General features: G+C 44.3%; 6 protein-coding genes across 14 annotated transcripts; 2 read left to right on the top strand and 4 right to left on the bottom strand.

Annotated features, from left to right (window-relative positions):
• Positions 1-235: 235 nt before the first annotated feature.
• LOC106612758 (short transient receptor potential channel 4) lies at positions 236-27,355 on the bottom strand. The gene is made up of 16 exons (XM_045687014.2): positions 26,894-27,355; positions 23,964-24,151; positions 23,329-23,547; positions 16,824-16,964; positions 16,427-16,603; positions 15,838-16,038; positions 10,505-10,690; positions 10,204-10,354; positions 5,691-5,830; positions 4,215-4,358; positions 3,722-3,894; positions 3,060-3,255; positions 2,359-2,553; positions 1,516-1,557; positions 1,021-1,110; positions 236-829 (listed from the first exon to the last, which is right to left on the bottom strand). The coding sequence occupies exons 2-16, from the start codon at positions 24,120-24,122 to the stop codon at positions 236-238; spliced, it is 2,808 nt and encodes a 935-aa protein (XP_045542970.2). The 5' UTR covers positions 24,123-24,151; positions 26,894-27,355.
• Positions 27,356-59,893: 32,538 nt separating this feature from the next.
• On the top strand, positions 59,894-173,951 carry LOC106612873 (FRAS1-related extracellular matrix protein 2). The gene is made up of 26 exons (XM_014214479.3): positions 59,894-64,147; positions 64,369-64,618; positions 64,723-65,422; positions 67,188-67,277; positions 116,613-116,759; positions 123,998-124,228; positions 126,819-126,944; positions 127,181-127,432; positions 140,986-141,135; positions 147,840-148,049; positions 148,576-148,773; positions 149,207-149,371; positions 149,629-149,811; positions 150,029-150,159; positions 150,423-150,578; positions 150,948-151,151; positions 151,305-151,536; positions 151,718-152,049; positions 158,986-159,178; positions 159,466-159,570; positions 159,823-159,950; positions 160,245-160,379; positions 160,788-160,914; positions 166,718-166,905; positions 169,186-169,332; positions 169,799-173,951. The coding sequence occupies exons 1-26, from the start codon at positions 59,946-59,948 to the stop codon at positions 170,474-170,476; spliced, it is 9,660 nt and encodes a 3,219-aa protein (XP_014069954.2). The 5' UTR covers positions 59,894-59,945; the 3' UTR covers positions 170,477-173,951.
• A 390-nt stretch (positions 173,952-174,341) lies between these two features.
• Positions 174,342-196,607, top strand: LOC106612870 (complement C4). Its single transcript, XM_082956299.1, has 40 exons — positions 174,342-174,625; positions 174,810-175,005; positions 175,099-175,282; positions 175,355-175,425; positions 175,521-175,606; positions 175,686-175,768; positions 175,838-175,925; positions 176,086-176,191; positions 176,334-176,460; positions 176,715-176,830; positions 177,052-177,228; positions 177,386-177,583; positions 177,831-178,025; positions 180,020-180,166; positions 183,862-183,994; positions 184,151-184,228; positions 184,461-184,667; positions 185,115-185,235; positions 185,454-185,524; positions 185,724-185,863; positions 186,028-186,231; positions 186,701-186,752; positions 186,867-186,948; positions 187,172-187,377; positions 187,477-187,706; positions 188,333-188,440; positions 188,677-188,845; positions 189,225-189,439; positions 190,482-190,637; positions 190,737-190,796; positions 190,905-190,998; positions 191,106-191,286; positions 191,587-191,674; positions 194,085-194,159; positions 194,305-194,407; positions 194,599-194,688; positions 194,796-194,888; positions 194,977-195,060; positions 195,251-195,392; positions 196,068-196,607. Exons 1-40 carry the CDS (start codon positions 174,564-174,566, stop codon positions 196,207-196,209), a joined length of 5,160 nt encoding a protein of 1,719 aa, XP_082812425.1. The 5' UTR covers positions 174,342-174,563; the 3' UTR covers positions 196,210-196,607.
• On the bottom strand, positions 196,463-238,261 carry LOC106612871 (tripartite motif-containing protein 2). Of its 3 annotated transcripts, none has more exons than XM_082956300.1 (16): positions 238,091-238,261; positions 226,535-226,883; positions 219,623-219,801; positions 217,021-217,261; positions 216,354-216,505; positions 213,869-214,049; positions 213,228-213,398; positions 211,610-211,906; positions 211,145-211,409; positions 209,601-209,704; positions 204,682-204,849; positions 200,774-200,942; positions 200,452-200,511; positions 200,192-200,262; positions 198,970-199,110; positions 196,463-198,811 (listed from the first exon to the last, which is right to left on the bottom strand). In XM_082956300.1, the coding sequence occupies exons 3-16, from the start codon at positions 219,766-219,768 to the stop codon at positions 198,659-198,661; spliced, it is 2,319 nt and encodes a 772-aa protein (XP_082812426.1). In that variant the 5' UTR covers positions 219,769-219,801; positions 226,535-226,883; positions 238,091-238,261; the 3' UTR covers positions 196,463-198,658. The 3 variants fall into 3 exon arrangements, with proteins under 3 accessions (XP_082812426.1, XP_082812427.1, XP_045580486.2); XM_082956301.1 differs by lacking the exon at positions 238,091-238,261 and adding an exon at positions 228,844-228,861; XM_045724530.2 differs by lacking the exon at positions 226,535-226,883.
• Positions 238,262-242,068: 3,807 nt separating this feature from the next.
• LOC106612757 (uncharacterized) lies at positions 242,069-255,167 on the bottom strand. Its single transcript, XM_014214233.3, has 13 exons — positions 254,845-255,167; positions 253,966-254,526; positions 252,088-252,149; positions 247,354-247,456; positions 246,996-247,081; positions 246,751-246,851; positions 246,368-246,438; positions 246,115-246,222; positions 245,954-246,024; positions 245,694-245,811; positions 245,131-245,295; positions 244,713-244,864; positions 242,069-244,580 (listed from the first exon to the last, which is right to left on the bottom strand). The coding sequence occupies exons 2-13, from the start codon at positions 254,347-254,349 to the stop codon at positions 243,167-243,169; spliced, it is 2,835 nt and encodes a 944-aa protein (XP_014069708.3). The 5' UTR covers positions 254,350-254,526; positions 254,845-255,167; the 3' UTR covers positions 242,069-243,166.
• Positions 255,168-259,655: 4,488 nt separating this feature from the next.
• Positions 259,656-269,233, bottom strand: LOC106612869 (arfaptin-2). Of its 7 annotated transcripts, none has more exons than XM_014214464.3 (11): positions 269,011-269,233; positions 268,424-268,525; positions 268,157-268,189; positions 267,382-267,490; positions 266,837-266,932; positions 265,494-265,595; positions 264,822-264,937; positions 264,332-264,553; positions 263,920-264,077; positions 262,122-262,296; positions 259,656-261,130 (listed from the first exon to the last, which is right to left on the bottom strand). In XM_014214464.3, the coding sequence occupies exons 2-11, from the start codon at positions 268,514-268,516 to the stop codon at positions 260,975-260,977; spliced, it is 1,260 nt and encodes a 419-aa protein (XP_014069939.1). In that variant the 5' UTR covers positions 268,517-268,525; positions 269,011-269,233; the 3' UTR covers positions 259,656-260,974. The 7 variants fall into 7 exon arrangements, with proteins under 7 accessions (XP_014069939.1, XP_014069940.1, XP_014069943.1 ...); XM_014214467.3 differs by having other exon boundaries at positions 260,991-261,884; XM_014214465.3 differs by lacking the exon at positions 268,157-268,189.
• Positions 269,234-288,358: the final 19,125 nt, after the last annotated feature.

Genomic DNA, 288,358 nt, shown 5'->3' on the forward strand with positions numbered 1-288,358 from the left:
ATTTGGTACACAAACCAAGAAACAGACTTCTAGTCTCCAGGTCTCCGGCTTATACGTTCTAGACCAGAATATATTAAGTCTGAGAGCTGAATTGGTTCTGGAGTCGCAAGACAAGTTACTACACAGGCCTCCATGAAGACGTATCATAATGATACATTCAAGTCGCTTGTGGTCTTTTGAACAGTATTCACTCTATAGTCCTTCTACGTAGCAGTCTCATCCTCAACAGTCTGTTTTAACATGGACCCTTGTCTCTTCTCTCTCCCCTCTCTTCGTTTTCTTCCTTCTCTGTACACGTCCTCTCCCTTGCTCCACCCTGCTCCTCCTTCTCTCCATCACAGTCCAGCTCCTCCAGGTCAGCCTCCCCCATCTCCTCAGACACAGAGTAGAGCCCAAAGTCACAGATGTCTTTCCTGGCCGGTCCGTCTTTGATGGAGGGAGTGGAGGAGGGAGAGGAGATGGAAGTGGAGGAGGTGGGGATGGAGGAGGTGTCAGTGGAGGTCCAAGAGGGTACCACAGAGCCGTTGACCAGTCGGTCCAAGCCCTGAGAGGTGGAAGGGGATGTGGACGAGGAGGTGGAGGAGGGGGCTGACCTCTGCTGGAGCATGGATGTGGTGACGTGAAACATGTTGGTCTTAAGCGTGGCCGGGGGGAACTTGGGGGAGTACTTGAAGGAGTGGTCAGGGTAGACCAGACTGGAGGCCCCTGCCCCTTCACTGGGTTTACTTCCTGCTATAGCCACGCCCCCACCCCCACCCCCAGGCCCCACCTTCCCCTTCATCATCCCCAGGACCTCATACCTAAAGCTGGAGATGTCCTGCTTCAGCTCCTGGGGAAAGAAACATACACACATAAACCTTTTTATCTATTTATGACATTTACAGTGGACATTGCACGTCATCTATAATTCATTGCCGGAGATAGAAACAATGCTTATTTTTCGTTTGTAGTCCCTGTCTGGTGCTGAATTCAGATTATTTTTTAAAGAAATGTGGAATGTCAGAGGAAACCAAACCTTACCTTAAAGTTCTCCTCAGTCAATCCTTCCTCTGTCTTGGCATCTCTGATCATGGCTGCTACATATCTCTTCACCAGGTTCCTCAAAACCTCCTGAAAACAACACAGTCCACAGGTTGATAGAATCATATCAAATGCATCCACTCCTGGGTTACTAACAACTTCTGTAGATAATACGGAAAACATAATCCTGAGAGTGGACAGGTACAGGGATGCGTCCCAAATGGCATCCTATTCGCTATATGCTGTAGTGCACTACTTTTGACCGGGGCCATAGAGCTCTACTTTTTGATCAGGCCATAGAGCTCTACTTTTTGACCGGGCCAGAGAGCTCTACTTTTTCACCGGGACTCTGGTCAAAAGTAGTGCATTATATAGAGAATAGGGTGCCATTTGGGAAAAATCTAGTTCAAAATATGTGCATCTACAGAATAAAAAACATTGAAAACTGACACATAATGAATGAGAAATAATCAATTTAAATATAAACATAAATACCTGATACTGGTGGTTTATTCTTACGTTTATAGCAGCCCGTCTCTACAAAAGAGGAACATTAACTTACTCCAAAAGCACACCAGGCAGCATGACTAATCAGTTCATGTGATTTCCTTCTTGGTGGAGAGTTGGCCAGCTAGCTCTGTCATCACCTGCCCATTCTCTGTTAAAGGGAGAGTTTGGGAGTTGGGCAATGAAACCCTTTATCTTCTTCTCCAGAGTCAGATGAACTCGGGGATACCATTTTAATGTCTCTGGATCCAGTATGAAGGAAGGTAGAGGTTGTTTTGTGAGCCAATGCTAACTAACTGTATGTGAAGACTTCCAGTCTTTGCACTATTCTTTTTCGCCAAACTAGCGCATATACTAGTTAGCATTGGCTTGCGAAAGTACTAGTAACTCCCTTCATACTGGATGCAGAGACATAAAAATGGTTATTTGCCCAAATCCCGAACTATCCCTTTAACTTCTAACTGCTGATGCTATCAGAACAGTTATGTCTCATGACGCACGTCTAACCATTCTGGGAAGAACAGGTCATTTCATTCATGATAATTTGTTGAGAACAACCTTCTGGGGCTAGAGGAGAAGAGAAGAAGTAGAATATTCAACTGTGAACTGTTCAGTAGAGTTGCAGAATTCCGGTAACTTTCCCCAAATTCCCAGGTCTTCCAGAAATCCCAGCTGGATGATTCCCGGAATCAGAGGGGAATAAACATGAAATCCAGGAAATCCAACCAGGATTTCTGGAAAACCTGGGAATTTGGGGGAAATTACTGACATTTTACAACCCTACTGTTCAGTAAAATGATTGTTGATGTAGACTAGAGACTTCATCCTCACCCCTATGGTTCCAAATGTTTCTGTTTTCTTGGCCCTGGTGATCTTGAAGATGTGTTTCCTGATCCAGCAGATGAAGTACCAGATTGACTTGGGGCTAGGGATGATGTTGAATGGAGAAGGCAGAGTCCCTCCCTCTTCAAAGTAACTCATCCACAACTTGGTTCTTGCAAACTTCCACTCAATGTCTGCATGATCCTGAACAGAAACAACACATGATAAGCATCTGAACAAGTGATATGAACAAAACTGTGTGATATAAAATGACCGCAGACAGGTTGTTGGGCTCACAAACAAGTGAATGAATTAATAATTTAGCTTTCCAGTGATAGCGTTAGACTCACAGCGATGTGTTGGTATGAGTTGTTCATCATGGCTAGGGTTAGCGTTTGGGTTAAGGTTAGGGTTTCACTCACAGCGATGTGTTGGTATGAGTTGTTCATCATGGCTAGGGTTAGCGTTAGGGTTAAGGTTAGGGTTTCACTCACAGCGATGTGTTGGTATGAGTTGTTCATCATGGCTAGGGTTAGCGTTAGGGTTAAGGTTAGGGTTTCACTCACAGCGATGTGTTGGTATGAGTTGTTCATCATGGCTAGGGTTAGCGTTAGGGTTAAGGTTAGGGTTTCACTCACAGCGATGTGTTGGTATGAGTTGTTCATCATGGCTAGGGTTAGCGTTAGGGTTAAGGTTAGGGTTTCACTCACAGCGATGTGTTGGTATGAGTTGTTCATCATGGCGATCAGCATGTTGAGTAGAACCACCAGAGAGATGACATTATAGGTTCCGAACATGGTGGCCCCTACAAACTCTGTGAACTGGTGGTCTGCCTCCACGTTGGTCACATACAGACTGATCAACCCAAAGACAGACCAGAACAATGACTGGAGTGTCTCAAACAACCTAGAGGAGAGAGCGAGAGATGAGAGGGAGAGAGAGAGAGAATGGGATGAAAGAGAGAGCAAGAGAAAGGGATGAAAGCGAGAGAGAGACAGATGAAAGAGAGAGTGAGAGAGAGTGAGAGAGAGTGCGAGAGAGAGAGAGAGAAAGGGATGAGAGAGGGGGGGTTATATTTCTAAATATATAAGGTAAGCAGGATCTAAAAGAATAGTCAATATATCATAAAAGGCTGCCATTTCAGTTTTGCCCTAATCCAGCCAATTGGCAAAACATACATATCCATCTAAATTAAAAAAAATGTATGGTTGCAAAATTTCAGTAACTTTCCCCAAATTCCAGAAATTCCTGGTTTTCCTGCTAATTGCCTCCTGATTGCGGACATTTTGGGAAAGTTACCAGAATTTTTTAACCCTACCAAAACTTAAACATGTTACAAATGAACACATTATAATGCATGGTCTTTACTAACGTTGAGAAAGCGTTGTTCTGTGTTTCACAGCGGATGCCCTTGCAACCCTTCAATCCCTCGTCTGTCTCATAGTAGAAGTAGAGCTGGTTGAGCCCGTTAGCGAAGGCCAAGAGAACCAGGCAGTAGATAAACAGGAACTTAAGGATGTCCAGCAGCATCCTGCCCAGAGAGATCTGGAATAATGAGGATTATCGTCATACTCATCATCATAATCATCATCATAAACGAGAACCTTTCATACAATAAATTGCAGCTCGGTGCTTTACAGATCAGGGGCCATACTGTATGTATCAATCTTCTCAGAGTATGAATACTGATCTAGGATCAGGTCCCCCCTGACCATGTAATATTATTAATTGTGAATTAAAAGGAACAACTGATCCTAAATCAGCAGTCCTACTCTAAGATGCTTAATACATACTGCTCCTGGACATAATGACAGAAACATAGTATTAAATGACAAATCATGTAAATGTAGTATGATAATCCTGACCTGTAGAGGTCCCAGGTGGGAGTTAGCCGTAAACAGAGAGATGAGGCGGAGGGAGCTGAAGATGTTAGCGATGGCAAACACAGCCTCTGCTACCAAGGTAGGATGCCACATCTGCCATTCGTTCCTGGCCCTGAAGCCACTGTACTGTGGGAGAGAGGGAGTGACAGAGAGGGGAGAGGTCAGAGTCTACTGTGGGAGAGAGGGAGAGACAGAGGGGACAGGTCAGAGTCTACTGTGGGAGAGAGGGAGAGACAGAGAGAAGAGAGGTCAGAGTCTACTGTGGGAGAGAGGGAGAGACAGAGAGGGGAGAGGTCAGAGTCTACTGTGGGAGAGAGGGTGAGACAGAGAGGGGAGAGGTCAGAGTCTACTGTGGGAGAGAGGGAGAGACAGAGAGGGGAGAGGTCAGAGTCTACTGTGAGAGAGAGGGAGAGACAGAGAGGGGAGAGATCAGAGTCTACTGTGGGAGAGAGGGAGTGACAGAGAGGGGAGAGGTCAGAGTCTACTGTGGGAGACAGGGAGAGACAGAGAGGGGAGAGGTCAGAGTCTACTGTGGGAGAGAGGGAGAGACAGAGAGGGGAGAGGTCAGACTCTACTGTGGGAGAGAGGGAGAGAGAGAGGGGACAGGTCAGAGTCTACTGTGGGAGAGAGGGAGAGACAGAGAGGGGAGAGGTCAGAGTCTACTGTGGGAGAGAGGGAGAGACAGAGAGGGGAGAGGTCAGAGTCTACTGTGGGAGACAGGGAGAGACAGAGAGGGGAGAGGTCAGAGTCTACTGTGGGAGAGAGGGAGAGACAGAGAGGGGAGAGGTCAGAGTCTACTGTGAGAGAGAGGGAGAGAGAGAGGGGAGAGGTCAAAGTCTACTGTGGGAGAGAGGGAGTGACAGAGAGGGGAGAGGTCAGAGTCTACTGTGGGAGACAGGGAGAGACAGAGAGGGGAGAGGTCAGAATCTACTGTGGGAGAGAGGGAGAGACAGAGAGGGGAGAGGTCAGAGTCTACTGTGGGAGAGAGGGAGAGACAGAGAGGGGAGAGGTCAGAGTCTACTGTGGGAGAGTGGGAGTGACAGAGAGGAGAGGTCAGAGTCTACTGTGAGAGAGAGGGAGAGACAGAGAGGGGAGAGGTCAAACTCTACTGTGGGAGAGAGGGAGAGACAGAGAGGAGAGAGGTCAGAGTCTACTGTGAGAGAGAGGGAGAGACAGAGAGGGGAGAGGTCAAAGTCTACTGTGGGAGAGAGGGAGTGACAGAGAGGGGAGAGGTCAGAGTCTACTGTGGGAGAGAGGGAGAAACAGAGAGGGGAGAGGTCAGAGTCTACTGTGGGAGAGAGGGAGTGACAGAGTGAGGAGAGGTCAGAATCTACTGTGGGAGAGAGGGAGAGACAGAGAGGGGACAGGTCAGAGTCTACTGTGGGAGAGAGGGAGAGACAGAGAGGGGAGAGGTCAGCGTCTACTGTGGGAGAGTACACAACAACCATCATACAGTACCTTGACATAGGCAACGATCTTCAGAGAAATGGTAGCCAGGTACAGAGAGTTCATAACAAAGTCCATGAGATTCCACCAGTCATGGATATAGTCCTGGAATCCTCCATCCCACATCTGTTTAATCTCTGTCCAGATGAAGCCTATAGGACAGAGACAGACCAGCAGGGTTAATTATGTCCCAAATGGCATCCTATCCATTGCAAAGTGCATTACTTTTGACCAGAGCCCTATGTAACACACCCTATTCCCTAAATAGTGCACTACTTTTGACGAGGGCCAATTGAGGCCTGGTCTAAAGTAGTGATCTAAATAGGGAATATGGTGCCATTTGGGATGCCGAGTTAGGGTTAAGGTTGTCATGTCTGTCTGACGCCGGGCAGAACTAATCTATCATGTCTCTCTCACTTCTCTGACCTATGGCCACATTCCTCAGGTGAAGAGGGAGTGTTAAAATCAAATCTATCACGTCCTGACCAGTAAAAGGGGTTATTTGTCATTATAGTTGGTCAGGGCGTGGCAGGGGGGGTGTTTGTTTTGTGTGTTTGGGTATTTTGGGTTTAGGTTCTAGTTTTCCTATTTCTATGTTTATATCTAGCTTTTCTATTTCTATGTGAGTTTTGGCAATGAACTCCAATTAGAGGTAGCTGGTTGTTGTTGTCTCAAATTGGAGGCCATATTTAGTTGTGTTTGTTTTCACTTGTGTTTGTGGGTGGTTGTTTCTAGTATAGTCTGTGCACCTTACTGGACTGTTTTTGTCGTTTGTTTATTTTGATTAAGTGTTTTCTTTAATAAAATAAGAAGATGAGCACTTGACCCGCTGCGTTTTGGTACCCTTCAACGACGCATGTGACAGAACCACCCACCAAAGAAGGACCAAGCAGCGGAGGAAGGAGCAGCAGGAGAGCTATTTGGAGACATGGACATGGGAGGAGATCCTCGATGGTCAGGGTCCATGGAGCCAGGCTGGGGAGTACCAGCGCCCGAAGGAGGAGCTGGAGGAAGCTAAGAGGGAACGACGGAGGTATGAGGCATTATATCCTCCATTTCAGGAGGTGAGGAGGCAGCCCCAAAAATGTTTTGGGGGAGGCATACAGGGAGTTGGGCTAAGTCAGGGGGAGCCCTGACCTAACTTCCCGGGCGTACAGGAGGGAGCCGTGGAGCAAAAAGGAGCCAGTCAAGGAATCAAGCGAGGAGCTTGACGCGAGATTCCGGAGAGAGGTACTGGCGGAAAGGGCACAAAGGAGCACCTGTGCTTACTATGGGGAGCGACGGATCAAGCAAGCACCATGTTATGCGGAGATACGCACGGTATCGCCAGTACGCAGCTACAGCCCGGTGTGCTTGGTGAAAGCTCCTCACAGGTGTCATGCTAGAGCCAGCATCGAGCCAGGACCGGTGATGCAAGTTGCAAGCATCAGACCGCCGGTGAGGGTTCATGGCCCAGTGTATCCTGCTCCTCGTACTCTTCCTCCAGTGTGTCAGCCCAGTCCAGTACATCCTGTTCCTGCTCTCCGCACTAACCTTGAGGTGCATGTTACTAGTCTGGCGCCTCCAAAGCCAGCCCCACGCATCAGGCTTTCAGTGCGTCTGCCCAGTCCGGTACGTCCTGTTCCTGCTCCTCGCACTAGCCCTGTGGTGCGTGTTACTGTTCTGGCGCCTCCAAAGCCAGCCCCACGCATCAGGCCTCCAGTGCGCCTGCCCAGCCCAGTACGTCCTGTTCCTGCTCCTCACACTAGCCCTGTGGTGCGGGTTACTAGTCTGGCGCCTCCTAAGCCAGCCCCACGCATCAGGCCTCCAGTGCGCAGTCCCCATCCAGAGCTTCCGGTGACAGTTCCCCGTCCAGAGCTTCCGGCGACAGTTCCCCGTCCAGAGCTTCCGGCGACAGTTCCCCGTCCAGAGCTTCCGGCGACAGTTCCCCGTCCAGAGCTTCCGGCGACAGTTCCCCGTCCAGAGCTTCCGGCGACAGTTCCCCGTCCAGAGCTTCCGGCGACTGTTCCCCGTCCAGAGCTTCCGGCGACAGTTCCCCGTCCAGAGCTTCCTGCGACAGTTCCCCGTCCAGAGCTTCCGGCGACAGTTCCCCGTCCAGTGCTTCCGGCGACGTCCTACAGTCCGGAACCGACAGAGACGGCCTACAGTCCGGAACCGACAGAGACGGCCTACAGTCCGGAACCGACAGAGACGGCCTACAGTCAGGAACCTGCAGAGACGGTCTACATCCCTGAGTCTCCAGCGACGATCCTCAGCCCGGAGTCTCCAGCGACGCTCCTCAGCCCGGAGTCTCCAGCGACGCTCCTCAGCCCTGAGTCTCCAGCGACGCTCCTCAGCCGTGAGTCTCCAGCGACGCTCCTCAGCCGTGAGTCTCCAGCGACGCCCCTCAGCCCGGAGTCTCCAGCGACGCCGCGCAGCCCAGAGTTTTCAGAATGGGGACTAAGCCCAGAGCCAGAGCCACCTCCGTAGTTGGAGGATTGGGGGGGGGGGGTGTAGCACGGGAGCCGTCGTTGACGGTGGCCACCCTCCCTTCCCTCCCTTTAAGTTTGGGGTTGTTTTGTGGGTTATTTGGGATGCCGTCCTAGAGTTAGGGTTAAGGTTGTCATGTCTGTCTGACGCCGGGCAGAACTAATCTATCATGTCTCTCTCACTTCTCTGACCTATGGCCACATTCCTCAGGTGAAGAGGGAGTGTTAAAATCAAATCTATCACGTCCTGACCAGTAAAAGGGGTTATTTGTCATTATAGTTGGTCAGGGCGTGGCAGGGGGGGTGTTTGTTTTGTGTGTTTGGGTATTTTGGGTTTAGGTTCTAGTTTTACTATTTCTATGTTTATATCTAGCTTTTCTATTTCTATGTGAGTTTTGGCAATGACCTCCAATTAGAGGCAGCTGGTTGTTGTTGTCTCAAATTGGAGGCCATATTTAGTTGTGTTTGTTTTCACTTGTGTTTGTGGGTGGTTGTTTCTAGTATAGTCTGTGCACCTTACTGGACTGTTTTGTCATTTGTTTATTTTGATTAAGTGTTTTCTTTAATAAAATAAGAAGATGAGCACTTTACCCGCTGCGTTTTGGTCCCCCTTCAATGACGCATGTGACAAAATCAGATCAAATTGTATTTGTCACATGCGCCGAATAGAACAGGTGTAGACTTAACCGTGAAATGCTTACTTACAAGCCCTTCCCAACAATGCAGAGTTAAAGAATTATAATAAAAAGTAAAGAGAAAAGAATGGAGCTACTGTATATACAGAGTACCAGTACCAGATCAATGTGCAGGGGGAAGAGATATGTCAGGTAGATATGTACATGAAGGCTGGCTAAAGTGACTCTGCATGCATGTGTGTGTGTACATGTAGGATCTTAATTTGATCACTTTTATGTTGGTGAGAATTTTCCTGCATAGCAGAAAATGCAAACTTGTAGTGTATTTGAGTTTTAAAAAGGCTTCTGAAGTTTATAATTTCAGACTTGATTTACACTACCGAAAAATGTATCAACCCCTACCAAAATGTCCATTAATTATAATCCACATTATCATTTACATTTCCTGTTGCTGCAGGATTATTTTCCTGCTGTAGTAAACTGGCTCAAATTAAGATCCTGTGTGTGTGTGTGTGTGTGTGTGTGTGTGTGTGTGTGTGTGTGTGTGTGTGTGTGTGTGTGTGTGTGTGTGTGTGTGTGTGTGTGTGTGTGTGTGTGTGTGTGCATGTGTGTGTATCTGAATGTGTATGGGTTTTGTGTGAGAGTGTTGTTCTAGTTTGTGAGTGAGCGTGCATAGAGTCAGTGCAAGATAGGGTCAGTGTAAGTAGTCCGGGTAACCATTAATTAACTAATTAGCAGTCTTATGGCTTGGGGTAGAAGCTGTCTCGGAGCCTGTTAGTCCAAGAGCCGGCGTTCCGGTACCATTTGCCGGATGGTAGCAGAGTGAACTATGGCTTGGGTGGCTGCAGTCTTTGGCAATTATTCGGGCCTTCCTCTGACACCGCCTGATAGAGGTCCTGGATTGCAGGGAGCTTGGCCTCAGTGATGTACTGGGCTGACCACACAACCCTCTGTAGCACTTTGCGATTGAGGGTGGCGCATTTGCCATATCAAGCGGTGATACAGGACAGGTAGACAGGTATGAACAGGTAGACAGGTAGCAAGCCCATGCATCCTGCCATGCGGTTGCACTGAACAGAACACCGTAATGGGAGTTACATAGGAAACACATGGGCTGGGTTGTCTTACAATACAGTGTGCGTACAATGCATGAAAACGAGCTGTAAAAGGTAGATCGAGTATTTGTCTGAAACACAAGCTTGGTTTCTACCATTTCCTGTCAGAATTGTCATTAACTAACATCATTAACACCAATAGCAGTCTACGTGGAATGTCTCGAAAGACGCTCTATATCAGCTGACCTTCTGTGGAGTTGACATCGTGTTATGTATCACTTTGGAGGGAGCAGCATGTGTCCGGGTCTTTCCTTTCTTGAGCAACCATGTTGTGCACCTCTGCGCACGCACACACACACACTCTTACCCAGTACCCAGGGCAGTATCATCCATTCCACCACAGTAGGAGTCGGCCCCTGTCTGTTAGGGTCTGTAGAAACGATGTGCTGGGAGGCCAGCAGCAGCAGGAACAGGAAGGTGAGATATGACGTTGTGTGGCAGATAAACTTGATGAAGGGCTTCCTAAGGATGTAGAAGAAGATTACTTTATTTCCATTAGGTCTAACATAAATTCAACTTCAGCTTCCTGACAGTTTTTTCCCATCAGACCAGGGATTCAAACTGGCAACCCTTCAGTTGCTGGCCTGCCTCTCTAATGTCTAGGCTACTTGCCTGATGAAGTGTCCATAGCGGCTCTTAGGAGAGACCAGGTAGCAGAGGGAGAAGAGGGGGAAGAGGAGGCCGATGAAGACACAGGTTAGGAACTTCCCTGCCCAGTGACGACGCCTCCATCCAGGGAACTCATCGTACCAACGGGACGCAAGCAGCTGCTGACAGTTGGGCTGGGCTACAAACTGGAGGAGGGAGATGGAGGGAGGGAGGAGAAAGAGGCATGAGTGAGGGGGTATGAAGGGGGAGGGAGGGATGGATAGAAAGAGAGAGTGAGTCAGCCTTTATGATACATTACTGATTAGTTGTTATTGGAGACCTGTGTGTCTAATGCAACTTCACAATGTTAAATATTCTTTCTCACTTGCTTTCCACTCCACCTTGACAAACAACTGACACGAAAACAGGCACATCTTAAGCAAGCCTTGGCAGTTGGGTACAGCATATAGAATACTGACAGCAGTAAACATACTCAGCTAATGGAGGAGGTCAATTGACGTCCCAGATTACATTACGTGTGCATCCCAAATTACACCCTATGTGCTATTTGGGAAGCGGTCAATGACTGTTTAGTCTGGTTTAGTCCAGCAGCACCTCCAGCTGTTAATGACCTTAATGTGCCTGATCATTCTGATGAGTGTTACCAGCTGATCTTGGCCTGGTCCCAAGTGTCCCTCCCTGGCATCTCTGTTCCTCTCTAATATCCTCTTCACACACTGTACTGCGCTGTGTCGGATACATTCTCTTCATATTGTCCTTGTCAGCACAGTTCCAGGAACTGTGGTGGGTGTGTAACCAGACCATTACAGTTCGGCTCAATTAGGCTCAGTAGAGTGAAAAGGGTATTTCTCTCAGATCTGCCTCTGCTTACAAGGTTTGATAAGGAACACTCTATCCATCTCAAGCATTATCTAAAACACTCTCTGTCTCAGTCGCTCTCTGACTGATGACCTCACTAATGACCTCATCCCCCACAATGCCCTGCTCTAAGTGATGGGGATCCATTTGGTTGTAATTGTTCGTAATTCCATTAGACTGAGATTAACCTTACGTCACACAGAGCAGCGCAAATGTTCAGCAGATGGTTCTATCAAATCTCACAGAGACAAAAACATAATGATGTTTAATGACGAACAGATTTGACAGACAGGCACTCTTTCAAACAGGAACATGGAGTTCTTTATAAATGTCTTTCTATGGAGTCTTATCTCTGTTCTATCCCTAACCTTAAAGCGATATAGCATGTTGTGTATTTTCAGCAGTGTCATACTGTAAATGTCCATCTCATGGAAAGGGTTTAAAGTATTAAGCAATGAATTTGTGTTTTTTCTGCAGTTCTCAGACCTCTTCACTCTCTACGTGAAAACAGATGCAGTATCCCATTCTACTCAGGAGGGGGCAACATTTCACAACTTCCATTTCATAACTGTACTGTACATGCTCATCTACAGTAAGTCTAGCAGCAACCAACCATAAACCAAACATTCACAATATAGTGCTGTACACCTAACATGAGACAATATTCCCACAAACTACTGACGGCATACCAGCCATGATAAGACCACAAATAGGGAATAGGGTGCCATATGCAATGTAGCCAAGGTTGTTGTTTTCCTGTGTAACATGTTGCTTTCTGTGTAATTTAGATGTATTGTGAGTCAGTATTCCAAGGAAACATTCAGTCAGAGCATTATCGTATTTGTAGCATCATTATTGCTGTATCATTATGTTTCATTATTTTCCCATCAAGGGACTGGACAGCAGACTGAGACATACACTATACAGTGCATTCGGAAAGTGTTCAGACCCCTTGACTTTTTCCACATTTTGTTACGTTACAGCCTTATTCGAAAATGTATTAAATCGCTTTTTTCCCCGCATCAATCTACACACAATACCCCGTAATGACAAAGCAAAAACAGATTTTTTGAAATGTTTGCCAAATTTATAAAAAATAAAACACTGAAATATCACAGCGATTACTGTCTCGAGTCTTCTTGGGTATGACGCTACAAACTTGGCACACCTGTTTGGGGAGTTTCTCCCATTCCTCTCTTCAGATCCTCTCAAGCTCTGTCAGGTTGGATGGGGAGTGTTGCTGCACAGCTATTTCCAGAGATTCGGTTCAAGTCTGGGCTCTGGCTGGGCCACTCAAGGACATTCAGAGACTTGTCCCGAAGCCACTCCTGCGTTGTCTTGGCTGTGTGCTTAGTGTCTTTGTCCTATTGGAAAGTGAACCTTTACCCCGGTCTGTCACGCCCTGACCTTAGAGAGACATTTTAATTCCTCTAGTTTGGTTAGGTCAGGGTGTGATGTGGGGTGGGCAATCTAGTTTTTGTATTTCTTTGTGTTTGGCCGAGTATGGTTCCTAATCAGAGGCAGCTGTCAATCGTTGTCTCTGATTGGGAATCATACTTAGGCAGCCCTTTTTCCCTCCTTCAGATGTGGGATCTTGTTTCTGTACAGCTCTGTGTAAGCCTGCAGAACGTACCGTTCGTTTTCCTTTTTCGTTATTTTGTTTAGTGTTCTGAGTTAAATAAAAGTAAACATGAGCACTTACCATGCTGCACCTTGGTCTCCACCTTATGACGATCGTTACACAGTCTGAACTCTTGAGTAGGTTTACATCAAGGATCTCTTTGTACTTTGTTCCATTCATCTTTGCCTCGATCCTGACTAGTCTCCCAGTTGCTGCCACTGAAAAACATCCCCACAGCATGATGCTGCGACCACCATACTTCACCGTCAAGATGATGCCAGACATTTTCCTCCAGACGTGACGCTTGGCATTCAGGCCAAAGAGTTCAGTCTTGGTTTCCTCAGACCGGAGAATCTTGATTCTCGTGGTCTTAGAGTCTTTAGGTGCCTTTTTCAAACTACATGCGTGCTGTCAGGTGCCTTTTACTGAGGAGTGGCTTCCGTCTGGCCACTCTACCATAAAGGCCTGATTGGTGGAGTGATGCAGAGATGGTTGTCCTTCTGGAAGGTTCTCCCATCTCCACAGAGGAACTCTGGAGCTCTGTCAGAGTGACCATCGGGTTCTTGGTCACCTCCCTGACCAAGGCCCTTCTCCCCCGAATGCTGTTTGGCCGGGCGGCCAGCTCTAGGAAGAGTCTTGGTGGTTCCAAACTTCTTCCATTTAAGAATGAGGGAGGCAACTGTGTTCTTGGGGACCTTCAATGCTGCAGAATTTTGTTGGTAACCTTCCCCAGATCTATGCCTCTATACAATCCTGCCTCAGAGCTCTACGGATAATTCCTTCGACCTCATGGCTTGGTTTTTGCTCTGACATGGGACCTTATATAACTGTGGGACCTTATATAGAAAGGTGTGTGCCTTTCCAAATCATATCCAATCAATTGAATTTACAACATGTGGACTCCAATGAAGTTGTAGAAACATCTCGAGGATCATCAATGGAAACAGGATGCACCCGAGCTCAATTTCGAGTCTCATAGCAAAGGGTCTGTATACTTATATAAATAAGGTATTTATGTTTCCATTGAATGCAAACTCCATAGACAAACATTGGCAGTAGAATGGCCTTACTGAAGAGCTCAGTGACTTTCAAAGTGGCACCTTCATAGGATGCCACCTTTCCAACAAGTCAGTTCATCAAATTATTGCCTTGCTAGAGCTGCCCCGGTCAACTGTAAGTGCTGTTATTGTGAAGTGGAAACTTATTGTTGTCACGTCCTGACCAGTATAGAGTATATTTGGTTATTGTAGTTTGGTCAGGACGTGGCAGAGGGGAGTTGATGTATGTTTATGGGGTTTGTCACTGGTCTATGACTGTGTTTATATGTCTAGTTAATTGGGGTTGGACTCTCAATTGAAGGCAGGTGTGTTGAGTTGCCTTTGATTGGGAGTCCTATATAGTGGGGTGTGTTTGTCTTTGTGTTTCGTGGGTAGTTGTTTTTTGCACTGCTAGTTATAGCCTGCGAAACTGTCTCCTGTCGTGTTGTCTGCATTTATTGTTTTTTCGTGATCAACGTGTTTAAACATGATGTTGAGCACACAACCTGCTGCGTATTGGTCCACGTTCTCCGACAGTGATTTCGCGATATCGTCTGAAGACGAGGATCGTGACAATTGTGAAGCAACAATGGCTCATCCATGAAATGATAGGCCACACAAGCTCACAGAACGGGACCGCAGAGTGCTGAAGAACGTAGCTTTTTAAAAATCGTATGTCCTCGGTTGCAACACACACTACCGAGTTCCAAACTGCATCTGGAAACAACATCAGCACAATAACTGTTCGCCAGGAGCTTCATGAAATGGGTTTCCATGGCAGAGCAGTCGCACACAAGCCTAGGATCACCATGCCAATCCCAAGCGTCAGCTGGAGTGGTGTAAAGCTCGCCGCCATTGGACTCTGGAGCAGTGGAAATGTGTTCTCTGGTGTGATGAATCACGCTTCTCTATCTGGGAGTCCGATGGACCAATTTGGGTTTGGCGAATGCCAGGAGAATGCTACCTGCCCAAATGCAGAGTACCAACTGTAAAGTTTGGTGGAGGAGGAATAATGGTCTGGGGCAAATTTTTATGGTTCGGCTAGGCCCCTTAGTTCCAGTGAAGGGAAATCTTAACGCTACAGCATACATTCTAGACAATTCTGTGCTTCCAACTTACTGCCAATAGTTTGGGGAAGGACCTTTACTGTTTCAGCATGACAATGCCCCTGTGCACAAAGCGAGGTCCATACAGAAATGGTTTGTTGAGATTGGTGTGGAAGAACTTGACTGGTCTGCACAGAGCCCTGACCTCAACCCCATCAAACACCTTTGGGATGAATTGGAATGCAGACTGCGAGCCATGTCTAATTGCCCAACATCAGCGCCCAACCTCACTAATGCTCTTGTGGCTGAATGGACGCATGTCCCTGCAGCAATGTTCAAACATTAGTGGAAAGCTTTCCCAAAAGAGTAGAGGCTGTTATAGCAGCAAACAGGGGACCAACTCTATATGAATGCCCATGATTTTGGAATGAGATGTTCGACGAGCAGGTGTCCACATACTTTTGGTCATGTTGTGTAGCTCCAGTAATGTGTTATTTTACTAAGGAAGGATGCCATTTTCAGACACAGCCTGGTGATTACCACAGAATTACAACTCCCATAGGAAGTCTCCACCCAAATCCGGCCATCTATTACTTCTCAATCCTATTTTAAAGATAACAGCAGACGTTAGCTTCATGCTTTATCCACTGAAATACAACATGTAAAACCCTCAGCTGTACATTGGGAGGGAGAGTCACCTGGCCAAGCTTCAACAAGCAGAAAAATGACAATAAACACAATTTCCTGAGGAAACATTGGTTATGTCTTACCTCTTTCTGTGTGTATTTGATAGCCAGTTTAAGTCTGGCCAGGTCATTGGTGTTCTCATCCAGTAGAGGGTTGATGTCATCTCTGTAGTTCAGGATCAGCTCAAGTTCTCTGGAACTCCTGGTTTGGTCCAACAGGTCCTTGGCAAACTGTTTACACTGCTGAGATAACTCCTCATACTCCGACATAAACTCATTCTCCACCTGAAACAGTCGGGAACTGTTAGTTAACAGTCAATAAACTAGTTAAAAAATCTTTAAAGTCTTTATACTGCTAGGAGAACTCCTTATACTCCGACATAAACTGTTTCCCCACCTGGAACAGGAATAAACTGTTAGTTAAAAGTCGAGCACAAATAAACACTGTCATGGAACGCCGTCCATCTCCTAAAAGGCAGAAGATCGGCGTCTGTGGCTCTCTCTTGTGGAAGCCTTATGTTTCAAATAAGAATGAAGTATGTACATTAATAGTCCATAAACTGCTTATAAAGTACACTGTTGAGACAAGTCCTCACTCTTTGACTCAAACTCATCCTCCAGCTCAATTTAATTAAATTCAATAAACTTAGCAAATATCTGTTAAAAACCCCACCTTGCTGAGTTCTTGTAGTTCCCAGGAGAGCTGGAAGGCTGTGAGGAAAGGGTCTTCACTGGAGAGGGCCAGTAGTGATGGGCTGGCCAGGGCCTTGTAGATGTTGAGACGTGAGCGGGAGTGACGCAGACTATCCACATCAGAGCTGGACACGCACTCCATGCAGTTACAGCGCACCTGGAACACACATATGTACTGGAGAGTTAGTGGAGGGAGGGCAGTATTGTAGCTATCATTCTGTACTCTACTATTGAATCATACTGTATAGTGTAGCGTAGCCTGCTGTGACTATTGTACTGTACTACATTACATACTATATCATACTGTAGCATGTAGTATTTGATCATTTACCATAGTACTAAACCATTGTATAGCATATATCCTGCTTCAGACCCACCTCATGTGGCTGGGGCACAGACACCCCCTTCTGCACCAGCAGTTTGATGATCTCATAGTTGTTGGTGTGAGCTGCTAGGATGATGGGTGTGATGTCAGGAGTGAAGTCAGAGAACTGCTTGTCCAATAGGATGGGAGGAACCTGGAGAGAGGGCGGGGAAGAGATAAATATGGGTCATAGTCAGATAGGGATGATGATGGGCAAGAGACAAAATATGTGTTCAATCCAGATATCGATTGAAGAAGGAAAACTGAATTACACAAAACTGAATTCATAACAACATCGTAGTATAATCAATATCAATACTGCCATAATGTCTCCTTTATGAACCAATAAAATAGAGGTACATGGTTTAGGATTTACTTGAGGAGAAGCTGTGTGTGTGTGTGTGTGTGTGTGTGTGTGTGTGTGTGTGTGTGTGTGTGTGTGTGTGTGTGTGTGTGTGTGTGTGTGTGTGTGTTGATTACAGAGGACCAGCTATGCAAGGATCTGTTTCAGGATCACTATTGTTTTCTCTATATATACTACCTCTTGGTGATGTTATTCGGAAACATAACGTTAACATTAACTGCTATGCAGAAGATACACAGCTGTACATTTCGATGAACCCTGGTGAAGCCCCAAAATTGCCTACCCTGGAAGACTTTGTTTCAGACATAATGAATTTTTTAAACTTTTAAACACGGACAAAACAGAGATGCTAGTTAAATGTTCCAAGAAACAAAGAGATCTGCTGTTTGATCTGACAATTAATATTGATGGTTGTACAGTCATCTCAAATAAAACTGTGAAGGATCTTGGTGTCACATCCTGACCAGTATAAGGGGTTATTTGTTATTGTAGTTTGGTCAGGACGTGGCAGGGGTGTGTTTGTTTTGTGTTGTCGGGGTTTTTGGGTAGTGTTCTATGTTTTGTATTTCTATGTTCTATTTTCTAGTTTTTCTATTTCTATGTCTAGTTTATTGTTTTGACCTTCAATTGGAGGCAGCTGTTCCTCGTTGCCTCTAATTGAAGGTCCTATTTAGTAGTGGTGTTTTTCATGGGGTTTTTGTGGGTAGTTGTTTCTTGTTTAGCTGTGTGCCTGACAGGACTGTTTTCATCGTTCTTTTTGTTCAGTGTTCATTTATTTAATAAAGAAGAAAATGAGCATACACATTCCCGCTGCATTTTGGTCCAATCCTTACGACGGCCGTGACACTTGGTGTTACTCTGTACCCTGATCTCTCTTTTGACGAACATATCAAAAATATTTCAAGAGCAGCTTTTTTCATCTTCGTATTACAGCAAAAATATGAAACTTTTAATCCAAAAATTATGCCGAAAAGCTAATCCGTGCTTTTGTCACTTCAATATTAGACTACTGCAATACTCTACTCTCCGGCTACCCGGATAAAGCACTAAACAAACGTCAGCTATTGCTAAATACAGCTGCTAAAATCTTGACTAGAAACAAATCATTTGATCATATTACTCCAGCACAAGCCTCTGGCTTCCTGTTAAGGCTAGGGCTAATTTCAAGGTTTTACTGATAACCTACAAAGCATTACATGGACTTGCTCCTAACTATCTCTCCAATTTGGTTCTGCCGTACATACCTACACGTAAGCTTACAAGACGCATGTCTCCTTATTGTTTCTAGAATTTCTAAGCAACAGCTAGAGGCAGGGCTTTCTCCTATAGAGCTACATTTTATGGAATGGTCTGCTGATCCATGTGAGAGATGCAGACTAGGTCTCAACCTTTAAGTCTTTAATTAATGAAGACTCATCTCTTCAGTAGGTCCTATGATTGAGTAAAAGTCTGGCCCAGGGGTTCGAACGTGAATGGCAAGGCACTGGAGTGACAAACCACCCTTGCTGTCTCTGCCTGGCTGGCTCCCCTCTCTCCAATGGGATTCTCTGCCTCTGACCCTATGAGTCATTCTCTTGCTAGTGCTCTCCCATGCTGTCCCTAGGAGGGGTGCATCACATTGAATATCGCTATACTCGACTTGAGTGGGTTGAGTCACTGACGTGATCTTCCTATCCGATTTTGCGCCCTCTCGGGTTCTTGCAGTGAGGGAAATCTTCGTGGGCTATACTCCACCTTGTCTCAGGGGTAATAAGTTGGTGGTCTATTTATATCCCTCTGGTAGTGTGGGGACTGTGCTTTGGCAAAGTGGGTAGGGTTATATCCTGCCTGGTTAGCCCTGTCCTGGGGTATCGTCGGACATGGCCTCAGTGCTGCTGGTCATCTATGAACATTTGAACATCTTGAAGAATGATCTGGCCTTAATTACCATACTTAATTACCATGTAATCTTATCATCTCCACCGGACACAGCCAGAATAGGACTGGCCACCCCTCAGAGACTCGTTCCTCTCTAGGTTTATTCCTAGGTTCCTGCCTTTCTAGGGAGTTTTTCCTAGCCACCATGCTTCTACATATCTGCATTGTTTTTTTCTATGAGGTGTTTGGCTGAGTTTCTGTAAAAGCACTTCATGACATCTGCTTTATAAATCAATTTGATTGACTGATTGACAGGGTTTAATCATTTAATGTGAGTCCCAAATGGCACCATCATAGGGCTCTGGTCAAAAGTAGTGCACTATATAGGGAATAGGGTACCATTTGGGACACATACACAGTCTGATTGGTCTCCCTCTGGGAGGAGATGATAAGGAAGGAGGCACTTGAGTGGCCACTTCACTTACAGTATGAGGAAATACTAGGTAACAGGATTACATTACTGTTCCCTTTACTGCAACAACTCAGATCTAAGTGATGTTCCCGTAAACCACAGGCCTTCTTGTCATTGATTTCTGATGTTCCTGATGGTGTGCGTGCATTCGTGTGTGGTCCAGATAATGTTTCTGCATAACAAAGTTATGTTGAAACAATTACTAGCATCGCTGCCAGTTAGGTCATGTTGTTGAGATGGAGTCTGACCTTACTATCATTATCTCTAAACTCCCTCAGAAGAGATGGAGAAAGATAGGTGAAGAAAGAGATGGAGAAAAATAGGTGGAGATACAGTAGAGATGGAGAAAGAGAGGTGGAGATACAGTAGAGATGGAGAAAGAGGGATGGAGAAAGAGATGTAGAGATAGAGAAGAGAGGTGGAGAAAGAGAGATGGAGAAAGAGGGGTGGAGATACAGTAGAGATGAGAAAGAGATGTGGAGATACAGTAGAGATGGAGAAAGAGAGTTGGAGATACAGTAGAGATGGAGAGAGGTGGAGATACAGTAGAGATGGAGAAAGAGAGGTGGAGATACAGTAGAGATGGAGAAAGAGAGGTGGAGATACAGTAGAGATGGAGAAAGAGAGGTGGAGAAAGAGAGGTGGCGATACAGTATAGCTGGAGAAAGAGAGGTGGAGAAAGAGAGATGGAGAAAGAGAGGTGGAGATACAGTAGAGATGGAGAAAGAGAGATGGAGATACAGTAGAGATGGAGAAAGAGAGATGGAGAAAGAGAGGTGCAGATACAGTAGACCTGGAGAAAGAGAGGTGGATATACAGTAGATATGGAGAAAGAGAGGTGGCGATACAGTAGAGATGGAGAAAGAGAGTTGGAGATACAGTAGAGATGGAGAAAGAGAGGTGGAGATACAGTAGAGATGGAGAAAGAGGTGGAGAAAGAGAGATGGAGATACAGTAGAGATGGAGAAAGAGAGGTTGTCACGATCGTCGTAGGAACATTCAGAGATAGAGAAGAGAGGTGGAGAAAGAGAGATGGAGAAAGAGGGGTGGAGATACAGTAGAGATGAGAAAGAGATGTGGAGATACAGTAGAGATGGAGAAAGAGAGTTGGAGATACAGTAGAGATGGAGAGAGGTGGAGATACAGTAGAGATGGAGAAAGAGAGGTGGAGATACAGTAGAGATGGAGAAAGAGAGGTGGAGATACAGTAGAGATGGAGAAAGAGAGTTGGAGAAAGAGAGGTGGCGATACAGTATAGCTGGAGAAAGAGAGGTGGAGAAAGAGAGATGGAGAAAGAGAGGTGGAGATACAGTAGAGATGGAGAAAGAGAGATGGAGATACAGTAGAGATGGAGAAAGAGAGATGGAGAAAGAGAGGTGCAGATACAGTAGACCTGGAGAAAGAGAGGTGGATATACAGTAGAGATGGAGAAAGAGAGTTGGAGATACAGTAGAGATGGAGAAAGAGAGGTGGAGATACAGTAGAGATGGAGAAAGAGGTGGAGAAAGAGAGATGGAGATACAGTAGAGATGGAGAAAGAGAGGTTGTCACGATCGTCGTAGGAACATTCAGACCAAAGCGCAGCGTGATATCGGTTCGACATATTTTTATTATAAGTCAACCGCACAAAAAGAAAAAAAACCAATAAAGAATAGACGAACATGTGATGCTACGGAGTGCTCACAGGCAACTACACATAAACAAGATCTCACAAACACAGGTGGGAAAAATAACTACTTAAATATGATCCCCAATTAGAGACAACCAGCTGCCTCTAATTGGGAACCATACAAAACACCAACATAGAAAAAGAAACTAGAACACAACATAGACATAGATATACTAGATCACCCCCTAGTCACGCCCTGACCTACTACACCATAGAGAAACAATGGCTCTATATGGTCAGGGCGTGACAGAGGTGGAGAAAGAGATAGAGAAAGAGAGTTGGAGATACAGTAGAGAGATGCCACAATCTCCTCTGATAGAAAAATCAGGAAGTAAATAGACTCTTCTATTACTCTCTCTCTCTCTCTCTCTCTCTCTCTCTCTCTCTCTCTCTCTCTCTCTCTCTCTCTCTCTCTCTCTCTCTTCTCTCTCTCTCTCTCTCTCTCTCTCTCTCTCTCTCTCTCTCTCTCTCTCTCTCTCTCTCTCTCTCTCTCTCTCTCTCTCCTCTCTCTCTCTCATCTGATGGAGGGACTGAATCCTAATTCAGATGTAATACAGTATGGTGTATGTAGACATTGTCTCAATAGCTAACCAAATGGGTGGCTCTATGCGTTCTTGTCCATCTAGTTAAAAGGGCCTCAGTTGAATCCAAAGTGTTTCAGAGCAACTCTGGTGCTGTGGGAGTTTTCTTTGAAAATGTGTTTGAGAAGTGTTCAGCCCCCATAGACTTTCTCTGTAATGGTAGGTGTGTGTGTGTGTGTGTATGTGTGTGTGTGTGTGTGTGTGTGTGTGTGTGTGTGTGTGTGTGTGTGTGTCAGACCTACTGTATTCTGTTCTATTTCTGTCCTTTGTTTAAAACTATCTAAAACATAAATGTAACCTTGATAATGCACGCTGTAATTTGATTAAGTGTTTGCATTTCAGGACTGTGTATGTCTTCCAGTTACATTTCATGTTGTATTTTTGGCCCTCTACAAATGAGAGTAATAGCCACACTAAAATATATTTTTTCAAGACAAATGGTTGAGTTCAAATAGCCTAATATCATAATTCAGTATATTGTATCATTTGTTGGGAAGAGTTTTGCCTGGTCGTTTCTGTGATGGCCACAGCCCCACTCTCACTTGTGTGCTCTTTAGTTAGGCCTAATTATGACATGCCAATATTGTTACTGTTTTAAACATGTGTACAGACGCTAAATACTTGTTCGCCCAAGTGCCCAATTATCTGTGTAATTCGAGTGACGCTATTTTCCTTCAGTTTGTGCATTTATTTCTAATGCTTTGAGCATGTCCTTGTGTGTTGCCGCTTCTTGGAGCTCCCTCGCTCCCAACCCACATATGTGTACTCTCCCCTTCAGAGCATACAGAACACTGGCTAAGCCAGTGTGGTGGAATATTCTAATGAAGTGAAAGAGACTTTGTCATTTCTTCAAACTTTATTTAATATCAACTAATTATTGCAATAATGAGACCACTAGATAATGCTGTTTGTTATATAGCTGATACTAAGAATGCTTAGTCATGGCTGGTTCCACCCCTCCCATAAGCCACCTTGGTTCATCTCCTGGTTATCTGCACGGGATACCAGGCTGATTATGAGACAATGAGGGATTGTTCTAAACTCTTCCAGGGAACTAGAGTAGGGAACTAGAGTGGAAACCATAAAAACACAGCATTAGTAGGACAGAAATGTCTTACTATTAGTTAAATATGAATTGTTAACCATTAATATCAAATAAATCAGGTAAATATGTAATTCACACCAGATAGAAATACCTTGAGCTCCCTCACAGGTGGCTTTGCCAGTGTTCTATAAGTTCTGATGGGGAGAGTGTCCATATCTGTGTAGGCTGTAGGGCCATTTTGTTGTCATAGTAATCACAGCATGTTTCCTAACACCAGTAGGAAAGTTCAGTTTGATTTCCTTTTAGTACTGAACCAACAAGCTTTACAGTTACTGTCCCCAAGGCTCTTAACCACTAGGCTACCTGCCAACCCAGGAAATACATTTTTGGTAATGGTTTGTTTGTTTTTGTAAGTCATTTTGACTATCTTCCCGACATGTCTGTTTATTATAGTCACCCCTCCACCAAGTGACTATAGCCAACACCCAACAACAGGGTGCCATTTGGGAAGCACGCTGTAACTATCCTACCTGTTTCTCCCCGCTGGGCTTCTTGTGGTTGAGCAGCAGTTCCACGGCCCCCACCACCTCTTTACGGATGGCGTGTAGGAGAGCGTCACCGACGTACACGTTATAGGTGAGCAGCAGCTCTATAATCTCCAGGTTCTCATTCTCTATAGCGATCAGCAGAGCTGTGCGGCCCAACGGGTCTATACAGTTAATGTTGATCCGGAAGTAGATCTCTGCCTCCTACAAGCGGGAGGGGGAATGACAATGCATGATTACTTAGTTTTACGGTATCAAGATAGCAAATTGTACCTCCCTCCCTCCCTCTTCCTGTCTCTCTCTCCACTCCTTCCTCCTTTCCCCTCCCTCCCTCCCTCACCTCTTCCCTTTCTCCATCTCCCATCCCTCTACTCCTTCCATCCCTACCTCTAGAGCTTGTTTGATGGAAGTATAGTATGCTTTCTCCTGCCTCTTTAATCTCCCCCTACCTTCCTCCCTCTCTCCACCTCTTTCTCCCTCCCTCGCCACTTGCTCCTTCCCCCCTCCCTCTCCTTCCTTCTTCCCTACTTCCAGAGACCGTTTGACTGAAGCATAGTCTCCTTTCTCCACCATCCCCTCCCTTACTCCCTCCCCTTTTCCTCTCCGCCCTACATCCCTACCTCTAGAGCCTGTTTGACTGAGGCATAGTCTCCTTTCTCCACTGCTCCCAGGTAGTTCCTTTCCAGGCCAGACAGTTCAGACTCGGCCCTGACAATCCTCAGAGGAATCCGGTCCCTGTAGGAGGAGTTGTCTGTCCTGCGGTAGTACAGTTGAGACATCGCTGCTACTGCTAGGCAATCTCACTCACCTAGGCAGGTTAGATTAGATAACATTGATTACCTCTTATCTACATTTTGGGGAGGCAGTGGACAGAGATAGGGACACAGATCAGTAATGGCTGGGTGAATGGTTTGGTTGCTAGTAGGAAAACTACTTAATGCAGACTGGACTCACTGGACAGACGTTTGGTATTTTATTTACATCTTTGCACCTCCAATAAGTATAATATGTTTTTTTGTGTGTCATTTGTATTTATGTTGTCATTTTTTCGTTGGTGGGGGGGTTCAATATACAAATTCATATAACTTAACTTGCATATTCAGTTCATATTGTATTTAATTGTGGGCTGCCACTCCAAAATAAAAATGTAACATTTAAAAAAGTACATAAATACAAAGTATTGATCATTATGATCATATTAAAAAGTTTTAAAAGTAATAATTAATTTAGCATGTAGAGGAATAGAAACAAAAGGAAGTGAGCCTCCACCCGCAACCACCCATTCCATTCCCCCAACCCCACCCAACCAACATGTCTCCATGTCTTTTACATAAATCATCAGTGTCATTATTCTCCTAACCATCCTGGCTATTTCACATCCGGCAGTGATTGGGAGTACCATAGCGCAGCAGACAATTGGCCCAGAGTCTTGGCCCAGAGGTTTGGCCGGCGTTGTAAATAAGAATTTGTTCTTAACTGACTTGCCTAGTTAAATAAAGGTAAAATACTTTATTTTAATTTTTATAACCACCAATGTAAATTCTCACTGTAATTCTCCTTTGTTGTTAGCAGGCACAAAGCAACCTGGTCTCAGAGAAAGACGTATAATATTAAACTCAGAAAAAAAAGAAACGTCCTCTCACTGTCAACTGTGTTAATTTTCAGCAAACTTAACATGTGTAAATATTTGTATGAACATAAGATTCAACAACTGAGATATAAACTGAACAAGTTCCACAGACATGTGACTAACAGAAATGTAATAATGTGTCCCTGAACTAAGGGTGGGTCAAAATCAAAAGTTACAGTCAGTATCTGGTGTGGCCACCAGCTGCATTAAGTACTGCAGTGCATCTCCTCCTCATGGACTGCACCAGATTTGCCAGATCTTGCTGTGAGATGTTACCCCACTCTTCCACCAAGGCACCTGCAAGTTCCCGGACATTTCTGGGGGGAATGGCCCTAGCCCTCACCCTCCGATCCAATAAGTCCCAAACATGCTCAAGGGGATAGAGATCCGGGCTCTTCGCTGGCCATGGCAGAACACTGACACTCCTGTCTTGCAGGAAATCACGCACAGAACAAGCAGTATGGCTGGTGGCATTGTCATGCTGGAGGGTCATGTCAGGATACCACATGAGGGAGGAGGATGTCTTTCCTGTAACATACAGCGTTGAGATTGCCTGCAATGACAACAAGCTCAGTCCGATGATGCTGTGACACATTGCCCAGACCATGACGGACGCTCCACCTCCAAATTGATCCCGCTCCAGAGTACAGGCCTCGGTATAAGGCTCATTCCTTTGACGATAAACGCGAATCCGACCATCACCCCTGGTGAGACAAAACCGCGACTCGTCAGTGAAGAGCACTTTTTGTCAGTCCTGTCTGGTCCAGCGACGGTGGGTTTGTGCCCATAGGCGACGTTGTTGTGATGTCTGGTGAGGACCTGCCTTACAATAGGCCTACAAGCCCTCAGTCCAGCCTCTCTCAGCCTATTGCGGACAGTCTGAGCACTGATGGAGGGATTGTGCGTTCCTGGTGTAACTCGGGCGGTTGTTGTTGCCATCCTGTACCTGTCCCGCAGGTGTGATGTTCAGATGTACCGATTCTGTGCAGGTGTTATTACATGTGGTCTGCCACTGGGAGGACGATCAGCTGTCCGTTCTGTCTCCCTGTAGCGCTGTCTTAGACATTTCACAGTACGGACATTGCAATTTATTGCCCTGGCCACATCTGCAGTCCTCATGCCTCCATGCAGCATGCCTAAGGCACGTTCATGCAGATGAGCAGGGACCCTGGGCATCTTTCTTTTGGTGTTTTTCAGAGTCAGTAGAAAGGCCTCTTTAGTGTCCTACGTTTTCATAACTGTGACCTTAAATGCCTACCGTCTGTAAGCTGTTAGTGTCTTAACAGCCGTTCCACAGGTGCATGTTCATTAATTGTTTATGGTTCATTGAACAAGCATGGGAAACAGTGTTTAAACCCTTTACAATGAAGATCTGTGAAGTTATTTTGATTTTTACAAATTATCGTTGAAAGACAGGGTCCTGAAAAAGGGACGTTTCTTTTTTTGCTGAGTTTATATGTCCTCCAAATATCATAACTTAAGTCATCCAATGTGTACATACTATACGTCCTGTAATTCATAGGATATTGTATGACTGCTATTCCATTCATTATGTAATGTGTAATACTAAATAGAGTGGGTCAGATCTACATAATAAATCTTACTAATTGCCATGAGGCCAGGTTGACTTATTCCGACGTTCAAGGCAGTAAAGCAAAGATCCAGCGGAATCTAAATCGACAAAAATCCGGAGTCTAACAACAAAGTCAGCAAAGCAATTATATACATTTTCTGGATAACATAATTATGTATTAGTTTATTATCAAATTAATATGACATCAACTGCTGGTAATAACTGAATTTGGCTAAAGCCATTAATTTCCTCAAACGTTCAATGTGGTTGTTCGCAGGGCATCCCATCGATGCCAATATACTATACAAATGCATTTTACACGCAAGCAAAAACACAGCTGAACTTACCCTCTCAGTCCTGTACGTTTTGACTATGACATTTGCTTGTCAAAAAATGAAACACCTCTTTTCCATTACTTGAAACACATAGGCCTACAACAGCAGGTCTTCTGTGGGTTGCAGAACAGAAATAGGACGAAGAAAAACTATTCCACCTTGTTCCTTTGTGTATTCCAGTTGACAGAAGTAGCCTATACTGAATAAGGAGCCTAAAGTAACGTTATAATTAGAGGAAGCTAATAGTGTCTTCCTCTCTGGTCGCGATCAAAGATATTTGCAAAATAAATTATATTCCAGAATTGTCAACATAATTCCATCAGAATTATCCGGACTCGTAAACAACCAATTCAGTAGAAGGTGTGATCTTGGATGTTTTAAAGTGCAAGAAATCCACCCTCGTTGAAAACATTCCCAATCAAGCCCATTTGAGGAGACACACACATCCTCTTCGCTGCCTCCAGCTTCGCGCGCTCTTCGGTTGATAGACTACGGGAGCATCTCGTGACTCAGTAGGAGTGAGTATGTTTGCAAAAGAAAAGCATACAGGGGTAACACAGACGCGCAATCCACTATCATCCTTTGAGATGCGTGTCCATGTGAATTGATTGATTGGTAAAAAATATATATATAATTACAAGTAAAAGCTTGTTCCAGCCAGAGACAACATTAAGTATGGCAACATTGCAGGGAATATCCAAAACACTGCAAATTTAACTCAGTGATCCTTTTCTAATTTAAGCAACACCTTTACCATTAAATGTAGTGGAGAAAAACATGAGGTTGAACAATTTCATGAGGTGTAACAGGTGGCATTGAATTTGTCATGGGATGTTGATGCAGCTGAGGAAGTGAACAACCTTATTATGCTCCTCTAGACACTTCAATAACTTCATTAAGCTCCGTCTGAATAAAGTAGAACTAAGAGAATTGTGATGGCTTTCAGTTTGGAGCCTATGGATAGGGTTAGGAAGATTGAACAGAGGGGATGGAGAAGGCTGGACTATAGAATGTTCCTTAGGGAACTTAATATTGTAAATAATATTGTAAATGCCAATGTCAGCCAGGTGATGTTCATCCTGAAGCAAACAGAGAGACAGACAATAACCTCAGTGCAGGAGGACAGGGGCTGAACATAGTAGTACATTTACCATGGCTCTGACAGTTTAACACGTTTGTGCTGAACAGTTGTCTTTATCACATTAGAGTAGAACTGAAGAGGCGTAGTTGACTCTAATTGAATTAATATTAATAATCTGATTGAGTTACATTCAATTAGTTTAGTTAGGAGGACTGAGAAACAGAAGAAATTGCGTTAGGACTAATGAACTTCCTGATGTTGGAACTTTTAGTTGGGGACATTTATGTTCTGTGCAGTGTCCTAAAATCTTCAGAATTATTTGTCAATTTTTATAATGCTTACAGCATTTACAATCAGCATGTACTGTAGATGTGCTCACAGTCTTAGTGAAAACCTAAGAGCAACTAATCAAGTCCCTACAAGATAAAACTGGAGAAGCTTTTCTATAGAAACAACCTACATAAGATGAAACACTGTACAACCAATCCTTACAATAATTAAGAGGCTACTTTGTTTTACAAGCTCATGTAAACATATGGCAACATCAGGTTTTGTTCTCCTCACTATCAGCATGGACAGTGAGACAGAGCAGAGGCACGAGTTGTCAATATTTCCTATCAGCCCGGCAGCAGGGCCATGATTCTGCAAACTGCACATCTTCAAAAATTAAGGACAGTCAGGAGGACAGGACAGAGCACACCCAGAGTTGGTGAACATGTCCCAACGTCAAGACGATGCTTCACTTCTTTAAACAAGCCGACAGTTAAGAGAGGATAGGAGAGGACAGGATAGGGAAGTTGATGTGGCACATGCTCCATCTCTTAGACTGATTATTTTATAAATTCCTCTCCCACAGCCATGTCAGAGGCAGTAGGAGACAGAGTGAGGAGTCCCTCTCCCACAGCCATGTCAGAGGCAGTAGGAAACAGAGTGAGGAGTCCCTCTCCCACAGCCATGTCAGAGGCAGTAGGAGACAGAGTGAGGAGTCCCTCTCCCACAGCCATGTCAGAGGCAGTAGGAAACAGAGTGAGGAGGTCCTCTCCCACAGCCATGTCAGAGGCAGTAGGAGACAGTGAGGAGTCCCTCTCCCACAGCCAAGTCAGAGGCAGTAGGAAACAGAGTGAGGAGGTCCTCTCCCACAGCCATGTCAGAGGCAGTAGGAAACAGAGTGAGGAGGTCCTCTCCCACAGCCATGTCAGAGGCAGTAGGAGACAGAGTGAGGAGGTCCTCTCCCACAGCCATGTCAGAGGCAGTAGGAAACAGAGTGAGGAGGTCCTCTCCCACAGCCATGTCAGAGGCAGTAGGAGACAGTGAGGAGTCCCTCTCCCACAGCCATGTCAGAGGCAGTAGGAAACAGTGAGGAGTCCCTCTCCCACAGCCATGTCAGAGGCAGTAGGAAACAGAGTGAGGAGGTCCTCTCCCACAGCCATGTCAGAGGCAGTAGGAGACAGAGTGAGGAGGTCCTCTCCCACAGCCATGTCAGAGGCAGTAGGAAACAGAGTGAGGAGGTCCTCTCTCCCACAGCCAAGTCAGAGGCAGTAGGAGACAGAGTGAGGAGGTCCTCTCCCACAGCCATGTCAGAGGCAGTAGGAGACAGAGTGAGGAGCTCCTCTCCCACAGCCATGTCAGAGGCAGTAGGAAACAGTGAGGAGTCCCTCTCCCACAGCCATGTCAGAGGCAGTAGGAGACAGTGAGGAGTCCCTCTCCCACAGCCATGTCAGAGGCAGTAGGAGACAGAGTGAGGAGGTCCTCTCCCACAGCCATGTCAGAGGCAGTAGGAAACAGTGAGGAGTCCCTCTCCCACAGCCATGTCAGAGGCAGTAGGAGACAGTGAGGAGTCCCTCTCCCACAGCCATGTCAGAGGCAGTAAGAAACAGAGTGAGGAGGTCCTCTCCCACAGCCATGTCAGAGGCAGTAGGAAATAGAGTGAGGAGTCCCTCTCCCACAGCCATGTCAGAGGCAGTAAGAAACAGAGTGAGGAGGTCCTCTCCCACAGCCATGTCAGAGGCAGTAGGAGACAGTGAGGAGTCCCTCTCCCACAGCCATGTCAGAGGCAGTAGGAAACAGAGTGAGGAGGTCCTCTCCCACAGCCATGTCAGAGGCAGTAGGAAACAGAGTGAGGAGGTCCTCTCCCACAGCCATGCCAGAGGCAGTAGGAAACAGAGTGAGGAGGTCCTCTCCCACAGCCATGCCAGAGGCAGTAGGAAACAGAGTGAGGAGGTCCTCTCCCACAGCCATGTCAGAGGCAGTAGGAGACAGAGTGAGGAGGTCCTCTCCCACAGCCATGTCAGAGGCAGTAGGAGACAGTGAGGAGTCCCTCTCCCACAGCCATGTCAGAGGCAGTATGAAACAGAGTGAGCAGGTCCTCTCCCACAGCCATGTCAGAGGCAGTAGGAGACAGTGAGGAGTCCCTCTCCCGCAGCCATGTCAGAGGCAGTAGGAGACAGAGTGAGGAGGTCCTCTCCCACAGCCATGTCAGAGGCAGTAGGAAACAGTGAGGAGTCCCTCTCCCACAGCCATGTCAGAGGCAGTAGGAAACAGAGTGAGGAGGTCCTCTCTCACAGCCATGTCAGAGGCAGTAGGAGACAGAGTGAGGAGGTCCTCTCCCACAGCCATGTCAGAGGCAGTAGCAAACAGAGTGAGGAGTCCCTCTCCCACAGCCATGTCAGAGGCAGTAGGAAACAGAGTGAGGAGGTCCTCTCTCACAGCCATGTCAGAGGCAGTAGGAGACAGAGTGAGGAGGTCCTCTCCCACAGCCATGTCAGAGGCAGTAGGAGACAGAGTGAGGAGGTCCTCTCCCACAGCCATGTCAGAGGCAGTAGGAAACAGTGAGGAGGTCCTCTCCCACAGCCATGTCAGAGGCAGTAGGAAACAGAGTGAGGAGGTCCTCTCCCACAGCCATGTCAGAGGCAGTAGGAGACAGAGTGAGGAGGTCCTCTCCCACAGCCATGTCAGAGGCAGTAGGAGACAGAGTGAGGAGGTCCTCTCCCACAGCCATGTCAGAGGCAGTAGGAGACAGAGTGAGGAGTCCCTCTCCCACAGCCATGTCAGAGGCAGTAGGAGACAGAGTGAGGAGGTCCTCTCCCACAGCCATGTCAGAGGCAGTAGGAGACAGAGTGAGGAGGCCCTCTCCCACAGCCATGTCAGAGGCAGTAGGAAACAGAGTGAGGAGGTCCTCTCCCACAGCCCTTCAGAGGAAGAGTTAAAGGATCCTTTTCCTTTGTTAGTAACGGTCAGGAACACCGACTGGGTATGACGGGTTGGTTTACGTTAAGGTTGTATTATGTTCTGAAGCTTGATATGGATACTAATGCGTGACAGACATTTTTTGTGTGATGTCTCTTACCCATCTCTCTCTCTCTCTCTCTCTCTCCAATCTTCGTCAACCATATGACAGTCATCTCCCATTACCAGCCTGTTGACGTCCTGTCATGTGTTCCTACAGTAGAAATATCTTAGTGGCCAGTGCTTTGAGGTACTGTATACTTCCAGTACCATAATCATACAATTTAACTGGTATACTCATGGAAACATTCACTATGTCTGATCATCTTGTATTCTTATTCTATGATTATAATACATGGTGATGTGCTGGTATATTTAGCCTGGGCACCAGCCTGTTTGTCCTATCATGCCACTCCTTGCCACACCTTGTCATGGCAAGAAGTTCACATAAATCAAACTTTATTTTTCACATGTGCCGAATACAACAAGTGTAGACCTTATCGTGAAATGTTTACTTACAAGCCCTTAACCAACAATGCAGTTACAGTTAAAATGATGAGTCAGAGTCCTCTTTATACAACTGTCGTTCTTACACATAATTTGATCAAATGATCATTTGATCATTCAGAACTGATTCATTTCCATCACTGTCCCAGAACAACATTCTTAGGCTGTGTCCCATATGGCATCCTATTCCCTACATAATGGGGAATAGTATTGTCAAAAGTATTGCACTACATAGGGAATAGGGTCCCATTTGGGACGTGACTAGAATTGACCTTATGTTTGAAAGAACAGCAATCTTTAAAACAGCCTCCTGACGTCTGTTCCCCCTTTGCATCTAAAACCATGGAACTGACCTAAAAAAATTACAAGATCTTGTGACGCACCACAGATAATGTCTAATAGGTTCTCCAATGAAATTGAGATAGATTGATTTAGCGGATCCTCTGTGTTCGAGGCATTCACTGAAGTAACTGGCCTCGATGTGCCCATTAAAGTCACAAAGCAGTTTTGTATATTTTATTATTTTATTTATAGGGAATAATAGAGGCCTAAAATACATCTACTCAGCCCAGTTTTGAACCACTCTTTCTTCCATAGCATTGGAGGCTGTGTACATATGTAAGCAGGATGACAGTTGTTTGGGCCTTGTGTTACTAAGCTCTGAGTTGTGTCTGTGTAGGCAGGGTATACCAAACCAAAACACACAGCCACTCCCGAGGAACTCCTACCCCATGACCAGATGATAAGGCTTAGATAGCTTCAAGGTTTCCATCTCTGCATCCCAAATGGCACCCAGGCCATTTCTACACACTTTTATTCTGTATTAGTAGTCAGCATTCACTCAGTGCTATATTGACTTCTATCTTCTACTGCTACAACCACATAGTATCATAATATCATGGCAGCTTTTAGCGGTTTGAGGACCACTCTGTACCCAGATAGGCTTTACCGGCTATGTAATATTTATTAAGCAACAAGGCCCGAGGGGCAGTGATATATGGCCAATATACCACAGCTAAGGGTTGTTCTTCAGCACAACTCGAAGCATTGTTATTATGCCATTGTTGACAACATAACTGACTGACTGGGCTCTCTGCTGGAGAAACCATTATTGTTGTTTATAAATATAGCTGGTTATATTGTCCTGTGGCATCACCTGCAGTTGTTGCCATGCCGATGCCATGTTCAGGAAGCATCTTATTGATGCGGTTCAGTGCGTCTCATCTGCATATTCATTAATACGAGGGGATTCATTGTTTCCTCTGTCAGTACAGATGGCAGACAGAACCATAGGATAGACCTCAGCAGAATGACACCTTATTCCCTTGCCTGCTAATCATCCGGTGATAGCTAGCGCCATTCACCATCTGACACCCCAAAAAATTGGAAAAGGTCCTCTCGGCAAGCCAGAACTTACAAAAAAAAATCTAAAAAATAACATTTTATATATTACATGTGCCAAATACACATTACCCTGAAATGCTTACTTACAAGCCCTTAACTAACATCCAAAATGTGCTAAATAATCGAAAGGAAAAATAGTAACACAATAAAATAACAATAAATGAGGGTATATACAAGGGGTACCATTACCAAGTCAATGTGCAGGGGTACAAGGTAGTTGAGGTAATTGAGTTAATAAGTACATGTAGGTAGGGTTAAAGTGATTATGCAGAGATAATAAACAGAGAGTAGCAGCAGCGTATGTGAAGATTGTGAAAGAATGTGTGTGCGTGTGTGTGTGGTTAGAGTCCAGTGAGTGTACATTGAGCCTGCGCAAGACAGTCAGTACAAAAAATTATAATAAATAATAATAAATAATGAGGTCAATGCAAATAGTCTGGGTAGTCATTTGATTAACAGGTCAGCAGACTTGGTGCTTGCCGTGCAGTAGCAGAGAGAACAGTCTATGACTTCGGTGGCTGGAGTCTTTGACAATTTTAGGGCCTTCCTCTGACACAGCCTGGTTTAGAGGTCCTGGATGGCAGGAAGCTCGGCCCCAGTGATGTACTGGGCCGTTCGCACTACCCTCTGTAGCGCCCTGCAGTCGAATGCCGAGTAGTTGCCATACCAGGCGGTGATGCAACCAGTCAGGATGCTCCTGATGGTGCATCTGTAGAACTTTTTGAAGATCTGAGGTCCCATGCCAAATCTTTTCAGCCTCCTGAAGGGGAAAAGGCGTTGTCTTGCCCTCATCAGGACTGTGTTGGAGTGTTTGGATCATGATAGCGATGTGGACCACAAGGAACTTGAAGCTCTCGACCCGCTCCACGACAGCCCTGTCAATGTGAATGGGGGCATGCTCGGCCCTCCTTTTCCTCAAGTCCACAATTAGTTACTTTGTCTTGTTCACATTGAGGGAGAGGTTGTTGTCCTGGCACCACACTGCCAGGTCTCTGACATCCTCCCTATAGGCTGTCTCATCATTGTCGGGGATCAGACCCACCACCATCGTGTCGTCGACAAACTTAATGATGGTGTTGGTGTTGTGCGTGGCAGGGCAGTCATGGGTGAACAGGGAGTACAGGAGGGGACTGAGCACGCACCCCTGAGGGGCCACAGTGTTAAGGGTCAGCGTGGTGGATGTGTTGTTGTCTACCCTCCACACTTGGGGGTGGCCCGTCAGAAAGTACAGGATCCAGTTGCAGAAGAAGGTGTTCAGTCTCAGGGTCCTTAGCTTAGTGATGAGCTTGGAGGACACTATGGTTATGAATGCTGAGCTGTAGTCAATGAACAGCATTCTCACGTGTTCCTTATTTCCGGGTGGGAAAGGGCAATGTGGAGTGCAATAGAGATTGCATCATCTGCGGTTCTGTTGGCGTGGCATGTGAATTAGAGTGGGTCCAGGGTGTCTGGGATGATGTTGTTGATGTGAGCCATGACCAGCCTTTCAAATCATTTCATGGTTACAGATGTGAGTGCTATGAGGCGATAGTCATTTAGGTAAGTTACCTTGGCGTTCTTGGACACAGGGACTATGGTGGTCTGCTTGAAGCAAGTAGGTATTACAGACTGGGTCAGGGAGAGGTTGAAAATGTCAGTGAAGAAACTTGCCAGCTGGTCAGATCATGCTCTGAGTATACATACTGGTAATCGGTCTGGCCCTGCAGCCTTGGGAACGTTAACCTGTTTAAAGGTCTTACATCGGCTATGGAAAGCGTAATCCCACAGTCATCCGGAACAGCTGGTGCTCTCATGCATGGTTCAGTGTTGCTTGCCTCGAAGCAAGCATAGAAGACATTTAGCTCGTCTGGTAGGCTTGCGTCACTGGGCAGCTCGCGGCTGGGTTTCCCTTTGTAATCCATGATAGTTTGCAAGCCCTGCCACATCCGACAATGTGGTTGTCTGGTTTTGTTGGTTCTCATTCAGCGGGGAATTTGATAAAAAATATCCACAGGAAAGTATTGTGAACCAACCTTTCAAAACGCTGGTAATGCCATTGAGAATTATATCACCTCAAGCACTCTGAGACACTATAATTCATATATACCTGGAAACATTTCACAACGCTTTTGTACTAGTCGTCAACAATTTTGATTTTGGAACGTTTTCTTTGATGTGAATTATATCATTATTATCTCCATGCATATCACTTTGTTAGTTACAGTGTAATAGAGATAATGATTTCAGGGTGTTTCATCAGTAGGATCCGCTAAAGCCACCCAGATGGAGCTCACATTAGTGGTGAGAATAATAATATCATTATTGAGCGATAGCTGTACATTCTCTACAGTAGACGGGTACATATCTCTCTCTCTCTCTCTCTCTCTCTCCCTCCATGTCTCTCCTGCACTCTCGCGCTCTCTCTCACTGCCCTGTCATGTTTCTCTCTTCAGGCAAGAATCAAACACCTCCATCCTCAACTCAGACATAGTGGGAGGACCTCCTGCCCAGCAGCCGTCCTGTCTCCTTGGCCTGACACACACCAGAATAGAGAACCACATTTTCTTCATTTTGATACCAATGTTTAAAGTATGTTGTTCCTGTCTTGAAAGCACCCCTTTCACTTTCTGCAGGTTGGCAGCCGCATTACAGATCAGTCCTCACATTCTGTAGTGATCTGAAGAGAGTAAGAGGCATCTGGCAGCTTAAAGATGAAAGATACTGGCAAGATACTCCGACTGTTTTTGAGTTGATGGATCCTCACAGGGGAGGGAGACGTTTGGCAGCAGATTCCTGATGACGGCTCAAATCAAATCAAATAAAACGTTATTTATCTTGCACATTTCCTACATAAATGCAGTGTAGAGTGCTTCACATACATAAATAAATAATAACAAGTAATAAAGATAAAAATATTACATATTTCTAAACAAGTGGATATGATACAGTAGAATAGAACAGTAAAACAACAGTGGACCTGAGAGACTAATGCAGCCTGTTATGCATGTTACCAATGTTCCCTATAAGACAACAACATAGCATGGCAGAAAAACATGACAACATAGCATGGTAGCAACACAACATGACAACAACATGGCAGCAACACAGCATGGCAGCAGCACAACATGGCAGCAGCACATAACATGGTACAAACATTATTGGGCACAGACAACAGCACAAAGGCAAGAAGGTAGAGGCAACAATACATCACGCAATGCAGCCACAACTGTCAGTAAGAGTGTCCATGATCGAGTCTTTGAATGAAGAAAAAACTGTCCAGTTTGAGTGTTTGTTGCAGCTCGTTCCAGTTGCTACCTGCAGCGAACTGAAAAGACAAGCAACCCAGGGATGTGTGTGCTTTGGGGACCTTTAACAGAATATGACTGGCAGAACAGGTGCTGTATGTGGAGGATGAGGGCTGCAGTAGGTATCTCAGATAGGGAGGAGTGAGGCCTAAGAGGGTTTTATAAGTAAGCATTTGGGAGATGACCAGTTTACAGAGGAGTATAGAGTGCAGTGATGTGTCCTATAAGGAGCATTGGTGGCAAATCTGATGGCCGAATGGTAAAGAACATCTAGCTGCTCGAGAGCACTCTTACCTGCCAATCTATAAATTGCGTCTCTGTAATCTAGCATGGGTAGGATGGTCATCTGAATCAGGGTTAGTTTGGCAGCTGAGGTGAAAGAGGAGCGATTACGATAGAGGAAACCAAGTCAAATTTTGTATATATATTTTTTTACTTTACCCGTTTTCTCGCCCCAATTTCGTGGTATCCAATTGGTAGTTACAGTCTTGTACGGACTGGGAGAGGTGAAGCTCAAGAGCCATGCGTCCTCTGAAACACGACCCAACCAAGCCGCACTGCTTCTTGCGAATAATAATGCATTTTATTTGTAAAGTGGTTTCTTGCATCAAACACCACAACAAAAATGTTCAGTCACCTCCTTGTCTGAGGGACAAGTAGATAAACACATTAATGTCAAGCCCTGAATGTTTTTTCCAAAAGTCTCATGAAAGCCACACATTGGCTACTACTGTAGGCTAAATGATAGAATTGCTATTTCCATGTTAAAATGTTATGGGATGCATTTTCTACATTGTTTTTTTATGGAAGGCCACTCTGGTAGGCCTACATTATGATAAAATAGCCACAGTAGCCTACTTGGCCACTGCTAAATAGTAAATGAAAGTAGGTACAGCCTCAGTGTTCACAGTAAACGAGTGCAACGCGTGCCGGAAGTTGCACAGAATTTTCACAACATTCAAGTTTGCACTCAACAGACCAGAAATTTGCTCAGTTTCCAAAAAGAGGGAACATTGCTTGTTACTGACTGTTGTGTTCACTGCTTCTGGGTGTACTGTAACGACAGCTTGTTTCATTGAACTGAAGTGAAAACTTCATTTCTCCAGTGTTAAGTTTTATCTCCATCTCTACATTCAAAGACTCAATCATGGACACTTACTGACACTTGTGGCTCCTTCGCATGATGTATTGTTGTCTCTACCTTTTTGCCCTTCGTGCTGTTGTCTGTGCCTAATATTGATTGTACCATGTTTGTGCTGCTACCATGTTGTGCTGCTGCCATGTTGTGTTTCTACTGTGTTGTTTTCATGTTGTGTTGCTACCATGCTGTGTTGTCATGTGTTGCTTTCATGTTGTGTTGTTGTCTTAGGTCTATCTTTATGTAGTGTTGTGGTGTCTCTCTTGTCGTGATGTGTGTTTTGTCCAACATATTTATTTTAAATCCCAGCCCCCGTCCCCGCAGGAGGCCTTTTGCCTCTTGGTTGGCAGTCATTTTAAAAAGGAATTTGTTCTTAATTGACTTGCCTTGTTAAGTAAAGGTTAAATAAAAAGAAACAAAAGAAAAGTATGTGATGCTTGTTCCATTTGACATACTTTTCTCCTTTTTGGTGATTTACATTTTCATATTGTGTTTGGATCTGACAGGTGAAAGAGTACGGTATGTTTGAGAGAGAGAGAAAGAGACAAAATGACAAACAGAGACAGATTTTATTTGCTGATTAAGTGAGTTTGAAACCTGTACAGTACAGGGAATACCTACTGTTTTCTACAGTTTACATGAGACTTTATAGCTTCTTCTGAAGTTGTGTCTGCAGCAAACAGTACTGTATATGCAGAAACTTTTTCCAAGGGAAACACAACTCACAGACTCTAACAGTCTGGTATGGCAACTGCTCGGCATCCAACCGTATGGCGCTACAGAGGGTAGTGCGTTTGGCCCAGTACATCACTGAGGCCAAGCTTCCTGCCATCATGAACCTACAGTCGTGGCCAAAAGTTTTGAGAATGACACAAATATCAATTTTCACAAAGTCTGCTGCCTCAGTTTGTATGATGGCAATTTGCATATACTCCAGAATGTTATGAAGAGTGATCAGATGAATTTCAGCCCTGCCACAAAAGGACCAGCTGACATCATGTCAGTGATTCAGTGATTCTCTCGTTAACACAGAGTGTTGACGAGGACAAAGCTGGAGATCACTCTGTCATGCTGATTGAGTTCGAAAAACAGACTGGAAGCTTCAAAAGGAGGGTGGTGCTTGGACTCATTGTTCTTCCTCTGTCAAACATGGTTACCTGCAAGGAAACACGTGCCGTCATCATTGCTTTGCACAAAAAGGGCTTCACAGGCAAGGATATTGCTGCCAGTAAGATTGCACCTAAATCAACCATTTATCAGATCATCAAGAATTTCCAGGAGAGCGGTTCAATTGTTGTGAAGAAGGTTTCAGGGCGCCCAAGAAAGTCCAGCAAGCGCCAAGACCGTCTCCTAAAGTTGATTCAGCTGCGGGATCGGGGCACCACCAGTACAGAGCTTGCTCAGGAATGGCAGCAGGCAGGTGTGAGTGCATCTGCACGCACAGTGAGGCGAAGACTTTTGGAGGATGGCCTGGTGTCAAGAAAGGCAGCAAAGAAGCCACTTCTCTCCAGGAAAAACATCAGGGACAGACTGATATTCTGCAAAAGGTACAGGGATTGGACTACTGAGGACTGGTGTAAAGTCATATTCTCTGGTGAATCCCCTTTCCGATTGTTTGGGGCATCCGGAAAAAAGCTTGTCCGGAGAAGACAAGGTGAGCGCTACCATCAGTCCTGTTTCATGCCAACAGTAAAGCATCCTGAGACCATTCATGTGTGGGGTTGCTTCTCAGCCAAGGGAGTGGGCTCACTCAAAATTTTGCCTAAGAACACAGCCATGAATAAAGAATGGTACCAACACATCCTCCGAGAGCAACTTCTCCCAACCATCCAGGAACAGTTTGGTGATGAACAATGCCTTTTCCAGCATGATGGAGCACCTTGCCATAAGGCAAAAGTAATAGCTAAGTGGCTCGGGGAACAAAACATCGATATTTTGGGTCCATGGCCAGGAAACTCCCCAGACCTTAATCCCATTGAGAATTTGTGGTCAAACCTCAAGAGGTGGGTGGACAAACAAAAACCCACAAATTCTGACAAACTCCAAGCAGTGATTATGCAAGAATGGACTGCCATCAGTCAGGATGTGGCCCAGAAGTTAATTGACAGCATGCCAGGGCAGATCGCAGAGGTCTTGAAAAAAAAGCCTTTGACACTTGTGAAATGCTTGTAATTATACTTCAGTATTCCATAGTAACATCTGACAAAAATATCTAAAGACACTGAAGCAGCAAACTTTGTGGAAATTAATATTTGTGTCATTCTCAAAACCTTTGGCCAAGACTGTTTATACCAGGCGGTGTCAGAGGAAGGCCCAATCAATTGTCAAAGACTCCAGTCACCCAAGTCATAGACTGTTCTCTCTGCTACCGCATGGTAAGCGGTACCGGAGCGCCAAGTCTAGATCCAAAAGACTCCTTCACAGATTCTACCCCTTAACAGCTTGGCCCTCCTTTTCCTGTAGTTCACAATCATCTCCTTTGTCTTGCTCACGTTGAGGGAAAGGTTGTTGGCACCCCACTGCCAGGTCTCTGACCTCCTCCCTATAGGCCGTCTCATTGTTGTCAGTGATCAGGCCTACCACCGTTGTGTCATCAGCAAACTTAATGATGGTGTTGGAGTCGTGCTTGGCCACGCAGTCGTGGGTGAACAGGGAGTACAGTAGGGGACTAAGCACGCACTCCTGAGGGACTCCCCTGTTGAGGATCAGCGTGTACAGATGTGTTGTTGCCTACCCTTACCACCTGGGGTTGGCCAGTCAGGAAGTCCAGGATCGAGTCGCAGAGGGAGGTGTTTAGTTCCAGGGTCCTTAGCTTAGTGATGAGTTTTGTGGGCACTATTTTGTTGAATGCTGAGCTGTAGTCAATTAACAGCATTCTCACATAGGTGTTTTTCCAGCCTTTCAACACTACGGGGCAGTATTCATTTAGGCAGGTTACCTTCGCTTCCTTGGGCACAGGGACTATGGTGGTCTTCTAGAAACATGTAGGTATTACAGACTCGATCAGGGAAAGTTTGAAAATGTCAGTGAAGACACTTGCCAGTTGGTCTGCGCATGCTCTGAGTACACGTCCTAGTAATCCGTCTGACCCCGCGACCTTGCTCACATCGGCTACGGAGAGCGTGATCACACAGTCGTTCGAAACAGCTAGTACTCTCATGCATGCTTCAGTGTTGCTTGCCTCGGAGCAAGCATAAAAGGCATTTAGCCCATCTGGTAGGCTCGCGGCTGTGCTTCCCTTTGTAGTTCGTAATAGTTTGCAAGCCCTGCCACATCCAACAAGCAACAGAGCCGGTGTAGTGGGATTCAATCTTAGTCCTGTATTGACATTTTGCCTGTTTGATGGTTCATCTGAGGCCATAACAGGATTTGTTATAGGCGTCTGGATTAGTGTCTCGCTCCTTGAAAGCGGCAGCTCTAGCCTTTAGCTCGATGTGGATGTTGCCTGTAATCCATGGCTTCTGGTTGGGATATGTACGTACGGTCACTGTGGGGATGACGTCGTCGATGAAGCCGGTGACTGAGGTGGTATAGTCCTCAATGCCATTGGATGAATCACAGAACATATTCCAGTCTGTGCTAGCAAAACAGTCCTGTAGTGTTGCATCCGCGTCATCTGACGTCTTCCGTATTGAGTGAGTCACTGGTACTTCCTGCTTTAGTTTTTGCTTGTAAGCAGGAATCAGGAGGATAGAATTATGGTCAGATTTTCCAAATGGAGGGTGAGGGAGAGCTTTGTACACGTCTCTTTGTGTGGAGTTAAGGTGGTCTAGAGTTTTTTTCCCTTGTTGCACATGCTGGTAGAAATTACGTAAAACTGATTTAAGTTTGCCTGAGTTAAAGTCCCCAGACACTTGGACCACCGCTTCTGGGTGAGCATTTTCTTGTTTGCTTATGGCCTTATACTGTCACACCCTGATCTGTTTCACCTGTCTTTGTGATTGTCTCCACCCCCCTCCAGGTGTCGCCCATCTTCCACATTATCCCCTGTGTATTTATACCTGTGTTCTCTGTTTGTCTGTTGCCAGTTCGTCTTGTTTGTCAACCAGCATTTTTGTGTCTCAGCTCCTACTTTTCCCAGTCTCTTTTTCTCACCCTCCTGGTTTTGACCCTCACCTGTCCTGACTCTGAGCCCGCCTGCCTGACCACTGCATTTTCCTGACCCTCAGCCTGCCTGCCAACCTGTACCGTTGCCCCACCTCTGGATTATTGACCTCTGCCTACCCTGACCCTGACCCTGCCTGCCGTCAAGTACCATTGCACCACCTCTGGTTTACTGACCCCTGCCTGCCTTGACCTGTCTATTGCCTGCCCCTGTTGGATTATTAAACCATTGTTAATTCGACATCGTCTGCATCTGGGTCTTACCTTCATACCTGATATATACAGCTGGTTGAGTGCGGTCTTTGTGCCAGCGTTGGTTTGTGGTGGTAAATAGACGGCTACGAAAAATATAGATGAAAACTCTCTTGGTAGATAGTGTTGTCTACACCTTATCATGAGGTACTCTACCTCAGGCGAGCAATACCTCGAGACTTCTTTAATATTAGATATCGCACACCAGCTGTTATTAACAAATAGACACACACCCCCACCCCTCGTCTTACAAGACGTAGCTGTTCTGTCCTGCCGATGCACAGAAAACCCAGCCAACTGTATATTATCTGTGTCGTCATTCATTCATAACTCTGTGAAACATAAGATATTACAGTTTCTAATGCCCCGTTGGTAGGATTGTCTCGAACAAAGCTCATCCAATTTATTCTCCAGTAATTGCACGTTGGCTAATAGAATGGATGGTAGAGGCAGGTTGCCCACTCGCCGACTAATTTTCGCAAGGCATCCTGATCTCCGCCCCCTGTATTTCCTTATTTTCTTCATGTGAATGACAGGGATTTGGGCCTTGGCTGGGAGCAACATTATATCCTTTGCTTCAGACTCAATAAAGAAAGAATCTTTGTCCAGTTCGAGGTGAGTAATCCCTGTTCTGATATTGAGAAGCTCTTTTTGGTCATAAGAGATGATAGCATCAATATTATGTACAAAATAACTTACAAACAATGCGGAAAAACACACAAAATAGCACAATTGGTTAACAGCCCGTAAAACGGCAGCCATCCCCTCTGACGCCATTCTTCTACCCACTTTACCCCTACCTACATGTACAAATTACCTCGAATAACCTGTACATTGACTCGGTATCGTTACCCCCTGTATATAGCCTCTATATTGTTAGTTAATTTTTTTACTTTAGTTTAACTCTATTTTCTTAAAACTGCATTATTGGTTAAGGGCTTGTAAGTAAGCATTTCACGGTAAGGTCTACACCTGTTGTATTCAGCGCATGCTGAAAATAAAATTTGATTTGAACTGTGTCCCAGTCACTTGGTGGATTTCAAGTTTTATTGTCACGTGTGCTAGTACAGTGAAATCCAACTGGGCACAGACGTCAATTCAACATCTATTCCACATTTGTTCAATGTCATTTTATTGAAATGACGTTGATTCAACCAGTGTATGTCCAGTGGAATGCCTTTCTTGCGAGCTCTTTTCTCAATAATGCAGTAATCAATATACTGCATAGTTGTATAAAATAAATTTAAGGAGACACATTACCACTTCCTGCTGTTTAAGATTTACAGTATTAGAACTGAATGTATTTATTATTTCACTTTATACGGTCTATAATATATTCTCTCTATAATGGTTGATTCAAAGACCACATAGACCCAATAAATGACATACAGTATATCATTCAATGGGGAAAAAAACTAATGAAATATAATATTGTAATGGTCAATGTATACACACCAGATTCCCCATTGAAACCATCTATTCTCAGACATCACAGAGGCTGCTTCCTCAGACCTAGTTGTGCACATAGAAATCCTATAATTCATGTTTCTATATGGAATTCTATACTCTAGGGTCCAGCCTTCCTTTCCATGGGGTCCTGTCCTGTGCTGTTTTACTCATCAGATTATTAGATATATTAAATGTACTGTGCAGCATGGAGAGGTTCTGTACAGCATTGAGAGACTCGACCCCCAGCTCTAAAAATGAACACTCAAAGTGCCCTGACGCAATACTCCAACTCAGAGCAGCAATTCAAACTTCACAAGGAATCATTTTTAGCCAAGTTATGAAACTGAATATAGTTGGTCAGACATACTGCATTGCTGTGAAATTAACTCCTTGTGTGCACAGATAAGAAGCACAGAGGAGTCCAAGGCAGAATGAACCAAGTTCCTCTTGGCAGAAAGCTGATACAAGCAGAATGGTGGACTGTTGACATACTAAACTACGGAATAGAGCTGAACTAGAGAGAATGAGGTAAAGAGAGACAGTGAGATGATCTCACTCGGTTTACTCTATTTATCTCTCTCTCTTTACCTCATTCTCTCTCGTTCTGACTACCTGTCTGTCTTCCACTCTCCTGTTAGACTGCAGACATTGATTAGTGGTTTGACTCGGACCAGACAAAAGACATTGATTAGTGAAAACCACAGAGCTCAGGGAGAGACTGGATCAGCTAGTCTGTAACATTCAGACTGTTAATCCTCTACTCTCAGAGTTGCTTTTAGGTTCCTCTGTAAAACCAACTAGTGATGACAAGGGAATGTGTCCCAAATGTCACCCTATTCCTTTTTCAGTACACTACTTTTGACCAGGACCCATAGGCTCTCAGGTCAAAAGTAGTGCACAATATAGAGAATAGGGTGCCATTTGGGACACATCCAAATACTGATAACGCTTAAAGGTGTGTCTTACGGTTTCTCAGAGATTTGAACAGCTTGGTGCTCTATAGCTTTCCATTCTGACTCAGTTTCCCATTAGTCACCCTCTGCTAATAACAGATATCTCATATTGGATTTTACCGGAAATACATTTGAGTAAAATAGGCAATGAGGCTCATCACTTCTTATATTGAAATGCCAAGCAGATTGAAGCGAAAAACCTGCCACAAAACTGATATAAAATGTTATATTGCCACCTTCTGGCATCAAGCATGAAGTACAAGTGTGTTAGCAGTTTGTATAGAAATGTCATGCCTCTCAGAGGAGAGGGAGGTGGGATTCTGTCTCTGTGGCTCTTCTACCAAAACCAGTAAGATAAGAAATACCTCGTCCCTTGTCACAGCCCAAGAGTCAGAAAGTGTGAGCTGTCGGTGTCCATTAGGTGCGAAAGAATGTGTGTTATGTGGGTTTGTTTGTGAGTGAGTCTGTGTTAGCATACATGTGTGTGGCGTTTGTGCGTAGTGCATACACACCCAACAGTCCCAATTACATTGACTTGGCAGGGGGCAAAACACTGAAATTAAAAAACCAGGATAGATTATTATCAGGATCACTAAAAGCATGTCATTACTCCAATGAACTGATGAAAGGAGAAGCAAGTTGGTTCTGTTCCAAATGATACCCTATTCCCTATGTAGTGCACTGCTTTTGACCAGGGCTAATAGTGCACTGTTTTTGACCAGGGCCTATATATAATAGAGGCCATTTGAGACACAACCACTGACTGCCAGCCCCAGTGGGACCTGAGTGGGTCCTTAGTAGGTTGCTGCTGTCCACAGGTTGGGCTTGAATACATTCTCCCCTCTCAGCTGTAATTGTGTCCCAAGTAGCAACCGGTTCCCTATACAGTGCACTACTGTTTACCAGGGCAATAGTGCATTACACAGGGCTCTGGTCAAAATTATTGCAGGAAATCGGGAATAGGGTCCCATTTGGGAAGCAGGCAGTGTCATCAATTGGGGTTAATTCTGGCATAATTTGCCAGTGTATTTTATCCTGATAGTCTGATAAAAAAAAGAGTACAATAATTGATAATAACCTCCTAAAAATGTGTGTCTGTTTGTCTTTCCCTCTGGTTTTACAGTAAAACTCACTGTCAGTTCAAATGATTCCCTGGTTTCAATCCATAGAGAAAAACAATGCACCATGAGAGCAGCATTGTCATAGAATAAAGAGAGAGAGAGAGAGAGAGAGAGAGAGAGAGAGAGAGAGAGAGAGAGAGAGCAAGAGAGCAAGAAAGAAAGAGACAGACAGAAAGACTGAAAGACAGACAGACAGACTGACAAACAGACATACAGATAGATAGAGACAGCAATGAAGTGTCAACCTCATGCCATTATGCAATAGAATCATTGTTTATGGATATGAATGTCAAAGCCAGCAGCTCTCTCTGTACAGACCCAGAAACCACCACAGCTTGGATGCAGATATTCTATTGACAATTTTCTGACATAATCTCCAGAAGGCTATTGTTCTTGTTATAGTGTGTGACCCAGAAGTGTCAGGTTGTGAACAAAACACAGAACCATGTAATGCTGCTCAGACTGCTGCTGTCCTCCCACCAGGCATTATGAAACTATACTTTCACAACTAGAGGTGTAATTCTTAATGATAAAGAGAGTGTTTTCTGTTAATTGTATGACGTACAGGATTTTAATTTGTCCAGTTTCTCACAGCAGGAAAATAATCCTGCCGCAACAGGAAATGTGAATTATTGTGTGGAAGTATAATGTAAGGGTTGATACATTTTTTGTTACGGCAAATCTAGCTGAGAATTCTCAACCCCACAACGGAGTTGAATGGCGATGAGTTGTGGCTGAGTGTACCTCTGACTACATAGAGTTGGTATCAGTTGATACTTTAAAACGGCTTCATTGTCTTTGGGTGCTGCAATCCAGAGTTATTTGAGCTGTTGTTTGTTAATGGAGAAGGAGGAACACAGTCATTGCACAGCTTATTTCTTTATTTGGGCTAACTTCATACTCCATTCGAACAGTGGATTACGCAATGCAATTTGACAGTGGACACATTGAACAAAGTTTTCATCAAAACTACGGATTGCAGCAAGGAAAGGAAAGAAAGCCTTTAAACAAGACAAACATAGGTACAAGGTACGCATTAAAGAACGGATATGAAAGATAAGTATTGTCTGATACCGACTACATGTAGTCGGAGTTACACTACACCAAAACTCCATTGAGATGTGATGTACAGTTGTGGTCGGAAGTTTACATACACCTTAGCCAAATACATTTAAACTCCGTTTTTCACAATTCCTGACATTTAATCCTAGTATAAATTCCCTGTCTTAGGTCAGTTAGGATCACCACTTTATTTTAAGAATGTGAAATGTCAGAATAATATTAGAGAGAATGATTTATTTCGGCTTTTATTTCTTTCATCACATTCCCAGTGGGTCAGAAGTTTACATACACTCAATTAGTATTGGTAGCCTTGCCTTTAAATTGTTTAACTTGGGTCAAACGTTTCAGGTAGTCTTCCACAAGCTTCCCACAATAAGTTGGGTGAATTTTGGCCCATTCCTCCTGACAGAGCTGGTATAACTGAGTCAGGTTTGTAGGCCTCCTTGCTCACACACGCTTTTTCAGTTCTGCCCACTAATTTTCTGTAGGATTGAGGTCAGGGCTTTGTGATGGCCACTCCAATACCTTGACTTTGATGTCCTTAAGCCATTTTGCCACAACTTTGGAAGTATGCTTGGGGTCATTGTCCATTTGGAAGACCCATTTGCGACCAAGCTTTAACTTCCTGACTGATGTCTTAAGCTATTGCTTCAATAAATCCACATATTTTCCTCATGATGCCATCTATTTTGTGAAGCGCACCAGTCCCTCTTGCAACAAAGCACCCCACAACATGATGCTGCCACCCCCGTGCTTCACGGTTGGGATGGTGTTCTTCAGCTTGCAAGCGTACCCCTTTTTCCTCCAAACATTACGATGGTCATTATGGCCAAACAGTTTTGTTTCAACAGACCAGAGGACAAATCTCCAAAAAGTATGATCTTTGTCCTCATGTGCAGTTGCAAAACATCGGTTTTGGAGCAGTGGCTTCTTCCTTGCTGAGCGGCCTTTCAGGTTATGTCGATATAGGACTCGTTTTACTGTGGATATAGATACTTTTGTACCTGTTTCCTCCAGCATCTTCACAAGGTCCTTTGCTGTTGTTCAGGGATTGATTTGCACTTTTCGCACCAAAGTACGTTCATCTCTAGGAGACAGAATGTGTCTCCTTCCTGAGCGGTATGATGGCTGCGTGGTCCCATGGTGTTTATACTTGCGTACTATTGTTTGTACAGCTGAACGTGGTACCTTCAGGCATTTGAAATTTCTCCCAAGGATGAACCAGACTTGTGGAGGTCTACAATTTTTTTCTGAGGTCTTGGCTGATTTCTTTTGATTTTCCCACGATGTCAAGCAAAGAGGCACTGAGTTTAAAGTTAGGCCTTGAAATACATCCACAGGTACACCTCCAATTGAATCAAATGATATCAATTAGACAATCAGAAGCTTCTAAAGCCATGACATCATTTTCTGGAATTTTCCAAGCTGTTTAAAGGCACAGTCGACTTAGTGTATTTAAACTTCTGATCCACTGGAATTGTGATACAGTGAATTAGGTATAAGTGAAATAATCTGTAAACAGTTGTTGGATAAATTACTTATGTCATGCACAAAGTCGATGTCCTAAACGACTTGCCCTAACTATTGTTTGTTAACAAGACATTTGTGGTGTTGTTGAAAAACGAGTTTTAATGACTCCAACCTAATTGTATTTAAACTTCCGACTTCAACAATATATTGTGGAGTTGAGAATTCTCAGCTAGGGCAAATCAAGTAAGACATTTTAAAGCGAAAATTGCAAACTTTAGTAGCCTTTTTAAACCTTGAATACACCACAAGATCGCATTTCCTGCTGTGCAAATTTCCTGCAACAACATGTGATTAAATGAAGATCCTGTAGTATGTTAAAGAGGTGGTCTGGGCTTGGTACATCCATGAGGTGGGCCTGTGGGTTAAGTGCTTTGGGTTTAAAACTCATCAGCAGAGCTACAGCCTGTGGGGGATCTAGGCAGAACTTGCACAAACCGGATTAAACACTGTGACCTCTGAACTCTAGGTGACTACAGCCCAGCAGGAAACCCTCAGGAACTTTTGAATAACTTCTATAAAAGCTCACAGCTCTGGGCAAGAGTTAGACTGTTTTCTATTGTGGTTGAATAGTCACTGCAGTGATATTATTGATTCAGTCAGTCATTTAGATCCTACAGGGTCATTATTACCCTAACCCAGGCTGCATCCCAAATGGCACCCTATTCCCTATATAGTGCACTTCTTTTGACCAGAGCCCTATGGGCCCAGAGCCCTGGTCAAAAGTAGTGCACGACATTTGGGATGCACACCCAGCCTCTCAGCAACTAGTTAAACACCGGAATGTGAGGAGGGTAGTTGTGAAAGAACTCTATTCCCTGTCCTTGATGTTTTTAGTATGTGTTTTGGCTCAGAGGGATTTAATTGATGGTTAGGGGTGAATAAGGATGGGCAGCCAGTCAGCGGAAATAATTAGGATGTAGCTAACATGTTATTTTCAGGGGGAAAGCAGGTGTATTTGTTTGAGTCCAAAATGGCACCCTATGCTCTTTATAGTGCTCTACTTTTCATCAGGGCCTATAGTGGCTCTGGTCAAAAGAAGTGCACTATATTGTGAATATGTTGCCATAAGGGATGCATCCTGTGTCTCTCACCTTTTCACAACATCAGCAGTAATGGGTTCAGATCTATGTGAGTCATCAACAGGGCCTAGTCAAAAGTAGCACACTACATGCATAAGGCATAGGGTGCCATTTGGGAAACAAACACCTACGGAGCAGTCTGATTTGGAAGAGGAACTCTCCTACCATTTACCTATTCCCTGTTATTAAAGGTATCAGAAGAAATAGTGTTCCATGTACTTGCCCTGGAAATGTCTAACGTCTGTGCTCATGTTGAAACGCCTCGGTTCCTAATAATAACCATTATACTCTCCTCTGTCTGTTTGATCTCACTGCCTTTACTTAAAGTCCCATGTCTTAAAACTGCTGTGTGAGATCCTTATTTTACATACCATTAGTGGGGTAAAGAGATAGGATAAAGCGTAAAGAGACAGTAAAATGGATAATTCCATCACAACAGAATAGAACACAACAGCTGTGTTGTTCCTTGCATGCCTCACATCTTTTACTTTACCAATTGTCCACTACATGTCTCACATCTTTTCTTTTGTGAATTGTCCACTAAATGCCTCACACCCAAAGATTGTATATACTGTATACCATAAAAGGGTGAACACTTTATGTATGGTTTTTGGTGTGTGACCTTTTGCCAGAGACACCTTGGGAATCTGCCATTTATATCAACACCCCCAGCATTTTCGCTAGATGGGAAGAACTTGTTACAGGGTTTTATTTTAGTGCAACTAATTTTCCGAACAATTGGTAAAGAAGGGTTTTAATCAACACAGTATTACAGCCACTAGCAGGGAATATATAAGAGTAGGTTACTACATGGTGTGTTATGACAGATCTACAACTATATACATCTGTCTCCCTCGACTCCATTTTCTTTTTTTCTGCTACAAATGAGTCTACAGACTATCTATCTTGTGTTTCATGTATTGCATTGTGTTGGATAGTGTGTCAGTATGAACTCAGAAATATTAGTCCTGATATACTACTAGGTATCTGAATAAACTAACGTATTTCCCTGGACAATGAAATGTCTGTAGGACCAAGCCTCAATATTATAGTACTGCACTGTTCAGGTCAATAGAACCACTTTTCCTTATCTACCCCTGTGTGCATCCCAAATGGCACACCCCTCTAACTCCTCAAGGGCCGTTGTATTCTGCCCCCTGTTTGTTATGGTATAGCTGTAGGTTACGTGTGTGTGCATGCCTGTGTATGCGTGTGAGTGTGCATGCTTGTGTGTCAACCCCACCAGCATTAGCGATCAAAGCCTGGTCCCTGGCTGTGAAGTAATGAACTGAAATAGCCGTAATGAGCAGAGTGGGGCCCAGCCAGCCCTGTCTCTCTAACAACCCAGCAGCTAAAATAGACCTGATAAGCCCCATCTATTGTTCCACTGGAATCAACATGAATGACTTTTACACTGAGGCCAATGGGGGGCTGACGCCTGGGGGGCAATTAACAGGAATAGATTTCAGCAGAAAGATCTAGACCCCGTCCCAAATGGCACCCTGGTGTACTATATAGGTATTAGGGTGCCATTTGGGACACAACCCTATGAGAGGGGAGACTGCTGTTATGTTACTACAGCTTTCAACAAATCATGGATGGATGGATGGACAACACACAGACACATGCTTTCAACAATAGCACACACAACTCAGATTAAACATTCAACAATACCAAGGATGGAGAACACACACGTGCTTTAAACAGTACCATAGGCAACACACATCTTTGTTTGTCTGTTATTATTGTGGATACACTATAACCAGTGCTTGAAGTGAAATGAAAAGGATGATACTTTAATTTGACTGTAACAGAGTTTGTGTTTTAGAGGTATTCTATAAGAGGTGCCAGCCGGTGCTTCTCTACCAGTCTGCAGTGACCCACTACACCTCAACTTTGACTAGATAATGACTTTAGTTACTATCAAGTCCAACATGTTCATGTCCAAGACCCGTAATCATAAAGAGTGCTGATCTAAGATCAGATTCCCCCTGTCCATTCATAATAATCTCAAAGGCAAAACTGATCCAAGATCAGCACTCATACTCTGAGACGCTTTATAAATAGGGGCCCATGTATGTAGGTGGGTTGTGTGGTGCATTATGCCAACCCTCTCCTGGTTACACCTCTTCCTTATGGGGCCTTCCACTAACCATCCCCGTTGCATTCAGAGACAGAGCTGTATATTTACAGATAGCCTACAGATAGAGCATGTATAAACATAGTATACAGCATCTAATGGTTCAAAACATTCATGCTCATACCAGTGGAGTGATTACAGGGTGATGTAGCGTAGTCTTGTATGACCCACTTTGAACACAAACGTGTCTATTTTAAGGATATTTCCGAAAGATAAAAGACACAATATTTTCTTATTGTAAATGTAGCCCATATGTGTGTTGTACATCCAGGATATTGGTGAACAAATAAGTAACCTGCTCTAAGTAACTAAGTAACTTTTTTAAATGTCATAAATGATGTATTTTTGGTCAGTAAAATAGAACAATATTCCTCTACAACCTCTGTCTGCACCGGGCACAAGTCCATATTTCTCCGTCTTTAGAACCTGTGAGTGCCCCAACATAGTACAATACAATACAGTTATTTACTCTTCTTCCCTCCCTCTCTTTCTCTCTCTGTCTATCTTTTTCCTCCAGGCCCTGTATGGCTGGGGGCTTCGCTCTGCAGTCATCCTCTTTTGATGTGTTTCTAATTGGGCCCTGATGGAAAGGCCTGAAGCACACATGATGTGTTTCTTCCTAACATCCTGGTGTGTTCTGGTATACAGAATTCAACACGTGTTAGCTGGGAGAGGGTTTATCTGCTTTTTGTAAAGCAGTCAAATAGATTTATAGATGTTGTAGGTTCTCCATGCCTGCATGCCATCGCACCCTACAGGTATAGGGGATAGGGTGCCATCTGTCATGCACATGTCTCTTTTGTAAAGCAGTAAAATATGTTGATAGACATAGCAGGTTCTCCATAATCCAGGATCACATTGTCTGAACGCCATGTCCATCTCTCCTGCCAGCCAGACAGAGAGGCTGAACCCAGGAGCCAGTGGATGGAATGATGGCAGTTCTCCAAATGGGAGGAGCCACTGTGGATCCCAGTGACAGCCCAGTGACAGCTCCTTCAGTGGTGGCATACTGTATGTCAAAATCTCTCAGCTCATCTAAAGCTCCAGCGACATTCCAACCGGAAGGAAGCATAAGGTACACTACCGTTCAGAAGTTTAGGGTCACTTCAAAATGTCCTCGTTTTTTAAAGAAAAGCACATTTTTTGTCCATTAAAATAACATCAAATTGATCAGAAATACAGTGTAGACATTGTTAATGTTGTAAATGACTATTGTAGCTGGAAACAGCTGATTTTTAATGGTATATCTACAGCAACCCCCACTCCTGTGTTCCAATGGCACGTTGTGTTAGCTAATCCAAGTTTATCATTTTAAAAGGCTAATTGATCATTAGAAAACCCTTTTGCAATTATGTTAGCGCAGCTGAAACGGTTGTGCTGATGAAAGAAGCAATAAAACTGGCCTTCTTTAGACTAGTTGAGTATCTGGAGCATCAGCATTTGTGGGTTCGATTACAGGCTCAAAATAGCAAGAAACAAATAACTTTCTTCTGAAATTTGTCAGTCTATTCTTGTTCTGAGAAATGAAGGCTATTCCATGCGAGAAATTGCCAAGAAACGGATCTCGTACAACGCTGTGTACTACACCCTCCACAGAACAGAGCAAACTGTCTCTAATCAGAATAGAAAGAGGAGTGGGAGGCCCCGGTGCACAACTGAGCAAGAGGACAAGTACATTAGAGTGTCTAGTTTGAGAAACAGATGCCTCACAAGTCTATTTCATGTACTATTTAATGAAGCTGCCAGTTGAGGACTTGTGAGGCGTCTGTTTCTCAAACTAGACACTCTAATGTACTTGTCCTCTTGCTCAGTTGTGCACCTGGGCCTCCCACTCCTCTTTCTATTCTGATTAGAGACAGTTTGCGCTGTTCTGTGAAAGTTTGCGCTCTTCAGTTTCTTGGCAAGTATTATATACTGTATTCTATTCTACTGTATTTTGGTCAATGCCACTCCAACATTGCTCATCCTAATATTTATATATTTCTTTATTCCATTATTTTACTTTTAGATTTGTGTGTATTGTTGTGAATTGTTAGATGCTACTGCACTGTTGGAGCTAGGAACACAAGTATTTCACTACACCCGCAATAACATCTGCTAAAATTGTGTATGTGACCAATAACATTTGATTTGATTTGATTTATATAGTGCACTACCTATGGGTCCTGGTCAAAAGTAGGGTACTATATAGGAGATAGGGTACTATTTGGGATGCACAAATACATAAACAGGGCAAGGCCCTTTCTACATGTACGGTAGAGCACAGTGGATGAGGTGATGAATTACAACCTAAGGGTCTGTATAGCTACTACTCATACAGTAAGTATACCATCAAACTGACTGGAACACTATATCAATGTTCAGCTTTATTACTTTTAGCATCAGTTAGGGTGTTGCAAAGGACATCTATATTCTTCAGTCTCCTTTTCTTTGTTAAACAGAGTAATTCTATGTAAAAGCCTCCCTGTCTATGGACATGTCACAGCTTCTGCTCTGTTGGCTACACTACTCCGTCCTCAGTGTACACTTTAGTTTGAAAATGTTGTCATTTTAAGACATTAATAGGACACCTGCTCATAGAGGAATGTACATGTTTTGTTTGAATCGCTGAATAGAAAAAGGTCATACCCATGTACTATACTGCATACTAAAACTAAACTGTAGAGTAAACATGACCATGAAAAACTGTGGGCCTATCTATAATATCTATATCTATAACCACGAGGTTCATTTCTGCGTGCACTGGGCTAATGAGCTAGCGGTATCAGTATCATATCATACTTTCCATTGTCTTTGACTGACTGATCAATATTCAGCTGCCAGCCGAAGAGACAGCGAGAGAGCGGTGTTAGGACTGGGGGAGAATGGGGAGAGATGAGCAGAGAGTCAAATTAGCAGAGGGAAGAAAGAAAGGTGAGGGGTGTGGAACAGTGGAGGCTTCTGAGGGGAGGATGGCTCATAATAATGGCTGCAATGGCGCAAATGGAATGACATCAAACACATGGAAACCTTGTATTTGATACCATTCCACCTATTCCGCTCCAGTCATTACCATGAGCCTGTTCTCCTTAATTAAGGTGCCACCAACCTCCTGTTGTGTGGAGAGAGGTAGAGGCACCCTGACTGTGCCTGACAGCTGTTGGAGCAGGAATGCTCTGTTTAGGAAACATCTGACAGCTAGAAGACCTGGGTGATGAGCGTGACGGATGGAGGGAAGAGGGACACAGATTGAGGAAGTCACTGCATGGCTCTTAGCACCGCTAAACTCTGCAGGATAGAGTAAATCAACCACAACTAAGACATAGGGCTCTGGTTAAAAGTAGTGCCCTATGTACAGTAGGGATAGAGACATTAATCAACTATGTGCGAGCAGACTAGAATACTCAATACTTCCCTTTATGATGATGTTGACACCAGCCTGTTGTCCATGCACTCTCACATTCGTTATAAGCAGCTAGCTGCCTACTCCACTCAGATGTGCTGTTGGCTCAATACAAAGCTATGCAATGCTATGCATGACATGTCAGTCAACGACACACATATCCCACATAATATATTTCGGATATTTGTCCTGGGCTAAACCCATTGGGTCATAATGTTAGCCTAGTATGTGGAATATGTAGAATGAGGAATATGTAGTGGTGTCACGCTCCTCTTCGTCTGAAGATATGGAGAAATCGCTGTCGGAAAAAGTGGACCAATACGCAGCGGGTTGCGTGCTCATCATATTTCATTTAAATGTGAACACCACGAAAAAACAAGCAACAATGACCGACAGGAACAGTTTTGCAGGGTATATACAACGCAATGCAAAAACAACAACCCACAAACCCCAGGTGAAAAACACACTCCTAATATATGACTCCCAATCAGGAACAACGATAACCAGCTGTTCCTGATCGGGAGCCACACAGACCAACAAAGAAACAGGCATACTAGAAAAACCATACAGCACAAACCCTTCTGCCACGTCCTGACCAAAATACTAATACAATACTCCCTCTGCTGGTAATGGACATGACAAGTGCCAAGAAAAAGTATGTGTGTCACATACGTTGTATTGAGTGGACCAAAATGCAGAGGGTATGTGAATGCTCATCTTCTTATTTATTAAGAGGATACAAAACACTGAAACAAAACAACGATGAAAAACAGTCCTGTAAGGTACAATGACTATACATGGAAACATCCACCCACAAAACACAAGCTGAAAACCCCTACTTAAATATGGCCTCCAATTAGAGGCAATGAAGAACAGCTGCCTCCAATTGAATGCCATACCAAAACCCTGAACATAGAAATAGAACTAGAAATACAAACATAGAAATACATGACTTAGAACAGTACCTAAAAATCCCAACAACACAAAACAAACACACCCCTGCCACGTCCTGACCATACTACCATAACAAAATGACCCCTTTACTGGTCAGGACGTGACAATGTGCATAAATTGGTCATAACATTTTATCTGATCTTCATCTAAGTCACAACAATAGACAAATACAGTGTGCTTAAACTAATAACACACAAATTATTATATATTATATTGAAAACATAATTTAAACCTTCAGAGTGTAGGTTGGAAAAAGTCTGTGAACCCCTAGGCTAATGACTTCTCCAAAAGCTAATTGGAGTCAGGAACAAACTAACCTGGAGTCCAATCAATGAGACAAGATTGGAGATGTTGGTTAGAGCTGCCGAGCCCTATAAAAAGCACTCACAACATTTGAGTTTGCTATTCACAAGAAGTATTGCCTGATGTGAACCATGTCTCGAACAAACGAGCTCTCAGAAGAACTAAGATTAAGAATTGTTGACTTGCATGAAGCTGGAAAGGGTTACAAAAGTATCTCTAAAAGCCTTGATGTTCATCAGTCCACAGTAAGACAAATTGTCTATGAATTCAGAAAGTTCAGCACTGTTGCTACTCTCCCTAGGAGTGGTCGTCCTGCAAAGATGACTGCAAGAGCACAGCGCAGAATGCTCAATGAGGATAAGAAGAATCCTAGAGTGTCAGCTAAAGACTTACAGAAATCTCTGGAACATGTTAACATGTCTGTTGACTAGTCTACGATACGTAAAACCCTAAACAAAAATGGTGTTCATGGGAGGACACCCCGGAAGTGTCACGACTTCTACCGAAGTCGGCTCCTCTCCTTGTTCGAGCGACGTTCGGCGATCGACGTCACCGGCTTTCTAGCCATCGCCGCTCCATTTCTCATATGTCCATTTGTTTTGTCTTGTTCCATACACACCTGGTTTTCATTCCATAATCACACTGCATGTATTTAGTCCTCTGTTCCCCTCCATGTCTTTGTGTGTAATTGTTTCGTGTTACGTGGTTATTGTTACGCGACCGACTGGGTTTTCATGTTTCTGTGTTTTTTTGCACAAGGTTTGTTTATTTTGTATTACAGTGTCTTGTATTGAATATTTATCGCGCCTTAAACTTTTGCCTTGTGGGCTGGAGGTTTTCAAGAAGCTGCGTTCTTCTGTTATTTTCTCTACTGCCATAATAAAGTGTGCGCTTGTTCAATACTCCCTGCTCTCCTGCACTTGACTTCTCCACCAGCAGCGCACAGCCTTGACAGGAAGAAGTCACTGCTGTCCAAAAAAAAACATTGCTGGCACGTCTGAAGTTTGCAAATGTCCACCTGGATTTTCTACAGCGCTACTGGCAAAATATTCTGTGGACAGATGAAACTACAGTTGAGTTGTTTGCAAGGAAAAAATGCACAGCACACCAACATCAAAAACTTATCCCAACTGTAAATTATGGTGGAGGGAGAATCATGGTTTGGGGCTGCTTTCCTGCCTCAGGACCTGGACAGCTTGCTATCATCAACGAAAAACGAATTCTGAAGTTTATCAAGACATTTTGCAGGCAAATGTAAGGCTGTCTGTCAATTGAAGCTCAACAGAGGTTGAGTGATGCAACAGGACAACGACCCAAACACAGAAGTAAATCAACAACAGAACTACAGAAAATGTTTGGTTGAGGTTATTGCTGCCAAAGGAGGGCCAACCAGTTATTAAATCCAAGGGTTCACATACTTTTCCAACCCTGCACTGTGAATGTATACACAGTGTATTCAATAAAGACATGAAAATGTATAGTTGTTTGTGTGTAATTAGTTTAAACAGACTGTTTGTCTATTGTATGACCAATTTATGCAGAAATCCAGGTAATTCCAAAGGGTTCACATACTTTTTCTTGCCACTGTATGTGTATTGGTATTAGGAATATTTAGTATTATGAATTCGACTGTGCAATATCTTTATACAGTAGGTCTAGTTAGCATTGTCAGGGAGCTGTGAACTACATGTAGTTCAACTAGCAATTTAAATACATTTTGCAGTAGCTTGGTGGTAGTTTTAACTAAATTCAAATCTATGTAGTGTTTTCAGTAGTTCATATTTTTTTCTGCCATGTAGTTAACAACTGGAACTACACACTACTTTTATTCTCACTTAAAAATGGTTGTGTTTAATAGGCTTAACTAAACATTCTGTTAACATCTGACTCCAGACTGATGTGTTCTTGCAATTTGCAGTCTATGACATTTCAGATTTAGATATGATTGTTTTTTTTAGCTTTGTGAACAACTTTAGTTAAGTAAACGCCATACCGTCTGCCCGGTACAGTTGAAACCAGAATTAATCCGTGAAGAGCACACTTCTCCAGCGTGTTAGTGGCCATCGAAGGTGAGCATTTACCCACTGAAGTCGGTTACGACGCTGAACTGCAGTCAGGTCAAGACGACGAGCACGCAGATGAGCTTCCCTGAGACGATTTCTGACAGTTTGTGCAGAACTTCTTTGGTTGTGCAAACCCACAGTTTCATCAGTAGTCCGGGTGGCTGGTCTCAGATAATCCCTCAGGGGAAGAAGCCGGATGTGGAGGTCCTGGGCTTGCGCGGCTACACGTGGTCTGCGGTTGTGAGGCCAGTTGGACATACTGACAAATTCTCTAAAACGACGTTTGAGGCGACTTATGAACAGACAAACATTCCTGCAGACAGCATGCAAATTGCATGATCCCTCAAAACTTGAGACTTCTGTGGCATTGTGTTGTGTGATAAAACTGCACATTTTAGAGTGGCCTTTTATTGTCCCCCAGCACAAGGTGCACCTGTGAAATGATCATGCTTTTTCATCAGCTTATTGATATGTCACACCTGTCAGGTTACATTATAACGAATCTCCTTCAACATTTAATGAAGATATTTGAACAAAACTACTTGATGCAAATCAAAATGTTTTGTTCAAATGTCTTCATTAAATGTTGAAGGAGATTCGTTATAATGTAACGTAGTTATACCCTATTAATTGATATACTGTATAGACCTGTTATAGACAGTAGTGTAAATTACTTAAGTAAAAATACTTTAAAGTACTACTTTAAAGTACTACTTAAGTAGTAAAGTAAAGTACTTTACTTTACTATTTACATATTTGACTTTGACTTTTACTTCACTATATTCCTAAAGAAAATAATGTACTTTTTAGTCCATATATTTTCGCGGACACCCAAAAATATTTGTTACATTTCGAATGCTTAGCAGAACATGAAAATGGTGCAATTCACGCACTTATCAAGGGAACGTCCCTGGTCATCCCTACTGCCTCTGATCTGGTGGACTCACTAAACACACATGCTTCGTTTCTGAATGATGAGTGTGCAACTGGCTATCCGCAAAACAAAAGAAAAAATAAATGATGCCATCTGGTTTGCTTAATATAAGTAATTTTAAATGATTTATACTTTTCAGTATATTCTAGCAATTACATGTACATTTAAAACCAAATACTTTTAGACTTTTACTCAAGTAGTATTTTACTGGGTGACTTTCACTTTTACTTGAGTCATTTTCTATTAAGGTATCTTTACTTTTACTCAAGTATGACAATTGGGTACTTTTTCCACCACTGGTTATAGATAGGCTTATTATCAAAATGTTTAAAATATTCGGGCAATAATAACCGATTTACCTACAGCGTTTCCATTGCTGTTGAAAAGGGCCAATTAAGCCTAATCTGTTTGGACATGAGTGTTAATGCCTACTGTCAACTAATTACAAAAGAAAGAGATTAAAGGGGCAATCTACATCCAATTCTGGACTTTAAAATGAATGATGTATGCCCATTGATTCTTGAAGAATTGAAATGATACATGCCTCATGAGCTTAGTTCAATTGTGTTCATATATAAACTTGTTTTACTCCTTTGTTTGTAAACAATATAATTGTAAACAAACACTGTGTAGCCTCAAAACATGGTTAAAACTATAATTTTGATCTCATCGATGGTCAGTCCTTGCATCCATAGCTCTGTATATGAATTTGAGTGGTTACATTTCTCCAGCCCCATCACGCATCTATTTACCATATCAGTGGCAGGGTTGCCTGACTGCTTTGTATTGTTTGAACTGCAGATTGCCCATTTAAGGTAAAGTGGTTACTTGACTGCACACATCACTCCATTTATTTTTCGGTAGAATTTCGCACTTTATTCAACCTGCTTCTTCAAATCCAACCCATGCACTATCGTTTTCGGGTTTTGATTGACATCTTTTTTATCCAATCAAAAATCAATAAACGCATTCCACCCTAAATATCCTCCAATCGGCAGACAAGAGGGCGTATCTCTCACTCGGGGACTCTAAGTGTATGAAGTTTCACCTGAATAGAAGAGAGCAGCGGAGAGAGAGAGCATGGTACACCTCATCACGGATGCGTGTGAGATATTTATCAACACTCATTTTATATTCTCATAACTTTAGCTGCACTGCTCTTAGTTTTTTTTCTGGATTTTATGTGCACAATTCAACGTGTCTTTGCAGTGGCTTCTCTCTCCAAATGGCTTGGATTATTTCCCCGCCGTGGCAATGCCAAGGGACTGGCGCTGTTTTTTTGCTCTCTGCTTTGATCGCGGTGATTGTGACAAGTGACTCCGCCGCGCAGGTTTTCGACAGTTATGGATTATCATATGCATTGAGATCAGAACTGTCTGAGGATGCTATATTGGTGGCCAACAATGGAATACGCGTGCCTTTCGGGAGAGCAGTGTTCATTGATCCTATCAATGATCTGGTAATCCAAGTACAGCCGGGAGACAGATGTAGTATGACGGTTCTGGATAACGACCCGCTCTCCCAGAGGCCCGGGCAGCTCTCTCCCAAAAAGTTTCCCTGTGAGTTTGGACCCAATGACGTAAAGTATTCTCACTTCGGGTCCAGGAGCCCCCCGCGGGATAGGGTGAGGCTACAGCTCAGATATGACACTCATACCGACACCATAATCATCCCGTTTATGGTGGAAGTGGAGGTGATTTTCACACAGTTGGAAGTGTTAACCAGAAACATGCCTCTGACTGTTGACAAACTGCTTGGCACTAGTAACCCCATTGACAGGAAGATTCTAGAGTTCACCTATGATAGAAGTGAACATCAGTGTAAAATAACATCTCTCTCTAGTGGCAGTGCATTACCCAGGTATGGGAAACTTGTGGATGAGGGAAAACTTGGAGAAATGGTGGATTGTGATGAATTTATTAAAATGAATATCCGCTATCAGCACACTTCTGCACACAGATCACCCAATAGAGATTATTTCCCAATGATTGTGGAATTACAAGATAAAGAGGGTAATTTTCTGAAGCAGGAGTTTTTCCAGATGATGGTGCGTATAAAGGATGGAGAGGAGAACACGGCTCCTAAACCCAGCTTCGTGGCCATGATGATGATGGAGGTGGATCAGTTTGTGATGACAGCCATCACCCCCGACATGCTGGCTGCTGAGGACATTGAGTCTAACCCTGACAACCTTATCTTCAACATCACCACCCCCCTCTCCTTCGAGGAGGGGTACATAGTCAGCACAGATGACCGGAACCTGCCCATCACCTCTTTCTACCAGGGAGACCTCAAAGAACTAAAGATAGCCTACAAGCCTCCGTCTGTGGACTCTGAAACAGAACGTATCTTCCAGATAGAGTTTGAGGTGGTGGACACTGATGGGGCTGTGTCTGACCCGTTCGCCTTCATGATTGTAGTGAAGCCTATGAACACGCTTGCTCCAGTAGTCACCAGGAATACTGGTCAGCTTCTCTACGAGGGTCAGTCCAGACCACTGTCCAGTTCTCATAACCTAGGGGTCAGTGACGAGGACGACCTGGATGTTGTCAGGATCATGGTGGTCGACGGGCTGCGGCATGGCCAGCTGACGGTGCTCGGGTCACTCAGGAAGTTCTTCACCCCGGCCGATCTGGATGGGGGCATGGTCATATACCAGCATGACGGCAGCGACACGTACAGCGATAACATCATCTTCCGGATGACGGACGGGAAGCACGAGGTGGAGTTCCTGTTTCCCCTAACGATCGTTCCCACGGACGACGAGCCGCCCATTATCAACGCTAACACGGGGTTAATCCTCTTCAAGAACCAGATTATGCTCATTTCTCCACTCACACTGAGCGCTGCAGATATCGACTCTGAGGACTCCACTATCAGGTTCACCATAGAAGCCCCGTTCTCACCTATAGGGGAGGTGCTGCTGAGGCAGTCAGAGGCCCCAGCGGACCCATCCACCTGGAGGTTTAATGCTGAGGATGAGCTGTATGAGAAAGAGGTTACAGAGTGGTTGCAGCAGGATATCACAGACGGGAAACTATTCTACAGACACACCGGGCCTCACAGCACTGACACAGTCATGGACCAGTTTGTTTTCCAGGTCCAGGATGATAACGACCCCCCTAACCAATCAGAACAGAGCTCGTTCATCATCAAGGTTCTGCCAGTGGATGACATCCCCCCTGAGCTGTATCCTGGTACCACCCTCCAGATGACCGTACATGAGTACCAGCTCACCTACTTCCGTAAGAAGTTTCTCCGCTACACTGACCTGGACTCGGAGGACAGAGATCTGAAGTACACCGTCACCCAGCCCCCGACAGACACAGACGAGAACAGCCCTGTGGTACTGGGGTCTATTGTGTTAACAGAAAGTCCAAACACTGTAGTGACTGAGTTTACTCAGGCTCAGGTCAACCACCATAAGATATCATACAAACCACCTGACCTGGAGCTGGGGATCACAGCCCACGTTCTGCAGTTCCAGTACACGGTGGAGGATACGTCAGGGAATACTGTCACCGGAACATTCTCTATATTCCTGCAGCCTGTTGACAACAAGCCGCCTCAGATAACCAACACTGGCTTCACTATATTCGAGCGGGGAACGCACATAATCACCAGAGCTGAGCTGGATACTGTGGACTTAGACACGGACAGTAGCCAGATTTCCTTCACACTCAGTCAGCCCCCTCAGCACGGCACGGTCCAGTACACCTTCACCGACCTGACCAAAGGGGACCAGTTCAACCTGTTGGACATTGCTAATGACAGGATCTCCTACATCCACAACGGAGACGAGTCCACCGGCGATTTCTTTCAGCTGGATGTCAGTGATGGCGTCCATGTTGTGACCATCACCATCAGGGTTACCGTGAAGCCCATCGATGACGAGACCCCGACCATCACCCTCCCGGCCGGAACCATTGGCTCCTACATCGACGTCCTGGAGAACGGCGCTACGGAGATCACGACTAACGTCATCCAGGGGCGGGACGAGGACACGGATGACCTCCGCTTGACCTTCATCCTGGAGGACCCACCGGTTTTTGGAGAGATCCTGGTGAACGGGGTTCAATCAGAGAGCTTCACCCAGGCTGACATCATCAACGGACTGGTGGTGTACACCCACACCAGCGGAGAGATCGGCCTCACCACTAAATATGACTACTTTAACCTGACGCTGACAGACATGTCTGATGAGTGGACGGTAGGGGGCAACAGGGTCACGGGGGTCAGGGTACAGATCACCATCCTCCCCATGGACAGCCAGGCTCCAGAGGTGTTCGTAGGCCCACAGTTCACTGTTGTAGAGGGAGAGAAGAATGTGATTGAGATTCTTCACATTAGTGCTGATGATATTGATACTCCTAATGATGACCTGCTTTGTACCATCATCGTACAGCCCACGTCAGGCTACGTGGAGAACATCTCCCCAGCCCCAGGCTCAGAGAAGTCCAGGTCTGGGACTGCGATCAGTGCATTCACCATCAAGGACATCAGACAGAACCACATCTACTATGTCCAAAGCATCCATAAGGGAGTGGAGCCGGTCGAGGACAGGTTCACGTTCAGATGCTCAGACGGCATCAACTTCTCCGAGAGACATTTCTTCCCCATCGCTATCATCCCGTTCAACGATGAGAAGCCGGAGATCTATATGAGGGAGTTTGTCGTTATGGAAGGGATGAATATTGTTATCGACACGCCCATCCTGAATGGAGCCGACGCGGACATCCCCTCGGACGAACTCACGTTCATCATCACCAAACCACCCAAGCACGGCTTCATCCTCAACCAGCTGACCACCGGCACTGTCACAGTCACCAACTTCACCCTGGACCAGATCAGGGAAGCCTCCAGTATAGTGTACGAACATGACGACTCGGAGACCAAGGAGGACAGCTTTGACTTAATCCTGACAGACGGTAAATATACCGTGGAGAAGACCATCATTATTATGATCATTCCTGTAGATGATGAGACACCCAGGATGGCCATCAACGATGGTCTGGAGATAGAGATAGGAGACGTTAAAGTGATCGATAACAATGTTTTAAAAGCCACCGACCTGGATTCTGAGGATAGTACTTTGACGTACGTTGTTCGCTATGGGCCGGGCCAGGGGTTGTTACAGAGGAGAACCCCTTATGGGACGTTAGAGAACATCACAGTGGGGATGAACTTCACCCAGTACCAGGTGGACCAGGCTCTCATCGTCTATATCCACAACGGGCAGGAAGGAATCCGGGACCTTATCAAGTTTGACGTGACGGACGGCATCAACCCTCTGATCGACAGGTACTTCATTTTTACACGTGTTAAATACAAACAGTACACTACAACAATAGAATAAACAACTTGAAAAAATTGAAAAATTCATTGAAGAAAATCTGTCATTCTGGCTATAGCACTATGCTTATAGTACAATGATGATTCTTGTGTGTCAGGGTGTCTCCTAACGGATTGTCTTGCAGTTGTTTTTTTTGTTTATTTGTTATATTCTTTCTGTCAATTGACAGGTACTTCTATGTGACAGTGGGCGGCATCGATATGGTGTTCCCTGACGTGGTCAGTAAGGGGGTCTCTCTGAAAGAAGGCGGTAAAGTAACGTTGACCACAGACCTGCTCAGCACCAGCGACCTCAACAGTCCAGACGAACACCTGGTGTTCACCATCACCAGAGCCCCACAGAGAGGCCATCTGGAGTGTACCGACGGCCCTGGCATGCCCATCTCCTCCTTTACCCAGCTCCAGCTAGCTGGGAGCAAGGTACTTCTACGTAATTGTTTTAATACTCATGATTTTATTCTTAGTTTTTCTGTAAACATTTTAAAAACGGCTTATTGTTTTGTATTTTTGTTATTATAATAAAGGTGTACTACATCCACACGGCCGATGATGAGGTCAAGATGGACAGCTTTGAGTTCGAGGTCACCGACGGATACAACCCTGTGTTCCGCACGTTCCGTGTCTCCATCACCGATGTGGACAACAAGAAACCGGTTCTAACGGTTCACAGCTTGGTGGTTAACGAGGGAGAGAACAAACTCATCACGCCCTTCGAGCTGACCGCAGAGGACCGTGACACGGCTGACCGCCTCCTGAAGTTCACGGTCACCCAGGTCCCTGTCCACGGTCGCCTCCTCTTCAACAACACCCGCCCCGTCACCTCCTTCACCAAACAGGACCTGAACGAGAACCTCATCAGCTACAAACACGACGGTACGGAGTCCTCCAAGGATTCCTTCTCCTTTATCGTGAGTGACGGGACGCACACCGACTTCTACGTGTTCCCAGACACCGTGTTCGAGACGCGGCGCCCCCAGATGATGAAGATCACGGTCCTGTCGGTGGATGATGGGGTGCCCCAGATCGTGGTGAATAAAGGGGGGCCCACCCTGAGGGTGTTAGAGACGGGTCACCTGGGGTTCCTCATTACCTCTAAAACTCTTAAGGCCGAGGACAGGGATAGTCTTCAGCTCTCTGTCACCTTTAAGATCACCGTGGGTCCAGAGCATGGATACCTCATCAACCTGGGTACAGGCAACGCTACCGTCACCACATTCACTCAAGGTAAGATGGCCGATACTTTAAATAGAACGTTATACTCTACTATACTTTAGTCTTTTACAATACAACATTATTGTCCAATGTTTTTTTTTTCTTCCATTCTTCTTAAGCTGTTGAGCAATTTTCACTTAGAGCTGTAGCGCTGTTGCTCTTATAATGGCTTAAGAACTTACTATAGCGCTAACCTTTATAATGGTACTATGTAACTAGTATGGCCATTGGCTGCAACTGCACCGAGGTGTTCAGAAATCATGTGTTGTGAAACAGGCTTAACTTGATAGAGAAATCTTTTGTATTTCTAGAGAGTCCATGAATGGAGTTCCACAAGTTCCTCAGACAGACAGAAAGATAGGGTTTCACAAGGTAGGGGTTTCTCCTATCCCAGACATCATCTAGTAAACTTCTACAGAGTATTCGAGCTCTTGAGTAAATACCAACAGATTTTACCTTACACGAAGGCAGGGGGCCACAGACATGAAGAATTGAGAGTGAGGACATGAATACTCTGTCTGAGAGGGAGGGAGGCAGAGAGAGAGAGAGAGAGAGGTACAGTAGAGAGAGAGTGGGGGAGAGGGAGAGAGAGAGCGGTAGGGAGAGAGGGTGTGTGTGTGAGAGAGAGAGATGTGTTCGCTTCACTCACAGTAAAAGCAGGCCAACATTTGTTTAAGCCACAGAAATAGCTACAGTGTAGAACAACTACATACATACAGCCCTGTCTACAGTACAAATGAAAAGGTGGGGTTAGCGAACAGTAACAGTCAGTAAGGAATGTATGAACAAGGCCCCAATCGATCTCTATATGGCTGCATCCCAAATGGCACCTTATTCCCTATATAGTGCACTTCTATGGGCTCTGGTAAAAAGTTGTGCACTAAACAGTATAGGAAAAAGGCTGCCATTTGGTTGGGATGCATTCTCTCCTTTATTTACTGACCCCCATTCATCCCCATTCTCTTCCCACTGCTTTCTCCTTCTGCAGACCTGTTAAATATTTCTGGCAGATCCATCGCTGCTAAACAGACAGTAAATAACGCTAGCTAATCCGGCATAGCCGGCGGCAGTGTCCCAAAACTGGCTTTCCATTTTAATGAGCCGGCCGCTTTGAAGGGAAATGTTTTGACATCAGATATAGAAGATAGCAGGGGCAGTATTACACGCCACTTCCTCCTCCCTGATATCAGTCTCCCGGCCTATCAAGAAGTCACTCCAGAACCAACCCTCTTCCTAGAGAGTATCAGTCTTAAGAACCCACTCCAGCATAGCGTTGTTAGCGGATGCAGCAGACAGACGTGATGTGGTGTAGCTCCTGCTGTCTAATTCTTCTTTATGCTCCCTGTCTTTTAGCAGACTAATATATAGCTTGACACTAAACAGCCTGAGTTAAATCTGCTCTCCTCTCCTGCATCTCAAAAACACTTTCTTCTTTTGTTTTCTTCTTCTTTTTTACTGGTGAGGCTTCATCCAAATAAGTTGTCAAACAGTGTATAAATAGGTTGTAGTAGTTAGTTAGTTTTAAGCCACATCAGAAAGCTATAATAGAGACATGCCTTACAACTGTTCATCACAGATATGCATATCAAATGTTGTAATAATGTATTGTATTATACCCTGCCTACCATATCAGCATTATATATTTTTTCAGTCTATTTTCTTAGAGTCTATTAGGAAACATGCAAGGCATGGCAATGGCATGAATTATACATGTAAGTCCGATATGTTTCAAGACGAGTAAAAGAGTAAATTACATCAATATGATTTTATTTTTCAGCTGAAATTGATGACATGAAGATTTGCTACGTACTAAGAGATGGTGACAATGCTACGAGTGACATCTTCTATTTCTCCATTGAGGACAATGGTAAGTCATTCTATAAATGTTTTACTGATGGCTTACATCAAATAATACCACATCTAACTATTTGAATAGTTGAGAGGTGTTTTGTGTACCAACATTGTGGATGCAGGCTTTTCCAGCTGTAACCTAATCTTTTCAGTGAAGGAGAAAATCTAAGCTGTAGTGGATGAGTGCATTGATGTGAATGGGGCTTTAGATATATCATAGTGATATAGAACTGAGCAGCAGGTAGTCTCTTTAAATAACATCAGCAGTATACAAAACAACGTTGATGACCCCCCCCCCCCCTTGAAGTTCTGCTTGAGTGATGCCAGAGAGCGGATACTGATGGAAATCTGTTTAAAACGTGTCGACAGGAAGGAAGGAATCTTCAGCTGCTCCATCAGCTTGTTGGGGCATGATTTTATCACGTTTATCATGTAGTCCTACAGTACTGTGAGGTTTCTCTAAGGGGGATGTGGAAGCAGGCATGGAATTGTATACGTACTCTTTGTTGGATCATTATATAGCACAAGTCCAATTCAGAAGTCCCCTGTTGAACATCTCTCAGCAATGTAATAAAAGTAACATTAATTGATTCACAGAGGAAACTAGTGTTGTGTCTCAACTGGCACCCTATTCCCTATGTAGTGCACTTCTTTTGAACAAGGCCCATAAGCTATGGAATAGGGTGCCATTTGGTATGCAACCTAGTTGACTGTCTTCAGGGCAAATACTGTAAGTCATGTTTTGGAAACATCATAGTATTGAAGTTTGGGAAGAGTTGCTGAAAACAGACTAACAGCTAAACAGCTGGCAGCGGACGGAATTAGAATTTCGATCATTCTTCTTCTTGTGTACGGTGTTCCAACCAGTTATTCCCTCATCTATCCAGTCAGTCAGCCAGCCAATCACTCACTCACTCACTCAATCATTCAGGAAAGACAGTCAGTCAATCAGCCAGTCTGGCTGCCTGTCAGTCTGGCTGCCTGTCTGTTTGCCTGCCTGCCTGCCCGCATGTCTGTCTGTCGGTTAGACAAAGAGATGCTCTGTGAAGTCTGCATTACACCATCCTACTTCACCAGCCTACCCAGGGCCTCCAACAGACACCCCGACATGATTGGCCAATTCAGTTTCTCCATGTATGGAATGGGCCACTAGCGGAAATATACTCTCACTTTGAGCTCTGTCTGCGATGAGAGGCAGTGTCTACGTCCCAAATGGCACCCTATTTCCCAAATGGCACCCTATTCCCTACATAGGGCACTACTTTCGATTAAAGCCCTATGGGCCCTGGTGAAAAGTGGTGCACTATATAGAGATTAGGGTCCCGTTCAGGATGCAGTTGCAGTGTGAGGCGTGTGAATGGTGGTGGATGCGGCTGGTGCTTCGTGATTAGTTTAAGTAGAGTGGCTGACAGTGTGTCCTTTCTTCTGCTCTTCCACGGCCGTGACGGTCTGACGGAATACAAAGGGGTCCTCAGACAAGGGCCTCTTTTCCCACAGGCACCTCTCTGACCCTCTAAACACCTCCTGTACACCTCCCCCCAACCCGACCCACCCTTACTCTCGACCTGGGAGTAATCTGGGGGTTCAGTGAGGTAATACACAGGTCATTACAGCAGGGGGTTCTGTTAGGTAATATACAGGTTATTGCAGCAGGGGGTTCACTGAGGTAATACACAGGTTATTACAGCAGGTGGTTCACTGAGGTAATACACAGGTTATTACAGCAGGGGGTTCAGTGAGGTAATACACAGGTTATTACAGCAGGGGGTTCAGTGAGGTAATACATAGGTTATTGCAGCAAGGGATTCCGTGAGGTAATACACAGGTCATTACAGCAGGGGGTTCAGTGAGGTAATACACAGGTTATTATAGCAGGGGGTTCAGTGAGGTAATACACAGGTCATTACAGCAGGTGGACACAGGTCATTACAGCAGGTGGTTCAGTGAGGTAATACACAGGTTATTACAGCAGGGGGTTCAGTGAGGTAATACACAGGTTATTATAGCAGGGGGTTCAGTGAGGTAATACACAGGTTATTACAGCAGGGGGTTCAGTGAGGTAATACACAGGTCATTACAGCAGGTGGTTCAGTGAGGTAATACACAGGTTATTACAGCAGGGGGTTCAGTGAGGTAATACACAGGTTATTATAGCAGGGGGTTCAGTGAGGTAATACACAGGTTATTACAGCAGGTGGTTCAGTGAGGTAATACACAGGTTATTACAGCATGGGGTTCAGTGAGGTAATACACAGGTCATTACAGCAGGGGGTTCAGTGAGGTAATACACAGGTCATTACAGAAATCTGCTACTCTGTGTGTAGCTGAATGAGGAGCTAATGGGGATGTTAACTGGTGTGAGCCATTCAATCTTTCTATGATAAAACCTACTAGGCGTCCCAAATGGCACCCCATTCCCTGTAAAGCGCAATACTTTTGAGGCTTTATCATGGAGAAGATTTAATGGGTTTTTATCATGCTGGTGACGCTCAAGCTGATTCAGAGTCCTTCCTGTTGCTGTGGAGTCAAGTTCAGTCAATACCTGTATTATCCTCTCAGTTGGATTATTTGTCATGGATCTACTTCTCTCTTTTTCTTCTGAATCTCCCCTACATTTCCCTCTCGCTCGGTCCCCTCTGTCTCTCTACCCTCTCCTCTCTTTCTTCCTCCCTCACTATCTCTCACTCTATTTCTCTCCCTTCCATTTTGCCTCTCTCGCTCCCTCTCTCTCTCGCTCTTTCTCTCTCGTTCTCTCTCTTTCTCTATCTTCTCTTATAAACCATGAAGGTGCTTCTCTATTCCCTCAAAACACTGCAGGAGTTTCTCTGTCGGTTCTCTGTCTTTGACTCATTCATTAGCTGAGCTTGTTTCATCAGCCATTTGGTAGTCAGACAGGCACATCACAAGGAGTAGGTGAATGTCAAATGCAGTCAATAATTGTCCTCTTGCTGCTTATCTTTCATGAGTTGTTTTAGTAATGATCTGAGCAGTGCTGGAGGCTGCCTCCCATGTATGTGTGTGTTTGTGTGTGTGTGTGTGTGTGTGTGTGTGTGTGTGTGTGTGTGTGTGTGTGTGTGTGTGTGTGTGTGTGTGTGTGTGTGTGTGTGTGTGTGTGTGTGTGTGTGTGTGTGTTACGGCTTTCACAGCTAACATAAACCTCTACATAAAGCATGCAGCTGCCACAACCCACTCACACACAGCACTCATTACAAGGCATGAGTGCTCTCATTTGCTTCACGTGTGCTCTCATTCGATTCCTTCCTCCCCGCTGTGGTAGAATGTTTATGAAATTCCAAGCTTTCCATAATGCTGTATTACAAGACTGATGTTAGTTTTATCAATGTTGGCATGAAGCCACAGGGCTATTCATTGTGTCGAAGTTGAAATCTTTAGTTCCATTAATGCATTAACTTGATAAATGACACCACTTTACGCTGGGAGTTGACTACATATTTTAACTGGCAGAGATGAGCTGACTACTGACGAGTTGTGTGATATAGAATGTGCTGGGAGTTCCTGTCAGATATTTTTATTTATTTATTTCACCTTTATTTAACCAGGTAGGCAAGTTGAGAACAAGTTCTCATTTACAATTGCGACCTGGCCAAGATAAAGCAACGCAGTTCGACACATACAACAACACAGAGTTACACATGGAGTAAAACAAACATACATAATACAGTAGAAAAATAAGTCTATATACAATGTGAGCAAATGAGGTGAGATAAGGGAGGTAAAGGCAAAAAAAGGCCATAGTGGCATAGTAAATACAATATAGCAAGTAAGTAGCAGTACACTGGAATGGTAGATATGTAGTGGAAGAAAGTGCAAAGTAGAAATAGAAATAATGGGGTGCAAAGGAGCAAAATAAATAAATAAATACAGTAGGGTAAGAGCTGGTTGTTTAGGCAAAATTATAGATGGGCTATGTACAGGTGCAGTGATCTGTGAGCTGCTCAGACAGCTGGTGCTTAAAGCTAGTGAGGGAGATAAGTGTTTCCAGTTTCAGAGATTTTTGTAGTTTGTTCCAGTCATTGGCAGCAGAGAACTGGAAGGAGAGACGGCCACAGGAGGAATTGGCTTTGGGGGTGACCAGAGAAATATACCTGCTGGAGCGCGTGCTACATGTGGGTGCTGCAACGGTGACCAGTGAGCTGAGATAAGGGGGGACTTTACCTAGCAGGGTCTTGTAGATGACCTGGAGCCAGTGGGTTTGGCGACGGGTATGAAGCGAGGGCCAGGTCGCAGTGGTGGGTAGTATATGGGGCTTTGGTGACAAAACGGATGGCACTGTGATAGACTGCATCCAGTTTATTGAGTAGGGTATTGGAGGCTATTTTGTAAATGACATCGCCAAAGTCGAGGATCGGTAAGATGGTCAGTTTTACGAGGGTGTGTTTGGCAGCATGAGTGAAGGATGCTTTGTAGCGAAATAGGAAGCCAATTCTAGATGTAACTTTGGATTGGAGATGTTTGATGTGAGTCTGGAAGGAGAGTTTACAGTCTAAACAGACACCTAGGTATTTGTAGTTGTCCACATATTCTAAGTCAGAACCATCCAGAGTAGTGATGCTAGGTGGGCGTGCAGGTGCCGGCAGTGATCGGTTGAAGAGCATGCATTTAGTTTTACTTGTATTTAAGAGGAGTTGGAGGTCACGGAAGGAGAGTTGTATGGCATTGAAGCTCGTCTGGAGGGTAGTTAACACAGTGTCCAAAGAAGGGCCAGAAGTATACAGAATGGTATTGTCTGCGTAGAGGTGGATCAGAGACTCACCAGCAGCAAGATCGACATCATTGATGTATACAGAGAAAAGAGTTGGCCCAAGAATTGAACCCTGTGGCACCCCCATAGAGACTGCCAGAGGCCCGGACAACAGGCCATCCGATTTGACACATTGAACTCTATCAGAGAAGTAGTTGGTGAACCAGGCGAGGCAATCATTTGAGAAACCAAGGCTATTGAGTCTGCTGATGAGGATGTGGTGATTGACAGAATCGAAAGCCTTGGCCAGGTTAATGAATACGGCTGCACAGTATTGTTTCTTATCGATGGCGGTTACGATATCGTTTAGGACCTTGAGCGTGGCTGAGGTGCACCCATGACCAGCTCTGAAACCAGATTGCATAGTGGAGAAGGTGCGGTGGGATTCAAAATGTTCGGTAATCTGTTTGTTGACTTGGCTTTCGAAGACCTTAGAAAGGTAGGGTAGGATAGATATAGGTCTGTAGCAGTTTGGGTCAAGAGTGTCCCCCCCTTTGAAGAGGGGGATGACTGCAGCTGCTTTCCAATCTTTGGGAATCTCAGACGACACGAAAGAGAGGTTGAACAGGCTAGTAATAGGGGTTGCAACAATTTCGGCAGATAATTTAAAAAATAAAGGGTCCAGATTGTCTAGCCCGGCTGATTTGTAGGGGTCCAGATTTTGCAGCTCTTTCAGAACATCAGCTGACTGGATTTGGGAGAAAGAGAAATGGGGAAGGCTTGGGCGAATAGCTGTGGGGGGTGCAGTGCTGTTGACCGCAGTAGGGGTAGCCAGGTGGAAAGCATGGCCAGCCGTATAAAAATGGTTATTGAAATTCTCAATTATAGTGGATTTATTGGTGGTGACAGAGTTTCCTATCCTCAGTGCAGTGGGCAGCTGGGAGGAGGTGTTCTTATTCTCCATGGACTTTACAGTGTCCCAGAACTTTTTAGAGTTTGTGTTGCAGAAAGCAAATTTTTGCTTGAAAAAGCTAGCCTTGGCTTTTCTAACTGACGGTGTGTATTGGTTTCTAACTTCCCTGAAAAGTTGCATATAAGGGGGGCTGTTCGATGCTAATGCAGAACGCCACAGGATGGTTTTGTGTTGGTTAAGGGCAGTCAGGTCAGGAGAGAACTAAGGGCTATATCTGTTTCTGGTTCTAAATTTCATGAATGGGGCATGCTTATTTAAGATGGTGAGGAAGGCATTTTTTTAAATAACCAGGCATCCTCTACTGATGGGATGAGGTCAATATCCTTCCAGGATACCCAGGCCAGGTCGATTAGAAAGGCTTGCTCGCTGAAGTGTTTCAGGGAGCGTTTGACAGTGATGAGTGGGGGTCGTTTGACCGCTGACCCATTACGGATGCAGGCAATGAGGCAGTGATCGCTGAGATCTTGGTTGAAAACAGCAGAGGTGTATTTAGAGGGCAAGTTGGTTAGGATGATATCTATGAGGGTGCCCGTGTTTACGGCTTTGGGGTGGTACCTGGTAGGTTCATTGATAATTTGTGTGAGATTGAGGGCATCAAGCTTAGATTGTAGGATGCTGGGGTGTTAAGCATGTCCCAGTTTAGGTCACCTAGCAGCACGAGCTCTGAAGATAGATGGGGGCAATCAGTTCACATATGGTGTCCAGAGCACAGCTGGGGGCAGAGGGTGGTCTATAGCAGGCGGCAACGGTGAGAGACTTGTTTTTAGAGAGGTGGATTTTTAAAAGTAGAAGTTCAAATTGTTTAGGTACAGACCTGTATAGTAGGACAGAAGTTTGCAGGCTATCTCTGCAGTAGATTGCAACACCATCCCCTTTGGCTGTTCTATCTTGTCTGAAAATGTTGTAGTTAGGGATGAAGATTTCAGAGTTTTTGGTGGTCTTCCTAAGCCAGGATTCAGACACGGCTAAGACATCTGGGTTGGCAGAGTGTGCTAAAGCAGTGAATAAAACAAACTTAGCGAGGAGGCTTCTAATGTTGACATGCATGAAACCAAGGCTATTACGGTTACAGAAGTCATCAAAAGAGAGTGCCTGGGGAATAGGAGTGGAGCTAGGCACTGCAGGGCCTGTGTTCACCTCTACATCACCAGAGGAACAGAGGAGGAGTAGGATACGGGTACGGCTAAAAGCTTTGAGAATTGGTCATCTATGACGTCTGGAATAGAGAGTAAAAGGAGCTGGTTTCTGGGGGCGATAAAATAGCTTCAAGGTATAATGTACAGATAAAGGTATGGTAGGATGTGAATACAGTGGAGGTAAACCTAGGCATTGAGTGATGATGAGAGAGATATTGTCTCTAGAAACATCATTGAAACCAGGTGATGTCATCTCATGTGTGGGTGGTGGAACTGAAAGGTTGGATAAGGTATAATGAGCAGGGCTAGAGGCTCTACAGTGAAATAAGCCAATAAACACTAACCAGAACAGCAATGGACAAGGCATATTGACATTAAGGAGAGGCATGCTTAGCCGAGTGATCATAAGGGTCCAGTGAGATTCAGACAGCTAGCCGGGCCATAGGTAGCAAGCTGGCAGAAGATGGAGGGAGCTCTGTTTTTAGCCACCTCGTGCGTTTCCGTCTGTAGATTAGTGGGGTTCCGTGTGGTAGAGGGGACCAATCCAATTGGCAAAATATACTGCTCAAAAAAATAAAGGGAACACTAAAATAACACATCCTAGATCTGAATGGATGAAATAATCTTATTAAATACTTTTTTCTTTACATAGTTGAATGTGCTGACAACAAAATCACACCAAAATAATCAATGGAAATCCAATTTATCAACCCATGGAGGTCTAGATTTGGAGTCACACTCAAAATTAAAGTGGAAAACCACACTACAGGCTGATCCAACTTTGATGTAATGTCCTTAAAACAAGTCAAAATGAGGCTCAGTAGTGTGTGTGGCCTCCACGTGCCTGTATGACCTCCCTACAACGCCTGGGCATGCTCCTGATGAGGTGGCGGATGGTCTCCTGAGAGATCTCCTCCCAGACCTGGACTAAAGCATCCGCCAACTCCTGGACAGTCTGTGGTGCAACGTGGCGTTGGTGGATGGAGCGAGACATGATGTCCCAGATGTGCTCAATTGGATTCAGGTCTGGGGAACGGGCAGGCCAGTCCATAGCATCAATGCCTTCCTCTTGCAGGAACTGCTGACACACTCCAGCCACATGAGGTCTAGCATTGTCTTGCATTAGGAGGAACCCAGGGCCAACCGCACCAGCATATGGTCTCACAAGGGGTCTGAGGATCTCATCTCGGTACCTAATGGCAGTCAGGCTACCTCTGGCGAGCACATGGATGGAGGGCTGTGCGGCCCCCCAAAGAAATGCCACCCCACACCATGACTGACCCACCGCCAAACCGGTCATGCTGGAGGATGTTGCAGGCAGCAGAACGTTCTCCACGGCGTCTCCAGACTGTCACGGCTGTCACATGTGCTCAGTGTGAACCTGCTTCATCTGTGAAGAGCACAGGGCGCCAGTGGCGAATTTGCCAATCTTGGTGTTCTCTGGCAAATGCCAAACGTCCTGCACGGTGTTGGGCTGTAAGCACAACCCCCACCTGTGGACGTCGGGCCCTCATACCACCTTCATTGAGTCTGTTTCTGCGTTTGAGCAGACACATGCACATTTGTGGCCTGCAGGAGGTCATTTTGCAGGGCTCTGGCAGTGCTCCTCCTGCTCCTCCTTGCACAAAGGTGGAGGTAGCGGTCCTGCTGCTGGGTTGTTGCCCTCCTACGGCCTCCTCCACGTCTCCTGATGTACTGGCCTGTCTCCTGGTAGCGCCTCCATGCTCTGGACACTACGCTGACAGACACAGCAAACCTTCTTGCCACAGCTCGCATTGATGTGCCATCCTGGATGAGCTGCACTACCTGAGCCACTTGTGTGGGTTGTAGACTCTGTCTCATGCTACCACTAGAGTGAAAGCACCGCCAGCATTCAAAAGTGACCAAAACATCGGCCAGGAAGCATAAGAACTGAGAAGTGGTCTGTGGTCCCCACCTGCAGAACCACTCCTTTATTGGGGGTGTCTTGCTAATTGCCTATAATTTCCACCTGTTGTCTATTCCATTTGCACAACAGCATGTGAAATTTATTGTCAATCAGTGTTGCTTCCTAAGTGGACAGTTTGATTTCACAGAAGTGTGATTGACTTGGAGTTACATTGTGTTGTTTAAGTGTTCCCTTTATTTTTTTGAGCAGTGTAGTTGATGCATGCACAAGTATGCTGGCAAAAATTTCTGCCCTGCTAAAGCTGCCCTAGTCAGCTGTAAGTGCTGTTATTGTGAATCGGAAACGTCTAGGAGCAACAACGGCTCAGCCGCAATGTGGTAGGCTACACACGCTCACAGAACAGGACCGCCGAGTGCTGATGCGTCGTAGCTTGTAAAAATCGTCTGTCCTCGGTTGCAACACTCATACCGAGATCCAAACTGCCTCTGGAAGCAACCTCAGCACAAGAACTGTTCGATGGGAGGTTCATGAAATGGGTTTCCATGGCCGAATAGCCGCACACAAGCGTCGGCTGGAGTGGTGTAAAGCTCGCCGCCTTTGTACTCTGGAGCAGCGAAAACGCATTCTCTGAAAACGCAATCTTTGGTCATGTAGTGTGTGTGTGTGTGTGTGTGTGTGTGTGTGTGTGTGTGTGTGTGTGTGTTTATCCACGTAAAGCTGCTAATAACTTTTGTCCTGGTTAGATTTGGGTCGCTGCCAGATGCTGTTCCTGCTGAGTGATTGATGTCATTCCGAAAGGGGATGTACACTTCCCAACCTGTGAAAGAGATTTTGCTGGATTGGGGCTATAGATAACCTAAATGTGTGGTTGTTTTACCTAACTTAGTTGAATGCACAGACTGTAAGTCACTGCTAAATCGCCAAAATGTAAATGTAAATATCACCATGCTGTAATGCATTATAAGGTTGTAATAACCTTGGTCTTGACATAAAGATAATAACATATCATCACTATTGCCACTTTTACCTCTATTACCTTGATTAACTTCTGGGTGAGTGTGTGTGTGTGTGTGTGTGTATCTGTGTGTGTGTGTGTGTGTGTGCGCGTGTGTGTGTGTGTCAGAGAAACTGTTTGTGGATAATCTATTGGTGTTCTTAACCCCATTGACAAGAACAAATCTCAGAGGTTTACAAACACATCCTTCACCTCATTGCTGTGCTTGACATATAATTGGAAGATAGTGAAAAGAATAGGAGCTTAGCCATTCATCATCTGAACTTTTCATCGGAAACCATTTCCTTTAGTATTATGAAATAAAGGAAGCACAGCCTGTCTTTAGTCTTGGCTTTGCGGTGGATGAATCCTGCACTAAAAGAGATGACAGAGGTCACAGTCACAGAGGCATGTGTGTGTCTTGCTACTTGTCAGGCTTGTCAAGGTTTTGAATGAATAATCACTGAGGATTGAAGTTACACACATTTGTTTGTGGCTTCATGTTTTTTTTATGTTTGGAGACACTTCTCAGCTGTTTTCCTCTCCTCTAAAGGAAATGCATGGGCACACACACGCACGCACACACACACACACACACACACACACACACACACAGAAACGACGCCCTGCAATTTGAAACTGCTTTAATTACAGAAAGTGTCATAACTGTTTTTAGACCAGGACATGACAGGGGTAGAGAGGAGGAGAGGAGAGGGGGATAAGCACCTGTCATGTTTAAGCCGGTTAATTGCTGTGTTTTGGAGCTCCTTCACCTCTTCATCAGTTGGGGTATTCATGTGGGTTTACCTGAGCACACACAGGCCCTGGCGGCATCTCTCATTCCCAGACAGGAGGGTGTTAGTGGAAGTGAGCTGAATTGAAATGGCTCCCTGTTTGTCCCTGTCTGTCCCAGACACACACCCTTGTAACGGTCGTCGTATATAATGGACCAAGGCGCAGCGGGTTGAGTGCTCATTTTAATGTTTATTAGAACACTGAAAAAACAAAACAAGAAAACGAATGAACAGTAATGCAGGCTACACACAGCTATGCAGAAACAACTTCCCACCAAAGACAGGTGAAAAAAGGGCTACCTAAGTATGACTCCCAATCAGCAACAACGATGTACAGCTGTTCCTGATTGAGAGCCATACCAGGCCAACAAAGAAATACACAACATAGAAAAACCATAGAAATACAAAACATAGAACAATACCCAAAAACCCCGGAACACATAAAACAAACACCCCTCTTACATAAGAACATATCCCAATAAACCCCAAACCACATAAAACAAACACCCCCTGCCACGTCCTGACAAAACTACAATAACAAATAACCCCTTTACTGGTCAGGACGTGACAGTACCCCCCCCCCCCCCTTCCCCTAAAGGTGCAGACCCCGGATGCACCTCACACAAAACACAAAAATAACCCCAAACTAAAGGGAGGGAAGGCAGGGTGGCCACCGTCACCAACGGTTCTTGTGCTACACCCCCCCCCCTCCCCAACCCACCTACTATGGAGGTGGCTCAGGCTACGGCCTTACTCCCCCACCTAACCTGTCCACCCCCGCTAAATAATTATTAAATGTTACCCTTCCCGAAGTCTATGGGCTATGGCGCATCGCTGAAGACCTCGGGCTGATGTGCGTTGCTGGAGACCTCGGGCTGAAGGGCGACTCTGGCTGCGCCGATTCCGGACTGTAGGGTGACTCTCGCGGCGCCGATTCCGGACTGTAGGGCGACTCTCGCTGCTCCGGACTGTGGGCCGTCTCTCTCGGCTCCGGACTGTGGGCCATCTCTCTCGGCTCCGAACTGTGGGCTGTCTCTCTCGGCGCCGAACTGTGGGCCGTCTCTGCTGGCTCCGAAATGTGGGCCGTCTCTGCTGGCTCCGAACTGTGGGCCGTCTCTGCTGGCTCCGGACTGTGGGCCGTCTCTCTATGGGGCACTGTTGCTAGAAGCTCTGGATGAGGCACTGTTGCCGGAAGCTCTGGACGAGGCACTGTCGTCGGAAGCTCTGGACGGGGACTGCGCACTGTAGGCCTGATGCGTGGGGCTGGCTTAGGACGCGCCAGACTAAGGACACGCACCACAGGGCTAGTGCGAGGAGCAGGAGCAGGATGAGCTGGACTGGGCTGACGCACTGGAGGCCTGGTGCGTGGGGCTGGTAGTGGAGGTACCAGACTGGTGACACGCACCCCAGGGCTAGTGCGAGGAGCGGGAACAGGATGGACTAGACTGAGCTGACGCACTGGGGGCCTGGTGCGTGGTGCTGGCTTTAGAGTTGCCAGCCTAGAGACACGAACCTCAGGGCTAGTATGAGGAGCAGGAACTGGATACACCGTGCCATGGGCACAACCCGTCCTGGCTGGATGGTAATAGCAGCCCTGCACGAACGGAATGCTGGCACAGGGCGAACTGGGCTGTGCAGAGGCCTGATGGTTGCCGTGCGTAGAGCAGGCGTAGGGTAGCCTGGGCCTAGGAGGCGCACCGGTGGCCAGATGCGCTGCGCAGGCATCCTCCTTCCAGGCTGGATGCCCACTCTAGCACGGCACTTGCGAGGGGCTGGGATCGCTCGCACCAGACTGTGCGTGCGCATGGGCGAGATCGTGCGCACTTCCGCATACTCCGGCGCTCTCCACTCCATATGCTCCCCATAATAAGCACGGGGAGTTGGCTTAGGGCTCACCCTTAGCCCAGCCAAACTACCCGTGTGCCCCCCCAAAATATTTATTTGGGGTGCCTCTCTTGCTTCCCAATCGGCGCGTATAACGCCTCATACTGGCGCCACTCCGCCTTGGCTGCGTCTATCTCCTCTGGTGGGCGACGGTATTCACCAGCCTGGTGCCATGGTCCAGCCCCGTCCAGAATTTCCTCCCATGTCCATGATTCCTTGTAGTCCACATAGTTCCTCTGCTGCTCCTTCCCCCGCTGCTTGGTCCGTTGGTGGTGGGAAGTTCTGTAACGGCCGTCGTATGGAGTAGACCAAGGCGCAGCGGGTTGAGTGCTCTTTTTAATGTTTATTAGAACACTGAAAAAACAAAACAAGAAAACAAACGACCGAACAGTAATGCAGGCTACACACGGCTATGCAAAAACAACTTCCTACCAAAGACAGGTGAAAAAAGGGCTACCTAAGTATGACTCCCAATCAGCAACAACGATATACAGCTGTTCCTGATTGAGAGCCATACCAGGCCAACAAAGAAATACACAACATAGAAAAACCATAGAAACACAAAACATAGAACAATACCCAAAAACCCCGGAACACGTAAAACAAACACCCCTCTTACATAAGAACATATCCCAACAAACCCCAAACTACATAAAACAAACACCCCCTGCCACATCCTGACCAAACTACAATAACAAATAACCCCTTTACTGGTCAGGACGTGACAACCCTGCCCTGGCTTCTGGTTTATTTCAGTGCTTCTTTCTCTCTCTATGTTTCTCTCTTTCTCATTCATTTCCCCTCTCTTCAGCAAAAAATGTCTCTCTCTCCCTCTTCAGAGCATACCCTACCTCTTAACCTGCTGCTCCAGGACTCAGCTGACAGGTCTTGGAGATGTTTCACTCACTTCCTAACTAGTACCTGCCTGAAAAACTTAATCAGAAGTATGCTCATCTTATCCCAGTTGTAGCTAAAAGTCTTCAAGTGAGCTATGAGAATACAGTGTAACAGTGAGTTTGTAACTAAGGATTTTGAGTTGTCTAATAGAGTAGGGCTGTTGGGTAGAGCAGTACATTCCAGACTAGACCATTGATCCTGAGTACCTGTACCATCGCTTGACTGTCTGCAACACCAGACCCAGCAGGCCAGTTTTAGGTGTTACTTAGTTCTGCCTTGTGAAACTGGATAAGATCAGGTCACTACCGTAAACACCTTGATGTTCCTCCCCAGGGTCTCAGAACCATCCAGGAGCTGATGTCTGTAGCAACGTCTGCCAAGACATTGTTTACGTCCCAAATGGCACCCTATTCCCTACATAGTGCACTACTTTTGACCAGGAAAGCAATTTGGGAAGCTGTCATTGGTACTGTATGATCAATATTAATCACTGTTGACTCGGAAAACATATTTGGACCGTCTCTGTCATCCTTTGTCTGTCTCTGGCTGTGTAATCTCAGGGTATTTTGGCTATAGCTGGTTGAATGCCGTGGTTATAGGGAACAAGCACTCACACTCCAGCAGGAGGTCAGGGAGTGTGTGTGGGATGGGGGAATACTAGGTATGTGTGTTTGTGTGTGTGTGTGAGTGTAATCCCCTCCCCTCAGCCAAGGAGAACGATGACTCTGCATTTCCGCTGATGTTTTTCATCCCATAATTAAACCATCACACACACACACACACACACACACATACACACACTTACACCAATGGAGCGTGTATGCGTCCTCAGGAAATAAGACTTCTATAAGCATCACTTTTGGGCTTACAGTTACACAGTAAGGATTATTCTACATGTTTTACGAGGTTCCAGACAGGATTCTGTTTTAAGATGTCAGCATCTCCTCACTCCCAACCTCCTCACACCCCATCTCCTCACACTCCACCTCCTCACACCCCATCTCCTCACACCCCACCTATGCTGCTGTCTATCTGTCTGTCTGTCTCTCTTTAACCATTTGGTTAGTGATCCTGTGTTGTGGAACAGCGTGTTGATTACAGACTGATGCTCACAGTTTACCCTGCCTTTACATGATTCTCAGTCCCTCCACTTCCTCTTCTCATCTCTCACAAGCATTTCGCTACACCTGCAATAACATCTGCTAAATATACACTACCGTTCAAAAGTTTGGGGTCACTTAGAAATGTCCTTGGTTTTTGAAAGAAAAGCACATTTTTTGTCCATTAAAATAACATCGAATTGATCAGAAATCCAGTGTAGACATTGTTAATGTTGTAAATGACTATTGTAGCTGGAAACGGCAGATTTTTAATGGAATGTCTACATAGGCTTACAGAGGCCCATTATCAGCAACCATCACTCCTGTGTTCCAATGGCACATTGTGTTAGCTAATCCTTCTGATTCCTGCTTACAAGCAAAAACTAAAGCAGGAAGTACCAGTGACTCGCTCAATACGGCAGTGGTCAGATGACGCGGATGCTACTCTATCGGACTGTTTTGCTAGCACAGATTGAAATATGTTCCGTGATTCATCCAATGGCATTGAGGAGTATACCACCTCAGTCACCGGCTTCATCAATAAGTGCATTGACGACGTCGTCCCCACAGTGACTGTACGTACATATCCCAACCAGAAGCCATGGATTACAGGTAACATCCGCATCGAGCTAAAGGCTAGAGCTGTCGCTTTCAAGGAGCGGGATACTAATCCGGATGCTTATAAGAAATCCCTCTATGCCCTCAGACGCACCATCAAACAAGCAAAGCGTCAATACAGGATTAAGATTGAATCCTATTACACCGGCTCTGATGCTCGTCGGATGTGGTAGGGCTTGCAAACTATTACGGACTACAAAGGGAAACCCAGATGCGAGCTGCCCAGTGACGCAAGCCTACCAGACAAGCTAAATGCCTTTATGCTGGCTTCGAGGCAAGCAACACTGAAGCATGCACAAGAGCACCAGCTGTTCTGGATGACTGTGTGATAACGCTCTCGGTAGCCGATGTGAGCAAGACCTTTAAACAGGTCAACATTCTTAAAGCCGCGGGGCCAGACGGATTACCAGGACGTGTACTCAAAGCATGCGCGGACCATCTGGCAAGTGTCTTCACTGACATTTTCAAGGAAGCGAAGGTAACCTGCCTAAATGATTACCGCCCCGTAGCACTCACGTCGGTAGCCATGAAGTGCTTTGAAAGGCTGGTCATGGCTCACATCAACAGCATCCTCCCGGATACCCTAGACCAGTGGTTCCCAAACCTTTTATTGTCCCGTACCCCTTCAAACATTCAACCTCCAGCTACATACCCCCTCTAGCACCAGGGTCAGCGCACTCTCAAATGTTGTTTTTTGCCATCATTGTAAGCCTGCCACAGACACACTATACAATACATATATTAAACATAAGAATTAGTGTGAGTTTTTGTCACAAACCGGCTCATGGGTAGTGATAAAGAGCTCTTATAGGACCTGGTCACAGATAATAATAATCAATAAGTTTTCTTTTTATTTACCCATCTTACATATAAAACCTTATTTGTTCATCAAAAATTGTGAATAACTCACCACAGGTTAATGAGAAGGGTGTGCTTGAAAGGATGCACATAACTCTGCAATGTTGGGTTGTATTGGAGAGAGTCTCAGTCTTAAATCATTTTCCACACACAGTCTGTGCCTGTATTTAGTTTGCATGCTAGTGAGGGCCGAGAAACCACTCTCACATAGGTGCGTGGTTGCAAAGGCCATCAGTGTCTTAACAGCGCGATTTGCCAAGGCAAGAAACTAAGCGCAGCCCTATCCAGAAATCTGGCAGTGGCTTCTGATTAAATTCAATTTGAAGGCATTTTCTGTATAGTTTTTGGGGCCTTTTCCCCCAGCATTGTCCCAGCCATATCCGAGCCAGAAGGACGAATTAAGTCCTCCACAGTAGTATGGGGCTTGCCTGTCCTAGCCACTCTGTAGCTCACCATATAAGAGGCTTCTAGCCCCTTCTTATTAATGGTATCTGTTGCTTTTATACATGTCTTACTACTCGAAAGTCCTCTTTATTCTCGCTCAAAAAACTCCTGTCATTTATTTTTCTAAATGTCATGTTTCGTTTCTAAATGTCTGCGCAAGAGTGAAGGTTTCCCACGAGAGAGTAACGGTTAATGTGACTGGATGTTAATTATTTGACTAGGCTACCTGTATTTGACATTGTGTTTTTTCGCTAAACACTTGTAACGCGGGTCGTATAAAGGGGACCAAGGCGCGGCGTGTAGAGTGCTCATATTTACTTTAATGATAACACTTAAACAAATAACAACAAAACGACAGCCAACAGTTCCGTCAGGTGATACTCACAAAACGGAAAACAACTACCCACACCAACACAGGAAAAACAGGCTGCCTAAGTATGGCTTCTAATCAGAGACAACGATAAACAGCTGCCTCTGATTGGAAAACATACCTGGCCAAAACATAGAAAACAAAAACATAGAATGCCCACCCATCTATCACACCCTGACCTAACTAAACAGAAAAACACAGCTCTCCTAGGTCAGAGCGTGACAACACTAGATGATTACATTTTTTGTGGGGCAGTGAAACGAGGCTACTATGGCGAGAAAAAAAACCTCACCCAAAAGAATAGCCCCGTTGGAAATATAAATGTACTGTTTGAAAATGTGAAAAAAGTTTGAAAAAAAAACATATGATTCTCATTTTTATTTGGCGTACCTCCAACAGCATTGCGTGTACCCTTGTGGCACGTACCCCCAGTTTGGGAATACTTGCCCTAGACCCACTCCAATTCGCATACCGCCCCAACAGATCGCACTCCACACTGCCCCTTCCCACCTGTACAAAAGGAACACCTATGTCAGAATGCTGTTTTTTTTCACCTTTATTTAACCAGGTAGGCAAGTTGAGAACAAGTTCTCATTTACAATTGCGACCTGGCCAAGATAAAGCAAAGCAGTTCGACAACATACAAAAACACAGAGTTACACATGGAGTAAAACAACATACAATCAATGATGCAGTAGAAAAAAAATAAGACTATATACAATGTGAGCAAATGATGTGAGATAAGGGAGGTAAAGGCAAAAAAATGCCATGGTGGCAAAGTAAATAAAGTATAGCAAGAAAAACACTGGAATGGTAGATTTGTAGTTTGAAGAAAGTTCAGAGGTAAAATATAAATAATATGGTGCAAAGGAGCAAAATAAATAAATACAGTAGGGGAAGAGGTAGTAGTTTGGGCTAAATTATAGATGGGCTATGTACAGGTGCAGTGATCTGTGAGCTGCTCTGACAGCTGGTGCTTAAAGCTAGTGAGGGAGATAAGTGTTTCCAGTTTCAGAGATTTTTGTCGTTCGTTCCAGTCATTGGCAGCAGAGAACTGGAAGGAGAGACGACCAAAGGAGGAGTTGGCTTTAGGGGTGACCAGAGAGATATACCTGCTGGAGCGCGTGCTACAGGTGGGTGCTGCTATGGTGACCAGTGAGCGGAGATAAGGGGGGACTTTACCTAGCAGGGTCTTGTAGATGACCTGGAGCCAATGTGTTTGGCGACGATTATGAAGCGAAGGCCAGCCAACGAGAGCGTACAGGTCGCAGTGGTGGGTAGTAAATGGGGCTTTGGTGACAAAACGGATGGCACTGTGATAGACTGCATCCAGCTTGTTGAGTAGGGTATTGGAAGCTATTTTGTAAATGACATCGCCGAAGTCGAGGATTGGTAGGATGGTCAGTTTTACGAGGGTATGTTTGGCAGCATGAGTGAAGGATGCTTTGTTGCGAAATAGGAAGCCAATTCGAGATTTCACTTTGGATTGGAGATGATTGATGTGAGTCTGGAAGGAGAGTTTACAGTCTAACCAGACACCTAGGTATTTGTAGTTGCCCACAAATTCTAAGTTAGAACCGTCCAGAGAAGTGATGCTGGACAGGCGGGCAGGTGCAGGCAGCGATCGGTTGAAGAGCATGCATTTAGTTTTACTTGTTTTTAGGAGCAGTTGGAGACCACGGAAGGAGAGTTGAATGGCATTGAAGCTCGTCTGGAGGGTTGTTAACACAGTGTCCAAAGAAGGGCCAGAAGTGTACAGAATGGTGTCGTCTGCGTAGAGGTGGATCAGAGATTCACCAGCAGCAAGAGCGACATCATTTATGTATACAGAGAAAAGAGTTGGCCCAAGAATTGAACCCTGTGGTACCCCCATAGGGACTGCCAGAGGTCCAGACAGTAGGCCCTCCGATTTGACACACTGAACTCTGTCAGAGAAGTAGTTGGTGAACCAGGCGACGCAATCGTTTGAGAAACCAAGGCTACTGAGTCTGCCGATGAGGATGTGGTGATTAACAGAGTCAAAAGCTTTGGCCAGGTCAATGAATACGGCAGCACAGTATTGTTTCTTATCGATGGCGGTTACGATGTCGTTTAGGACCTTGAGCGTGGCTGAGGTGCACCCATGACCAGCTCTGAAACCAGATTGCATAGCGGAGAGGGTGCGGTGGGATTCGAAATGGTCGGTAATCTGTTTGTTGACTTGGCTTTCGAAATACCTTAGAAAGGCAGGGTAGGATGGATATAGGTCTGTAGCAATTTGGGTCAAGAGTGTCACCTCCTTTGAAGAGGGGGATGACAGCAGCTGCTTTCCAATCTATGGGAATCTCAGACGACACGAAAGAGAGGTTGAACAGGCTAGTAATAGGGGTTGCAATAATTTCGGCAGATAATTTTAGAAAGAAAGGGTCCAGATTGTCAAGCCCAGCTGATTTGTAGGGGTCCAGATTTTGCAGCTCTTTCAGAACATCAGCTGAATGGATTTGGGAGAAGGAGAAATGGGGAGGCTTGGGCGAGTAGCTGTGGGGGGTGCAGTGCTGTTGAATGCAGTAGGGGTAGTTAGGTGGAAAGCATGGCCAGCCGTAGAAAAATGCTTATTGAAATTCTCAATTATAGTGGGCTTATCGGTGGTGACAGAGTTTCCTATCCTCAGTGCAGTGGGCAGTTGGGAGGAGGTGTTCTTATTCTCCATGGACTTTACAATGTCCCAGAACTTTTTAGAGTTGGAGTTGCACGAAGCGAATTTCTGTTTGAAAAAGCTAGCCTTGGCGTTTCTAACTGCCTGTGTGTATTGGTTTCTAACTTCCCTAAAAAGTTGCATATCGCGGGGGCAGTTCGATGCTAATGCAGAACGCCACAGGATATTTTTGTGTTGGTTAAGGGCAGTCAGGTCTGGGGAGAACCAAGGGCTATATCTGTTCCTGGTTCTAAATTTCTTGAAAGGGGCATGCTTATTTAAGATGGAGAGGAAGGCATTTAAAAAAAATAACCAGGCATCCTCTACTGACGGGATGAGGTCAATATCCTTCCAGGATACCAGGGCCAGGTCGATTAGAAAGGCTTGCTCGTTGAAATGTTTCAGGGAGCGTTTGACAGTGATGAGTGGAGGTCGTTTGACCGCTGACCCATTACGGGTGCAGGCAATGAGGCAGTGATCGCTGAGATCTTGGTTGAAAACAGCAGAGGTGTATTTAGAGGGCACGTTGGTTAGGATGATATCTATGAGTGTGCCAGTGTTTGCGACTTTGGGGTTGTACCTAGTGGGTTCATTAATAATTTGTGTGAGATTGAGGGCATCAAGCTTGGATTGTAGGATGGCTGGGGTGTTAAGCATGTCCCAGTTTAGGTCACCTAGTAGCACGAGCTCTGAAGATAGATGGGGGGCAATCAGTTCACATATGGTGTCCAGAGCACAACTAGGGGCCGAGGGGGGTCTATAGCAGGCGGCAACGGTCAGAGACTTGTTTTTGGAGAGGTGGATTTTTAAAAGTAGAAGTTCAAATTGTTTGGGTACAGACCTGGATAGCAGGACAGAACTCTGCAGGCTATCTCTGCAGTAGATTGCAACACCGCCCCCTTTGGTCGTTCTATCTTGTCTGAAAACGTTGTAGTTAGGGATGAAGATTTCAGAGTTTTTGGTGGACTTCCTAAGCCAAGACATCCGGGTTGGCAGAGTGTGCTAAAGCAGTGAATAAAACAAACTTAGGGAGGAGGCTTCTAATGTTAACATGCATGAAACCAAGGTTATTACGGTTACAGAAGTCATCAAAAGAGAGCGCCTGGGGAGTAGGAGTGGAGCCAGGCACTGCAGGGCCTGGATTCACCTCTACATCCCCAGAGGAGCAGAGAAGAATAAGTATGAGGGTACGGCTAAAAGCTTTAAGAATTGGTCGTCTGTGACGTCCAGAATAGAGAGAAAAAGGAGCAGGTTTCTGGGGGCGATAAAATAGCTTCAAGGTATAATGTACAGACAAAGGTATGGTGGGATGTGAGTACAGAGGAGGTAAACCTAGGCATTTAGTGATTATGAGAGAGATATTGTCTCTAGAAACATAATTGAAACCAGAAGATGTCATAGCATGTGTGGGTGGAGGAACTGAGAGGTTGGATAAGGTATAATGAGCAGGGCTAGAGGCTCTACAGTGAAATAAGCCAATAAACACTAACCAGAACAGCAATGGAGAAGGCATATTGACATTAAGGAGAGGCATGCTTAGCCGAGTGATCAAAGGGTCCAGTGAGATTCAGACAGCTAGCCGGGCCATAGGTAGCAAGCTGGTGGAAGATGGGAGGGAGGTCTGTTTTTAGCCACCTCGTGCGTTTCCGTCTGTGGGTTAGTGGGGTTCCGTGTGGAAGGGGGGACCAGTCCAAGTTGGCAAAATAGTTAGTTATAGTGGCCCAAGAAAAGTGTCCGATAGACCTATTCAGATCGCAGCCGAAAAGACAGCTAACGATTAGCGGGCCGCAGATGGGCGATCAGGTTACGTTGCGACGGAGGGGCCAGTTGGATAACTCCCTCGGGCAGATAACGTCGGTGGTCCAGTCGTGAAGACCCGATGGGGCTCCGCATCGGCAGTAAAACGGGTCAGGATAGGTGAGTTGTAGCCCAGGAGACACTTCAGCTGGCTAGCTCAGGAATAGCCCAGGAGTGGCTGACGGAACTCTTCAGCTGGCTAGCTGGCTAGCTCCGTAATAATGTGTGTTAATTCCGTGACCGACGTTGCCAATAGTCACTCAGGTAGCAGCTAGTTAGCTGCAAGATCCAGGTGTAAATGTCCAGAGCCTGCGGTAGAAATCGGGGAAAGGAGAGAGAATAGGTCCGGTATGCTCTGGTCTGAGTCGCGCTGTACAAAAACTGGCGATAGCTTTTCGAGCTAATGGATAGCTGAGGACAGCTAACCGTGGCTAGCTGAACTTCAACGTTAGCCAGTGAAAATGGCTAACCTCTTGCTAGCTTCTGTTGTGGAATTCAGATGAGGTAAATAATACTTTATTTTTTAAATTGGTGAGGCGGGTTGCAGGAGAGTGCTTTGAGGTTGAGTTTTTAGAATTAAAAAAATATATATATATAAAAATGTAAGTGAAGAAAAAAAAAATATGTAAATATATATATACACGGGACACGACAAGAGGAGGGTAGAGGACGTCTGAACTGCTACGCCATCTTGGGGAAAAAAAAGTATCATTGACTGTTCATTGACTACAGCTCAGGGTTCAACACCATAGTGCCCACGAAGCTCATCACTAAGCTAAGGACCCTGGGACTAAACACCTCCCTCTGCAACTGGGTCCTGGACTTCCTGACAGACCACCCCCAGGTGGTAAAGGTAGGCAACAACACGTCCTCCACGACAACACCTTTTCCCCCTCAGGAGACTGAAAAGATTTTGCATGGGTCCCCAGATCCTCAAGAAGTTCTACAGCTGCACCATCGAGAGCATCCTGACCGGTTGCATCACCGCCTGGTATGTCAACTGCTCGGCATCTGACCGTAAGTCGCTACAGAGGGTAGTGTGTACGGCCCAGTACATCACTGGGGCCAAGTTTCCTGCCATCCAGGACCTATATACTAGGCGGTGTCAGAGGAAAGCCCAAAAAATTGTCAGAGACTCCAGTCACCCAAGTCACAGACTGTTTTCTCTGCTACCGCACGGCAAGCGGTACTGGCGCACCAAGTCTAGGACCAAAAGACTCCTTAACAGCTTCTACCCACAAGCCATAAGACTGCTGAACAATTAATCAAATGGCCACCGGTCTATTTACATTGACCACCCCCCCCCACCCCATTTGTTTTTACACTGCTGCTACTCGCTGTTTATTATCTATGCATAGTCACTTCACCCCTACCTACATGTAGAAATGACCTAGACTGACCTGTACCCCCGCACACTGACCGGTACTGATACCTCCTGTATAGCCTCGTTATTGTTATTTTATTGTGTTACTTTTTATAATTTTTTACTTTAATTTATTTGGTAAATATATTCTTAATTCTTTCTTGAACTGCATTGTTGGTTACGGGCTTGTAAGTGTGCATTTCACGGTAAGGTCTGCACTTGTTGTATTCGGCGCATGTGACAAAGTTTGATTTGATTTTGACCAATAAAATTTGATTTGATTTTGTTTTGATTTGACTATCAAAGACACAGATTAAGACGCAGATGAATAAATATCCTGTTGGATAAAAAGTCTGTTTGTAGTAGAATGATCGGCTATGAAAAGCCAACGGACATTTACTCCTGAGGTGCTGACCTGTTGCACCCTCTACAACCACTGTGATTATTATTATCTGACCCTGCTGGTCATCTATGAACATTTTAACATCTTGGCCATATTCTGTTATAATCTCCACCCGGCACAGCCAGAAGAGGACTGGCCACCCCTCAGAGCCTGGTTCCTCTCTAGGTTTCTTCCTAGGTTTCTTCCTATGATGAGTTAATGCTGATCATACTCCTCCAGCCAAGCAGAGTTTAAAGGCCTCTAATTGATTTAATTTGTAGATCAGTATAGCTCCTCAGTTAGAGGTGAGTTGCTGTCTGAGAGTTAAATATCTGTTCTCTTTGCTTCTGCTGTTTCCTAAACATTCAATCCTCTCTACATGTAACTGTTACTTTCTGTACAGTGAAACACTCAACCCTTCTGTCTTCTCTGCTTCCACTGTTTCCTAAACAATATCCTCTCTTCGACTTGAACATAAACACACATCAATGACCAGGACAGATGATAAGTAGTTCAGCAGGGTGAAACGTTCCGGATGGCTTCCAGAGCTGGCTGTACCTGTAGTGTCTGGCAATAAGAAAGAGTTGATCTGGCACAGAGGGCATGGCTGTCTGTTTCTCTCTCTCTCTCTCTCTCTCTCTCGTTCTTCCTCAGGTCAACACTCCTCTTTTCTACTCTCTTGTCATCTGTCCGACCACAGGGCTCTCCATGCCCAGCTGGAGAGAGTTAGATCCGATTAAACGTTTGTTTCCCTGCACTGTGTTTTCCCTCGCCCTCCTCCCCTTTCCAGAGTGCCTATCATTTTTGTATTTTATTTAACTAGGCAAGTCAGTTAAGAACAAATTCTTATTTACAATGACGGCCTACCCCGGCCAAACCCTAACCCAGACGACGCTGAGCCAATTGTGCGCCGCCCTATGGGACTCCCAATCACGGACGGTTGTGATACAGCCTGGAATCAAACCAGGGTCTGTAGTGACGCTTCTAGCACTGAGATGCAGTGCCTTAGACCGTTGTGCCACTCGGGAGCCTCGAGGGACAGAGGCAGAGTGAGACATGAGTGTGTTAATATGGATTCAATAAGTGAGAGAGGGAGACTGGCCTGTTGTGTTATAACCTGGGATGCATGTTTCTGCATCCCCTATATGGCGCACTACTTTGACCAGAGCCCTGTGGGCCTTGATGAAAGTAGAGCACTATATAGGGAGTAGGGTGCCATTTGGGATGCAACAACTGTTTTCATCTGACCCAGTTATCTGGAGAGCAGAGAGACAGGTCCTGGGAGCTGCCTAATACAGTACCCCTATTAGGGAGGGCAATCCCATCCATGTGTGTGTGTGTGTGTGTGTGTGTGTGTGTGTGTGTGTGTGTGTGTGTGTGTGTGTGTGTGTGTGTGTGTGTGTGTGTGTGTGTGTGTGTGTGTGTGTGTGTGTGTGTGTGTATCAGGATTGTGTGTTTGTATGTGTGTGTGTGTGTGTGTGTGTATGTCAGGAGTGTGTGTCTGCGCGTGCGTCAGGAGTGTGTGTGTGTGTGTGTGTGTGTGTGTGTGTGTGTGTGTGTGTGTGTGTGTGTGTGTGTGTGTGTGTGTGTGTGTGTGTGTGTGTGTGTGTGTGTGTGTGTGTGTGCGGAATGTGTGTGTGTGAGCACATAGAGAGAGAGAGAGCTACCAGAGAGAGACGTGAGGGACTGGAGCCAGCTAGGGTTCACATGTAGGGAGGCCAAATTCCCTAGAGGATGGAAGGCCCAGTCCAGGCTTGTTCTGTTCTGGGGAGGATGACGTGTGTTGTCATCCAGCCTTAGGATGTCGCTCTAGCAGAACACAGGCTGTTCTGGACTGTTCAGACAGCACAGTTAAGCTCTGTAGCATTCGTTTGTCCTTGTATTAAAACAGTTTAAAAAGAGACACTGATAGAATGTCAAGGTCAAAAAGTAGTGTACTAAATAGGGAATAGACTGCCATTTGGGACACTAACCCTCTCCATCTCAGGCTGTTTCTGAGAGCCTCTGTGAAGGGCCCAGACATTCACCCTCTTTCACGGTTTGTGACTGAAACTGGCGACGATCAATTTCTAGCGGGTCCTGTGTGGTTGGTGCTTTCTGACATTTCTGTCTTCACAGCGGCAGGGCTTTGGCTCCCTAAATCAGCAAGGATAATGTGTTTAGGGCCCTGGCTCCTCGCGTTGGAGCTTGGTGGCTCAGTGGCAGCACACTGCTCACACACACACACACACTGGGCTGCGGTTGGGCTGGACAGGCCTCTTTGAAAAGCCGTTGACAGCTGGGTTGGTTGGTCGGCAGCCCCATCTTCTTCCGCTGGGCCTCACTGCCATGACTGGAGCCTGACTGACCCTCCCCTCCACAGAGATATTAGTCCACAAACTACACTTTAGTTTGATAACATCAAGGTCTTTGATATTAAATAGTCACAGTGCTTGATCTGTGTCCTATAATGTGGTCTACTTAGCTGTTCCTAACTAGACTACATCATTAAGGGATTTTAATATGATGGGCTGAAGGCCACGATAATGAAAAGGTGTGAATGGAATCTTTGTAGTCTTTTGAGGATGGCATCTTTAACTCCCCGCTTCCACCCCAAATGGCACCCTATTCTCCATGGGCTCTGGTCAAATGTAGTACGTTACATGGGGGACAGTGGGGGAAAAAGTACTCAATTGTCATATAATTGTGAAAGTCACCCAGTAAAATACTACTTGAGTAAAAGTCCAAAGTATATGGTTTAAAAGTACTTAAGTACAGTTGTGAAAAAAGTAATCAATTGCCATACTTGAGTAAAAGTACAAAGTAAAAGTGCTATGCATCAGTATTCCTTATATTAAGCAAACCAGATGGCCACATTTTTTTGTTTCTTAGGTTTACGGACAGACAACGGTACACTCCAACACTGAATTTACAATCGCAGTATTTGTGTTTAGTGAGTCCGCCAGATCAGAGGCAGTAGGGATGACAACGCATTATATTGATAGGTGTGAATTGGACCATATTGCTGTCCAGCCTGAGCATTTGAAATGTAACGAGTTCTTTTGGGTGCCAGGAAAAATGTAATGGAGTAAAAAAATACATTGTTTCTGTAGGAATGTAGTGGAGTTGTTACGTTCGTCTGAAGAAGGAGACCAAGGTGCAGCGTGGTAGGCGAACATTTTACTTTTATTAAAATGAACCCCGACAAAACAACAAAATACAAAAACGAACGTAAAGTTCTGCAGGCTATACAGCAGCTATACAAAATCAAGATCCCACAAACAAAGGTGGGGAAAAAGGCTGCCTAAGTATGATCCCCAATCAGAGACAACGATAGACAGCTGCCTCTGATTGAGAACCATACCCGGCCAACAATGAAATAGAAAATATAGATTTTCCCATCCTAGTCACACCCTGACCTAACCAAATAGAGAATAAAAGGGATCTCGAAGGTCAGGGCGTGACAGGAGTAAAAGTAAAAGTTGTCTAAAATATAAATATTAAAGTAAAGTACAGATACCTCAAAAAACGACTTAAGTTGTACAAAGTATTTTTACTTAACTATTTGCATTTTTTTTAACTGCATTGTTGGTTTGGGGCTCGTAAGTAAGCATTTCACTGCAAGGTCGCTGTTGTATTCGGCGCATGTGACTAATAAAATTGTATTTGATTTGAGTACTTTACACCACCATCAGTTGGTAGAGCATGGTGTTTGCAACGCCAGGATTGTGGGTTCGATTCCCACGGGGGACCAGTACGGGGAAAAAAATGTATGAAATGAAATGTATGCATTCACTACTGTAAGTCGCTCTGGATAAGAGCGTCTGCTAAATGACTAAAATGTCAAATGTAATGATAGGGAATAGGGTGCCATTTGTGATGCAGTCCTAAATTTCGTGCCTGTTCCAGCTTCCTCCTCTTCCTGTTGTCCCCCTTTCCTTCTCTCCTCCTCAAGTGGAGACCAGTAGGCAGGATGTGGCGATTGATCTAGTAGGGAAATTAATCGAAAGGGAGAAGCAAACGGTAGGAAATGAAAGGTGCAGACTGGACTAGTGTGTGTGTGTGTATTCTGAAGCCTGCAGCCATGCTCTACTCTCTTAACAGGCTTGTAGAGGCACGTTCTCAGGGATCCTACAGAGCTCATGGAGACTGAATGAAACGCACCAACACAGGCCTTAAATGAAGACCAATGCTGAGTCCCAAATGGCACCCTATTCCCTATATAGTGCACCACTTTAGACCAGGGCTCACATACAATGGTTTTCTCTAGCTTGTAGGGAGCAAATATTGTGTACCAGACTCATAGGTTTCCCTTTCTACTGCGTAGATTATAATATACTGTGTCTGTTTTAAGAGGTGAGGAGAGGACAGAACATGTAACATGTTTTCCTCCTGACTTGCTGATAGTTTGCTTGCTGTTATAGCTCTCACTTAATGACCGGAGACCTCAGGTTTTTACAAGCAGCTAAACAGAGATGTGGAGTCTCCAGAGTCAGACCCTGACAGACAGAGCCATCACCCTGTGACCCAGATAGAGGAAGTGTGAAAACCAATCATGTCTGCCTGTAAATGTAGACACCTCTGTGTAAATCAGTCCAGCTAACCCTGACACCTTTCATAGGGCTGTAGGCAGTAGACTCACGTCTGAACACTGACTGACTGTGTGGACGTTCCATTTTATCTCCACCACCAGAGAACTTCTACAGCCGTGCTCTTACAGCAGAATCATCAGATGTGGGTCCTAGTAATGCACTATAAAGGGAATAGGGTGTTATTTGGGACACAGACATGTCTTTATTTTCAAGACGAATGCATCAGTGTTCCATAAACTGAGTTACTGACGAGATACGTTTCTTGCTGGAAGGCATCACTTTCTCTGTGAATGCTGATTTGCAAATTAAATTAAATTCAAACAACATAATTTGTCCCCTTAGGGCTATTCTATATGCTATACTTAAGTTAACTGGCTAATCCCGGCCCAGAGCCATGGTTTACCCCTCCCTCTATAGAGGTATGTGTCTCAGGAGGAATCTCTTGCTCTCTCTCTGTGTGTGTCTGAAGGGAACCCGTCAGTCCGTGTCTGGGCTTATCTCTCTACCCGGCAGTTACCCAGCAGCACCTAAGGCTGTAGAGAGGGAAAGGGAGAGGAGTTACATTGGCAAGTGGAGGGAAATAACACAAAAGAAAAGAGAGAGAAAGAAACAATGAGGGAAAAGGACTTGAAGCTGAAGCAATTTAATATACATCTGTTTCATTTCGCTTCCTAAACCCCTCTGTAATCTGTTAGAGCTCAGACTATTTGGCAGATAATTGGTCTGTAACCCCTCTTTGGTTATTATTAGTGACTCATCTTCAAGGTTATAAAGTAATGTTATTCACAAACCCGACTACAAACCCACCTCTTCAGTCTGGCTTTCTCCTCAGCATAACTCCGACCCCTCACTCAGCCCCTAGCTCAGCGAAGACGCTTTCATCGTTCTATCCTTAGGTTTTTCCCCTTTTGTTGTACAGTGTGGATTATCATTCATTCAGAATGTTTTATTGGATGATTAAGGAATCTGACAGTTTGACATGGTACATAGAGGTATTCTGGCCCTATTCTTGAACAGTGTAATTGTCACCAGTTTGGGGCCATTCGAGTTGCTAAGACTGTTTTCTCTGCAGTAACTATCTAAAAGGAGATTGGCCATTCTGTAAAGGGCATTCCACATGCATGAGTGCTTCTCAGTTAACATGTCACAGGCATCAATGTGGGTGACAGTGCAGATAGATTGTCTTTCTCTGATACATCTTTTAATATTTAATATGAATATTTAGCTACAATCACATAGACCTGTTTTAGTCTATTCCTACATGTAACTAAAATACTGCATTATTGGATATCTGAAATGTATTTTTACACTCATTGGAGAATTCTCATTATTGAAACATACTGAAAGGATAATATTAGTGAAAATAGTTAATCATGAATCAACATACCATTCATTATAATTAGTCAGTACTGTATAGCTGCCTGATAAGTATTTCTATAGCTATCTAGAGTAGTGGTGGAGGATCAGTAGTGGAAGGCTGACCCTGACTCCTCTCAGTCTCTGGGTGTTCTCTGTTGCTGTTCAATAAATGGGAGTGTTGAGGTCATTATGGTGGAGGGAGAGGGGGGGGGGAGAGAGAGAGAGAGGATTCAGAAGGAGAGAGAGGAAGGAGGGAGAGAGGGAGAGAGAGGATTCAAAGGGAGAGAGAGGAGGGAGAGAGAGAGAGATAAAGAAAGCGAGAGAGAGAGTGGCTCCCCCCTGAACTCCCCCTCACTTCTCTGCATTATGGCACCAGCACTCCCAAAAATGTGGCCTAGTGCAGACAGACATCTCCATACAGACCAGTTGCTCCTCTAGCATAAAGAGACATGCAGACAGAAAGATCTTGCTATTGGGAGAGCCCTGGCTTGTATCCCAAATAGCGTCCTACAGTATTCCCTATAGAGTGCACTACTTTTGACCAGGGCCCATATGGCTTTTGTCAATAGTAGTGCACTATGTAGGGAATAGGGTGCCGTTTGGGATGCACTTCTGCAGGGCCCAGGCCACTTGTCAGGAGGGGTGGCTAGGAGAGGGAGACTGTAGATGGGAGAGGGAGGCTGAGGGAGAGGGAGGCTGAGGCAGTGGACCTCATAGTCCTAGTCCATTAGAATAAACAGAGGCCTGCGTACATAGAGCTAGTACATAGATGGCTGACCTCAAAGACCCAATCTATAATACACAGAATAACCCAGAGAGACAGAGAGAGAGGCCTGAGCTCCCATCATTGTGTTCCCAGAGCTAACATGGTAGGTCTCTGGGGAGGGGCTAAATGGACAATGTGCAACTATAGTGAGAGGATTTGGTTCCTACATGATGACGTTTACACATATATGTTTGAATGATCATATGAGATGCCTATAGATGACCTTGTCATCAATCTGTCAGGGGCTACGTCCCAGATGGCACCGTATAGGCCCCGGTCAACATTAGTGCACTATTAGGGTGCCATTTAGGACACATCCTTGCAGTAGTTCAAAGTGAAAACAGCTCTGGTGTTGTTAGAAGTTAGAACAGAGCACGTCTCTTTAAGTGTAATCTCCATGTAACATACAGTATTTTCAAAGCCTACGATATTTACAGTGCAGTTAGTCCACGCACGTGAAAAGTGTTTTAATTCCTTTGCACTAAGACTGTAAATACACCAGTTAGTAAGAGCCTTAACCCACCAGACAGTTACAGCATACACCTGCCTTAAAGGGGCAGTCTGGGATTTGAATAAAAACAAGGTGGCACCCTTACACTTTTTGGGGGTAAACCGCCCTGGGATGGGGCTGGAGAAATTGAACCACTCGCAAATTCATAGACGGCGCTATGGATGCAGGACTGCCCATCCATAAGATTAAAATAAATCCATAACGGGCCTCCCGAGTGGCGCAGCGGTCTAAGGCACTGCAGCGCAGTGGTAAAGGCATCACTAGAGACCCAGGTTCAATCCCGGGCTGTTTCACAACCGGCTGTGATCGGGAGTCCCATAGGGCGACGCACAATTGGCCCAGCATCGTCCGGGTTAGTGGAGGGTTTGGCCGGGGGGGCTTTACTAGGGTCATCGCGCTCTAGCGACTCCTTGTGACGGGGCTGGGCGCCTGCAAGCTGATGAGGTCGTCAGTTGAACGGTGTTTCCTCCGACACATTGGTGTGGCTGGCTTCCGGGTTAAGCGGGTGTGTGTTAAGAAGTGCCGTTTGGTGGGTCATGTTTCTGAGAACGCATGACTCGACCTTCTCCTCCGGAGCCCGTTGGGGAGTTGCAGCGATGAGACAAGATCAAAATTGGAGAGAAAAAGGAGCCCATTTTTTGGGGGTGAACATTTTTATAACATTTTTATAAATAAATCCTAAACATTTATTTATCAATCCCAGATTGTCCCTTTAATTTTTTACTAGAGAAACACTTAACATGCTAATCTCAAACAGACAGGTTTGCAAGCTTCTAGAAGTTCGCTCTCTACCTGTCATAAACAAAGAGCCTCAGATAATGTATCTGCTCCTTAGGAGCTAGAGGTGGCATCCCAAAATCAAAATGGTAAGTAGTGCACTATATAGGGAATAAGGTCCCAGTTGGGACACATACAGATGCAGCTCCCCAGAGTGTTCTCCACTTTCTGTTCTACAGGATTAGCAGCCTGGCAGACAACAGTAACAACTGTGTAATGCTGTAGAGACATGCTGCACTAAATGAAAGCTGTGGGGCCCTATGGGCCGGCTCTGAGCCCTGTGAAAGGAGACAAGCTCAACAAACAGCTTGCTCTATTAGTATGGAGACCAGAGTCTCTAGGGCTGCGTCCCAAATTGCACTATATTCCTATATAATATATAGTGTACTACTTTTGACCAAAGCCCTATGGGAAAAAGGGTGCCATTTGGGACACATGACGCCTGTAGGGTCTGGAGATTTTATATTCTGCTCCATCACACCAAGGCTCTCCTCTCCTCAGCAAACAGTATGCCATTATTCCCGCTGACAAGAGAGCAAACAGGCATCATTCAGGAGGTCAAGACAATAAGCACGTCCCTCTCTCTTTGTCACTTATTCTCTTCATCCTCCCTGCATCGTCATTCTGTCGCTTTGTTTTTTCTCCCCGTTTTCACACCCCCTACCCTCTGGTTGTTCTCTTCTCATCTTCTCATCACAGCCTCCACTTCTCTGTCTCTCTCGCTCTCTCTCGAATTGAGACATCTTTGACACACGTGACAATATGCTGCTTTGTACCCTCTGGTATGGTAAACGTTCTTTATTCCAACAGACTACTGACTACATTATACTCCTCTCCTGTCTTCTCTACAAGTGGGAAGTGTGACAGATGTGTTGGACATAACTTGAAAGATGCTGTTTGTTTTACAAGCCAGTCGGCCCAAAGGGGTGTAATATATTCTGCGTTTGAGAAACAAAACAGGTGTCTATTTAAATGAGCTAGTTCTTAATGAAAGAGGAAGATCTGTGCGATCTGTAGTTTTTAGTAAAGGAGTATGTTTGATTCGATCTCGGGGTAAAGGTTGCGTACACTCTTAGAAAATAGTGGAACCTAAAAGGATTATTCAGCTGTCCCCATAGGATAACCCTTTGAAGAACAGTTTTTGGTTCCAAGTAGAGCCCTTTTGGTTCCAGGTAGGACCATTTTGGGTTCCATGTACACTGAGAATACAAAACATTAAGGACACCTGCTCTTTCCATGACATAGACTGACCAGGTGAATCCAGGTGAAAGCTATGATCCATTATTGATGTCACTTGTTAAATCCACATCAATCAGTGTAGATGAAGGGGAGGAGACAGGTAAAAGAAAGATTTTTAAGCCTTGAGACAATTGAGACATGGATTGTGTATGTGTGCCATTCAGAGGGTGAATGGGCAAGACAAAATATTTAAGTGCCTTTGAACAGGGTATGGTAGCAGGTGCCAGGCGCACCGGTTTGTGTTAAAAACGCTGCTGGGTTTTTCATGCTCAACAGTTTTCTTTGTGTATCAAGAATGGTCCACTACCCAAAGGACATCCAGCCAACTTGACACAACTGTGGGAAGCATTGGAATCAATATGGGCCAGCATCCCTGTGGAACGCTTCTGACACCTTGTACAGTCCATGCCCCGTCGAATTGAGGCTGTTCAGAGGGCTGTCGTGTCTATGACTATGATTAAATGAGATGACAGGGTATTTTATCAAATCGATTACCTAATGTTTAATTGAATTAAACCATGCAACAATTAACAAATTAATAAGCTGGGGCACCACGGAAGAGTGTTTATAGAGCTGTTGTCTTCCGAATAAACTCTCTTAAAGATCTTCAGATCTTTTATATTAATAGCATAGAATGTGTAGACTTTCCAAGATACAATTTATGTCGTCCTATCATCAGATATAATGTCCCAGACAACAACTGATCAGACATCATATTCTTTAAGTACCAACGGACACATTCAACTGGTTGAGAAAGGCAATTATTGTTCCATTCCCCAACCTTTTGATGTTACCATACTTTCTCTGTGGTAACAAAGGGCTTTCCAAGAGTCCATTCTGTAGAGTGGAGAGAAAACAGGGCAACGTCATGACAGGGCAAAAGGGGGAGGGGTGCAACTCAGTACTAGGAAGGTGTTCCTAATGTTTGGAAACCTGAAACCCATTTTTTTTTATGGAACCAAAAAGGGCTCTAACTGGAAACAAAAAGGGTTCCTCACAACTGAATAACTTTTTTGAAACCCTTTTTTCTGAGTGTAGTGGTTTGACTTCTGAGATGTTGAATGGACAGACATTGTAAGCAAATTTTCTGGCCTGCATGTTTGTCAGCTGGAGTGTTGTTTAGCATATTGTGTCCAGAAGGTCTCTGAGAAGAATTGTATGTTCCTCCAGGAGCAATGGCCTTGTAGCAGTCAGAGTTTTTCTTGTGGCTGTGGACTGTATGGGGCGGTCATTGTGGTGCTAGGAGTGGTCATGCATAATTGACTGTTAATGGACGACTCGAGAGACTCTCAATATTTAATCTGCGGTGACCTTTATGGGTGGGAGCTGGAATGCCTTCATGTGTGAGAGTTGTGTCCTAAATGGCACCCTATTCCTTATGTAGTGCACTATTCCTTATATAGTCCATAAGGTACTGGTCAAAAGTAGTGCACTATGAAGGGAATAAGGTGGTATTTGGGATGCAGACCTAGAGGAACTAAACCACATAGTTCATATGTTGTTATTTCCAACGCCGTTAGGATTCAGGACTCTACTGTCTGCACCAACTCAGGTAAATAACTCTGATAGATGAGGATGGCCTTCAAGGACTTTTATATCTGACTTCACCTCAGCATTCACACACAGCTCTGCCCCAGGTTATGACAATTGTATTGGTTTAGCTCTTCAAATCATGTCTGGGAAATGTATTTTTTATTTGAGCACAGAGTCACTGCTGTTGTTTTTGTTGTTGTTATTGTAGATTATTATTTAATTGATTTAATCACAAACAAAACAATCCTGATCCTGAATCCCTCAACACTAGCACTCAGTCCCCCATTACATTATCTTTGTAAAAGGAAACCCAATAAGAAAGAAGGAACACCTTGAATATCTTGTTGAATATCATGTGCCCACCCAAACAGTCCAAAATGATGAGGTGGTGTTGGCCAGGGATCAAGCCTGACCTTGGAGCTTGGCAGGGCACATTGAATGTCTGGTCTGGTCTGGACCAGTCTAGTCTGGATGTCAGGACATACAGACCTCTCTCGACAGACCCAATCATCTGCGGTCTGCAGTGTGGAGCAGCTGTCTTATCCACAAGGTGTTCTGTATAGCCTGCTGTGGAAGCTAGTGTGTCCCAAATGGCACCCTATTCCGTATGAACCTATTACTACTGTATGAACCTATTCTTAGGAAGCTGGAGCTGTAGGAGCTAATATTCCAAGACAGAACTAATAGGATTATTGGTAAAAGCCATGCACGGTTTTTATTTAAGTGATAGTGCCCTCTAAGCCGGTGTTTGGGTTATATATTGGCTTCAAGGGCATTATCACTTTTATTTATTTATTATCACTTTTATACAACGGGTTACCAACATATTCAAATAAGGATTGACATTATTTTCATTAAAAACGTTATAGAAAATGTGCTCACTTGTCAGGACACTGTTGTTCAGAGGAGCTAGCCAACAACACAGCTAACACAATCAATTCAAACTGAAGCTGGTAAGACTGATAGAAAGACTGCAAACTCGTTTTACCTTTTTTCAGTTGACATTTCTTTGTATATATCCATAAAAATTCTGCCAGCTGATTCCTGATTTCGACTGGCTGAGAAACGCTGCCTGTCTGTCTGTCTCATCCCGACTCCCGACACGTTCATTACTATGGGACAGCTGGAGATTGAATTTTAATATTGAAACAATGTTGCAAATGTCGAAGAGACAGACAGCAAGGTTTATACAAATCTCCACTCTTGAAAACTAAATGTTAGTCTAAAAGAAATGTGAGATAATGTCTAGATGCTTTTTATAGTGGAGATCAAGTTTCTAAGTTGCTGGGCTGATGAGACAGTGGATTGTGCAGTCAGATGGAACAGAGTAAAAAGGCATTTTATCGTCATAGATTTAGCCGTTAGTAACTTGTTTAATAGACACTGGCTGGAATGCGGTTTTAACCAATCAGCATTCAGGATTAGACCCACCTGTTGTATAAATGTGCACATGCCACAAATGTCCAGTTAAGTTAAACATATTGACCTTTACCAAACTACCTAAGGTTAAAAATACTGGATACTTTAGCAGATTGTTCTGCTTGTTTGGAAAAACTTTTTCTACTGGTTTCTCATGCATAATTATATGAAATCAACATATTTGACTTATTTTTTATATCCTTTCCATAATATTTCTCACCTAATTCAATGCTGGAAAAATGACTAGAGAGCGGTCTGGCAGGGCCATCCTTCCAAACCTTGTCACATTGTCTGAACTGAGCGAAGCCTGGGCGTCCGGGCTAACTAGAGAGGGGAGTATTTACTCAACACTCTCCATAGTGTGTATTCATCTACCCATTGTGTAGGAGGGTTTATCCAGTGTGTTGGGAATAGCATCATCAGTGAAGTAACTGGAGCATGGAGCAGCAGACTCCCAGGACTAGTCCTGGGTTCAAATATTATTTGAAAGAAATTCTAATAATGTGTCTGTGCTTGATTGAGCTTGCCTGGCACAATCGACCAATAGAAAAGTCTGAAAATGTTAAATCTCGCCCATCTGACACTCCAGTCAGGCTAGAGCAAACGCTCAAAATATTTTCAATAGAATTTGAACCCATGTCTGGCCAGGACAGGAGCAACCTTTGGACACACTGTATTTCCCGGCATTCCCCCGTGCCTGTCTCCCTCTAGTCTCCCCCTCCTCTCCCCTCTTTTCCCTGGGATTCAAATAAAGGAGTGCCAATCTGAAATCAGATCTTTGGGAATTTAGCCTCGAAAGAGAAGGGCTCATGCCACCCCCACCGCTTTTTTTGTTGCACCTTGTCTCACGTTTATTGAGCGCCTGATGCTCCTCTGCATACCAATGATGTTAAACACTTTTCTGTTGGTAAGTGGAGTCAATAATATGGGAAGCCAAAGAACCTCTATAATGGAGGGACAGACATTAAGCTCAGAGAATTCAGAGACAAAGACCTGTTTCTCTGAGCCTTGGATCAGGATTCACACGGGGCTTTGAGGAGGAACTGGTTTCTCTGAGCCTAAGATCAGGGGTCTTCACCCGGGGCTTTGAGGAGGAACTGGTTTCTCTGAGCCTTAGATCAGGGGTCTTCACCCGGGGCTTTGAGGAGGAACTGGTTTCTCTGAGCCTTAGATCAGGGGTCTTCACCCGGGGATTTGAGGAGGAACTGGTTTCTCTGAGCCTTAGATCAGGATTCACCCGGGGCTTTGAGGAGGAACTGGTTTCTCTGAGCCTTAGATCAGGATTCACCTGGGGCTTTGAGGAGGAACTGGTTTCTCTGAGCCTTAGATTAGGGGTCTTCACCCAGGGCTTTGAGGAGGAACTGGTTTCTCTGAGCCTTAGATCAGGGGTCTTCACCCGGGGCTTTGAGGAGGAACTGGTTTCTCTGAGCCTTAGATCAGGGTCTTCACCCGGGGCTTTGAGGAGGAACTGGTTTCTCTGAGCCTTAGATCAGGGGTCTTCACCCGGGGCTTTGAGGAGGAACTGGTTTCTCTGAGCCTTAGATCAGGATTCACCTGGGGCTTTGAGGAGGAACTGGTTTCTCTGAGCCTTAGATCGGTGGTCTTCACCCGGGGCTTTGAGGAGGAACTGGTTTCTCTGAGCCTTAGATCAGGGGTCTTCACCCGGGGCTTTGAGGAGCAACTGGTTTCTCTGAGCCTTAGATCAGGATTCACCTGGGGCTTTGAGGAGGAACTGGTTTCTCTGAGCCTTAGATCAGTGGTCTTCACCCAGGGCTTTGAGGAGGAACTGGTTTCTCTGAGCCTTAGATCAGGGGTCTTCACCCGGGGCTTTGAGGAGGAACTGGTTTCTCTGAGCCTTAGATCAGGGTCTTCACCCGGGGCTTTGAGGAGGAACTGGTTTCTCTGAGCCTTAGATCAAGGGTCTTCACCCGGGGCTTTGAGGAGGAACTGGTTTCTCTGAGCCTTAGATCAGGGGTCTTCACCCGGGGCTTTGAGGAGGAACAGGTTTCTCTGAGCCTTAGATCAGGGGTCTTCACCCGGGGCTTTGAGGAGGAACTGGTTTCTCTGAGCCTTAGATCAGGGGTCTTCACCCGGGGCTTTGAGGAGGAACTGGTTATTCTGAGCCTTAGATCAGGGGTCTTCACCCGGGGCTTTGAGGAGGAACTGCAGGGGCTCAAATATTGACGTGGAGTAAAGTAGACAAAATATACATTTTTCAATATTTTTATGTGTATCGCTAGCAACAACAGAATAAAACAATGTTTAATTGCAGTACATACCTACAGTTAAGCAAGGCCCGAGGGGTGTGGTATATGGCCAATATACCACAGCTAAGGGCTGTTCTTAAGTACGCATTGCAGAGTGCCTGGACACAGCCCTTAGCCGTGGTATATTGGCTATATTTCACAAACCCCAGAGGTGCGTTATTGCTATTAGAAATTGTTTACCAATGTAATTAGAGCAGTAAAAATAACGATTTTGTCATACCCGTGGTATACTGTACGGTCTGATATACCCGTCTGTCAGCCAATCAGCATTCAGGGCTCAAACTACCCAGTTTATAATAGAAATTAGATGTCAGCTTTATTTCTTACCTCCTAATATTGAGGACATTACACTCACGCACCCGTGAATAGGCTACCGGTGAGGCAAGTGCCACTGGCTGCTGGTAAGTTTTCTTGATACATTTTTGCCAACACATGGCTAACCTTTGTTTAACCAGCTAAACACCTGCTCTTAATGAACATTTGTTTGGAGTTACCTTAGTAGCTAATAGGCTATTTTAGAGTGTACAATTCCTCTTGCAATGATAATGTGGGTGTAACATGGGTTGTATAAAGGGGACCAAGGTGCAGCGTGTAAAGTGCTCATATTTCCTTTTAATGATAACACTTAACCTCTCTAGGGTCGGCGGAACGAAATCGTCCCACCTACTCAACAGCCAGTTGAATCCCGTGGCGCGTTATTCAAATACCTTAGAAATGCTATTACTTCAATTTCTCAAACATATGACTATTTTACACCATTTTAAAGACAAGACTCTCGTTAATCTAACCACACTGTCCGATTTCAAAAAGGCTTTACAACGAAAGCAAAACATTAGATTATGTCAGCAGAGTACCCAGCCAGAAATAATCAGACACCCATTTTTCAAGCTAGCATATAATGTCACATAAACCCAAACCACAGCTAAATGCAGCACTAACCTTTGATGATCTTCATCAGATGACAACCCTAGGACATTATGTTATACAATACATGCATGTTTTGTTCAATCAAGTTCATATTTATATCAAAAACCAGCTTTTTACATTAGCATGTGACGTTCAGAACTAGCATACCCCCCGCAAACTTCCGGTGAATTTACTAAATTACTCACGATAAACGTTCACAAAAAACATAACAATTATTTTAAGAATTATAGATACAGAACTCCTCTATGCACTCGCTATGTCTGATTTTAAAATAGCTTTTCGGTGAAAGCACATTTTGCAATATTCTCAGTAGATAGCCCGGCATCACAGGGCTAGCTATTTAGACACCCACCAAGTTTAGCACTAACCAAAATCAGATTTACTATAAGAAAAATGTTATTACCTTTGCTGTCTTCGTCAGAATGCACTCCCAGGACTTCTACTTCAATAACAAATGTTGGTTTGGTTCAAAATAATCCATAGTTATGTTCAAATATCCTCTGTTTTGTTCGTGCGTTCAAGACACTATCTGAATGGTAAAGAAGGGTGACACGCACGACGCATTTCGTGACAAAAAAATTCTAAATATTCCATTACCGTACTTCGAAGCATGTCAACCGCTGTTTAAAATCAATTTTTATGCCATTTTTCTCGTAAAAAAGCGATAATATTCTGACCGGGAATCTGTGTTTAGGTTCAAAGACGAAAGAAAATAAAAACATGGGGTCGACTCGTGCACGCGCCTCAGCCTATTGTCCTCTGATAGAGCACTTGCCAAAAGCGCTGATGTTTTTCAGCCAGTGGCTGGAATTACATCATTCAGCTTTTTCCCGCCTTCTGAGAGCCTATGGGAGCCGTAGGAAGTGTCACGTTAGAGCAAAGATCCTCAGTCTTCAATAAACAGAGTCAAGAAGCTCAAGGAATGGTCAGAGAGGGCACTTCCTGTACAGAATCTTCTCAGGTTTTTGCCTGCCATATGAGTTCTGTTATACTCACAGACACCATTCAAACAGTTTTAGAAACTTTAGGGTGTTTTCTATCCAAAGCCAATAATTATATGCATATTCTAGTTTCTGGGCAGTAGTAATAACCAGATTAAATCGGGTACGTTTTTTTATCCGGCCATGTAAATACTGCCCCCTACCCCCAACAGGTTAATCAAAACAACAAACACGACAGCCAACAGTTCCGTCAGGTTAATAGACAAAACGGAAAACAACTACCCACAAAACCCAGGCAAAACCCAGGAAGAAAAACCCCTACTTAAATATGATCTCCAATCAGAGGTAACGAGGACCAGCTGCCTCCAATTGGAGATCAACCCCAAAAAAAACAACACAGAAATAGGAAACCTAGAACACAAACATAGAAATAGAAAACATAGAAAAACACAAAACACCCCCTGTCATGCCCTGACCTACTCTACTGTAGAAAATTACATCTTACTAGGGTCAGGACGTGACAGTGGGGAGGTCAATATTAATGAAAAAACGATCTACCAAATCTATTTTAAAATGTTGATTACTTCTTCATTCACCTGATGATAAGACAAAGAGTTTGCCAACATATGAGGTCGTTACTGGGTCGTTGGTTTTCCTGGGAGGGGGTCCCTGGGCAAGAAAAGGTTGAAGACCCCTGTCTTAGATGGTTCTCATTCCCTCCCTCTCTCCCTCCCTCTATTCTCCATGTCCCTCCCTCTCTCTCGCTCACATCTATCTCTCCCTCTCCCAGCTCCTATGTTCAAAGCCACCTTTGGCCTTCGTTTCAGGATCTGAAAAATGTCCCCTCAGAGTTACCACTATCCCAAAGACCTCTTGAATGAACAAATTGTCAAAATAGGGCAGACGCATATCCAGATTTATGTCTGATTTATTGCTGTCCTACTCCCTGAAAGCCTAGGGTTAATGAGTTAAATCTAGTGGCAAAAGGTTAACGTCCTTTAGTCCTGCCTGTGAACAAGAGTTAAGGATATGTATCCTTGCTTCACAATTGTCTAATAAACATCCATCTGTTAGAATAGCTCTTTAATCTGAACTGGTTCAATGATAGATGTGACTCCCACCTCCTCTCTAATTCAGCCCCTATCCTCCTCCTTCTCCTCCTCTCTCATTACTGCTTATATAGAGTTTAGTCTGATTAGGCTGCATCTCTCTCTTTCTCTAACTCTCTCTCCTTCAGCAGTAGGCTCCTCTGTACTTCCTCTGTAATGGGAGTTTTATACAGTGTGGCGTGGTAATAAATAACAGAGAGAGATGCATGTCCGGTCCTCAGAGCTTGGCTTATGGCCTGTTGTTGTGAGAAACATGTGCGTCCCAAATGGCACCCTATTCCCTTTATATAGTGCACTACTTTTGACCAGGACCCATTACTCACTCTAGGTAAACATCTTAATGCATACAGTAGTGTAGTGTATTTTTAAACACATTGTCCCAGTCAACCAGGGTTATTTTGCTGCCTACTCAGTGTAGAGCAGCTCAGTGGGTCGACAGACAGACAGACAGACAGACAGACAGACAGACAGACAGACAGACAGACAGACAGACAGACAGACAGACAGACAGACAGACAGACAGACAGACAGACAGACAGACAGACAGACAGACAGACAGACAGACAGACAGACAGACAGACAGACACGGGGAGAGAGAAAAGGACCCGTTGAGCATCCAGGTCCCCAGGGTGACCAAATAAGGACCGTCTGCTGTGTGAGTGGAGACAAGAGACAAGTGCACTGAGAGAGAGAGAGAATGTGTGTGTGTCTGTGTGGGAGACAAGGGCACAGAGTTGGCACTGGCACCACTCAGCTCAGCCGCCTACGTTCACTACACTCCCTCGCAGAGTTCTCCTGTCCATCACAACACAGCCCAGTAGAGTTACTTTTAACAGTACAATACCATGATCAAGGCTTCACGCTGACACACATTGGTATCAACAGTAAAGCTAGATTGACATGGGAGAATAGGTGAATGAACATATTTCATCTAATTTATTTTCCATTAACATGACTGTCCCTCCATAATTACCACAGTGTGACAATATTTACATAGATCAAGAGTCTAATCTAAAGTAACTCTGGGACTGGCAACAGAGGACATTAGCTGGGTTAGGTTTTTAGTCTGGTGTATACTTTAGAAAAAAGTGACTGGTGATTGCTTGTCCTTTGACTGGGAATGAGGAGGAACATGGGAAACCAATTTAGACAGCTAACCTGTAGCTCAGCAGATTGGCCCTGGGCGGCAGTTAAAGATTAACTGAGATGTTTTTTTTAGGGCCTCTTTGAAGTGTTCTTACTTCAACTCCTGCTTATCTTAATTACTGAAAAATAACCTTATGGAAGGAAATGGACCTCTGGCTACTTGCACCAACACACTTCAGCTGCCTAACACAAGCACCAGTGGTGCTGTAATTCTGGCTTCCCAAACCTGATGATGACTGGCTCATGTGATAAAGAATTTATTCACTGATATTCCTGAATTAAGATTGTAAAAAGTGTTTCTAACATTCTGAAGGCATTGCACAGCTTTGGATTTTGCCCTCTCCATGTTGGCTACTTTTCCTGCCCACAAGCAGGTGATCTTGAAAGTGGTTAATGTAGAGGTAAAGTGGAGGAGGGTACCTTTGAAGCCTAGCTTGAGGTGAATGTTGTCTCCAGCGTAATGTAAATGATTAGACATCATGCCACCATGTAATGTTCACAATGAGACGTATGACCGAGGCACAGGCAGACTGGTGTGGTATTGTACCTATACATGGTCTCAGGACGTCCCTATGGGTAACTGACACTGAAGACAAACTGCATTCCAAATGGCACCCCTATTCCCTTTTCAAAAGTAGAGCACTATATAGGGAATAGGGTGCTATTTGAGATGCATCCCAAAGCCTTTGCTCTTACACATCTGAGACGAGAGGAGAGGAATAGTATCAGGATAACATTAGCAACATTGTGTGAACATAGAGACGATGCCAAGCTTTCCACAGCAAGATCCTAACTTTAATCCAGCATACCCAGGAAGTTAGGAAGATGTGTCTTCTCTTAACAACATTTTAGTCGGTCTGAAGTCTCTTACAACAGCTGTGAGTGCTTATTAGCGTAGTTGTATAACTCTACAGGTTGCTGAAGGAGTTCTGGATGGAAACGAGGAGCTTGTAGCAGTTTTCCATAAAGAGCTGATGTCTGTGGTGGGAGAGGGCCAGGTGATTAAGACCAGTAGACTTCACGACTCAGAGATCACACACACTGTGATTACCTGTGGCATGGGTCTAGCTGCTCCCTCTAAGCCCTAATACAAGGTAGGGAGATCTAAACACACACACCCCTCTGTTCCAGCAGAGTAATCCAGAACACACACAGGGGGAAAAGCTCTTTTCACTCCAACAGACGTCTTACCTGCAGGAGTTATTAAAGTGGAGAGTTATTAGGCCCAACTCTACTCCTAGTATGGCCTTAACCCCTGAGAATGGACAGGCTTGGGCCAGTGGCATGGATGTACTGTAGTAGCTTGGTTTACATTAATATAGTACCAAACCATCAGCAGCTAGCGATCTCTGGGTTGTAGTTCTAGGATACCTCTGTTTTCTCTATTCTGACAGAACCCATTACCGTGGAAACAATCAGACTTTGAAGATGAGCCAGAAAATCATCATCTCCACTTTATTTAGCTCTACTTCCATCATCTCCACTTTATTTAGCTCTACTTCCATCATCTCCACTTTATTTAGCTCTACTTCCATCATCTCCACTTTATTTTGCTCTACTTTCATCATCTCCACTTTATTTAGCTCTACTTCCATCATCTCCACTTTATTTTGCTCTACTTTCATCATCTCCACTTTATTTAGCTCTACTTCCATCATCTCCACTTTATTTAGCTCTACTTTCATCATCTCCACTTTATTTAGCTCTACTTCCATCATCTCCACTTTATTTAGCTCTACTTTCATCACCTCCACTTTATTTAGCTCTACTTCCATCATCTCCACTTTATTTAGCTCTACTTTCATCATCTCCACTTTATTTAGCTCTACTTCCATCATCTCCACTTTATTTAGCTCTAGTTCCATCATCTCCACTTTATTTAGCTCTACTTTCATCATCTCCACTTTATTTAGCTCTGCTTCCATCATCTCCACTTTATTTAGCTCTACTTTCATCATCTCCACTTTATTCTCCTTCATCTTCTATGTTAGTTCAGCCATATCTTTGTCATATTCACATTCTTTTCTCTGTTCATTGGTTCATAATAAAGTCATGATGTGTTTTCTTTTTCCACACAGTCTTCTTGACAGAATCAGATCTAATGAGTTTGGTCTCCTCTCCTCCAGTTCTGTCTTTTCCTTTTGGCCGTGATGTGGTTCAGTATAGTTTACTCCATGGTTTAGGCCGTGATGTGGTTCAGTATAGTTTACTCCACGGTTTAGGCCGTGATGTGGTTCAGTATAGTTTACTCCATGGTTTAGGCCGTGATGTGGTTCAGTATAGTTTACTCCATGGTTTAGGCAGTGATGTGGTTCAGTATAGTTTACTCCATGGTTTAGGCAGTGATGTGGTTCAGTATAGTTTACTCCATGGTTTAGGCCGTGATGTGGTTCAGTATAGTTTACTCCATGGTTTAGGCCGTGATGTGGTTCAGTATAGTTTACTCCATGGTTTAGGCAGTGATGTGGTTCAGTATAGTTTACTCCATGGTTTAGGCCGTGATGTGGTTCAGTATATTTTACTCCATGGTTTAGGCAGTGATGTGGTTCAGTATAGTTTACTCCATGGTTTAGGCCGTGATGTGGTTCAGTATAGTTTACTCCATGGTTTAGGCCGTGATGTGGTTCAGTATAGTTTACTCCATGGTTTAGGCCGTGATGTGGTTCAGTATAGTTTACTCCACGGTTTAGGCCGTGATGTGGTTCAGTATAGTTTACTCCATGGTTTAGGCCGTGATGTGGTTCAGTATAGTTTACTCCATGGTTTAGGCAGTGATGTGGTTCAGTATAGTTTACTCCATGGTTTAGGCAGTGATGTGGTTCAGTATAGTTTACTCCATGGTTTAGGCCGTGATGTGGTTCAGTATAGTTTACTCCATGGTTTAGGCCGTGATGTGGTTCAGTATAGTTTACTCCATGGTTTAGGCAGTGATGTGGTTCAGTATAGTTTACTCCATGGTTTAGGCCGTGATGTGGTTCAGTATATTTTACTCCATGGTTTAGGCAGTGATGTGGTTCAGTATAGTTTACTCCATGGTTTAGGCCGTGATGTGGTTCAGTATAGTTTACTCCATGGTTTAGGCCGTGATGTGGTTCAGTATAGTTTACTCCATGGTTTAGGCAGTGATGTGGTTCAGTATAGTTTACTCCATGGTTTAGGCAGTGATGTGGTTCAGTATAGTTTACTCCATGGTTTTGGCCGTGATGTGGTTCAGTATAGTTTACTCCATGGTTTAGGCCGTGATGTGGTTCAGTATAGTTTACTCCATGGTTTAGGCAGTGATGTGGTTCAGTATAGTTTACTCCATGGTTTAGGCCGTGATGTGGTTCAGTATAGTTTACTTCATGGTTTAGGCCGTGATGTGGTTCAGTATAGTTTACTCCATGGTTTAGGCAGTGATGTGGTTCAGTATAGTTTACTCCATGGTTTAGGCAGTGATGTGGTTCAGTATAGTTTACTCCATGGTTTAGGCCGTGATGTGGTTCAGTATAGTTTACTCCATGGTTTAGGCAGTGATGTGGTTCAGTATAGTTTACTCCATGGTTTAGGCAGTGATGTGGTTCAGTATAGTTTACTCCATGGTTTAGGCAGTGATGTGGTTCAGTATAGTTTACTCCATGGTTTAGGCAGTGATGTGGTTCAGTATAGTTTACTCCATGGTTTAGGCAGTGATGTGGTTCAGTATAGTTTACTCCATGGTTTAGGCCGTGATGTGGTTCAGTATAGTTTACTCCATGGTTTAGGCAGTGATGTGGTTCAGTATAGTTTACTCCATGGTTTAGGCAGTGATGTGGTTCAGTATAGTTTACTCCATGGTTTAGGCCGTGATGTGGTTCAGCATAGTTTACTCCATGGTTTAGGCTGTGATGTGGTTCAGTATATTTTACTCCATGGTTTAGGCCGTGATGTGGTTCAGCATAGTTTACTCCATGGTTTAGGGCGTGATGTGGTTCAGTATAGTTTACTCCATGGTTTAGGCCGTGATGTGGTTCAGTATAGTTTACTCCATGGTTTAGGCCGTGATGTGGTTCAGTATAGTTTACTCCATGGTTTAGGCCGTGATGTGGTTCAGTACAGTTTACTCCATGGTTTAAGCCGTGATGTGGTTCAGTATATTTTACTCCATGGTTTAGGCCGTGATGTGGTTCAGCATAGTTTACTCCATGGTTTAGGCCGTGATGTGGTTCAGTATAGTTTACTCCATGGTTTAGGCCGTGATGTGGTTCAGTATATTTTACTCCATGGTTTAGGCCGTGATGTGGTTCAGCATAGTTTACTCCATGGTTTAGGGCGTGATGTGGTTCAGTATAGTTTACTCTATGGTTTAGGCAGTGATGTGGTTCAGTATAGTTTACTCCATGGTTTAGGGCGTGATGTGGTTCAGCATAGTTTACTCCATGGTTTAGGCAGTGATGTGGTTCAGTATAGTTTACTCCATGGTTTAGGCAGTGATGTGGTTCAGTATAGTTTACTCCATGGTTTAGGCAGTGATGTGGTTCAGCATATTTTACTCCATGGTTTAGGCAGTGATGTGGTTCAGTATAGTTTACTCCATGGTTTAGGCAGGGATGTGGTTCAGTATAGTTTACTCCATGGTTTAGGCAGTGATGTGGTTCAGCATAGTTTACTCCATGGTTTAGGCAGTGATGTGGTTCAGCATAGTTTACTCCATGGTTTAGGCAGGGATGTGGTTCAGTATAGTTTACTCCATGGTTTAGGCCGTGATGTGGTTCAGTATAGTTTACTCCACGGTTTAGGCAGTGATGTGGTTCAGTATAGTTTACTCCACGGTTTAGGCCGTGATGTGGTTCAGTATAGTTTACTCCACGGTTTAGGCCGTGATGTGGTTCAGTATAGTTTACTCCATGGTTTAGGGCGTGATGTGGTTCAGCATAGTTTACTCCATGGTTTAGGGCGTGATGTGGTTCAGCATAGTTTACTCCATGGTTTAGGCAGGGATGTGGTTCAGTATAGTTTACTCCATGGTTTAGGCCGTGATGTGGTTCAGTATAGTTTACTCCATGGTTTAGGCAGTGATGTGGTTCAGTATAGTTTACTCCATGGTTTAGGCCGTGATGTGGTTCAGTATAGTTTACTCCATGGTTTAGGCAGTGATGTGGTTCAGTATAGTGTACTCCATGGTTTAGGCCGTGATGTGGTTCAGTATAGTTTACTCCATGGTTTAGGCCGTGATGTGGTTCAGTACAGTTTACTCCATGGTTTAGGCAGTGATGTGGTTCAGTATAGTTTACTCCATGGTTTAGGCCGTGATGTGGTTCAGTATAGTTTACTCCATGGTTTAGGCCGTGATGTGGTTCAGTATAGTTTACTCCATGGTTTAGGCCGTGATGTGGTTCAGTATAGTTTACTCCATGGTTTAGGCCGTGATGTGGTTCAGTATAGTTTACTCCATGGTTTAGGCCGTGATGTGGTTCAGTATAGTTTACTCCATGGTTTAGGCAGTGATGTGGTTCAGTATAGTTTACTCCATGGTTTAGGCAGTGATGTCTGAGTTGGTTCATGATAAAGTCATGAGGTGTTTTCTTCCACAGAGTCTCCTTGACAGATTCAGGATGAGTTAATAAGTGTCTGAGTTTAGTTGTGAACGAAAAACAACCATTTCTAAGTTCTTCTTCGTCTTCTGAGCTCTACTGTGTGTTTGCTCTGCTGGCCCTGGTATGACCCAGTGTTGTTCCTCGTCTGGTGTCACATGTTTTAAGTCCTATTAAAGTCCAGGTAAGGGAATGTGTGGTGGTGTTAGTCTATCAGATCATATGAAACAGCAATGAACAGGTGCAGTATAGGCCACGGTTCCACTCACTCACCATGCTACATGCCCTTCTATACACACACACACACACACACACACACACACACACACACACACACACACACACACACACACACACACACACACACACACACACACACACACACACACACAATAAAACAGTAACACCCTTGTGAATGTGCAGGTCTCACCCTCTCTTGAAAGAGAAAAAGCTACATAGCAGTGGTCGACTGGACATGACAGATTTACTGACCATGACAACTGGGGGAAGGGTTGTCAGGGGGAAGGGCAGAATGAAGGAGAGGAGAGAGGGGACTGGGGGGTTAAGGCCTCAGAACAATATGTGTCCCAAATGGCACCCCATTCCCTATATAGTGGACTACTTTTGACTGGGGGCACATAGGGCTTTCTGTTTTAACTGGTAATTCATTGCACCCACCTGGTGTCCCAGGTCTAATTTAGAACCTGATTAGAGGGAAACCAAATGAAAAAAAGCAGTGGAAGTGGCTTCGAAGTCCGTATTAGAATTTGATGTATATAGGCAATGAGAAGCCATTTGGGACTCAGATTCAGACCCGCCATGTAGGTTCTCTTTCACTCTTTCACTCCTCCCACCTCACATCTGCCAGCTGTCCAGCTGTACTGTAGAAACACATGGGTCTGTCTCCCTCCTCTACCTTCATCCCTCCATTCTCTTTTCTCTCTTCATCCTTCCATCTCCCTCCTCTCCCTTCAACCCTCCATCTCCCTCCTCTCTCTTCATTCCTCACTCTCCCTCATCTCCCTTCAATTCTCCATCTCCCTCCTCTCACATCATCTCTCTATCTCCCTCCTCTCCCTTCAATCCTCAATCTCCCTCCTCTCCCTTCATTTCTCCATCTCCCTCCTCTCCAATCCTCTCTTAATTTCCCTCCTCTCCCATCATCTCTCCATCTCCCTCCTCTTCCTTCAATCCTCCATCTCCCTCCTCTCCCAACATCTCTCCATCTCCCTCCTCCCATAATCTCTCCATCTCCCTCCTCTCCCTTCATCTCTTCATCTCCCTCCTGTCCTTTCATTCCCGTCATCCCTCATTTCACACTGTTTAGGCTGAGGGGCTTGGAGCCACTGTTATAAACCTGCTGTTAATGCCAATAGAATGTGTGCTTGCATGCGTGAGTGTGTAAGCGTCTACAAGCTATGACTTGTCATTGTGTGGTGTGTGTGTGTGTGTGTGTGTGTGTGTGTGTGTGTGTGTGTGTGTGTGTGTGTGTGTGTGTGTGTGTGTGTGTGTGTGTGTGTGTGTGTGTGTGTGTGTTTGATGTCTGTGTGTGGTGTTGCTCTCTCTGTGGTCAGTATGGTAACAGGCAGTGCTGCCCTCCAGGAATACAGAGCTTTGAATTCCACTTCAAACAGGACTGATAAAACAACCCTGACACACACACACACACACACACACACACACACACACACACACACACACACACACACACACACACACACACACACACAGAGTCTAACCTTTATCTCTTAATTACTATGAAGCCAATTAGACCTTCTACTTTATACTTCCTCCTCTGCACTGATAACTCCCACTGAATATACTGACAGGGAGGCTGTGTGTGTGTGTGTTTGCTCGTTCTTGTGTGTGTGCACGTGTGCATGCGCGTGTGTTTGTGCTGATACATATGCCTCCCACCAAATATAGGCAGGGAGTCTAGCTGTCCTACAGGTACCCATAATACCACCATGAAATTACTCGAATGAAAAGATTTTGAGATAGGAACATGTCCTGAAAACAAACAGCTTTTCCATTATAAATGTTTTGAAGTGCAAATAATGTGTTCAGAAGCTTAACTGCTTCTGGTGCCTTTGCTGAATGAATTCCCTCTCATGTCGATCTTCGTTTTTGTTGTTGTTGACTGTTGTTGTTTACAAAGACAAACATCCACACAGAACGACACTAGCACTTGATGTAATGTAATTTGTCAATAAATATAAAGGATTTAAAATGTGTGTGTGTGTTTCCTGTACTCACTGTACTGTCACTTTGGATGAAAGTGTCTGTTAGGTGGCACATAAGACACATTATGAAGTGATCGTTTCTGAGGGTGCTGATCATTAAGTTCTGTGTGTGTTTAGGAGGCAACAGGCTGAAGAACCAGGTGTTCAGGCTGAACTGGGCCTGGGTCTCCCTGGAGAAGGAGTACTATGTGGTGGACGAGGAGGCCAAGTACCTGGAGGTGGTCCTCAAACGACGAGGATACCTGGGAGAGACGTCCTTCGTCAGTAAGTCAAACTACCTTCTAATTATACTCATCATTATGCACATTGTCTGTGTCCCGAATGGCACTCTATTCTCATCAGAGTCAGGACATCCATAGACATCCTCAGGACATCCTTGGCTCTATCCCTCCAGGGAAGCTCCACAGCTTTTCAGCCTGTCATGTTCATGTAGCGGATGGCTGAGTTAGCATGGCCCAGTGACATCACCTGCCTCTATATCTAAGAGCCAACTGTCACTCGTGGTCCAATCACTCCTTGTCCAATTTTCACATTTTCTAAAGGAAAGGGATGTTAATGGATGTCCTGACAAAAGTAGTGCACTCTATATGCCATTTGGGACATAGCCTTGGAGATCAAATAGAAAGGTGCCATTTGGGACGCACAAGAAGAATAACGGAGGGCCAATCTCTTGACTCAGAGAGAGCAGGGGAGGGACAGAAAACTTCAGGGTCATACAGGTCACAACCTTTCACCCCTGACTCCTCTCCTCAGGGCGGGATTTGTTATTTTAGCCAATCAGACAGGACGACCCTCCTGGGGATAGCAAGGGCTCATGGGAGAGGTTACGCAGAGTTGGTGGTGGTCAGAAAGACGCCCGCTGTCGCCGAGTTAGACGCCTCTCTCTGTGAACATTCCTTACATTTTACTGTCCTGGACTCAATAGGGAGTAAACACAGTGCAACAAAAGATGGGACAGTAAACCTTAGTTTTATATCACAAGGTTTATACACTGGGTTTATAACAACAGTAAACCTTAGTTTTATAACACAAAGTTTATACACAGGGTTTATAACAACAGTAAACCTTAGTTTTATAACACAAAGTTTATACACAGGGTTTATAACAACAGTAAACCTTAGTTTATAACACAAAGTTTATACACAGGGTTTATAACAAAGGTTTTATGGCTGACTACTACTGGCACCACTGGTATTGTTTTCATTGTTTTTGTCCGGAATCGCTATATGTTCGGGATGTCAATAAAGTTATGCTAGTTTGAATAGCTGAAATTTGAGGTCGGGTGTGTTGAGTTGTACCCAGCTGTGTCTCCCTGTGTATCTGCTAGCTTTGAGGCTGTGGTGTGTTACGTTGTCCCTGTGTGCTTCCCAAATGGCCCGAAATATTCTCTATATAGTGCACTACTTTTGACCAGGGCCCATTGTTGGCCACAGGGCTCTGGTCTAATGTACAGCACTATATATGGAATAGAGTACCAATTGGGAAGCAGCCCTGTGCCTCTGCTAGCTAATGATCTCGCTCTCCCTCAGTGGGTATGCAGATAATATGCACATAATACGCAGATGATATGCAAATAATATAACCATTAGACTATCTCAAGGGTCTGCCCTCTTCAAGAGACAATTAATGTAAAGGAACTAATGAAGTATTTTTTTCTTGAAGAACACAAAGAAGAGGGTTATATCACCCTTTTAATGGGTTAACTGATTAGCATTTCTGATAAATAAGATAAATAACTACATTTCATACTGTGGAAACTTCTGAAGCTGTTTTTAAAAGATATTAAAAAAGACTTCTACGATACTCCCCTAAATGTGATAGTATTTGAGAGTATATTGATATATTTCTCAGGTGAACATCATTGCATCAGTGAAAGGTTTTGTCTCTCCATGCTTATACGAGGTTAGGCAGAACAGAACAGGGGAAATTGGGAGTGCATCCCAAATGGCACCCTATTCCCTACATAGTGCACTACTTTTAACCAGAGACCTATGGTAGAACACTATATAGGGAATAGGGTGCATTTAGGAGCACCTCCAGAAGCACACACAGCACACTGGCATTGTTTTCTGCTCCTCAATGTGTTTAATGGATCTCAAACTTTAAAGGATGGAGGGAGACAGAAAGAGAAAGCCAAACCTTCAGATGAAGCAGGCTCACAGGGTTCAGATCAGTCTGACAGACCCACTACCCATCTGCCTGGGTGCTGATCTCAGGCCAGTGCTTCACACAGAGAGGAGGCAGAGGTTATCTGCTCCATCCCAGCCCTGATGACAAGACCTAGGATGCGTCTGAAATGGCACCCTATTCCTTATATAGTGCACTACTTTTAACTGGTCGCCTGGTTCTTTTATTGGACGTTGTGAGGCGTTCGGTAGCGTTGTGTGCATCACGGGAGGTGCTAATCTGGCAGCTATGTAGAGCTAGCCTGCTGCTATATAGGCTAAAGCAAAAATGTCAGCCTAGAGCTGCTGATGGGATCAGGGCGCTGTTGTCCTCCTTCTGTTGTGTGAGAGAAAGAGCCTGCTTCCCAAATAGCATCCTATTCTCTATATAGTACACAACTTTTGGGCTCTGGTAAAAAAGTAGTGAACTATGTTGGGGATAGGGTCTCATTTGGGATTCAGTCAGAGTTAGGGAGCCAACTGTGCTCCTTCCTTCCCACTTCTCTGCTCTTTGAAGACAGGTGATATATATCAAATCAAAATCAAATAACATTTTATTGGTCACATACACATATTTAGCAGATGTCATTGCGGGTGTAGTGAAATTCTTGTGTTCCTAGCTCCAACAGTGCAGTAGTATCTAACAATTCACAACAATACACACAAATCTGAAGTAAAAGAATGCAGTTAAGAAATCTATAAATATTAGGATGAGCAATGTTGGAGTGGTATTGACTAAAATACAATAGAATATAATACAGTATACAGTGAGGGGGAAAAAGTATTTGATCCCCTGCTGATTTTGTACGTTTGCCCGCTGACAAAGAAATGATCAGTCTATAATTTTAATGGTAGGTTTATCAGAACAGTGAGAGACAGAATAACAACAAAAAAATCCAGAAAAACGCATGTCAAAAATGTTATAAATTGATTTGCAATTTAATGAGGGAAATAAGTATTTGACCCCCTCTCAATCAGAAAGATTTCTGTCTCCCAGGTGTCTTTTATACAGGTAACGAGCTGAGATTAGGAGCACACTCTTAAAGGGAGTGCTCCTAATCTAAGCTTGTTACCTGTATAAAAGACACCTGTCCACAGAAGCAATCAATCAATCAGATTCCAAACTCTCCACCATGGCCAAGACCAAAGAGCTCTCCAAGGATGTCAGGGACAAGATTGTAGACCTACACAAGGCTGGAATGGGCTACAAGACCATCGCCAAGCAGCTTGGTGAGAAGGTGACAACATCGGCCTGGGGCTCCATGCAAGATCTCACCTCGTGGAGTTGCAATGATCATGAGAACGGTGAGGAATCAGCCCAGAACTACACGGGAGGATCTTGTCAATGATCTCAAGGCAGGTGGGACCATAGTCACCAAGAAAACAATTGGTAACACATACGCCGTGAAGGACTGAAATCCTGCAGCGCCCGCAAGGTCCCCCTGCTCAAGAAAGCACATATACATGCCCGTCTGAAGATTGCCAATGAACATCTGAATGATTCAGAGGACAACCAGGTGAAAGCGTTGTGGTCAGATGAGACCAAAATGGAGCTCTTTGGCATCAACTCAACTCACCGTCTTTGGAGGACGTTGGCATTGAAAATGGGTTGTGGATGGGTATTCCAGCATGACAATGACCCAAAACACACGGCCAAGGCAACAAAGGAGTGGCTCAAGAAGAAGCACATTAAGGTCCTGGAGTGGCCTAGCCAGTCTCTAAGCCTCTAAGGTGCAGGGTTGAGTAACCGGATGGTAGCCAGCTAGTAATGGCTATTAAACAGTCTAATGGCCTTGAGATAGAAGCTGTTTTTCAGTCTCTCGGATCCAGCTTTGATGCATCTGTACTGACCTCGCTTTCTGGATGGTAGCGGGGTGAACAGGCCATGGCCCAGGGGTTGTTGTCCTTGATGATCTTTTTGGCCTTCCTGTGACATCGGGTGCTGTAGGTGTCCTGGAGGGCAGGCAGTGTGCCCCCGGGGATGCATTGGGCAGACCGCACCACCCTCTGGAGAGCCCTGCGGTTGCGGGCAGTGCAGTTGCCGTACCAGGCGGTGATACAGCCCGACAGGATGCTCTCAATTGTGCAACTGTAAATGTTTGTGAGGGTCTTAGGGGCAACGCCAAATGTCTTCAACCTCCTGAGGTTTTAATAGTCACAGTGGGAACAACATCTGCTATACACTTCCTGATGAACTCAGTCACCGTGTCAGTGTATACATATCCCAGTACCCGAATTCAAAACAATCTTGAAGCATGGATTCCGATTAGTCAGACCAGCGTTGAATAGACCTTAGCACGGGTACTTCCTGTTTGGGTTTCTGCCTATTGGAAGGGAGGAGCAAAATGGAGTCATGATCTTATTTGCCGAAGGGAGAGCGGGTGAGGGCCTTGTAGGCATCCCCGAAGTTGGAGTAGCAGTCGAGTGTACTACAGTCAATCTGTTGATAGAACTTCGGTATCGTTTTCCTCAAATTTGCTTTGTTAAAATCCCCAGCTACAATAAATGCGGTCTCATGATATGTGGTTTCCAGTTTGCACAAACTCCAGGGCCGTCGTGCTACCGGCTTGAGGGGGAATATACACGGCTGTGACTATAACCGGAGAGAATTATCTTGGGAGGTAATATGGTCAGCATTTGATTGTAAGGTATTCTAGGTCGGGTGAACAAAAGGACTTGAGTTTCTGTATGTTATCACAATCACACTATGAGTAGTTAATCATGAAAAATACAACCCCGTCTTTCTTCTTCCCGGAGAGTTTTTTATTCCTGTCTGCGGGATGTACTGAGAACCCAGCAGGCTGTATGGACGCGGACAGTATATCCGGAGAGAGCCATGATTCCGTGAAACAGAGTATGTTACAGTCCCTGATGTCTCTCTGGAAGGAGATCCTCGCCCTGAGCTCATCTACTTTATTGTCCAGAGACTGAACATTAGTGAGTAATATACTCGGAAGTGGTGGATGGTGTGCACGCTTCCAGAGTCAGACTAGAAGTCCTCTCCAAATACCTCTTCTCCACCGGCAGCATCTTGGAGCAGCCTCTGGGATAAGTTCAATTGTCCTGGGGGGTACGAACAAAGGATCCAATTCGGGAAAGTCGTATTCCTGTTTGTAATGCTGGTGAGTTACCGTCGCTCTGATATACAAAAGTTATTTCCGGCTGTATGTAATAACACAAAAAACTTTCTGGGCTAATAATGTAAGAAATAACACACAAAAAAACAAAATACTGCAAAGTTGCTTAGGAGCTAGAAGCAGAGCTGCCATGTCTGTCGGTGCCATCTTGCCAGATGTATCCTGGCTCTGTTGAGCTCATCCATGTTATCTATGAACACATGTCAGCAAGAACTGTAGGAGCCCTATGAACACTTACAGGGCCCATTTCCCTTCTCGATGCAGGCGTATCAAAGCTCACTTTCCCCTTCATTTCTTCAAAGAATGAAATGGTAATTTTGGTCCAAAACCCCAATTCATACATTTCTGCCTCCATCTGTGCACTGTTGAAAGTCTTTACTGTTGTCTTTTCTCTTCCTCACTTGAATCTCTTTCTCTATTTCTCTCTCTCTCTCTCTCTCTCTCTCTCTCTCTCTCTCTCTCTCTCTCTTTCTTTCTCTTGCTCTTTTATCTTGTCTCTCTTCTCACTCTTGCTCTTCTCTCTCTTTCTCTCTGTCTCTGTTCAGAGGAAGTGTGGAAAGTATCTGCTTCTTCTTTTGTTATTATTATTTATTTATTTCTATTTTTGTTGGTCTAGCTCAGCCATGGGGTCTGCTTGGCTGCTATCATCTATTTACTGGGGACCTCCTGCTGGGAGCTAGCGCAGAGAGCGTGTGTGTGTAGCTAGCTGAACAGCAGGAGGCCTGCCATCGTCACCAGCCCTGTGACAGCAGGTCTGATCAAACAACACTGGCACAAACTATCACCAGCCAGCTGGGCAGGCTAGACTCAGTAGGCTGGGCAGTAACAACAATGTCAATCTACCAATACTTCTACACTACCTGCATAGACAACCTTGTTTTAAGTTGATTCTGCTTTACCCACAATATAGCTTAATTGTGTCAAGGTAATCTATCTTGAAAGGAAGCAAACTATCTTCGAATGTGGCATGATAGGTAATTGACCTTGGAAAGATTGGCATATATTACAGTGTCCTCTGTGTTCAGTCAGACCACTAGGGACCAGATTGAGTGACAGCAGAGGGAACCGGCTCTGCTGTCAAGACATCCTGATTACCATTCTGTGATTACCCTACTCCCTCCTCCTGGTCCACGTCAGGGCCATCTGCTAGCTGACACATCACAACTTCATCTAAATCAAATCAAATCAAATGTATTTATATAGCCCTTCTTACATCAGCTGATATATCAAAGTGCTGTACAGAAACCCAGCCTAAAACCCCAAACAGCAAGCAATGCAGGTGTAGAAGCACGGTGGCTAGGAAAAACTCCCTAGAAAGGCCAAAACCTAGGAAGAAACCTAGAGAGGAACCAGGCTCTGAGGGGTGGCCAGTCCTCTTCTGGCTGTGCCGGGGTGGAGATTATAACAGAACATGGCCAAGATGTTCAAATGTTCATAAATGACCAGCATGGTCAAATAATAATAATCATAGTAGTTGTCGAGGGTGCAATAAGTCAGCAACTCAAGAGTAAGTGTCAGTTGGCTTTTTCATAGCTGATCTTTGAAAGTATCTCTACCGCTCCTGCTGTCTCTAGAGAGTTGAAAACAGCAGGTCTGGGACAGGTAGCACGTCCGGTGAACAGGTCAGGGTTCCAGCAGGTCTGGGACAGCAGAGCTGGGACAGGTAGCATGTCCGGTGAACAGGTCAGGGTTCCATAGCCGCAGGCAGAACAGTTGAAACTGGAGCAGCAGCACGGCCAGGTGGACTGGGGACAGCAAGCAGTCATCATGCCAGGTAGTCCTGAGGCATGGTCCTAGGGCTCAGGTCCTCCGAGAGAGAGAAAGAAAGAAAGAGAGAAAGAGAGAATTAGAGAGAGCATATTTAAATTCGCACAGGACACCGGATAAGACAAGAGAAATACTCCAGATGTAACAGACTGACCCTAGCCTCCCGACACATAAACTACTGCAGCATAAATACTGGAGGCTGAGACAGGAGGGGTCAGGAGACACTGACTGCTTCTCTGACCCCATCTCTGACTGGGCTCTGTTTTCAGTTGTTGACTGGTTATTATATCTGGATGCTACCTTTTGACCTTATATTGTTGAGTCCCATATTATAATAACTTTTTTATGTTTATTGCTTCTTTGTCCTAATAATTTCCTCTTCTTCCTCCTCCCCTCTCTCCTCCCCTCTCTCATCTCCTCCCTCCTCACCCAGGCATCGGCACCAGAGATGGTACAGCGGAGAAGGATAAGGACTTCCGTGGTAAAGCCCAGAAGCAGGTCCAGTTTAACCCAGGTCAGACCACGGCTACATGGAGGGTGAGGATCTTGCAGGATGGAGTGTACGAGCAGTCTGAGACCTTCCAGATTGTTCTGTCAGAACCTGTCATGGCTGCCCTGGAGTTCCCTGACACAGCCACTGTGGAGATCCTCGACCCAGCAGATGGTATGTACTACAGGTCCATGATCCAGCTGATGGTATGTACTACAGATCCATGATCCAGAGTAGCTTGTTTTAACAGTCTAAACAGTGTAGTGTTCAAATGGCTAATGGTTTATAAGTCATTACTACAGGTAGGTTATTCATCAGTCTTAGCAGAAATGATTGGTCTGAGGTTATCTCTATGGGAGAGGCAGGGTTTTATATTAGGTGGGTGAGAACATCCAGGTCAGTGGATAACAAGACATGGACCTTCCTCAGCCTCATTAGTGTGTCCCATGTTAGTGAAGCTGCTCTCTGTTAGTGAAGCTGCTCTCTGCCTCTTATCAATCCCTGGCTTGGCCCCAGAGCATAACCACAGCATGAAATCATGATGAGACTGAGAGTAAAGCTTTAGACCTGGGTTTAGCCTGCCTGCCTGCCTGCCTGAGTAAAGGGAGACAGGATACTATCATATTGGTCACATCATGGAAACCAACATGGGTGTTATACTTGGATTAAGGTTGCAAAATTCCCACATTTCCGACTTATTCCCTCAATCACTCCTGATTCCAGGAATCTTCCTGGAAAACCTTGGTAATTTTGGGACGGTTCCTGGAGTTTTCCAACCCCAGGTTAGATATAGTGATCAGTAACACTGCAACAATAATCTATATGGGAAGTTGTTTTCTCCAGAAAGGTAAATAAACAAATACGGTTAAATTGGGTATGGCGAATCCCAGGGTTAGGGTCAGGTCCAGGCTATGGATGGAGAACACTAGACTGGAGCCTTCCCAGGGCTCTCATGTTGTTTACACAAGGGCTGTGTCCCAATATGACACCATATTCCCTATTGGTCCTGATCTAAAGTAGTGCACTACATAGGAAATAGGGTGCTATTAGGGACGTAGTTAAAGTATCTAAATACAGTTCAGACAAACAAGGTTTTTAAAAACAGCAGCTCAGCCGTTCATTCCCCTGTGATACTGTAGTTGGAAGGCTGAGGGAGGAAAGCTCTTGCATAATTTACATATAAATTATGCCTCTCATCTCCTTCCCCCTCTGGGGTCCCTCTGTGTGAGAGGAGGAATATTCTTTCAACAACTTATGTTGGTTAAAATATATGGAGGATGGTACTGTTTGTCTCACAAAACACTCTAGTCCCTTGAGGGAAATGATAACTTGCAGCTATCAATATTAAGATTTTAACATTACACACTAAAATATAATTCTGCTTCATGACCATACTATTTTAGATTTCCATGATTTCCCAGCTTCTCAGAGTATGCATGTTTCTCAAATGGCACCCTATTCCGTTTTTAGTGCACTACTTTTGACCAGAGCCCTATGGGAATAGGGTGTCATTTGGGACTTGTCTTACAACTGACCCAGTTTCTAGCAGCTCCTTTTAAATGTGAATCTCTTCAACTCAGAAGAGTTCAAGTTTAGTCAGAGAGAGAGAGGGGAGAAACTATCCACATTAAGGCCTGTCAGCTTGGAGCTTAGAGTATGTTCTGCCTTGGCAGGAGCTAGTATTAAGGGCTATAAGCTTGAAGGTTCTGCCAGCCTGAGTAGAAGATAGAACATCTACTTGTTTAGCCAAAACAGGACTGGGCAGGGCAGGGAGGCATTGGTCCAGTGTCCTGGTCAGTCAGTAATTGGTCAGGTGTGACTGTTGGGATTTTGAGAGTTCGGGCCCTGCTGGCACCTTATTAGCACAGACGTCCAGATTCACAATTAGAGTAAAGAATAGGTTTTAAGAAGAATAAACATAACAGTGATAGAGATAATATTATAAACATGTCTATGTGAGGTAGGTACTTCTTAGTGTAGGCCTCTGGGATGTAACTCAGGTCTAGTAACTTAGACACAGTCATGCTATGCAGAATAAAGGAGGAGAGGAGAGATCAGGGGGAGTGAGTGTAATACAGACTGTAAAAAAGACCAATGGTTTGAACAGGTCTCTGCTTACTAATAGAATCAAGACACGTCAGGTTTATTATCCAGGCCCACTTTTACTGTTCTTCTTCGCATGCAAAGTCTACAGTACGGAAGCTAGACTTTTCCTATTAACAATTCACTAAATGTATATGTATTTCCCTGATTGGTCCCTGTGCATCAACTGTCAGAGAGGCTTCTGGGTAGTTGTCTGTGCCAACCACTGATGTTAGACATCATATCCTCTGGATGGATCCTAAATGATGCCCTATTCCCAATATAGTGCCCTACTTTTGACCAGGACCTGCATAGGGCTCAGGTCAAAAGGAGTGTACTATAAAGGGAATAGGATGCCATTTGCGACGCAAACTATGTCTTCTGATAGTCTGCCTCTGTTCACTGGGTCAACACATCCTTTATAGAACTCTGTTAAGTCCTCAGAGAGGAGCCTGGGCCAGAGCACCAGCAGCAACATACTGTAACTCAGACAGAAATATTTAACGCATTGTTGTACCCTCTTCTCATCAGCATAGCTTTTGTATTAAGAACGTACGCAGGGAGTAGGATGTGAGGGTTTATCTCTATTTGTCTCCCCCCCTCTGACTCTCTCGCTCTGTCTCAACCCCCCTGCCTCTCTCGCTTTGTCTCACTCCCCCCCTTTCTTTCCCTGTCCCCCCAGAGTCGACAGTGTTCATCCTGTCTGCAGTCTACCCTATAGAGGAGGACATTGGGGAGCTGCTGATCCCAGTACGCAGGAGTGGTGACATCACACAGGAACTCATGGTCATCTGCTACACACAGCAAGGTACAGTCCACACACACACACACACACACACACACACACACACACACACACACACACACACACACACACACACACACACACACACACACACACACACACACACACACACACACACACACACACACACACACACACACACACACACCACAGCTTCAGGTAATGTCTCTGCTAGAGTCCTCTCTCCTCTCCATCTCTCCCTCTCTTCTCATCCATCTCTCCTTTCCTCTCTCCTACAGCCACAGCTACAGGGACCATCCCCACTACAGTCCTGTCCTACTCTGACTACATATCCAGACCTGAGGAACACAACAGTGTCCTGCGCTTTGATAAGGGCGAGACGGAGAAGTCCTGTCGTGTGGTGATCATAGATGACTCTCTGTATGAAGAGGAGGAGAGCTTCAACGTTACCCTCAGTATGCCCATGGGAGGCCGTCTGGGACAGGAGTACCACACTGCCAGGGTCACCATCATACCTGACCTGGATGATGGTAAGATGACCCTTCACTTTTCACCTTTGACCTTTCAAATGCTCGCCTGGAGGACAGGATAACAGTTACCAGCTGAGGAAAGTGTTAATATCACTCTTGACTAGGTTTGCGTCCCAAATGGAACCCTATTCCCTACGTAGGGCACTACTTTCGACCAGGTTAGTTCACTTTATAGGGAATAGGGTGCCATTTGGGACATTTATTACAATTGAAATAGAAGCAGGCTTCCATCTGTTGGATGTGGTTTTGTTTATGTATTGGTTAATTATATCCTTTAGATGAAGAGCAAACCCTAAACTTTGAATGAACTTATGAAAGAAAAAATAATTGGTATGATAAATGACGTATTGTTGCTATGCTGACTGATACAGGGAAGCATGAGGTACACAGATGATGTAGTACCAACTGAATGAAACCAATAGCGGAATAGTGGCTTGTGTGTGTATGTACATGTGTGCATAGTGGATAGTGCTTTGGTCCAAAGTAGTTCACTATGTAAGGAGTAGGGTGACATTTATCCTGTGTGTCTCCTCTTGCTGAAGGGAAGCCCTTATTGCAAGGCTCATATCCACATCTGATAGTCTCCTGTACCTCCTATCTAACAAACAGCCTTTGTTCAACAGCACCTCTTGACCATTGCTTTCTTGCATATCTGCCTGACTAGTTCCCTATCTACCTTCTCCCTATAAACCCTGGCTCTGTGTGTGTGTGTGTGTGTGTGTGTGTGTGTGTGTGTGTGTGTGTGTGTGTGTGTGTGTGTGTGTGTGTGTGTGTGTGTGTGTGTGTGTGTGTGTGTGTGTGTGTGTGTGTGTGTGTGTGTGTGTGTGTGTGTGTGTGTGTGTGTGTGTGTGTGTGTATCCTTGACATCTAAAGGAAGCACCGCTGTGAAGGGGTGGCAGGCAGGGAACAGTGGATTTGAAAATCCCTTGGTATAATCGCTGAATCTTCCATTTCAAACTTTCATCCAAACTTTCTGGCTGCACCCACACGCACCATCAAAATGTCAGTTTGAAACAGAGCTAATTGGGTTGATGCAACTCTCCACAGCATTCCAGAACCTTGCTGCAGGAGTTTGAGTCAGAACAGTATTGGAAGGCCTGTAGACGGAAAGAAGACGTTGTCTATGCACATCATTAAGATACATTAAACATGGTTAGATCTACACTATGCACATCATTAAGATACATTAAACATGGTTAGATCTACACTATGCACATCATTAAGATACATTAAACATGGTTAGATCTACACCAGTTGGGCATCTCAAATGACACCCCTTTCCCAAAATTGTGCACTACTTTTGCTCATGTCCCAAATGGCACCCTATTCCCTATATAGTACACTTAATTTGCTCAGAACCCTATGGGCCCTGGTCAAAAGTAGTGCACTATGTAGGGAATAGGGTGCCATTTTAGACACAGCCCTGGTTTGACCTACAATCTCAGACTGAGTGAGGATTCACCAGATGTTCTCTCACAGGGTAGACCATCTAGACAGGACGACTCCACTCTTACCAAACATATCTCTCTAACAGTCCCTCTCAAATCTGCCATGGACAGGAAAGTAAATGATAGTTGAGCTCCACTCCCTATTCAAGACAAGAACCATGACATTCTGGAGGATATCAATCAAATGCGGTACATAGACTGTATGACATATTCATCATTGTTTGAGAGCATGGTTTTGTGTTATCTCTTATTTTAAACAACCTGTTTTTTTTAGAACAGAAACACATGTATTTATTTTCAGTCTTAGATCTCCAATTCAAGTATCCCGAATACTTTGGGGCATGTATTTATGCATTCCCTGTTTAATGTCCAAATAGTTTCTCAGCCACTGAGTCTCAGACCGTGGTGACGTTCTTGGTCACATATTCCCTGTGTGTTGACTGACACTGGCAGGAAATGATGTCACATATGTCATCCTGTGGGATAGAGAGCTTAGTGAAGTGTTCCGACTGCGTTACTCAGATTGGGTTACAGGTTCTCTTGTAGCCTCCTTGGGAACAGAGGCAGACACACTACTTCAAGAGCATGCGTGTGTGTGTGTGCGTGTGTGTGTGTGTGTGTGTGTGTGTGTGTGTGTGTGTGTGTGTGTGTGTGTGTGTGTGTGTGTGTGTGTGTGTGTGTGTGTGTGTGTGTGTGTGTGCGTGCGTGCGTGCGTGCGTGCGTGCGTGCGTGCGTGCGTGCGTGCGTGTGTGCATGCATGCGTGCGAGACCTGGCTGCCACAGGAGGAAGGGCTTGAGATCGCTCTCTGCTGTACAGTAGCTCCTTCACCCTACTGTTCCTTGGTGTCAGAGTAGCTGTTGGAATGCTAAACTAAAGTTCTAATGGTTTAATAGTCTGTACCCCTGTATAACAGCCCTATAATAGTCTGTACTCCTGTATAACAGCCCTGTATAACAGCCCTATAACAGTCTGTACTCCTGTATAACAGCCCTGTATAACAGCCCTATAATAGTCTGTACCGCTGTATAACAGCCCTATAATAGTCTGTACCCCTGTGTAACAGCCCTATAATGCTCTGTACCCCTGTATAATAGCCCTATAATGGTCTGTACCCATGTGTAACAGCCCTATAATGCTCTGTACCCCTGTATAATAACCCTATAATAGTCTGTAGCCCTGTATAACAGCCCTATAATAGTCTGTAGCCCTGTATAACAGCCCTATAATAGACTGTAGCCCTGTATAACAGCCTTGTATAACAGCCCTATAACAGTCTGTACCCCTGTATAATAGCCCTATAACGGTCTGTACCCCTGTATAACAGCCTTGTATAACAGCCCTATAATGGTTTGTACCCCTGTGTAACAGCCCTATAATGGTCTGTACCCCTGTATAACAGCCTTGTATAACAGCCCTATAATATTTTGTACTCCTGTATAACAGCCCTATAATGGTTTGTACCCCTGTGTAACAGCCCTTTAATAGTCGGTACCGCTGTATAACAGCCCTATCATAATCTGTATCCCTGTATAACAGCCCAATAATAGACTGTACCATTGTATAACAGCCCTATAATGGTCTGTACCCCTCTATAACAGCCCTATAATGGTCTGTACCCCTCTATAACAGCCCAATAATAGTCTGTACCCCTGTATAACAGCCTTATAATAGTCTGTACCCCTGTATAACAGCCTTATAATAGTCTGTACCCCTGTATAACAGCCCAATAATAGTCTGTACCATTGTATAACAGCCCTATAATGGTCTGTACCCCTCTATAACAGCCCAATAATAGTCTGTACCCCTGTATAACAGCCTTATAATAGTCTGTACCCCTGTATAACAGCCCTATAATAGACTGTACCCCTCTATAACAGCCCTATAATAGTCTGTAGCCCTGTATAACAGCCTTATAATAGTCTGTACCCCTGTATAACACCCTGATAATAGTCAGTACCCCTGTGCAACAGCCCTATAATGGTCTGTACCCCTGTATAACAGTGCTATATTAGTCTGTACCCCTGTATAACAGCCCTATAATAGTCTGTACCCCTGTATAATAGCCCTATAATAATCTGTACCCCCATATAACAGCCCTATAATGGTCTGTACCGCTGTATAACAGCCCTATAATTGTCTGTACCCCTGTATAACAGCCTTGTATAACAGCTTTGTATAACAGCCCTATTATAGTCTGTACCCCTGTATAACATCCCTGTAATAGTCTGTACCCCTGTATAACAGCCCTATAATGGTCTGTACCCCTGTATAACAGCCCGATAATGGCCTGTACCCCTGTTTAACAGCCTGATAATAGTCTGTTCCCCTGTATAACACCACTTTAATAGTCTGTTCCCCTGTATAACAGCCCTATAATAGTCTGTACCCCTGTATAACAGCCCGATAATAGTCTGTTCCCCTGTATAACACCCCTTTAATAGTCTGTACCCCTGTATAACAGCCATGGAATGTAGCTCACCTCTAATCCTTTTCAGAATGTCATACTTTCACAGTGAAACAGGGTTCTATTCAGTTGTAGTAGTGGGGGGAGATTTTCTAGACAATACACAGTCAGTTTGAAACTAAGATTCTCACACACACTCTAACACATACAATGTTCTGGGGTGCATTCCAAATCACACCTTATTCCCTCCTGTAGGTACGACCTGACAGGTAATCAATCTACAGTACTGCTCTTCTCCTTCAACAGACAGGCCTTTCTACCTCTCCCCCTTAGTTTATCTAACAGAGCTCAGTCCATTCCATTATCACCTCCTCCTTTATCTATATGCTGACATCAGCCCTGTCTCTCCAGAACTATCTCTCCTGTTATACCTCATGCCCTCTTTGTGTTGATCAGGTTACATCTCCTGACGTCACTAGTGAGGGGGTTAGGCAGCTTGTCAGACAGTATCTTCAGGCTATGGTTTCCTCTCTGACTCTTTGTCTTCATCTGATTCTTGACGCCATGCAGACAGAATCAGGATTCCATTCTAAGATAACAATAAGAAGTAGGTATTTCCCCCTTTCCTACCTACCCCTTCTGTGTGTGTGTCATTCTATACATGAACCCGTATGAACCACTCCACCCGGACAACTGATATGCAGGAGGGAGAGGATCCTGGTTGTCAGTCAGACGCCTTGTTGAGGCCCCAGGCCACGGCTCTGAGAACACGATGATGTCGGATGTCAGAACTGGGGACGTATTAAGGCATGTCAACTGTTGTTTTGGTTGTAAATTAACAAGAACAATGACAGTGTTCTATACCAAGACACAGAACATGCCAAAACTTAAATTCATGCCAAGAGGAACTTTAGTTCTATACATTTGGAATGATCTGTTTCATATTTTTTTACATTCTAGAACAAATTTCTGATCCAGTCTGTAGTGTGATTGTATTAAACTGACACTGTGGTTTTCGTACCAGCATTGCCAGCACACTGCATGTCAGTCACAAAGCATGGAAATACAGATTACAGCCCGCTCTCTCTCAAACTGTGACCAAAGGGCGAGGTAGTATGTATAGCCTGGCAACAGTTGTCAGTACAGTTAGCTAAACCTCATACAGGTGTGGTACCAGGCTAGTAGTGTGAGTTATCAGGTGTTTATCAGTGCCATGCCACCTAGGATGCAGAGAAAATGTAGACTGTTCAGTGGGTACACAGTGACAGGTAAAAAATGCCTTTGGCCTGTAATCACCTTAAACTTTTGACCCTTCAACCCAGTTCCTCTGAGAACACTTCACGTCCGCTGAAAACCCAGTTAGCTAATCTCATCTCAGGGCTTATAGGAAATCTGTCTCCCCTGTTTACCTTCGTACCGGCCTCTCAAACATCCTTGACCCGCTATCTAAACATTAATACACAGTTAACTCACAATGAAAAGAATAGCTGTCAAATCAGAGTTAAGAAATAAATCAATCATTGATATTACTGACTGTTGTTCTCCCAGACCATGGGTACATTCCAAATGATACCCTGTTCCCTATGGAGCCTGATCAAAAGTAGTGTACTATACATAACCAGGGATTATAAACATGTAATCCTGCTTCCTTTCCTCCACACATGACACAGATACTCAGGCAGTACAGGCAGAGCGTGGAATCAGCCTTTCTCCCCTGTGTTTTGTACTGTAGAAGTGGTGGTCTTTTGGCATGGTACGTGCATGCATGTGTTGCACCTGTCCCTGCCAGTGAGGGTCCTTTGTCCCGCTGTGCCTCCCCGGGGTGGGCTGACCCGGTGCCATTAAAGAGTCAGGGGCCTTAGGAGGTAACTGTTTTCCCTCCCTGCTTGAATTCCACTCCCAGCCCTTTCACTTCCAAAGAGAAAAGGAGGTACATTAGAGCTGGATATTCAGGAAATGCAGCCAGTGTCTCTTCTAACCTGTCACGTCCTGGCCAGTATAAGGTTAATTGGTATTGTAGTTTGGTCAGGACGTGGCAGAGGGTATTCGTTTTATGTGGTTCGGGGTGGTGTGTTTGTTGAAGGGGCATTTGATTTAAGTATTCCGGGGTTTTTGGGCACTGTTTGGTTTTCAGGTATTCTATGTTGAGTCTAGTGTGTCTGTTTCTATGTTTGGTTAATTGGGGTTGGGACTCTCAGTTGAAGGCAGGTGTTGTCTATCTGCCTTTGATTGAGAGTCCCATATATTAGGGTGTGTTTGTGTGTGTGATTGGTGGGTGATTGTTCTGTGTATAGCCTTGTGCCTTGCAGACTGTCAGTAGATCGTTCGTTCTCTTGTTTGTTGTTTTTGTGTTCGTTTTGATTTAATTAAATGTTCAAAATGAACAACCGCAAGCCTGCTGCGTTTTGGTCCACCTTTTCAGACGACGATTTCGGATTATCGTCAGAAGACGAAGAAGTGCGTGACATAACCAAACACAACCAGAGATACAACCCAACTAAAAATGTATTATAGGTACAGGGTGTAGACTGTATATGATCTCAATCAGTAAAGGGCAACTCTGGTACTTGGAGTCTGCTGCTTTTCACTTTTTATTGCCAGGAATATGATCACTCATGGAGTACACACACCTGGTTTGTTTCCCAGGTTTAAAACGCTGATCTGAAACAGAACAAAATTTCACTCAGGCTTTCCCTGCCTGATTATAATCATTATTTACTAGGAGCATGTGTTTAACAGACGGGTGGCAGGTTTTATTGGAATACAGAAATGATACTCTGACCTACTGTAGAGCTTGCTGAGCATGCAGTCTAGCCCTGTAGGTGTAATTGTAACACTACAGTTAACACTATAGTTAACACTACGCTACCTCTCCCTAAAATGCAGCACATCTGTTGCTATCAGTGTCCAGATGGGTCCAGGGAGGTAATAACAGGGTTTAGGGTCAACCCACTACTCTTTTCTCCTCTCATCCTCATCCAGGACCCAGACCAGACACGTCCCACTCTCACCAGAACCATAATCATACCTTACAGAACTTAGAGTGTTTTTGGAGATTTACAGACCTGTAACAGCACTGCATAAATACAAGACTGTAATTCTTCTCTACAAGCATTCTCATGTTTTACTGTCCCACGCCATACCACATTCCTCCCCGATGGCTCCATACCACACCTCTCCCCGGTGGCTCCATACCACACCTCTCCCCGGTGGCTCCATACCACATCCCTCCCCGGTGGCTCCATACCACACCCCTCCCTGGTGGCTCCATACCACACCCCTCCCCGGTGGCTCCATACCACACCTCTCCCCGGTGGCTCCATACCACATTCCTCCCCGGTGGCTCCATACCACACCCCTCCCCGGTGGCTCCATACCATACCTCTCCCCGGTGGCTCCATACCACATTCCTTCCCGGTGGCTCCATACCCCACCCCTCCCAGGTGGCTCCATACCACACCCCTCCCCGGTGGCTCCATACCACATTCCTCTCCGGTGGCTCCATACCACACCCCTCCCCGGTGGCTCCATACCACACCCCTCCCCGGTGGCTCCATACCACACCTCTCCCCGGTGGCTCCATACCACACCCCTCCCCGGTGGCTCCATACCACATTCCTCTCCGGTGGCTCCATACCACACCCCTCCCCGGTGGCTCCATACCACACCCTTCCCCGGTGGCTCCATACCACATTCCTCTCCGGTGGCTCCATACCACACCCCTCCTTGGTGGCTCCATACCACACCTCTCCTTCCCCCCGGTGTGTCTGGGTGCGTGGCATGCATGGCCGTTTGAGTCTCTAATACAATTACCTGTGCGTGAAAGAAAAATGTCTGTCATACTTACGGAAGGCAGGCAGGCTGGCATGTGGACGTGGTACCTCCCTGTTATGTGGATAGCTGGCTGTGCATGTAGAAGAGCTGTGTGTCTGTAATTGTTTTTAAATTCTTTAAACATTTTTAATTTAACTAGGCAAGTCAGTTAAGAACAAATTCTTATTCACAATGACGGCCTAGGAACAGTGGGTTAACTGCCTTGTTCAGGGGCAGAACAACAGATTTTTACCTTGTCAGCTCAGGGATTCGATGTAGCAACCTTTCGGTTACTGGCCCAACGCTCTAACCACTAGGCTACCTGCCGCCCCAACACATTTATGTCTGTGTGTGTGCGTGAATGATGTGTCTGAATCCTCCATTGTGGGTCTGACTAAGAACACCCGTATTGATCTCCATGAGATCAGCGCTGCCTGCTGCTCTGCCAACGTGGTAGAAAGATTCCGTCTGTGTCCCAAATGGCACCCTATTCCCTATAACAGCCCATCTGTCTTTGGTCAAAAGTAGGCCACTATATAGGGAATAGGGTGCATTTTGGGACACATTCACAGAGTGGGCCTACACATCTCACTACTTTTAAGTATAATATAGCTATAAATACTGAACAAAGATATGAACACAATATGTAAAGTGTTGGTCCCATCTTTCATGAGCTGATCCAAGAAATGTTTAATACGCACAAAAAGCGTATTTCTCTCAAATGTGCTGCACAAATTTGTTTATATCCCTGTTAGTGAGCATTTCCCCTTTGCCAACATAATCCATCCACCCTATGTTCTTTATTAGAGAACTGTGACTGGTGTTCTACAGTAGGCAGAGTAACAGTAACCCTGCTGGCTCCGTTGGATAAGGCATTCAGCGCTGTGGTTCAACACTGATCAAGCAGCTTGTGTAGTTGGAGGAGTACAACAGTCCCCTTGGACGGAGGGATGTGTGTGTGTCTTTCTATGTGTGTGTGTGTGCACATGTGTGTTAGAGCTGGGCGATATGGACAAAAATCCATATCGTGACAAATTGCCTGAATTGATGCGATAACGATAAACATTAATAACATAAATATGCGCCACAGGCTACTTATAATGAACGATATCAGGAAAATGCCTGCGATAAGTGATTGTTATGGTCGATGTTGATCATTTTTGGTTTATCGTCCCAGCTATAGTGTGTGTGTGTCACTTGTCATCACATACAGTTATTAAGATATCTTTTTTTATTTACGCTGCTGCTATTCGCTGTTTATTATCTATGCATACCTGCATTTACATATTACCTCAATTACCTCGACTAATCTGTATCCCCACACATTGACTCGATACCGGTACCTCCTGTATATAGCCTCGTTATTGTTATTTTGTAATTTTTTTTTTTTTACTTTAGTTTATTTAGTAAATATTTTCTTTACTTATTTTTTGTATTTCTATGTTGGTTTGTTTGGGATGATCTCCAATTGGAGACAGCTGGTCCTTGTTGTCTCTAATTGGAGATCATACTTAAGTAGGGGTTTTTCTTCCTGGGTTTTGTGGGTGATTTATTTTTGAGTTGTGTTTGTTTCTCCTCTGCATCACGGTTTGTTGTTTTGTCGATTCAGTTTATTTATGTATTGCAAAGTTTCACAGCTTAAATAAAATGTGGAACTACACACACGCTGCACTTTGGTCCATTCCTTTTGACAGCCGTGACAGAATCACCCACCACCAAGGGACCAAGCAGCGTGATATGCACCTGTGGATATTTGAGGAGATAAGTAGGAGTATATCCGGGGCTTTGGAGGATTTAGGGGCAGGAGAAGAGCGCCTCCCATGGGAACAGGTGGAGGCAGCACAAGCGCGGCAACAAGGGAAGCACGAGAGGCAGCCCCAAAAATATTTTTTGGGGTGGCACACGGGGAGATTGGCAGAGTCAGGTTGGAGACCTGAGCCATCTCCTCATGCTTACCGTGAGGTGCGTGTCACCAGTCTGGCGCCACCTGTACCAGCCCCACGCATCAGGTCTCTAATGCGCCTGCCAAGTCCGGTATGTCCTGTTCCTGTTCCTCGCACTCGCCCTGAGGTGCGTGTGTCTTCCCAGTCCAGAGCTTCCGGCGACGTGCCCCAGTCCGGAGCCTCCAGCGACGTTCCCCGTTCCCCATGTTGGTTTGTTTGGGATGATCTCCAATTGGAGGCAGCTGGTCCCCGTTGTCTCTAATTGGATATCATACTTAAGTAGGGGTTTTTCTTCCTGGGTTTTGTGGGTGATTTATTTTTGAGTAGTGTTTGTTTCTCCTCTGCGTCACGGTTTGTTGTTTTGTCGATTCAGTTTATTTATGTATTGCAAAGTTTCACAGCTTAAATAAAATGTTGAACTACACACACGCTACACTTTGGTCCACTCCTTTTGACAGCTGTGACAGTAAGCATTTCACTGTAAGGTCTACACCTGTTGTATTCAGCGCATGTGACAAATAAAATGTGATTTGATTTGAGATGCTTCACTGTAACATGTCCTTTGTCTTCTGATCTCATGTTCAGAGGTTACTTTACACTACAAAGTTCACTCTGTAAAATTCAAGGAAATTATTCTACTTTCCAAGATAATAAATGGCACCTCACTGTCAAAATGACACCCTATTCACCCAAATCTGTCTCATTTTGGATTACTTAGAACCTTCTACCACTGGAGTCTGTCTTTGGCCACAGATTGAGCCCGGTTTGTGGCCCATTTAGGATGCTACCTAGCTAAACCTCCACCTGCCTTGACCTAAGGTAACTCTACACAGAGAGAGGTGCGCTTGGTAAGCCCAGCATGCGGTGTGGTGGTGGGTCCTCCCTCAGCCCAGGAGCCAGGGTTAATCTTACACCTAATGGGCCGTGCCTCTTTGGATATGGTGTTTGTCTGCTGTACAAACCAACCTTATCTGATTACTACAGCTGCAAGTCTGGGACTGCGCACACACACACAGATCTGATTACCGCAGTAGCTGTAGAACGAGCTGAGACAGTCTAAAGCCTGCCCTGTTTGATTTGTCTGTAGGGAAAGACACTGGCAGCTGCATAAACCCTGACACCACACACTCTTTGTCTAGGTTTGATCTCGACTCACAAACGTACTTTGTAGCATCCCAAATGGAACCCTATTCCCTATATATTCTTCTGACCAGAGCCCGTCAAAAGTAGTGCACTATATAAGGGAGAGGGTGCCGTTTGTGACACATTCTTTGTCTAGGTTTGTTCTCGACCTAGATAAAGGAGGACAGGTGTATTTGTCCTGTGTGTGCACCCTGTAAGCCTATTACCAATTCAAAGCACTTTCATACCTAACAACAATGCCTTCAACTACCAATCCTCAGGCTTTGTCTAAAGCAACAGTTTTCCTTCTGCTTATCTAACTGGCTAATACAATGAGTTGATGATATCCAATCCTTGAAAAGTGTTATGGTATTCTTTGAGTTCAAGATAAGTACATAAGGTGTCTCTTTACACCTGTCTGATAAACAGATATATCAGCCTGTCTGATAAACAGATATATCAGCCTGTCTGATAAACATAGATATCAGCCTGTCTGATAAACAGATATATCAGCCTGTCTGATAAACATAGATATCAGCCTGTCTGATAAACATAGATATCAGCCTGTCTGATAAACATAGATATCAGGCGTTTGCTTCACACAGTATGCAGTCACAGTAATCTCTCTTATTTCACATGCTTTGAAAAGCTCTTCATGTATAATTTCCTCTTGCAGTGTTTATTTATATTAAGTCAATGCATCAGATAAAATGAGTGCTTTAGTTTCTACAGTACTACTACAGTACTGCTACAATAGTGTTTTATTAGATGAACAGATTAGTTCTATGCAGAGGTATTTTTCAGCCAGTATTAGCCTCTTCTCCTCCTCTCTCTGCTCTCCTATCTTCCTATTTATCTGTGCCACTTTGAGATGAGAAACCCAGCTAACTAACAGCCTAGAGGTGTGATCATCATCGTCATGGAAACAGGGTATATGCCTGTGGCGATATCACCACCATTGAATTAATTCATGTATTCACCATGGCTGTGGCTGCAATGGCATCCTGTGTAGGGCACTTCTTTGGCCTCATGGGCTCTGGTCAAAAATAGCATGCTATATAGGGAATATGGTTCCATTTGGGACAGAACCTAGCAGCTTCAAAACACCAGTCTCAACGTCAACAGTGAACAGGTGACTCTGGGATGCTGGCCATCTAGGCAGAGTTGCAAAGAAAAATCTGTATCTCAGACTGGCCAATAAAAATAAAATATTAAGATGGGCAAAATAACACAGACACTGGACAGAGGAACTCTGCCTAGAAGGCCAGCATCCCGGAGTCGCCTCTTCACTGTTAAAGTTGAGACTGGTGTTTTACGGCTATTATTTAATGAAGCTGCCAGTTGAAAACTTGTGAGGCGTCTGTTTCTCAAACTAGACACTCTAATGTACTTGTCCTCTTGCTCAAACTGTTAGAGCCAGTTTGCGCAGTTCTGTGAAGGGAGTAGTACACGGCGTTGTACCAGATCTTCAGTTTCTTGGCAATTTCTCGCATGGAATAGCCTTCATTTCTCAGAACAAGAATAGACTGACGAATTTCAGAAGAAAGCTCTTTGTTTCTGGCCATTTTGAGCCTGTAATCGAACCCACAAATGCTGATGCTCCAGATACTCAACTAGTCTAAAGAAGGCCAGTTTTATTGCTTCTTTAATCAGAACAGCAGTTTTCAGCTGTGCTTGCTTAATTTCAAAAGGGTTTTCTAATGATCAATTAGCCTTTTAAAATGATAAACTTGGATTAGCTAACACAACGTTCCATTGGAACACAGGAGTGATGGTTGCTGATAATGGGCATCTGTAGACCTTTTTAGATATTCCATTAAATATCTGCCGTTTTCAGCTACAATAGTCATTTACAACATTAACAATGTCTACACTGTATTTCTTATCAATTTGATGTTATTTTAATGGGCAAAAAATGTTTTTCTTTCAAAAACAAGGACATTTCTAAGTGACCCCAAACTTTTGAACGGTAGTGTATACCTCCAGTTCCTCTGTGATGGACCAGGCTTCTGCTGTTCAGTAGCCTGGAGAGAAGGGTTGGTTTGATCCATTTTCACACACAAAAAAAATGAGTAAAGCCCTCATTGATATAATTCAGAGCCAACAACTGCCACTCCAATTTTACCTCAAAGTTGTTTATTTTCCCAGAACATACAGTAAATGAGCCCAGGGTCCTGCTCTTACTGTGAGGGCCGTTACGCTCAATCAACACCCTCCCTGTGTTTCTGGTTGTTTGAGTCAGCTGTGATGTTAGTTGACAGAAACTTCCCAAGAGACAGCCTAGTTCACAGCACGCAAAGTACAGAGAGGGAAAGAGGAACAAAGAGAGCGAGAAGAAGAGAGTGAGAGAGAACAGTGTGGGGGAGATTGACTGTAGCGGAATCTGGGCTCAGGAAAGTACTAATTGCAGACAGGCAGGCCTGGACTCCTCCAACTCCTCTACATACGCACACACATGCACACACAAACACTCCTCTACCACAGTTGACTACACTGCACCGGCTGCTTTCAACCAGACACGGAAATAGACCGATGCCTTCAGGCTTCTACTCTTTACATTTATATTCTGTAATAACATCCCCTCAAATGTACCATACTGTAATTCAGGGGCTATAAGTGCTGGAAATGACTAGTGTTGAGTTTAGTGCCGGCTAGTGGCTCAATGTGCAGTCATTTAGCTATGTCGTCAGAAGTAACTGTATTTAAAATGTGGGTTATTACAAATTCAACTCAAAAGTTACATCAGACAGTTTCCAGCTGTGAAACTGACTGAAACAAGATCCTGATGTATGACATCTTCCTGTGTTTCCTCTCCTCCACAGCTCCAGGATTCTACTTCGGAGACACAGACTACCGTGTGGATGAGAGTGATGGTTATGTGGAGGTCAAGGTGTATAGGACAGGCACTGACCTCTCTAAAACAGCCACGGTCACTGTACGCTCCAGGAAAACAGACCCTGTCTCTGCTGAAGGTAGAGACAATACAGTCATTAGATCATTTATTTTGGTATTGTCCATATGTAGCTTGTTTTTGGTCACAGGTCCAGGAATGGCTGAAGAATTGCAACATTTACCTAGATCTAATTTACCTAGCAATACTGGGTGATTTGAAAAGTCATAGTCAATCAATCAATAATATAATAATTATTTTAGAAAAAATGTGTATCTTTAATTTACAATCTGTAGAATCTATGAGAATAGAAAGGTTCAGTACTTTTGTGAAGCATCACAGCACAGTTGAATAATATATAGCAAATAGAAATCCAAAATGGATGGTGTTAAGAGATGGATGGGAGGGGTTGAATGGATCTGAAGGGTGGGACTAATAACAAGATAACCAATGTAAAACATACAGGGTCTGTAAAATGTATATAGGTTCAGAAATGTTGTGAAATAGCACAGTTACAAATAGAAATCAAACTGGATGGACATCAGAAATAGAGGAAGGACTAAAAACAAAAAAAATATAACTATTGTAAAATAGATTGTGTCTGTAAAATGTGTATAATATGTATAAACTGAAAGTAGAAGCCTAAGTGTTATTGTTTATTAGTTTACTCCAATTGGTGGAAGGGTGGTAGGGTTTTCAGGGAATAATAAAGGTACATTCTGAAAAACGTACGTATGTGTATATATATATATATATATATATATATATATATATATATACATACACAGTATATATATATATATATATATATATATATATATATATATATATATATATATATATATATATATATATATACAGTGGGGGGGGGAAAGTATTTGATCCCCTGCTGATTTTGTACGTTTGCCCACTGATAAAGAAAGGATCAGTCTATACTTTTAATGGTAGGTTTATTTGAACAGTGAGAGACAGAATGACAACAAAAATATCCAGAAGAATGCATGTCAAAAATTTTACAAATTGATTTGCATTTTAATGAGGGAAATAAGTATTTGACCCCCTCTCAATCAGAAAGATTTCTGTCTCCCAGGTGTCTTTTATACAGGTAACGAGCTGAGATTAGGAGCACACTCTTAAAGGGAGTGCTCCTAACCGCAGCTTGTTACCTGTAAAAAAGACACCTGTCCACAGAAGCAATCAATCAATCAGATTCCAAACTCTCCACCATGGCCAAGACCAAAGAGCTCTCCAAGGATGTCAGGGACAAGATTGTAGACCTACACAAGGCTGGAATGGGCTACAAGACCATCGCCAAGCAGTTTGGTGAGAAGGTGACAACAGTTGGTGCGATTATTCGCAAATGGAAGAAACACAAAAGAACTGTCAATATCCCTCGGCCTGGGGCTCCATGCAAGATCTCACCTCGTGGGGTTGCAATGATCATGAGAACGGTGAGGAATCAGCCCAGAACTACACAGGAGGATCTTGTCAATGATCTCAAGGCAGCTGGGACCATAGTCACCAAGAAAACAATTGGTAACACACTACGCCGTGAAGGACTGAAATCCTGCAGTGCCCGCAAGGTCCCCCTGCTCAAGAATACATATACATGCCCGTCTGAAGTTTGCCAATGAACAATCTGAATGATTCAGAGGACAACTGGTGAAAGTGTTGTGGTCAGATGAGACCAAAATGGAGCTCTTTGGCATCAACTCAACTCACCGTGTTTGGAGGAGGAGGAATGCTGCCAATGACCCCAAGAACACCATCTCCACCGTCAAACATGGAGGTGGAAACATTATGCTTTGGGGATGTTTTTCTGCTAAGGGGACAGGACAACTTCACCGCATCAAAGGGATGATGGACGGGCCATGTACCGTCAAATCTTGGGTAAGAACATCCTTCTCTCAGCCAGGGCATTGAAAATGGGTCGTGGATGGGTATTCCAGCATGACAATGACCCAAAACACACGGCCAAGGCAGCAAAGGAGTGGCTCAAGAAGAAGCACATTAAGGTCCTGGAGTGGCCAAGCCAGTCTCCAGACCTTAATCCCATAGAAAATCGAGCCAAACGTCAGCCTCGAAACCTTAATGACTTGGAGTAGATCTGCAAAGAGGAGTGGGACAAAATCCCTCCTGAGATGTGTGCAAACCTGGTGGCCAACTACAAGAAACGTCTGACCTCTGTGATTGCCAACAAGGGTTTTGCCACCAAGTACTAAGTCATGTTTTGCAGAGGGGGTCAAATACTTATTTCCCTCATTAAAATGCAAATCATTTTATAAAATGTTTGACATGCGTTTTTCTGGATTTTTTTGTTGTTATTCTGTCTCTCACTGTTGAAATAAACCTACCATTAAAATTATAGACTGATAATTTCTTTGTAAGTGGGCAAACGTACAAAATCAGCAGGGGATCAAATACTTTTCCCCCCCACTATATATATATATATATAAATGGGTGTGTGTGTATATGCATGTATGTACAGTTGAAGTCGGAAGTTTACATACACTTAGGTTGGAATCATTAAAACTCGTTTTTCAACCACTCCACAAATGTATTGTTAACAAACTAGATTTTTGGCAAGTCGGTTAGGACATTACTTTGTGCATGACACAAGTAATTTTTCCAACAATTGTCTACAGACAGATTACAATTCCAGTGGGTCAGAAGTTTACATACACTAAGTTGACTGTGCCTTTAAATAGCTTGGAAAATTCCAGAAAATTATGTCATGGCTTTAGAAGCTTCTGATTGACATTTCACATTCTTAAAATGAAGTGGTGATCCCTGTCTTAGGTCAGTTAGGATCACCACTTTATTTTAAGAATGTGAAATGGCAGAATATTAGTAGAGAGAATGATTTGTTTCAGCTTTTATTTATTTCATCACATTCCCAGTGGGTCAGAAGTTTACATACACTCAATTAATATTTGGTAGCACTGCCTTTAAATTGTGTAACTTGGGTCAAACGTTTCGGGTAGCTTTCCACAAGCTTCCCACAATAAGTTGGGTGCATTTTGGCCCATTCCTCCTGACAGAGCTGGTGTAACTGAGTCAGGTTTGTATGCCTCCTTGCTCACACACGCTTTTTCAGTTCTGCCCATAATTCTTCTATAGGATTGAGGTCAGGGCTTTGTGATGGCCACTCCAATACCTTGACTTTGTTATCCTTAAGCCTATTTGCCACAACTTTGGAAGTATTCTTGGGGTCATTGTACATTTGGAAGACCCATTTGCGACCAAGCTTTAACTTCCTGACTGATGTCTTGAGCTGTTGCTTCAATATATCCACATATTTTTCCTCCCTCATGATGCCATCTATTTTGTGAAGTGCACCAGTCCCTCCTGCAGCAAAGCACCCCCACAACATGATGCTGCCACCCCCATGCTTCACGGTTGGGATGGTGTTCTTTGGCTTGCAAGCATTTACATTTACATTTAAGTCACTTAGCAGACGCTCTTATCCAGAGCGACTTACAAATTGGTGGATTCACCTTATGATATCCAGTGGAACAACCACTTTACAATAGTGCATCTAAATCTTTTAAGGGGGGGGGGGGTGTTAGAAGGATTACTTTATCCTATCCTAGGTATTCCTTAAAGAGGTGGGGTTTCAGGTGTCTCCGGAAGGTGGTGATTGACTCCGCTGTCCTGGCGTCGTGAGGGAGCCTCTCCCTTTTTCCTCCAAACATAACGATGGTCATTATGGCCAAACAGTTCTATTTTTGTTTCATCAGACCAGAGGACATTTCTCCAAAAAGTACGATCTTTGACCCCATGTGCAGATGCAAACCATAGTCTGGCTTTTTTATGGCGGTTTTGGAGCAGTGGCTTCTTTCTTGTTGAGCGGCCTTTCAGGTTATGTCGATATAGGACTCGTTTTACTGTGGATATAGATACTTTTGTACCTGTTTCCTCCAGCATCTTCACAAGGTCCTTTGCTGTTGTTCTGGGATTGATTTGCACTTTTTGCACCAAAGTACATTCATCTCTAGGAGACCAAACGTGTCTCCTTCCTGAGCGGTATGACGGCTGCGTAATCCCTTGGTGTTTATACTTGTGTACTATTGTTTGTACAGATGAACGTGGTACCTTCAGGCCTTTGGAAATTGCTCCCAAGGATGAACCAGACTTGTGGAGGTCTACACATTTTTTTCTGTGGTCTTGGCTGATTTCTTTAGATTTTCCCACGATGTCAAGCAAATAGGCACTGAGTTTGAAGGTAGGCCTTGAAATAAATCCACAGGTACACCTCCAATTGACTCAAATGATGTCAATTAGACTATCAGAAGCTTCTAAAGACATGACATCATTTTCTGGACTATTCCAAGCTGTTTAAAGGCACAGTCAACTTAGTGTATGTAAACTTCTGACCCACAGGAATTGTGATACAGTGAATTATAAGTGAAATAATCTGTCTGTAAACAATTGTTGGAAAAATTACTTGTGTCATGCACAAAGTAGATGTCCTTACTGACTTGCCAAAACTATAGTTTGTTAACAAGAAGTTTGTGGAGTGGTTGAAAAACGAGTTTTAAGGACTCCAACCTAAGTGTATGTAAACTTCCGACTTCAATTGTATATGGATATATATATTTACCCCAAAATATATGGGGGATTGGAAATGATGCAGGCAATTACATTGATGGAAGCAACAAACTTTCCGCAATATTAAAGCTGATCCACCCCTTAAAAAATGCAACAAAACAGCACACTGAATGACTATGACAGTACACAGTAGTCTGTGTGACTGTCACTCTGGTGTTGTGGAAGTAGAGAGAACGCCCGGAGTCCACCTCAGGGTTAGTCTGTCTGACTGTCACTCTGGTGTTGTGGAAGTAGAGAGAACGCCCAGAGTCCACCTCAGGGTTAGTCTGTCTGACTGTCACTCTGGTCTTGTGGAAGTAGAGAGAACGCCCGGAGTCCACCTCAGGGTTAGTCTGTCTGACTGTCACTCTGGTGTTGTGGAAGTAGAGAGAACGCCCAGAGTCCACCTCAGGGTTAGTCTGTCTGACTGTCACTCTGGTGTTGTGGAAGTAGAGAGAACGCCCGGAGTCCACCTCAGGGTTAGTCTGTCTGACTGTCACTCTGGTGTTATGGAAGTAGAGAGAACGCCCGGAATCCACCTCAGGGTTAGTCTGTCTGACTGTCACTCTGGTCTTGTGGAAGTAGAGAGAACGCCCAGAGTCCACCTCAGGGTTAGTCTGTCTGACTGTCACTCTGGTGTTGTGGAAGTAGAGAGAACGCCCGGAGTCCACCTCAGGGTTAGTCTGTCTGACTGTCACTCTGGTGTTGTGGAAGTAGAGAGAACGCCCAGAGTCCACCTCAGGGTTAGTCTGTCTGACTGTCACTCTGGTGTTGTGGAAGTAGAGAGAACGCCCGGAGTCCACCTCAGGGTTAGTCTGTCTGACTGTCACTCTGGTGTTGTGGAAGTATAGAGAACGCCCAGAGCAACACAGGCTGGATGTGTTGGGATGTTATATGACCTCTGAATGTAAACATTAGTGGAGAGGGGAAGGGCTCTGCTCAGCCCCAGCTGCATCCTACATGGCACCCTATTCCTTTTGTAGTGCACCGCTATTGACCAGGACCCATAGCGGATAGGGTGCCATTTGGTACGCAACCCCAGTCTGGTAGCTGTTGGAAGGTACAGAGGAGGGTAGGCCTACAGGGTTGGAAGCAGTGTTGGTGATAAAGCTGGATTGAGTGAAGACAGAGGAATGTAGACTGAATCCCTCTCACTCTGGTGTTTAAGTCTGGATAGAGACACTATACTGTATACAGTATATAGCTCCTGAAAGTAAAACCTTCTCCCTGCCTGCAGCCTTCCTCGTATCACCTGCCCCCGACCACTCATATCACTCTCTCACTCCTCCTTTCCCTCACTCCTCTTTCACCTCCTCCCCTCCTCCCTCCCTCCACCCTTTCTCTCTCCCTCCCCACTCTCTCTCTTACTCCCTCTCACTCCTTAATTCTCTCTTCTCCTGCCCGCAGCAAAATATTGTTTCTATCCTATCTAATCTGTTGAGATTAAGTGGTAATGCCGTCCCAAGCAGACACACATACTGTAGCTTTATAATTCAGTCCCAAGCGGAGGTACACACAAAGCTGGTTCAGAAACACATAGCTGGGTCTGTGGGTCAGACGTCCATAGCAGGGTTGGTCCTGAATGGCACCCTGTTCTCTATATAGGTCACTACTTTTGATCCGGGTCCAAAAGTATATATATAGGGAATAGGGTGCCATTTGGGACGCACACTAGGTCAGAGGTACAGGAAGCAGTTAGGGGGGTAAAGGCCATGCCATCAACACCCTGCCTCTTCATAGCTCTGAGTGGATGAAGAACATGTTTACACCCTCCCGGGGGCCTAGGGAGATATCAGATGTCTCACACTACTGCAGCCTTAATCCTGACACAGATTCCTAGTGCTCCCTCACTCCTAGGTACTGTTGAGAGGAAGCAACATTTGATCAACATGTTGTGATATTTCCATTCATCTAACTCACCGCTACTGATTATACTCCTGTGAATTATAGAGTCATAGGAGATCTAGGCCCATATGTATCAAGTGTCTCAGAGTAGGATTGCTGATCTAGGATCAGTTTTTCATTTTAGATCATAATGAATAAGATTATTTAATGACGGGTGGACCTGATCTAAAATCAGAACTCCTACTCTGAGACGCTTGATACATACAGACCCAGGTGTTAAAATATCATCAAATACTTTAATCCTCTCATCCCTCTCCTCTCTCATCCCTCTCTCTTTTCTCGCTCCTCTAGCCGGTGTGGACTACGTAGGGATCAGTCGTAACCTGGACTTTGCCCCGGGGGTCAGCCAGCAGACGTTCAGGGTGACCATCCTGGATGACCTGGGTCAGCCGGTGCTGGAGGGGACCGAGACATTCGAGCTGGTCCTCCGCATGCCCATGAACGGCATCCTGGGAGAACCGGGGAAGGCCACCATCCTCATCAACGACTCCGTCTCCGACCGTGAGTGAATCGGGCTGATATTTGTGTCCCAAATGCCACCCTATTCCCTATATAGTGCACTACTTTTGACCAGGGCCCATAGGCTCTGGTTAAAAGTAGTGCACTATATAGGGAATAGGGTGCCATTTGAGACAGTAGTCACAACATATCTGACTGTGAGTAAACCTATCTGATTTGTTAGAATGCGTCTAATTATCAATGAGATCTAATATAGATTAAAACGAGCAATGGCATTTCATTCAGGAGTTTAGAAAAGCTATCATACCTTGCTCTGACAAAACAGGGCATCTCTGAAACATCAACACCAATAAAGATGATTGAACAATGCTGCCACTTAAAGCTTTGGTATCACGTTACTGTAAGTGTCCTTATCAATGCATTCATACAGCCTTTATAAAGGCTTATAGTGCATTATAAGATCAGCTGTAGACAGTTATGAGCATTATGTCATGGTTATGATCAACACTGTTTCATGATGCACTTCATCTAACGTAGATGATTTCTTGATGTGATTGTCCTCTAACAGTGCCCAAGGTGCAGTTCCGTGATGCCATGTACATGGGGCATGAGAACTCCGGTCAGATCTCAGTCGTGGTGTATCGTAGTGGAGACATCAGTTACAGGTCAACGGTCCGCTGTTACACCAGACAGGGCACCGCTCAGGTCATGATGGACTTCAACGAACGACCAAACACAGACGCTTCCATCATCACCTTCCTACCAGGTAACACTGAAATCTATTCTGTAAAAGTCTGTAGAAGACTAGGAAATACACTGACACAAGGAACACCGCGTAGGCCAAAAGGGTATAGCCTGACTAACCGGTGTCTTTTATAGCCTCACTACTGTATATAGCCTGTCTTTTTACTGTTGTTTTATTTCTTTACCTACCTATTGTTCACCTTACACCTTTGCACTATTGGTTAGAGCCTGTAAGTAAGCATTTCACTGTAAGGTCTACACCTGTTGTATTTGGCGCACGTGACAAATAAACTTTGATTTTATTTGATATAGTTTCTCTGTGTATTTTGGAACCCTTCAAAATATTAGATTTTTCAACAACTGGTTACCCCTCTTTGCTAATCTCTCTCGATCTCAATCTCTCTCTCTCTCTTTCTCCTCCCATCTCCATCTCTCTATCCCTCCCCTCTCTCCAGGGGAGGTGGAGAAGCCGTGTGTTCTGTCTCTGGTTGATGACACGGAGCATGAGGAGGAGGAGGAGCTGAGGCTGGTGTTGGGGTCGCCACGCAGTGAATCTCCGTTCGGAGCGTCCATCGGGAAACAGAACGAGACTCTGGTCAAGATCATGGACGACACAGACAGTAAGACTGACTGACTCATAGATGGAATCATTTCATCTGTAGACAATAGAATAAGTTGCACACTCTATAATAGTCCCAGATACATATTGCATAACTTTTTTCATTTTCTCAAATTCATGATCTGCTAGTCTGCATCCTGTTAACTTGTTTTGGTGTGTGTCTTCAACTCATTCTACTCTGTTAGTCTGTAACCTTGTTTAGTTCATATCACACTGCTCCATGTCTGACTCTGTGACTCCCATCCATGTTCTCCCCAGAGGCCATCATCAAGTTTGGGGAGACTAAGTTCAGTGTGAGTGAGCCTAGCGGGGCAGGCCAGGTGTCCATGGTGAAGATCCCAGTGCTGAGGGTAGGAGACACCTCCAAGGTCTCTGTGGTCCGCGTCCACACCAAGGACGGATCAGCCACCTCCGGAGAGGACTACCATCCTGTATCTGAAGGTGAGAAATATTACAACACCTCACACATCAACATCTCACAACCTCTCACGTCAAGAAGGCCATGAGTTTTTCCTGACAATGTGATGTGATTAGGAAAATATCCTGACCCTACTACTATATAAATAATCGACTTGATAAGGTAACTCCGTCAGTATCTGCAGTGTATAGATGTTTCCTGTTTAACCTAGAGCCGTGTTGTTGTTGTTGTTTACCCCAGACATTGAGTTCAAGGAGGGTGACACAGAGCACTACATCGAGGTGGAGATCTTGTATGATGGAGTCAGAGAGATGAGAGAAGCCTTCACGGTCCACCTGAAACCTGATGAGAACATGGTGGCTGAGACGCAGGTGAGGACTGGAACAATAAAATCACATAGACTCAGCAATATGACGTTGACACAAGTAGCAGGATGAACGGAGAATATCGCAGATATATTTGTGCATGTTCACGGGTACCCTTCACTTACCTTCAACGTGAAAGCCGAGGGACAAGAACAAGAGAGAAGTTTAGTTGTTGCATTAGTCGCCCCTGATATTGCTGTTTACGTCGTACATCACTACCTTTAACAGCACTTTTCTGTTTGATCTGTTTATGTTCTGTCTGTCCCCAGATGAGTAAGGCCATTATCTACATAGAGGAGACCAACAGCATGGCGGACGTCACCTTCCCCTCCGTCCCCCAGGTGTTCTCCCTACTGCAGTATGACGACACCTCCAGGGCCAGACACACCCCCCCAGTGGCAGGCTACCCCGTTGTCTGTGTCACGGTACGGAGAATGGTTTATCACTGGCTTTTAACCTCCCAGTCCAGGGGTTCGTCCCAAATGGCACCCTATTCTCTGTTTTATGCACTACTTTTGACCAGAGTCGCATAGGGAAGTGCACTATATAGGGAATAGGATGCCATTTAGGACATAGGCCAGGGCATCATTCTATTCACTGTCTGCTCTTAATTTGCTTAAAAAACGAAGTCGTTTCTTTGGTTTAGGAATATGTCAATTAGGATTCAATTAGGATTTAATTTGATATTGAAGCACAGATGAGTGATGTTGATGAACAATGCAAATTTTCCCTATACATTACAGTATATTTTGCCTCATTCCCAAACACTGTCTCCTCTCTCCTCCCTCCCTCAGGCTTGTAATCCTAAGTACCCTGACTACGACAAGACTGGCTCCATCTGCATCAGCGAGCACATCAATGACACACTGACCCGCTATCGATGGTTGGTCAGCGCTCCAACCAGCCTGGACGGGGTCACCAGCTCCATGAGAGAGGTGGACTTTAATACCTTCTTCTCCTCCTCCAAGATCATCACCTTGGACTCTGTCTATTTCCAGGTAGAGAACACATTATCAGTGAACTGAGTGTGAATTTGGACTGACTCAGACAAAGAGTTGAACATCTGACAAGACATAAAGTGAATGATTTAGTTCATGATGGGATTGAATTGACTGTATTGATGTGATTGAGTTGACTGTCCCTCCCTCCAGGCTGGCTCTAGGGTGCAGTGTGCAGCCCGTGCTGTGAACTCTAACGGAGATGAGGGCCTGGAACTCAGCAGCTTCATAGTCTCCATCAGTATAGAGGATGGTATGTGCCAGCCTCGTGTGGTGGGTACAGTGGGCGCTGAGCCCTTCTCTGCCAAGCTACGCTACACCGGAGCAGAGGACCCAGACCACCCCAACCTCATCAAGATCACTGTCACCATGCCACACATAGACGGTGAAGAACACAGAGAGACTTCTATCTTCTTTCTCTTTCTCTCTCGCTCTCTATTTTTCACACTCTCTTTCTCTCTCTCTGTCTTTCTCTCTCCCTCTCTATTTTTCTCTCTCTCTCCCGCCCCCGCCTTTCTCTCTCCTAACCCCTTGTCTCCCCTCTCCTCTCTCCTCTCCTCTCCCAGGCATGCTCCCTGTGGTCTCCACCCGTCCTCTGTCTAACTTTGAGCTGACGTTGAGTCCTGATGGTACTCGTGTGGGGAACCACCGCTGTTCTAACCTGCTGGACTACACCGAGGTCAAGACCCACCACGGCTTCATAACCAACGCCACCAAGAACCCTGAGGTGATCGGGGAGACCTCTCCCTACCAGTACAGCGCCCCCCTGAGGGGATCCAGCGTATTGCGCTTCTACAAGAATCTCAACCTAGAGGCCTGTCTATGGGAGTTCACTAGTTACTATGACATGTCTGAGCTACTGTCAGACTGTGGAGGGACCATCGGTACAGACGGACAGGTGAGAGAGCTGTGTGTGTGGGGGGTGGGGGGCACTATCAGAAAAGACAGACAGACAGGTGGGCTGCCCCACACAACAATCCCACCAGACCCCTGACCAATTGGAAAATAAGTATGGGAAGAGATGTTATGATGATTTCTCAGGAAGAGATGTTGTGATGATTTCTCAGGAAGAGGTGTTATGATGATTTCTTGGGAAGAGATGTTATGATGATTTCTCGGCCAGAGGTGGTATGATGATTTCTTGGGAAGCGATGTTATGATGATTTCTCGAGAAGAGATGTTGTGATGATTTCTCGGGAAGAGATGTTATGATGATTTCGCGAGAAGAGATGTGATGATTTCTCATGAAGAGATGTTATGATGATTTCTCAGGAAGAGATGTTATGATGATTTCTCAGGAAGAGATGTGATGATGATTTCTTGGGAAGAGATGTTATGATGATTTCTTGGAAAGAGATGATATGATGATTTCTCGAGAAGAGATGTGATAATTTCTCATGAAGAGATGTTATGATGATTTCTTGGGAAGAGATGTTATGATGATTTCTTGGGAAGAGATGTTATGATTATTTCTCGGGAAGAGATGTTGTGATGATTTATTGGGAAGAGATGTTGTGATGATTTCTCAGGAAGAGATGTTGTGATGATTTCTCAGGAAGAGATGTTATAATGATTTCTCAGGAAGAGATTTTATGATGATTTCTCAGGAAGAGATTTTATGATGATTTCTCGGGAAGAGATGATATGATGATTTCTCAGGAAGAGATGTTATGATGATTTCTCAGGAAGAGATTTTATGATGATTTCTCAGGAAGAGATGATATGATGATTTCTCAGGAAGAGATGATATGATGATTTCTCGGGAAGAGGTGTTATGATGATTTCTCGGCCAGAGGTAGTATGATGATTTCTTGGGAAGAGATGTTATGATGATTTCTTGAGAAGAGATGTTGTGATGATTTCTCAGGAAGAGATGTTATGATGATTTCTCAGGAAGAGATTTTATGATGATTTCTCAGGAAGAGATTTTATGATGATTTCTCAGGAAGAGATGATATGATGATTTCTCGGGAAGAGATGTTATGATGATTTCTTGGCCAGAGATGTTGTGATGATTTCTTGGGAAGAGGTGTTATGATGATTTCTTGGCCAGAGGTGTTATTTGTCCTCCAGTTCTTTCCTATAACAGTTCTTGTAATTTTCCTTTTCACAGACACAATCCTTTACAGCCACTTATCTGTTAGCTACCTCTTGAGATGCCCCTCTCAGACAATGTTCTTCTGAACCCCATGTTTTAACCTCACCACTAATAACTAACCAAACACAGTGCTTTATGGATTCCCACAACTCCTCATGTGGCCTGCTACTTATCTTGTCAAAAGGCCTTCTCCAACATTCACGGCATTAAAACCTTCTGCTCTTTTCTGTACTGTGCTCTTTAAACAGCTGCTTCTGCTGTGTTGAGGGAGGGACTGCTCTTACAGGTCTTAAACTCTCCCTTAAACTCCCTCCCTACTTCCCTCCCTCCCTAACCCTCCCTGAGTGGAGATCTTAAACCCTGGTCACATGCTTCAGTGCTCCTGTCATGTAGATTTCCCTTGGAAACCTCCAGTCACTTCAGTGTAGTTAAATCCCAGTCTGTCTATTAGTTCACTAGCACTTAATTAAGCGGGCTGCGGTCATAAAGAGATGCCTGCAGAGAGAAGAGATGCCTGCAGAGAGAGAGAGATGCCTGCAGAGAGAGAGAGATGCCTGCAGAGAGAGAGAGATGCCTGCAGAGAGAGAGATGCCTGCAGAGAGAGAGATGCCTGCAGAGAGAAAGAGATGCCTGCAGAGAGAAGAGAGATGCCTGCAGAGAGAGATGCCTGCAGAGAGAAGAGATGCCTGCAGAGAGAGAGAGATGCCTGCAGAGAGAGAGAGAGATGCCTGCAGAGAGAGAGAGATGCCTGCAGAGAGAGAGAGAGAGATGCCTCCAGAGAGAGAGATGCCTGTGGAGAGAGAGAGATGCCTGCAGAGAGAGAGATGCCTGCAGAGAGAAGAGATGCCTGCAGAGAGAGAGAGATGCCTGCAGAGAGAGAGAGATGCCTGCAGAGAGAGAGAGAGAGATGCCTGCAGAGAGAGAGAGAGATGCTTGCAGAGAGAGAGAGAGAGAGATGCCTGTAGAGAGAGAGAGAGAGGTGCCTGTAGAGAGAGAGAAAGAGAGAGAGATGCCTGCAGAGAGAGAGAGAGATGCCTGCAGAGAGAGAGAGAGAGAGAGATGCCTGCAGAGAGAGAGAGAGAGAGAGAGAGAGATGCCTGTAGAGAGAGAGAGGTGCCTGTAGAGAGAGAGACAGAGAGAGAGATGCCTGTAGAGAGAGAGAGAAAGAGCCTGCAGAGAGAGAGAGAACCCTGCAGAGAGAGATGCCTGCAGAGAGAAGAGATGCCTGCAGAGAGAAGAGATGCCTGCAGAGAGAGAGAGATGCCTGCAGAGAGAGAGATGCCTGCAAAGAGAAGAGATGCCTGCAGAGAGAGATGCCTGCAGAGAGAGAGAGCAAAGGGCATGGTATGGTTAAGGTCTCCTCACGCTACAGATCCCCCCTGCTGTAGATCATCAACTAGAAGCACCCTAGTTGTGTGTGTGGGTGGGGGGGGGGGGGAAATCAACAGTAGAATTTAGAATTTATGAGAGGCTAACTACTTATCCAATTTAAGGTTATGCATATTGTTTGGTTGAAAAGACACCAACTCCATGGAATATCACTAAATTCTATGTAAAGTGAAATTCCATTTTGCACTATAAATGAGACTATAAATGGAAGAAGATGTGGATGAGTTATGATACATAGGAAGTATAAGATAATGATATTTTATGGAGGCAGTCATCATCATTCTCTTCTAAAGTAAACTTCCTCCACACTTTATGACTTTCCTTCTGGCAGGTTCTAATCCAGCGTTAGCCCCTTTGTTTACGCTGAAACTGAAAGAAGTTCATATTCTGACAAGACAGAGCTTTGTGGGAGAGGTTGGAGTTGATTACCACTTAATAATCCTGAATGTCAGGGTCTGCCTTAGTACCATGTACCAACACTGGTTTACCTTTGTCAATGTCCCTCCTATCTGCAGGTTTGACGTACTGTTGCTAGTCGCTGGCAGCCATGTGATAACAGACTGAGGTGTTTTAAGTATCACTGTGTTGTTTTAAGTAAGATCCATAACTAACAAAGAGAATGAGACCCCGCCAGGTACTACAGACATGTCTCTATTCACCCAGAAACCCTATACCCCTACTGCAGGGTCTGCCTGTGTGCCTGTGTCACATCCATATGAGCTGTCCTACAGGTGAGTTGTACTGTAAGCTTCAATCAGTGTGGCCAGGCAGAACAAACATAAAGACTCAACAACAGCTCTAGTCTAGAGGAACATTATTTGTGCCCCTGTGTTCTCTCTGACATGATTGGCCCTTGAGGGGCCGACCGACTGACTGGGAAGCTGGGGGGCTGAGTAGAGAGGTTGCGGGCTACAGAGAGACTGAGTCACACCGAGTTTGGGGCCCCAGGCTGGCCTCTCACTGTGCTGGGACTGACTCTGTCTCTCTGTGTCTGTGTGTCATGGTGAGAGGCTTTGTCCCCAGCTTATCAGACCACAGGAATCCATTAGGTCTCAGCAGGCAGCGTCAGGGTCATACAGCAAATCATCTGCCTCAGCTCTCTCTGGGTTCTACCTGTTCTCTTAACTCTAACTCTCTCTCTCTCCTCCTCTCTCTCTCTCTCTCTCTCTCTCTCTCTCTCTCTCTCTCTCTCTCTCTCTCTCTCTCTCTCTCTCTCTCTCTCTCTCTCTCTCTCTCTCTCTCTCTCTCTCTCGCTCAGGGCATAGGCAGGTCCTATCATGAAGGGAGAGCTAGTGCAGACAGGTAACCCTCTCATGTCACCGGAGGGAGCAGATACCATTCAAATCTCTCTACAGTCTCTCTCGCTCTCTTTTTCTCTCTCTCTCTGGTTCTTTGTCTCACTGTTGTTTAAGGGTTCCAAGTACAATAGAACAAATGTATTTTTATTTTATTTATTTCACCTTTATTTAACCAGGTAGGCAAGTTGAGAACAAGTTCTCATTTACAACTGCGACCTGGCCAAGATAAAGCAAAGCAGTTCGACACATATAACAACACAGAGTTACACATGGAGTAAAACTAACATACAGTCAATAATACAGTAGAAAAATAAGTCTATATACAATGTGAGCAAATGAGGTGAGATAAGGGAGGTAAAATAAATAGGCCATGGTGGCGAAGTAAATACAATATAGCAAGTAAAACACTGGAATGGTAGATTTGACAGTAGATGAGTGTGCAAAGTAGAAATACTGGGGTATTAATATAAATAAATAAAAATATAAATCAACAGCCTGGATTGTTATGTCTTGATTGCATGATTCACTTCAGAATGGGATAGTTTTATTTTAATTGTTGACAAAGCAGTAATTGAATAACACAACCAAACATTCATCAGTTACAAATGGAATGGTTTGCTATTGTTGCCATATATCTGGATTCAACTCTGTTGAAAAGATACCATCTCTCAGAAATGTGGCCAGTGTAAATGTCAGAGTCAATGTAAACCCTCTTGAATCCATAAGAGCTCCAGTAGTACTAGTACAGCCCACACAGTACAGCACTGAGTGTACAAAACATTAGGAACACATTCCTAATCTTGAGTTGCACCCCCTTTTGCCTTCAGAACAGCCTCAATTTGTCAGGACATGGACTACAAGGTGTCGAAAGGGATGCTGGCCCACATTGACTCCAATGCTTCCCACAGTTGTGTCAAGTTGGCTGGATATCCTTTGGGTGGTGGACCATTCTTGATACACACGGGAAACTGTTGAGTGTGAAAAACCCAGCAGCGTTGCAGTTCTTGACACAAACAAGTGAACCTAGCACCTACTACCATACTCCATTCAGACACTTAAAACTTTTGTCTTGACCATTCACCCTTTGAATGGCAACCATACACAATCCAGCAGGTAGCCTAGTGGTGAGAGCGTTGGGCCAGTAACTGAAAGGTTGCTAGATTGAATCCCCGAATTGACAAGGTAAAAATCTGTTGTTCTGCCCCGAACAAGGCAGTTAACCCACTGTTCCTAGGCCCTCATTGTGAATAAGAATTTGTTCTTAACTGATTTGCCTAGTTAAATAAAGGTAAAAAAAATAAAAAATGTCTCGAGGCTTAAAAATCCTTTAGCCTGTCTCGTCCCCTTCATTTACACTGATTGAAGTGGATTTAACAAGTGACATAAACAATGGATCATATCTTTCACCTGGATTCACCTGGTCAGTCTATGTGATGGAAAGCTCTACAAACTGAGCCACAGGGAAGTTATGAGTGGATACTGATCCCATTAGGTATTTGTTAGTTATGAGTGGATACTGATCCCATGAGGTATTTGTTAAGTTATGAGTGGATACTGATCCCATGAGGTATTTATTAAGTTATGAGTGGATACTGATCCCATGAGGTATTTGTTAAGTTATGAGTGGATACTGATCCCATGAGGTATTTAAGTTATGAGTGGATACTGATCCCATGAGGTATTTAAGTTATGAGTGGATACTGATCCCATGAGGTATTTAAGTTATGAGTGGATACTGATCCCATGAGGTATTTAAGTTATGAGTGGATACTGATCCCATGAGATATTTCTTAAGTTATGAGTGTGTCTGAATACCGATCCCATGAGGTATTTGTTAAGTTATGAGTGGATACTGATCCCATGAGGTATTTCTTAAGTTATGAGTGGATACTGATCCCATGAGGTATTTAAGTTATGAGTGGATACTGATCCCATGAGGTATTTCTTAAGTTATGAGTGTGTCTGAATACCGTTCCCATAAGGTATTTGTTAAGGCCCTCGCTTCATACTCGTCGCCAAACCCACTGGCTCCTGGTCATCTACAAGACCCTGCTAGGTAAAGTTCCCCCTTATCTCAGCTCGCTGGTCACCATAGCAGCACCCACCTGTAGCACACGCTCCAGCAGGTATATCTCTCTGGTCACCCCCAAAGCCAATTCCTCCTTCGGCCGCCTCTCCTTCCAGTTCTCTGCTGCCAATGACTGGAACAAACTACAACAATCTCTAAAACTGGAAACACTTATCTCCCTCACTAGCTTTAAGCACCAGCTGTCAGAGCAGCTCACAGATTACTGCACCTGTACATAGCCCATCTATAATTTAGCCTTAACAACTACCTCTTCCCCTACTGTATTTATTTATTTTGCTCCTTTGCACCCCATTATTTCTATTTCTACTTTGCACTTTCTTCCACTACAAATCTACCATTCCAGTGTTTTACTTGCTATATTGTATTTACTTCGCTACCATGGCCTTTTTTGCTTTTTTTGCTTTGCTTTATCTTGGCCAGGTCGCAATTGTAAATGAGAACTTGTTCTCAACTTGCCTACCTGGTTAAATAAAGGTGAAATAAAATAAAATAAATAAAGTTATGACTGGGTCTGAATACTGTTGCCTTTAAACAGTATGCAGATGTTCTCTAAAGCGCTTTCTCTCAGCAGCTTCTGTTAAGAATCCCTTTTCTCAGGTAGTCAGTCCTACAAGGCAGCTTGTGAATGTTTAGTATAGGCCTATATATAAACCAGTACTAGGGACCTTTTGTAAGCTCCCTGCTTGTTGGATGTTTAAGTGTGTGGATGTTTAAATGCACTTTGCAGAGTTTGATGTAATGTATGTAGGTACTCACTCTCTATCTCTCTATATTTCTATTTTTATTTCACTATCTTTCTCTCTTTCTCCCCCTCTCTCTATTTCTCTCTTTCTATTTCTCTTTTTATTTCACTATCTTTCTCTCTTCCCCCCTCTCTGTTTCTCTCTCTTTAGTTCTCCCTCTTTCTCCTGTCTCTCTGTAGGAGTTGAACCTATTGATTTGATGTATGTCTCTCTCTAGGTGTTGAACCTGGTCCAGTCCTATGTGACCCTCCGGGTGCCCCTCCACGTCTCCTATGTGTTCCACTCCCCGGTGGGGGCAGGAAGCTGGCAGCATTTTGACCTGCAGTCTGAGCTACGACTCACCTTCGTATACGACACTGCCATCTTGTGGCGGGACGGCATTGGCAGTCCTCCTGAGGCTGAGTTACAAGGCAAGTCTCACGTCAAATTAAATATATTTAAAAGTAATTTCAGTCTTTACAGAATGAGGCAAAAACAAACAATACAACACTGTCTGGTGTACTTTGAGCACAGATGATATGGTTATGTTATTGCTTCTACAGCAATGAATGAGGATGTGTTAGCTTGGTGTGACAGTGAGGCCGACGGGTTGCATTCTGCAGGTGCCCTTCACTGCACCTTCCTCAGTGGGTGGGCTGTAATAGCAGGGATGTGTTAGGTCAGTGTGACAGGGAGACTGACTGGCTGTATTCTGTAGGAGCCCTGTACCCCACCAGTATGCGTATCAACGAACAGGGTCGTCTGGTGGTCAACTTCAGAACAGAGGCTCGATTCAGAGGACTGTTTGTCATATCACACTCTGGTATGTTCACATTATCTACTCTTTTCATACAGTACATCCACGGTCTTAAACAAGTAGCCCAGGGCCCGTATGTATCAAGTGTCTCAGAGTATGAGTGCTGATCTAGGATCACGTCCCCCCGTCCATGTAATCTTATTCATTTTGATGTAAAAGACAAAACTGATCCTAAGTCAGCACTCCTACTCTGACACGCTTGATACTGTACATATTCCTCTTTAGTTCTGTATTACCCTTACCTGTGTCTGTATCCAGCGTCCTCTCTGTCGTCCATGGTGATGTGTGCGGACCACCCCGGGGTGACGTTTAATCTCAGCCTGGTGAGGAGCGAACCCACCTACAACCAGCCCATGCAGCAGTGGACCTTCACATCAGACTTCGCAGTGAGGACAGCATCTTTTCTTCCATCTTTAATACTGGGTTATCAATATATTTCATATAATCTTTATTTCTTTATCTGCTAACTCTGTGTCTTTAGTGTAAAGACTTGGGAGTAGCAAATCAAATCAAAAATCAAATCAAATACATTTTTATTTGTCACATGCGCTGAATACCGTGAAATGCTTACTTTCAAGCCCTTATGCCATTTACAGGATTTCCTTCTTAAGTCGTAGTGTGTTATCGGCACTGGTGTAACTGGTGTAAATAATTGTGTCTTATTCCCCTCTGTCTCCCAGGTGCGTGACTACTCAGGTACCTACACGGTGAAGCTGCTACCCTGTACCTCTCCTCCCGGTCTGGAGTATTCCCTGCCTCCTGTTTGTAACCCCAGAGAAACTGTCACCTTCGACCTGGACATACGCTTCCAGCAGGTCAGATCACCCTAGGATAACTACACACTTAGAAAAAAAGGTGCTATTTAGTACCCTAAAGGGTCCTTTGGCTGACCCCATAGGAGAACCCTTTGAATAACCATTTTTGGTTGCAGGTAGAACCCAGAAGGGTTCTACCTGGAACCAAAAAGGGTTTTCTTATGGGGACAGCCAAAGTACCCTTTTGGAACCCTTTTTCTAAGAGTGTACATCAATATCATATCATTAAAAGTGTCTGTGATATGACAATCTTTGAGTGCACACAGAGATGTACTCTAGTGGGAAACAGCTTGAGGGGTGTTGTCTGATGGTAACACTGTGATTGGCCTGTGTTCTCTGATGGTAACACTGTGTGTGTTGTCCTATACTAAAATGATAAAACTTGGTATTGTGTGTGTCTTATCCCAGGTGAGTGACCCTGTTGCGGCTGAGTTCAGTCTGAACACACAGATGTTGCTGCTGTCTAAGAGAACTTTGTGGCTGTCTGACGGATCCATGGGCTTCGGACAGGAGAGCGACATAGCCTTCTCACAGGGTACTGTAACGCTACAAACAAACACAGCTCTCACAGGGTACTGTAACGCTACAAACAAACACAGCCTTCTCACAGGATACTGTAATGCTACAAACAAACACAGCCTTCTCACAGGGTACTGTAACGCTACAAACAAACACAGCCTTCTCACAGGGTACTGTAACGCTACAAACAAACACAGCCTTCTCACAGGGTACTGTAACGCTACAAACAAACACAGCCTTCTCACAGGGTACTGTAACGCTACAAACAAACACAGCCTTCTCACAGGGTACTGTAACGCTACAAACAAACACAGCCTTCTCACAGGGCACTGTAACGCTACGAACAAACACAGCCTTCTCACAGGGCACTGTAACGCTACAAACAAACACAGCCTTCTCACAGGGTACTGTAACGCTACAAACAAACACAGCCTTCTCACAGGGTACTGTAACGCTACAAACAAACACAGCCTTCTCACAGGGTACTGTAACGCTACAAACAAACACAGCCTCACAGGGCACTGTAACGCTACAAACAAACACAGCCTTCTCACAGGGTACTGTAACGCTACAAACAAACACAGCCTTCTCACAGGGTACTGTAACGCTACAAACAAACACAGCCTTCTCACAGGGTATCGTAACGCTACAAACAAACACAGCCTTCTCACAGGGTACTGTAACGCTACAAACAAACACAGCCTTCTCACAGGATACTGTAACGCTACAAACAAACACAGCCTTCTCACAGGGTACTGTAACGCTACAAACAAACACAGCCTTCTCACAGGGCACTGTAACGCTACAAACAAACACAGCCTTCTCACAGGGTACTGTAACGCTACAAACAAACACAGCCTTCTCACAGGGTACTGTAACGCTACAAACAAACACAGCCTTCTCACAGGGCACTGTAACGCTACAAACAAACACAGCCTTCTCACAGGGTACTGTAACGCTACAAACAAACACAGCCTCACAGGGCACTGTAACGCTACAAACAAACACAGCCTTCTCACAGGGTACTGTAACGCTACAAACAAACACAGCCTTCTCACAGGGTACTGTAACGCTACAAACAAACACAGCCTTCTCACAGGGTATCGTAACGCTACAAACAAACACAGCCTTCTCACAGGGTACTGTAACGCTACAAACAAACACAGCCTTCTCACAGGGTGCTGTTTAAGTTGAGGAAGGATTGGTCAGTGCTGTTTAAGATGAGGAAGGATTGGTCAGTGCTGTTTAAGATGAGGGAGGATCGGTCAGTGCTGTTTAAGATAAGGAAGGATTGGTCAGTGCTGTTTAAGTTGAGGAAGGATTGGTCAGTGCTGTTTAAGATAAGGAAGGATTGGTCAGTGCTGTTTAAGATAAGGAAGGATTGGTCAGTGCTGTTTAAGTTGAGGAAGGATTGGTCAGTGCTGTTTAAGATGAGGGAGGATCGGTCAGTGCTGTTTAAGATAAGGAAGGATTGGTCAGTGCTGTTTAAGTTGAGGAAGGATTGGTCAGTGCTGTTTAAGATAAGGAAGGATTGGTCAGTGCTGTTTAAGATAAGGAAGGATTGGTCAGTGCTGTTTAAGTTGAGGAAGGATCGGTCAGTGCTGTTTAAGATAAGGAAGGATTGGTCAGTGCTGTTTAAGTTGAGGAAGAATTGGTCAGTGCTGTTTAAGATGAGGGAGGATCGGTCAGTGCTGTTTAAGATGAGGGAGGATCAGTCAGTGCTGTTTAAGATATGGGAGGATTTAAAAATAAATAAATATGAGCCTTATTTCTATTACAACATTCTGGATGACTGTCATTCATATTCCATTCACCCAACTTAATGTAACATGGAAAGGTTTAGGCTACTACATGATACTCTAATGTTCCCTATACCAATGATGAGGTTGCTACAACCTAGCGTATGAATGAAAGTTTACAACGTAGGTGCACAGGTCGAGAGAACATTTTGTGTAAACAAGGTGACAGACAGTGACACATTCAATACCGCCTTGCAGACTCTTGCCTGCATCTACCTGATCTGGTGTGTAATCATTAGTCCAACTGTTGCAAACAAGAGTTTCTTTTGGACAAATTCAGGTATGTTTATCCACGTTTCATTCCGTTTGCTTTCATTTATGAAACGTTTTCAACCTAATCTATGGAATGAATACACACCTGATCACACACAAACACAGTTCACTTTTATAGCAGCCACATACAAACAGCATAATCACTTTGCTCGTTGTATATATAATTCCTTCTCGCGTCTATCTACAGTGCCTTCGGAAGGTATTCAGACCCCTTGACTGTTTCCACATTTTGTTACGTTACAGCCTTATTCTAAAATGTATGACATTTTTTTTTACAAATATATTACAAATTAAAAACAGAAATACCATATTTCCATAAGTATTCAGACCCTTTGCTATGAGACTTGAAATTGAGCTCAGGTGCATCCTGTTTCCATTGATCATCCTTGAGATGTTTCTACAACTTAATTGGAGTCCACCTGTAGTAAATTCAATTGATTGGACATGATTTGGAAAGGCACACACCTGTCTATATAAGGTCCCACAGTTGACCGTGCATGTCAGAGTAAAAACCAAGCCATGAGGTCGAAGCAATTGTCCGTAGAGCTCCGAGACAGGATTGTGTCCAGTCAAAGATTTGGGGAAGGGTAGCAAGAACTGCAGCATTGAAGGTCCCCAAGAACACAGTGGCCTCCATCATTCTTAAATGGAAGAAGTTTGGAACCACCAAGACTCTTCCTAGAGCTGGCCACCCTGTCAAACTGAGCAATCGGGGGAGAAGGGCCTTGGTCAGCGAGGTGACCAAGAACCCGATTGTCAGTCTGACAGAGCTCTAGAGTTCCTCTGTGGAAATGGGAGAACCTTCCAGAAGGACAACCATCTCTGCAGCACTCCACCAATCAGGCCTTTATGGTAGAGTGCCACTCCTCAGTAAAAGGCACATGACAGCCCACTTGGAGTTTGCCAAAAGGCAACTAAAGACTCTCAGACCATGAGACCATCTGATGAAATCAATAATGAACTTCTAGAGGAAACCTGGCACCATCCCTACGGTGAAGGATGGTGGTGGCAGCATCATGCTGTGGGGATGTTTTTCAGCAGCAGGGACTGGGAGACTAGTCAGAATCGAGGCAAAGATGAACGAAGCAAAGTACAGAGAGATCCTTGATGAAAACATGCTCCAGAGCGCTCAGGACCTCAGACTGGGGCTAAGGTTCACCTTCCAACAGGACAACGACCCTAAGCACAGAGCCAAGACACCACAGGAGTGGCTTTGGGACAAGTCTCTCAATGTCCTTGAGTGGCCCAGCCAGAGCCTGGACTTGAACCCGATTGAACATCTCTGGAGAGACCTGAAAATAGCTGTGCAGCAACGCTCCCCATCCAACCTGACAGATCTTGAGAGGATCTGCAAAGAAGAATGGGAGAAACTCCCCGAATACAGGTGTGCCAAGTTTGTAGTGTCATACCCAAGAAGACTCGAGGCTGAAATCGCTGCCAAATGGGCTTAACAAAGTAATGAGTAAAGGGTCTGAATACTTATGTAAATGTCATATTAAGCATTTCTAAAATCCTGTTTTTGCTTCGTCATTATTGGGTATTGTGTGTAGATTGATGAGAGAAAAAAAACAATTTAATCAATTTTAGAATAAGGCTGTAACCTAACAAAATGTGTTAAAAGTCAAGTGGTCTGAATACTTTCCGAAGGCACTGTACTTGCTCTCCTCCTCTCACCTTTTCTCCTTCGGTGCACAACATATCAGCTGTCTGTGACCAGGTGAAAAAACCTTTCCAAGCCAAACCTTCATATCATGACCACTAACCGTTACACACAGCCTACATCGTCACCATATTAGCTAACATCATAGTCAACATAGCTACTAGAACTAACGTGGTACTAAACCGCTACAATCATCCTGTACAGTGTACAGTCAGCAAGCAGTTTAGCAGTTACACCGGCTGGCCCCAGTGGCAATAAATTAATACAACCAAAAGATTTCCTTGACTTAGAAGAGTTCCAGTGTTGGATAGCCATAGCCATCTAGCTAACATAGCATCCCTCTCTGTTTGAGTAGGCTAAACTAGGGTGTTTGAGGGTGTTTGAGTAGGCTAAACTAGCTAGCTGCATTCGCGAAGGATTACTAGGATTACTAGGATTGGGTTAGAAGGATTACTTTATCCTATCCCAGGTATTCCTTAAAGAGGTGGGGTTTCAGGTGTCTCCGGAAGGTGGTGATTGACTCCACTGTCAGAGCAGCGAACAGTTTTGACTGGGCTGAGCGGGAACTGTGCTTCCGCAGAGGTAGGGGGGCCAGCAGGCCAGTGGTGGATGAACGCAGTGCCCTTGTTTGGGTGTAGGGACTGATCAGAGCCTGAAGGTACGGAGGTGCCGTTCCCCTCACAGCTCCGTAGCAGATGCGAGCTTCAACTGGAAGCCAGTGGGGTGTGCAGAGGAGTGGGGTGATGTGAGAGAACTTGGGAAGGTTGAACACCAGACGAGCTGCGGCGTTCTGGATGAGTTGTAGGGGTTTAATGGCACAGGCAGGGAGCCCCGCCAACAGCGAGTTGCAGTAATCCAGACGGGAGATGACAAGTGACTGGATTAGGACCTGCGCCGCTTCCTGTGTAAGGCAGGGTCCTACTCTACGAATGTTGTAGAGCGTGAACCTACAGGATCGGGTCACCGCCTTGATGTTAGTGGAGAACGACAGGGTGTTGTCCAGGGTCACGCCAAGGCTCTTAGCACTCTGGGAGGAGGACACAATGGAGTTGTCAACCGTGATGGCGAGATCATGGAACAGGCAGTCCTTCCCCGGGAGGAAGAGCAGCTCCGTCTTGCCGAGGTTCAGCTTGAGGTGGTGATCCGTCATCCACACTGATATGTCCAGACATGCAGAGATGCGATTCGCCACCTGGTTATCAGAAGGGGGAAAGGAGAAGATTAATTGTGTGTCGTCTGCGTAGCAATGATAGGAGAGACCATGTGAGGATATGACAGAGCCAAGTGACTTGGTGTATAGCGAGAATAGGAGAGGGCCTAGAACTGAGCCCTGGGGGACACCAGTGGTGAGAGCACGTGGTGCGGAGACGGATTCTCGCCACGCCACCTGGTAGGAGCAACCTGTCAGGTAGGACGCAATCCAAGAGTGAGACGCGCCGGAGATGCCCAACTCGGAGAGGGTGGAGAGGAGGATCTGATGGTTCACAGTATCAAAGGCAGCAGATAGGTCTAGAAGGATGAGAGCAGAGGAGAGAGAGTTAGCTTTAGCAGTGCGGAGAGCCTCCGTGACACAGAGAAGTGCAGTCTCAGTTGAATGACCAGGCTTGAAATTACTGTGTACTGTGTGAGCCTCCTAGGTTTTGTATTGAATTCAATGCATCCAGAGGAGGATGGAAACTTGCTGTTTCCTGGCTAGACAATGGTGCTACACTAGAGGGTGCTTTTGAGACTACTGTAGACCTTCATTGCAAAACAGTGTGTTTTAATCAATCATTTGGTGGCATGTGAATATATTTAGTATAGTTTTATCTAAAAAGGATAACTTTTTTAATATTTCACTAATTTTATATTTATTCAATTCACTGAAGAGGATGGTCCTCCCCTTCCTCCTCTGAGGAGCCTCCACTGAAGCATTACAACCAGCCTCTCACAGCTTTCTTACTTCTCACACACACCACCTTTTCATGGATCCTGATCAGATGTGCACTACATAGGGAATAGGTTGCTATTTGGGATGGAGGTAGCCCCATTGACTATCTGATTGATTGAGTTATTACTGTATTAACCCAAACCTGATCTCCTCCCAGGTGACATGATATATGGCAGAGTGATGGTGGACCCAGTTCAGAACCTGGGGGATTCCTTTATCTGTAACATAGAGAAGGTGTTCCTGTGCACCGGCGCGGATGGATATGTGCCCAAGTACAATCCCAACAACAATGAGTATGGCTGTCTGGCTGATGCTCCATCGCTGCTTTACAGATTCAAAATCATCGTAAGTACAGTACTGTACAGGGCCCATAGTGCTCTGGTCAAAAGTAGTGCAATATCTGGGGAATAGCATGTAATTTGGGATGCAAATAGCTATGCAAATAGCTATGCAGAAACAGTTTGTGATATATTGAAAACCTAAACATAAAATGTGCTATATACACAAACATCTGCCACAATAATCATATTACTCATATTTTTTTTAAACAAGCACCTTATAAACTGCACAAGCACCAGAAATGCTGTTGGGTAAATGCAGGGTAAATGCACATACATACAATGAGGGAAAAAAGTATTTGATCCCCTGCTGATTTTGTACGTTTTCCCACTGACAAAGAAATTATCAGTCTATAATTTTAATGGTAGGTTTATTTGAACAATGAGAGACAGAATAACAACAAAAATATCCAGAAAAACGCATGTCAAAAATGTTATAAATTTCTTTGCATTTTAATGAGGGAAATAAGTATTTGACCCTGTCACGATTCCCACCGACGGTGGCGCCCCCTCCTGCTCGGGTGGCGCTCGGCGGTCGTCGTCACTGGCCTATTAGCTACCACTGATTCCCTTTCTGGTTTTCCCTTCTTTTTGGTTTTGTGCACCTGCGTTTAGTTTGGTTAATTAGCGGGGCTATTTATGTTAGCTGGTCCGCTTCCGTGTTGTGCGGGATTATTTCTATTGTGACGGCTCATGTTCGTGTCGGCGCTATTTTACGCCGTGTGTATTTTCTCCCCTGTGTTTGGGAGTATTTTGTTTGATGAGTGAGTGTACATTAAATACGCCACTACCCTGTGCTCGCTGCTTCCTGTGCCTCATTCCTTCACCACGACTGCCAATCCGTTACAGACCCCTCTGCAAAACATGACTTAGTACTTGGTGGCAAAACCCTTGTTGGCAATCACAGATGTCAGACGTTTCTTGTAGTCTCAGGAGGGAGGGATTTTGTTCCACTCCTCTTTGCAGATCTTCTCCAAGTCATTAAGGTTTCGAGGCTGACGTTTGGCAACTTGAACCTTCATCTCCCTCCACAGATTTTCTATGGGATTAAGGTCTGGAGACTGGCTAGGCCACTCCAGGACCTTAATGTGCTTCATCTTGAGCCATTCCTTTGTTGCCTTGGCCGTGTGTTTTGGGTCATTGTCATGCTGGAATACCCATCCACGACCCATTTTCAATGCCCTGGCTGAGGGAAGGAGGTTCTCACCCAAGATTTGACCGTACATGGCCCCGTCCATCGTCCCTTTGATGCGGTGAAGTTGTCCTGTCCCCTTAGCAGAAAAACACCCCCAAAGCATAATGTTTCCACAGTGGGGATGGTGTTCTTGGGGTCATAGGCAGCATTCCTCCTCCTCCGAACACAGCGAGTTGAGTTGATGCCAAAGAGCTCCATTTTGGTCTCATCTGACAACACTTTCACCCAGTTGTCCTCTGAATCATTCAGATGTTCATTGGCAAACTTCAGACGGGCATGAAAATGTGCTTTTTTGAGCAGGGGGACCTTGCGGGCGCTGCAGGATTTCAGTCCTTCACGGCGTATGTGTTACCAATTGTTTTCTTGGTGACTATGGTCCCACCTGCCTTGAGATCATTGACAAGATCCTCCCGTGTAGTTCTGGGCTGATTCCTCACCGTTCTCATGATCATTGCAACTCCACGAGGTGAGATCTTGCATGGAGCCCCAGGCCGAGGGAGATTGACAGTTCTTTTGTGTTTCTTCCATTTGCGAATAATCACACCAAATGTTGTCACCTTCTCACCAAGCTGCTTGGCGATGGTCTTGTAGCCCATTCCAGCCTTGTGTAGGTCTACAATCTTGTCCCTGACATCCTTGGAGAGCTCTTTGGTCTTGGCCATGGTGGAGAGTTTGGAATCTGATTGATTGATTGCTTCTGTGGACAGGTGTCTTTTATACAGGTAACAAGCTTAGATTAGGAGCACTCCCTTTAAGAGTGTGCTCCTAATCTCAGCTCGTTACCTGTATAAAAGACACCTGGGAGACAGAAATCTTTCTGATTGAGAGGGGGTCAAATACTTATTTCCCTCATTAAATTGCAAATCAATTTATAACATTTTTGACATGCGTTTTTCTGGATTTTTTTGTTGTTATTCTGTCTCTCACTGTTCAAATAAACCTACCATTAAAATTATAGACTGATCATTTCTTTGTCAGCGGGCAAACGTACAAAATCAGCAGGGGATCAAACACTTTTTTCCCTCACTGTATCCTAAACACCTTTACCAATGTTGGTACAGCGTTTACTAGTGTTTCCCTCTCCTCCTCCAGGATAAGGCCCAGCCAGAGACCCAGGCCAGGTTGTTTGGTAATGTCGGGTTCAGGGCTCTGCTGGCTGTAGACGACCCTCAGGCCCTGGCCCTGGTCAGACAGCCTGGATCTGACGGCTTCAGCATGAACTCTACAGCACTGTTCCAAGTACGTCTCCCTGACCCCTATGCTACATAACACAGAATAGTGGAGAAGGAACATCCCTGTCTTATTCCTATTTCTAACACTCACTTTCACTGCTTTAAAGCTAGAATCCTTAGTTGCTACATCCATTTTTGGACGTATACATTTATTATATATACCCATTGATTCTTGACGAATATAACTTATAAATGCCTCGTGAGCTTAGTTCAACTGTCGTAACTCAATTCATGGTAAAAACGATCATTTTGATATCATGGATGGTCAGCCCTTGCGTCCATAGCGCTGTCAATGAATTTGAGAGGTTAAATTTCTCCAGGCCCATCCCTCAGCTTTTTACCAAAACAGAGGCGTGGTGTCGCTTGTTATTATTTCTATTAATGACTCTATCTTTAATGACATGGGATTGTTCCTGTCATGCTCAGGTAAACTACCCAGCCCTCATGACTAACTCTGTTCCTCTGGTGTCCAGGTGTCAGCAGGGAGAGAGTGGTTCATCCACACCATCTACACCGTCCGCTCCAGAGAGAATGCTAACAGGGGGATCGGGAAGAGAAGTCTGGAGTACCACACACTCACCCAACATAGCAGTATGGCTGCAGGAGGCCACTCTCTGACCCAACACAGCAGTATGGCTGCAGGAGGCCACTCCCTGACCCAACACAGCAATATGGCTGCAGGAGGCCACTCCCTGACCCAACACAGCAGCATGGACAGAGAAACCCAGCATCAAACTATGGCTGCAGGAGGAACGTCCCAGTCCCAGTTTCGATCCAGGCGGTCAGCAAACAGGGTGCCAGACCTGACAGAGGACATCGGCCTGGACAACAACCGAGGCACCAACATTCTCCATATCGCCCTGGACCTCAGCCGCCAGCGCCACACCAGCCCCGACCAGGAGGTCCTCACTCGGGGTGTGGTGCCCAGGGAGCTGAACCATCCTGCTGAGAGCGAGGACGGCTTGGTCCTGATCATAGGGATCCTGGTGGGCCTCCTCCTCACTATCCTTATCATCATCGTCATAGTGCTAACCGTACGGTCCAGACAGGAGAAGAAGAAGATGGAGGTTCCCACAACAACGTCAAGCTCCACTGAGCCCATGGTGACATCAGGGTTCACTTGCGGTGGCTTGGACAGCTCAGAAGTCTGACGGACAGACAGACAAACGGACTTCCTTCGACATGACCATTGAGACAGACAGACTGATGGACGGATATTCTCCACAGAAAATAAAACACTGACAGATGTTGTTTTTTTAATGTTTTTTTTTTGCAAGTGCCTCATAACTTTTACGTTGGGACATAAAGAGAGGGAGGGGACAACTGAAACAACACAGTCGACAATGAGAGCTTTGGTTCCGTACAAAAACCTACTTGAAATCCTGCAGTCCTTCTGCTCTGCTGTAGGGGAGACCATAGAGGTAAAACAATCTCTCTCTATGGGGAGACTGCCCCATCTAGGGCAGAGCATGTAACTTGTTCTGTTCAAGGCACTTGCCAGCATTCATTATTGCTTTGTTTTATGATGACACTTGATCCCAAAAATGTTTATGATTTGCCCAAAGGTGCTAAAGCAGCAGATGCCTCTGTCCTGTAGGATGGATGGTGGTCCTGTGAGTTGGTAGAAGGACATGTAGCAGGGCTATTCAACTCCATGCCTGTAGGGCAGAAGTTTTGCTGATTGTCTTTTCTACCTGGTAGTTGATTGATTGATTGATTGATTGATTGATTGATTGATTGATTGATTGATTGATTGATTGATTGATTGATTGATTGATTGATTGATTGATTAATGTCACTGATTGGCCGTAGAGTTCCATGATTTAACCAGTTTCCGGTTAGAATGAAAGACTGATAACCAGAAGTGTTTCAGCCTTCCAGGCCCATAGTTCAATACCGGTATTCCTGGTATTCAGTATTCAATATGATTGCAAAGTTGTCATAGAACTGTCATAGTTGTTCATGAATATGTTTGTTTTCCCATGTCAAGCCACTGTCAATAGTCTGCTAACACTGGGAATACATTATTTGAAATCTTTCAAGAGTATTAGCTTTAGCCTGCCTGGAGTGCCAGGTGGGACTTTTATATTGGTTCCACTGCAACAGGCAAGCTCAATTGATCACAGCTTAAGTATTTTACATGATTTAAAAGAGTATTTGAACCCAGGTCTGCTCTCTATACCGTAAGTATGGAGGCTGATTCATGTTGAAGTTCAACAGGTGCCTAAGAATCCACTGGAGGTTATACTGTAGGAAGCGTCCCAAATGGCACCTTATTCCCTATTTTGCACTGTAAGTAGTGCACTATATAGGGAATAGGGTGTAATTTGGGACGAATGCTTAGATTTTCTCTATTACATGGTTATTATATTTGTTTTGTTTGTATTAATGGTTATCTATCATTTGTGCCTGCTTCTGATTTTGTATTTTCTTTAAAATAATTGCTTAAACTTGTATAATAATGTGTAAAGCAGATTTGGGGGAAAATGTGTCTAATCTACTGTAGCTAATTCAGACTTAATTACATGTTTTTCTATCCTAACAGAGTTCCAAGTTGATCACAATTTTTTTGGGGGGGGTAATTGTTCTCTCGATAGTCCCAAAATCATGGTTGTAGTGACTTTGTATGGTTCTGTCCCAAATGGCATCCTATTCCCTATTTAGTGCACTACTTTTGATCAGAGCCCATAAGGAATTAAGGTACCATATAGGGAATAGGGTGCCATTTTGGACACATCCTATATCAGTGTGGTCCTGTATTTGAATACATACAGTACAGTACTGAATTGAATCTAATGAGAAAAGGTATATCCTGTAGGGGAGAGTGGGTAAGTTGAGCCATTTTTTACATTCAGCATCACTCCATCAATGGAAATGTAGTATTCTTTCTAACAAAGATATCTATATATATTTCAGGATGTTGTGTATCCCTGAAAATAATCTGAATTCATGTAAACATTACAATTTTGAAAACATAGCTTGTCCAAAGAAAGTGATATCTTGGCACGATTTACCCCTACACATTTGTGTACTGAATGAAATATTACCACTACCTTTTTAAAACCATGTCTATCTTTACTTTCCAAACACAATTCAACACAATCACTTCTTTGTCTTTTAATCCCTCATATCCCAGCCGTTCATTATACCTGGGAAGAAAACATTTACTCAACTTACCACAAGGCAAACAGTTTGACTATATTAGCCCACACAGCTGCAAGGATGCACTTTCATGCTAGGTTTAGGACCTCATATTGAAGCTTATTGTATAGAAAAATTATACCATTATATCTATTTTGGTTTAGATACAAATTATTATATCTATTTTGGTTTAGATACAAGCGTCATGAAACCTCTTAACACAATAAATTAATTTGACTTGGTGAAAATCAGTTTTTTGGAACATACTTGCTTTCTTCCTTCACGGACTCCATGAAATGATGACCTCTTCCTAAATATTTGGTGAAATTATTCATTTTGTGTATGGTTTCCTAGAAACAAGGGTGGTTCAACTTACCCCTTTGACTCAACTTACCCCACTCTCCGCTGGTGAGTTGATTTTAAAGACAGCTGGTCTGCAATGTACAGTTTATAGCAGCTCTGGATGGACCCACTAGGCACAGACTCATCATATAGTGAGTAGCTTATTCCCTAAATAGGGAGTAGGGTGCCATTCTGGACTAACTCTGTTTCTCTACAGGGCTATGAAGTGACTGATCTGTACCAAATGTTCTCCAAAGGTTTTACATTATATTTAGTATTATAAAAACATTCATAATGGACCATGAATATGTATGCATCCCAAATGGCACCCTATTCCCTTTATAGTTCACTACTTTTATAGTAGTGCGCGATATCGAGAAATGGGTGCCATTTGGGACTCCGACCAGAAGGGAAAACCAACTATGATCTACTACAATCTAAATCACGGCTGTTAGAGAGATTAATGTTAATACATCACAGAAGTATTTATTTTATCACATAAATATCCATAGGGATTGCCAATAAAAAAGATCTAATATTTGTTTCCCTCTAAAGATAATTTTCTAATCAGCCACAAACCACATAAAATATGTTTCAGACATGGTTGCCACTTTTGCAATGTAATGATGCATAAAGAAAAGGTATAGACCTGGTATAGACCATCACCTTGTCAATGGATGTCCCAGTCATAATACTAAGATAACATACAATGACCTCCATACTGTATAGTGACTTCATATACCCACTGCTTTATAAACTTCAGATTTCTATATCGTTTGCTGTTTAATTTTTGAAAACATAAATGCTATGCAACTTACAATATCATACCACTAAAGTAGTATTGAATCCCAATATTTCTTTATTTTTTAATATGATTATTTTTGCTGATTTTACATTTTGTCCCTGTACCACCAATAGCTCTTATATCATGTTATTACCACCACCTTTATGATTTCAGGATTTTGTTGAATGCATCTAATGCCTGTGCGAGTGTATACACATGTATGTAATATATGTATTGCTAATAAATATACCGTTTGGATGTTTTGGGAATTATCAGTGTTAAATGCATATGTGCTGTAAGTATTTGTAACATAGACCTAAAGCACAAAGTGGTCTGCAAATAAAGTTTTTTCAAGGAAATCAGACTGCTGTCTTGTTTGAAAAGCAGATGTTGTGTATGTATTTGGTCTGTTTGGAAAAGGCTACTTCCCAAATGGCACCTTATTCCCTACATAGTGCAATACTTTTGACCAGAGCCCCTATATATCGCACTACTTCAGACCAGGGCCCATAGGGCTCTGATCAAAAGTAGTGCACTATTTAGGGAATAGGAATCCATTTGGGACATAACCAAAATCTGGTTTCTGAGAAAACACGTGATGTATTTCATAATGTTCCTCCAATGCCAAGACTGGAGTCAGATAAGCTGATGGGAGGAGAGGTAGGTGGGCTAGAGTGGGTGTTGATGCTGAGGTCTTGTCCCAAATGGAACCCTATTCCCTATGGGCCTTGGTTAAAAGTAGTGCACTATGTAAGGAATAGGGTGCCATTTGAGATACGGTAACCTGTTCTCTTGGAGCTGCGGAACCCAGAGAGAAAACCTCCCACTCACAGACTGGAGCAACATAGATTTACAGATAGATCACTTCTACAGTATTTTGTTTTATTTTCCTGTGCAAGTTTGGGGTTGAGACAATTAAAGAAGACTCTTGTTCCAGTGGCATGATACAGACCAGACGGTAAAGCAGAAAGATGAGGAACACACTGCTTCTGATCATGGCTGCACTGACTGCAGTTAGTGGGCAGAGGCCAATGTGAGTTATGTTCTGTCCATGCTAATTCTTTGTAGATACAGTATATTTTACTTGTATCATTGGTCATGCTCATTTTCTGTCATGTCGCAGTTCTCAAAAAGTAACACAATTTGTGTGTGTGTGTGAGCGCTCATGCTGGTTCGTGCGTGTGTTTGTTTGTTTTCATGTGTGCTTGTGTTTACAGATGTCTTATCACTGCTCCGAACATAGTCCACTTGGGAGTAGAGGAGACAGTGACAGTACAGCTCCAGGGAGCTATCAAGCCTACACAGTACACTCTGTACTTCCTGTACCAAACCGCCGATAATAAAGTTCTGTCTGAAAAAAAGCATGTAACTCTCAATGAAGCCAATGGCTATCAGGCGGTTGTGAAAATGAGGGTAAGTATGCAGAAGGCTAACCTCTTTTCATGCCCTATGGAACTACTGGAACATGAATTTCAATCATCCTGCCTCTATTCTCATGTTTTATAGGTCATTCCTAGCCTGTACGAAGAGGCAACCAAAAGCATAAGAAAAAAAAAGAAAATTGTGCCATTTATCCAACTGGCTGCAGATTATGGTTCCATTACAAATAAAACAACAATCCTTTTGTCAACAAAAAAGGGTTATGTCTTCATTCAGACAGACAAACCAATCTACAATCCAGGAGAGAATGGTAAAGTGTAAAATAACATTACATATGGTTTTAGTTATACATTCAGCCTAATCCCAGTTTTTCCTTTTCCAGTCAATTTCAGGGTCTTCACGTTAGACAACTATCTGCTGCCTGTTGAAGAAAGCATCAATGTCAAGATATTTGTAAGTTTGCAAGACATCTAACTACATGTTAAAGTTGTCTTATTGTGTTATATAAACTCTCTGTTCTCTAAATAACATTTACTGTCTCTCTACAGAACTCCAAAGGCCTGCTGGTGTACAACCAGGTTCTACACTCCAGTAAACTCCTTCAGAGGAGCATAGTGATCCCTGACGTTGAGACGTAAGTAGGATGTTGACATAAAGTCTATGGAAGACAGGACATCAGTAGCACTGACCACTACTCTGTCCATATGATTCAGGGCTGGCCATTGGAAGATTGTTGCCTCTTTTACCAACCATCCCATGTCCAACTCTTCAGTGGAGTTTGAGGTCAAAGAATATGGTGAGTATCTAACGTAGGTTGTCTGACTGTATGATACGGCCCAACAAGCTTCCCCTCTATTTCTTTCAGTTCTTCCTATGTTTGAGGTGAAGATAGCAGCTTTGAAACCATATTATTTGCTGACAGAGGATTCCTTTCAGTTCAGTGTCTCTGCAAGGTGAGATTGTTGAAGCAGATTGCATTAATGGACTGTTTTGTGAATTGTTCATACATTTTACATTTACATTTTAGTAATTTAGCAGACGCTCTTATCCAGAGCGACTTACATTTTCATACTTTTTTTCATAGTGTGCCAAATACATGTGTGTTGATTGCAGGTACACCTATGGCAAAGGTGTCAATGGCATAGCTTATGTAAGATTTGGACTAATCAATCAAGGAGGCAAAAGAATACATCTACCTGGCCTAGAAAACAAGACTTATGTGAGTTCGCTTTATCATCTCAAAGCTTTACATTAAAAAAACATAACATTAAAGTCAATGTTTCTGATTGTGGAGTTATTGTTTCCATTGACTTTTATTTTTCTGATGAGCCATTTGTGAACTTATTTCTGGTGTATTGTAGATCCAAGACGGCGTCGCCAGCATTACCCTGCCAACTGAAGACCTACGTGGGAAAGCAGGAAAGCAAAGTATCCCAAACATGGAGGGATACAATCTGTACATAGCTGTTACAGCTTTAGAAACAGCAAGTGGGTCCTTCATACAGTTAGATAAACATGACCATGCCAGCAGATTCAGGTATTTTCTATAGGGCATACAGTAACTGTTTGTGATGTATGACAGTGACTTTCTCTCTCTGTATTTGTATCTATCTATCTATCTATCTATCTATCTATCTATCTATCTATCTATCTATCTATCTATCTATCTATCTATCTATCTATCTATCTATCTATCTATCTATCTATCTATATCTCTCTCTCTCTCTCTCTCTCTCTGTCAGGTGGAGATCTAGAAGAAGCTGAGAGCACTTCAGTAAAGATAGTGACGTCTCCATACATCATTGACATGTCTAAGACTAAGGCATACTTCACACCTGGAGGAAAGTTCTCTATCCTGGTACAGTGTGGTCGTTTCTGCACTCAAAGACAAATGTTAACACCACAGAATAAAATATAATTGTATTCATTCAGGACATCATATTGAGATTAGCAAATCCCTTTTCCAAATGAGATGTACAATAGCTATCAGTGTTGTCAATTGTATTTGCTTTACCATTTAGAATATGACTGTATCTACAGCCATAGTCGACTGGCATATGCTGCATGTTCCATTCTTAGGCCACCACCACTCACCCAGATGGGTCCCCAGCCCCTGACCTCCGTATGAGAGCTTCAGTTTCAATGGCCTCTGTAGAAGGCACACAGTCTGTTAAGATGGAGGGATCCGGTAACTCTAAGGGTGAGGCTGTTCTCGCATTCGAAGTGCCCAAACTAGCCACATCTATGGATATCAAGGTACAGGACAGACACAGAGATCTTTCAATCAACACTCTATTTCCCATGTAGTTTGACAAGCATAATATGATGCAATATGTGTCTCTAAGCTCTATGTGGTTAGCAGAAAGGTAGTGCACTGTTTGATGTGAGGTCATATCTGTTCCTCTCTCTCCAGATGTTTGCTGAGGGAGCGGAGGAGGAGGTAATAGTGGGGGATGCCAAAATGACAGTGTCAGCAGTCCAGTCTGAGGGGAACAGCTACCTGAGTGTAGAGATAGAACATGTCACCCTGGAGCCTGGAGGAACCATGACGGTCACTCTCAGAGACATCACCCCACCAGGCACCCCACGACCAGCCTACATCTACTATATGGTAACATACTGGAGTATCAGTCCATTCTAATAATGGATGGAGATGACCATTTACCACTTCTGCAACATACTTTATCTGTGCATAGCTTCAAGTTTCCAGACATTACAGTAGACTGGGATTGTCATAGCTATAGTTTGTCTGTAACCAACATTAATATAAGCACGTTGGGGGTTGAGAAATGAACCATTTCAATATCTGTAGTGAAGAGTAATAATGTGTTATTTCCTCTCTTTCCATTCTGTGTCAGGTCCTGAGTAAGGGCAGAGTGGTCCAGATGAACAGGGTCCAGAGGACTGAGCTGACCACCTTCAGTCTGCCCTACAGTCTTGACCTGGTCCCCTCCTTCAGACTGGTGGCCTACTACTTCACACAGGCACCAGAGAAGACTACCATAGTGGCTGACTCTGTATGGGCCGATGTCAAAGATATCTGCAAAGGACAGGTTCTGTAGTTGCTGCTTGTTTCTCTACTTCTACTCTTTGTTTTATTTGATTTATTATTATTATTCATATTTAAGGGAAGATCAGCTTTAATATTGTACATAGATTGTAACTTCCATCAATGTAATATTTTTGTAAATATAAATATACATACACATACATACATACATACATACATAAATACACATACATATATATATTTTATTTAAAAAAATATATTTTCCATTATTATTTTCTGTTGACTTACCTAGTTAAACAAAGGTTAAATAAAATAAAATAAAAATGATTTTCCGCTAACCTTTCCACCCCTCCCGTAATTGGAGTAAACTAATGAACAAGAACACTTAGGCTTCTACTTCCAGCTTACACACACTATATACATTTTACGGACACAATCTATTTTACAATAGTTATATTGTATTTGTTTTTAGTCCTGCCTTCCTCTACCCTCAACCTCTCCCATCTATTGCTGATGTCCATCCAGTTTGATTTATATTTGCCATATATTTTTAACTGTGCTGTTTCACAAAAGTTCTGAACCTATATACATTTTACAGACACAGTATATTTTACATTTGTTATCTTGTTTTTATTAGTCCCACCCTTCAGCTCCATTCAACCCCTCCCATCCATCTCTTAACACCATCCATATTGGATTTATTTACATTTACATTTTAGTCATTTAGCAGACGCTCTTATCCAGAGCGACTTACAGTAGTGAGTGCATACATTTCATACATTTTTTTCTCCATACTGGTCCCCCATGGGAATTGAACCCACAACCCTGGCGTTGCAAACACCATGCTCTACCATGCCAAATATGTTTAAACTGTGCTGTGATCCTTCACAAAAGCTCTGAACCTTTCTATTCTCAAAGTTTCTACAGATTGTAAATTAAAGGTAAACATTTTTGCTAAAAGTATTATAATATAATTGATTGATTGACTATGACTTTTCAAATCACCCAGTATTGCTATCTGTAGCTTAGCTCCAGCTAAATGCTGCAATTCTTCATCCATTCTACTTCTACTCTTACTACAATTAGACAATTATGGTTTTATTCTTTTGTCGGTGCTGTGCATCAAGAAGGCAAATTGTATGTTTTCATCTTGACTAATAAAGATCAATCAAAATTATATATACTGAACAGAAATATAAATGCAACATGCAACAATTTAAACAATTTTACTGAGTTACAGTTGACATAAGGAAATCACTCAATTTAAATAAATTCATTAGGCCCTAATCTATGGATTTCACATGACTGGGTAGGGGTGCAGCCGTGGGTGGGTCTGGGAGGGCATAAGCCCACCCACTGGGGAGCCAGGCCCAGCCAATCAGAATGAGTTTTTCTCCACAAAAGAGCTTTATTACAGACAGAAATACTCCTCAGTTTCATCAGCTGTCTGGGTGGCTGGTCTCAGATGATCCCGCAGGTGAAGAAGTCAGATGTAGAGGTCCTGTGCTGGCGTGGTTGCACGCGGTCTGCAGTTGTGAGGCCGGTTGGACATACTGCCAAACTCTCTAAAATGATGTTGGAGGCAGCTTATGGTAGAGAAATTAACATTCAATTCTCTGGCAAAAGCTCTGGTAGACATTCCTGCAGTCAGCATCCCAATTGCACGCTCCCTCAAAACTTGAGACATCTGTGGCATTGTGTTGTGTGACAAAAATGCACATTTTAGAGTGGTCTTTTATTGTCCCCAGCTCAAGGTGCACCTGTGTAATGATCATGCTGTTTAATCAGCTTCTTGATATGCCACACCTGTCAGGTGGATGGATTATCTTGTCGAAGGAGAAATGCTCACTAACAGGGATGTAAACAAATTTGTGCTTAAAATATGAGGGAAATAAGCTTTTTGTACATGTGGAACATTTCTGGGATCTTAGCTCATGAAACATGGGACCAGCACTTTACACGTTGCGTTATATTTTTGTTCAGTATAGGTTTGCATGGAGGCAGAATGTGATATTATCTTTGGTGTTGTGTTTTCAGATCGAGATCATTCCATTTAAAGAGCATAAACCAGCTGACTTCGTGACTGTGGTGGTCCGTACAGACCAGGGAGACAAGGTAGCTCTGGCTGCTGTAGATACAGCTGTTTACATCCTCAACAAGAACAACAAACTCACTCCTGAGAAGGTACAGAGCCTCTGTCTGTCGCACCCTTACCAGGTTTCGGAAGTTTACATACACTTAGGTTGGAGTCATTAAAACTTGTTTTTCAACCACTCCACAAATTTCTTGTTAACAAACTATAGTTTTGGCAAGTCGGTTAGGACATCTACTTTGTGTATGACACAAGTCATTTGACACAAATGGGCCTGCAAACCTGACAGTTACACCAGCTCTGTCAGGAGGAATGGGCCAAAATTCACCCAACTTATTGTGGGAAGCTTGTGGAAGGCTACCCGAAACGTTTTACCCAAGTTAAGCAATTTAAAGGCAATGCTACCAAATACTAATTGAGTGTATGTAAACTTCTGATCCACTGGGAATGTGGTGAAAGAAATAAAAGCTGAAATAAATAATTCTCTCTAATATTATTCTGACATTTCACATTCTTCAAATAAAGTGGTGATCCTAACTGACCAAAGACCGGGAATTTTTACTAGGATTACATGTCAGGATTTGTGAAAAACTGAGTTTAAATGTATTTGGCTAAGGTGTAACGGAGTCAGGTTTGTAGGGCTCCTTGCTCACACACGCTTTTTCAGTTCTGCCCACCAATTTTCTATAGGATTGAGGTCAGGGCTTTGTGATGGCCAATCCAATACTTTGACTTTGTTGTCCTTAAGCCATTTTGCCACAACTTTGGGAGTATGCTTGGGGTCATTGTCCATTTGGAAGACCCATTTGCGACCAAGCTTTAATTTCCTGACTGATGTCTTGAAATGTTGCTTCAATATATCCACATCATTTTCCTCCCTCATGATGCTATCTATTTTGTGAAGTGCACCAGCTTATATTATATTAGCACAGCTGAAAACTGTCAAAATGGCCAGAAACAAAGACCTTTCTTCTGAAACTCATGTCTAATCTCGTTCTTAGAAATGAAGGCTATTCCATGTGCGAAATTGCCAAGAAACTGAAGATCTCGTACAACGCTGTGTACTACTCCCTTCACAGAACAGCGCAAACTGGCTCTAACCAGAATAGAAATCAAATCAAATCAAATCAAATTGATTTATATAGCCCTTCTTACATCAGCTGATATCTCAAAGTGCTGTACAGAAACCCAGCCTAAAACCCCAAACAGCAAGCAATGCAGGTGTAGAAGCACGGTGGCTAAGAAAAACTCCCTAGAAAGGCCAAAACCTAGGAAGAAACCTAGAGAGGAACCAGGCTATGAGGGGTGGCCAGTCCTCTTCTGGCTGTGCCGGGTGGAGATTATAACAGCACATGGCCAAGATGTTCAAATGTTCATAAATGACCAGCATGGTCAAATAATAATAATCATAGTAGTTGTCGAGGGTGCAACAAGTCAGTAACACAAGAGTAAGTGTCAGTTGGCTTTTTCATAGCCGATCTTTGAGAGTATCTCTACCGCTCCTGCTGTCTCTAGAGAGTTGAAAACAGCAGGTCTGGGACAGGCAGCACGTCCGGTGAACAGGTCAGGGTTCCAGCAGGTCTGGGACAGCAGGTCTGGGACAGGTAACACGTCCGGTGAACAGGTCAGGGTTCCATAGCTGCAGGCAGAACAGTTGGAACTGGAGCAGCAGCACGGCCAGGTGAACTGGGGACAGCAAGGAGTCATCAAGCCAGGTAGTCCTGAGGCATGGTCCTAGGGCTCAGGTCCTCCGAGAGAGAGAAAGAAAGAAAAAGAGAAAGAGAGAATTAGAGAGAGCATATTTAAATTCACACAGGACACCGGAAAAGACAAGAGAAATACTCAAGATGTGACAGACTGACCCTAGCCCCCCGACACATAAACTACTGCAGCATAAATACTGGAGGCTGAGACAGGAGGGGTCAGGAGACACTGTGGCCCCATCCGATGAAACCCCCGGACAGGGCCAAACAGGTAGGATATAACCCCACCCACTTTGCCAAAGCACAGCCCCCACACCACTGGAGGGATATCTCCAACCACCAACATACCATCCCGGGACAAGGCCGAGTATAGCCCACAAAGATCTCCGCCACGGCACAACCCAAGGGGGGGCGCCAACCCAGACAGGAAGACCACGTCAGTGACTCAACCCACTCAAGTGACGCACCCCTCCCAGGGACGGCATGGAAGAACACCAGTAAGCCAGTGACTCAGCCCCTGTAATAGGGGTAGAGGCAGAGAATCCCAGTGGAAAGAGGGGAAACCGGCCAGGCAGAGACAGCAAGGGCGGTTCATTGCTCCAGCCTTTCCGTTCACCTTCACACCCCTGGGCCAGACTACACTTAATCATAGGACCTACTGAAGAGATGTGTCTTCAGTAAAGACAAAGGTTGAGACTGAGTCTGCGTCTCTCACATGGGTAGGCAGACTATTCCATAAAAATTGAGTTCTATAGAAGAAAGCCCTGCCTCCAGCTGTTTGCTTACAAATTCTAGGAGCAATTAGGAGGCCCGCGTCTTGTGACCGTAGCGTATGTGTAGGTATGTACGGCAGGACCAAATCAGAAAGATAGGTAGGAGTAAGCCCATGTAATGCTTTGTAGGTTAGCAGTAAAACCTTGAAATCAGCCCTTGCCTTAACAGGAAGCCAGTGTAGGGAGGCTAGCACTGGAGTAATATGATTTTAAAAAATTGTTCTAGTCAGGATTCTAGCAGCCGTATCTAGCACTAACTGAAGTTTATTTAGTGCTTTATCCGGGTAGCTGGAAAGTAGAGCATTGCAGTAGTCCAAACTAGAAGTAACAAAGGCATGGATACATTTTTCTGCGTCATTTTTGGACAGAAAGTTTCTGATTTTTGCAATGTTACGTAGATGGAAAAAAAGCTGTCCTTGAGACAGTCTTGATATGTTCTTCAAAAGAGAGATCAGGGTCCGCCGAGGTCCTTCACAGTTTTATTTGAGATGACTGTACAACCATCCAGATTAATTGTCAGATTCAACAGAAGATCTCTTTGTTTCTTGGGACCTAGAACAAGCATCTGAGCAAGAGGACAAGTACACTAGGATCTCTAATGTACTTCTCCTCTTGCTCAGTTGTGCACCGGGGCCTCCCACTCCTCTTTCTATTCTGGTTAGAGACAGTGAGTTTGATGAGTTAGACTGTGAGTTAGACGGATGAGTTTCAGAAGAAAGTTCTTTGTTTCTGGCCATTTTGAGCCCGTAATCGAATCCACAAATGCTGATGCTCCAGCTTCTCAACTAGTCTAAAGAAGGCCAGATTTATTGCTTCTTTAATTAGAACAACAGCTTTTAGCTGTGCTAACATAATTAGAAAAGGGTTTTCTAATGATCAATTAGCCTTTTAAAATGATTAACTTGGATTAGCTAAGACAACGTGCCATTGGAACACAGGAGTGATGGTTGCTGATAATGGGCCTCTGTATGCCTATGTAGATATTCCATAAAACATCTGCCGTTTCCAGCAACAATAGTCATTTTCAACATTAACAATGTCTACACTGTATTTCTGATCAATTTGATGTTATTTTACTGGACAAAAAAAAGGTTTTCTTTCAAAAACAAAACATCTCTAAGTGACCCCAAACTTTTGAACGGTAGTGTATGTATCCACTGTATGTACAGGACAGTATGTACTGTATTGATATGTTTCTACTGTATGTACAGGACAGTATGTGTTTGTCTACCAGGGAGAATGGGATAACCAAAAGACAAATATCTGTTGTTCATGCAGTAAATGGACCAATAAAGTAATCTTCTTCTTTAGATGTTTGCCTACATGAACTCCTATGACCTGGCGTGCTCTGTGGGAGGAGGCAAAAACTACCAGTCTGTGTTACAGGACGCTGGGCTCGCCTTTATAACCAACTGTGTAGATACAGAGAGTCACGTGAGAAAGTGTACGATTTACATTTAGACATTTAACTCATTATAATATTGAATGAATAGCACATGTTCCTGATTGGTAAAAGCACACCACTGAAGCTGTTTCCGTTGATGGAGTTTATTTCACCCAATATTGTAAAATGATTTTTCTTTTGTACTCTGATAATCAGATTACTCCTGTAACAACAAAAGTGGACGGACGAGACCGAAGAGAGCCCTGAACCATCACCAGGCTTTCTCTGATATCAGTAGGTGTAGCAGTAACCTCTCCTATTCTCCCTCCATCTTCTGAGCATGCTGATTTCACTCTTATGGTGAGCGTATCAGGTATTATTAGTTACAGAATATGGAGAGTGCTCCAGAGGATAGGTTTCAATAATCCTTTAATTTACAAATGTTCAGATATGTTTCAGGAAAAGTCTTCCTTAGCATATTACATGGATATAATTTATTAGCTAGACACATTGTTCTTATCTGCAGTCAACAGGTACCAGGAGCCAGTGGAGAAGAGGTGTTGTCACGATGGGGCCAGGTTTAACAGCCTGGGTCTGTCCTGTGAGAGTCGTCACTCTAAAACCACCCACAAGTCTGCTCCATGTCGCGCTGCCTTCCTCAAGTGCTGCAGAGATGCCACCATGCTGAGGAGCAACATCACAAAGAGAAGGAACGCATACAGCCTGGCTAAAAGTACAGTATTGTATTATATTATTATATTAGTAGTTGGAATGTCAATAGCATCTCAGAAGTATCTCACAAGCTACAGATTATTGTGGTGCATTTAAGGCACGAGGAGGTGTGGTATATGCACGACGCAACGCGGATACAGCCCTTAGTTATGGTATATTGGCCATATACCACAAACCTCAGAGTGCCTTATTGCTATTATAAACTGGTTACCAATGTAATTAGAACCATATAAATAAATGTTTTGTCATACCCGGTGTATACGGTCTGATATACCACGACTTAAGCCAATCAGCCAATCAGCATTCAGGGCTCGAACCACCCAGTTTCTAATCACTAATATAGAACTTCTTAGATAAATCAATACTTTTGTCTTTTTTCAGATTAGTTGTACTACAGTATATGCACATATTTTGTATTGATTGTCCTCTTCCCTGTCCTCCTGTTTAGCGGCTGATGATATTGGTGAGGAAGAAGAGGCCATAGATGAGGTGTCTGTCCACCTCCGCTCCTATTTCCCTCAGACCTGGATGTGGGGGATCGTTGATGTGGGGCCCTCTGGTCTTGTAAGGTAACATGGTAACCTGCAACATCTACGTCACAAATTATACCCTATTCCCTATATAGTGCACTACCGGCCCTGGTGCCATTTGGGACACAAGCCAGGACAGTCATGACTGGGACCAGGAGTTTTCCCTGACCATGTGAACTGACTGGGTAAAACTTGGGGACCAATATAGTGTAACAAGTATATTAGGAATGACATATGTTGTACGTTATTATTTTCAGACACAGTGTTGCTGTCCCTGACTCCATCACTACCTGGGAGGTTCAAGCAGTGGGGATCTCTAAAACAAAAGGTAGGTCACCTCTTCCTTCTAACCTAAGACCATTACACTAGCCTAGTCCTAAATATATTTGTGCTCTTGCAAACTCATTTTAGCTGTCATTGTCAAGCCAACCATGACAACGAGTGACAAAAAGATGGCATGATAGCACAAACAGACTTTCAGAGGACAGTCATCAAGTGGTTAATGTTTGTGTTGATTCTCCCTTCAGGGTTTTGTATAGCAGAGCCCAAGCCTCTGGTGGTGTTTCAGGACTTCTTTGTCTCTCTCAGACTTCCCTATTCTGTGAAGAGAAATGAACAGCTACAGATGAAAGCTGTGGTGTTCAACTACAGAACCGACAGTATGGAGGTAACTAGTGTTGTCAAAACAATATATTTGAGTCCAAAATGCCTCCAACAGCCATTTATACAAATAAACTGCAGTTGCAGACATTTTCATCTGTAGATTCCTTTGATAGACATCTTTACTATACTCACATCTACTACCATGTATATGTGTTTCTCTCTGTGAAGGTGACAGTGGAGCTGGCATGGGTGGAGGGCCTGTGCAGTGCAGGGGGAGACAGAGGGGACAAACAGGTGGTCACAGTACCAGGTAACTCTGCTGTCCCTGTCTACTTCACTGTGGTTCCTCTGGTCATAGGAAACATCCCTATCCATGTAGACGCCTACACTAAGACGGCCCGCGACCAGATCAAGAAGGACCTCAAAGTCACGGTATGAACACGACACTTGTATCACCTCTCTCCCTCTAGTAGTGCTTCAGTATGTCTCTATGATACATGTGTACATTAGGCTACATGTGGTTCTCACTTCTTTATTGTGCTGAACACCACTGTTTTTCTCCCATTATTATACAAAAGTTACAGTACAGATGTAGGATCTTAATTTGATTACCCTGTTGCAGGATTACTATCCTGCAATGCAGGACATTTAAAATGTGTGGTATATAATAGGTTTAAAAAGGCTTTCCACTTTGATATTTCTGACTTGATTTTCCCTTACAAAAACAGTTGCAACCCCTACAAAAATGTCCATTAATTATAATTCACATATTAATTCACATTTCCTGTTGCTGCAGGATAATTTTCCTGCTGTAGCAATCTGTCTCAAATTAAGATCCAACATCTCTATATGTCTGTATAAACAATCTGAATGAATGCTCACATTTTGTTTTGTTATACAGGGGGAAGGGGAACTGGTCTCAATACAACATGAATACAACATTGATGGGAGAGGTAATGATGTCTTTCTAAACGTGAAACCTGTAGTAAAAGTGATATTTATGCAAACAAGCCTCATCAGACCATTGAATTAAAACAGTCTCTCCATTTCTTATCTATGTCACACAGCTGCCAAGTCAATAGACCTCGAAATTCCACCTCCTCCTAATGCTGTCCCTGGACTGGAATCTGACACCTACATCAGTATCAAAGGAAAGGAGGGTCGATAAATACTTTAGTCAGACTTTCTGCTAGTGTGGAACCTATACTGTGTGGGGTCCGTAGTACTGTATGTATTTACATAGAACATTTTTACATTTTGGTCCATGAGATATTATTTCAGACTACGAGTTTTCCCTGACCAGTTTTTCTAAACCAATCTCCAGGGCTAGTTTACCACTATAACAGGGAAACCTCTCCCATCACGCCCATGTAGGTGGTGTGATGGGAGAGTCAGTAGAGAACTGTCTAAACCTGGATGGAGTGGACCAGCTCATCTCCCTTCCCAAGGGGTGTGCGGAGCAGACCATGGTCACCATGTCTCCAGCCATCCACGCCATGAGATACCTGGACGCTACTGGACAGTGGGTTGACCTAAAGGCTGAACGCAGAGATGAAGCCCAAGCCATGATACAGGCTGGTGAGGGGACACTGGGAGAACTTAAGTTAATCCCCTTTGAGACATCTACCCTTGTGGGAATCAAATGGTTGAAATTCATTGATTCTTTCTCTTTTCAAGGATACGGCAGAATCCTGACATTCAAGAAGACCGATGGATCCTATGGAGCTTTCCTGTCAACCCCAAGCAGTGTTTGGTTGACAGCCTTTATAGCCAAGGAGTTGTCCCAGTGCAGGGACGTGATTTCAGTGGAGGACTCCTACATCCAACAGTCTATTTCCTACCTGGTGTCTAAACAGCTGGCCAGTGGAGCCTTCACTGACCCTAACCCACTCTATGACCGCACCATGCAGGAAAGAATGCTTTATTCATCCATACAAAACGGAAATATGATCTATGTTGTACCCTACCCCTCAGAAATACACATTAGGTTGGAGAGGCTGGAGCAGTGAGCAGCTACTCTGTGCCGCCAGTTGAGCAGTTTAGGGGTTAAGTGCCTTTCTCAAGGGCACAACAGCAGGAGATGTTGTCTTTCTAGGATTTGTCACTAACAACCATCTAGCAGTCAGCTCAAATATCGGCAAAAAAATTATTCTGCCCGGGCTGGGTAGCAATCGCGCCCCTATAACCTCTAAGTAGGGGCTACCGAGTGGCGCAGCATTCTAAGGCACTGCATCTCAGTGCTAGAGGCGTCACTACAGACCCTGGTTAGATTCCAGGCTGTATCACAACCGGCCGTGATTGGGAGTCCCATAGGGACAATTGGCCCAGCTTTGTCCGGGTTAGGGTTTGGCCGGGTAGGCCGTAATTGTAAATAAGAATTTGTTCTTAACTGACTTGCCTAGTTAAATAAAGGTTCAAAAATATATAATAAAGTACGACCCAAATGTTCTTTATGTCCGGACCATGCAGGTACCATACCATTCAATACGATATGATGTCTTTACCTGTCTGCTATCTCTCCATTCCCTCACCTCAGGGTGGAGTGGGAGGGTTTGAGGGAGAGGTGTCTCTGACAGCGTTCGTTCTGATAGCCATGAACCACACTGTGGCACTGTACCCTGAAGGAAAAGGCTCAGAAATGGTAATACATTGATTCAACTAAGTCATGGACTTAACCTTTACATCACCTAACTTATCATCACTGACTTAACCTGACTTACTAAAAGTTGTGTAATTATTATCCTGAAAGGGCAAGTTGGTTTTGCAGCAATATGATCCAGAATAAAGCAACATGCCTTTTTGTGTTTGTTGTGATAATGCTTAACTAATGCATTTGTTGTTTCTAATGCTAAATCTATCCACCATTTCCTGTGTTAGAGGAAGGCTATGGAGCAGGCTAAGGCCTACCTGGAGTCGAAGCTGGACTCCCTTCAGAGGCCCTTCTCTGTTGCCATCACCTCCTACGCCCTCTCTCTAACCTCCCCTGGCGGAGACAGTGCCTCCATGGCTCAGACCAAACTCAGGGCCTTGGCACACAGTGACAATGGTCAGTACCTTGGTACTTTACTAGTCATCTAGGGCTACGGGTTGCCTAGTTGTCTAATTACCTCAGAGGTTGTCTATATAAGAAAGGCTCTATTCATCTAAAGTGTGTTTGTACTGTTTTAACTCATTCCTTTGGACTTCAACCTGCTTTGATTACTAGCGCCTGTAAAGTATTACCGGTAGTGGCTGGAGAAAAAGTCAGGATAAGGTATTCTGGGTCGACATTGATTCCCTGGTCTGTATGATCATTGAGGGAAGGTAGACATACACAATGACAACATTTAAACAGCAGAGTGCGCCATATTATTGATTATGTCTCCCCTGCAATGTTATATGGCTAAGGACGTAGCTGCTAAACATACTGTATATCTCCTCTGCAGAAGCAGATACATGTCACTGGGAGGCCAGTGATGCTCTGAGGCTGAGCGGGGAGACGAAGGCCAATCAGGTTCCCCAGGCCCAGGCCATCTCCGTGGAGACCACGGCTTACGCCCTGCTCCAGACAGTGGCGGAGGGAGACATGACGTACGCGACGTGCATCGCCCGCTGGCTCACTGAGCAGAGACAGTACGGAGGAGGGTTCCGCTCTACACAGGTAGGTACTGTAGGTCAAGCCACCAGTAGACAGACAGGTAGGTACTGTAGGTCAAGCCACCAGTAGACAGACAGGTAGGTACTGTAGGTCAAGCCACCAGTAGACAGACAGGTAGGTACTGTAGGTCAAGCCACCAGTAGACAGACAGGTAGGTACTGTAGGTCAAGCCACCAGTAGACAGACAGGTAGGTACTGTAGGTCAAGCCACCAGTAGACAGACAGGTAGGTACTGTAGGTCAAGCCACCAGTAGACAGACAGGTAGGTACTGTAGGTCAAGCCACCAGTAGACAGACAGGTAGGTACTGTAGGTCAAGCCACCAGTAGACAGACAGGTAGGTACTGTAGGTCAAGCCACCAGTAGACATACAGGTAGGTACTATAGGTCAAGCCACCAGTAGACAGACAGGTAGGTACTGTAGGTCAAGCCACCAGTAGACAGGCCAGGTAGGTACTGTAGGTCAAGCCACCAGTAGACAGACAGGTAGGTACTGTAGGTCAAGCCACCAGTAGACAGACAGGTAGGTACTGTAGGTCAAGCCACCAGTAGACAGACAGGTAGGTACTGTAGGTCAAGCCACCAGTAGACAGACAGGTAGGTACTGTAGGTCAAGCCACCAGTAGACAGACAGGTAGGTACTGTAGGTCAAGCCACCAGTAGACAGACAGGTAGGTACTGTAGGTCAAGCCACCAGTAGACAGACAGATAGGTACTGTAGCATTATGATCGGGAGCTCGGAGTTATCACTGACCACTTGACTTGAACTGGGAAAACTCCTGGCCTTAGTTATACACTTCACTTTTTCTTTCTTTCTTTCTTTCTTTCTTTCTTTCTTTCTTTCTTTCTTTCTTTCTTTCTTTCTTTCTTTCTTTCTTTCTTATTTTCTTTGCCCCTTCTCTCTCTCTTTCCCTCTTTCTCTCTCATCCATTTTCTTTCTTTTTCTGTCCTGTCTTTCTCTTTCTCCTCTCTCCTTCTCCTTTCTTTCTCTCTCTGTCTCTCTCTCGCTCTCTCTCCCTCCCTCCCTCTCTCCATCTCTCTAACAGGATACAGTTGTAGCTCTAGAGGCTCTAGCTAAGTACAGTATCAAGGACAATGATGTTCAGGACTTGGACCTTAATGTTGAGATGTGTTACCAAAACGGCCGCAAGCAGAGAGTTCATCTTACGAAGCGTAATGCCCTGACCCTATCTGCCTTCCAGGTGAGATTGAGTTTAGAATTCAAGCATTGCTCTGATTTAACTTTATCAGATGCTGTTTTACATCTACTAATCTCTGTGTTGTCTGGTTTGTCTTGGTAGGTGAACCCAGGAAGCCAGATCACTATTAACACAGAGGGGAAGGGAAACGGGACCTTATCAGTAAGTAAATTCAGTAAAAGATTTAAAAGTAAATGATGATGATTCTAACATTGTAAGACAGTCTGAATCTCAACGGATGTGTCCACAGTGCTTGTTTTATGTCGTCAGGTGGTCCAGACCTACAGAACTCTGGAGAGGATGGACTTGTTCTGTGGTTTCTACAGTCTCAATGTCTCGGTGGAGGGAGAGGTCAAGTACAGAAGTACGTTTCAGTCAGAATGCATCTATAAACACTAAACACATTTGCTGGAGTGCTGTTTGAAAACATAAATCACTATTCATTGTCACCATAAACGTGTAAAATTACAGAGAAAGTGGACGATGGTCCTGAGCTGGATGACTATTATAACTATGAGTCTGAGGGGGATGGGAACCCTAGTGATGAGCCAATGAGCAGGGTGGAATGGTTTGACCTGCGCACACGCAGGAAGAGACACACCCCACAGGAGGAGGAGAGGGAGAAGTCCCTAGTCTACACTGTGTGTGTGGGGTGAGTACAGGTGTGTCTGTGCGTACATACTGTGTGTGTGTGTGTGTGTGTGTGTGTGTGTGTGTGTGTGTGTGTGTGTGTGTGTGTGTGTGTGTGTGTGTGTGTGTGTGTGTGTGTGTGTGTGTGTGTGTGTGTGTGCGTGTGTGTGCGTGTGTGTGCGTGTGTGTGTGTGTCTGTGTGTGTGTGTGTGTGTGTGTGTGTGTGTGTGTGTGTGTGTGTGTGTGTGTGTGTGTGTGTGTGTGTGTGTGGGGTGGGTGGGATGAGTGGATATATGGTTCTCTCTCTCCTCGTCTCCTACAGACTGACCAGTGGTAATTCTACAGGCATGGTCATCGTGGACATCTCCCTTCTCAGTGGACTCAAACCTAACATGCAGGATCTGGAGGAGGTACAGTAGGCCTACATTTAACATTGATTTACATTTTTGCCATCCAGCAGACGCTCTTATACACAGTCAGTGCATTCAACTATGGGCTCGATTCAATTTGAAGGCAATGTTTCCGCATTCGTAGAGACTGCATTCAAGGTAAATGCTACATATGCAGGAAAACTGAAATCCGTTTTACCAGCAAACAAACTCTAGACCACCTTTACTCCACACACAGAGATGCATACAAAGCTCTACCTCGCCCTCCCTTTGGCAAATGTGACCATAACGCTATCCTCCTGATTCCTGCTTACAAGCAAAAACTCAAACAGGAAGTAACAGTGATGCGCTTAATACGGAAGTGTTCCAATGAAGCGGATGCTAAGATACAGGACTGTTTCGTTAGCACAGACTGGAATATTTTCCAGGATTCATCCGATGGCATTGAGGAGTTTATCACATTAATAAGTGCATCGACAACGTCATCCTCACAGTGGCCGTACCTACATAACCCAGCCAGAAGCCATGGATTACAGGAAACATCCACACTGAGCTAAAGGCTAGAGCTCCCACTTTCAAGGAACAGGACACTAACCTGGACGCTTATAAGAAATACCGTTACGCCCTTAGACAAACCATCAAACAGGCAAAGCGTCAATACAGTACCAAGATCGAATCCTACTTCATCGGCTTTGATGGTCGTCGGATGTGGCAGAGCTTGCAACCTATCATGGATTACAAAGGGAAACCCAGCCGTGAGCTGTCCAGTGACGCGAGCCTACCAGACGAGCTAAACACATTCTATGCTCGCTTCGAGGCTAGCAACACTGAATCATGCTGTTCCGGACACCCGTGGGTGATCACACTCTTGTGAGTGTGATGTGAGTAAGACCTTTAAACAAGCTAACATTCAAAAGGCCGCAGGGCCAGTTGGATTACCAGGACGCATACTCAGAGCATGCGCAAGAGTCTTCATTGAAATGTTCAACCTCTCCCTGACCCAGTCTGTAATATCTACATGTTTCAAGCAGACCACCATAGTCCCTGTGCCCAAGAATGCCAAGGTAACCTGTCTAAATGACTATCACACCGTAGCACTCACTAGGAAGCACTCATCTGTAGCCATGAAATGCTTTGAAAGGCTGGTCATGGCTCACATCAACACCATCATCCCAGACACCCTGGACCCACTCTAATTCACATGCCACGCCAACAGAACCGCAGATGACGTAATCTGTATTGCACTCCACATTGCCCTTTCCCACATGAACAAAGGAACATGAGAATGCTGTTCATTGACTACAGCTCAGCATTCAACACCATAGTGCCCTCCAAACTCATCACGAAGCTAAAGACCCTGTGACTGAACACCTCCCTCTGCAACTGGATCCTGGACTTCCTGATGGGCCGACCCCCAGCTGGTGAAGGTAGGCAACAACACATCCGCCATGCTGACCCTCAACACGGCGGCCCCTCAGGGGTATGTGCTTAGACCCCTCCTGTAGTCCCTGTTCGACTCCAACACCATCATTAAGTTTGCAGATGACACGGCGGTGGTAGGGCAGTGTGGTGCCAGGACAACAACCTCTCCCTTAAGGTCAGCAAGACAAAAGAGCTGATCGTGGACTACAGGAAAAGGAGGAGCGAGCACTCATCGATGGGGCTGTAGTGGATCGGGTCGAGAGCTTCAAGTTCCTCGGTGTCCACATCACTAAGGAATTATCATGGCCCACACACCAACACAGTTGTGAAGAGAGCATCACAACGCCTCTTCCCTCTCAAGAGGCTGAAAAGATTCGGCATGGGCCCTCAGATCCTCAAAAGGTTCTACAGCTGAATTATTGAGAGCTTCTTGACTGGTGGCATCAACACTTGGCAACCGACTGTAAGGCACTACAGAGGGTAGTGCGTACAGCCCAGTACATCACTGGGGTCGAGCTCCCTGCCATCCAGGACCTCTAAACCAGGCTGTGTCAGAGGAAGGCCCTAAAATTCGTCAAAGACTCCAGCCACCGAAGTCATAGATTGTTCTCTCTGATTACTCATTGTGTATTTATTCCTTGTATTATCATTTTTTTATAATTTCACCAAAACAAATCTACATTGTTGGGAAGGACCCGTAAATTAGCATTTCACTGTTAGTCTACACCTGTTGCTTACAAAGCATGTGACAAATACCATTTGATATGTCGGCTCAATTGAAAATTACCTTTAAATTTCAAGCTGTAGTGCGGATCTTCAGCGCTACAGATTGAATCGAGCCCTACGTTTAGTAGGAAAAAACAACCACTTATCACAGTTATTACAAGTAAACCCTTTGAAATATCTGCTATCAGCAGAATCAGTTCCAGGAAGAAAACACATTTTAGCGATCCACATTGACATGTTGTCAAACTATAAAATTATGTATTTTTCTATTTCTCTCCTCTAGAATGTAAAGGGTACTGAGAAATACATTGACCATTATGACATCGGCCCAAATAAAGTGTTCCTCTACTTCGCTGAGGTAAGACCTCTTGTATCCAAAGCCATGACATCAATCTGCTATGACTACTGTACAACTTATATAGTGATTCGAAAAAGAGTCCTCGTGTTCTCGCCAAGGCTGTCCTCTCTTCCCTCTGACGCTGTATTGTTGCTATGTATTCCAGATCACAGAGGAACCACAGTGTGTAACGTTCCGGGCCAAACAGATCAGTCCCATGGGCCTGGTGCAGCCTGCTGCTGCCGTGGTCTTTGACTACTACAACCCAGGTATACCACCATGTTTAGTTTAGGGTATGTTAAGACAATGGTTGTAATGTATCTGGAAGGTCCATGGGGCTGGTGAAGCCTGAAGAGGTATTTGGCCCCGGTCAAATGTAGTGCACAATAAAGGGAATAGAATGACATATGGGACACAGCCATTGTCTGAGTGACTAATTCTGAACTCTATGTCCCTACAGAGAGGAGATGCACTGTGTTCTACAGCTCACCCCAGAAGAGCAACATGATCTCCAAGATCTGTCAGGACAATATGTGCTCCTGTGCAGAGGGTATGTGCACTCCTTACAGCTAGTATTTTCAGGACATAAAATGTATTTGATAGTGCCTGAACTATTGTCAACTATTGTGTATCTAGTTTTTATTTGCTTTGTCTCAGGTGGTTGCCCGAAGAAGAAAGTAACTTACAGTAAAGACATGGAGAAAGAGACTCGCAGGAACTTTGCTTGTTTCTCTCCATTTGTAAATTATGGTGAATTTATACCTCTAACACAAATACTCTCTTATTTGTAATCTGCTGTAGTTGGTACTAACACCACTTCATGTTGTCTTTCTGACAGTGTACGTCGTTAAGTTTGTCAACTCATCCGATGATGGAGTCTTTAAACATTATACCACATTACTCACCAAAATCCTACAGACAGGTGAGTGTTCTACAATATTACAGTTTGCATCCCAAACGGCAGCCTATTTCTTATGGTGCACTACTTTGGATGGGTCCTGGTCAAAAGGTGTGCACTATATAGGGAAAAGAGTGCCATTTGGTACGTAAACATTCTCTTGAAGTATAATTGTCTTTTACATTATTGTTGTGCTGGTTCTCTGCTATGCCAGGTAAAGATGTGATGCAGACTGGAGCAGTGAGAGACATGATCAAACGTAAAGCCTGTGATGAGTTTGACATGAAGACTGACAGTAACTACCTGATCATGGGGAGAGATGGGACCATCTCTGACACCACTGACCACAATGGGAAGTAAGTGATGGGATGCGTCCCAAATGGTACCCTATTCCCTATATAGTGCACTACTTTTAACCAGGGTTCATAGGGCTCTGGTCAAAAGTAGTGCAACATGTTATAAAATAATAATAATTAGGTGGGTGTTATATGTATATGTACAAGTTTGTATTATACGCATGTGTGAATTGGAAATTTGTTTTTTGCATCTCTCAATTACCCCTGAGACACCTTCGGAGAGTGGGGTCACAGCCAGGGTCAAAAGTAGTGCGCCATGTATGTAGAGGAATAGGGTTCCATTTGGGACATAAGTTCCTTTTCAATTAACTATACAGTATGTGTCAATATATTGTAAGACAACATTGATATAATACATGGAATCACCAGGTAAAAAAAGACAGCAGAGGATATTTATTACAATATTGTTGAATTGAGATACTGTAAAAGTGTATCACTACTTGGGCCCAAGATTGTGATTTCTCCATTTGGAAATGTACAGTACATGTACAGTGTAGAATGGGAGACTATTTCAGTGCAGTTTGAGTGAGAGACTCCAATGCTGTCTACCCTAGTCCTGGATAACTAAATGTTATTCTATCCATGCCTGTATTACTCAAATGTTGTCCACCCCACGCCTGTATTACTAAATGTTGTCCACCCCAGACCTGTATAACTAAATGCTGTCTTCCGTAGGCCTGTCTATGTCCTGGATAACGAGATGTGGTTGGAGGAGATTCCAGAGGAGAGGAAGTGTAAAGCTACTAAGAACCGTAAAGCCTGTAACATGCTCAAGGACTTCATGAAACAGTACGAGGTCAACCAGTGTTCAATATAACCCTTGGTTGCCTTCAGTGAACATCCAGATAGAAATATATTACATAGAAGAGACATGCTTGTCGGACATTGAGAATAGGGAAATATGTTGGCTCTATGCAACACATTTCTATCCGAAACGTTCCAGAAAGTTGTGGCTCCTGAACATCACGTGACCCAGGATGACTGTCCTGGACATCAACAGAGAGAGAGACTGATACAGAGAAGGATATATTTTTAGTATGAATAGAGGAAAGCAGAAAGCACACTCAGTATCTCCATAAACCATGTGCTTTTATTACCAGTGCATATTCACAGAGAACATAGAAAGAAGGTTGAGTGACATATTTTTGAAACACAAAGATACAGATAGTGATGATGTGTCTAATACTCCTTAATAAAACAACCTGTGATTGGCTACACAGTCTGTCTGGCTGCTGTTTGGCATAATGATGTCAGAGAGGTTATAGGGACTCTATTTTGGCACCAAGGGTGCTGTGTTGTTACAGTGGTGAACACCAGGGGGAGTGAGAGCGCTGTAGCTCATCTAATGCTAATATTTCCCTCAGGACAATATTGTTATAAATTGGTAATGAACCGTTATAACCCGGTAAAGAAATGCTATAACCTGGTAATGAACTGTGATAACCAGGCAATGAAACATTGTAACTCTAGTCCTTTAACACACGCTGAAGCTGTTGATACATTCACACTGTGGCTTCTGAAAACAAACTATATAAATGGTAATTCTACTGTTGACAGTGTTTATTTAAGAGTGAAATCCAGAAATTAGTGAAATATCTAATGTAGTTTTGCATGTTCAATAACATTAAGTAATATAATCATGGGTATGGGTTTTCAATATGTATTCCAACTTGTCACAATTCAAAACCCACTTGTATGTATTTTTTGGAAAACCAAATCTTTCAAATTCTAAATCCTCACTGTTTGTTCTACTAATCCCCTCAAAGTGGCTAGGGGTTTGTACTATATATGGAGACAAATGTCAAAGGCTTGAATTTCTAAAAAATAAAACACATCAAATTAGAAAAATAATTTGTAAATGCTGAACTAGTGTATAAAATAAATTAAATTAGCAATTCCATTTAGAATTTTTTTCCTTTTTAAAAAGAACAGATATTAACAAAGTTTATAATAATTCTGCTGCTCACATATGCAATAATCATGACATCTCTTCTCCAGCTGAACTCCTGATTTAAAAAGCACACTTTAGGACAGCTGCCATACTTAGAAACGCTGGAATGCTAGACTGCTGTTCTCGGAATAACCAAAAGATATGGGTTTTAAAATCAAAGCACAGATAAGCTGCATAATGATCCATTATATACAGTTATGCATACACAGTTCATACAGCAAATCAATGCACAGATGGTGATGACCTTTTATATGTGAGATGGCTTTAGGTTAAGTCAGTTTGTTCTTAGATACAACTGAAAGAGAAATTATGTTTCAAATGCTTTTGCTTTGCGTCGTTGGTTGGTTTCACTGTAAGCACATTTTTCGTTGCACTTAGACCATGGCGAAGAAACAGTTCAGAAACTCCACTGTTATGTCGTCACGTCTGAGTTAACAAGGTAAAGAGAAAACTTCATGCATTGGGACGAGCTCCTTCACAACATGGCTCAATTATTATACATGTACTTCAATCTATCACTGATCTGGTCTCCTAATATCAGTTACAGTATATACACACACTTCATACCTCCTCGTAGTTTTACATCAATGACTGAACAAAGAGGTAAATGGCACCCTATTCCCAACATAGTGCACTACTTTTGACCAGAACCCAATGGGTCTTGGTCAAAAGTAGTGAACTACACAAAGAATAGGGTGCCATTACAGACTCAGTAAACTCCATAACACACCACATGGAGGAGTCAACTGGGGTTATATTGTTACTTCATGATGTTGGGGGGTTCAGAGAACTCTAACTGGATGATCTGGATCTGATCAGATGTGCAAATCAAAGGGACAGCTATGGGAAAGATCATTGCACCTGTATATTATGTATAGTACATTGGTTTGTGTCGTTGCTCAGTGCTAGCACACGTGCACTGACCTGGGGGCAAAAATACATACATTAGATCAAATACTTTCCAATACTTCAAGTGCTGCACTTGATTTGGTTTGCCTGAACCAATGGGACAGTCCCAAAAGTGCAAACTCAAATAAATAGGTAAATCAAGCACATCCCAAACACTTAAAATACTTTCAAGTATTTGACCTATTTCTTTGACCCAGGTCAGGCTGTGGTTGGTTTGTCTGTCCGGCCCAGATCTGGGGTACATCCCAAATGGCAACCTATTCCTTACATAGTGCACTACTTTTGACCAGAGCCCTATGGGTTTCTGTTAATAAGTAGTGCACTATGAAGGGAATAGGGGGCCAGTTGGGACGCGCCCTGGTAGTGGTAGGCCTGCAAAAGACCGTCCCTAAAGCAATGGTTCTACCTACTGCAGGTAGCGGTAAACCTTGAAGCAGTGGTTGCCAGAGTCAGCCACAGCCACATGTCCATCAGAGGTGAGAGACAGGCCCTGTGGACCATAGAGAGGGTCTGCTGTGGTGTTGATGTAGGACAGGAACGACCCGGAACTATCAAACACCTGCAGGACAATACAAAAACAAGGTCAGGGTCAGCTGTAGTCATAATAAGTTACATTACTTATGATCATATTATTTCTGATCTAACTCGGAAGAGTAAATAAAATATAAGGACTAATGCTGCTTGTTAATCTTGCCATCAAGATCATCATTAACTGACCTGTATTCTGCTGTTCCCCCAGTCGGCAACGATGATGTTCCCGTTGGCGTCCACGGCAACGCCTGTCGGGGCGTTGAACTGTCCGTTCCCCTCGCCATGGGAACCAAACTTAAACAGGAACTCCCCGTCTGCACTGTACACCTATTAGGGAAGGAATTCAAACTGTTCAGAAGTAGTGTGTCCTAACCTCAACCCTAGCTTCATGTCCACATCCAGGTTCAACTCTAACCTGAACCTCAACCCTAGCTTCATGTCCACATCCAGGTTCAACTCTAACCTGAACCCTAGCTTCATGTCCACATCCAGGTTCAACTCTAACCTGAACCTCAACCCTAGTTTCATGTCCACATCCAGGTTCAACTCTAACCTGAACCGCAACCCTAGCTTCATGTCCACATCCAGGTTCAACTCTAACCTCAACCCTAGCTTTATGTCCACATCCAGGTTCAACTCTAACCTGAACCTCAACCCTAGCTTCATGTCCACATCCAGGTTCAACTCTAACCTGAACCTCAACTCTAGCTTCATGTCCACATCCAGGTTCAACTCTAACCTGAACCTCAACTCTAGCTTCATGTCCACATCCAGGTTCAACTCTAACCTCAACTCTAGCTTCATGTCCACATCCAGGTTCAACTCTAACCTCAACCTCAAACCTAGCTTCATGTTCACATCCAGGTTCAAACATCACTCTAAACTCAACCCTAGCTTCATGTCCACATCCAGGTTCAACCTTAACTCTAACCTCAAGCCCAACCTTAAACCACAACCCTAACCTACACTGGTCAGAGGTAGTCTACTACGCACATCCAACAGTTAACATAACAGAGTTTGGGGATTTCTATTCCCTTCATTTGAAATGATTCAAACTGACATCAGATAGCCAACAGTGGGAGTGGGACATTTTCCTGTGGCACAGTGACGTACAGTAACTACAGGATGGCAGTGAGGGAGTGACACAAAGCTGCAACCACAGAATGCTCAAGGCCTGAAGTCAAGGCATTTTAAACCTACCTGATATGACTACAGTAACACACACACACACACACACACACACACACACACACACACACACACACACACACACACACACACACACACACACACACACACACACACACACACACACACACACACACACACACACACACACACACACACACACACACACACACACACACACACACACACACAGAGAGAAAGAGAGAATAGTGAGACGTACCTTCACTGAATGGTTGTGGAAGTCTGTTACCACAATCTCATTTTTGTTGTTGATCGCCACAAAGTGGGGACCTAGGGTAGGGAAGGGGAGGAAGGAAGGGATAGAGGAAGAGACAGGGAGAGGGAAGAGAGGAGGAGGAGAGAGGATGAGTCATCAACATAACAGTGCAGTAGAGGAAACACCAAGTAATGTACAATGTAAGACACGGCAATGGACAGTTGTATTATGAAGAGACTGCTATACCATACATCAATACTTACTGAACGCAGGGCCAGATTTACTCAGCTTGGGTTCCAGTGAAATGTTTGTACCACTTTTTTCTAAAAAAGAAACAATAAAAGGTCAAAGTCAGAGATGAGATGGAAACGAGATTGAAATGAGTGACAGGTTTCCCCATGGAGCTAGTGAAGCCATATCATTGGAGGGTTATAGAAATGGAAGAGAATCACACTGACCAAAGAGTTAAAAGCAGAAAGGAGACTACAATAGAACAGGAATTGTTCCAAAAATAGTGACAAACAGTGGAATAAGTCCCAAAACTGCAAACCCATAGATAGATCATGCAAGGAGTGTCTCCCCTACCTGTGAACTGTCTGTCTGATGTCCCCCTGGCTCCAAACTTAGTGACTAGCTTCCCATTGGCCTGGAAGATAAACACGCAGCAGGCCTTGTTATCCACGGTGATGATGTGTCCGTTCCTGTCCACCGCCACTCCTTTAGGGCCCATCAGACGACCCGCCCCAATCTTACTCTGTCAGGGAGAGAGGGAAAGAATGGAAGGTCAGAGGGATGGAGAGTAGAGGTCGACCGATTAATCGGAATGGCCGATTAATTAGGGCCGATTTCAAGTTTTCATAACAATCGGAAATCGGTATTTTTGAACGCCGATTTTGCCCATTTCATTTTTATTTATTTTTTACCTTTATTTAACTAGGCAAGTCAGTTAAGAACACATTCTTATTTTCAATAACGGCCTAGGAACGGTGGGTTAACTGCCTTGTTCAGTGGCCGAACGACAGATTTTTACCTTGTCAGCTCAGGGATTCAATCCTGCAACCTTACGGTTAACTAGTCCAACGCTCTAACCACTTGCTTTACATTGCACTCCACGAGGTTACGCGAATGCAGTAAGAAGCCAAGGTAAGTTGCTAGCTAGCATTAAACTTATCTTATAAAAAACAATCAATCAATCATAATCACTAGTTAACTACACATGGTTGATGATATTACTAGTTTATCTAGCCTGTCCTGTGTTGCATATAATCGCTTAGGTACACGTTGCTCCAACCATAAACATAAATGCCTTTCTTAAAATCAATACACAAGTATATATTTTTAAACCTGCATATTTAGTTAATATTGCCTTAGCAATGAATTTCTTTTAACTAGGGAAAATGTGTCACTTCTCTTGCAAACAGTCAGGGTATATGCAGCAGTTTGGGCCGCCTGGCTCGTTGCAAACTGTGAAGACTATTTCTTCCTGACAAAGACAGCCGACTTCGCCAAACGGGGATGATTTAACAAAAGCGCATTTGCGAAAAAAGCACAATCGTTGCACGACTGTACCTAACCATAAACATCAATGCCTTTCTTAAAATCAATACACAGAAGTATATATTTTTAAACCTGCATATTTAGCTAAATGAAATCCAGGTTAGCAGGCAATATTAACCAGGTGAAATTGTGTCATTTTGCGTTCATTGCACGCAGTCAGGGTATATGCAACACTTTGGGTAATTTGTCAGAATTTTACGTAATTATGACATAACACTGAAGGTTGTGCAATGTAACAGGAATAACGTTTTGTTTTCGAGATGATAGTTTCCGGATTCGACCATATTAATGACCTAAGGCTCGTGTTTCTGTGTGTTATTATGTTATAATTAAGTCTATAATTTGATAGAGCAGTCTGACTGAGCGATGGTAGGCAGCAGCAGGCTCGTAAGCATTCATTCAAAATAGCACTTTCGTGCGTTTTGCCAGCAGCCCTTCGCAATGCATTGTGCTGTTTATGACTTCAAGCCTATCAACTCCCGAGATTAGGCTGGTGTAACCGATGTGAAATGGCTAGCTAGTTAGCCGGGTGCGCGCTAATAGTGTTTCAAACGTCACTCGCTCTGAGACTTGGGAGTGGTTGTTCCCCTTGCTCTGCATGGGTAACGCTGCTTCGAGGGTGGCTGTTGTCGATGTGTTCCTGGTTCGAGCCCAGGTAGGAGCGAGGAGAGGGACGGAAGCTATAGTGTTACACTGGCAATACTAAAGTGCCTATAAGAACATCCAATAGTCAAAGGTATATGAAATACAAATCGTATAGAGAGAAATAGTCCTATAATTCCTATAATAACTACAACCTAAAACATCTTACCTGGGAATATTGAAGACTCATGTTAAAAGGAACCACCAGCTTTCATATGTTCTCATGTTCTGAGCAAGGAACTTAAACGTTAGCTTTTTTACATGGCACATATTGCACTTTTACTTTCTTCTCCAACACTTTGTTTTTGCATTATTTAAATCAAATTGAATATGTTTCATTATTTATTTGAGGCTAAATTGATTTTATTGATGTATTATACACTGCTCAAAAAAATAAAGGGAACACTTAAACAACACATCCTAGATCTGAATGAAAGAAATAATCTTATTAAATACTTTTTTCTTTACATAGTTGAATGTGCTGACGACAAAAATCACACAAAAATAATCAATGGAAATCCAATTTATCAACCCATGGAGGTATGGATTTGGAGTCACACTCAAAATTAAAGTGGAAAACCACACTACAGGCTGATCCAACTTTGATGTAATGTCCTTAAAACAAGTCAAAATGAGGCTCAGTAGTGTGTGTGGCCTCCACGTGCCTGTATGACCTCCCTACAACGCCTGGGCATGCTCCTGATGAGGTGGCGGATGGTCTCCTGAGGGATCTCCTCCCAGACCTGGACCAAAGCATCCGCCAACTCCTGGACAGTCTGTGGTGCAACGTGGCGTTGGTGGATGGAGCGAGACATGATGTCCCAGATGTTCTCAATTGGATTCAGGTCTGGGGAACGGGCGGGCCAGTCCATAGCATCAATGCCTTCCTCTTGCAGGAACTGCTGACACACTCCAGCCACATGAGGTCTAGCATTGTCTTGCATTAGGAGGAACCCAGGGCCAACCGCACCAGCATATGGTCTCACAAGGGGTCTGAGGATCTCATCTCGGTACCTAATGGCAGTCAGGCTACCTCTGCTGAGCACATGGAGGGCTGTGCGACCCCCAAAGACATGCCACCCCACACCATGACTGACCCACCGCCAAACCGGTCATGCTGGAGGATGTTGCAGGCAGCAGAACGTTCTCCACGGCTTCTCCAGACTCTGTCACGTCTGTCACGTGCTCAGTGTGAACCTGCTTTCATCTGTGAAGACCACAGGGCGCCAGTGGCGAATTTGCCAATCTTGGTGTTCTCTGGCAAATGCCAAACGTCCTGCACGGTGTTGGGCTGTAAGCACAACCCCCACCTGTGGACGTCGGGCCCTCATACCACCCTCATGGAGTCTGTTTCTGACCGTTTGTGCAGACACATGCACATTTGTGGCCTGCTGGAGGTCATTTTGCAGGGCTCTGGCAGTGCTCCTCCTTGCACAAAGGCGGAGGTAGCGGTCCTGCTGCTGGGTTGTTGCCCTCCTACGGCCTCCTCCACGTCTCCTGATGTACTGGCCTGTCTCCTGGTAGCGCCTCCATGCTCTGGACACTACGCTGACAGACACAGCAAACCTTTTTGCCACAAGTCGCATTGATGTGCCATCCTGGATGAGCTGCACTACCTGAGCCACTTGTGTGGGTTGTAGACTCCGTCTCATGCTACCACTAGAGTGAAAGCACCGCCAGCATTCAAAAGTGACCAAAACATCAGCCAGGAAGCATAGGAACTGAGAAGTGGTCTGTGGTCTCCACCTGCAGAACCACTCCTTTATTGTGGGTGTCTTGCTTATTGCCTATAATTTCCATCTGTTGTCTATTCCATTTGCACAACAGCATGTGAAATTTATTGTCAATCAGTGTTGCTTCCTAAGTGGACAGTTTGATTTCACAGAAGTGTGATTGACTTGGAGTTACATTGTGTTGTTTAAGTGTTCCCTTTATTTTTTTGAGCAGTATATTAAGTTAAGTGTTCATTCAGTATTGTTGTAATTGTCATTATTACAAATAAAAAACAACAACAATCGGACGATTAATCGGCATCGGGTTTTTTGGCCCTCCAATAATCGGTATCGGCGTTGAAAAATCATAATCGGTCGACCTCTAATGGAGAGGGAAAGATGTGAATTGTGATGAGTCTTATCTGACGTGCAAATCAAAGGGGCAGCTATGGGAAAGCTCAGTGCACCCGGTACGTATAGAACATACAAGGAGAGGGGATATAGTAGACTGTTTAACGTTGATGTTTCAGCTCGAGGTCTTTCTCAGGACCAGTCTCCTAGAGTATCCTCATGACCTCTCACCTTGAACTTCCCGTCGGAGGAGAAGATGCTGACCCAGCGGTTGTCGTAGTCGGCCACAATGATGTCACCGTTCATATCCACGGTGACCCCCGTGGGGCGCTGCAGTTGCCCCGGCGACCGACCCCTGACCCCAAACCTCAGCTTGAATGCCCCATCGTTGGAGAACACCTGGAGAATAATACCACAACAACACTCAAACAGATTTGGATTTGAAATAACCTTTTTCTTAAGGGACAATAAGGAATAGGGTGGAATTTGAGATTTGCCTTGAAATATGTGCTTGACCTGTGATACTCTGATTGAAACTACCATAACCTAATACCTTTTCTGCTTTGCAACAATGAATTTAGTACACTCATCCCACTCTGCATGCTATCACTATACACATGGTTACCTTTCTCTCACAGGTTGTATGCAGTGGTGTAAAGTACTTAAGTAAAAATACTTTAAAGTACTACTCAAGTTGTTTTTTGGGGAATCTGTACATTACTTTATTATTTATATTTTTGACAACTTTTACTACATTTACTTTTACTACATTCCCAAACTTTTACTTTTACTACATTCCCAAACTTTTACTACCTTTACTTTTACTAAATTCCTAAACTTTTACAACATTTACTTTTACTACATTCCCAAACTTTTACTTTTACTACATTCCCAAAGAAAATGATGAATGAATGACTTTTTACTCCATACATTTTCCCTGACACCCAAAAGTACTCATTACATTTTGAATGCTGAGGCAGGACAGGAAAATGGTCTAATTAACACAAGAGAATCAAGAGAACATCCCTGGCCTTCCCTACTGCCTCTGATCTTGCAAACTCACGAAACACAAATGCTTCATTTGTAAATGATGTCTGAATGTTGGTGTGCCCCTGGCTATCCGTAAATTAAAAAATATATATATGTGCCCTGGTTTACTTAATATAAGGAATTTGAAATTATTTATACCTTCTTTTACTTTTGATACTTAAGTATATTTTAGCAATTACATTTACTTTTGATACTTACACTACCGTTCAAAAGTTTGGAGTCACTTCGGAATGTTCTTGTTTTTGAAAGAAAAGCACCATTTTTACAGTGTAGACATTGTTGGTGTTGTAAATGACTATTGTAGATGGAAATTGCTTATTTTTTTATGGGATATCTACATAGGCATACAGAGGCCCATTATCAGCAACCACCATCACTCCTGTGTTCCAATGGCACATTGTGTTAGCTAATCCAAGTTTACAATAGCAATAAAACTGTCCTTCTTTAGACTAGTTGAGTATCTGGAGCATCAGCATTTGTGGGTTCGATTACAGGCTCAAAATGGCCAGAAACAAATAACTTTCTTCTGAAAATCGTCAGTCTATTCTTGTTCTGAAAAATGAAGGCTATTCCATGCGAGAAATTGCCAAGAAACTGAAGATCTCGTACAACGCAGTGTACTACATGTTCACAGAACAGTGCAAACTGGCCCTAACCAGAATAGAAAGAGGAGTGGGAGGCCCCGGTGCACAACTGAGCAAGAGGACAAGTACATTAGAGTGTCTAGTTTGAGAAACAGACGCCTCACAAGTCCTCAACTGGCAGCTTCATTAAATAGTACCCGCAAAACACCAGTCTCAACTGGTTGTATGGTTGTAGTCTCACCTGTATACACTGGTTGTAGTCTCACCTGTATACACTGGTTGTAGTCTCACCTGTATACACTGGTTGTAGTCTCACCTGTATACACTGGTTGTATGGTTGTAGTCTCACCTGTATACACTGGTTGTATGGTTGTAGTCTCACCTGTATACACTGGTTGTAGTCTCAGCTGTATACACTGGTTGTAGTCTCAGCTGTATACACTGGTTGTAGTCTCAGCTGTATACACTGGTTGTAGTCTCAGCTGTATACACTGGTTGTAGTCTCAGCTGTATACACTGGTTGTAGTCTCAGCTGTATACACTGGTTGTAGTCTCAGCTGTATACACTGGTTGTAGTCTCACCTGTATACACTGGTTGTATGGTTGTAGTCTCACCTGTATACACTGGTTGTATGGTTGTAGTCTCACCTGTATACACTGGTTGTATGGTTGTAGTCTCAGCTGTATACACTGGTTGTATAGTTGTAGTCTCAGCTGTATACACTGGTTGTATAGTTGTAGTCTCAGCTGTATACACTGGTTGTATAGTTGTAGTCTCAGCTGTATACACTGGTTGTATGGTTGTAGTCTCAGCTGTATACACTGGTTGTATGGTTGTAGTCTCACCTGTATACACTGGTTGTATGGTTGTAGTCTCACCTGTATACACTGGTTGTATGGTTGTAGTCTCACCTGTATACACTGATTGTATGGTTGTAGTCTCAGCTGTATACACTGGTTGTATGGTTGTAGTCTCACCTGTATACACTAGTTGTATGGTTGTAGTCTCACCTGTATACACTGGTTGTATGGTTGTAGTCTCACCTGTATACACTGGTTGTAGTCTCACCTGTATACACTGGTTGTAGTCTCACCTGTATACACTAGTTGTATGGTTGTAGTCTCACCTGTATACACTGGTTGTATAGTTGTAGTCTCACCTGTATACACTGGTTGTAGTCTCACCTGTATACACTGGTTGTATGGTTGTAGTCTCACCTGTATACACTGGTTGTATGGTTGTAGTCTCACCTGTATACACTGGTTGTAGTCTCACCTGTATACACTGGTTGTATGGTTGTAGTCTCACCTGTATACACTGGTTGTATGGTTGTAGTCTCACCTGTATACACTGGTTGTAGTCTCACCTGTATACACTGGTTGTATGGTTGTAGTCTCACCTGTATACACTAGTTGTATGGTTGTAGTCTCACCTGTATACACTGGTTGTATGGTTGTAGTCTCACCTGTATACACTGGTTGTAGTCTCACCTGTATACACTGGTTGTATGGTTGTAGTCTCACCTGTATACACTGGTTGTATGGTTGTAGTCTCAGCTGTATACACTGGTTGTATGGTTGTAGTCTCAGCTGTATACACTGGTTGTATGGTTGTAGTCTCAGCTGTATACACTGGTTGTATGGTTGTAGTCTCAGCTGTATACACTGGTTGTATGGTTGTAGTCTCAGCTGTATACACTGGTTGTATGGTTGTAGTCTCAGCTGTATACACTGGTTGTAGTCTCACCTGTATACACTGGTTGTATGGTTGTAGTCTCAGCTGTATACACTGGTTGTAGTCTCAGCTGTATACACTGGTTGTAGTCTCAGCTGTATACACTGGTTGTAGTCTCAGCTGTATACACTGGTTGTAGTCTCAGCTGTATACACTGGTTGTAGTCTCAGCTGTATACACTGGTTGTAGTCTCAGCTGTATACACTGGTTGTAGTCTCACCTGTATACACTGGTTGTATGGTTGTAGTCTCACCTGTATACACTGGTTGTATGGTTGTAGTCTCACCTGTATACACTGGTTGTATGGTTGTAGTCTCAGCTGTATACACTGGTTGTATAGTTGTAGTCTCAGCTGTATACACTGGTTGTATAGTTGTAGTCTCAGCTGTATACACTGGTTGTATAGTTGTAGTCTCAGCTGTATACACTGGTTGTATGGTTGTAGTCTCAGCTGTATACACTGGTTGTATGGTTGTAGTCTCACCTGTATACACTGGTTGTATGGTTGTAGTCTCACCTGTATACACTGGTTGTATGGTTGTAGTCTCACCTGTATACACTGGTTGTAGTCTCACCTGTATACACTGGTTGTATGGTTGTAGTCTCACCTGTATACACTGGTTGTATGGTTGTAGTCTCACCTGTATACACTGGTTGTAGTCTCACCTGTATACACTGGTTGTATGGTTGTAGTCTCACCTGTATACACTGGTTGTATGGTTGTAGTCTCACCTGTATACACTGGTTGTAGTCTCACCTGTATACACTGGTTGTATGGTTGTAGTCTCACCTGTATACACTAGTTGTATGGTTGTAGTCTCACCTGTATACACTGGTTGTATGGTTGTAGTCTCACCTGTATACACTGGTTGTAGTCTCACCTGTATACACTGGTTGTATGGTTGTAGTCTCACCTGTATACACTGGTTGTATGGTTGTAGTCTCAGCTGTATACACTGGTTGTATGGTTGTAGTCTCAGCTGTATACACTGGTTGTATGGTTGTAGTCTCAGCTGTATACACTGGTTGTATGGTTGTAGTCTCAGCTGTATACACTGGTTGTATGGTTGTAGTCTCAGCTGTATACACTGGTTGTATGGTTGTAGTCTCAGCTGTATACACTGGTTGTAGTCTCACCTGTATACACTGGTTGTATGGTTGTAGTCTCAGCTGTATACACTGGTTGTAGTCTCACCTGTATACACTGGTTGTATGGTTGTAGTCTCACCTGTATACACTGGTTGTAGTCTCAGCTGTATACACTGGTTGTATGGTTGTAGTCTCAGCTGTATACACTGGTTGTATGGTTGTAGTCTCAGCTGTATACACTGGTTGTATGGTTGTAGTCTCCGCTGTATACACTGGTTGTATGGTTGTAGTCTCACCTGTATACACTGGTTGTATGGTTGTAGTCTCAGCTGTATACACTGGTTGTATGGTTGTAGTCTCACCTGTATACACTGGTTGTATGGTTGTAGTCTCAGCTGTATACACTGGTTGTATGGTTGTAGTCTCACCTGTATACACTGGTTGTATGGTTGTAGTCTCACCTGTATACACTGGTTGTATGGTTGTAGTCTCACCTGTATACACTGGTTGTATGGTTGTAGTCTCACCTGTATACACTGGTTGTATGGTTGTAGTCTCACCTGTATACACTGGTTGTATGGTTGTAGTCTCACCTGTATACACTGGTTGTATGGTTGTAGTCTCAGCTGTATACACTGGTTGTATGGTTGTAGTCTCACCTGTATACACTGGTTGTATGGTTGTAGTCTCACCTGTATACACTGGTTGTTGCTGTCAGCCACTACGATGCGTCCGTTGCTGGAGGTGGAGATTCCCTGGAGGTTTGTAAACTCTGCTTTATCTCTCCCTCTGGTTCCTGTCAAATACACACATCCAGTAAGAAAACGGAGTCAAACCATCACACATCCAGTAAGATCACTGAGTCAAACCATCACACATCTAATAAGATCACTGAGTCAAACCATCACACATTCAGTAAGATCACTGAGTCAAACCATCACACATCCAGTAAGATCACTGAGTCAAACCATCACACATTCAGTAAGATCACTGAGTCAAACCATCACACATCCAGTAAGAAAACTGAGTCAAACCATCACACATCCAGTAAGATCACTGAGTCAAACCATCACACATCCAGTAAGATCACTGAGTCAAACCATCACACATCCAGTAAGATCACTGAGTCAAACCATCACACATCCAGTAAGATCACTGAGTCAAACCATCACACATTAAGTAAGATCACTGAGTCAAACCATCACACATCTAATAAGAAAACTGAGTCAAACCATCACACATCCAGTAAGATCACTGAGTCAAACCATCACACATTCAGTAAGATCACTGAGTCAAACCATCACACATCCAGTAAGATCACTGAGTCAAACCATCACACATCCAGTAAGATCACTGAGTCAAACCATCACACATTCAGTAAGATCACTGAGTCAAACCATCACACATTCAGTAAGATCACTGAGTCAAACCATCACACATTCAGTAAGATCACTGAGTCAAACCATCACACATTCAGTAAGATCACTGAGTCAAACCATCACACATCCAGTAAGATCACTGAGTCAAACCATCACACATCTAATAAGAAAACTGAGTCAAACCATCACACATCCAGTAAGATCACTGAGTCAAACCATCACACATCCAGTAAGAACAGTCTCAGTGTCCATGGAAACAAGGGCTAAATAGCAGAGTCACGAGTTATCACAGAGACCTCAAAAGATCTTCATCAGTAAGATGGCTGAGAGCAGTGAAACAAATTGTGAGTATTTTCCTACTTTTTCCACAGAATTGTCTGTACCCTGCAGCCTGCACTGAGAAAACTAAGATAACTATTATCCAACTTGATCACTATATGTGGTTGTCTTACTTTAGTCTTATTGTACCTACTTCAGTTGCATGCACTGCCTCTGGATACGAGCGTAAAACAACAAGTCAAATGTTAATGTCTTCATCAGTAACACTGCTTAAAAAAACTATGGGAGCATTGAACCAATGTGTAGTATTCCCTTCTTTTCCCCATGGCCTGTTTTGTACCATGCAAGATTTTAAACTGATTATCAAAGACAGTAGCAAAGAAAGCTGTTTTTGAAAATGTTTTTACTTGTAATTTGCCATCGTGACTTGTGATTGTTTTAGCTACTTTAGTTAAATCCACTTTCAAGTCATAGGATAAGATAATCACCTAAATGACTCAAATGTAAATATAAGCAGCTGTACCACATAGTTAAACTAATATTAATAGGTATTACATGTCTCTATGATCTGCACCTACCGACTCTGTAGATGAGTTCATCCTCGATGGGGTTCTCCTTCTTCTTGGTGGTGCTGTACATACTGGAGGGTCTCCTCACAGCCTTCTGTCTGATGTGGCCCCCCGTCCCACTAGGACTCTTCACCCTCCTCTTCACATCGTCTGGAGATTGCAGGACATCCGAGGGCTTGACCGCACGCAGCCGGAACGGACTGCCCCTGACCGGCTGGTCGTACAGGAGGAGAGAGAAGGAGAACTCCCCCTCAGAGCGCATGGTATAGCCCACCTGCAGAATATTTTGGAACAGACCCTTATCAGGCACCTCCAGGGGAATAAAGTCTTAGACAGACAGTACAGCTGCATACAAAATAAACACTGTACATTAAACACTTGACAATACATACATTGGATAGATTACATACATTAGATTACACAACACATATATTGCAAGTTACGATGTCATATACAAAGTACAGTTATCCTCACCTCATACGTCCCATTCTTATTATCCACCACCTCTGTCTCCGTGGTTACCGCCCCGTCCACCGACACAATCTCGGCCCGCAGCGCCGCATTGCCCGTCTTCACCAGCTCGCTGTCCTTGTCCTTGGTCGTCACTGTGACGGTGGTGTGCTGGCCAGCCAGGGTGTGGCGTAGTCCCTCTCCCGTGGCGACGGAGGTGTGGCCAATGGCTCCCGTGGTGATGAGCACGCCCAGGTTCTGGATAGAACGACGAAGACCCTCTGTCTCCACCTGGCAGTCAAGATGGCCGTTCTCATGGGGCTGGGAGGGGGAAAGGGTAGGTTTGTTAAGTTTATCAAATCAAACTTTATTTGCCACATGCGCCGAATACAAGTGTAGACTTTACCGTGAAATGCTTACTTACAAGCCCTTAACCAACAGTGCAGTTCAAGAAGAAAACATTTACCAAGAAGAATAAAATAAAAAGTAATAATAAAAAGTAACACAATAACAATAATAAGGCTATATACAGGGGGCACCGGTACCGAGTCAGTGTGCGAGGGTACAGGCTAGTTGAGGTAATCTGTACATGTAGGTGGGGGCGAAGTGACTATGCATAGATAACAAACAAACAGCGAATAGCAGCAGTGTACAAAAGAGGGGGGGGTGGCGACTAAAGTCTAATGGCTTGGGGGTAAAAGCTGTTGAGGAGGCTTTTGGTCCTAGACTTGGCGCTCCGGTACCGCTTGCCGTGCGGTAGCAGAGAAAACAGTCTATAACTTGGGTGAGTGGAGTCTGACAATTTTATGGGCTTTCCTCTGACACCACCTATTATAGAGGTCCTGGATGGCAGGAAGCTTGGACCCAGTGATGTACTGGGCCATTCGCACTACCCTCTGTAGCGCCTTACGGTCAGATGTTGAGCAGTTGCCGTACCAGGTGATGCAACCGGTCAGGATGCTCTCGATGGTGCAGCTGTAGAACCTTTTGAGGATCTGGGGATCCATGCCAAATCTTTTCAGTCTCCTGATGGGGAAAAGGTTTTGTCGTGCCCTCTTCACGACTGTCTTGGTATGTTTGGACCATGATAGTTCGTTGGTGATGTGGACACCAAGGAACTTGAAACTCTCGACCCGCTCCACTACAGCCCCGTCGATGTTAATGGGAGCCTGTTCGGCCCTCCTTTTCCTGTAGTCCATGATCAGCTCCTTTGTCTTGCTCACATTGAGGAAGAGGTTGTTGTCCTGGCACCACACTGCCAGTTCTCTGACCTCCTCCCTATAGGCCGTCTCATGGTTGTTGGTGATAAGGCCTACCACTGTTGTGTCATCAGCAAACTTAATGATGGTGTTGGAGTCGTGTTTGGCCAAGCTGTCGTGGGTGAACAGGGAATACAGGAGGGGACTAAGTACACACCCCTGAGGGGTCCCAGTGTTAAGGATCAGCGTGGCAGACATGTTGTTGCCTACTCTTACCACCTGGGGGCGGCCCGTCAGCATCCTTATGGCTTTGTCCCGAATGGCAACCTATTCTCTATATACTGTAGTGCACTTTTGACCAGGGCCCATTGGGAACATAGCCTTTATCATCATTGTATATGTATATATGTGAAACGAACAAACAAACTAATGTGTCCACAGACCTGTTCTGGGTAGGTGTGTCGGGCCAGGGCGCTGACCCTCTCCCCCATCTGTTTCTGGACCAGCAGAACCTCTGTAGCACTGCCATGGCTCAGAGCCTGCTCCGTAAAACTACTGCAGCTCTGGATGTTGTCCTTACCCTGCAGGAGAGAGGAGAGCTGGGCCTGGAGCACCTACAGACAGAGAGAAGAGGAGAGATGTTAAGAGAGGGAGGAGAGGAGGGAGGGATAGTCAGAGTCAGGGAGGAGAGGAGAGAGAAATAGTTGGAGAGGAGAGAGGGATAGTAAGAGTCAGGGAGGAGAGAGGGATCGTTGGAGAGGAGACAGGGATAGTAAGAGACAGGGAGGAGAGGAGACCGGGAGGAGGAGGAGAGAGAGAATGGTTGGTAGGTAGTCAAAAAGAGTGTGAAGAGAGGGAGAAAAAGAGGTAAGACCAAGAGAGAAAGAGAGGAGAGAGATAGTCATCCACAAAAGTAAGAGAGAGGTAGTTCTTCATAGACCATCACTGTGTCCCAAATGACCCCCTATTCCCTATATAGTGCCCTACTTTTGACCAGAGCCTTATGGGCCCTGGTCATAAATAGTGCATTGAATAGGACATAGGGTGCCATTTGGGACAGCAGATCTAATCCCGTTGCAGATACCTTCTGCTTGGTGCAGCAGATGTTCTCCAGGTCAGTGATGAGGGTGGTCTTCCTGAGGTGTAGCGCCCTCTCTAGCTCCTCAAAGGTACTGCTGATCTCTGTCACCGCCTCGTTCTTCCTGTCAGTCAGCTGCTTGGAGATCTCCCCTACCAGCTCTATAGCAGCCCTCAGCTGGGGCAGCCTGGGACAGGAAGAGGAAACAGTATACTGTCACTACCTCACACAGTCCAATCAAGTCTAACCAACGAGCATGAACAGAGGAACTGACTAAATGTGTATGCAATTTCTATCGATCTTCATGAGAAGCTGAAACCAGACACCGGAAAACTGCACTCCGGTCATTTATCATTGCACTTACCAAGACTTATGCAGTGTGTACATGGTCAATGTACTCAGAATAGGGCTGTAACAATCCTAATACCGTCCCTCATTACAGGCAGAGCAGTCTAGACCGTCCCTCATTACAGGCAGAGCAGTCTAGACCGTCCCTCATTACAGGCAGAGCAGTGTAGACCGTCCCTCATTACAGGCAGAGCAGTGTAGACCGTCCCTCATTACAGGCAGAGCAGTATAGACCGTCCCTCATTACAGGCAGAGCAGTCTAGACCGTCCCTCATTACAGACAGAGCAGTGTAGACCGTCCCTCATTACAGGCAGAGCAGTATAGACCGTCCCTCATTACAGGCAGAGCAGTCTAGACCGTCCCTCATTACAGGCAGAGCAGTGTAGACCGTCCCTCATTACAGGCAGAGCAGTATAGACCGTCCCTCATTACAGGCAGAGCAGTATAGACCGTCCCTCATTACAGGCAGAGCAGTCTAGACCGTTCCTCATTACAGGCAGAGCAGTCTAGACCGTCCCTCATTACAGGCAGAGGAGTCTAGACCGTCCCTCATTACAGGCAGAGGAGTATAGACCGTCCCTCATTACAGGCAGAGCAGTGTAGACCGTCCCTCATTACAGACAGAGCAGTGTAGACCGTCCCTCATTACAGACAGAGCAGTGTAGACCGTCCCTCATTACAGACAGAGCAGTGTAGACCGTCCCTCATTACAGACAGAGCAGTGTAGACCGTCCCTCATTACAGGCAGAGCAGTATAGACCGTCCCTCATTACAGGCAGAGCAGTATAGACCGTCCCTCATTACAGGCAGAGCAGTATAGACCGTCCCTCATTACAGACAGAGCAGTATAGACCGTCCATCATTACAGGCAGAGCAGTCTAGACCGTCCCTCATTACAGGCAGAGCAGTATAGACCGTTCCTCATTACAGGCAGAGCAGTCTAGACCGTCCCTCATTACAGGCAGAGCAGTCTAGACCGTCCCTCATTACAGGCAGAGCAGTGTTGACCGTCCCTCATTACAGGCAGAGCAGTATAGACCGTCCCTCATTACAGGCAGAGCAGTATAGACCGTCCATCATTACAGGCAGAGCAGTATAGACCGTCCCTCATTACAGGCAGAGCAGTCTAGACCGTCCCTCATTACAGGCAGAGCAGTATAGACCGTCCCTCATTACAGGCAGAGCAGTCTAGACCGTCCCTCATTACAGGCAGAGCAGTCTAGACCGTCCCTCATTACAGGCAGAGCAGTGTTGACCGTCCCTCATTACAGGCAGAGCAGTGTTGACCGTCCCTCATTACAGGCAGAGCAGTATAGACTGTCCCTCATTACAGGCAGAGCAGTCTAGACCGTCCCTCATTACAGGCAGAGCAGTCTAGACCGTCCCTCATTACAGGCAGAGCAGTCTAGACCGTCCCTCATTACAGGCAGAGCAGTATAGACCGTCCCTCATTACAGGCAGAGCAGTCTAGACCGTCCCTCATTACAGGCAGAGCAGTCTAGACCGTCCCTCATTACAGGCAGAGCAGTGTTGACCCTCCCTCATTACAGGCAGAGCAGTGTAGACCGTCCCTCATTACAGGCAGAGCAGTCTAGACCGTCCCTCATTACAGGCAGAGCAGTCTAGACCGTCCCTCATTACAGGCAGAGCAGTCTAGACCGTCCCTCATTACAGGCAGAGCAGTCTAGACCGTCCCTCATTACAGGCAGAGCAGTCTAGACCGTCCCTCATTACAGGCAGAGCAGTCTAGACCGTCCCTCATTACAGGCAGAGCAGTCTAGACCGTCCCTCATTACAGGCAGGGCAGTGTTGACCGTCCCTCATTACAGGCAGAGCAGTGTTGACCGTCCCTCATTACAGGCAGAGCAGTGTTGACCGTCCCTCATTACAGGCAGAGCAGTATAGACCGTCCCTCATTACAGGCAGAGCAGTCTAGACCGTCCCTCATTACAGGCAGAGCAGTCTAGACCGTCCCTCATTACAGGCAGAGAGGTCTAGACCGTCCCTCATTACAGGCAGAGCAGTATAGACCGTCCCTCATTACAGGCAGAGGAGTCTAGACCGTCCCTCATTACAGGCAGAGCAGTCTAGACCGTCCCTCATTACAGGCAGAGCAGTCTAGACCGGTTTTCCATCCAGTACCTGTTGCGTATGGCGTCCAGCTGGGTCTTCAGGGCTGCTTTCTGTTGCTCCAAGACATCTCTCAGTGGGACAGTCACATGTTCCCTGTGCTCTCCCTCAGTACACTCCAGACACATGGCAGTCTCACACGACTCGCAGTAGAACTCCATCACCTACAGGGGGCGCAGGGGAGCAACACACAGCTCAACTCGCATGATGACTCACCATAGACCAGGCAGGTTCATACAGTGACAAGGTCAAACATGGATACGTTTGCTCAATGTTTAGGGGCTTGTAAATGTGGTGAATCCACACTCCTGAACAATACTCTCACTTCAATAGAAAACTGGCAAGGTCGGCCCTCAGTCCTTTTTCCTTCAAGTCAGATGTGATTTAGCTAGTCCATGGCCCATATCCACAAAGCGACTCAAAGTAGGAGTGATGATTTAGGATCCGTTTAGCCTTTTAGATCATAATGAATGAGATTATATGGACAGATCCTAGATCAGTACTCTTACTCGTTCCAGATCTAAAATCAGTTGTGTTCACTATCAGTCAGTGACACCAATGTATCATCAATTAGATGCCAGACTGAAGCCGACCTTTCCCGCTTTGTTGGGGCAGGAGAGTTGCAGCAGAGGGGCAGTAGAGGGGTAGATGGGGCAGTAGAGGGGTAATAGAAGCCTACCTTGCCCTCGTGGTTTGGGCAGGAGAGTGGCTGGCAGGCGGCAGCAGCACTGACTGACTCCAGCACACTGCAGGCCTCTGGAGGAGAACACTCTGGGTCCCTCTGCAGCACCTCCATCAGGTTGGTTATGAAGAAGTTGTTCTGCAGCGCGGCCACGCCCTTCTCTGGCAGGATGGAAGTCTGACGACACACTGGACACGATAGTGTCAGAGACTGAGGGGGGATGTAGTTCTGTAGGCATCTGGAAAAGACAGGAGAGAACAACAGGGATGGCTTGTTATAAACCATGTCAAGTTGATGGTTATGGTTCATTACATTTAGACAAATGTCAACCCTTTCAACAATTGGCGCCAATACAAAGCATCAAGTCAAGGATCTTATAACAGTGCAGCCTACTACAGGCAGTGCATGTAATATGCCTGCTCAGTAGGCCAGTAGCCTTTCCTGAAGATGATGTGAACAGAACAGACAGGGCAGAGGACAGTGCAGAGGACAGTGCAGACGTCAGCGAGCTGTGTCAGGCAATATGGAGAGCGCAGAGCAGAGCTCGCTCAGGCAGATGAGGGCATTCCTGTCAAGTGAGGGTAGCAGGGGTGGAAAGAGCTGCTAGCTGGCAGCATCACTGTGGACTGTGCCAACTCCTCTGTGTTCTCCCTTCGGTCACCTCTCTTCCTCCATCTCTCTCTGTCTCTCCAGGTGAAGAGGGGCGTGTGGTCCCTCCTCCCCCTGTGAATGTCTGGTGAGATGGGTGAAACAGCAGTACTGAGGCACCCTCAGGAGAATGCACCCTGCTCTCCCTCCACCAGGCCTGGAGAGGCTGCCTGTCACCTTAAGTCACAGGGAAGCCAAGCTGCTAAGGAGATCCCTAGCATACAGTACCAGTACCCTCTCTGACTTTATGCTGTAACACATATGACTCTCTCATGACTTTATGCTGTAACACATATTTGACTCTCATGACTTTATGCTGTAAGAATTCTCTCTCTCAAACCATTACCTTGTGCCCTGACCTAGTTCAACAACTCATTATTGCATACCCGAGAGAATACTATAGACATCAAGAAAGCCAGTCAGTTGATTATTGACAAGTTTTTCCAACACTTTTGATAAACAGGGCAAAATAGAAAACAGTTAGGATCAGCTTGATCTTCCCCTTTAAATAAAGGACGAACCATGGCTGCCTTCCAAGCAATGGGAATCTCCCCAGAAAGGAGAGACAGACTTGGCGATAATAGGGGCAGCAACCTTAAAGAAGAAATGGTCTGACCCAGATGTTTTTTGGGGTCAAGTTTAAGGAGCTCCTTTAGCACCACTGACTCAGTGACTGCCTGCAGGGAGAAACTTTGTAGCGGGGCAGGGGAAAAAGAGGGAGAAGCATCGGGGATAGTCGCATTAGAAGGGGTGGGAGATGAGGAAATGTTGGATGGGCAAGGAGGCATGGCTGAGTCAAATAGGAATCCTGACTTAATAGCATGGTATTCGTTCACTGTAATAGCTACTGTAAATTGGACAGTGCAGTTAGATTAACAAAAATGTAAGTTTTCTGCCAATATCAGATATGTCTATGTCCTGGGAAATGTTCTTATTACTTCCAACCTCATACTAGTCGTATTAGCCTACGTTAGCTCAACCGTCCCGTGGACGGGACACCGATCCCGAAGAAGTTTTAACAGACTTGCCTAGTTAAATAAAGGTTCAATTAAAAAAATGTAATTCCACAACTAGTCAACTTTATTCCACACATCTGACTTCCCCTTTACCTCATGAGCAACCAGTAGCCTAAACATTACCCCGTTTCGAGTTTATTTGTCACGTCCATTTTGCTGTAACGGTGCTCCCAGTTTGTTATAACCAATTCATTGATGTGATTATGATATGCTATAGGTCAGGCCCTATTGGTCACATGCATGGGATGCATACATGTGTCACATAAAGAGAGCAAGGGTTGAGGGAACAGGGGATGTTTTTCCTAAACAAATGAGGGATTTCAGTAACGTAACTTTTCAGTTAGAATTGGCTGTAATTATGTTGCAGCTTCAGCAACACGGACAGTGCGATAAACACTGTGGTGGTCGCTACAGCAAGGAGAGAGAGACAACGGGTGCTAGTCCCACAGTCACTGTCTGTCTATTTCTTTTCTATCTATTTTTTAACACAGTGCACGCAGCAAGTCTGAGCCAGGCCCAGTGCAATCAAATCAACTGCTGGTCAGACTCCCTCTAGTCATTTGTGTGTCTTAATTATTTAATCAAACTGTGTGCTTAAAGGACAAGCTCAGTGAATATAGTGGATTTGATTAAAACAAATAGTATACATACATACATACATACATACATACATACATACATACATACATACATACATACATACATACATACATACATACATACATACATACATACATACATACATACATACATACATACATACATACATACATACATACATACATACATACATACATACATACATACATACATACATACATACATACATACATACATACATACATACATACATACATACATATATATACACAGGGCAGGACAGGACTTTAGGGTTGTGGTAGTGGTTAGGTGTAGGGTGTATGGTAGAGACTTACTTCTCACAGAAGGTGTGTAGGCAGGGCAGGACTTTAGGGTTGTGGTAGTGGTCCAGACAGATGCTGCAGACCAGGAACTGTTTGTCTATCTGCCGGACCACTGGGCTGGTGCTGCCCGTCTCACGCTTCGCCATGGTGACAGACATTCACAGGGAGAGGGAGCACAAGCACCTCTTCACCTGGAGAGAGAGAGCGAGATGAGCGGGTGAGAGCACTGACACACAAGCTGTGTTACGAATTCAGACTCTTTTCCCTAGAGTGTATCCTTGCTTAATTTTCTTCATATTGTCGAGACATTGGATTGGTGAAAGCATTGGCTAGAGGGAGTTTACACCACTTTTCAAGTTAATTCCCTTTAAATCCATGACAGAGAGTGAATTAATAGAGAATCAGAATACAACTATGGAGAAAGAGGAGGCCCCAGCTGACCATAGGAAGGGAGAACAGGATCACTACCAGTTCATGGCTTCACAGCAGGAAGAGGGCGTCGTGTCATCGTATAGAAGAATGACTTGATGTCAAGAAACATTGGCATCTTCATCAGGAGACAAAGTAAAGGGTGCTCTCCTAGTTTATCCAACCCTATCATATAAACACAGATGATCCCTTATATGGACCAGCTACACTAGTGGCCGCTCTAACAATGAAAATAAATGTATTTAAAAATGGAAGGCAGTACGGAGGAGGCAAAATCAGGTGGGACTATTCTAGCCAATGAGAGGGTATACGTGTGTGAACAATGGTCACAACGGTTTCCACTAGTTACCACAGCCACAAAGTCAAATTGTCTCTTGTAAAAATTCATGAGAAGAAAAATGTGCTTTTTGGTTTTAATTTAAGGGTAGGATTAGGCATAAGGTTAGCAGTGTGGTTAGGGTTAGGTTTAAAATCACATTTTAAGAAGATACATTGTAGAAATAGGTGGGTTTAAGACTTTGTGGCTGTGGTAACTAGCGACGACTAAGCACAATTCTGATTTAACACCTCATACGTTTTTGTCAAGGTTGCCAAGATGTCACGCGTCCTACTTCTATTCGTACACTCGTAACAACCTAATCATTATGAAACTTCTATTCCATCAAATAAGCCACAAGTCGCAAATAAGCCATTCAATATTTTTGACACAATCTCATGAACAAGGCAGATAACCCACTGTTCCCCGGTCGGTCATCATTGCAGATAAGAATTTGTTCTTAACTGACTTGCCTAGTTACATGAAGGTTACATTTTTGAAAAATAACACATTTATACACTCCTCGCTTGGTGAGTGTAAAAAATGAAAAAACGCCACCTGCTGGAGAAGACACATTTTGGGCCCAGTTATCCCTCTTCCAGACAGTCTCTTTGTCCTCCTCTCCACAAACAGACTCCAGCTCCCTCAGGGGGACTAAGGTAATAACTAAGGTAATATTACTGAACTGCTTCATGACTTAATGACTGGGGAGACAATTGGATCCATGTGATTACGACTGCAGGGCCACAGGGCCACAGGGCTCAGCTCAAAGACAATCGAATTATGCACACCAGCAGCAGCAGTCATACATTCATCCCCCAGTGTGAGGAAATTAACAATTTCACTCAAACTCAGAGGTGTGTGTTACAGAGGTAACAATAGAACATGCCTAAGTCCAAAATGGTACCATAATCCCTTTATAGTGCACTACTTTTGATCAGGTCCTATTGCACTATGTAGGGAATATGGTGCCATTTCGAACACTAACCATTAACTTCATTTTTTGTATTTGTATATGACATTTTTAGAGTATAGTAAAATGACAAATCAGTAGTTTTGGCAGGCCAACAGACAGTAATGATGTTGATAGGAGCTGGCATTACAGAGCTGGCATTACAATGATTTGTATCAGTGGGTCAACTCCAGATTAACAGTGTAGAGATGCCATGCTGTACTGTCTATATGAACACAGATTAACAGTGTAGAGATGCCATGATGATGACATGCTGTACATCTGTCATATAGAACACAGATTAACCCCTACATCATGTAAAATGGGGCCGGAGAAGAAGACTGACATTCTACGTGTCCCCAACCGATTGTGGGGTTTTTTCAGTTTATTTCGTTGTTTGTAACTTATTTTGTACATAATGTTGCCGCTACCGTCTCTTGTGACCAAAAATAATTTCTGGACATCAGGACTGTGATTACTCACCACGGACTGGCAGAATCCTTTTTTTCCTTTAACGAGTCTGACGAGCCCAATGCGAATGATAGATATACTGCTTCTCGGGAACAGGCCCAGATCCCCGGGATTTGCATGAAGAGGGGGCGTAGAAAATCTTATGCTTCACGGAGTCGTGGCTGAACGACGACACTATCAACATACAGCTGGCTGATTATACACTGTACCGGCAGGATACAACAGTGACGTCTTGTAAGACAAGGGATGGCAGACTATGTATTTTTGTAAATAACAGCTGGTGCACGACATCTAAGGAAGTCTCGAGCTATTGCTCGCCTGAGGTAGAGTATCTCATGATAAGCTGTAGACCATACTATCTACCTAGAGAGTTTCTCTGTATTTTTCGCAGTTGTTTACATACCTCCACAGACTGAGGCTGGCACGAAGATAGCATTGAATGAGCTGTATTCCTCCATAAGCAAACAAGAAAACGCTCACCCAGAGGCGGCATTCCTAGTAGCCGGGGACTTTAATGCAGGAAAACTTAAATCCATTTTACCAAATTTCTATCAGCATCAGGACGAAAACTCTGGACCACCTTTACTCCACACACAGAGACACATACAAAGCTCTCCCTCGCCCTCCATTTGGCAAATCTGACCATAATCCTATTCTCCTGATTCCTGCTTCCTGCTTACAAGCAACAATTTAAGCAGGAAGCACTAGATCAATAAAAAAAGTGGTCAGATGAAGCAGATGCTAAGCTATAGTACTGTTTTGCTAGCACAGACTGGAATATCTTCCGGGATTCCTCCGATGGCACTGAGGAGAACACCACATCAGTCATTGGCTTCATCAATAAGTGCATCGTTGACGTCGTCCCCACAGTGACCGTATGTACATACCCCAACCAGAAGCCATGGATTACAGGCAACATCCGCACTGAGCTAATGACTAGAGCTGCCGTTTCAAGGAGCGGGACACTAACCCGGACGCTTATAAGAAATCCGGCTATGCCCTCCGAAGAACCATCAAACTAGCAAAGCGTTAATACAGGACTAAGATCGAATTGTACTACACCGACTGACGCTCTTCGGATGTTGCAGGGCTTGCAAACCATTAACGACTACAAAGGGAGGCACAGCCAAGAGCTGCCCAGTGACACGAGCCTACCAGACGAGTTAAACTACTTCTATGCTTGCTTCGAGGAAAATAAAACTGAAACATGCATGAGAGCACCAGCTGTTCCGGAAGACTGTGTGATCACGCAGCCGATGTGAATAAGACCTTTAAACAGGTCAACATTCGCAAGGCCGCAGGGCCAGATGGATTAACAGGACATGTACTTCGAGCATGCGCTGACCAACTGGCAAGTGTCTTCACTGACATTTTCCACCTCTCCCTGTCCGAGTCTGTAATACCAACATGTTTTAAGCAGACCACCACAGTGCCTGTGCCCAAGAACACTAAGGTAACCTGACTAAATGACTACCAACCCGTAGTACTCACGTCTGTAGCCATGAAGTGTTTTGAAAGGCTGGTCATGGCTCACAACACCATTATTCCAGAAACCCTAGACCCACTCCAATTTGCATTCCGCCCCAACAGATCCACAGATGATGCAATCTCTATTGCACTCCACACTGCCCTTTCCCACCTGGGCAAAATGAAAACCTATGTGAGAATGCTATTCATTGACTACAACTCAGCGTTCAACACCCTAGTGCCCTCAAAGCTCATCAATAAGCTAAGGACACTGGGACTAAACACCTCCCTCTGCATCTGGATCCTGGACTTCCTGACGGGCCGCCCCAAGGTGGTAAGGGTAAGTAACAACACATCCGCCACACTAATCCTCAACACAGGGGCCCCTCAGGGGTGCGTGCTCAGTCCCCTCCTGTACTCCTTGTTTCCTCATGACTGCATGGCCAGGCATGACTCCAACACCACATTAAGTTTGCTGATGACACAACAGTCGTAGGCCTGATCACTGACAACGACAAGACAGCCTATAGGGAGGAGGTCAAAGACCTGGCAGTGTGGTGCCAGGACAACAACCTCTCCCTCAATGTGATCAAGACAAAGGAGATGATTGTGGACCGAGCACGCCCCCATTCTCATTGACGGGGCTACAATGGAGCAGGTTGAGAGCATCAAGTTCCTTGGCGTCTACATCACCATCAAACTAACATGGTCCAAGCACATCAAGACAGTCGTGAAGAGGGCATGACAAAACCTATTCCCCCTCAGGAGACTGAAAAGATTTGGCATGGGTCCTCAGATCCTCAAAAGGTTTTACAGCTGCACCATCGAGAGCATCCTGACTGGTATGGCAACTGCTCGGCCTCCGACCGCAAGGCACTACAGAGGGTAGTGCGAACGGCCCAGTACATCACTGTGGCCAAGCTTCCTGCCATCCAGGACCTCTGTACCAGGTGGTGTCAGAGGAAGGCCCTAAAGAAAGACTCCAGCTACCCTAGTCATAGACTGTTCTCTCTGCTACCACACGGCAAGCAGTACCGGAGCACCAAGTCTAGGTCCAAGAGGCTTATAAAACAGCTTCTACCCCCAAGCCATAAGACTCCTGAACATCTAACCAAATAGCTACCCAGACTATTTGCATTGTCCCCCTCTTTTACACCACTGCTACTCTCTGTTGTTATCATCTATGCAGTCACTTTAATAACTCTACCTACATGTACATATTACCTCAACTAACCAGTGCCCCTGCACATTGACTCTGTACCCCCCTGTATATAGTCCCGCTATGGTTATTTTACTGCTGCTCTTTAACTACTTGTTAGTTTTATTTCTTATTCTTATCCGTATTTTTGTAAACTGCATTGTTGGTTAGGGTCTCGTAAGTAAGCATTTCACTGTAAGGTCTACACCTGTTGTATTCGGCGCATGTGATTAATACAATTTGATTTGACATCACCAACATCCTGCCATGAAGTGGCACTATTAGTGACAATTGTACATCGATATACTGCTCTAACATGGTCAATGCACATTCACTAATCAAGCAGCTGTTTCTCACAATCTGTAGATACCTCATATTAGCCTATATATAACATGTTTTGGGTTGGCTACTTGTTAGATGCTGTATGGTCTTTGTCTTCTGAGAGCCAGCCCATAGAGTTATTTATTATTATTATTATTATTATTATAATGCTTAGAGCCACTGAGCCAGGCTATAGGCCTTGTCTGTATTCAGGCAGGCAAGCTGTATTCTCAGGAGCAGGACAGAGCAGAGCCTGAGCCACAGCATGGCCTGGAGCAGATCATTGTGACACCAGCCACGTGCCACTCTGAGGCCCTGATACAGATAGGCCTTATTATAGATGCTGCAGAGAGGAAAGAGGAAGGCTTGCTACTATCAACCCAGTGCTACAACACACTGCTACTACCACCCACAGCCCTACCCACAGCTTCATCAGACCCAGTGCTACAGTACTACTGTAACACATATCAGCCCAGTGTCCCCCACTAGCCACACTCCCACCCCAAGCTCCACATCCACCCACTAGCTGCAAAACTTTCCATAACCTTGACACTTCATTTTAGCATCATATGTAAAATCTTTGTCTTATTCTTCTAAGTTTGTTCTATTATTCTTCTATATTAGGTTTGGTAATAAATATGTCTTTATGCAGTAGCACTCATAAGCTATTTGTTAAAGTTATGTCATCCACGGTTAGGCCCTATTCTCAGAAGTTTTATATTCTACTGTAACATGAAATAGCAAATCCTTTTATGACTCACTAGACTCTTAGATGATATAACCTGTTATGCAGTGTTGATTGTCTTCTCTGCACAATATGAACACAAATACATTTTTGTCAGTAACACCTAAGATTATGTATAGATCATGTTTAAAACAAGCAGGTTGAAATGACTTTTGAAATGATGTTACAACACTGATATTTGTGTTGCCTACACAAAGAGCCCATAGCAGGTATTCATAAACTGCATCTCAAATGGTACCCTATTCCATATACAGTGCACTACTTCTGACCAGGCCCCATAGAGTGCCATTTGGGACTCAGCATGACCGTGTGATACAACTTGGCAGGTTCCCATGGCTAGAAAGCAGTATGAAACAAAAGAACACCGGCCTTAAATCTGTGGGGATTTATCAGGATCAGGCCTGATAAGAGAACAATGTCCACACTGTCTAAAATAACGTATTAACGGAGGGCAGGAAATACTGCATCACAACTCTATCCTCTTAACCTTCTACATTCTTACAAAAAAAAATGGTATTTTATGGGTTCTCCTATTTGGGATAGGCAAATAACCCTTTTAGGTTCTATCTAAGAATGTAACCACAAACAGCCAATTCTGGAGAAAATATGATGCGTTAAAAAAGGAAATATGGTAGCTTGTGTTAATATCATGGTACATAGTTTCAGGCCATGCCTGTGAATTACTTAGATAAAAACGAATCCAGAGAATGGAATACAGAGACAGGGGGAAACTCCCTGACATGTGAGAAACATCAACCCATAGATATCCTAGAATTCACTAGAGTGGATGATGTCATAGACTTGCATTTTTAGTCATGTTGCTAGGAAGCCAATTTCCCCTCTAATGAATTATAGGATCTCTATTCGCTATGCTTCAACCTTCACTTCTTCACCACCACAGCCCTGTACAACTAACCCAGAGAATGAATGTGAATACAAGCCTGTGTTATTCTGTTGAGCTAATGCATATGCATTAGCTTGAGGAGGAAATGCAAGTCTTCCCTTAGAGAGAAACATCCACTCACCTTTCACATATTCACCACCACCACAGCCTGTAGGCTATCTGCCCTCAGTCTGGACTCATCTTTCATGTGCTGGGCTTGGCTGAGGCTCAGTCGGTAATCTCTCCTCAGAGACACTTCAATTCAACTGATCACTCAATCTCCTCTCCTCTCCTCTGATGGAGCAGAACACCAGCAGACCACTCTGTTCACAAACAGACCACAATGAACGCTGGGATTCCCTCCTTCTTTACCCCCTCTTTCTGTCCTTCCTCCTGGCTGTCGTTTTCTCTCTCCTCTGATCACTTGACACAGTACAGTTTCACTGTAGCTACAGCCAGTTAGCTCCTGTCTCTGTTGTGTTGTTCTGGTGCTGAAAGAGGAAGGAGAAAATATAGGAAACCTTAAAATGGCACTCCCCAAATTCCTCCCTGGTTCCTTCCCCTGTACTGCCTCCTGCCTGACTCCCAGCTGGTCCAGAGGAGAGCGGAATACCAGTAGCTCTGAGAGGCCTGCCTGCAAGTAACATTAGTATAGTGGTAAGGAGCTTCTATACACACAGAAAGAGTAGATGAGCTAGCTTCTAGACAGAGAAATACGCAGGGAGCTAGCTTCTACACAGAGCGAGAGAGAGAGAGAGAGAAATGTGCAGGGAGCTAGCTTCTACAGAGAGAGAGAGAAATACGCAGGGAGCTAGCTTCTACAGAGAGAGATAAATATGCAGGGAGCTAGCTTCTACAGAGAGAGAGAGAGAAATACGCAGGGAACTAACTTCTACAGAGAGAGAGAGAGAGAGAAATATGCAGGGAACTAACTTCTACAGAGAGAGAGAGAAATATGCAGGGAACTAACTTCTACAGAGAGAGAGAAAGAGAGAAATATGCAGGGAGCTAGCTTCTACAGAGAGAGAAATGCGCAGGGAGCTAGCTTCTACAGAGAGAGAGAGAGAGAAATACGCAGGGAGCTAACTTCTACAAAAAGAGAGAAATATGCAGGGAGCTAGCTTCTACAGAGAGAGAAATGCGCAGGGAGCTAGCTTCTACAGAGAGATAAATGCGCAGGGAGCTAGCTTCTACAGAGAGAGAGAGAGAAATACGCAGGGGGCTCACTTCTACAGCGAGAGAAATACGCAGGGAGCTAACTTCTACAGAGAGAGAAATGCGCAGGGAGCTAGCTTCTACAGAGAGAGAGAGAAATGCGCAGGGAGCTAGCTTCTACAGAGAGAGAGAAATACGCAGGGAGCTAGCTTCTACAGAGAGAGAGAGAGAAATACGCAGGGGGCTAACTTCTACAGAGAGAGAGAGAGAGAGAGAAATATGCAGGGAGCTAGCTTCTACAGAGAGAGAAATGCGCAGGGAGCTAGCTTCTACACAAAGAGAGAGAAATACACAGGAAGCTAGCTTCTACAGAGAGAGAGAAATACGCAGGGAGCTAGCTTCTACAGAGAGAGAGAGAGAGAGAGAGAAATACGCAGGGAGCTAGCTTCTACAAAGCGAGAGAGAGAGAAATACGTAGGGAGCTAGCTTCTACAAAGCGAGAGAGAGAAATACGTAGGGAGCTAGCTTCTACAAAGCGAGAGAGAGAAATACGTAGGGAGCTAGCTTCTAGAGAGAGAAATACGTAGGGAGCTAGCTTCTAGAGAGAGAGAGAGAGAGAGAGAGAGAGAGAGAGAGAGAGAGAGAGAGAGAGAGAGAGAGAGAGAGAAATACACAGGGAGCTAGCTTCTACAGAGAGAGAGAGAAATACACAGGGAGCTAGTTTCTATACAGAGAGAGAGAGAGAGAAATACGCAGGGAGCTAGCTTCTATACAGAGAGAGAAATATGCAGGGAGCTAACTTCTACAAAGCGAGAGAGAGAAATACATAGGGAGCTAGCTTCTATACAGAGAGAGAGAGAGAGAAATGCACAGGGAGCTAGCTTCTATAGAGAGAGAGAGAGAGAAAGAGAGAAATACGCAGGGAACTAGCTTCTACAGAGAGAGAGAGAGAAATACGGAGGGAGCTAGCTTCTACACAGAGAGAGAGACAGAGAGAGAGAGAGAGAGAGAGAGAGAGAGAGAGAGAGAAATACGCAGGGAGCTAGCTTTTATACAGAGAGAGAGAGAGAAATACGCAGGGAGCTAGCTTTTATACAGAGAGAGAGAGAGAGAGAGAGAGCGAGAGAGAAATACACAGGGAGCTAGCTTTTATACAGAGAGAGAGAGAGAGAGAGAGAGAGAGAGAGAGAGAGAGAGAGAGAAATACGCAGGGAGCTAGCTTCTATACAGAGAGAGAGAAATATGCAGGGAACTAGTTCTATACAGAGAGAGAGAGATAGAGTAGGGTGAGCTAACCTGCTGTAGCCTCCCTCAGACCAACCAGAGGCAGCTGTCTTTACTGATGAGAGCAGCTCTAACAATGACATTCCTTCTGCTTTCAGCGCTCTCATTCTCTCTCCTCCCTCTTTCCCCCTCTTTTCTAAACCACCCCAGAAGTAGTAGCAGTAGGATCTCAGCAACTAGCCAAGCGTTAGACATTCTTATTTTGCCTCCCAAATGGCACCCTATTCCATACATAGTGCACTACTTTGCACTACTTTTGTTAAAAGTAGTGCACTATGTAGGGAATAGGGTGCCTTACAGTTGGAGGTGTTCTCAGCCAGCAGCAGAAGCAGCATGCTAGGCTATAGGGCCCATAGTTTTTTCCTGCCCAGCGATTACAATATCCAGTGACTAAGAATCTCATCAGATCCCCTTCACTCTCCCCCCACACCCCCAGCCCCTCTCTCCCTTCCTCTCGAGCCAAAGCCCCTTCCCTCTCTCCCTCTGTTGCCCCCTCCCTCTCCGCTCAGCAGCTGAATGGTAGCAGCTGAACAGTGACATCAGAGGGGTGCAAGCCAAACCTTTCAGGCTCCTCCCCTCTCACTCTGTGTGTGTGTGTGCTGGCTAGTTGCTACACTAAGCCTGCAGCAGTCTTCCCTCCTCTATCTCTCTGTATGTTCGCTAGTCGCAACACTAGGCCTGCGGCAGTCTACCTCCCCTCCCCTCCCTTCACATACACTCCCCCGGGCAGCTCCCTCCCAGTTCCTCCCACTTGCTTCGCCACAGAAAGAGGATCTGTCTTAAAAAAACAGTGTTCACCAGACAACAGCTTTGTCCAATAATGCACTCTGACAAGTCCGTGGAAAAAGGTTGAATGGCAGATATAACAGTGGATGTGAAAAGGAGATTCTTAAGCCAAGGTTTACACATAATTGTAACCTCACACAGAAAGGTGAATTAGTTTCAGAGAGCCTGAAAGGGTTTTTTCAACACTGTATGTAACCCTCAATCATATATTAAAATACCAAAATGTGATTGACAGTTTATACATGGAGAGAAAAGGAAAACAACAGAAAGTGATTTTGTTCCACAATGGAGACAGACTCAGATTCCTTCCCGTCCTGTCATGCATTGCACTATAAAGGGAATAGGGAGCCATTTGGGACACAGATCCATATCAGATAATAACCACAGTCAGACCTGATTTAATTCTGATTAATCCAGTGAGGAGTGATACATGTCTACAGTAATTCTCACCTAAGAACCCTGTCATACTGCCTTTAATGTCAGCATGATGTCAGTATAGATTTCTGTGTGAGAGGTGTTCTAGTCATGCTTTGGAGGGAGGGGAGCCCCAAATTATCTTTGAGACCCAGTCATACCTTCTATGTTCGTATCTCACCCACTCTCTTTCTGCATTAAGTGGCTTAATGGGCTCCTTCCTGCAGGGCTGGGCTCAGGCCACTGTCTGGATCGCAGCCTCTAATGACACCATCACACACATTCACACGTAACTAACACGTCTAGTCAACTCTCATCTACAGTGTGTTAAAGCCACACCATGTGAGCACCACAACCACACCCTAACTGGCCAGGAGATGGGCATTGGTAATGGCTTTATCCTGTCCAAGCCAGAAAGGCTCCTGCCCAATGTGCCAATCTCCTGTTTCTGAAGCAGCATGATGTACAAGTACACCCCTTTGGATAGGAAGCTAGTCTGTCGCAGGGCCTTACCTCCAATCCATCTCCTTAATGCGGAGTGCCAAGCAGAGATGCATCGAGTCCCATTTTTAGAGTCTTTGGTAACTCGACCGGGGATCGAACCCCCCAACCTTCCAATCACAGGGGGACACATAAGATAAGAAGATTTTTGTTGTTGCATCTTTCTCCCCACCCGAGTGGGGAGAAAGTAAGTATGTCAGGATGAAGAAGTGAATATAGGCCTACTGCTGTTTGCATGACTAATGCATAGCAATTGATGTTATCCGTTGTAGACAGACATTTTCACAGAGCAGAAGACTCCACTTAGAATCACATAAATAGTTGAGCCTGAATAATAATAATACTCTCTCTCTCTGCTAAGTGTAGCGTTGCATAAGTGAAACCCCACAGAGCAAAGAGGGTCTCTATAGGAGTCAGTGAGTGGCTCTGATGATGACTCACCACAATACACAACTCCTGGGGGGGGGGGGGGGGTCTCAAATAACACCACATTCGCTATCTAGTGCACTACATTTGACCAGAGCCCCAGTGCACTACATAGGGAATAGGGTGTCTTATCAGACACAGCCTTGGTCCCAGTGTCTCGAACATAGACAGCCATACAGTAAAGATACTGTACAGTTCTATACTGTCTGTACATCATAGGTCTGGCAGAGCAGTCAGCTGGGAGGTGGGCAGCAGAAGAGTGACCTAATGTGGGATGCATTAGCCCTTGGTGATGTACTATGCTGTACTGTAGGCCTACAGTGCTGTCTAAATATAGACGCTGGTTTATGTTTCCAGCTATATCTGTTGCTGTGGGCATGTCATCATACAGTAATCATCTAGATAGCATTTAGAATGAAGTAGTCCAGATTCAATTTTCACAACACTCTGTGAAAGACAGCAAGGCTGTCTGTTTCTCCTATTTGTCACTGGGAGTGATACACTACCAGTCAAAAGTTTTAGAACACCTACTCATTCAAAGGTTTTTCTTTATTTTTATAGTGAAGACATCGAAACTATGAAATAACACATACAGAGGGCTATTTGACCAAGAAGGAGTGATGGAGTGCTGCATCAGATGACCTTGCCTCCACAACCTCCCGACCTCAACCAAATTGAGATGGTTTGGGATGGGTCGGACTGCAGAGTGAAGGAAAAGCAGCCAACAAGTGCTCAGCATATGTGGGAACTCCTTCAAGACTGTTGGAAAGGCATTCCAGGTGAGGCTGGTTGAGAGAATGCCATGAGTGTGCAAAGCTGTCATCAAGGCAAAGTGTGGCTAGTTTGAAGAATCTCAAATATAAAATATATTTTGATTTGTTTAACACTTTTTTGGTTACTACATTATTCCATATGTGTTATTTCATAGTTTTGATGTCTTCACTAATATTTTACAATGTAGAAAATAGTAAAAATAAAGAAAAACCGTTGAATGAGTAGGTGTTCTAAAACTTTTGACTGGTAGTGTATGTCTGTGTCATCAAAGGGAAGCATGACAGCAGAGAGACTGGACTTGAGTAACAGTAGGTAGGCTACATTTGCTAAAGAGTAGGGCTCCAGGTAACAATGTACGAGTTATGGTAGAAATGAGGACACCCCGCTCATGTGTCAAACAAACAAGAATGCATAAAACTGTCAAGACAAGGATATTTCACCTTAACCATAATCTTTTAAACGATATCTCCTGAAAAGGGATATAATGTATACTGTAAAAAGCCAAAACAACTGGCCATCCATTTTAACTCTCCGCTCCCCACCCAGTACCTTGGGGCACCCAGTAGTAGTAGGTAGTGGAATGGGGATACTTAAGGAACACATCAAACATACAGAATAGCCAATATATGGTCATCTTTCACATTAGTAGACAGACACTGATGTATTGTACAGGCTATAGGAAATACATAGGGAACACATTATACGCAAGACTGTAGTCTACAGTACTTGAGTCATGCATGGCTGAACAGTAATTGAGTATTTGGATTCCTACATTATTTAAATCGCCCCTAGTTTACGGAGCTGGAGGACTGTTCTGTAGTCCTATTTAGAGGGAGAGAGAGAGGCTGAAAATACGTGAAGTCAACGCAGCTGACCCCAAGTTTATAGTACATGGTTGCTCAGAGAAGCAACGAACCTTATTAATGAGTAAGTGGAAGGTACAGCTGATAGTCAAGAGTAACTTAAGAGTAACTTATTTCACCTTAGAGAAAAGGCCTTGCCTCTCGGTCTACCCATCGATCATCATTTATACAGCAGACATACTGTAGCACACCGGCATAGCACCAAGGGAGCGTCCCCAATGACACCCTATTCCCTATATTATGCACTACTTTGACCAGAGAGCCCAAGAGCCCTGGTCAAAAGTAGTGCACTATATAAGGAATAGGGTGCCATTTAGGACTCATACCAGTGTCTTTACATGTCAGGGTGCTGCATGAGGACGTCTGTCTGTCTCCATCCCTTACCTCCTGACGGAATGTAACTGAAAGGAGACATGTGGCTGGATGACATCCCACCTTTCATTGACATGTCATTTACTGTAAGTGCAACGGACACTGACCTGGAATAAGAGCTTTACAAAAACCATCTGGGACTTTTCATTTGTGTATGACTACAGCATTTTACTGAAATACATTTTAAGGATAAATAGGAGTGAGTCTGTTTTCCACTAAATGTGTATCTCAACTCCAAAAGCCAACTTTCTCCAGTTGCTTTGGTTAAGAATCGACAATAAAAGAGGAATTGAGTCTTAAAGCTAAGAGAGACAAGGATACACCAGCCATTCCTGTTTAGTGAGATCATTTGATCAGAAAGAGATATTGGATGGTCTCTTTAAGTACTTTAATACACACACCCTTCAGAACAAGTCAATAACGGATCAGAGATACTTTTATAAAGCTCTATTACGCTCTGTCTTGTTTGATCTTCCTATTGTGTAAGATGGGTACAATTCCAATAGGTGGTTTCTGGATGCACGTGGACAGGAAAAAAGACACTGATTGCACCCCAAATGGCACCCTATTCCCTATGTAGTGCACTACGTTTGGCCAGGGCCCTGGGTACCATTTAGGTTAGAGAGCTTATCACTACAGGACTGTGGATTGACTAATGTCACAGAGGGAGAGACAGAGGACATGGACACATCAGAAGCCTGTCTGTCACAGTCCTCAGCACCTGGACACAGTCCTCAGCACCTGGACACAGTCCTCAGCACCTGGACACAGTCCTCAGCACCAGGACACAGTCCTCAGCACCAGGACACAGTCCTCTGCACCTGGACACAGTCCTCTGCACCAGGACACAGTCCTCTGCACCAGGACACAGTCCTCTGCACCAGGACACAGTCCTCAGCACCTGGACACAGTCCTCAGCACCTGGACACAGTCCTCAGCACCTGGACACAGTCCTCAGCACCTGGACACAGTCCTCAGCACCAGGACACAGTCCTCAGCACCAGGACATAGTCCTCAACATAATAGCAGCTCATTTGGATACACACACCCATGTATGCGGCATGTTTCAGAGGCTACCGCCAGCACACACACACACACACACACACACACACACTGCAGATCTCAGAAAGGTCGACACACACACTCAGCCACGGGCCACTGCCCAGACTCCTGTCAAGCCAGGCTGCAATCTGCTGCTAACTACTGTCGCTCACATAGCCGCTGACATAGCCTCTCTCTGCATCCCAAATGGCACCCTATATATTGCACTATTGACCAGGGTCCATAGGAGGCCCACTTTGTCTGAAATTATACACTATACTGTATAGCTCTGGCCACAAGTAGTTCAATACATAGTGAATAGGGTGCCAGTTGAAATAGCCCATACTGTTGTCATGACTTGAGTTTATTGATTCATGTGGGATAAATGAGGCTAGATGCAATCAGCCTAAACACATTCAAATGGAAAAGAGCTCATCTCTCCACTCCATACACAAAAAACAGTGGTATACAATACTGTATACAGCACAGGCACAGTCATAGACAGATAGATAGTGAACCTGGTGCTCAGTGTCTCTGAATTCAGAAGGCTAATAAAGTCCTGTCTGTGTCCAAATGGCATCCTATTCCCTAGTGCACTATTATTGACCAGGGCTCAAAGGGCTCTGGTAAAAAGTATTGCACTATATTGGGGATATGGTGCCTTTTGGGATGCGGACATAGTCCATGATCTCAGAGCCAGGGGTCAGGAGGAGCACAAAGCACCTCACTATAACCAGACAGTTATGATGCTATAGGAGATTAAAATCACTCTCTCGGAAACAGCATATTAAATGCTGCTTTTCACCTAGACGCAGCCAATCAGACCAATGCTAGTTTCCCTAGGCAGACGGGTTGCCTCCCACATTAACAATGTTCCGACATAGAAAGGGGACTGTGATGTGTGGAGAAAGGGGACTGTGGTGTGACGTGTGGAGAAAGGGGAACTGTGATGTGTGGAGAAAGGGGACTGTGACATGTGGAGAAAGGGGACTGTGACGTGTGGAGAAAGGGGACTGTGATGTGACGTGTGGAGAAAGGGGACTGTGATGTGTGGAGAAAGGGGACTGTGGTGTGACGTGCGGAGAAAGGGGACTGTGATGTGACGTGCGGAGAAAGGGGACTGTGATGTGACGTGCGGAGAAAGGGGACTGTGATGTGACATGCGGAGAAAGGGGACTGTGATGTGACGTGTGGAGAAAGAGGACTGTGATGTGACGTGTGGAGAAAGAGGACTGTCGATGTGACGTGTGGAGAAAGGGGACTGTGATGTGATGTGATGTGTGGAGAAAGGGGACTGTAATGTGAGGTGTGGAGAAAGGGGGCTGTGATGTGACGTGTGGAGAAAGGGGGCTGTGATGTGACGTGTGGAGAAAGGGGGCTGTGATGTGACGTGTGGAGAAAGGGGACTGTGATGTGACGTGTGGAGAAAGGGGACTGTGATGTGACGTGTGGAGAAAGGGGTCTGTGATGTGACGTGTGGAGAAAGGGGACTGTGATGTGACGTGTGGAGAAAGGGGACTGTGATGTGACGTGTGGAGAAAGGGGACTGTGATGTGACGTGTGGAGAAAGGGGACTGTGATGTGACGTGTGGAGAAAGGGGACTGTGATGTGACGTGTGGAGAAAGGGGACTGTGATGTGACGTGCGGAGAAAGGGGACTGTGATGTGACGTGCGGAGAAAGGGGACTGTGATGTGACGTGCGGAGAAAGGGGACTGTGATGTGACGTGCGGAGAAAGAGGACTGTGATGTGACGTGTGTAGAAAGAGGACTGTGATGTGATGTGTGGAGAAAGGGGACTGTGATGTGTGGAGAAAGGGGACTGTGATGTGTGGAGAAAGGGGACTGTGATGTGTGGAGAAAGGGGACTGTGATGTGTGGAGAAAGGGGACTGTGATGTGTGGAGAAAGGGGACTGTGATGTGTGGAGAAAGGGGACTGTGATGTTGATACTAATAGTGGTAAGGGTCAAATACAGTTAAGAAGAATGAATCTCCTGCTGGCTGCCCTGAGGCTTAAAACACTGTCACTCTATCTAATAACGTTCCAACAAATCACATCAAGTCAAATCAAATGTTTTAGTGTATTTTAAACCAATCAATTTACTTCACAGTAAAATGAACACAGACTATGCATATTCCTAGAGGACACTAACTCACTCAGTGAAGTATAGGTCTCTTAACCTAGCTGTCCTTGTGGCTAAAAGACTGATATGAGACAAGGTGAAGAATGATTTTCTTCCCAGTTCCAACCACCTGTAGTGATAAAATGACATCAGTGACAGCTGAAACATCTCTGATGACCCCAAGGAAGCACATAGATGTTCACTGACTGTCTTTCATGAACTCAACTACAGGTGTTCGCGCTCTCTCTCTCTCTCTCTCTCTCTCTCTCTCTCTCTCTCTCTCTCTCTCTCTCTCTCTCTCTCTCTCTCTCTCTCTCTCTCTCTCTCTCTCTCTCTCTCTCTCTCTCTCTCTCTCTCTCTCTCTCTCTCTCTCTCTCTCTCTCTCTCTCTCTCTCTCTCTCTCTCTCTCTCTCTCTCTCTCTCTCTCTCTCTCTCTCTCTCTCTCTCTCTCTCTCTCTCTCTCTCTCTCTCTCTCTCTCTCTTAGTGTCTATTAATCTCCCCTAAAGCAGCATGGAATTACAAGCAAAGACTCATTTTATGACATTATTAATACAGCACAATACTGTATTAGTACACAGTACATTATAACACTACAGTAATAGTGTAGTAGTGACAGCATTTTGTAACCAGTCAGACCAGGCCTAGGTTCAGACCATCCTCTGGTAGACTGTGGCCTGTGTCATCATTGCTGATGTCTGATCTCACACATGCAGGGCTGCCTGCTCTGAGCAAGACCAGGGCTGTGGCCAGCTCCCCTAATAGTGCACAATGTAATATACTAACAGATCTGTGAACAGCTGTTAGCTGTAGTCAGCTCCCACCATTAATCAGACCTGACTGCAACAACCCAACATAACCAGCACTGCAACAGACTAAAGCACTCCTGGACATCTGTAATGTTTGATGCAGGATAGGGGAGGTAGCTAGACAACCCACCCAGTGGCAATACAATGCCAAATGAAGAGCCATAGAATGACTTGAACATAGACCTTATCAGCTGATTCACATGAGCTTACTGTACCATTACCTAACATAACACTGAAACATAACATCATTACCTAACAACACTGAAACATAACATATAATATTATTACATTACATAACACTGAAACATAACATCATTATCTAACATAACACTGAAAGACATCATAACATCATTACATAACACTGAAACATAACACAACATCATGTCCTAACATATACTCTTACAAAAAAAGGGTTCCAAAAGTGTTCTTCAGCTGTCCCCATTGCAGGACCCTTCTTGATTCCAGGTAGAACCCTTTTGGGTGCCACATAGAAATCTCTTAATGGAAGCCAAATGGCTTCTACCTGGAAACATAATGGTTCTACCTGGAACCAAAAAGGGTTATTCAAGGGGTTCTACTTTGGGGACAGCTGGAGATGCATTTTAGCACATTTATTTTCTAAGAGTGTAACACTGAAACATGACATAACAATTTCAGAATACACAATTGAAACAACATATATATATATATATATATATAGATAAACATATGATAAATTCTCCAAAATACAGTAACCTCATCCAGCCATGAGCCCTGCCCATCGACTGCAGTAGTGTGCCCACCTGCCAATGAGCAGAGCAAGCAGTCAGGAGCTAAAATGGAGAGGTGTGTGTACGTGCGTGCATGTGCCATTTCCCACTCACATACAATGCCATTTCCCCCCTTATGAAGAGAAAAGCTACAGCAACAGCTCAGAGCCGTAGATGCCAAGTGGTCAATAATCACTGCTTGTTTCTGTTCTGAGATTCACCGAACTGAGGCACAGATGCCAGACGAGATACTGTAATCAATTATTCAAACTCTTCTGTGCATCCATATGTAGCGAGAAATCCTGGACATTGCACTGCACTGCACTACGGCTGGCTTGGGGAGAAAGCACCGATAATACAGCGAGACAGACAGAGAGAGGCTGAATGGGAGGATTGTACTCACATAAATTTCCAGGCAGCCTTAGAGAGAAGTGTCAGCATCCAAGTCCACAGCTGTCCATTGTCAGAGTCCTACTGTGTTATAACAGAATCCACAGAGAGAACGGTGAGACAGGAATAAAAGGGCAGGGTGTCTGCTGTGTTTGGGAAGAAAAGGAGCGAGAGACTGAGGGGAAGGAGAAGAGAAAGGAAGGGAGGGAGGGGCGAGATCCATACAAATACTGTTATTGGATTGGCTAGAGAGCAGTGGGAGGAGTTTGGCTGTCCAATGGGATATACGTCATGTAAATTAGATGTAAATGAAGTAGAGCATCTTCAGAATGTGATGGAGGGATAAAGACTGTCTGCTGCAATAGGGTGTGACTTGTTTTAACCCCACCCCCTGCCCATAAAAGGACAAAGGATGCTTTTCACTGCCTTCTCTGGTCAGGCTGCTATTTAAGATATAAGGAACACACAGAGAAGCTGTGCAGAAGACAATGACCAAGCCCTAATGACTGTATTTACCATGAATAAAAATAGCCTAATGGTCTAGACTTTTATACAGATCACTTAGAGCAACTGAGGGGGGGGGGGGGGGGGGGGGGGGTGAACTAGGATTCATTCCCAATAATGGATCTAGCGGTTGGATAAACCCACAGTAGAAATGGCTTATCCTTATGGATGAGAAGTGGAGGGAGTGATGGAGGGAGGGAGTGATGGAGGGATGTGAAAACAGTAGAGCAGACCAGATGGGACTTCTGTATCCTGAAGGGTGAAAGAAAAGAGGGTGGGGTGGTGCTACGGGGTTGGGGGGTATGGATAGGGGGTACATGTTGGGTGCAGTGGAGCATGCAAGGCGATGCTTTCAGAAGATGTGTCTAAAAATACCCCAATCCACACCCAATAAGGCCAGAGGAGGCGTCCCAAATGGCTCCCTGTTCCCTTTATGGTACACTACTTCTGACCAGGGCCCATGGGGTAAGTTATATAGTGATGCTCTATTTAGGGAAAGAGTGCCATTTGGAACGCAGTCCAGGAGCATCTCTGGTGTTTCAACAACAAAGGCTTTGTGATCCTCATGATTCTTTTGTTCTCCTCCACAGCCATAAAGTACTTCATTAAGGGGTTTAGAAAACTAGTGCATCTAGGTGGAGGAGATAGAAAGAGAGAGGGAGTCAAAGGAGAGAGAGAGGAGGGAGATACATGGTGGCAATAGGAGGTGATGTGTTTATGCTGACATAGATGTGGAGGGGTAAAGAGGGGGAGGAGGGGTGGAGGAGGGGCGGGGGCGGGCATAGACGGCCGTCTCAGGGTTGCATTGTAAGAGATGGGGTTGCTATGGAGACTGCATCCAGCCCAAATGGCAGCCAGACAGACAGGCAGACTCAGCAACAGCCACAGAAACCAGACTGTACAGTAGATAACAGAAACCAGACTGTACAATAGATAACAGAAACCAGACTGTACAGTAGATAAGAGAAACCAGACTGTACAAGAGATAACAGAAACCAGACTGTACAGTAGATAAGAGAAACCAGACTGTACAATAGATAACAGAAACCAGACTGTACAATAGATAACAGAAACCAGACTGTACAATAGATAACAGAAACCAGACTGTACAGTAGATAAGAGAACCCAGACTGTACAGTAGATACCAGAAACCAGACTAGCTGCTCCTCCTCTACACGTACGTGTACTTAACTTCTATGTCCCAAATGGCACCCTATTTCGTAGATAGTGTACTACCTCTGGTCGAAAGTAGTAGAATATATACTTGGGCTCCCTAGTGGCGCAGTGGTCTAGGGAGTGCATCTCGGTGCAAGAGGTGTCTGCACCGAGAGGCACTGCATCTCGGTGCAAGAGGTGTCACTATAGTCCCTGGTTTTGAAAGCTGTATCACATCCGGATTGGGAGTCCCATAGGCCGGCGCACGATTGGCCCAGTGTCCTCCGGGTTTGGCCGGGGTAGGCCGTCACTGTAAATAAAAATCTATTCTTAACTGAATTGCCTAGTTAATAAACCAATTAGGCATATTTGGGCAGTCTTGATACAACATTTTGAACAGAAATGCAATGGTTCATTGGATCAGTCGAAAACTTTGCACATACACTGCTGCCATCTAGTGGCCAAAATCAAAATTGTGCCTGGGCTGGCATAATACATTACGGCCTTTCTCTTGCATTTCACATTTTTTTCTTTGTATTCAGTGGCGGTTCTAGACCATTTCAACTGGGGGGGGGCCAAGCTGGGGCCAGTTGTTCTGTTAGAGGGGCCAATTACATTAGACGTTATTGTTGTCATATCGTTTTCTTCACTGCATTGCTGGCATTAGCAGGAAAAAGACCATGTTCATAATCATTAGTGTTCCGCGTTGCCACTGTCTAATAACAGATGTAAAAAAAAGAACGATAGCAAACATTAGTTATGTAAAAATTATTTCATACTCCACATTTAGGGGGGCCAAAATTGTTGTCACATGGGCACTGCCCCCCCCCCCCCACCGCCCCTGTTTGTATTATCTTTTACCAGATCTAATGTGTTATATTCTCCTACATTAATTTAACATTTCCACAAAATTCAGCCACGCTCTTCTCAATTCACATCAACAACATAGCTCAGGCAGTAAGAAGCTCTCTAAACCATTTATATGCAGATAATACAGTCTCATACTCAGCTGGCCCCTCCCCGGATTTTGTGTTAAATGCTCTACAACAAAGCTTTCTTTGTGTCCAACAAGCTTTCTCTGCCCTTAACCTTGTTCTGAACACCTCCAAAACAAAGGTCATGTGGTTTGGTAAGAAGAATGCCCCTCTCCCCACCGGTGTGATTACTACCTCTGAGGGTTTAGAGCTTGAGGTAGTCATCTCATACAAGTACTTGGGAGTATGGCTAGACGGTACACTGTCCTTCTCTCAGCACATATCAAAGTTGCAGGCTAAAGTTAAATCTAGACTTGGTTTCCTCTATCGTAATTGCTCCTCTTTCACCCCAGCTGCTAAACTAACCCTGATTCAGATGACCATCCTACCCATGCTAGATTACAGAGACGTAATTTATAGGCCAGCAGGTAAGGGTGCTCTCGAGTGGCTAGATGTTCTTTACCATTCGGCCATCAGATTTGCCACCAACTCTCCTTATAGGACACATCACTCCACTCTATACTCTTCTGTAAACTGGTCATCTCTGTATACCCGTCGCAAGACCCACTGGTTGATGCTTATTTATAAAACCCTCTTAGGCCTCACTCCCCCATATATGAGATATCTACTGCAGCCCTCATACTCCACATACAACACCCGTTCTGCCAGTCACATTCTGTTAAAGGTCTCCAAAGCACACACATCCCTGGGTCACTCGTCTTTTCAGTTCGCTGAAACTAGTGACTGGAACAAGCTGCAACAAGGTAAAAGGTAAAACTGGACAGTTTTACCTCAATCTCTTCATTCAAAGACTCAATCATGGACACGCTTACTCTGCCAAGAGAGGCAGGGGATCCTTGGTCCTGGCAGAGCAGCAGGCTAGCTGGGGTACAGGAGGGTACATCCTTGGGGAGGCAGGTGGAGGCTGGGGTGCTGGGGGCCACATACTGAAGCAGTTTGGGGAGTACTTGCTGGGTCCCTGGCTCTCTCCCACCATTGTACTATGCCACCAGGTGCTGGTAGCTTGGGTTGCATCCCAGATGGCACCCTATTCCCTTTATAGTGCACTACCTTTGACAAGGGCCCATGGCCTGGCTCTCTCCAATTCTGAGACTGAGACCTCAACAACTTGGTTTGGGATTAGTGCCGTCCTCCCCACCATGGAGCTGCCTGCCATTCAGCTGGCTGTGCCTGGCTAAGAGACTGGCTGTCTTTGTAACACTGGCCCCAATAAGAGCAAGTGTTTTGTTGTTTGTATAAGACTACTAAGAGCATACAACAAATATTCACCACGGTTGTGTTCTTTTCAAAACAGCAAGAGAAGAGGAACACTTTTATAAAAATAAGAAATTATGTGATAAATGTAATACAAAACACTTTTATTTTTTAACAGTCTGTCCATGAAATGATTTTTATCTTAATACTGTTTACTTCTCTTTACAGGCCCTCGTCGCTCGAAATTAATTGTATGTAATTTCTACAGCTCTGTAAATATATCCTCCGGCAATATAATTTAATACTACTGTATATGGCAAAGATAGTTCCAGAATTTTCCAAGACAAAGATCACATTGGCTCCTCCTACTCAACAGTGGTTGTATTTTGCTGTGCATATTCAGTCAGAAGAATACTGATGTAAGAATATCACTATTATTAAAGACATTGGTAACAAATTAGAGTAAGTGTCATGCTCCTCTTTGGGGGAATATGAGGTGGTAGAATAAATAAACAGTGTTGGTGGCCTACAGCAGTGGTTTCCAACTCTTTTTGGTTACTGTACCACCAATTGAATTTTACTCTGCCCGGAGTACCCCTGAAGTACCCCCTCATGTGTATTTTACCAGTAGGCCTACGGTCTTATGAGTCTTCTCAAGTACCCCTTGTGGATAGGCCAAGTACCCCTAGGAGTCCTAGTATCCCTGGTTGCAAACCACTGGCCTACAGGCACACTACATGTGGCGTTGTTATCTCACTCTGCCACCTAGTGGAATAAAGTTCACACTGCACTTTTGGACAAATTCTCCTAGTCCCAACATATCATTATTTTCCACTTCAAATCCACTTCAACAATCTCGTTGAATTAAACCTTTATAAAATCAATGGACGGATGGATATAAATATATTTAATAGTCCATAGGGCCAGGTCCATAGAACAATGTAACATCTGTTTTAATAGTCTGATTCTGAATTAATAGATGAATCAGGAGTCTAGAGCATGTCTAGAGTCTATATCCTTATTGTTAGCAAGGCTTGCTCTTCTTCCCCAGGCGTTCAAAGAAGGACATGAATCCATAGCCGTCTGGTTTGGGCTTCGGGCTCAGGGCTTGTCCAGGACAGACTCCTTTGTCCTGGACAAAGTGTGTGTAGGTCTCTCTGCTGACACTCTTGAACACCAGGTCTTGGACACCAGGTCTTGGACATCAGGTCTTGGACATCAGGTCTTGGACACCAGATTCCTCACATTGGCTTGCTCCTCTCTCCCAGGCGTTTAAAGAAAGACATGAATCCATTGCCCTCTGGAAGTTTGGGCTTCGGGCTCTTAGAAGGGTTAGCCATATTGTGTTTGGGGCTCTGAGGAGGGTCAGCCTGTTTGGGTTTCTGTGAGACGAGTATCTGGAGAGGGGCGGGAGAAAACTCCTTTATCTCCTCATCCTGGTTGTGGTTGAGTTCTAGGTTTAAGGGGGGAGGTTTTGTCTTGACTATAGAGGAGCTCTTGTCTTGGTTCAGCTCTCCTAGCTCTACGTGTGTAGGTCTCTCTGCTGCTGACAAGCTGTTGGACACCTTGTCCTGCTGGGCACCAGATGTCTCAGAGTGGTGAGGGATGGTGACTACCTCCAAGCCTCTGTTTTCAGAGTCCCTGGGGATGTTGAGACTTGCTGTCAAGTCTTTGTGTTTTGACATGGGGCTCTTAGACACCAGGTCTCGGACACAAGACTTCTCAGAGTGGCTAGGGAGGTTGGTAAGGTTAGGCCCTCCAGAGGCTCTGTGTTTCAGGGACATCAGATCAGTGTCTACTGACTTCATCCTCCCTATGACCCCCAGAGTAGGAGACGGAGTAGTAGGAAAAGTAAACAGATCATCCTCTTCCTCTTCCTCAGTAGGAAGGGCTTTAGGGGGGAGGGTGAAGGTGTGTCTGCGGGTGAGAATTTCCTTGGGGGAGAGGTGAGGGTTGAGGAGGTATCTAGCCAGGCTCTCGCTGCCTCTACATGCATCTCCCAGCAGCCGCTGTCTGTCTTCTTGGAAGGTTCTCTGGTGAGGGGAGGTGGAGGTGGAGATGGTGGAGGATGTAGCATTAGTGGTCGTAGCGTTGGGTGATCTTGTGGAGGTGTTAGTATTATTGGTGGCATTAGGAGACTTCTGCTGCTCCAGGCCGTACTCCCCAGACGAAAGACTACCACGGCTGCTCTGATACCTCAGAACCTTCCTGGACACTTCACGCAACTTCTGGGCTTCTTTCTCATTTCCCTCCTCCTCCTCCTTTTCCTCCTTGTCCTTCATCGTCACTGAGATGGGTCTACCTGTGGAGGTGCAGGAGGAGGAGCTGCTGCTACCGGTTCTCCTGATTGGCTGTGCAGAACCATCTGGTTTCTTAGGGTTCTGCGGTGTCTCCTCAGGATGTGGAACCACATTCTCCTTCCGGTTCCTTTTGCTGTGGGACTGGTCCTTCTGGTCACTCTGAGAGGTCCCAGTCAGATCTCTGGCTGAGTTCCACTCATTCTCCTTACACACCTCCTTGGCCTTGACACAACCTCGATTTCCCCGTTCTGCCGAGGGAAGGTTTGCTTGAATGGGAACCTCTGACAGTCTGCTAATGGTGGGGGAGGGCGTACCCGAGCCTTTTCTCCTTTGGGACACACGACTGGTCAGGAACCTAAATCAAATCAAACTTTATTCAAAGTTCATATGAATGTCACAACACACTTTTACAGAAAAAAAGAAAAACACATTACAAAAACAAAAACAAAAAAGAACAGATTATATTTCAAAAGAAAGTATGACCAACTTCCGTAGTACGGACTCCAGGGCCACACCCTCCATGTCCTTGTCCCGTATGGAGCAGGTGGCGGTGGAACGGCGTTTAGCAGCATTAGCATCACTCAACAGTCTGTCTCTGGTTCTCCTCTTCACCTCCGCCACCTCACGATCACGGTTCTCCTACACACAGATACAACAACACATGTTAGAGAGCCAGAGGCAGTGAACACTGGAATCTACCAAGAAATCAGGGAATGTTAAAGAGAAAATAGTAACTACAGAGATACTCATTGAAGACAAAAGCCAGCCAAAAATCCTCACACAGAAACGAGTGAGATGGAGATCTATGTTCCCAAGGAGGCCAAGATGGCCGTCAGTAAATCAGAGAGCATAAAATAATAGTATGCAAAAGGAGTATATACACTATTTTGTAAACCGTTTTTTACCTGGATGGCCTTCAGGAATTTCGCACAGAAAGAGTTGAAAATGGAGCAGCATTCATCCAGTCTGAACTTGCTGGGGTCTTCACAGAAGTACTCAGCCACTGTGTCACTGACTGAACCTAGCGACTGCAGAGAGAGCTCAGTCTCAGCCAGACGACACTCTGCTTCCTACAAGGGACCACACACAGAACAGAAATAACTAAGGTTGTGTCCCAAATGGCACCCTGTTCCCCATATAGTGCAGTACTTTTGAATAGACCCCTATGGGCCCTGGTCAATAGTAGGGCACTATACAAAGGGAAAAGGGGTGCCATTAGGGTCGCAGAGTACATTTCTGAACCTACAGGGGACCACAAACATCAATAACCTCATCACTGGTCCTAGAGTTGTAGATTCACCACCAGAGGTTATTAAGGCTATGACAAGGGCCCAGAGTTTTTCCTGGTCAGGTTATGTGGTCAGGCAAAACATGTGGCCATGGAAACATTACATAGGTATACAGTATAGGGGAAAGTAGAGATATAAGATCTGAAAGGCATGGAGAATACACAGGCAGTCTACCTCACCTTGAGAAAGTCCTCCATCTGAGCCTGTAGCTCCTCCTGTTTCTGCGCCTCCTCCTTCGCCTCCTTTACTTTCTTCACCTCTCTCTGAAACTCACTCTCTATGTCCTCCTTATGGATCCTACAGGGGGGGCAGAACACAAATATCAATCATTCAATACAGACAAACAGAAAAGCACAATCATTACAATATAATGCCTTACTGTGGGGCAAACAGCAATATTAAAGATGTTGTTGAAGTGTGTAAGACTCTGTATCTGTACCTTGCTGCATCAGCGATGTGTGTGAGTTTGTCTGGGAATTTCAGCAGGGCCACATCAACCTTCTGAACTTGCTACAATCGACATAAACATGAATAACTATTGCATCAGAGAAAAACAAGATTCTAGATAAAGGATACGTTTTAAATAAGGGTTCTCCTTACCATGACTACATAGTGCATGAGGTTCATGCCTGGTTTGTTGGCCTTTGTGTCCACTAGTTTCAGTAGCGATGCCACCCTGAAGCCAATGGCACTGCCAGCATAGCCGCCCTGTGGACACACAGAGGACAAGTGAGAGACAGTCAGTCAGGCTGACAAATTAACCTGAGGATTACTCAAAGCTAGAATGAGTTTATAACATATATAAAGGTATACAGTATATATGTAATCGATGATATCATTGTTTTCCACTCACAGCGTTCATGTAGTTTCCAGTCTTCAGAACCAGGCGGATCACAGAGTGTAGATCGTCACTCTCTAACAGCTCTGGAGGGACAGACAGACAGACAGACAGACAGACAGACAGACAGACAGACAGACAGACAGACAGACAGACAGACAGACAGACAGACAGACAGACAGACAGACAGACAGACAGACAGACAGACAGACAGACAGACAGACAGACAGACAGACAGACAGACAGACAGACAGACAGACAGACAGACAGACAGACAGACAGACAGACAGACAGACAGACAGACAGACAGATGAGACAGACAGATGAGACAGTTGAGCTTAGTACAGATACACACTGGCCTTATTAAGATCCAGATCACATGCAGACGCAAACTTTACCTTTTCCAGCTGTGATCATGGTGGCGATGGATTGTTTCATTTCATCCATGAGCGGGAAAAACTCTTCTTTGAGAACCAAACTGTTGAGGCGCTCCTCATAACTAAAAGAAAGGGTACGAATAATGATTCATATTCTAGAACACAACAGGCATTCAAGACATAGAAAACACAAAACTGTACAAAACAGAGAATTAGATGTTTGTAGACGGTTCAACACACACACACACACACACGTACTCACTCACCTGGGAACCTTGATAAGTAACACCATAAACAGGTCTGCTTCAGGAAGAGCTGACTGGTCCCCTTTAAACCCAACTAGCTGCTTCACCTGCATACACACAACAGGTATTCATCTTAGTAAGACACAGCATTACGTTAAGGGTTGTAACTTGGGAGAACACTGTTAGAACTGTCTCTCAAGCTAAATATGATCAGTTCACTGTGGTAGTTAGCATCAACAATGGCGGCAAGCTGGCGGCAAACCTCAGCTCCCCCAATGGTGGTTGAACTGGAGTTTGCCCTATGTGGGACAAGGGTGCCAAAGCGACAGCGGGCTGATCTATGCTTGCCTATTGGGAGAGGCTGTGTTAAGGACTGTACCTCTTCTTTCTCTGGCAGCAGCTTACACAGCTCCTTCAGTTTACCTGTCCCAAATTTCAGTCCGTTTCCTGAACTGATGTCCTTGATCATGTCCCCTACTGGCCTGGGGAGAGACACAGACACTGATCAGTTACTGTATTATAACCAACATAACTTTGGAACAGGGGCGACCCGTCATTCAGGGCAGGTGTGTCACGCCCTGACCGTAGAGAGCCTTTTTATTTCTCTATTTGGTTAGGTCAGGGTGTGACTTGGGTGGGCATTCTAGATTATGTATATTTATGTCTGTTTATTTCTATGTTGGCCTGATATGGTTCCCAATCAGAGGCAGCTGTCTTTCGTTGTCTCTGATTGGGGATCATATTTAGGCAGCCTTTTCCCACTGGGTTGGTGTGGGATCTTGTTTTTGTATAGCTGCTTTAAAGCCTGCAGAACTTTACATTCGTTTTTGTATTTCGTTGTTTTGACGGTGTTCATTTAAATAAAGTGAAAATGTTCGCCTGCCACGCTGCGCCTTGGTCTCCTTCTTCAGACGAACGTAACAAGGTGGAGCAGAGACCCACCTATTTTGAGCCCCACATTTTTTGCAAAAAATAAAATAAAAACACATTTGAGGGGAGGGGGCTTGCCTGTTTTGCATGTTATTTTAGCATTAATATGTGACACAGTTTGCAAACAACTTAAAAATATATATATATCATTGAGTTAATAAAGTCGCATACAAACATGGTCTATTTTTAGTTTTCTTGAGTAAGGCAGCTCCAAAATGTAGGTGTTTCAGCCTAGCTCAGTGTTTTCTGTGGTGGTGGGGCAAGCCAGCAGAAAATATGGAGAGTTGCACCGTGATTGGCTCAGTGTTCTGTCACTCATGGGGACACTACATCACGGCGAAGTGTAAGGGGAGACCTTGAAAATTCTAGCCCTTTGGCTACTGACATAGAGTTACATTAGCAGTGCCCATCCAAGAAGGCTCAAGGTCATTGGCCACAGATAAAATGATGTCAAATCACGTTATATGTACAGAAGCTTAGATCGGACTGATCATGTCAACATCATACTTTCAAAATCTTAGCTAGCAGTCATCATCATGAATCAAGTCGACAATCTACTGGCAAATCGTTTTCATCCTTGTTGAATGAAGAGAAATAATGAAGAGAAATTATAGATAAAATGTATCGGTGCTCATCGGCAAATGGACATAAACAATACACAACAAGTTGTAAATCGCAAATTCAACAATAAGTGGTTTGGAAGGAAGTGAGCACAGCACAACAAGGTAAGTCTAAAAATGTATTGTATGCTGCTGCATACATTATGTAATATGCCAGGGAGATATACACTGCTCAAAAAAATAAAGGGAACACTTAAACAACACAATGTAACTCCAAGTCAATCACACTTCTGTGAAATCAAACTGTCCACTTAGGAAGCAACACTGATTGGCAATAAATTTCACATGCTGTTGTGCAAATGGAATAGACAACAGGTGGAAATTATAGGCAATTAGCAAGACACCCCCAATAAAGGAGTGGTTCTGCAGGTGGGGACCACAAACCACTTCTCAGTTCCTATGCTTCCTGGCTGATGTTTTGGTCACTTTTGAATGCTGGCGGTGCTTTCACTCTAGTGGTAGCATGAGACAGAGTCTACAACCCACACAAGTGGCTCAGGTAGTGCAGCTCATCCAGGATGGCACATCAATGCGAGCTGTGGCAAGAAGATTTGCTGTGTCTGTCAGCGTAGTGTCCAGAGCATGGAGGCGCTACCAGGAGACAGGCCAGTACATCAGGAGACGTGGAGGAGGCCGTAGGAGGGCAACAACCCAGCAGCAGGACCGCTACCTCCGCCTTTGTGCAAGGAGGAGCTGGAGGAGCACTGCCAGAGCCCTGCAAAATGACCTCCAGCAGGCCACAAATGTGCATGTGTCTGCTCAAACGGTCAGAAACAGACTCCATGAGGTTGGTATGAGGGCCCGACGTCCACAGGTGGGGGTTGTGCTTACAGCCCAACACCGTGCAGGACGTTTGGCATTTGCCAGAGAACACCAAGATTGGCAAATTCGCCACTGGCGCCCTATGCTCTTCACAGATGAAAGCAGGTTCACACTGAGCATGTGACAGACATGACAGAGTCTGGAGACGCCGTGGAGAACGTTCTGCTGCCTGCAACATCCTCCAGCATGACCGGTTTGGCGGTGGGTCAGTCATGGTGTGGGATGGCATTTCTTTGGGGGGCCGCACAGCCCTCCATGTGCTCGCCAGAGGTAGCCTGACTGCCATTAGGTACCGAGATGAGATCCTCAGACCCCTTGTGAGACCATATGCTGGTGCGGTTGGCCCTGGGTTCCTCCTAATGCAAGACAATGCTAGACCTCATGTGGCTGGAGTGTGTCAGCAGTTCCTGCAAGAGGAAGGCATTGATGCTATGGACTGGCCCGCCCGTTCCCCAGACCTGAATCCAATTGAGCACATCTAGGACATCATGTCTCGCTCCATCCACCAACGCCACGTTGCACCACAGACTGTCCAGGAGTTGGCGGATGCTTTAGTCCAGGTCTGGGAGGAGATCCCTCAGGAGACCATCCGCCACCTCATCAGGAGCATGCCCAGGCATTGTATGGAGGTCATACAGTCACGTGGAGGCCACACACACTACTGAGCCTCATTTTGACTTGTTTTAAGGACATTACATCAAAGTTGGATCAGCCTGTAGTGTGGTTTTCCACTTTAATTTTGAGTGTGACTCCAAATCCAGACCTCCATGGGTTGATAAATTGGATTTCCATTGATTATTTTTGTGTGATTTTGTTGTCAGCACATTCAACTATGTAAAGAAAAAGTATTTAATAAGATTATTTCATTCATTCAGATCTAGGATGTGTTATTTTAGTGTTCCCTTTATTTTTTTGAGCAGTATATATATACTGTAGCTAAGAAAGTAATAACATTACTAAGTGTATGTTGTGAGGTAAGCTGTTAGTAGCTCATGTGGCTGATGCTAATAATTTGGTCCCTTTTCCCCTCTTAATTTCACCTACTGTTCTGACTTCGTGGTGCACATGTAGCCTATAGCCTGTTTTAGAGAAATGTAATCATTGAATATTGTAAGAGCTTTCATTGTCTGCTTATATGCCCCCTTTATTTATCCTACGGTTCTGACTTGGGGTACAGGTAGAATACTGTAAGAATGGCCCATGTTCTGAATTCTGTTGCTGTACAGTTTAAAAGTGCTGAACAAATAGCTATATTAATAACATCCGTCCTAGCTCGCTCATTAATGTCTTAATCGAGATTTACGGATTGCCTCTTATCCGCTCGTCGTTCTCTTATACCATAGTTTGTACATCTCAATTGTCAGTAGAAACCACATTTGTTTAAACAAGTCAGCCATATCAGATATGTTTTTTAAAAAGGCAGTAAATTAGGCTGAATTAACTATTTCGCTGCCAGATAAGGCTACGCTGATAGCTAAGTGTAGCAGTGGTAAGGTGTTGGGACTGCTGTTGGGACTCTGCTGTTGGGACAGCTTAATGTAGGCCCTAACAATTTGTGGGCACCGTTTGTCACCGTTATAGTGCAATTAATCAATAGTTTAGTGTTGAGTTGTATAGTGTCTTTGCTGGTATGCATAATTATATATATATATTTTTTTTGCCCCACCAAGATTTACTTGCTAAAATTGCCATCGGTTTGGAAACTTCATCGACTGATTCATCCACTAGGTTCTCCAAGGAGCCTAGTCAAGGAGAAGGGCTGTGATTCATTCATCTCCAACTACACAAAGTGGTTCTTTTTCTGAATTACTCATGCTCTAGGGTTGGGTCTCTAAATGTGTTGCTCATTTCCTCTGTGCCATGTTTCATTAAGCCTGGTAAGCAAGGCTCCTTCTTTCCCCAACCCTCTTAGTGCATTTTTCCACTTAGCCAACCATAGACAAGCTCTTACCTGCTACACATATACACCTACTACAGCTGAACTGGAACAATGTTTTCTTTCCTCAGAAGCACAAGAACAAAAACGCTGACACAAAAATACATTTAACAGAAAACAGAAAACTGCATCCAGAAATGGACATTACAAATAAATGTAATAATAAAACATTGAGATGATAAGGCTTTTATGTATTTTTGAGTTTTCTGTCTGCGAGAACAGTACAATCTTCAGAAAATTAGGTACTGTAGCCAATGGCATGTAGTAATATTGTAACACATAACACAGTCATACCGTGGGCCTACAGAGAAAATCATTTAGTAACACATTAATGACATTTTTCAATAGTTCATCTGTGGAATGATCTGGGTGCACTGTTCCTGCATTAGTGTTATCATGTAGAGCCGACCTGTTGGGACAAGCTGCTGTACCTCAGACACACAGAGCTGGGAATGTCAAGCAGCCTAGCCTCAGGACTACTTGGCCTTGCTGTCCCAAATTACCCCCTATTCCCTTTATAATGGACTACTTTTGAGCAGTGCCCTATGGGGGTCAAAAGTAGTCCACTATAGGGAATAGGGTGCTACTTGAGATGCAACCACTGTGTCTTCTTTAACTTGACACACGTGGCTCTGACAAACCCACCACACCTTCAGCACACTCCCAGTTTATGTCTGGGTCCCAAATGGCACCCTATTCCCTATATAGTGCACTACTTTAGATCAGACTCTGGTCAAAAGTAAAGCACTATATAGGGAATAGGGTGCCATTTGGAATGAATACTATATTTGCCTCTCTGACATACCTCTTGAACTGTTTCAGGAAGATCCCAACGTTCATGCTCCTCTTGGAGTTCAGTATGGAGACCTGGTGGTGGTGGGACACACAGGCATGAAGTCATCAGTTAGTCAATAAATAATGTTGGTCATACCAGAACACACATACGCACACAGACACACACACATGAAGACATCAGTAGGTCAATAACAGGCATTGAGTCTATCAGGAGCTCAGCATTTAGCTTAAACAGCCTTCTCCTTTATCCCAAATACATCCTCATTCCCAAACAAACAACTGATTGCAAAGGTTTTACTGGTTTGATTGACTTGTTTTTGAGAGCCCATGATAAGCTATTGCAACAGCTGTCAACATACTGACATTCCTAAGTCATGCTCATCTATACTGAGTTAGGAACAGGGACAGGTAAGAGACTAAAGGCCACTTTCAATAGCTCCACATTTGACCTTTATTGAACTGCCAAGGTAGCCTAAATGTGACAGCAGGGTGGTTTCACTAGCAAACAACAAGAGACAACAGTAGAGGATCAAAAATAGGTTTGTTAATATGACAATAGCATTGAATACCAGGACAATGATTCACAACAGTTCCGTAAAATCCCGACCATCACTTACAGGAAGGGAAGTACTGTATCTTAACTGAACCCACAGCCCTGTTCATTGTTATAGAGGTAGCAATGAATGCTGGTTTACAATACATACAAGTATCAACTGTATGGCAACAATGTATGGCAACAATTAGCACATATTAGTGGTTCATTTACTCTCCCCGGGTAAACTGATGAAGATTAGTTAGGCTATATTGATTCTACTCACCCTTTAGTTTATACATCAAAGCATTCCTAGATGAAACCCCACTGCATAAACATCCTACGTTTGTTAAGCAGAGGAACATTAAGAGGAACATGTCATAGTTCCAAAAAGTCACACAATATCACACATGAAAAGGGAAATGGATACATAGTAAAATGACGCTAATTAATTTTGTCAAATTTTGTTGGTTCGTCTCCATTTTTTAGTGTAGTGAACTCGTGCTTTATCTAGATATGAGATTAGATAACCTCTGCTGGTGAACTCATGCTGCTTGCAGAGTGCAAATATTTATAATCAACCTGTTCTCTGAGGGTTTAGTCAAATCAAGCACTCTTGCAGTTGGCATTCAAATGATGTTAAAAACTTTATAGGTGTGTGGACAGAAAGGTAAGACAGCCTTCCAGTTACAGCATGTTAATGATTCATATAAAAAGAGATCAGGGTAGAATCGTCTCCAAGCTTCATTCACGCTGACTGGTTTGTTTTGAACACTTTCGCTAATACATTATTGCTTCCTGATGTACTTGAGTTTGATCCAAGTGAAGCGCACAAAGAATCTTGCTAAAGCCACACTAAGAGAGTGGTAGCTTCCCATATGACTACATTACTGAGCCTGTTACAACAGAAAGGCTGTAGGAAAACAACACATCACAACTCCACAACACACACTCCCTGAGAAAATCAATCAGGGTCTAAAGAGCACATGTCAACATATCCAATATCTTTGGTCGTAAACAGAACAAATATTCATATTCAATACGCAGTTTTGGTCTCTCGTCTACTCCCAGAAAGTATAGATGCTCAAAACAAACTCTCAGGTGAGAAATCATGAGCAAGAGAAGAATGACAGAATGATGCATGACATTGGAGAGGCCTTGGCTGGGACCAGATAGGATGTGTATTCCTCACACACTTATACAGTATCTGATCGAGGAGCTGATGTGGAGCTGATGTGGTTCCAGCTGATGTGGTACCTCTTGACTTCTACTCAGCTACAACTGACACACTTCTCTCCAGCTGCCAGTATCAAGCTAGAGAAGTGACTCCTGGTACAGAAGGTTAGGTCAACTCACCACTTCTGTGCCCTGGCTGTTGGTTGGCTTGCCTCTGATACTCTGTCTGTTCAGAGCCTTTTGTCCCTGTCCCTGCTGCTGGCTGTGACTGAACAGCTCCTCAATCCTCCTAGTGTCCAGCTCATACACTCCCAGAGTCTTCTCTTCTGTCCAGATGTTGTGTTTGCCCACCACCACGTGTTTGGGGATTGCATCCCAGTTGAAGTTACGCATCTTGGAGACGTTGAGCTGGCGGCCTGTGGATAGCCCGAAGCCTATGCCAGGGGGAGGAGGGGGGCCTGGGGGAGGGGGGCAGGGGGGAGGTGGTGGGGGGGCAAGGGGAGGTGGTGGAGGAGGAGGAGGAGGAGGAGGAGGAGGTGGTGGTGGAGCGATTGCTGATTCCATCTTTAGTTTAAAGGAATTAGATGGACCAAGGATCAGGAACAAATCATGGTATCATCATTATGTCTTCATCATCACCTCCATTTTGTACACGTAAAGTGTCACAGAAATGTTATTCGATTAGTGTTAAATACCAATTATTGAAGAGGGTGATATAATACTTTTCCTTGATTGATCCCCCTGTAAAGAAACAATGGTACCGGTAAACTTTTAACACAGAATGTTAGGCATGCAGCATAAATTCTACTGTATTGCGCAACACAGAACAAGTATCTTGACAATTGTGGCTGAAGTGCTCAAATGAGACACCATATCAACAAATACTGAATTCAAAAGACATTGAAAGCAGTATAATTATAAAATACGTGTATGAATTTACAAATCAAAAGCATCCACCAGAAAAACGGAATACAGTAGGCTACCTATTTTCATCAGGTTTTATCTTTAGGCTACTAATGTGTGATAAATGAGGGAAGAGGATTCTGTATCCGACCTTACCTGCTCGATATCCAACGTTCCACCAAGAGTAAAAACTACTTCGAAAAAACAAAAACTACAATTCAATCCAGTAGTTAGTCCGACGCCTTCCTCTTCAAACTTCAACATCAGAGGTGTGAGTTGAGTTGACTACTACCACTGGACCGCTACCAGCGCTGTCAGGTTTCCACTAGATAATACATACACAAAGTCAAGTTCCACAGCTACATAGTCAAAATTGGCCAAAAAATATGTTTTTTGTTGTTATTTTAAAGTTAGGGTTAGGCATAAGGTTAGCAGTGTGGTTAAGGTCAGGGTTAAGGTTACGGTTAGGTTTAAAATCAGATTTTAAAAGGATCAATTGTAGAAATGGGCGGGGTTTAGCCATAATTATGACTTTGTGGCTGTGCTAACTAGTGACGACCGCAGTGTCAGAGAAGTAAAAGAATGTCGCAACTTTACCTGTTGTACGGACTGAGTCCAACGATGTATATAAACCCTTGAATACTCAATTTATGTATTGGCGATTGAGAGGGTTTGGAGCCACTTGTCGGCCATATTGGCACTCCCCGGTAGATCAGTCCTCCATAGGAATGATTGGAATTTTATAGTACTTCAATAACATTTTTCAAGGACAGAATGACATGTATATAAGTATTTTTTTGTTGTAGTTGAAACAGTGACATTAGTCATCTCAAAAAATTATACTTTAAGGAAAATGTTTTTATATATATGTACAGTACCAGTCAGAAGTTTGGACACACCTATTTATTCAAGGGATTTTCTTTATTTTTTACTATATTCTACATTGTTGAATAATAGTGAAGACATCAAAACTGTGAAATAGCAGATATGGAATCAGGTAGAAACCCAAAAAGTGTTAAACAAATCAAAATATATTTTATATTTGACATTCTTCAAAGTAGCCACTCTTTGCCTTGATGACAGCTTGCACGCTCTTGGCATTCATACAATTTAAAAAAAACAACCTTGAATGAGTAGGTGTGTCCAAACGTTTGACTGGTACTGTATATACTGTATATATATATATATATATATATATATATATTATGTTTAGCTCACCTAATGTTTAGCTCACCTATATATATATATTATGTTTAGCTCACCTAATATAATTTAAAAGTATGCATTAAGGTGTCTATAATAGAATACATGTGGCAAAAACAAATGTAGATATTAATAAATGCATTTCTATACCTTCCAAAATATTGGAGTGCCAAGATGGAGGCACGTTGGCTTCAACACACTGCCCCCTATAAATCATGTATATATGTGTATATATATATATATATATATATATATATATATATATATATAAATGATTGACTGCCCTGTTAACCCCCTAATTGCCTGTGCAATATTCCATTCTGACAGAAGTACTGTAAAATCTGTACTGTGTCTGGCCTCTCAAATGTGTCAGTTTACAGTAGGCCTAGTGTTCCTACTGAATTATCACAAAGTTTTACTTTATATAATCCAGTAAAATGTAAACAGTGTGAAACTGGTCATATGGGATGTACAACAAGGCTATAATGAGGTTGAGTGAAGACCAGTGTGGGCGGACTGCACCACTGACTACATCGAGTCATTGTCAGTCGATACATGTAAAAATGTCAATTTGTTAATGCTTTCCTTTTATCTATGTTTATCCTGTGTAAATATAATTTTTCCTTTGGGTTCTGAAATCCATAGTTTTTATGTTCAAATGTTATGTGATGTCTGTCAAACTTGTAATGTGCCTCGTAATCCACTGTTTTTCAATGGAGTAGGAAGTTCAAATCAAATAATTTTGTATTTGTCACATGCGCCGAATACAACGGTGTAGACTTTAAAATGCTTGCTTACAAGCCCTTCCCAACGATTCAGAGTTAAAAATATAATACAAATAGTAACATGAGGAATAAAATACACAAGAATGAAGCTACTGAGTGTACAAAACATTAGGAACACCTGCTCTTTCCATGACAAACTGACGAGGTGAATCCAAGTGAAAGCTATGATCCCTTATTGATGCCACCTGTTAAATCCACTTCAATCAGTGTAGATGAAGGGGAGGAGACAGGTTAAAGAAAGATTTTTATGCCTTGAGACAATTGAGGTATGCATTGTGTATGTGTACCATTCAGAGGGTGATGTAGCCAGTCAAGATGCTCTCGATGGTGCAGCTGTAGAACATTTTGAGTATCTGAGGGCCTGTGCAAAATCTTTCCAGCCTCCTGAGGGGGAAGAGACGCTGTCGGGAACTCTTCACAACATGTGGACCCCAGGGAAACTTGAAGCTCTCGGCCCGCTCCACTACAGCCCGTCAATGTGGATGGGGGCGTGGTCTCCCCTGTCTCCTATAGTCCGCAATCAGCTCCTTGGTCATACTGACATTGAGGGAGAGGTTTTTGTCCTGGCACCACACTGCCAAGTCTCTGACCTCCTGTAGGCTGTCTCATCGCCGTCAGTCAGCAAACTTGACGATGGTGTTGGAGTTGTGTGTCCACGTAGTCGTGGGTGAACAGGGAGTACAGGAGGACACTAAGCATGGACCCCTGAGGGGCCCATGTGTTGAGGGTCAGCATGGCGGAGGTGTTGTTGCCTACCCTCACTTCCTGGGGCCGGCTCATCAAGAAGTCCAGGATCTAGTTGCAGAGGGAGTTGTTCAGTCCCAGGGTCCCGAGCTTGGTGATGAGCTTGGAGGGGACTATGGTGTTGAACACTGAGCTGTAATCTATGAATAGCATTCTCAGATAGTTATTTCCCCTCTTGTCCAGGTGGGAGTTAAGACTTAAAGCATGCACTACCACTTCATACTTTAATAAAAATCCATTCTTTAATGCTTACTGTGTACCTGTACTTGTCCTGGTTGTTATAGAGTTGTCAGTTGAATTTGGAATCCATTGTTTTTTATAAAAAATGTCATACTATGCATCCCCTGCCAAAACCCCAAGATCTGCTGTGCAATGACAGGCTGCTCCTTCTCCGTTAACAAATAATGGCTCCCTTGGCATTAAAGAATGGACATTTTTACAAGTATCGATTGACACCAACTCGATGAAGTTGGAGGTGCAGTCCTCCCACTCTCATCGCCACTCAACTCCATTGTACTTGTACATCGTGGAGTTGAGGAACTCGGCTAATGCGATTTCCATACCTGGCCTCGAGTGTGTTCTTGCCTGGAGCTGTGAAACTGGTAATGCAAATACAAACATTTGTTTTTGTCCATAAAATCTAGCTGAGCTGCGGAACCGGTCTTCACCGTATCCACCTAAGCATCACAGTATAGCATTTTTTTCTACCTCCAAAAGCCTCAAACGCCCTAACAAAGCTTTGTAGTCCCGCTAACAGACCCCAAACCTCCACCACAAATCCCTATACAGTCATTCAACCTTCGATGTTGGATCCGCCACTGCTTTTGAACCGTTTATGCTACAAACACCAAACCAACGTTGACATGTGTAGTCTGACTCAATTTAGATTGCTTCAACACAGCTTTTGGCTACCATTCATAGGCTATTTTCTAAACTATAAAGCTTGTTGTGTCCTCATTAATTTCAATGGTGGAACAACTGTCACAGAACTTTCAGAATGTTCCAACAAAAATATTTTGAGACCGTAAAAACACATTCGATGGATTATGCTACATTACTCTATCGTTGCTGTCTGATGAAAACCTAATTTCCATTTTTGCAGATTGATATATATATATATATATCAATATATATATTTACTTTGTTTTATATGACACTTTCTGTATCTTTAACTAAACACATTCAGCGGTTCAAGACCTGACCATCTTTTGGGATATTACATTTCAGATGCTCTAGACTTTTTAGATGAAACATTTAAACATCAGGACACTGGAATTCATCACATCACTGATCATGTTGTTGACATGTATGACATGATTAAATAGCAATACCCTGTGATTAAACATGGCACACATCCCAAATTGCCCCTATTCCCTGTTAGTGTACAACTTTAAAGTAGTGCTCCATGTAGGGAATACAGCACCATTTGGGATGAACCATTGAGACGCCTCTATCCACTGTCAAACTGAAAATAAGTCAGAGAGATAACAGATACAGCACAGTACAAGCAGACAAAGAATTTAACATACTCCAAACTTTTGTTCTCTAATGAAAATATTCCTGAATCACATTTTGTTATTTAACTAGGCTAGTCAATTAAGAACAAATTCTTATTTTCAATGATGACCTAAGAACAGTAGGTTAACTGCCTTGTTCAGGGGCAGAACAACAGATTTCTACCTTGTCAGCTCGGGGATTCGATCTTGCAACCTTCCAGTTACTAGTCCAACACTCTAACCACTAGGCTACCTGCCGCCCCATTTACATTGAGCATAATTATAATGAACAAACAACTACGCATTTTTTAAATAATAGCTGTAGGATGGTGTGATCCAAGCAAAGAAAAAGTTATTTACATTTCGAATCTTGATTTATCTCAAGAAAAAAGGTCAGTTTCAATCAGACATTGTGTTTTTTTTTGTGTGTGTCTCAAATATTGCCTACTGTCCTCATCTATCTGGTGGAATAAATACAGTAGGTATGTCCACAGGCCGATGAAAGACATCCTATAACTTCACAAGCTGTTTAATAACAGATAGCTACCACTGACTTCAGCAGATACAAATCAGATAAAACTCAGCTTGATCTAGACTTAACCCTGATAGCAGGGTTGCGTCACAAACTGCCTATTCCCTATATAGTGCTCAAACAGATAAAAAGGAGCCATTTGGGACGCAGAGGGCAGTTTCCTGATTAACAGTAAAGAAGACAATCACAGATGGAAGTACCAGTCACTTTTCAGCCATGTTTTGGATTGTATTGCCATGTAATGTGTGAACACAATATGGTACAGTACTTATACAGGTGATGACTACAATATACTCAGTGGACAGCAGATGGACGAGTGTTATTACTGTACAGCTTTTGTGGGGAAATATCAAGTCTGTATGGAAACATCAAACCATATACTATAAACCACCATTTCATATACTGTACACCAGGTCCATATGCGTTTTAAAATGGAGACACAACATTGATGTAGAAATGGGAGAAAAAAAACTGAAGAAAAACACAAGAACATATACATCTGAATGGAATTAGTAGAGGTATTTTTATAAACATATATTAACTCTATTTGATTATTGGGATATATGTTATAAAGACATAACATAATAAACATGTGTAATAACATTATCTGTAGGATTAATCAGAGGGAGATTATTTATTGTAAACGAAAAAGTCGTACTTCCTGTACTCAAAATTATTGATAGAAAAAGGGGCCATCTGGAATAGGTACTAATCAATTTTTTGACTTTTAAATTCATGATATATAGCCATTGATTCTAGACTGCTTGTTTTCCAAATTCAGGATTGCCCCTTTAACCCATCATTTCTGTCATCAATAGTATACCACAGACTGTAGGCTTCTCCCTTTCAAAAATCTACCTCTAATCTTCACCTGGTGCAAACAATGTAACTGGTCCAGATTCTTAATATCCTCTACATATGTAAACAGTTTACTGACCTTTCAAATGACGACCTCTGGAAGCTTTACATAACACTTCACAAAAGAGCGAAAACAGTTTGAAAATAATGATTACATTTATGTGCAAAGTATAAGCTTAGAATAATTGATGAATTAAAAGTCACGCTACACAGCAACAATATCATGAGGCTCTGTTGTGAATAATTAACACAACAAATCAACATAAAATAGACATTCTATAAACAAATTGGCAAAACTAAATGAAACTAGATAAGCGTTCTTTTCCCCTTAGTATCATCATCACTAGTCTCTACTTGTCCCATCTCTGGTTTTTATATACAGTTCGTGTAGATTTCATATATCTGTTCATCCGTCTATCCATTCTTCTTGTTTCTTCCAAGCCCAGTGTGTCTCTCCATCTGTGTCCCATATATACCAGAGACCTGACTGAGACCTGGGGCCGTACGTATCAAGCATCTCAGAGTAGGAGTGCTGATCTAGGATCATGTCCTGCCTGTCCATATAATCTGATTCATTATGATCTAAAAGGCTAAACTGATCCTGGATCAGTATTCGTACTCTGAGATGCTTGATACATACATGCCCAGAGGACTGGGAGCTGATGATTCTAGCTCTCCTCCAGCCAGGAGGGCTTGTCTGACCCTGGGGGCTTTAACTTGACGTTGAACTGTCTCAGTGTCTGTTCCAACTGCTGCTGGTTCCCAGCGAAGTAGGCTGAGATAGCATTATGGAAGAGCAGCAGCTGCTTGTGCATCACCTTCACCTACACACACACACAGAGAGAAGTAGGCTGAGATAGCATTATGGAAGAGCAGCAGCTGCTTGTGCATCACCTTCACCTACACACACACACAGAGAGAAGTAGGCTGAGATAGCATTATGGAAGAGCAGCAGCTGCTTGTGCATCACCTTCACCTACACACACACACAGAGAGAAGTAGGCTGAGATAGCATTATGGAAGAGCAGCAGCTGCTTGTGCATCACCTTCACCTACACACACACACAGAGAGAAGTAGGCTGAGATAGCATTATGGAAGAGCAGCAGCTGCTTGTGCATCACCTTCACCTACACACACACACAGAGAGAAGTAGGCTGAGATAGCATTATGGAAGAGCAGCAGCTGCTTGTGCATCACCTTCACCTACACACACACACAGAGAGAAGTAGGCTGAGATAGCATTATGGAAGAGCAGCAGCTGCTTGTGCATCACCTTCACCTACACACACACACAGAGAGAAGTAGGCTGAGATAGCATTATGGAAGAGCAGCAGCTGCTTGTGCATCACCTTCACCTACACACACACACAGAGAGAAGTAGGCTGAGATAGCATTATGGAAGAGCAGCAGCTGCTTGTGCATCACCTTCACCTACACACACACACAGAGAGAAGTAGGCTGAGATAGCATTATGGAAGAGGAGCAGCTGCTTGTGCATCACCTTCACACACACACAGAGAGAAGTAGGCTGAGATAGCATTATGGAAGAGCAGCAGCTGCTTGTGCATCACCTTCACCTACACACACACACACACACACACACACACACACACACACACACACACACACACACACACACACACACACACACACACACACACACACACACACACACACACACACACACACACACACACACACACACACACACACACACACACACACACACACACACACACAGAGAGAGAGAGCGAGATGTAGCATTATTGTAAATTAACTAACCACCCAACTATACAAATAATTAACTAACCCACCTTGTTCTCTTCCAGGAACTTGAGTTTGATGGTAACGTCTGAGCGCAGCCGTTCGTACTTGTCTCTCTGCACCTGGTACTGCTGCTGGGACACCTCTATACGCACCATGGTGGCAGCATCACGAGGACCCAGACTCAACTCCTCCAGGTCGGCCCTGTACGCATCAAACTCCAGCCTGGAAGAGAGAGGGGAGGAGAGGCAGCATAGAACAATAGGCTTGGGAGGTATCCAGATTTTCATACGTCATACCGTTCATTCTTCTGCTATCCCAGGATTTATGGTTTACCGGCATAGCACACATGGCGGGGCAAAAAAAACACAAATAAAGCCCATTGGGGTCTAGTACCAGAATGCTAACAAAATTAGCACACGTAATAACAAAATCACATAGACACTGTTAGCTATATGCTAACGAGCGAAAATAAACAAACTCAATTGCAAAAACAGGCAAATCCAGCTCATAAAGTTATACAAGCATACCTAGTAGCTACCAAATGTCATTTTCGGTGAGTGTGGACATTTACAAGCAAAAGTGAATGAGAGAAAATGTGCAACTAAACAAAGTAAAGCATGCTTTACTCAAGGAAGAGCAGCATGTGTACACGAAGCAGAGGGGGGAAAAAAACACTAGTAGGAAGCACAGGGAACAGGTGTACAGATAAGGAGCTCTAGATGAGTTGACTTCTCAAATATGGCAGAAAGCCGATATAAGATATCTGATGGCAAACATTTAGTAGTGAATTGCATACAAGAGTAACTTCATCACGTCCTGTGCACCGCACAACAGAGACTCCCCGATAGATATAGAACTCTATGAACTCCCCAGCCCCTGCTGTCTCCCATTGTGCCATTTACAAACAAACACGTGACTGAATGAACTGTTCTGGGGAACTACAGTAAGTTCCGATCGCTGCAGCTGTACACAGCCCATCTAACCAACTACCTACCTCATCCCCATATGTTTTTCTGCTCTTTTGCACACCAGTATCTCTACTTGCACATCCTCATCTGCACATCTATCACTCCAGTGTTAATTGCTAAATTGTAATTACTTCACCACTATGGCCTATTTATTGCCTTACCTCCTTACTTCATTTGCACACACTGTATACAGATGTTTTTATTTTGTTATTGACTGTACGTTTGTTTATTCCATGTGTAACTCTGTGTTGTTTTTGTTGCACTGCTTTGCTTTATCTTGGCCAGGTCGCAGTAGTAAATGAGAACTTGTTCTCAACTGGCCTACCCGGTTAAATAAAGGTGAAATAAAAAAATATATAAAATAAGTTGACAGGTAAAATGAAGAACACAATCTGCTTTATCTCCTAACATATTGCACAAGTTGACTGCAGGTATTAACTTAAAGTAGCTTGAAATATACACATTTATTGAAAAACTTCAAAGAAATAGTTTTGACAGTATTGAAAAACCATCCTGTGGTTTTTTTCCAAATACCCCGGTACACCATCCAAGTCAATAAAACACCCTTATAACACCCTATAACCCTCAATCCCAGGTTCACCTCCGCCAGGTCTGCATGGAACACATCAAACTCCAGCCTGACACACAGAACTATGATGTCATGTAGACAAACATACTCTATATTATGTCTCTGGCAATCATAGATATAGGGCCACATCTTTGTGGTGTAAAGAAGCTTAGATCTGTGTAAAAAAAGACTGTAAACCTCATTATAATTTGGCAGTATGATCATTTGAAACTATTGAGTTATAAGGAGGCAACTACTATAGTATCTCTAGGCCCTGCACCTTTCTAACCCTCCCATCTTTATTATTACCTTGCAGCCTCGTACAGCTTGATGGTCATCAGTGTGTCCTCCATGGTCTTGTTGACCAGTGTATTGATGCTGGACACAAAGAAGTTGATGGCACCAAGCAGAGCCTCCCCGTTCCTACACAACAACTTCTGAGTCTCCGCGTTGTAACCAAACTCATCCTGTGGACACAAACACTTCTGTTTTATATACTGACTTCCTCTACATTAGGTATTTATGGATTGATTACAATTCAGGAAGGTAGCCTGGATTCCAAACTGAAACTGATAGGCTTGGTTTCCAACCAAAAATTACACCCTGGATTTTCAGGCAACATTTTTGGGGGCCAATTTCACACAGTGTGCCATCTGTAGCTGATTTCTGTCTGGGCTGAGGTCTACGGGTTAAGGGTTCAAATTCAGGGGTTATAAGTTACCCGTAGTTCAGGTGATTTCTGGCTGAGGTCTGCGAAGGTGTCCCCTAAGGCCTGCTGGGTCTGGACCATGTTGTAGAAGTGGCTGGTCAGGGCACTGGTCAGTCTCAGGACAGACTCGTACTTCCTCTTGGTGTCCCTGAGCACGTCTATCTGGGCCTCCAGCTCTAGGTCCACAGTCCGAGAACCACGGCCGAACCGCTCCGAGAACATCTGCTTGGTACACTGGGGTAGAGATGGAGAGGGAGAGATGTGATTAGGACAAAGGAGATAACAGAAGAGGAGATGAGAATATATGCTTAGCACACTGGGATAAAGATGACATGGAGAGATGTGTTCAGAATAGAACTGAATAGTTACTTGTTTTCCAAGGAGGAGATTATTCCCAGTATTGTATGAAGACAAATGATCATATCAGTGCAGTTGCAATCGACCCATAGAACACAGTGAAGTATGGTTTCAACATATTTTCCCCAGGAGACAGGTTCTGTACCTTGTAGGTGTTGATGCCCCACTTCTTAACGCTGTCTAGTTTCTCCACAGCCACACCACGGTTAGCCTCCTCCACTGACATGTTCTGGGTGCTGTTACTGTGGTGCATACCCGACCCTGACACAAAGGATAATAAATAACCCGCTCACTCACAGAGAATTCCTTAAAGAGGTTAGTTGCTGAGACCTAGTTGATAAAGTCTATAGTAAATAAGATGGGACTGTCCATCTCATTTACTATGAACGCTGTCACAAAACCAGCTTCAGTCAGTAGCGCTTTGATACACAGATTACACACAGAGGCTGATCAGTGCTTAGTTGGGCACTCTCCTCCTCAAAGCGAACACCTGAAATATTCCTTTCATACACCAAGTATGTCTTTGAGGCAAATAGTATGACAGTGATAGAGTGATCGGTTGAGAGGACAGCGAATGAAATGAATGAGTGAACAGAGTGACGTGGAGTAAAGGAGGGTTGTGCTGTATGGGTCCAGTGTAGGGCTGCAAAGTTCCAGTATCATTGGCAGCTAAAATGTCCACGTTTCCCAGAAACCCTGGTTTCAGAATTCTGGATTTACTGCTTATAGTAATTGTGGAATTACCTTCCAATTCCGGAAATCTTCTGACCAGGATTTCTGGGAAACCTGGAATTTTTCAACCCTAGTCCAGTGGTACCTGTAAATGGCTGGTCGGTCTGGTTCTGGTTGGTTATCATTCTGGCTGCTGACTGGCTGGAGACCAGACCTACACCCTGTCCCCTGGACTTCATTCGCAGGTCTGGAATGGACATGGGGGATGGGGAGGGGGAGAGGACATGTGAGGATATGTGATATGAGATGGAGAGAATAGATGAAGGTTGGTGAACGTGTTAAAAGGGTGAGAGGATGGTGATAGTGAGTCATGCAGGTTTTCCATGTCGAAAAAAACAACAGAATGAAAACACAGATGGAAAACAATATGAAAATGTTCACAACATAAGTAGTAGTAATGTATGAAATGATGCACATGTGGTGAGTTAATGAACCACAACATTCCATTAGCTAACCGCTTCATGTTACATTTGCATACATAGGATACGTCCAAAATGGCACCCTATTCCCTATGGGGGAGCCATAAGGCTCTGGTGAAAAGTAGTGCACTATGTAGGGAATATGGTGCCATTTAGGATTAAGTTGTCATCATTAGAAACATTCACACAAACATAACATAGTAAATCAAACAGCTCGGCAATGAAGTCAGTCAGGTTAGTAAACATAGCTAGCTTTTTTGTTAACATCCACTGACATGCATTCAGTATGCATTGGACAGTAGAGCAGCATTCCCTTCTTTCCTGTGACATCTGTAGAGGTACACAGTGTTGTCAAAGAGAGGGACTTCAACTGTGTCTGGGGTTGAACAGCAACCCAGGCTACAGGCAAGGCTCATTCTCCCACAGAATTAAAGAGTAACTAATGAAAACACCCTTGAAAGTGTAAACAGGTGAAGAAAATAAAAGAGTGGGGGGGGGGAACTGTTAAAGGTAGACTCAGCAATATGATGTAGATGCAGACAGTAAACAACATAGTGGGTCAATTTCCACAACAACTAAGAGTGTTGAAGCTCGAGGCTCAACTTTGCCGGTGTTTTGATGCCCAGGCTACCACACCGTGAACATAGTGTGACTTGTTTAAAACAAAAGAAGGGAAAAAAAGTGATAGACAACATTACAGATAAAACTAATAATTTGTGTGCAGGTGTGGTTGGAAGCCCAAGGGCTTGAATGAAAACCAAACCACAAAAAACAATATACAATACATAAGAACAAAAATAAGAATGGTTTGTTAAAATAGATAACAAAACCTACTAATTATAAATGTAGAAATGAATTGATCAGTAATCACTGTGTGAGAGCGAAGTCTTGCATCTTGCTCATCTCAATATCTGTGGTGCTGCTCGTGGCAACATCATTTTCGCTGAGTCTACCTTTAAAGAGGGAAGTATACAGTTATGTGGAAGGTGGCTGAGAGGTGCAAAGCCACCTGTGGGCTGAGATTGGGCTCCAGGGACAGGGGCACAGTTAGGGGCAGGGGGGCTTCTCCTGTCCACATACTGAGGGTTGAAGCGGATAGCAGGGCCTGGTGGACAGGGTTGGTTAAGATAGTCAGTAAACTAGAGTAGGATGTAGATCTGAAAATCAAAATAGCCAATACAGTAGAGAGTCTCTGTTTGCTACTCATAGAGACTCCTGAAAGAACAGAAAGAAGGTTAGATCAAAATAGAGTCATTGATGCAGAACAATATGGTTCTGGCAAGGCCCCAATTTTTTATTTTTATTGAATTCCATCAGGACAAACACCATCGGGGCAGTTGAAAATGTAGTCTTAACCATTCTTAATGCTAACTAACCAAGCAAGCCTTGCTAAAGGGACTAGGCTATTCATGGATTCAATAAGGACTAAGTGGACATAATTAAGTGGACGTTCCAGTAATGCACTGCAGCGTCAGCAGTAGGCAGCGCTAGAGAAAGCTGTGTGTACCTTTGATGGAGCTAGTGAACAAGTGAGAGCAGTAGAGCTGTGTGTACCTTTGATGGAGGAGGTGGGTATGATGCCCCCCGCAGGTCCTCCGTAGCCTCCAGACACGACGCTGGTCTCATTCAGGTTGGGACCAGACACCATCACCTGCTGCAGGTCCTAAGGTGAAGCCACAACACATCAATGGAATAGATATAGCCTAACTCTAATCAGTCCCTCACGGATTTAGCAGAGATGTTTTGTGATATTTGCCACCAAAAACACTTGATTTTGCTGTGCCAATTCTGACATTTTGCGAAGCAATGTGCAATGATTTTGTCCAATTTGTTGCGAAATTGCGCTTGGCAAGGAAAATGTTTGTTGACGTGTGGCTTGATTGAACCATATTATGTGGTAAATGAGCGGTGATTGGTTGAAATTGCAAGCCCTCTTTTTGTACTGCGATGATGGGTCAGTTTTATACAATAATATTGCGTTGATGTTACTGTTTTATGCTGAAATAGTGCAGTGATTGGTCAAATTTGCAAGCCCTGCATAATATGTGGGGAATTTATGATTTTACACCCAAAGAAATGGCTGAATCCTGAAGGGACTGACTAATGCATAATGATCCTGTAGAGTTTATTGTCAACCTGACGAAGACCTTCCATATAGGCCTAATCTTTGTTGTACACAGACACTCACACACATGAAAATGGTTGATAAAGGTTAATTGTGGTTAGTCTGAAAGTCTTCTATGTTAACATGTACACTACATCTAAATCTAGAGTTCTCCTACCACGACGTGACACACTCTCTCTCATCCCTTCTACTGCATATCCCTACCTTCTCATCTAAGGTCCACTGAATCTTTGCAGCCTGCACAGAAGTGAGACATAATACAGTACAATAAAATACACAAACAAATAGTTGACGTAATGAGTGGTCACCACACACAGTATACATATAAATACTGTACGTAGTGACTGTATCCCAAATGGCACCCTATTCCCATAGTGCTGTACTTTTGACCAGAGCCCAATGGGCCCTGGTCAAAAGTAGTGCACTATATAGAGAATATGGTGCTATTTGGGACATGACCATATGACCCACCTGCTCCAAACTGTCATCCTCGGCCAGGGTCTCTCCATTGCTGTTGATAGGAATCTCCATGGTAGCCGCCTTGCCCATAAAACTGTCTGCCATGGTGGTTGTCTGCAGGAGAGAGTGCGTTGGGAGAGAGACAGAAATGGGAGATGGAGAGATGGGGGTGAGAGAGCACGATCATCACACACACACTGAGCTTTTCACATTAATGATAGGAATGTTTGCAATGTAAATATGGGTAGAATATGCCTAATTCAGCATAATATCAAGCCTAGCCAGCTGTGATATGTAAAAATGCAGTGTCCACATTCCTTAGCTAGCTGTCCACCGGTAACGTTACAGAGCCGAATGTAGCGATAACCTGCACTCTCAACAAGCCATCACATTTCACAATACAACACATTACAAAAGCCATAGTTAGCTATTCGTGATCATTATTCGTGCTGTATGTAGTTATTTTGCTAGTCCCAGCAACACGACACCTAGCTAGCTAGCTCCAACCTAGCAGCCCTAGCCAGCTGGCTAAACTGGTGGTGCTGCAGAAAATGATGATCTCAGTGAGTTAGCGTGATCTGCTAGCTAGCTAACGTTACCTGCTGTGTAGGTACAGTAGTCTAGTCTCCCAAAATGTCAAATGTTGCTGCTTATTCTGCACGGTATTTCATAAAATATTACTATTATAAACGGAATAACACCGTTACAATGTTTATTTTTCGTCTGTTGATGAACGCATGATTGTAGTCGTGATTCCGTTAGCATCCCCTGGTAGAACCGAGCACAGTATGCAGATAAAATCCCTAAAACCCAGTCCCTCCCTCCTCTGGCCCTACACGTAATGTTACGTCAAGTCGCCACGTTGAACAGTTGACGACATCAACCCCCCCTTCCTTCCACCATTTAGTGATTTGGATTGTTTGGTTTGTGTGGAAAAACAAACATCACCACTAAAAGGAAGTTGTCTCTGCAACTAGGGCGTTTTGAGCACAAGACTTTGGTGGCAACTTAATTGTGGGGAGGACGGGCTCGTGGTAATGGCTGGACGCAATCAGTGGAATGGTATCAAACACATTGTTTCTATGAGTTTGATGCCATTTCATTTGCGCCGTCCAGTCATTATTACGAGCCATCCTCCCTTAAGCAGCCTCCACTGGTTTTGAATTATTTGATTTTGATTAAGTGGTTGAAAAAATGCATAGAATCTCCATAATCTTTATGGTTCTTTATTTTTGTAAGAAAATTGGGGGTTTACTATTTTTGTTGTCTTGTAATTACAACATAACCAAACTGCCACTTAAATGATCAAAATGTTATCACCAAGCCTTTGGGATGGAAATTATGTTTTGTGCATGACTTTTTGCCTCATAAAGCTATTCTGTGGAATAATGGTAATAGCACTATTAAAAACAACATTATTTTTTAAATGAACTTCGGATAGAGAAAAATATCTTTGTAGGTGACATGTTTGAAAGTGGTGGGTGGCCAAATGTTAAGTTATGAGGTATTTATAAGAGTCCAAGCCTTTCCTGTTACACACACATAATATCACTCTGTGATTGTCAAATGTGTTTTCAAGATACACTTAGAATAGATCCTGGTCTATTTATTAATGATATTGATATCAAAAGTCTCAAGTGTACAAATAAACACATAAGATAATATTTTTTAAAGCAGAGGAAAGATCACACCAAGAGGGAAATCCTTTTGGAATTCACAACTATCAATGGTGAAAGGCTTGGCTTTGTCCCTTTAAATGTTGTATTTCTATAACAAATTCTTTTTGGAATAAGTGTCATTGTCACCTTATCTTATGCTGTCATAACTAATGTTTCTGTTTTTGTTTTGTTTGTCTTTTATGTTCTTGTCAGTACTTGAACTCAATGATGTCTCATTCTGTTATATATATACTGCTCAAAAAAATAAAGGGAACACTTAAACAACACAATGTAACTCCAAGTCAATCACACTTCTGTGAAATCAAACTGTCCACTTAGGAAGCAACACTGATTGACAATAAATTTCACATGCTGTTGTGCAAATGGAATAGACAACAGGTGGAAATTATAGGAAATAAGCAAGACACCCCCAATAAAGGAGTGGTTCAGCAGGTGGTGACCACAGACCACTTCTCAGTTCCTGCTTCCTGGCTGATGTTTTGGTCACTTTTGAATGCTCGCGGTGCTTTCACTCTAGTGGTAGCATGAGACGGAGTCTACAACCCACACAAGTGGCTCAGGTAGTGCAGCTCATCCAGGATGGCACATCAATGCGAGCTGTGGCAAGAAGGTTTGCTGTGTCAGTCAGCGTAGTGTCCAGAGCATGCAGGCGCTACCAGGAGACAGGCCAGTACATCAGGAGACGTGGAGGAGGCCGTAGGAGGGCAACAACCCAGCAGCAGGACCGCTACCTCCGCCTTTGTGCAAGGAGGAGCAGGAGAAGCACTGCCAGAGCCCTGCAAAATGACCTCCAGCAGGCCACAAATGTGCATGTGTCTGCTCAAACGGTCAGAAACAGACTCCATGAGGGTGGTATGAGGGCCCGACGTCCACAGGTGGGGGTTGTGCTTACAGCCCAACACCGTGCAGGACGTTTGGCATTTGCCAGAGAACACCAAGATTGGAAAATTCGCCACAGACACCCTGTGCTCTTCACAGATGAAAGCAGGTTCACACTGAGCACGTGACAGACGTGACAAAGTCTGGAGACGCTGTGGAGAATGTTCTGCTGCCTGCAACATCCTCCAGCATGACCGGTTTGGCGGTGGGTCAGTCATGGTGTGGGGTGGCATTTCTTTGGGGGCCGCACAGCCCTCCATGTGTTCGCCAGAGGTAGCCTGACTGCCATTAGGTACCGAGATGAGATCCTCAGACCCCTTGTGAGACCTAGTGGTGTGGGGGCTGTGCTTTGGCAAAGTGGGTGGTGTTATATCCTGCCTGTTTGCCCTGTCCGGGGGTATCATCGGATGGGGCCACAGTGTCTTCTGATCGCTCCTGTCTCAGCCTCCAGTATTTATGCTGCAGTAGTTTATGTGTCGGGGGTCTAGGGTCAGTCTGTTATCCGGTGTCCTGTGTGAATTTAAATATGCTCTCTCTAATTCTCTCTTTCTCTCTTTCTGTCTTTCTCTCGGAGGACCTGAGCCCTAGGACCATGCCTCAGGACTACCTGGTATGATGACTCCTTGCTGTCCCCAGTCCACCTGGCCGTGCTGCTGCTCCAGTTTCAACTGTTCTGCCTGCGGCTATGGAACCCTGACCTGTTCACCGGACGTGCTTGTTGCACCCTCGACAACTACTATGATTATTATTATTTGACCATGCTGGTCATTTATGAACATTTTAACATCTTGACCATGTTCTGTTATAATATCCACCCTGCACAGCCAGAAGAGGACTGGCCACCCCTCATAGCCTAGTTCCTCTCTAGGTTTCTTCCTAGGTTTTTGGCCTTTCTAGGGAGTTTTTCCTAGGGAGTTTTTCCTAGCCACCGTGCTTCTTTCACATGCATTGCTTGCTGTTTGGGGTTTTAGTCTGGGTTTCTGTACAGCACTTTGAGATATCAGCTGATGTACGAAGGGCTATATAAATCAATTTGATTTGATTTGATATGCTGGTGCGGTTGGCCCTGGGTTCCTCCTAATGCAAGACAATGCTAGACCTCATGTGGCTGGAGTGTGTCAGCAGTTCCTGCAAGAGGAAGACATTGATGCTATGGACTGGCCCGCCCGTTCCCCAGACCTGAATCCAATTGAGAACATCTGGGACATCATGTCTCGCTCCATCCACCAACGCCACGTTGCATCCACCACAGGAGTTGGCGGATGCTTTAGTCCAGGTCTGGGAGGAGATCCCTCAGGAGACCATCCGCCACCTCATCAGGAGCATGCCCAGGCGTTGTAGGGAGGTCATACAGGCACGTGGAGGCCACACACACTACTGAGCCTCATTTTGACTTGTTTTAAGGACATTACATCAAAGTTGGATCAGCCTGTAGTGTGGTTTTCCACTTTAATTTTGAGTGTGACTCCAAATCCAGACCTCCATGGGTTGATAAATTGGATTTCCATTGATTATTTTTGTGTGAATTTGTTGTCAGCACATTCAACTATGTAAAGAAAAAGTATTTAATAATATTATTTCTTTCATTCAGATCTAGGATGTGTTGTTTAAGTGTTCCCTTTATTTTTTTGAGCAGTGTATATATATATATATATATATATATATATTAGTGGTGCAGCGGTCTAAGGCACTGCATCTCAGTGCTAGAGGCGTCACTACAGACCCTGGTTCGATTCCAGGCTGTATCACAACCGGCCGTGATTGGGAGTCCCATAGGCGGTGCACAATTGGCTCAGTGTCGTCCAGGTTAGGGTTTGGCAGGGGTAGGCCGTCATTGTAAATAAGAGTTTGTTCTTAACTGACTTGCCTAGTTAAATAAAATAAAAAATAAATAATGTAGTGATGTGATACCAAGCATTGCCAGAGGGTGTCGCTGTATGGATGAGGAATACAGTGGAAATGTGTATTTGTAAATCTGATACAGTCTCAGATGTGAGGTTTACATGACTGGAGCATAGCCACAGAACCATCTTTGGCATAGCCTACTGTTGAAGGTTCTAGGTCATGAAGTTTACAGATGTGAATAGAAGAAGCAGAAAGGTTTGAAGAAGCCTCTGGCTACTGTAGGTCAACCTGGAAAGGTACATGGAGGTGACATTAAAATGAATAACCAAGTTTGCAACTGTGTAAGAATCGGAATAATATAATATGCCATTTAGCAGACGTTTTTATCTAAAGCAAATTACAGTTTAACTAATATATATTTTCTTAAGTGTGTCCCCAGCTAGAATTGATCTCACAAACCGGGAATTGGAATTGCAAGTGCCGCGCTCTACCAGCTAAGTCACACTGGACAGGTAAGTAGCTTTGTAACACTGCAGGCCCTACACTACAGGCAAGACTGAGGGTTAGCAAACCTAATGATAGTCCAGTAGAAAGTCACTAACTTTCCCTAACAGGAAAAGGATGTATGGCTGCTGGTGTTAAGACTGAATAATCTGTCGTCTAGTAGTCTCTAAGACTACCTTTGAGTCAGGAGAGAAGCTGTTCAAAACATGTCAAAACCTTGACACAGTACCTTCATCAGAGAGCAAGGTCACATCCCAAACGGCACCCTTTTCCATATATAGTGCACTTATTTTGACCAGGGCTCATAGCACTCTTGTCAAAAGGGAATAGGGTGCCATTTGGGACACAGCCCAAGTAGAAGGAAGTTAATGCTGGAAGTCAAAAGCTGGCAGTGTAGTCAGAGAAAGATAGTAGAGAAATTGCCTAGTTGCTGACAAGGGACAGATCCGCTTGTCTTTGATAGATCTTTGATACATCCCCTCAACAGTGTGATGGCCTGAGGATACTGAATAACACTAATCTATTTCAGATACAGTTAAAGTCAGAAGTTTACATACTCCTTAGCCAAATACATTTAAACTCAGTTTTTCACAATTCCTGACATTTAATCTTAGTAAAAAGTCCCTGTCTTAGGTCAGTTAGGATCACCACTTTATTTTAAGAATGTGAAATGTCAGAATAATAGTAGAGAGAATGATTTATTTCAGCTTTTATTTCTTTCATCACATTCCCAGTGGGTCAGAAGTTTACATACACTCAATTAGTATTTGGTAGCATTGCCTTTAAATTGATTAACTTGGGTCAAACGTTTCGGGTAGCCTTCCACAAGTTTCCCACAACAAGTTGGGTGAATTTTGGCGCATTCCTCCTGACAGAGCTGGTGTAACTGAGTCAGGTTTGTAGGCCTCCTTGCTCGCACACGGTTTTTCAATTCTGACCACAAATGTTCTATAGGATTGAGGTCAGGGCTTTGTGATGGCCACTCCAATACCTTGATTTTGTTGTCCTCAAGCCATTTTGCCACAACTTTGGAAGTGTGCTTGGGGTCATCGTCCATTTGGAAGACCCATTTGCGTCCAAGCTTTAACTTCCTGACTGATGTCTTGAGATGTTGCTTCAATATATCCATATTATTTTCCTTCGTTATGATGCCATCTATTTTGTGAAGTGCACCAGTCCCTCCTGCAGCAAAGCACCCCCACAACATGATGCTGCCAACCGTGCTTCACGGTTGGGATGGCGTTCTGTCTCCTAGAGATGAACGTACTTTGGTGCGAAAAGTGCAAATCAATCCCAGAACAACATTAAACGACCTTGTGAAGATGCTGGAGGAAACAGGTACAAAAGTATCTATTTCCACAGTAAAACAAGTCCTATATCGACATAACCTGAAAGGCCGCTCAGCAAGGAAGAAGCCACTGCTCCAACACCACCATAAAAAGCCAGACTACAGTTTGCAACTGCACATGGGGACAAAGATCATACCTTTTTTGAGAAATGTCCTCTGGTCTGATGAAGCAAAAATAGAACTGTTTGGCCATAATGACCATCGCTATGTTTGGAGGAAAAAGGGGAATGCTTGCAAAGAGAAGAACACCATCCCAACCGTGAAGCATGGGGTTGGCAGCATCATGTTGTGGGGGTGCTTTGCTGCAGGAGGGACTGGTGCACTTCACAAAATAGATAGCATCATGAGGAAGGGAAATTATGTGGATATATTGAAGCAACATCTCAAGACATCAGTCAGGAAGTTAAAGCTTGGTCGCAAATGGTTGAGAAATCTGAGCGACCTTAAAAAAGTACACAAAGAAAGAGCACCGCAACGACCCCAGAATAAACCCCAGTCCCAGTCTAGAGGTCTACTACATCAGTGAGCTTTATCAGGGTGTGAGTCCCAAATGGCACCCTATTCCCTACATAGTGCACTACTATTGCCCAGAGCCCAATGGGCCCTGGTCAAAAGAAGTGCACTACATAGGGAATAGGGTGGCATTTGGGATATATGCTTCCCACTGTGAGTCAGTCTGTTCATGAATGTAGAACATATAGTTGGCTGGTGCCTGCCTCCTCCGGAACATGACCTCCTATCATCTCTATAACATCATAAAGCAACAGGCCACAGGACTGAAATGCATTAATATTAATTTGGAAGAGAAGCTTGGTATGCGGCCCAAATAGCATCCTATTCCCTATATAAGGGGTACTCAACTCTTACCCAATGTAGTCCGGAGCCTGCTGGTTTTCTGTTCTACCTGATAATTAATTGCACACACCTGTCCCAGGGCTAAATCAGTCCCTGATTAGAGGAAACAATAAAAAAAATGCAGTGGAACTGGCTTCGAGGTCCAGAGTTGAGGTTGAAGGCTCTATATAGTGCACTACGTTTTACCAGAGCCCATAGGGGAATATCCCATAAAGGGAATAGGGTGCCATTTGTGATGCATAGGTCTCCCTTGTTCATGTGATATATCTCCTTTGTAATACTCTCTCTCTGTGTAGCTCATCTTTCAAGGAAAACACCCAGCAAAGACTGTAAGCAGAGACCCTGATCAAGAGACATTGTAAACCTTTACATACTAGGTCCAGGATGTTTATCATTGGAGAAAACATGAAGCAGATAAGCTAAGGACCTAGAGACGCCATAGACTTCACATTGAATAAATACACTACTCATCAGCAATCAAGTGTTTAGATATGTAGAGCATTTACAGCAGGGGTGTCAAACTCATTTTGCCCCAGGGGCTGCATTCGGTCTTCAATGAGGTCCGGAGGGCAGCACTGAAAATGTGTTATATTTCCTTGCTGTCAAAATATGCAAAAAGAGTCATCTATCTATCCATCGTTTTTGGAATTTTCAATGCTCTCTGACTGTCTAGTGACAATTAGCGAGCTGGACAGTCAAGAAACTATGAATGTAGGTCCATTATAATTTCTACACAGTTTTGATTTGGTTTTAGTAATTTTAAAGTATATATAAATAAATATACAGTACCAGTCAAAAGTTTGGACACAGGGAAGATAGAAGATAGTCCTATTTGGTAAAAGACCAAGTCCATATTATGGCAAGAACAGCTCAAATAACAGCCCTGTAGGCTCCCGAGTGGCGCAGCAATCTAAGGCACTGCATCTCAGTGCTAGAGGTGTCACTACAGACACCCTTAGTGGGACTATCATTTGTTTTTCAACCCAAAACACACCTCCAGGATGGGTAATATGCTGACCAGACTTCACGCACTGATGCATCTGCGTGCGCCATCGCACACATGGTGATTTTGTCCCCCCACACCAGACACGATTAGGACATGCTGTTTGAAATATCAAAATGAACTCTGAACCAATTATATTAATTTGAGGACAGGTTAATAAGCAAACCTTGATGGCAATTTACCTAGCTAGCTTGCTGTTGCTAGCTAATCTGTACTGGGATATAAACATTGGGTTGTTATTTTACCAGAAATGCACAAGGTCCTCTACTATGACAATTAATCCTCAGATAAAATGGTAAACCGAGTTTGTTTCTAGTAATCTCTCCTACTTCAGGCTTCTTCTTCTTTGGACTTCATATGGTTGGCAACCAACTTTAAGGGGCATTACCACCACCAACTGAAGTGGAGTGGAGACCTCAGTTCATCTATATATGCTTCTAAAAACCAATGAGGAGATGGGAGAGGTGGGACTTGCAGCGCGTCAAGCGTCACAAATAGAACCAAGTTCTGTTTTAGTGCCTTGATGCGCGCGAGCAGTGTGGGTGCAAGGACTGAATAACAGGTTTGTGTACATGTATTTTGAATGCAACGCGAGCGGTGTGGCCAGCATGTAAGGGCTATTTGACCAAGAAGGAGAATGATGAAGTGCTGCATCAGATGACCTGGCATCCACAATCACCTGACCTCAACCCAATTGAGATGGTTTGGGATGAGTTCAGGGCAGATGGGGCACCTGTTAACTTTGTTTTTTTTTTACCTTTATTTAACCAGGTAGGCTAGTTGAGAACAAGTTCTCATTTACAACTGTGACCTGGCCAAGATAAAGCAAAGCAGTGTGACACAAACAACAAAACAGGGTTACACATGGAATAAACAAACATACAGTCAATAATACAATAGAGAAAGTCTATATGTCTATATACAGTGTGTGCAAATGAGGTAGGATAAGGGGGGTGAGGTAATAAATAGGCCACAGTGGTGAAATTACTACAGTATGGCAAATAAAACACTGGGGTGATACAGTGGGGGGAAAAAGTATTTGATCCCCTGCTGATTTTGTACGTTTGCCCACTGACAAAGAAAGGATCAGTCTATAATTTTAATGGTAGGTTTATTTGAACAGTGAGAGACAGAATAACAACAAAAATATCCATAAAAACGCATGTGAAAAATGTTATAAATTGATTTGCATTTTAATGAGGGAAATAAGTATTTGACCCCCTCTCAATCAGAAAGATTTCTGGCTCCCAGGTGTCTTTTATACAGGTAATGAGCTGAGATTAGGAGCACACTCTTAAAGGGAGAGCTCCTAACTACAGCTTGTTACCTGTAAAAAAGACACCTGTCCACAGAAGCAATCAATCAATCAGATTCCAAACTCTCCACCATGGCCAAGATCAAAGAGCTCTCCAGGGATGTCAGGGACAAGATTTTAGACCTACACAAGGCTGGAATGGGCTACAAGACCATCGCCAAGCAGCTTGGTGAGAAGGTGGCAACATTTGGTGCGATAATTCGCAAATGGAAGAAACACAAAAGAACTGTCAATATCCCTCGGCCTGGGGCTTCATGCAAGATCTCACCTCGTGGAGTTGCAATGATCATGACAACGGTGAGGAATTAGCCCAGAACTACATGGGAGGATCTTGTCAATGATTTCAAGGCAGCTGTGACCATAATCACCAAGAAAACAATTGGTAACACACTACGCCGTGAAGGACTGAAATCCTGCAGCATCCACAAGGTCCCCCTGCTCAAGAATACATATACAGGCCCGTCTGAAGTCTGCCAATGAACATCTGAATGACTCAGAGGACAACTGGTGAAAGTGTTGTGGTCAGATGAGACCAAAATGGAGCTCTTTGACATCAACTCAACTCGCTGTGTTTGGAGGAGGAGGAATGCTGCCTATGACCCCAAGAACACCATCTCCACCGTCAAACATGGAGGTGGAAACATTATGCTTTGGGGTCTGTTTTTCTGCTAAGGGGACAGGACAACTTCACCGCATCAAAGGGACGATGGACGGGGCCATGTACCGTCAAATCTTGGGTGAGAACCTCCTTCCCTCAGCCAGGGCATTGAAAATGGGTCGTGGATGGGTATTGCAGCATGACAATGACCCAAAACACATGGCCAAGGCAACAAAGGAGTGGCTCAAGAAGAAGCACATTAAGGTCCTGGAGTGGCCTAGCCAGTCTCCAGACCTTAATCCCATAGAAAATCTCTGGAGGGAGCTGAAGGTTCGAGTTGCCAAACGTCAGCCTCGAAACCTTAATGACTTGGAGAAGATCTGCAAAGAGGAGTGGGACAAAATCCCTCCTGACGTGTGCAAACCTGGTGGCCAACTACAAGAAACATCTGACCTCTGTGATTGCCAATAAGGCTTTTGCCACCAAGTACTAAGTCATGTTTTGCAGAGGGGTCAAATACTTATTTCCCTCATTAAAATGCAAATCATTTTATAACATTTTTGACATGTGTTTTTCTGGATATTTTTGTTGTTATTCTGTCTCTCACTGTTCAAATAAACCTACCATTAAAATTATAGACTGATCATTTCTTTGTCAGTGGGCAAACGTACAAAATCAGCAGGGGATCAAATACTTTTTTCCCTCACTGTAGATGTGCAGAAGCTGAGTGTGCAAGTAGCGGTACTGGGGTGCAAAGAAGCAAAATAAATAACAATATGGTGAGGAGGTAGTTGGATGGGCTATTTACAGATTGGCTATGTACAGGTGCAGTGATCTGTGAGCTGCTCTGACAGCTGGTGCTTAAAGCTAGTGAGGGAGATATGAGTCTAAAGCTTCAGTGATTTTTGCAGTTCGTTTCAGTCATTGGCAGCAGAGAACTGGATGGAAAGGCGGCTGAAGGAGGAATTGACTTTTGGGGGTGACCAGTGAAATACACCTGCTGGAGCTCGTGCTGCGGGTGGGTGCTGCTATGGTGACCAGTGAGCTGAGATAAGGCGGGGCTTTACCTAGCAATGACTTATAGATGACCTGGAGCCAGTGGGTTTGGCAACAGATATGAAGCGAGGGCCAGCCAACGAGAGCATACAGGTCGCAGTGGTGGGTAGTATATGAGGCTTTGGTGACAAAACGGATGGCACTGTGATAGACTGCATCCAATTTGCCAAGTAGAATGTTAGAGGCTATTTTGTAAATTACATCGCCGAAGTCAAGGATCAGTAGGATAGTCAGTTTTACTAGGGTATGTTTGGCAGCATGAGTGAAGGATGCTTTGATGTGAAATAGGAAGCCGATTCTAGATTTAATTTTGGATTGGAGATGCTTAATGTGAGTGTAGAAGGAGAGTTTGGAGTCTAACCAGACACCTAGGTATTTGTAGTTGTCCACATATTCTAAGTCAGAACCGTCCAGAGTAGTGATGCTGGACGGGTGGGTAGGTGTTGGCAGCGATCGGTTGAAGAGCATGCATTTAGTTTTGCTTGCATTTAAGAGCAGTTCGAGGCCACGGAAGGAGAGTTGAATGGCATTGAAGCTCGTCTGGAGGTTAGTTAACACAGTGTCCAAAGAAGGGCCAGAAGTATACAGAATGGTGTCGTCTGCGTAGAGGTGGATCAGAGAAACACCAGCAGCAAGAGTGACATCATTGATGTATACAGAGAAAAGAGTGGGCCCGAGAATTGAACCCTGTGGCACCCCCATAGAGACTGCCAGAGGTCCGGACAACAGGCCCTCCGATTTGACACACTGAACTCTGTCAGAGAAGTAGTTGGTGTACCAGACTAGGCAGTCATTTGAGAAACCAACGCTATTGAATCTGTCAATCACCATATTCTTATCGGCAGAGCCGAAAGCCTTGGCCGGGTTGATGAATAGAGCTGCACAGTATTGTCTCTTATTGATGGCAGTTATGATATCGTTTAGGACCTTGAGCGTGGCTGAGGTGCACCCATGACCTGAGGTGCACCCATGACCAGCTTGGAAACCAGATTGCATAGCGGAGAAGGTACGGTGGGATTCGAAATGGTCGGTGATCTGTTTGTTAACTTGGCTTTTGAAGACCTGAGAATGGCAGGATAGGATAGATATAGATCTGTAACAGTTTGGGTCTAGAGTGTCTCCCCCTTTGAAGAGTGGGATGACCGCGGCAGCTTTCCAATCTTTAGGGACCTCAGACGATACGAAAGAGAGGTTGAACAGGCTAGTAATAGGGGTTGCAACAATTTCGGCTGATAATTTTAGGAAGAGAGGTTCCAGATTGTCTAGCCTGGCTAATTTGTAGGGGTCCAGATTTCGCAGCTCTTTCAGAACATCAGCTATCTGGATTTGGGTGAAGGAGAAATGAGAGAGGCTTGGGCAAGGTGCAGGGCTGTTGACCGGGGTTGGGGTAGCCAGGTGGAAGGCATGGCCAGCCATAGTTAAATGCTTCTTGAAATTCTCAATTATCGCGGATTTATCGGTGGTGACAGTGTTTCCTAGCCTCAGTGCAGTGGGCAGCTGGGAGGAGGTGCTCTAATTCTCCATGGACTTTACAGTGTCCCAGAACTTTTTGGAGTTAGTGCTACAGGATGCAAATTTCTCTTTGAAAAAGCTAGCCTTTGCTTTCCTAACTGCCTGTGTATATTGGTTCCTAACTTCCCTGAAAAGTTGCATATCGCGGGGGATATTCGATGGTAATGCAGTACGTCACAGGATGTTTTTGTGCTGATCAAGGGCAGTCAGGTCTGGAGTGAACCAAGGGCTATATCTGTTCCTGGTTAAAAAAAATTGGGATTGGGGCATGCTTATTTAAGATGGTAAGGAAAGCACTTTTAAAGAACAACCAGGCATCCTCTACTGACGGAATGAGATCAAACTCTTTCCAGGATACGCGGGCCAGGTCGATTAGAAAGGCCTGCTCGCTGAAGTGTTTTAGGGAGCGTTTGACAGTGATGAAGTGTGGTTGCTTGACCGCAGACCCTTTACGGACGCAGGCAATGAATCAATGATCGCTGAGATCCTGGTTGAAGACAGCAGAGGTGTATTTGGAGGGCAGCTTGGTTAGGATGATATCTATGAGGGTTGTCGTGTTTACGGATTTGGTGTTGTACCTGGTGGGTTCATTGATAATTTGTGTGAGATTGAGAGCATCAAGCTTAGATTGTAGGAAGGCCGGGGTGTTAAGCATGTCCCAGTTTAGGTCACCTAGCAGCATGAGCTCTGAAAATAGATAGGGGGCAATCAATTCGCATATGGTGTCCAGGGCACAGCTGGGGGCAGAAGGTGGTCTATAGCAAGCGGCAACGGTAAGAGACTTGTTTCTGGAGAGGTGGATTTTTAAAAGTAGAAGCTCAAATTGTTTGGGCACAGACCTGGATAGTAAGACAGAACTCTGCAGGCTATCCCTGCAGTATATTGCAACTCCAGCCCCTTTGGCAGTTCTATCTTGTTGGAAAATGTTATAGTTAGGGATGGAAATTTCAGGGGTTTTGGTGGTCTTCCTAAGCCAGGATTCAGAAACAGCTAGGACATCCGGGTTGACAGAGTGTGCTAGGGCAGTGAATAAAACAAACTTAGGGAGGAGGCTTCTAATGTTAACATGCATGAAACCAAGGCTTTTACGGTTACTGAAGTCAACAAATGAGAGCGCCTGGTGAATGGGAGTGGAGCTAGGCACTGCAGGGCCTGGATTAACCTCCACATCACCAGAGGAACAGAGGAGGAGTAGGATAAGGGTGTGCCTAAAGGCTAAAAGAACTGGTCGTCTAGTACGTTCAGAACAGAGAGTAAAAGGAGCAGATTTCTGGGCACGGTAGAATAGATTCAAGGCATAATATACAGACAAGGGTATGGTAGGATGTGAATACAGTGGGGGTAAACCTGTGCATAGAGTGACGATGAAAGAGATATTGTCTCTAGAGATATCATTTAAACCAGGTGATGTCACCGCATGTGTGGGAGGTGGAACTAAAGTGTTAACTAAGGCGTATTGAGCGAGGCTAGAGCCTCTACAGTGAAATAAGGCAATAATTACTAACCAAAACAGCAATAGACAACGCATATTGACGTTAGGGAGAGGCATGCGTAGCCGAGTGATCATATGAGTCCAGTGAGTGACTTCAGGCAGCTAGCGGGCCGGGGCTAGCAAGCTAGCAAAAGGGCCTTTGAGGGACGTCGTGGCCGAAGAAAGTCTTTTGTGGCCCCCTCGTGCTGTTACGTCGGCAGACGGATCAGCAGGACTCCGTGTTGTAAACCAGGCCAATTGGCAAAATAGGTATGGTGGCCAAAGAATTTGTCCGATGGGCTTCTTAAGGTAACAGTCCGATGTGCTCTAGACAGCTAGCGGGCCGCGGCTAGCAGGCTAGCGGGTGGGAATTCAGGGGACGTCGCGACGGAGAAGCCAGTTGAGAGACCCCCTCGGGCGAATCACATCTGTAGTCCAGTCGTGATGGGTTGGTGGGGGTCCAGGCCAGTCGTCAAAATAAGTATTGAAGCCCAAGGAGTGGCTGATGGACCTCTATGGCTAGCCGGGAGATGGGCCTAGCAGATGGGCCTAGCAAGGCTAGCTCCAGGCTAATTGGTTCTTGCTTCGGGACAGAGACGTTAGCCAGGAGTGGCCACTCGGATAGCAGCTAGCTAGCTGCGATGATCCAGGTGAAGAAAAAAAAATTTTCAGAGCTTGCGGTAGGAATCCGGAGATATGGAGAAAAATAAGTCAGATTTTCTCTGGTTTGAGTCGCGCTGTGCAGACTGGCGAGAGTTGTCCGGGCTAAAGGTAGCTGATGACCGCTAGCAGTGGCTAGCTGACTACTAGCTAGTAGCTAGTTAGCTGGCTAGCTTCTGTTGGGGGTTCTGGTTCAGAGGACGGATCAGCAGGGCTCCGTGTGGTAAACTTGGCTAATTGGCAAAATAGGTATAGTGGCCAAAGAATTTGTCTGATGGGCTTCTTAAGCTAACAGTCCGATGTGCTCTAGACAGCTAGCGGGCCGTGGCTAGCAGGCTACCGGGTGGGAATTCAGGGGACGTCGCGACGGAGAAGCCAGTTGAAAAATTCCCCTTGGGCAGAATTACGTCGGTAGTTCGGTCCAATTGGCAAAATAGGTATTGTAGCCCAAGGAGTGGCTGATGGGTCACTTCGGCTAGCCGGGAGATGGGCCTAGCAGATGGGCCTAGCAATGGCTAACTGACTACTAGCTAACTTTTGATGGGGGTTCTAGTTCTTAAGCATAAAAAATGATCTCCGTACCACATTGGGTGATGCGGGTTGCAGGAGAGTATATTCTGTCCGTAGATGGAAAGTGATATTAAAATATATACGAGGTATATACGAAAAAAAAGGAAAAGCGATATTTACACGGGACAGGACGGGACAAGACGAAACACACGTCCGACTGCTACGCCATCTTGGAACCAACATTAATATGTGTCACATATCAGCTCGCAAACAATGTAAAAAAATATATATTGAGTTAATAAAGACAATACATTGTCTCTTTTTTTCTTTCTTGAGTAAGGCAGCTCCAAAATGCAGATGTTTGAGTCTAGCTCAGTGCTTTCTGTGGTGGAGGGGCAGCCAGCGGAAAATCTTCTCTAGTTGCGGCGTGATTGGCTCAGTGTTCTGTCACACATGGGGACACTACGTCATCGCAAAATCTACAGGGAGAGCTAGAAAGTTCAAGCCTCCTTGAGTGCGGTTATAAATTTACATTAGAAGTGCCCATCCAAGAAGGCTCAAGGTCATTGGCCACAGATAAAATTACATCAAATCACGTTATATGTACCGTAGCTTTGATTGGACTGATCATGTTAAATCAAATTGCATTTGTCACGTGCGCCGAATACAACAGGTGTAGTAGACCTTACAGTGAAATACTTACTTACAAGTTTTAAGAAAATCCCTAAAAAGGTAGGAGATAAGAATAACAAATAATTAAAGAGCAGCAGTAAATAACAATAGTGGGGCTATATACATGGGGTACCGGTACAGAGTCAATGTGTCAATGTGCGGGGGGTGTCGAAGTAATTATGTACATGTAGGTAGAGTTATTAAAGTGGCTATGCATAGACAATAACAGAGGGTAGCAACAGCGGGGAGGCGCGGGGGGGGGGGGGGGGGGCAATGCAAATAGTCTGGGTATCCATTTGATTAGCTGTTCAGGAGTCTTATGGCTTGGAGGTAGAAGCTGTTTAGAAGCCTCTTGGACCTAGACTTGGCACTCCTGTACCGCTTGCCATGCGGTAGCAGAGAGAACAATTTATGATTAGGGTGGCTGGAGTCTTTTACCATTTTTAGGGCATTCCTCTGACACCGCCTGGTAAAGAGGTCCTGGATGACAGGAAGCTTGGCCCCGGTGATGTACTGGGCTATACGCACTACCCTCTAGTGCCTTGCGGTCGGAGACCGAGCAGTTGCCATACCAGGCAGTGATGCAACCTTTTGAGGATCTGAGGACCCATGCCAAATCTTTTCAGTCTCCTGAGGGGGAATGGGTTTTGTCGTGCCCTCTTCATGACTGTCTTGGTGTCCTTGGACCACGTTAGTTTGTTGGTGATATGGATGCAAAGGAACTTGAAGCTATCAACCTGCTCCACTACAGCCCTGTCGGTGAGAATGGGGGCGTGCTCAGTCATCCTTTTCCTGTAGTCCACAATCATCTCCTGTCAACATCATACTTTCAAAATCTTACCTAGCAAGCTAGACAAGCAGTCATCATCATGAATCACGAAATCCTTTTCAATCCTTGTCATATGAAGAGAAATTATAGATAAAAAGTATCGGTGCTCATCGGCCATTGGACATAAAAATTACACAAGTTGCAAATCGCAAATTCAACAATGAGTGGTTTGGAAGGAATCAGTGGCTAACTGCAAGTGTTGCAAAGCAATCACTTTGTTTCCCCTGCCTGTATGAGGGCACAGGGCGAGACCCAGTGTAACGGCCATCGTAGGAAGTGGACCAAAATGCAGCGGGTACGTGAATGCTCATATTTACTTTATTACGAACACCACACAAAAACAACAAAACGAAACCACGAACGACAGCTAACAGTTCTGCAGGCTAAACATAGCAGTGCACGAATACAACTTCCTACAAAGGGAGAGGTGAAACAGGGCTACCTAAGTATGACTCTCAATCAGCAACAACGATGTACAGCTGTTCCTGATTGAGAGCCATACCAGGCCAACACAAAGAAATACACAACATAGAAAACCATTGAAATACAAAACAAGAACATTACCCCAAAACCCCGGAACACATAAATCAAACACCCCTCTTACATAAATACATATCCCATTAAACCCCAAACCACATAAAACAAATACCCCCTGCCACGTCCTGACCAAACTACAATAACCAATAACCCCTTATACTGGTCAGGACGTGACACCCAGATGCAGACACGGGATGAAGCTGGTTCGAGTCTCTGATATTTATTAGTATCCAAGGGGCAGGCAAGAGTATGGTCGTGGACAGGCAAAACGATCTTGACAAGGTGAGAGTCCAGGAGGTACAGAGTGGCAGGCAGACTCGAGGTCAGGGCAGGCAGTATAGTCAGGCAGGCGGGTTCAAAGTCAAGGCAGGCAAGGGTCAAAACTGGGAGGACTAGCAAAAACAGAGAAAAGGAAAAAGCAGGCGCGCGGAGTAACACGCTCGTTGACTTGACAAAACAAGGCGAACTGGCACAGACAGACAGAAAACACAGGTATAAGTACCCAGGGGATAATGGGGAAGATGGGTGACACCTGGAGGGGGTAGAGACAAGCACAAGGACAGGTGAAACAGGTCAGGGTGTGACAGCCTGCTATTCAGTGGAGAGGGTGTGTGGACTGGGATTAAGATTCTCTTTTGCAAGCTTAAAAGGATAAACATTCACACACAATACCATGGGCCAGAAAAGGTGGAATACATTGGCCATGCTGTCAATCCAGCATGACTTCTGCCGCGTTCAAAACAACTGGAAACTCGGAACTAGGAAATCTCAGACTTCAGTGAGGTCAAGACAACTGGGAACTCTGAAAAAAACTGGGTCCGACTGGGAGAATACGTTTTGAACGGTCATCCAACTCGGAATTGCAAGTTGGGAACTTGGGCCCCTGTCTAGAGCTCCAACCTGAAGATCACTGACTTCATGATTCAACCTTATTTTTTTCCCCCGAGTTCCCAGTTGTCTTGAAAGCACCATAAATACAGAGAATGGCACACTTTGATGACAAAGTTTAATGACAAAATTTGCCCCCAAGAAGGTCAAAAATGATGTGTGCAAGGGTCCCTGGTTCGAGCCCAGTTTGGGGCGAAGAGAGGGACGGAACCTACACTGTTACACTAAGTGTATGTTGTGTAGTAAGCCGTTAGTAGCCCGTGTGCCTCACCCTAATAATTTGGTCCCTTTCCCCCTCATAACTTAGACTACTGTTCTGACTTGGTGGTGCACATGTAGCCTATAGCCTGTTTTAGAGAAATGTCATCATCAAATATTGCAAGAGCTTTCATTGTCTGCTTATATGCCCCCTTTATTTATCCTACGGTTCTGACTTGGTTTACAGGGAGAATACTGTAAGAACGGCTCATGTTCTGAATTCTGTTGCTATACATTTCTGTGCTGAACAAATAGTTATATTGACTACGTCCATCTTAGCTCGCTCATTAATGTCTTAATTGAAATTACGGATTGCCTCTTATCTGCTCATCGTTCCCTTATGCCGTAGTTTGTACATCTCAATTGTCTGTAGAAACTACATATGTTTAAGCAAGTCAGCCATATCAGCTATGTTTTTTAAAAAGGCAGTAAATGAGGCTGAATGAACTGCTTCGCTGCCAGACAAGGCTCCGCTGATACCACAGCTACGCCTGGCTAAGGATTCACTCCATGGTGCTAAAAAGAAAGCTCTGCTGTTAGAATAGCTGTATGTAGGCCCTAACAGTTTGTGGACACCGTTTGTCACTGTTATAGAGCAATTCATGTATTGTTTAGTGTTGTATTGTGTTGTGTTGTGTAATGGCTTTCTTGGCACACATTAAAAAAAAAGTTTGCCCCACCAAGATTTACATGCTAAAATTGCCACTGATTATACTTAACGAAAATATAAACGCAACATGTAAAGTATTGTTCCCATGTTTCAAGAGCTGAAATAAAATTTCCCACAAATGTTCTATATGCACAAAAGCTTATTTCTCTCAAATGTTGTACACAAATTTGTTTACATCCCTGTTAGTAAGCATTTCTCATTTGCCAAGATAATCCATCCATATCAAGAAGTTAGTTAAACAGCATGATCATTACACAGGTGCACCTTGTGCTGGGAACAATAAAAGGCCACTCTAAAATGTGCAGTTTTGTCACACAACACAATGCCACAGATGTCTCAAGTTTTGAGGGAGCGTGTAATTGGCATACAGACTGCAGGAATGTCCACCAGAGCTGTTGCCAGAGAATTTAATATTAATTTCTCTATCATAAGCAACCTCCAACGTTGTTTTAGAGAATTTGGATGTACATCCAACTGGCCTCACAACCACGTGTAACCACGCCAGCCCAGGACCTCCACATCCGGCTTCTTCACCTGCGGGATCGTCTGAGACCAGCCACCCAGACAGCTGATGAAACTGAGGAGTATTTCTGTCTGTAATAAAGCTATTTTGTGGTGAAAAATTATTACTGATTGGCCTGGCCTGCCTTCCCAGTGGGTGGAATGTATGCTCTCCCAGGCCCACCCATGGCTGCTACCCTGCCCATAGATTACGGCCTAATTTATTTATTTCAATTGACAGATTTCTTTATATGAACTGTAACTCAGAACAATTGTTTAAATTGTTGCATGTTGCGTTCATATTTTTGTTCAGTATATATATCTGTATATATTTTACTCAAACCCCCCCGCTGGCCG

This window comes from Salmo salar, chromosome 09, assembly GCF_965601325.2.
Source record: "Salmo salar chromosome 09, fSalSal1, whole genome shotgun sequence".
Lineage (NCBI taxonomy): Eukaryota > Metazoa > Chordata > Actinopteri > Salmoniformes > Salmonidae > Salmo > Salmo salar.

Excerpts from the sequence above, each read along its gene's own strand:
- LOC106612870 (XM_082956299.1), top strand. The coding sequence starts at position 174,564 with ATGAGGAACACACTGCTTCTGATCATGGCTGCACTGACTGCAGTTAGT. Across the intron at positions 175,607-175,685 it reads GTGATCCCTGACGTTGAGAC|GGCTGGCCATTGGAAGATTG; the intron begins GTAAGTAGGATG and ends CATATGATTCAG. Across the intron at positions 187,378-187,476 it reads CCAAGCCATGATACAGGCTG|GATACGGCAGAATCCTGACA; the intron begins GTGAGGGGACAC and ends TCTCTTTTCAAG.
- LOC106612758 (XM_045687014.2), bottom strand. The coding sequence starts at position 24,122 with ATGTCTCAACTGTACTACCGCAGGACAGACAACTCCTCCTACAGGGAC. Across the intron at positions 4,359-5,690 it reads AGATCGTTGCCTATGTCAAG|TACAGTGGCTTCAGGGCCAG; the intron begins GTACTGTATGAT and ends TCTCTCCCACAG. Across the intron at positions 1,558-2,358 it reads AAACATTTGGAACCATAGGG|AGACGGGCTGCTATAAACGT; the intron begins GTGAGGATGAAG and ends CCTCTTTTGTAG.
- LOC106612871 (XM_045724530.2), bottom strand. The coding sequence starts at position 219,768 with ATGTCTGTCACCATGGCGAAGCGTGAGACGGGCAGCACCAGCCCAGTG. Across the intron at positions 213,399-213,868 it reads TCTGCTGCACCAAGCAGAAG|GTGCTCCAGGCCCAGCTCTC; the intron begins GTATCTGCAACG and ends CTCTGTCTGTAG. Across the intron at positions 198,812-198,969 it reads GGGGGAACAGCAGAATACAG|GTGTTTGATAGTTCCGGGTC; the intron begins GTCAGTTAATGA and ends ATTGTCCTGCAG.
- LOC106612873 (XM_014214479.3), top strand. The coding sequence starts at position 59,946 with ATGCGTGTGAGATATTTATCAACACTCATTTTATATTCTCATAACTTT. Across the intron at positions 141,136-147,839 it reads AGACCCTGTCTCTGCTGAAG|CCGGTGTGGACTACGTAGGG; the intron begins GTAGAGACAATA and ends TCGCTCCTCTAG. Across the intron at positions 152,050-158,985 it reads CCATCGGTACAGACGGACAG|GTGTTGAACCTGGTCCAGTC; the intron begins GTGAGAGAGCTG and ends GTCTCTCTCTAG.
- LOC106612757 (XM_014214233.3), bottom strand. The coding sequence starts at position 254,349 with ATGGAATCAGCAATCGCTCCACCACCACCTCCTCCTCCTCCTCCTCCT. Across the intron at positions 245,812-245,953 it reads CACATCGCTGATGCAGCAAG|GATCCATAAGGAGGACATAG; the intron begins GTACAGATACAG and ends CCCCCCCTGTAG. Across the intron at positions 244,581-244,712 it reads CTGGAGTCCGTACTACGGAA|GTTCCTGACCAGTCGTGTGT; the intron begins GTTGGTCATACT and ends GATTTGATTTAG.
- LOC106612869 (XM_014214464.3), bottom strand. The coding sequence starts at position 268,516 with ATGGCAGACAGTTTTATGGGCAAGGCGGCTACCATGGAGATTCCTATC. Across the intron at positions 268,190-268,423 it reads AGGATGACAGTTTGGAGCAG|GCTGCAAAGATTCAGTGGAC; the intron begins GTGGGTCATATG and ends ACTTCTGTGCAG. Across the intron at positions 265,596-266,836 it reads AGCCCAATCTCAGCCCACAG|ACCTGCGAATGAAGTCCAGG; the intron begins GTGGCTTTGCAC and ends TGTCCATTCCAG.